Source organism: Lampris incognitus, chromosome 5 (assembly GCF_029633865.1).
Source record: "Lampris incognitus isolate fLamInc1 chromosome 5, fLamInc1.hap2, whole genome shotgun sequence".
Taxonomy (NCBI): Eukaryota; Metazoa; Chordata; class Actinopteri; order Lampriformes; family Lampridae; genus Lampris; species Lampris incognitus.
In genome coordinates this window covers 28,393,914-28,682,271 of record NC_079215.1, presented here as the reverse complement: position 1 = coordinate 28,682,271, position 288,358 = coordinate 28,393,914, and the positions used below count along the sequence as shown (strand labels likewise).

The window sequence follows — 288,358 nt, the reverse complement described above, 5'->3', positions numbered from 1 at the left end:
GCCGTACACCAGCTCCGCAGAGGAGGCTTGTAGGTCTTCCTTCGGGGCGGTCCGCAGGCCCAGCATGACCCATGGGAGCTTGTCAACCCAGTTGCAGTCCTTGAGAGTAGCCCGAAGCGCAGCCTTCATGGACCGGTGGAAGCGCTCACATAGGCCGTTCGCCTGAGGGTGGTAGGCGGTAGTGCGATGAAGCTTGACGCCCAGAGCCTCACCCACAGCATTCCATAGCTCTGAGGTAAACTGTGGCCCACGGTCAGATGAAAGGTCGGAAGGCGTACCGAAACGTGAGACCCACGACCCAATAAAAGCCCGGGCCACATCAGCAGACGTCGTGGATGCCAGGGGAACAGCTTCAGGCCAGCGCGTAGTCCTGTCCACCACAGTGAAGAGGTAGGTGAACCCATGGGAGGGGGGTAGGGGACCAACCAGGTCGACGTGGACATGGTCAAATCGTCTCTCCGGCACTGCGAAGCGTTCCAGGGGCGCCTTAATGTGGCGGTGTATCTTAGCCCGCTGACAGGCAACACACGAGTCGGCCCACGCTTTCACGTCTCTCTTAAGTCCCTCCCACACAAACTTAGCAGAGGTCAGGCGCACGGATGGCTTACCGCCTGGATGAGAGAGGCCGTGCACAGCTTCAAATACGGGGCGTCTCCAGCTGTGCGGGACGATGGGCCTGGGCTGTCCTGTGGAGACGTCACACAGGAGGGTGACACCTGTGTCGCTGAAAGGAACGTCCTGCAGGCGGAGCCCCGTGTCGGAGGCCCGGAGACGGAGGATGCTCGGGTCCGTGGCCTGGTCCGCAGCCATCTGTGCATAGTCAAGGCCTAGGTGGACCGCTCCAATCACTGCCCTAGACAGGCAGTCAGCTACCTGGTTAGACTTACCAGCGACGTGCTGGATGTCGGTAGTGAATTCCGAAATGTAGGAGAGTTGTCGCTGCTGGCGAGCGGACCATGGCTCGGCCGTCTTGGACATGGCAAACGTGAGGGGCTTGTGGTCCACGTACGCAGTAAACTCGCGGCCCTCTAGCAGGAAACGGAAATGCCGGACGGCGAGCCAGAGACCGAGGAGTTCCCTGTCAAAAGTACTATACTTGCGCTCTCGGGGTGTAAGCTGGCGACTGAAAAAGGCCAAAGGCTGCCAAGCCCCCCCCACCCACTGTTCGTGAACCGCACCAACAGCATAGTCCGATGCATCCGTGGTTATGGAAATAGGCGCTGTAGGTGAAGGATGCGCTAGCAGGGTAGCCTGGGAGAGCGCAGCTTTAGTCTCGGTGAACGCACGGTCCCGCTCTGCTGTCCAGTCGACCGCCTGGTTGGGGGACATGCCTTTCAGCGCCTCGTACAGTGGCCGGATGATAAAGGCGGCTCGAGGAATGAAGCGGTGGTAGAATGTCACCATCCCGATGAACTCCCTGAGCGCACGAGCTGTTTGGGGGCGCGGAAAGGCCGCCACCGCTTCCACCTTTGAGGGCAGGGGGACTGCCCCGTCCCCAGTGATGCGGTGCCCGAGGAAATCAATGGCTGTCAGCCCGAACCGGCACTTCGCCGGGTTGACGATCAGCCCATGCTGGCTGAGGCGTGTGAAGAGGGCATGAAGATGGGACAGGTGTTCTTCCTCGGAGGCGCTGGCGATGAGTATGTCGTCCAAATAGACGAAGATGAAATCAAGGCCACGGAGCACTGAATCCATCAGCCGCTGAAAGGACTGGGCCGCGTTTTTGAGTCCAAATGGCATTCGTAGGAATTCAAATAGGCCGAATGGGGTTGTCACCGCTGTCTTGGGGATGTCTGAGGGGTGCACGGGAACTTGATGATAACCACGGACCAGGTCGACTTTTGAGAAGACGCATTTGCCAGACAGGTTTGCAGAAAAGTCCTGGATATGCGGGACAGGATAGCGGTCAGGCGTGGTGGCGTCATTTAGTCGGCGGTAGTCCCCGCATGGGCGCCAACCTCCATCAGGCTTAGCGACGATGTGGAGTGGGGACGCCCACGGGCTGTCAGAGCGGCGGATGATCCCCATGCGTTCCAGGTGCTCGAACTCAGACTTGGCAATGGCGAGTTTGGCGGGGTCGAGACGCCTGGCTCTGGCGTAGACCGGGGGCCCCTTCGTAGCAATGTGATGCTCCACCCCATGCTTAGCGGTGGGTGCAGAGAAGGTAGGCTGGGTGAGGTCAGGGAACTCAGCGAGGAGGCGGGTGAACTTGTCTGCCTCTGAGAGAGAGTTGGCTAGACCTGCATAGGCCGCTTCCCTCCGCGTACATGCGAAGGAGGAGAAGGTTAAGGCATCGACCAGACGGCTGTTCTGAATGTCCACTAGCAAACCGTAAGCGCACAAAAAATCAGCTCCGAGGAGGGGAAGCGTTACATTGGCCATGACGAACTCCCACGTGAAACGTTGTCCACCAAAACACAGTTCTACAGACCGCACGCCGTAGGTGTGGATAGGGCTGCCGTCAGCCGTCGCCAACTGGGGGCCCCGCTCCCCGCCCATGATGTCGACGTCAGTAGCAGGGAGCACGCTTCTCTGCGCGCCCGTGTCACAAAGAAATCGCCGACCGGAGATGGTGTCGAGGATGAAGAGTAGCCTGCTCGTATCGCCAACACTCATGGCCACTACTGAGTGTTGGCCCTCTCGTTTCCCGTCGGCCTGTAGTTGCAGGGGGAACGGCACCGTTTAGCTTTCGCACCAAATCGAGCGTGGTACATACAGAGTCCAGAGGGCTTGTAGCGGTCTGATGCTGTGGCGCCACCGTCGGGCCACGCCCGCGATGTCGGCGGGGGGCCAGCGAAGGTAGGAGCCAGCACCCCGGCATGGGAGGAACGTTGTGTAGCGACGAAGAATCGGTCAGCCTCCTTTGCCAGCTCACGGGGATCAGTGATGGTGGAGTTAGCGAGCGCAGTCTGGACGTGGGGCGGCATGTTGCGCAGAAACAGCTCCATAAACAGGAAACATGGCTTTTCTTGACCCAGTAGGTTTAACATCCTGCTCATTAGCTCCGATGGTTTGCCATCTCCCAAGCCCTGAATTGCGAAGAGGTGACGTGCTCTCTCCGTTGCTGACAGTTCAAAAGTTTCAAGGAGGAGATGTTTAAGTGCGGCGTATTTACCATCGGCCGGTGGGTTGGTTATGAAACCGCTTATCCTGGAAGCCGTATCGCACCCCAGCGCTGCCACTACGTAGTAGTACCTGGTCTCGTCTGCTGTTATGTCTCTGAGCGCGAACTGTGCCTCAGCCTGCGCGAACCATGTAGCCGCGGAAGACTCCCAAAACTCCGGCAGTTTAATTGCAACGGCGTTCGTAGCCATAATGTGTGTGGTTTCAGAAAACTTATCCGAAAACCGACGTCGGGGTCACCAGTGTAGAGCCGAAGTAACGGAGAAGACCGTAGGTTCACACTTTAGCCGTGTAGGCAACTTTCTTTAATCCACGGTAAATCAGCGAGACAAACAAAACCCACAGCTCGACTGAGCGGAGGTGGCAAGAAAAGCCAGAAAACTGGCTGGACAACCATAACTTAACCCTGCGTTAACCTGCCAGGGCAACCATGACTTAACCCTTAGTTCCTGGGTTGAATTCTGTCCCCAATACGTGTCCACCACAATATAATAAATAATTTTGCTTTCGGGAAGAAAACAGATGTTAAAAATCAAAATGTGTTTGTTATTTTTTAGTGATCACAGACCTACAGGTTCACGGCGGTGTCACTTTGATGTTGATACAAATGGCCAATCACGAGGCAGTGATTGGCAAACCGCCGTCGGACGAGGTAACTTAATTTAACAACATGGCGCAAAAACGAACCTTACACTTTTTCAATTCTAAAAATGCGAAAACAGCAAGGACGACCGAGTTAGAAGATGCCCCTGAAGCAGCAGCACCTAGGCCTACTTCTACTGTCCCCACTGACGATCACCAGGAGGATGTTAGCAGTGTGGACAGTGTAGTTAGCGGGTCAGCGGCTGCTAACACCCAAGAGCTAACGTTAGCAAACACAGACTGGCAGGACTCAGCAGGCTCAGCAGCTACATGTTCCAGGCCAGGCCGCCCAGCTAAGGTGAGTGTGAGAGGATTTGACGAGCCTTGTCGAGCAGACATGCGTTTTCCTGGGAGGAGAATTGGAACAGAGACCTTCGAGCGGTCATTTCAAAAAAGCTGGTTTAACAGGTGGAAATGGTTGCACTATGTCACGGAGAGAGACACCGTTCTTTGCTTCACCTGCTGCAAAGCCGTAGAGAAGGGATTAAGACATCACGATAGAAAGACAAGTTCATTCACAGTAAGAGGCTTTTGTAACTGGCGTAAAGCAACCTCAAAGTTTAGCCAGCACGAGATGTCAGACATACATTCAGAATCAGAGAGAAGACTGCTTCGCTCAGCAACACTCAAATTAATGCTGTACTGTCGGACAGTGTTGAGAAAGAGCAACAAACTGCCAGAACGGTCTTAGAACTGATATTTACTCCTCGGCAGTGAAGGGCTTCCGTTAAGAGGCCATGATAATCGAGATAGAGTGCTTTGGAAGCTAATGATGGAGAGGACATATGATTTGCCTAAATCCCGCGAGTGGCTACAGCGAAGAGACAACTAGATGTCGGACACAATTCAAAATGAAATACTGGAAATATTTGCCCATGCTCTTCAAAGAGAAATCGTGTCCGAAGTGAGAGAGCATTATTTCTATGGTTTAACTGCAGATGCGACCACCGATGTAAGTACAACAGAGCAATTTTCCTGTAGTCAGCAATATGTGGATTCAAAACTCGAGGCAGTGAATGTTTTCCTCGGGTTTTATAATGCGCCTGATTCAACTGGAGAAACACCTTTTTCCTGCATTAAAGATGTTTTTGTGCGCTTGAATTTGCCACTGGAACGTCTAAAGGGATTTTGCTTCGATGGCGCTGCTAGTATGTCAAGCCGCATCTAAGGCGTGCAAGCAAAACTGAAAGAGCAGTGTCCAAATGCACTATGTGCACTGCAGTAACCACTCACTAGATCTGGTGTTACAAGAAGTGGAGAGGGAAGTTCGTGTTGCTTGACTGACATCTTGGAGTGGATGGCGACACACCACCTTAAACTCAATCTGGACAAGACAGAGCTGATGTTCCTCCCGGGGAAAGGTTGCCCGCACCGAGACCTGGCCATCACCATTGACAACACCGTGGTGTGATCTGGGTGTGATCCGGCACAACCAACTGTCGTTTGCTGCAAACGTTGCATCGGTTGCTCGCTACTGCAGATTTCTCCTCTATGACATCAGGAGGATTCGCCCATTCCTCACCGACGAGACGGCTGGACTACGGCAACTCCCTCCTTGCTGGCACCCCGGTGTCGGTCATCAGACCTCTGGAGCTTGTTCAGAAAGCTGCAGCTCGTCTGGTGTTCAACTGCCCTAAGTTCTCCCACACAACTCCCCTTCTCATGTCCCTATGTAACCCAGGTCAAGATAAGCCAGGTTAAAATAACCTACATATAATTACAGTTGAATCATAATAAATAATCATAATTATTCAATTTGCAAATAAATAGTAAACAGTAGATAAGTAATTCATGGTACCAATAAATTCATATTCATATTGTTGGTTCAGATTGCTACTTCTTGAACGCAGCGCGTGCAGTGCTGATTAGCCAATCAGCTGCCTTGCTCGAGAGGGAGGACGTCCCAGAACCAGCTAGGTTCCAGAACGCCAGGCAAAGGCTTGAGAGAAGCCACTGGAACGAGAGATATAAGATTCTACTTTGAAATAGCAGTGAGCTACAATTGGTTCTTTCTTTATCCAAATTGAGTATTTTGTTGGTTTGATCATCCTCCGAGCCCTGGGTTTTGTGTTGCGTCCGAGTGTCATCCAGGACTTGGCCAGGTTTTTTTCTTGGATTTGGAAGATCGCGCTTGGTGTTTCTTACCCCAAGCTGGAAACAAGATGGCGAGCCACCTATAAGAGCCCTGCTGAATCCATGTGGTCTGTCTGTGGCTTCAGACAGCTCATTCTCAGGACAGTAGCCTACAGATTCGAGCACCTGGATTGTGGTAGGACTGAAATTTCCAGTTTGTTACTGCAAAACGCAGTTGCACTCATTGGAGCAACAACGGACTTTCCAAAAAGGACTGATTATAGCCTACATTGATTATTGATTTTGATTTTTGATCTGATATTGTATTGTTAATTGCAGTATTGGCTGAATGTATTACTGATTCATACTGTGCATGGTTGTAATGCAATTGTGTGTTACTTTTGGCATTCTGATTTACTGGTTAAGTAACTTAGGTTAATGGGAATTAGAACTGAAACTTAAAGGCCTAATGGAACAAAATAGAACATAAAACAAATTAACATAATTTGTCAACTCAAACAAGAGATAACTTCAAATTAGAATTAAAAGGATCCTAAATTAGAACTAAAATGTCTATCTAAATTATCTGAAACTCAAAATAGTGGTTTAATAAGGGTTAAATCATAAAACAAGAGGTTTCAAGGAATTTATCCATTCTCACTGTGTTATTGTGTAATTGTGTATGTTTCTCTGTCTATGTTTACAATTCTTTATATAAAAACAAGCCGGTAGTTCAAACTTTATCCCTGGTCTGTGGTCTGCAATCATTTGATGCTAGTTATAAACTGCTCCTACGAACCTAGTACTGGTCCTAGTCAACTGTCAACATCTACAGTGCTACACCTACACTGGCTTCCAGTAGCTGCTTGCATCCAGTTTAAGACTCTGGTGCTAGCATACAGGGCAGTGAAAGGAACAGCTCCTTCCTATCTCCAGGCCATGGTCAAGCCCTACACCCCCGCCCGACCACTTCGCTCTGCTGCCTCAGGACACCTGGTTGCCCCGTTGCTCAGAGGCCCCTGCTGCCGATCGACCTGGTCATGGCTCTTTTCTATCCTGGCCTCACAGTGGTGGAATGGATTCCCCACTGATGTCAGCGCAGTGGAGTCGTTTCCCATCTTTCGGCGCAGGTTGAAAACTCACCTCTTCAAGAACTACTACCCTGTTACTTGTTCTTAGCACTTATTGTATTCACTTATTTAAAAAAAAAATCTTTCTTGCGCTTTTACTTTAGCACTGGTTTTGCTCTTGGATGCTTGTTTAGATGCACTTATGACCTCTGATGACTAGTAGTTCTCCTGATTTCCTATGTTAAATGCACTTACTGTAAGTCGCTTTGGATAAAAGCGTTGGCTAAATGGCTGTAATGTAATGTAATGTTGCAGACATGCTAAACTTTGTATGGAATGTCTCAGTGGTGATAGGGGAGTCCTCAAAGCGTAAGATGCTGTTCCAGTCTATATTTGGTAGTGATGAGGTGGTCTGCAACTTGCTGTCATTATGCCCGACTCAATGGGTTGTGCGCACAAGGGCTATTTCATGGGTTTGCTCCTCATATACAGCCCTTTTGGAGACACTGAAGGTGCTAGAGCAAGACAAGACAGTAAGGGGAGATACTCGGGCAAAAATATCTGGTCTATACAAACAAGCTACAAAAGCAAGAACATACTTTGGCCTTTTGAGCTGTGGGGCTCTTTTTGGACCGTGCGAGACCATAGCCAGAACGCTCCAAAGTGAGAAGACAAGTGCGAAGAGCGCACTGGAGTGTGTGACTGTGCTACGACAGCGCATGCATGCATTGCAGGAAGATGTAGTTGTCCAGGAGATGACTGCCAAAGTGGAGGCTTGTGCAGAAAAAACAATCTTCAAATGCCCCTTCCTCCATGAACCAGCAGAACCACTCCTGCCCGTCTAAGGGATACAGAGACTGGTGTAGGAGAGCAGCAATGGCGGCGTGAGTTCGGTGAGGCCTTGGATCTTGTGACAACCGAGCTAGATCGCTGATTCAACCAAGAAGGACTGCAAGTCGCTGCCCTGAGAGAGCAGACTCTTATCAATGCTGCAAATGGAGCCTACTCTGGGTGGAATGAGATCAATGTTGCACAGCTTCCCGATCAGATTGACAAATATTGTCTACATATGCAGCTCACATTGATGGGTGAGCTCTCCAAGACAAAAGGACTCAAGTCAGCTCAAGATGTTGCTGGATTTGTCGGAGCGCTGCATCCTCAAACAAGGGAACTACTGACAGAGGTGGAAAAGTTTATTGAACTTTGCCTATGTCTACCTGTCTCTGCCGCTTCCTCTGAGTGGTCGTTCTCCACCGTTTGCCGCCTCAAAACGTGGCTACGGAACAATATGACCCAGAGATGACTCACACACCTGACTTTACTGCACGTCCACAGTGACATTCTTGATCAGATGGACATTCAGCCACTGTTGAAGAGATTTATCGACATCACACCAGAACGGAAGTCCACATTTGGAGTCTTCAAATAGGTAAGACTGAAATGCATTATTATTCATTTTTGGTTATTGTTGCCGCATTGCAGAATGTGTGTAATAGTCAATATAATGTTTGTAGCAGGCTATGTATGTAGCCAGGAATTGGCAGTGCTATGAGCTGAGTGGCATACTTTAAAATGACATTCATAATTTCACATTATTGCTATTGCACCAGTTGATGTGTGCAGCGCGACTGTTCTTAATGTAGGCCTAATGGATATCCTGTATCTGTGTTAATGGCATGTTTTCGGCTATCAGTGTTGTCGTGAAAAAGATGTGTTTGTGTGCGTAACCGATGTGGGCCTATTATAACTTTGGTGTGTCAAATTATGGGCATGCGTGTGTGTCATTTGATTGACCGTGTAGCAGTTTACATTACTGCATCCATCCCAGAGTGCTAACATTAGTTCTGAATATTTTCCCTTCCTTTTACCTCTCATTTGACTGTAAATTCCAACACATTGTTGGTCAGATATTTAACGTTACGTCTTTGTGGTGTGTGTGTGTGTGTGTGCGGCGTGCGTGCGTGCTTAGTTATACTGTACAAGTGCATTGGGGTCCCTCGTTGTGCCACCATGCGTGTGTGAGCGTGTGTGAGCGAGAGACTGAGAGAGGGAGGGATATTTCCTTGGCAAATTTGATACTAGCCTAGATAGAGAGCACCTCAGCACCCCCACTCAAAATACCTTCCCGCACCACTGGTTGTGGCCACGTTTTTGTTTTTGTTTTTTTGGACCATGCAGAGCAGAGAAGGCGAACAATTGCAGAACAGATGATGGTGAGGGTTTTGTGTCTGCCGTAAGATCTTTCAACCTTTGAGGTTTGACTGACATGCCCTTTCTGAACTCATTTTTTAACATTGGGAGTTTGAATCATAACCGAAAATAGGTGTGGTTTTATAAATTCAAAGCTATTGGCTACTGTCTTCCTGGGCGGGGGTGGCTTGATACCGCTCGTCACTTGTTATTTACAAAAAATGTCGGATAGCGAGAGTGAGAGGGAGATCCTCTGCGAGGATTACAGTTTCGAGGAGGAGGATTTGGTGATACAAATAACTGTTAGAAAGATAGATGGATAGATATTTAGCTAGCTAGCTAGATAGCAATACGTCGTAGCAAGATCAATAATAAAGTCTCAGTCAAGTTGCACAAACTCGAGCCAAGTGGCTAGCAGGAGGGGGGGAAAGAACAGCTTCTCCATGGTTTTGCAGCATCTTGCTACGGACACACCCTATATGCAAATTGACTGGTGTCTACATAACCGTTCACAAATGTGAATGAACGATAAGAGTTTTGTTTGTATAACTTTGAGTTGCATATGTATGTTTGTGCATAAGAACAAGAGTTAGCTAATTGATTTCGCTGTTGTAGACTTAAGGACAATAGGCCAATGCTAATACAACAGTAGGCTAACGCTAATACAACAGTGTAACAGAGATTGCTTTATTTTTATATTTTCTCATTGTATTTTTATTTGTGAAAACGAAAAGTGGTGTATAATACTCTGTTTATGTTCATCCATAGAAGCTACCACTGCCGTATTTATTGTATTTGTATTTGTATTTATACAAGTTTTTTTTTGTTTTTGTTTTTTTTGTATTTCGAGCTGCATTTAACTGAAGCGATTGTTCCCTCCAAAAAAACCCTCTCACACCCACAGAGCGAAAGTGGGATGTTGTGAACCCCTTACCTTTTATCTATCCATATTTTTACTAACGGAATAAAGACCCTGAAATTATATTTGAATGTCCCGTGTGTAATTTCCCCGGCTTCATATATATATATATATATATATATATATATATATATATATATATATATATATATATATACAGTGTATCCGGAAAGTATTCACACCCCTTCACTTTCCCCACATTTTGTTATGTTACAGCCTTATTCCAAAATGGATTAAATTCCTTTTTTTTCTCATCAATCTACACACAAGACGCCATAATGACAAAGCGAAAAAGGTTTTTTGGAAATTTTTGCAAATTTATTAAAAATAAAAAACCGAACTATTACATGTACATAAGTATTCACACCCTTTACTCAGTACTTGGTTGAGGCACACTTGGCAGCAATTACAGCCTCAAGTCTTCTTGGGTATGAAGCTACAAGCTTGGCACACCTGTATTTGGGGTATTTCTCCCATTCTTCTCTGCAGATCCTCTCGAGCTCTGTAAGGTTAGATGGGGAGCGTTGCTGCACAGCTATTTTCAGGTCTTTCCAAAGATGTTCAATGGGGTTCAAGTCTGGGCTCTGGCTGGGCCACTCAAGGACATTCACAGACTTGTCCCAAAGCCACTCCTTCGTTGTCTTGGCTGTGTGCTTAGGGTCGTTGTCGTGTTGAAAGGTAAAACTTCGCCCCAGTCTGAGGTCCTGAGTGCTCTGGAGCAGGTTTTCATCAAGGATCTCTCTGTACTTTGCTCCCTTCATCTTTTCCTCGATCCTGACTAGTCTCCCAGTTCCAGCCGCTGAAAAACATCCCCACAGCATGATGCTGCCACCACCATGCTTCACTGTAGGGATGGTATTAGCAAGGTGATGAGAGGTGCCTGGTTTCCTCCAGACGTGACGTTTGGCATTCAGGCCAAAAAGTTCCATCTTGGTTTCATCAGACCAGAGAATCTTGTTTCTCATGGTCTGAGAGTCCTTTAGGTGCTTTCTGGCAAACTCCAAGCGGGCTGTCATGTGCCTTTTACTGAGCAGAAGCTTCCGTCTGGCCACTCTACCATAAAGGCCTGATTGGTGGAGTGCTGCAGAGATGGTTGTCCTTCTGGAAGGTTCTCCCATCTCCACAGAGGAACGCTGGAGCTCTGTCAGAGTGACCATCGGGTTCTTGGTCACCTCCCTGACCAAGGCCCTTCTCCCCCAATTGCTCAGTTTGTCTGGGCGGCCAGCTCTAGGAAGAGTCCTGGTGGATCCAAACTTCTTCTATTTACGAATGATGGAGACCACTGTGCTCTTCGGGACCTTCAAAGCTGTAGATTTTTTTTTTGTACCCTTCCCCAGATCTGTGCCTCGATACAATCCTGTCTCAGAGGTCCACAGACAATTCCTTTGACTTCATGGCTTGGTTTCTGCTCTGACATGCACTGTCAACAGTGGGACCTTATATAGACAGGTGTGTGCCTTTTCAAATCATATCCAATCAATTGAATTTACTACGGGTGGACTCCAATCAAGATGTAGAAACATCTCAAGGATGATTAGTGGAAACAGGATGAACCTGAGCTGAATTTTGAGTATCATAGCAAAGTGTGTGAATACTTAGGTACATGCAATATTTCAGTTTTTTATTTTTAATAAATTTGCAAAAGTTTCTACAAAACCTTTTTCACTTTGTCATTATGGGGTATTGTGTGTAGATTGATGAGACAAAAAAGGAATTTAATCCATTTAGGAATAAGGCTGTAACATAACAAAAAGTGGGGAAAGTGAAGGGGTGCACTGTATATATATATATATATATATATATATATATATATATAAAACTTTGTTCTTTTGAAAGAAACGGAGTGCCGTTGTCCGTCACAATACACTCTGGGATGCTTTGAGTAGCAAACGAGTGTCTCAGACGTTTAAGTGACCTTTCGCAAAGTCTCGCCCCCCCTTAGTTACTGTTGCTACGCTCGTCAAGGTTTTCAGTACCATCCAGGAAGTATAGCCGGAAAACCCAAAACATGAAGGAAGAAATCAGCGTATTCCCAGATAAAATAAGTGATGTATTTTGGAGTAATTCATCTTTAATATCCCATGAAAGGCAGAAAGTTACAATATGCAGGGGGGATACATTCAGAATATTAAAAGTAAAACTGACTTGGGTGGACTCCAGGCTGCCAGGTGCGACTGTAATTGAGGGTAAAGCGTACCGGTCGCAATCAAAGAATTAGAAACCCAATCAACTAATTCTGAAACACATTGTGGACCAATTGTGTTCTTGCACTGTAGGGTAAGTTAAATATTTCAGCTATTATAGGTATTGTAATATATTCTCTATATTATCAGGATGTATCTTATACTGCCAATATATCCATAACAGTGATTTGAGCCGGAGACCAATTTCCAACGTCTGGTCCTCTTTATTGTAACTCTCCGACTGTCGCAGCAGTCAACATCCGGGGTATATGAGAGCCTAGCTTAACCACCACTAGGTAGCGCTGTTGGTCTACTACACTCCTCCCCCTTAAACTATGAAGTTCCCCTAATAAAATATTATCACTCTAAAACATGCTGATATGGCAAATTACTTTCAACATCTTTTACTTGGTCATTACTGGTTACACAACCCACTTCGACCCACATTTGCGCAATTTACATATCAGTCTCAGGAACTCTTTTTCACATTTTTTTCTGAACAGGAGTTGAACAATTTAGTCTCTCAGGACTCTTTTATTCAGGAACTCGCTGATCTTACAGAGACAGTCGTTTTGGAGGTGCCCTCTCTCTCTGAGGGTACCGGCGACCGTTGCAAGCTTCTCCGGAGCCTGCATCCTTGGAACGGGTGTATCTTCAGGTGAGTACGGGCTAGCACCTACGGCTCCAGGTGTGCCTTTCCCCCCCAAATCCGCAACTGCAGGGTAGGTGTTGCTGATGCCCATCTGGTCATCCTGAAACTGAAATGCCTCAGGAGGACTGGAGGGTCGGTCGAACAGCAGATGGTCAGTGTGGACTGAAGGTCGGTTCACTCCATTCCACACCAGGTAGGTGACTGGTCTGAGTCTCTTTTCCACTGTCCCTTTCGTCCACCTCTCCTTTCCTCCACGGAAGTTTCGGATCAGTACTGAGTCCCCCTCTGACAGATGTCTCAGCTTCGAGGCGGGTTGGTCATGATAGTCCTTCTGCTTTTGTTGTTTGGCCCCCACCACTCGAGCGAGGTCTGGCTTCAGCAGGCTGAACCTGGTCCTAGGCTGACGTTTGAGGAACAGTTCTGCTGGTGTGCAACCTGTAACGCTGTGTGGTGTGGTCCTGTATGACAACAGGAAGTTGGCGAGCCTGTGTTTCACTGTAATAGTGACGTTTTGTTTCTTCTCATCGAGCAGCTGTTTCAGAAGTGAAGCTTTCACCGTCTGGACTGCTCTCTCTGCGGCACCATTAGAAGCAGGATGGTAAGCCTGCACCAAGGTCTGCTTAATGCCGTTGCTTTTCAGGAATGTTTTGTACTCCAGCGAGGTGAATTGTAGACCGTTGTCCGAGACGATCTCCTCAGGAAGACCGTAGGACGAAAAGTTGCTCCGCAGCACTTCGATCGTTTTGGCGGCGGTAGTTGTTGCCATGGGGATCACCTCAAGCCATTTTGAATGACTGTCTACTAACACTAGGAAGTGTTGCTGATCCTTCTCTGCAAAGTCAATATGTAGCCTCTGCCACACTCGTAGGCCACTGCCAGCAGTGTAGTGGTGCTACTGCTGGTAGTTTCCTCACACTCTCACAAGCATCACATAGCTGCACTGCACGTTCGATATCACTGTCCAACTGAGGCCACCATAAATAGCCCCTCGCCAAACTTTTCATCCTGCACCCTCCGGGGTGCCCTTGGTGTAGGTCGTACAGTAGTCGTTCTCTGTGTGCTGGTGGGATGATAATTCGAATTCCCCACATAATGCATCCTTGTTCCACAGACAGTTCATTCCTTCGGTTGAAGTACGGTTTCAGTGTGTCATCGTTGATGTAACTCGGCCATCCAGACCGGGTCAGTTCCAGTACCTTGCATAGGACTGGGTCCTTGAGAGTGCTCTGTGCAATCTCTGTAGCCTGCACGGGTAGCTCATCTACTAATGAGAAATAAAAGATGCTGTTCTCCTCCGCTGTGTTGTCCTTTTCTTTCTCCGGCAGTCTAGATAACACATCCGCATTTGCATTGTCCACTGACGTTCTGTACTCTATACTGTAGTCATAAGCCATAAGCCTCAGTGCCCATCTCTGCATATGCAAAGCGGCTAGTGTAGGGATTTCTGACTTGGGTCCTAATATGGCAAGGAGGGGTTTGTGGTCAGTTATTAAACTGAATTTGCGGCCATAGAGATATTTATGAAACCTGAAGACAGGTTTTGTATCTGGCTTCACTTTGATATTTGCCTTAAATTCACGAATAGTGCCAGGCTCCTCAGCAAATACTGCTTTGTGTCTCTGTAACACTGCCTCTACATCTGTGTTATCACTGCCCCCTGCTGGTGTAACTGAGAATATGCTTGCCCAGTCTAGTTTAAAATTGGCCAGCCAGTTACGGCCAAGGAGGGCTGGTCTGTCACCTTTCACAATCACAAGAGGTAAATCGCCACTCTGGTTGTCATATTTCGCATTGACAGTCACTTGGCCCATCAAGGGAATGTTCTCACCGGAAAAGGTTGACAGACGCACTTTACTTTCTTTCAGTGGCAGGTGAGAGATGTTCCTTGTACACTATCTCAGATACCAGGGTCACGGCAGCTCCTGTGTCAAGCTGCATGTCTACAGGGTTTCCTTCTAGCTTAATATTGACCTTAATGTCCTTTTTTCCATTACCAACTGTATTCGTGGAGTGCACTGTATTCATCGGATATGCACCAAACAGTTCATCCTCATTTCTATCTCCTCTCTCACTTGGACTGTGGTCTTCAGCCACATACTGTGTATGTCCCTGTCTATTTTTAGTTTTACACATTCTTGCTATGTGCCCTACCTTGGAACACTTGTGGCATGTCTCGGTTTTATACCTACATACTTGAGCTGCATGGTTGTTACCTCCACATCGGTAACAGGGTTGGTGCGTTTCTGTTCTCTGTGGTCTAGAGTTATCCCTGGTAGGTTGCTTGCTTTTCCACTTGCTGGTGGACGACTTGCTTCTCCACGCACCCTTGCTTGTTCTCTTCTTGTCTATCTTATTCCCAGTTGCAGCTCCGCTTGGTTTGCTGGCAAACTCCAGCGTATTCTTTGACGCCATTTCCATAGATAAGGCCAGCTCACATGCTTTTGCAAAAGTCAGATTGTGTTCTGCGAGCAACTTTCTCTGAATAGCCTCCACCTTTAAACCACTAACAAATCGGTCTCTCAGTGCTTCATTTAAATGCTGACCGAATTCACAATGTGTGGACAGGTGCTTTAAAGCAACCACATAATCAGACACTGACTCATTTTCTAGTTGGTTTCTTTTCTGAAATCTAAAACGTTCAGCTATGATTAGTGGCTTGGGTTTATAATGGGATGCTAGTTTCCCGCTCAGTACTGCATACGTGAGGCTACTCGGTTTTTCTGGTATGCAGAGGTTCTTTAGTAGGCCATAGGCTTCTGCGCCTATTATCACAGACAGGAAAACATTGGCCTTCTTACCGTCCTCCACTTCATTAACGATCATCCATTGCTCCAATCTTTCAAGGTACGACTCGAAGTCCTCTTTACCTTCCTTGTATTCAGCAACATTGCTGATGAAATGCGCCATGCTTGTGCTTGGCTTGGCTAGCTAGTCTTTTCTTGCTAGCTGGCTGTAAGCTAGCTTGTAGCGTCACGTTGCTTCGTCCGCTTTTATTAACTACTGGGATTACCTTCTCACATTAAAGGTATCCCATCCGTCGTCGCCACTGTGATATCTTCTCTATATTATCGGGATGTATCTTATACTGCTAATATATCCATAACAGTGATTTGAGCCGGAGACCAATTTCCAACGTCTGGTCCTCTTTATTGTAACTCTCCGACTGTCGCAGCAGTCAACATCCGGGGTATATGAGAGCCTAGCTTAACCACCACTAGGTAGCGCTGTTGGTCTACTACAGGTATATTTTTAATAATCCAGTGTCAACATCAGCGTGTTATAGTGTTGATTTTGGCCAAGTTTCCCCATGGCATTCTTTTATCCAGGTTTTTTGGGGGGTTCTGTATGGGCTCCTGTGGGTCGCAGGGTGGCCAGGGACATGCCCCAGGGCCGGGGGAACCACCCCGTGATTTATTTATTTTTTTACCTTTGGATCAGAACTGGTATTTTCAACAAAATAAGGCAAACGAGATGCCTCCGCATGCAGGATGACTTCCGAACGGCTGGTCCCCACCTGGAGCTCACAGAGGGGGAGAAACGTTTAAAATAGGCTGGATATGGGGAGGTCAGACTGGCCAGAGACCATCCCAGCCAACCCCCCCCCCCCCCGTGGGTCTTTATGCTCTGAAATGAAAGGTGGAACCTGGCTAACCTGTGACTAGTATAACAAAGTTATGTTAGTGGGCTAGCTATTGTAAACTACTAATAAGACACGTTAGTCCCTAGCTAACGGGTCTGACCCTTTAGCCGAGCGGTTAGTGATGTCGCCTTGTGGTGCAGTACACCCCATATTGAATCCCGCACCGGGCAAGAAAATAACCGGTTACACTATCATTAGCTATCGTTAAATTAGGTATCTCTGGCTACAAACTAAGCTGGTTAGATTCATCAGGTACATTAATAATGTTATTTTGTTAGTCAGTAATACATTGATATGTTGATAATGGTAATAATCATTGTGTGGGTAAAAGTAACAGTAATAATACGTTAGCTGTATTAGCTATTAATAATAGCCAGTAGCAAGCTTAGCTTGGAGCAGACAGGTATTTTTGTTGATTTTGGATGGATTAAGCTGGCCATGGGGTCTGCTATACTGCGAAATTTAAATAATTTTTGTGCAAGACTAATTCAAACCACAGGCATCCACTTTGGTTAGTCCTGCTGTATGTGGCTGCTATAGCTGCTAGCATCAACGAGGTGCAGGCGGGGTCAGCCCAATGTTCTTGCAGCCCTGTAGGTTAGCTGTCAAATAGGTTAGCTATTGGTTAAGGTTAGGTTAAGCTACGCATTGGGTTAAGATTAGGGTTAGGTAGAGGTTGAGGTTAAATCAGGTTAAGGTAGATTAGGTTAAGTTTATGTAAATTCACTGAAATAACGTTGAGGAAACATAGACACGCTTCCAGACCAGGCCTAGCCAGATCTAGCCAGGTTGTGTGAAGCAGCTGGCCTAGATGCAGTCTAGTAAGGTTTAGCTGGGCTCTAAACACAGCGGAGACACTGGCTGTCTGCCAGACAGGCCACAGTGTGGCTAAGCCATGGCCAGAGACAATAAGATCTTAACTAGAGGCCCACCACTTTTTTACCACCTCATTTCTTGTTCAATTGAGTAGAATTTTGTAATCTACTTAAAACAATGGATCACTCCCCTCCCTTCATCAAGTAAAATTATATATTTTACAAAGTTAATGTATCTTTCCTTTATGCACCCATTCATCCCATACAAAGTATGTCTCATTGCATCTGCAAGAAATCACAGACCTCAGTTTAACCATGCAGACTCTCTGAGTAAACACTGCTCAATTACTTTAACAATGCTTAATAGGATATTGTGGCTTCTCTGTAACTCAAAACAGACATGCTCCTACCCTGAAATAGCAGTTAGTGGAAATCTAGGGGAAGGTCCCCCGTCACTAGTAGCCCAATAACCTGGGAGACTGGCTCCCCCTTAATAGAGAGTGGAGCCTGGCACCCACTCACTCTGGCCATTCCTGACGTATGGAGGCATCACCATGTCACGAGTCACCACACAGTGGTGGTAGGACAAATGTGGATACAAACAATTCCCACTCTTTTCATTTGATGACTGCTGACTAGGCCCCTCTAAAAATATCCCAGAGAAAAACTGCGGGGGAGGACAGTAACGTGGTAGCAATATTTATGAGGGAGTTGTCCACTCCTACGTAGAAATGATTATGCACTGTAAAAACAATGTCTTCTCAGGGTGGAAAACAAATGAGATGAGTCCAGTGTGGTCTGGCAATGGGGCCTGGTTGAGATGATGACCCGTGTCTACAAGAAACTGTTGGTGTTATATTAAGTGTTGCCTACAATGAAACACTGATGGTCCTTCAGTTACTTAAGAGACAAAAACTTTAGCCAGCTGAAAGTGAAAAAAAAAAGATTAAAACTGTTTGATCAACCAAAATGTTGACACAGAAATTTGCTTGATACAGGTCTGCTTGAATTCTGTTTCATTTTGTCTGATCGCTGCCAGCTGTGTTACCTACAGAGGTGGGTAGTAATGCATTACATTTACTCTGTTACATGTGTTTGAGTAATTGTTTTAATATTTGTACTTCTAAGAGTAGCTGTTTTGCAGCAGTGGCGTCTGATGACTCAAAACATTGGGGAGGACAGGAGGAAAACCAACCCATGGTGTCATGTTTATTTACACTAGTTGGCTAAGTTAAATATTTCAGCTATTATATGTATATTTTTAATAATCCATTGTCAACATGGATTATTAAAAATATAACAACTTGTCTCTACTTTCTTATGTTCAATGGGAAATTAAGCAGTAAAACAATGGTTTACAAGATTAGCAATCTTGATCCTCACCTTTGCTGTGTAATCCAAACTGTGGAATGGCTGTGACAACAAATAATCAACAAGATGCTCTTCCCTATCCCGCTCTCTGTATCTGCGTCCATGCCTCTCTGTGACTCCCTCACTCAAGCTGCCGTTAATTGCCTCATTAGTAATAGCAGCACCACTCTCCTCCAAATCCATTCTCACCATTAGCTCAGGACTGCTACAACAAGCTAACTGTTGCATTGGCTAACACAGGTAGCTAGCTACTGCTTGATTAAAAAAAAGAGAACCATAAATCTGGAGAAAAAAAAGGAATTTCGGATTCTGTTGAAAAGGCCTAAATAAAATGTAATTTTTTTTATTTGCATTTAATAGTAGTTCACAATTTGCATGTTATGATTTCTTCTGAGTTTCTGTGAGAGGTCTTTGTGTGTGCAGAAACTCAAAGAAAAAACTGGAAGTTGAGACTGCTGACTTGTTAAGATTGTGTCATACTGTTCTTCTGGAGGTAGTGAACTTAGGTAGGCCACAGTGTCTGCTCATTGTTATTAAACTTTGATTTTTGGACATGAAGGAATATGCTAAGTGGGTTGCTTCTGTAGAATTTATAGCTGAATCAGTCTGACACCAATCTATGTTTCACTGTGATGCAGAACTGCTTTCCCCTTAAATTTATGATATTGTTGTTATGATGTTTATGATGTATGATGTGTGAAGTTGATATTTATGATGTTATGATATTGATGTTGACTTTTTTTTGTCCTCTGTGTGGAGTTTGCATGTTCTCCCCGTGTCTACTTAGGTTTCTTCCCACAGTCCAAAGACATGTAGGTCAGGTGAATCGGCTGTACTAAATTCTCCCTAGGTGTGAATGTGTGTGATGGCCTGGCGGCCTGTCCAGGTGTCTCCTCCCCTGCCACCCAATGACTGCTGGGATAGGCTCCAGCATCCCCGTGACCCTGAGAGCAGGATAAGCGGTTTGGATAATGGATGGATGGATAATTTCTTTTCTAATATGCTACCGTATAAATCTATCTTTCGCTTTATTGACGGTTCGTCACACTCACATAGAATACAGTGGAAGAGAATTGAAGATAAAATTTGGAAATTATCATTGGATCAACACAATTTCAATATTGTATTCTGGTTGTTGATTGGTTAGGATGGACAGCATCTGTTGGAGCATCATTTTAGATATTTTTGCCAGATTAACATGAAAAAAATGAAGTACATTAAATTGATATGAGAGCCCGCCCTAGATAGGACAGCAGGACCCCGTCTGCCTCTGCTCCCCACCACCAATCTCCATGTTTAAGCATCAAAACATGTAGCAAAAAGGAAAACAGTCAATACTGATTTAGTTTAGTACATAGATTAAAGGCAGATAAATCAGTTTTCCATATCAGATTGGTTCAGGCCTGGGTTACCAACGCCCTCCACCGGTACTGTTGGCCAGCAGGGTGCCGGTGGAAACTATGCTACTGTTAGACGAAGGAGAAGCAGAGGGGGAAGTCATGTGCAGAGGTAGTAGGAGAGGAGGAAGGGTAGGCATGTGAAGGTGAGAGTCAGAACTTTGACTGTTGGCACTATTCAATTCAATACCTATGACTGGTAAAGGGAGAGCACTGGCTGATATGTTGGATAGGAGGAAGCAGTGTTGTAGTACTCGAGTCCAGGACACGGACTCGAGTCCGACTCGAGTCCTGATTTTCATGACTCGTGACTCGACTTGGACTTGAGCACTGATGACTCGGACTTGGGACTTGGACTCCCGAATTTACTGCATTCGGACTCGGAAGTTGGAGACCCGGACTCTGACTTTTTAATTGATAAAGACTGTTTTTGTTAGATTTTTTTAAATAATAGGCCCTATTAAAATATATTGATAGCTATATTAATACTGTAACATTATTCAATTTCGTGTAAGGGCAGGCACGTGTGTTCCACCTACATGCGGATTCACGCGGCGTGCATACCGTCATGTTCAGTAGCGCGAAGATGCCGAAAGAGACGCCCCGAATTGTGCGCTTTGCTTACACAGATTTTACAACAAATTCCAGCAAGATCGCTGCTAGATGTTCGATATGTAAACGAACTATTGAGGAGAAGACCGGGACAACCTCAAACTTCAACAGACATCTGTCAAGGATGCACCCAGAAAAGTAAGTGATATGCAGTCAGTTGATGATATGGTTGGTGATCAGTTAACGTTAGCTAGCTAGCTATCTAGCTACGGTAACAATAGCCTCTGAAGTAACTCAACCACTGGTCCAAGATGTTGGGTCAGGTCGTGTGGGTATATCATATCACTAGAACCAAGTGAGATTGTATAGGTAAGTTAAGTAACGTTACTGTTAGAATGCTAATGCAGCATTGCACAGAAAAGTCACAGCACGGTTCGCTTTCGGTACGAGCGTGCCATCGATCTCACTAATGAATTGGTAAGTAACACGCAGCGTCTTCGTGTTATAGGGAGATTAAAACTGATTTTTCTTATTTATCATTTAGCTAATTACCAAGTAGCATACACTTAACGGAAAAAACACACCACTCTGAACTACCATGTTAGCATTAATCTTAACTAGCAATAACTAATCCGCACATTGCAGGTCTCCGCCATGAATATTCTCCAAGTGCGGAGAAGGAAGAAGTCTAGCCTATATGCATCCACAAATAATGTTGATAAAATGTGCACAACTTTACAATGCAAATAAAAATAATTGTAGGCTATTACTCGCTAAATGGACTAATTGAAGAAAGCTAATGTGGATGCCGCCACAGGTTTTCTTGAGAGCTGGAGACGGTACGAGATTTGACGGATGTGGCATCCCCCCCCCCCCCCCCGATGTACCGAAAACTACCGAACCGTATGGCGATTGGTGACACCGCATAGGCTACTGTAAATATGTGGATATTTTTCTTTGCATATATGCAGCATTGGGTGTGCCAAATTCTAAAAATAGACACGCGCGAAGTAGCTTTTGAACAGTACTATGAACTTGCTCTGTCTTCTAACAAAATCACACCCTCCCTGACCCATACAGAATAAACATACAGACTCACCGAGGATAGAGAGTTAAAGCTCAGCTAGGTAGCATGTAACATACTTAAATCAATAATTAAATGACTGGGTTTTGCTAATTAATCCCTGTCCTGTTAGTCTCATAAATTATGTATCTTTTCTCATATTTTTCATGTATCCAGCTAGTTTACATTAGTTAATCTACTAATATGGTAATGTTAGTTATATAGATAACTAAATATGTAACTTAACTGGTTATGGTTCAAACAACTATGTGTATAATGTGTAACATTTGTATTGTTATTGCATATTGTTATAGCTATAACGTTACACATTTTTTGCTATGAGAAAGATTACTTGAAACAGTTTGGCATCAGCAAGCTAAAGTGTGTATCCTATCTTCCCCTAGGTTCCAAGAATACCATGCCTCCACTGCTTCAGATGTGATGCCAGCTGCTTCAGGTCAGAAGACTATCACGTCATTTTTAAATGATGGACAGCAAAGGATGTACAACCTCAAACATCCACATCAGAAGGCTATAAGTGATGCCCTTGTAAAAGATCTAACCATTAAGTGCTGCTTGCCACTCTCCATCGTTGACAACGAGGACTTCAAGCACTTCCTGCATGTCCTGGACCCTCAGTACCGGCCCATAGCAAGATCCACAATTTCCTCTGTGACCATTCCAGGAATGGTGGAAGTCAAGAAAGAACAGATAAAAAGCCAGCTGGCAGAAGCATCGAGTGTTGCTGTTACCACAGACATTTGGTGTGATCGAAAGATGCGGTCATTCCTTGGAGTGACAGCACACACAGTGGCAATGGATAAAAAAAAACAGGAATTCAGCCTTCAGTCATATCTTCTTTCCTGCAAAAGAGTGCATGGGAAACACTCAGGAGAGAAGATTGCAATGATGTTTGAATGCTGTGCTGAAGAATACCTGATTAAGGACAAGATCAACTTTGTCATAACTGACAATGCATCCAACATGAGAAAAGCTTTCCAGGCCAGCTTTCCCCTAGAGGATCCTTGTGATGCTGTAGCTCATGATCCCAGCACATTTGAGGAGGATGATGAAATATGGCAAGACCTGATGCCAGAAGATCAACAGACAGTCAATGACACTTTGGCTGAGAACTGTAAGATGCAGAGACTATCATGCTTCACACATTCACTGCAGTTGGTCATAAAAGATGGTCTGAAAGACACCAGTGGGCTGTCAAGCACCCTAGCAAAGCTATCCTGTGCAGCCAACCTCCTCCCCAGTGGCACCTCGTTTAAAGACTGCTTTGAAGCGTGTTTTGGTGATGCAACAATTCCAACAGCAAATGCCACATGATGGAATTCCACTCTGAAGCAGGTGAAGGCTTATGTGGATTTAGACATGCAAAAGCTGTCCAGTGTGTTGGAATCAGAGGGGCACAAAAGCCTTATCTTATCCCCGCGAGAGTATGCTCAGCTTAAAGAACTGATCGAAGTTCTTGATCCGTTCTTAGAGGCAACCAACCTAACTCAGGGTGAGACTACTGTCACCGTCAGTGTGATTGGGCCCTGTGTCCTCACTCTGCGCTGTCACCTGCAGGAAATAAGAGGAAAAGCCAGATACTGTGGGCCTCTGGTGAGAGCTCTGGAGAGCTCCTTGAAAACAAGGTTTGCAGAGGTTTTCAGTGCAGTCAAGATACCAGGATGTGAGCCGGCTGAAGGAAGAGGCCCCACCAAATTTCCTTTCACCAATGCCTACTTCATAGCATCTGTGTTGGACCCAGCATTTGGCTTCCAGTGGCTAGAACATGATGTGCAGCTGGACAGTGACATCAAAGATGTGCTGAAGACTGAGATCAAAGGTGAGAAATGTTTTGATTAACGTTAGTTAAGTGATTAACTATTTGATTGTTGTGATGTTTATATCATTGAAGGTGTTACAATAAAGCACATAGGCGTGTCATTTGTCATGTAGGCCTAGTCAATAACATATTTGTAATGAGTCCCCCATGCCCCCTCTCATTTCAGAGTATATAAAGGCAGAGGGTGACAAGCAAGCGGTATCAACAGCAGATGCAGCGGAAGCAACAGGACCAGGGGAAGGTGAACTTTCAGAGTCTCCTCCTGAGAAGCAGTTGAGAATGTTCTCCCACTATAGGAGGACTCCCTCCTCCACCAAGAAGAAGCCGTCTGGCCAGGCTCAGTTGACTGCATACCTCGACTTGATCGCTGAGCAGGACTCTGACTCAGTCCCGTGCCTCAGCTTTTGGCAGCAAAACAAATCCAAATTCCCTACCCTCTATCAGATTGCCACACAGGTATTCTCTATCCCTGCCTCCAGTGCGCCCATTGAAAGGGTATTTAGTCATGGAGGCATTTTGATGAGGCCTCACCGTGCAAGGTTGAGTAGTTCCATGCTGTCAGATCTTATGTTTTTGAAATGCAACGTGGATGCTTAAAACTAGTGCCACCAGCCTTTTGTTCCTAACTATTCCTGAGAGACAATGTCTTTTGACTAGTTTTTATGAATGTATTGTATGCTGTGGAACTTACTTCTGTATACTGTTTCCACCATTTGCTAATATCATGCTATTCACAGCTATCAATGTGTTTTGAAGCACATCCAATGTTCAGAATGTCAAAGAAATTCAGACTGTTCTAAAAATGTGTGTGTGCGCGCATGCTTGTGCGTGCATGTGTGCGAGTGTGTGGGTGTGCATTTGTTTGGCTATCATGTCACAAAGTAAATAAACTCCCTTTGAAATGGTGACAGCTGTGTCATTTTTGTTTAATGTAGACCTTTTTTATTTGTATGTCAGATCTTTGACTGTGCCCAAGTGGATCACTGGAGCCATCTTGGAACTCGACTCAGACTCAACCTTGATGACTCGGACTCGGACTAGGGTAATAGGGACTCGACTCGGACTCAGGTAATGGGGACTCGACTCGGACTCGATTCGACTTTTCTTTGGTGACTCGGACTCGGACTTGGACTGGAACACTGGGGACTCGAGACTCAACTCGGACTCGAGGTTTAGTGACTCGACTACAACACTGGGAGGAAGGTAGATATACTGTGTGTGCAAGAGACCAGGTGGAAAGTGAGTAATGCCAGGAGCATTGGAGGTGGGTTCAAACTCTTCTACCATGGTGTGGATGGGAGAAAAAAAGTGTGTTGGAAGTGAAGAGAGTGTCAGACAGAGTGATGAGTATGAAACTGGAAATCGAAGGTGTGATGAGGAATGTTACCAGCGCATATGCCCCGCAAGTTGGGTGTGAGATGGAAGAGAAAGAAGAATTCTGGAGTGAGTTGGATGAAGTGGTGGAGAGTGTACCCAAGGAGGAGAGAGTGGCGATTTGAGCAGACTTTGATGAAGGGAACAGAGGTGATGAGGAGGTGATGGACCGGTATGATGCCAAGGAGAGGAATGTGGAGGGACAGATGATGGTAGATTTTGCAAAAAGGGTGGAAATAACAATAATAATAATAAAAAATTAAACTTTTCTAACACTCAAAGTCTAACGCTCAGGGAAATGGCTGTGGTGAATACATATTTCAAGAAGAGTGAGGAACACAGGGTGATGTATAAGAATGGAGAAAAGTGCACACAAATGGACTATATTTTATGCAGGAGGCACGATCTGAAAGAGACTGGAGACTGCAAGGTGATGACGGGAGAACGTAGCTAGATAGCATCAGATGGTGGTCGGTAGGATGACTTTGGAGATCAAGAAGAGCAAGAGAGTGAAGGCAGAGGCAAGGATCAAATGGTGGAAGTTGAAGAAGGAAGACTGTTGTGTGGAGTCCAGGGAGGAGTTAAGGCAGCGAAGGAAAAAGAAAAGGCATATGGTGAGTTGGATGAGAGGTTGGACACTAAGGAAGGAGAAAAAGACTTGTACCAATTGGCTAGACAGAGGGACTGAGCTAGGAAGGATGTGCAGCAGGTTAGGGTGATGAAGGATAGTGATGGAAATTTGCTGACAAGCGAAGAGAGTGTGTTGAGAAGGTGGAAGGAATACTTTGAGGGCCTGATGAATGAAGAAAATGAGAGAGAGAAGGTTGGATGATGTGGGAATAGTGAATCAGGAAGTGCGGTGAATTAGCAAGGAGGAAGTGAGGGCAGCTATGAAGAGGATGAAGAGTGGAAAGGTGGTTGGTCCAGATGACATACCTGTGGAGGCATGGAGGTGTTTAGAAGAGATGGCAGTGGACTTTTTAACTACAAACCCCAATTCCAATGAAGTTGGGATGTTGTGTAAAACGTGAGTAAAAACAGAATACAATGATTTGCGAATCCTTTTCGACCTATATTCAATTGAATACGCTACAAAGACAAGATATTTAATGTTCAAACTGATAAACTTTGTTGTTTTTTGCAAATATTCACTCATTTTGAATTTGATGCCTGCAACACGTTCCAAAAAAGCTGGGACAGGGGCAACAAAAGGCTGGGAAAGTTTAGGAATGCTCAAAAAACACCTGTTTGGAACATTCCACAGGTGAACAGGTTAATTGGAAACAGGTGAGTGTCATGATTGGGTGTAAAAGGAGCGTCCTCGAAAGGCTCAGTCATTCACAAGCAAGGATGGGGCGAGGGTCACCCCTTTGTGAACAACTGCGTGAGCAAATAGTCCAACAGTTTAAGAACAACGTTTCTCAATGTACAATTGCAAGGAATTTAGGGATTTCATCATCTACAGTCCATAATATCATCAAAAGATTCAGAGAATCAGGAGAAATCTCTGCACGGTAAGCGGCAAGGCCGAAAACCAACATTGAATGCCTGTGACCTTCGATCCCTCAGGCGGCACTGCATTAAAAACCGACATCATTCTGTAAAGGATATTACCATGAGGGCTCAGGAGCACTTCGAAAACCCATTGTCAGTTAAAACAGTTCGTCGCTACATCTACAAGTGCCAGTTAAAACTCTACCATGCAAAGCGAAAGCCATATATCAACAACACCCATAAACGCCCCTGGCTTCTCTGGGCCTGAGCTCATCTGAGATGGACTGACGCAAAGTGGAAAAGTGTGCTGTGGTCTGACGAGTCCACATTTCAAATTGTTTTTGGAAATCATGGACGTCGTGTCCTCCGGACTAAAGAGGGAAAGGACCATCCAGATTGTTATCAGCACAAAGTCCAAAAGCCAGCATCTGTGATGGTATGAGGGTGTGTTAGTGCCCATGGCATGGGTAACTTGCACATCTGTGAAGGCACCATTAATGCTGAAAGGTATATACAGGTTTTGGAGCAACATATGCTGCCATCCAAGCGACGTCTTTTTCAGGGACGTCCCTGCTTATTTCAGCAAGACAATGCCAAGCCACATTCTGCACGTGTTACAACAGTGTGGCTTCCTAGTAAAAGAGTGTGGGTACTAGACTGGCCCTCCTGCAGTCCAGACCTGTCTCCCATTGAAAATGTGTGGCGCATTATGAAGCGCAAAATACGACAACGGAGACCCCGGACTGTTGAGCAACTGAAGTTGTAAATCAAGCAAGAATGGGAAAGAATTCCACCTGCAAAGCTTCAACAATTGGTGTCCTCAGTTCCCAAATGCTTATTGAGTGTTGTTAAAAGGAAAGGTGATGTAACACAGTGGTAAACATGCCCCTGCCCCAGCTTTTTTGGAATGTGTTGCAGGCATCAAATTCAAAATGAGTGAATATTTGCAAAAAAACAAAGTTTATCAGTTTGAACATTAAATATCTTGTCTTTGTAGTGTATTCAGTTGAATATAGGTCGAAAAAAGGATTTGCAAATCATTGTTTTCCGTTTTTATTTACATTTTACACAATGTCCCAACTTCATTGGAATTGGGGTTTGTAGATTGTTTAATACAACCTTGGAAAGTGAGGGGATGGCTGAGGAGTGGAGAAGAAGCATACTGGTACTGATGTTCAAGAATAAGAGTGATGTGCAGAGCTGTAGTAACTACAGAGGTATAAAGTTGATCAGCCACAGCATGAAGATATGGGAAAGAGTAATGGAAGCTAGGGTAAGAGGAGAGGTGATGATTAGTGACCAACAGTATGGTTTCATGCCATGAAAGAGAACTACAGATGCAATGTTTTCTTTGAGAATGTGGATGGAGAAGTATAGAGAAGTTCAGAAGGAGTTATATTGTGTCTTTGTGGATTTAGAGAATGCATATGACAGGGTCCCAAGAGAGGAGGTGTGGATATGAGGAAGTCGGGAATGGTGCAGAAGTATGTAGGAGTGGTGCAGGATATGAGGGCAGTGTGACAATGGTGATGTGTGCAGTAGGAATGATGGATGGGTTCAAGCAGGAGGTGGGATTACATCAAGGATCAGTTCTGAGCCCTTTCTTGTTTGCAATAGCGATGGACAGGTTGACGAACGAGATCAGGCAGGAGTCTCTGTGGACTATGATGTTCGTGGATGACATTGTGATCTGTAGCGAGAGTAGGGAACAGGTTAAGGAGAGCCTGGAGAAGTGGAGGTATGCATTGGAGAGAAGAGGAATGAAAGTCAGTAGGAGCAAGATGGAATACATATGCATGAATGAGAGGGAGGACCTCCGAATGGTGATGATGCAAGGGTAGAGGCGGCAAAGGCATATGAGTTTAAATACTTGGGGTCAACTGTTCAAAGTAATGGGGAGTGTGTAAGAGAGGTGAAGAAGACAGTGTAGGCAGGGTGGAGTGGGCAGAGAAGAGTGTCAGGAGTGATTTGCAACAGAAGAGTACCAGTAAGGGTGAAAGGGAAGTTTTACAAGATGCTAGTGTGATCAGCTATGTTATATGGTTTGGAGGCGGTGGCACTGACAAAAAGACAGGAGGCGGAACTGGAGGTGGCAGAGTTGAAGATGCTAAGATTTTCGTTGGGAGTGATGAAGAAGGACAAGATTAGTAATGAATATATTAGAGGGACAGCTCAGGTTGGATGGTTTGGAGACAAAGCAAGAGAGGCAAGATTGAGATGGTTTGGACATGTGTGGAGGAGAGATGCTGGGTATATTGGGAGAAGGATGCTGAATATGGCGCTGCCAGGCAAGAGGAAAAGAGGAAGGCCAAAGAAGAGTTTTATGGATGTGGTGAGGGAGGACATGCATGTGGCTGGTGTAACAGAGCAAGATGCAGAGGACAGAAAGAGTTGGAAACAGACGATCTACTGTGGCGACCCCTAACAGGAGCAGCCAAAAGTAGCAGTAGTAGATAGATTAAAGGCACCCACACCCACCTTCTCTTTTAAATCTGCTACATGAAGTGTTTTATTAATCAACTAATCAGATCTCCACCTACTGAACTGTCAAAAAGAAATCGGGCAATAGGCCTATGGATTCCACAGTAAAGTATAGGCTATGTCTATGCTATTTTTTTCTTTTTTTACAAGGTACTTTTTTACTCTTACTCAAGTAGTTATTTTTAGGAGTACTTCTACTTGAGTCAACAGTATTATAAAGTAGCTATACTTTTACTTGAGTACCGTTTTTATTTACTCTACCCACCAGTAATGATTACCTGAATCCTTTTCGAGAGACAACTACACACAAACAGTAGAAAAAGGAACTGCAAACTGACACACTGCCATCTTTTTTTCTTCTTCTTTTTTTAACAATTCATTTTGTTGTTATGCATGATCAGGGACAAATTATTTAAAAGCAGACATTTAACAGACATTTATTTCCATGTGCTATTTTGGACAACTTTCACCACCCACTTCAATCATAGTGGCAATTTAAAAAAAACTCTCCTCTCTCTCTCTCTCTCTCTCCCCCTCCCTCTCTCTTTCTCTTTCTCTCGCTCTCTCTTCCTCTCTCGTGTGCTCTCTCTCTATATATGTAATATTATATGTTATATTTGAAGGGATACTAACTATAGGACAAGTACATGCATGGGCTGGTAGCTTATAATATTGGGAGGCCATTAGTTTCAGGCGTGTCTGACCATTTTTGAGAAAGTTGTGTTTTTGTACAGCAATTCTGTTGCCACTATTAGGTACCATCACACAGGCTCAATATTGACTTCATTACAGAGGGGGCAAAAACATGTCAACATGCGTAGACAAGATGGTGAAAGTGATGGCAGGGAGTACCAACGGTGTCCTCTAGCTCGGGAAAATGGTGTAAAAAATGGCTTATGTAATAGCCTGGGATCCCACCGTCTCAAGTCTTACCATGTGTGGAGTACACGTGATGTCTGTCGGGGCATTTACGCAAATGAGCCGGGGATATCTTTGAGTGGTTAAAATGGTTTCAGAGGCAACACAGGAAATGGTCAATTCTCCTGAAAAACTGACTTTCTGAGATAGAAATCGTGATTGTATAAGCGCTTTATTTTCAAAAATTCGCACAATTCATTAATTTATATCAAAATCCATCTTCCTCACTGTATTTTAACCATGGGTTTAGTTTTCCCGTTAAGTATCTTTCCACCCTTTCCAACCAGCACGAGGGCCCATCACCAGCTTCAATAACCATATAATTTTTACTATGTGCTCTGTAAGTTGAAGCCCACAGTTTGCACTCAGTAAATCAGACAGTGAGGATATGACTTCCGGAAACCATGTACGACAGCCAAAGCAGGGGGGTAACGAGAACCACATCCTGTGGCTAACAGGAAACGCTAGGTAAATGATAGGTTTCATAAATAAAGGTCTGTCTTGCTTGCCATCACATCCGTTAAATGAACCCCAGCCCTAAATCATTTTTGATCCAGTTCAGTGTTTGAGTTTGATTATCTTAAATGTGAAAATGGGGGGTGGCAACACCGTTCTCAAAAGGCCGTATTCCACAGGGTACAAACTCAGGTAAATGTTCTTCAGTTTGTGCTAGAGAAATAACAGTCCAGTTTTAGTTTCCTCTCAAGTACATGGCCTTTTCCAAATAATCCTCATAATCCTCCTCTCTCGTATAAATCAGATGGCAAGCCCGAGCTTGTGATCAAGTGACATTTAATTTCTGTGAAGGAGGGCCTATTTTCGACTCATTTTCCCTGGCTTGTTGTTTACATGCTACCTTTAAACAGTCGGTCATAGAAACTATAAAGTTTTGAGTAATGAAAGTGTTTTTTCCAGCGGCTTCCCACCTATAATAGTTGCTATTATCGGGTTGGTTTATTCAGAAATGAATATGCCAGTGTCTTGACAAAGATTGCCTGAACATGCAGGGTTCCCTGCATTCGCTGATGGATTTAGACGTGATTATCTCCCCGGTGTCAGAAACCGCTCAGAGAACACTTGTAGACAGACACGGGCCATTTAACCGTTGGCAGACGGGGCTAAACACGCTCCCCGATGTCCACGAAAACAAGTGGTTTAGAGCAATTTAACTAAGTCTGAAACATACACAGGAGAAACATTAAAGTGTAAACAATTCAATAATGTAAGAGACATGGCTTTTTTTTCCTGGTCTTAATTTAAATAGTCGTCTATAAAAAGGGTTGAGCGCCTTTTGGGGGGAGTGTTGGTGAATTTAAATCAAATTAATCTCTCTTTTTTTTCCTGTTCTTTACTTTATGGCACATATTGTCTTTTCCAGAGGGATACCACCAAGCTATAAACTGGTTGGCATTTTCAAACAATGTTGCATAACTTTAATTTCTCTTTCAACCCAGTCTTCCTCATTTTGGGATATGGCACCACTAGGAAGGGCAGCAGCTAGCTGATTGTTGTTTCAAAGGACAATACTTTTAAGATTTATATATATATACACTACCGTTCAAAAGTTTGGGATCACCCAAACAATTTTGTGTTTTCCATGAAAAGTCACACTTATTCACCACCATATGTTGTGAAATGAATAGAAAATAGAGTCAAGACATTGACAAGGTTAGAAATAATGATTTGTATTTGAAATAAGATTTTTTTTACATCAAACTTTGCTTTCGTCAAAGAATCCTCCATTTGCAGCAATTACAGCATTGCAGACCTTTGGCATTCTAGCTGTTAATTTGTTGAGGTAATCTGGAGAAATTGCACCCCACGCTTCCAGAAGCAGCTCCCACAAGTTGGATTGGTTGGATGGGCACTTCTTGTGTACCATACGGTCAAGCTGCTCCCACAACAACTCAATGGGGTTCAGATCTGGTGACTGCGCTGGCCACTCCATTACCGATAGAATACCAGCTGCCTGCTTCTGCTCTAAATAGTTCTTGCACAATTTGGAGGTGTGTTTAGGGTCATTGTCCTGTTGTAGGATGAAATTGGCTCCAATCAAGCGCTGTCCACTGGGTATGGCATGGCGTTGCAAAATGGAGTGATAGCCTTCCTTATTCAGAATCCCTTTTACCCTGTACAAATCTCCCACCTTACCAGCACCAAAGCAACCCCAGACCATCGCATTACCTCCACCATGCTTAACAGATGGCGTCAGGCATTCTTCCAGCATCTTTTCATTTGTTCTGCGTCTCACAAACGTTCTTCTTTGTGATCCAAACACCTCAAACTTGGATTCATCCGTCCACAACACTTTTTTCCAGTCTTCCTCTGTCCAATGTCTGTGTTCTTTTGCCCATCTTAATCTTTTTCTTTTATTGGTCAGTCTCAGATATGGCTTTTTCTTTGCCACTCTGCCCTGAAGCCCAGAATCCCGCAGCCGCCTCTTCACTGTAGATGTTGACACTGGTGTTTTGCGGGTACTATTTAATGAAGATGCCAGTTGGGGACCTGTGAGGCGTCTGTTTCTCAAACTAGAGACTCTAATGTACTTATCTTCTTGCTCAGTTGTGCAACGCGGCCTCCCACTTCTTTTTCTACTCTGGTTAGAGCCTGTTTGTGCTGTCCTCTGAAGGGAGTAGTACACACCGGTGTAGGAAATCTTCAATTTCTTAGCAATTTCTCGCATGGAATAGCCTTCATTTCTAAGAACAAGAATAGACTGTCGAGTTTCAGATGAAAGTTCTCTTTTTCTGGCCATTTTGAGCGTTTAATTGACCCCACAAATGTGATGCTCCAGAAACTCAATCTGCTCAAAGGAAGGTCAGTTTTGTAGCTTCTGTACCGAGCTAAACTGTTTTCAGATGTGTGAACATGATTGCACAAGGGTTTTCTAATCATCAATTAGCCTTCTGAGCCAATGAGCAAACACATTGTACCATTAGAACACTGGAGTGATAGTTGCTTGAAATGGGCCTCTATACACCTATGTAGATATTGCACCAAAAACCAGACATTTGCAGCTAGAATAGTCATTTACCACATTAGCAATGTATAGAGTGTATTTCTTTAAAATTAAGACTAGTTTAAAGTTATCTTCATTGAAAAGTACAGTGCTTTTCCTTCAAAAATATGGACATTTCAATGTGATCCCAAACTTTTGAACGGTAGTGTATATATATCCAGAGAGGTCAGTAAGGTGGCATACGAAGTGAAGGGACTGTCTGTCAACTACAAGGTGGGGTTCAAAACCCCATAAAAAATAAAAGTATCTGCCTTGCTCAGATGTCCCCAGGCAAGACGATGAATTATCACTTGTTGTTCGGTTTTGGAACTTTGATCTTTTGTGTGTACGATTCTCTTTGATCAAGTATCAGAGAAGAAGACAATGTAGAGTTGAAACTATCATCAAGACTGTCATCAAGACTTGGTTAATTGTAGCTGCTGAGTTAAGAATGAATTGGGAAATTAGGTAAAAGTTTGCTTTTTACTGTGTTCGGTTATAAAGACACAAGAAAATTGTTTGTTGATCTATGAGGCAATTTTGCACACTTTGATCTACGTCTTGACACTAATCGCTAACCAAAATCATTGCTAAGTCTACTTGTATTTGACGACCAGGAGCTTTTGGCTCTGAACCAGAAGCAGTTAGCAACAAGGCGTCTGATCTCTGGTGACTCCACAGTGTCATGAATACTAATGTGTGTCTGAGCACTGTTTTGTGCTTAACTGGCAAAACATATGGTGAAATAACCAATTTTGCTGAAAGCATCAAAACAAATCTTATAAACTCAAGCATTCAGTCAGTCACTACATACACGTTGTCAACTAACCCCGGGCTTTTGAGCAAGCGCAGTCTTTTATCACCATGTGTCTGATGACTGAAAGTGAATCGTCATACAAGGAAAAAAATCACAACAAAAAACCAACAACTAAACATATACTACCACCTCAAAATGGGGAAAGACTGATTGCGGCTCCTTGGAATGTTGTTTATTTGGCATGAAGGAATATACTTAACAACTTAAAAACACACGCGCACTAACACACACGTGCACACACACGCACAAGCTTATATATATTCACAGATTGAATCACACACACACCAAAGCTTTATATATATATATACACACACACACACACACACACACACACACACACACACACACACACACACACACACACACACACACACACACACACACACACACACACACACACACAGGTTGACACACACATACAGTGTCACCCTATTCTTGTGGGGACCCCTCATTGACTACATTCATTCCCTAGCCCTTAACCCAAACCTTAACCTATTCCTAATTCAAACCTTAACCTTTAAACCAAGTCCTAACTCTAAAATAGACCCTTTTCCTCATGGGTACACATAAAATGTCCTCATGGGCTAAGTGGTTTCAGGTTTGGGGACCAAATGTCTCCATTAGGATAGAAAAACCTGGTACCCACACATATACAAGCTTATATATATGTATTCACAGGTACACACACAAACACACACACACACACACACACACACACACACACACCACACACACACACACACACACAAGCAGACGATGTCACTGGGTTTCCTACAGCACTAGGCAGAGACCAGGGAGGACAAGACCTATCATGTCTCCGCTCTGTGAGAGCAGACATTGTTGACTCACTGAAGCCCAGAGGCCCTTACCCTATGTCCCGCCACAGTTATGCACCGTCTGACCAGAGCCTTGGAGCAAGGGTGGGTAGACTCAAACACACATGCATGGTTGCCTGCACAGACTACACACAGTCACACGCTCACACACACACATATATATATAGGTAAGAGTTACGTAGGCGCATACATCACAGTCTCACCCTTACCTCGACACTGTGGTTTGTCCTTTCATCCACTCAGACACAGAATGTTGTTTTACTTATTTAATCCTCCCCTCACTTCCTCTTCAGTTATATGTGTAATGATAATAACACTTTATTTATGTTATGCTTTTCTATACAAAGGTACAAAGTGCATTACCAGCGACAACCACAGTGAAGTACAGCACAAAGTGCGGAACAAGAGCAGATAAGCTCAGTGCAATTACAACATACAAATTATAGAGTAATGACAAAAAATTGACAGAGTGGAAAAAAGTGTGAAAATCTGTAGAACTAGGGTAAAACCACATGGGTAAGTTGACAACAAAAGATAAACATATCAGCTCAATACTCTAAATGAAAACTGAGTTACGTGAAAGCTACTTTATAAAAGTCAGTTTTGAGGAAATGATTTGAAATTTCAAACCGAGTTCACATCTCCGATTTCCGGTGATCTGCGGGCTTTGACAATAAAATCCCATTTACTGGCGACCGGGTAAAGTAGTGGTCTATTCCGTTGCCTACCAACACAGGAAGCGCCAGTTCGAATCCCCGTGTTACCTCTGGTTTGGTCGGGCGTCCCTACAGACACAATTGGCCGTGTCTGCGGGTGGGAAGCCGGATATGGGTATGTGTCCTGGTCGCTGCACTAGCGCCTCCTCTGGTCAGTCGGGGCGCCTGTTCAGGGGGGAGGGGGAACTGGGGGGAATAACGTGATCCTCCCACACGCTACGTCGGCTCGGAAGAGTTGGGTAATTGTCCAGGTACAGTTTGGGAGAAAGGGGGGGCGGGGGTGAGACTCCCATTTACTCTTTGTCTTTAACCTGGCACTCTGATTGGCCAGGACCCCTGCCAGAGGCTCTTAGGCCATGATTTGGTTCAAAGAGCGTGAGCAATCAGAGTGTAGCCGAGGGCCAAATCACACTTTCCTTGAAATGCAAAAAACAAAAACAAAAGAACAATTAAATCGACTCTAAACTGGATTGGTAGCCGGTGAAGGGATGTAAAGACTGGAATAATGTGATCTCTGCATCTAAAGGCCCAGTTGAATAGATATAGCTATAGCTACTGGGATATATCTGCACAAGGCCCGAGAGAGAGAGAGAGAGAGAGAGAGAGAGAGAGAGAGAGAGAGAGAGAGAGAGAGAGAGAGAGAGAGAGAGAGAGACTGTGTAATCTCCAAAGACAGGTACACAGATTCAGAGTAATGCTGTCACACAGTTCTTTTAGGCCTCTCTGAACCATCCACCCTGGCCTGAGCATGCCAGTTGAGTGAGTCTGTCTGGTCATGGAGATCAGACACTCGTCGGTCCAACCCCAGTCTGAAAGACCGTCCGTCTGCCGATTCAGGATCTCAGCAGCAAACACCATCATGATGTGCTAAGTGATGTCTAGGTACATATCGTGATATGTACCTAGACATCACTTAGCACACCTGCCACCTTTGTGCATCATGGGAGCACAGACATAGACACACAAAAAACAAAGCACAACACACACACACACACACACACACACACACACACACACACACACACACACACACACACACACACGCGCGCGCGGCAGACACAGCCAGACACCAATGTGCAGGCACACGTGTTCAGCCACCCACAGTCAGACAGATAGAGAAACACACACATACAGTGTCTCGCCACAAACACACACACATAGAAAAACGGACACACCCCGCCATCCGCCGTCCTGGCCCTGTTTACTCAGGACCATCACAGCTCCATAGCAGTCAACCTCATCATTCCAAGGATTCCTATCTCCCAGCACTACTTCATGAGGTTGACGCAAGGGGCTTACTTTGTCTGTTCCTCCGAGGTGCAATTTACATACTGTAGATGGTGAGAAACCATGCTGACTCATTTAATCAAAGACAAATTACTGATAGTGACAAGTAATGCTAATCCATTAAAATAAATATGAACCAGCATTTCATCACAATTTTAATACAATTTGAAAAATAAAAATGAAATCTGACTGAACTGCAAGGCAGGGCAATAATCAAACAGGTATGAACAACACCAAATAATGACTACAGAGACCAAAGGGAGTTACGCAAGCGAGCGCTTTGCTCCTGAGCGCGTATCTTTAGGCAAGACTGCCATCTAGAGGCCATCGAAGAGGACTGGGGGTTAAACGTGTTTGACCTTACTTTGCTCAACAGCTTAAAACCAGCAAGCCAAACTATCAGGTATATTGATGATTTCCCTGACACGGTCTCCACAACTGAGAAGGTACAGTGATGCTATTCTAGTGACTGAGCACTATAGCAGTTAGTGTACAGAATAGCTTTTCTTTACTTTTTGTTTTTGTTGAATGACTTTCCATGACTAAGTCTTTGCCTTTAATGACATGCCTAAGTAAGAAACCATTTACCATTTTACAAGATTAACACGAAAGACAAAGTAAATATGCTTAATATACTTCAATCTGATTTAGCTACATAACTAACTTTGCTAAACAAACAAGCAAACAAAGACTGAATGAATAGTCAAGTTTATTGGTACAGCTCAAAATTATACAAACAGTGCAGTAATATGACAGTATATGATATACGACACCCCATATCCTTGGACCCTTGACACGAATGAGGAAAAACTCCACAAGAAAAACCTTATCAGGAAAAAATGGGCTGAAACCTCAGGAAGAGGAACAGAGCAGGGATCCCTCTTCCATGACATTGCATGCACAGAATACATAGAAATAACAGATATATAATGTAACATCATAGATTACACACACAGAGTGAGGTCATGCAGAATACACACAGTTAATGCACAGAATTTAGCAAACAAATTTAAATGTACTGGGTAATACAAATTTTAAGGAGTGAGAGAGAATACAAGGCATATTTAGTAAATCTGTGACTATCCAAGATGTCAGGCAACCACACAGATGCAGTCAAGAACTAGTGGGACCCTGTACCACAGAACCAGCTCTGCTCAGTGTAGCCTTAGAGAGGGAGTAGACTTCACATGCACACAGAAGGCCCACTCAGACACAGCATTCACACAGGAGAAGACGACAAGAGAAGTGATGAGAGTGATGCAGATTAGTCATAGCCAAAACAAATTATATAAATTCAAGTATGAAAACGAACAATGCAAACATTAACTTAAAATCTCCAGGAGGATGGGACTGTGACCAAGGGAAAACAGGATGCAGCACCAACAGGATCCTAGATCGTGAAGTCATCAGGCAGTAAGAAAGAGAGAGAGAGAGAGAGGCGCTCCCCTTGTTATCAGACAGCTCGTAGAGGAAGGAATTTGGTCCTGAAAAGTGAGAAAAGAGACAGCGAGAGAAAGGGGGGGGGCAGGTGCACAACGTGGGCACACGAGGCCAGGTCTACAAACAGAAGGTTAGAATGATGTGATACTTTCAGAAAGTTGCGAGCAGGACAAGGCAAAGAGAGTACTGCTAGGACCAACAGTCATAAATACATTGAGACTGAGACCCTCCTAAAGAGGAGATAATTGTGACAAGGCTCAGAAGAAAGTCAAATCATCAGAGAAATAAAATGACAAGTTGAAAGCTAATGAGAACGGATGCGTTTTGAGTTTAGACTTGAAAGGGTCTACAGTCAGATTCTCTGATGGTGTCTTGGGGACTATTCCAAAGAAAGGGAGCGTGGTAGGAGAAGGCTCTACAGCCTGCAGTCTTCTTTTAAACTCAAGGGACCGAGAGGAGCAGGCCTGCACCTTGAAAACAAAGGTCTCAGGAAGGTGCGTAAGGCTATATAAGATCTGAAAAATATGAAGGGGGCAGGCCCATTAAGTATTTTATGGGTTAAGAGTAGCACTTTAAAGTCAGCTCTAGCATGAACAGGGAGCCAGCGAAGGGAGGCTAGAATTGATGTGATGTGATTTGATTTTTTTTTTCAGTTGAAGTTAATATTAGTTATTCTAGCAGCTGCATTTTGAATCAACTGAAGGTTTCACGTGCTAGCGTGTAGAGTCATGTGTTTTAGACTCATAGCATGTCTGACAGGGACTAAGCCTAATGAATTTTATTATCCAGAACACCTCATTGCTATAATGACTTGGCCTCTCTGCTGAACTTCATGTTGATTATTTTAGATGTACCTTACTTATGCCAAAATGTTACTGGTGCAATGCAATAAAAACGGAGTGGCAAAGCCTGCCTAGAAGCACTGCAAGCACTTTATATCACACACTGAAGATACTTTAAACTCCTGTATATCACAAAAATTAAAAAAAAAAACAATAACAAGATAATACTTAAGTTACTGTATATCACACTGAAACAATACTGTAAGTACTGTGCATCACTTGTAGTCTATACACGTAGACATATATAAATTATATTTACTGAGTGACCTCAGCAAGGTACCAGTAAAATCTACCATCCCTACTATTTTTCATTTCGAGGAGATAGTTAAACAAGGACAGAGTTATTTTACAGTGCTCAAAAGAGAGAGTTGATGGAAGCCACGAAGGATGGGAGTCTCGACATTTTTAAAAGCGCTAGAAATTGGAAGAAAAAGTGCAAGTTTTGGAACATAAATGGGGGATAATTTCAGTTAACAAATATCGAAAGCAATAAATATCGTACATTTTAGAAATGTATTGACAGATTCTCTGGTTTGCTGAGTGATTAAGCATCGTAAAATATACATGTGAATTTATTTTCCAGGTCAAGCATTTTACGTATTTCATAGAAATTACGTAGAAAGCACGCAAGTGTTAAGGAGACTATACGGAGGTCAACAAGCAACTGAAGAAGTTATGATAACAACACCGTTTTAAACAAGACTTAAATAAGTAAACGTAACCAGCAACATAAAAAACAGAAGAAAAAAAACGATTCGCCAGTTTTTTTTAATTATTAGTTATTAAATTAGTTATTTCCCTTTGGAAATTTGGGTGCAACGCGACATGGTGACGTCATATATATGCGACACGTCTATGCACAGAAACTTTCTATGACAACTAACACATATGTTTGTATTAGTTTAATACGTTAACAGCCTGAAATACATATACGTTTTACAATGCAGAGAACGGCTCACATTTCACTAAACCACTGGTCGCGATTTTTCTCTACGTCGATAAGTCGGAAATGTTTGAAATCCAAAGGTAAGTTCTCGAGAATGCCAAGTTACACAACTGTACTGATAGCTAAAAGCTAACGCTAATAACAGGTCACTCGCTAAGCCAGCATGTTGTGTTATGTGTTGTAAACGTTGTCTCGATTGCCAAAATAACATACAATTGTGCCATGTTCAGGCCGACCGTATGCAGGATCCTCATCTTGAGGAATAATTCCAGTAAACGATTCATTACGAAAACAAAGTTTTAGCCTGCTGCATGATCATCACAACAAACCCAACAGTTACAATAAAGGGGTATCGCCATTAACTGGTGGTCACCTACAAATACACCACAGGCATGGGCGCAAGTCCATGAATACTAGGATGGCATCCAGCGCTTTACATGTGCCCCTGTCCAATAGGGTTAGTGGTTATGTCAGGAAGGGCATCCGACGTAAAATGTTGCCAGATATGCCGATTGACAATACCATATCAGTCGAGGCTCCATATCAGATCAGTCAAGGCCCGGGTTAACAACGGCCACCATTGGTGATGTGCCCTCACAGGGTACCGTTGGAAACTGTAAAATCCGCTGTGGTGACCCCTGAGAAACAGGGTATAAGCCGAAAGAAGAAGAAGCCTGCTGTGCTGTATGATCATCATAACAAACCAACAGCTACAATAAAGGGGTTTCTCATATCACCTTTAACTGATGGTCGCCAACAAATAAATGCTCAAATAAGAGCAATAATTAGCTACAAATAAATTGCCCACCCCATCCCATTCAATTTCTCTCTCGCTCTCTCCCTCTCTCTCTTTTTATATACACCTATATCTGTTTGTCTTGGACCTGAACAAACTACATGCTTCTGCTCCCAGAGGGGAACAGCATTTCTGCCAGCTGTTACATTTAAAAGAGCAACCATAACTACTCCACTGCATTAATGGCACAACATCTTTTGTATTTGTGAACATAGCAGTCCCCATTCAGTTGAATTCAAGAGGTTACAGTGTGCTCCCAACCCCGCGGGATGAGGAGGAGAAGGCGATGCTGGACAGAATTCTGCGTGTGGACCATGCAGGTGAATACGGTGCCAACCGTATATATGCTGGCCAGATGGCAGTGTTGGGAAGGAGTCGAACGGGGCCTCTCATCCAGGTATCGACTGACTACCTGCACTAACTGATTTTCTATAATAGTGATGCCATTCATACACCTCTATCTGGTTCTTGCTGTACTAATAATCCATGTTTATGGCTAATGTATTGAAAAAGGTACAAAACATTGACATAAAATAAATTATGAATGATTTGGTCACTGCATTGAGATTGAGAAAAGTCATTACATTACACACTTCATGCAAATTCTGTTTTACCATAGGAGATGTGGGATCAAGAAAAGAAACACCTTGCAAAATTCAATGAAATCCTGGCTGAGAACCGAGTCCGGCCCACAGCACTGTTGCCCCTCTGGAACATTGCAGGGTTTTTATTAGGTGGGTACAATCCTAGAATATGCAGAACACTTTAAAACAGAGATTTAGCCTTGTTTTGAGGGCGGTCTTAACATATTAAAAGAATATGATATTGTGCATTGTAATTTTTTTTTAATGTTTTTAATTGCTTGGATACCAGTGCTTGAACCATGCAGCTGTCTATGTACCTGTCTTTGTACCTTTGTTGGGGTTGGGAATGACAATACTTCATACACAAGGTCTGAATGAAGAGTGTGAACTCGTGTTAGAGGATGCTGAAAATATCAAAACCATATTTTGTGTTTTTCCACCTGATTTGATGGACTTTATTTAAGCTGCTGTGCATGAACTGAATCCCTTTTCTTAATATAAATTCATCTGCTGAATATTGCAGGATATAAAGTGAGATTTTTATTACTGGATTGTTGAGTTGTGATGATTTTTTTTTTTTTTTACCCTTTAGGGGCATCCACAGCAATGCTTGGGAAGGAGGGGGCCATGGCCTGCACTGTGGCTGTAGAGGAAAGTATCTCAGAGCACTACAACAGCCAGATTAGATCTCTGATGGAAAAGGATCCAGACAGATACACTGAACTCCTAAATGTGAGTCAGCCTCTTGTTTTTTCTATACTCATCTATTGAGTCAAATTCATCATTGCTTTGAAAGTATTATTGCATTAGAAGTATTAATCTGTTGTTTAAAAACATAGTATTCAAAGTAATGTGAGAGAGAATCAAATGTGGCAACCTACTTAATGTGTACAGAATGTTTAATATAAGTTTGCAAGTAACAGTATGAGTGCGGGGTCTGTTCTGACACCAGGAAATGCAAAAAGAAAGTTTCAGGGTGGCCCAGCCCACTGACTTGGGAGATCACTTTTGAGCAAGAGACCTAGTAGCTCTTCCCAGCTTTCAGATTTGTTTTTCTGGAGCAGGGCCTGCTGTCCGGTTCAAATTCAACTTTATTGTCATGTGTATTAGAATACAATGAAATTCTTGTGCTTTAGCCCTCTTTGCCTTAACACAAGGGACACAAGGACAAAGGAAACAAAGGGCACACACACCCCCCCCCAAAAAAAAGATAACACTACAAACCTTTGGACTATGTAGGACTGTATGGACTATTTACAAAATGAATTTATACATTATATACACAATATACAGTACATGATAACACAATAATTTAAGGTGCATATGGGTGCGTCAGCTCTTCAGCAACCTGACTGACTGTGGAAAGAAACTATTACTGAGACGAGTGGTGTGTGATTTGATGCTCTGGTAACATTTTTTAGATGGAAGGAGCGAAAACAGAACATGAGCGGGGTGGCTGGTGTCCTTAATGTTTTGGGCTTTCCTTTTGCAGCGAGTGGTGTAAATATTATGAAGTTGTGGTAGTTCCATGACAGTGATTTTTGCTGCTGTCTTTGGTTTGGAACTACCACAACTTCATAATATTTTCCCCTACAGGGATCAATGAAGTATCACATTACATTATCAGTTTGTATCTTGTTGCAAAATAGAAGAATAATATACATTTGCATTATTGAAAGGCATATAGTCACTTATTCAAGTGTCCTTTAATGAATAGGCTTTCATTTTCTTAGCATTGTTAGTCAGCATCTGTGCATATCCGCACATCGCAGGACTTTAAAAATCCTTGAAGTGAAGTCTTGGGATTATATTGTAATTTTGTGCCGTCATGATGGGTCCTAAGCTTGAGGTTCATCTCCGATTAGGGGGAAAATATTATATAAGATAAAATCCACATTTGGTATCCATTGTGGGAAAGACAAAATTAACATGATTTTTCTAAGGAATTTTATTTTGAAAAAGTAAGCAAAATTAAGTTCCATGTTGCTCACCCTGAGTTTATATTAACATCAGAGTAGGTTCTAAGATTTATTTATTTTTTTGTTCCAGAAAATGGTCATGGTTTATGCTAATCATTTTGATGACCTCTTTGATAATCAACTAAAATAGTCTTTTTGTTTATTTTTGTAGATAATAAAGGAATTCCGAGATGAGGAGCTGGAGCACCATGATACAGGATTGGAGCATGATGCTGAATCTGTAAGTATAAGTTCTTGCAGTCTTGACAAACTTAAAATGTTTACCTAACATGATAAGCACTTCTAGCAGAACAGTTATAAAACAATTCTTCAGTTATTGTGGGGGAAAAACTTGCTTGAACAAGGCAAGGGAATGATTTTGATTGTTTCAGTGCAATCTTTTATTGTGAGATTTTGTGATATTAATTTTTGTATTATGACACAATGCTTTGTTTAACCCTTAAAACTTGGCTTGAAATTTGAAAATTTAAAAGAAACCAAGATTTTGTGATTCTTGAAGCAAACGTTAAATTTTACATGAATTGTTGCCACTGCAACAGCTCTTTAAGATCGAACCTGCAAAAGCACAAGTTTGGTTGTCTGGATTATTGCACTGTATTCAACCATACCTCATACATAAACTTATATCTGTAGATTAAGTTCAGGGTGTGAGGAAACACCTCTGCCAACTTTTAGCGTCTGCTTTTATGTGCTCACCACTTTTTTAAATGCAAAAAATGGTCTTGTCATCCATGAATGATTAATACACGTTTTCGGTATTTAGCCTGCAAATAATGTTATATATAACTGACCAGTGTTGGGCAGAATACTATGAACAAGTAATTAGTGCCTGAGTACTGAATACACTCCTAATTGTAACTAGTAATGCATTCAATTACATTATTCAAAAAGGATAACTTATTCAAATTACATTTAAAATACATCTTGAAAAGGCATGTATGAAACAATTGAACTGTATCATGAATATTATTTTTGTCACATTGTTGCTTATTCCTTGGTGTTGCTGGTGTCTCCATGCCATTGTCCCAACATGTGCAGTGACCATTTGCCAATTACTGCTGCACTCTATACTGATGTGTGTTGCACGCAGAAGGAAATGTGTGTGCTGGTTTGACAATAGTTAATAGTTTTTTTTTAAATATGTAAGATAACTTTTAATTAAGCCCAGGGTCAGCGCCACCGTGGGCAGCTTTTCAGTTGCCATCACCTTGCTGTTGCTGTCATTATTACATGGCATTAATGAGAGAAACCTTATGAGAGAAGTGCAAATGTACACGGCGGAACCACAAGCAGACACACACACACACACACACACACACACACACACACACACACACACCAATGCACTACATGTGCTAGGATGCACAGAAGGCATCTGTTGTGCACATACATTTTTTTCCCCATGTCTTCTATCATTGTTGCGTTGCAGATTGCAACTTAACACTACATTTTAAAAGACAATTTCGGGTGTCCGGGTGGCATGGTGGTCTATTCTGTTGCCTACCAACACAGAGATTGCCAGTTTGAATCCCTGCGTTACCTCTGGCTTGGTCGGGCGTCCCTAATTGGCCTTGTCTGCGGATGGGAAGCCAGATGTGGGTATGTGTCCTTGTCGCTGCACTAGCGCCTCCTCTGGTCGGTCGGGGTGCCTGTTCGGGGGGGGGACTGGGGGGAATAGCGTGATCCTCCCACATGCCACATCCCCCTGGGGAAGCTCCTCACTGTCAGGTGAAAAGAAGCAGCTGGTGACTCCACATGTATTGGAGGAGACGTGGTAGTCTGCAGCCCTCCCCAGATCGGCAGAGGAGGTGGCGCAGCGACTGGGACAGCTCGGAAGAGTAGGGTATTTGGTCGGATACAATTGGGGAGAAAAACGGGGGGGGGCAATTTCCTTCTATTCGATTTTCAAATTTCACAAGAGCTCACGCTCACCCATAAACAAAACATAAACACATCTTCCCAACCATAATGATAACTTTTTCCTGAAATGCTTCAGCTCTAGTACCACTGTCAGCCTATTGTACCGTTCATCTACATCGTTTTACTCATCAATTTATAGGGAAAGCTAAGCACTCCATAACCATGCATGATTAAGTCCCATATAAGTCCCATATAAGTCCTGCTACTTTGTAAGAGAAACTGTTAGCTGGATACAAATTAGCAAGCTAACTAGATAGGGCAGATGTTAAGACTTGGTAAGTTACGTGAAGGACAAACAGGCCCCTAGATAACTACATGTGTCTGTGTCTTCCAGTGTACTTTTCTGTTTCTTAACTTTTTACTGAAAGTTATTCAAACATCTTTCATGTGTGTTTCTATGTTTGTCTCTTAACTTTAGGTTCCTGGATACTGGCTTTTAAAGAATGCAATACAACTTGGCTGCAAAGCTGCAATATATGTTTCTGAGCGTGTCTGATTATGTATATATTTCAGCTAGTCTTTGCACAAATTATTTTTAAAATATCCCAACTTGGTTTGTATAAATAAATTGTGTTACTTGTTTGCTTTGTGTCTATTTAAATAGTGCCATGTCGCTGTTGAAGCACACTGTGACACAACTCGTATATTAAATGTTGAATGACCACGTTTTGTTGTATATCACATGAATAAACTGTACAAAAAAGTGTATTGCCCTGTTAATGAAACTGAACGTAATTGTACAGTGTAAAAGAATGACTTTTACTTGCTGTGGGTGAATCGGTTTTTTGAAGTTCACTAAGTACCATCAGATTTAAATGTAACCCCCTTCTTTTGTTTTTATACGTCAGCATGAATTGCACCAAAGTTATTGTTCATTTCCACTCTAATTTACTAGGGATGTACTTCTTTTCTGTAAATGTTTTCAGATTTTATCAACTCTCAAGTTTATGCGTGTTTATGCAGGCCCCGGAGAAATTTGCCCAGTGTAGAATGGCACAATTTTTATTATTGCGCTTAAAAAAAAATCTCTGTTCATGAAAAAGAATACTTGAAATAGTTATAGTGAGATCATAACAACACTGGCATACCTACGACATTGTACCCTTCAAAAAACACTCCTCTTTCACACATTATAGGTCATGGATCAGACTGAACAATGGCTTGTCATCCTTCTATGAACTCTCACACAGCTGTTCTGGGTACATTAGGTCACTAAGAATGAAGGATTGACAGGGGGCTTGTCCAGGGGCCCCTAATCTGTTAGGCCTTTCAACACGGTGAGCAAATTGTTCATTCCCTCCTATCGCCCCTCCTATTGAATTTACGGATCGGTTTGTCCTTACTGTACACGGTGTACTAACCCAAGGCCCTGACATATGCCTTAGCCTCTTCAGATGCTGTGCATTGCATACCAATGGATAGAGAGGAGTCCTGGTGACCCTCATCACATGCAATATGACTACCATCATGAATGCCAACATAAATTATCTGGTTTGACATGATTTTTTTTTGGGGGGGGGGGGGTCAATGTTGCTGCAAGAATGTAACAGTTGAATCTAGTGCGATAGAGTGCATATAATTGAGTAAAACCTCTTTCAGATTGTTTCTGACTTTACAAGTGAAAACAATTGCTCACATGCAGCGTTTTTACACAGCACTTGTCTGCATTTATAATGTGTAAGGGTCCTTTCTTACAGTGGGGGCCATTGCACAGGTTCACAAGGCTAAAAACTGTTCATCTTAGTAAGAGGTCAGGTGATTTTTTTTTTAGCTTTTAGTGGGTTCCCATGTCAGATCTGACCTGTAGGGTTAATGTGCTATAACTCTAGGGCCTCCATTCCTTAAAAATAGGAACTTCTATTCTGCACACCAAGGAATGACAGAAATAAACTGAAATGTATCAAAGGATAGGTAGCACATGCTGATAATAAAAGATGTCAAATCCCAGAGCTCATTTAGATTAAAATCTCCATAAACTGTGCTTATGAAGTCGATTCAGAAATAGCCATCATAAATGGGGCTGTTTGTATGTGTTACCCTATTTTAATGACAATATGTAATGACAATATATATGTTACCCTTGTAATGAAAAGTCCCCCTTTTGAACCATATGTGCTGCAGCAATTGTGACAAGTCTATCTTCTCCAAAGTCTAAATATGTCCTCATTACCTTACCAATACCAAATGAAGATATTTTTACTGGGGGCATGAATTTTAATTGCTTCAACATGGCCAGTAGAAAAAGGGCATGGAACATAGTTAATGTTCCCAGGAAGTGAGTAACTCTACGTAAGTGGGGCGGCATAGCTCAGCAGGTAGAGTGGGTCGTCTAGTAATTGGAAGGTTGCTGGTTCGGTCCCGGGCTCCTCCGGAGAGCATGTCAGTGTCCTTGAGCAAGACACTGTATCCCTAACTGCTCCTGATGAACAGGTTGGTGCCTTGCATGGCAGCCTCCACAATCAGTGTATGAATGTGTGTGTGAATGGGTGAATGTGAGATGGCCAATTCTAAAGCACTTTGAGTGGTCTGTAGACTAGAAAAGTGCTTTATAAATACAATCCATTTACCATTTAAACTACCTGAGCTAGGGGGGCTTTACAAATAAAAAATAGATCATCATATACTATAATTTCTGTTCCAGATTAATAGCGCTGACAGTTTTATAGCAAGATACAAGTCTTTAAATAAAACAAGTGTACAACTCCATTTGCAGCACTATACTGTGTGATAATATTACCACTGAATAAAAACAGACATGATGACTCAGCTGGGATGCAGGTGTTAATAACAGTAAACTATGGAAACTACATCCGAGTTCGCCACCATATTAACCAAGGACTTAATATTTTCTTATCCCATACTGAACATGTTTTAACAAGCATAATCCGGCTTCATGTAGAAGAATAAATTCATCCTCTTCAGGATGCATGACAGGAGTTTGGTATCTACACCAGATTACAGAGGTATTCTCTGTACCCATTTATGGCGATAAGCAGTGTGAATTGTTTAGGTTCTTCTCCTTGAATCACCTCAAAAGAAATCCACAGACATTTTGGCTGAAAAACCAGCAACCAGAACTTGAAGAGGGCAATAAAACTAAAAGTGGGACCATCTCACTATCCGTGAATAATTTGGGTTGTAAATTTTGAGGGGCTCGAAACAACATAAATCCTCATAAATTATAAAGTCTTTCGGATGCAGATCACATTCTGTCTCGGCTAAATATCCATGGACTGTCAAACAGCGGGCCCACGTTGGGTTTACAGGTAGCGTGAGGCGTGCTTTGATTTGCGGTGCCACCAAACGTTTTCAGAGGGAAACTGTTGAGCTATTCAATATGTAACCTATTCAGTTTAGTAAGAACAGTTCAGTGTGAGATTATGTTAGCACAGGCCTGCTCTGTCCATGCTGTCTCCTGACTACTTTGCAGATTTGAAAAGACATGGCTGCACAAGAAAATTTAACATGTTAGAAATTCTTTCACCTCCTTGTTATAGCTTTCTCCCTGAAAAAAAAAGCTCAGTTATTGCAAAATCTGACAACAAAGATTTAAGGAATAACCAGTCAAGAATGTGATTCAGTATTAACCTATGATAAGGAAAAGCTAATTTTCATCCTTTTTATATATATATATAAAAGGCAAACTTCCAGCATGAAGAGTATCCCACAATGCACTGACCAGTCACTCAGCCACATAGTACCAGTTAAGAGTAAGATGTCAGATAGCTATGCCAACAAACATAAGCTGGGGAAATAAAAGTTAGATGAAATAAATAAGTAAATGAAAAAAACAGCTGTATTTTTTGACCATGGAGGTCTTTATTGGAGCTGTAGCCTTCCATGATGGAATATTTTATATTAGGTGAATTTAGATGCAAGATATTTTTTCTTTATTGACATTTGCCCATTTGTACACAAGATTGTACAATTTATTGAATATGATTTGTGATGATGCCCCCCCTTTTTTTAACCGTCCAAGCATTGTTAGCAATACATTGATTTGACTATTGACTGTGAGATGAGTTTTCTGCCCGACTGCATTGTGAATGCAGCACTCATAATGGATGGGTCCAATGGAAGTGGTTGCATTGTCAAATACACCACAGAACCCAAGAGCTGAAGCATGTGTGAACCTCCTCATAGAGTCCCCCTGGTCCTACCACGAGGCGTGCACAGAGATGGAGTAGCTCTCTCCCTCTGCTACTAGCTGCACAGTCTGGGTTGTTTCTGGAGGTGATGGTTGATTGTGTCATGTACAAGGCTCAGTGTTTTCGGTTTTTATTTTTCAAAGCCATCCAGCATGCCGAATTTCGCCACAAGAGGACACTGTTGCATAACCTCACACAAACAGGAACAACTTTTGGATTTGTGGAAACATAAAATCCGGGTGAAAATCAGTTTAAAAATCTGGGTATTTTTCGGTGAAAATCGGTAAAAACCAAAAACACTGAGCCTTGGTCATATAGAAGAGTTGGACCGAACATACGCTAATTCATCGATCTGTGTTTCAGGGAAGTCTGGTTCATGTTCAGTCCAGGCATTCAGGCCTCCAGACAGCCGCACATATCCCCAGGCCTGGAAATGGCTGATTTGAATGCACATATTATATGGTGAAATATTTTGGCTACTTGAACTCCTTCAGTTGAGGCAGCAACTCATCCCCAACCCGAAGGGAGCAATCCACCATTTTCCAGGAGAAAACCATGGCCTCAAACTTGGAGGTGCTGACTCTCATCCCAGCCATTTCACACTCAGCTGCAAACTGCCCCAGTGCATGCTGGAGGTCGTGTTCTGATGAAGCCAACAAAACGACATCATTTGCGAAGAGCAGAGATGCAATTCTGAGGTTCCCAAAATGGACACATTCCTTACCTTGTCTGTGTCTTGAGATCCTGTCCATGAATATCACAAACAGAATCGGAGACAAGGGACAACCTTGGCAGAGTCCAACACCCACCGAAAACGTGTTTGACTTTGAGTCGAGAATGCGGACACAGCTCTCACCTTGGTTATAGAAGGACCGGATGGCTTGTTCAAGTATCTTGGGGTCTTGTTCATGAGTAGGATGGAGTGGGAGATTGACAGGCAGATTGGTGCAGCATCAGCAGTAATGCGGACATTGTACCGGACCGTTGTGGTGAAGAGGGAGCTGACCGGAAGGCAAAGCTCTCAATTTACCAGTCAATCTTCATTCCAACCTTCACCTATGGTCATGGGCTTTGGGTAGTGACTGAAAGGGTGAGGTCATGGATACAAGCGGCTGAAATGAGTTTCCTCCATAGGGTGTCTGGGCTCAATCTTAGAGATAGGGTGAGAAGCTCGGACATCCGGAGAGAGCTCGAAGTAGAGCTGCTGCTCCTTCACGTCAAAAGGAGCCAGTTGAGGTGGTTCAGGCATTTGATTAGGATGCCTCTGGGGCGCCTTCCTTTGGAGGTTTTCTGGGCACGGCCAACTGGGAGGAGACCTCAGGGTAGACCCAGAACTCGCTTGAGGAACTACATGTCCAGTCTGGCCTGGGAATGCCTTGGGATCCCTCAGGAGGAGCTGGAGGGTGTTGCTGGGGAGAGGGACGTCTGGAGTGCCCTACTTAGCTTGCTGCCACCGCGACCCGACCCCAGAGAAGCGGCTGAAGATGAATGAATGAAATATTGGGTACAGGAGGACTAATTTGTTAAATTCAAAGAAAATCATGAAATAAAATCAAACTTGAAAAATCAAACTAGAATAAAAACTAATAAATTGAAACTAAGCAAATAAATATGTCTCACTTCATGTTCATTCTCTATGCTTTTTACTGTGAATGTATATAACCTATCCCTTTCAAATGCCAAATCTGCCACACGGTAAACACATCATTGAATTTTGAATTCAACATTAGCCAGAACTTGGGCTAATTCTGGCCCAGTGGCTTATGTCTATTTGCGTTTCCCAAATTTAGGTCTCTCAAAGTGGCCCTATAGCCTCTTAATTCCTTAATGGCTCATTTACTTTTACATACAAGAAGACATTTTACTCGGTGTGACCAGTGACTTCACCGTGTGGTAACCGGTTTTGGGAAAGCACAACTTTGCACCTTAACTGTATGTCAGGAATCCCACATTACTGAGGACAGGATTCAGATCCTACGTCTCTGTTTATTGGATGGTATTGAACGTTTAAGCTAACATGCATAACGGGGCAATAACCAAAATGGGATGTTTCTATTGATTCTATTGAGATTCCTGCTTTGTTTTTATGTAAAATTCACGTGCCCATTTTGCAGACCACTCATTACCCTGAGCCTAAACAGGGCATGCCACGAAGTAATGGGCTTTCAGCTAAAACTGACCTAAGAGCTTTCCATATACCAACCGCTATCCAGGTCAGCTATCCAAGTGCATCAGCGTGAGCTAGAAAGCACTCTGACGCTCAAAATAGGCAACTCTTAAAATAGTAGATAGTAAACATTTTTACTGTTGTGCACTATACTCGTAAATACTTATGGTGTGATGTCATTGTTTGTATGCTTTTCTTACATGCATTGTCAGTAATGTGCAGAACAGAGTGGTTAAGTTGAATCATAAATGAAAGTTATGCTTGTTTAAGAAACGTGCAGATCTTTGCCAGCTCTTTGCAGTGGAAGATGAGTAGTATCACTGTGTTTAAAGGTAATGTTCAGAAACATCTGACTCTTCTTCCCCTGATATAGCTCTTGGTTCATGGGGGGATTGGGTGGGGCAGGTGTTGTCCAGCCATGAAAAACAATGACCATGTGTCCACGTGTCCTCACAGTGTGAAGCGACAACACATGATGCAAAGGTATGACATTACCTCAACTGGGGTCCAAGATTTACAGCCTGCCCAGCGGGGGCTAGACCGCCACCTACATGCTGCTTCAGAGAAAGAAAAAACAAAAACAAAAAACAAACAAAACAAAAAAGAAAAAAAAAAGGTCAAGGTCAGTCATTGACAAATTCATCACATTATAATTTATAAAATGAATTTTAATGTTTAATGTATGCAGTGTAATCTGACTGTGAAGCCCTTTGAGACTAAATTGTGATTTAGGCCCATCCAAATAAATTTGTCTTGGCTATTTAAGGTTCAGTCATGTGAGAATTATGAAATAAAATGCACAATTTTAAACAGTTATACTGCAATTATTTGAACCTTGAGCAGTTAATGAAAGCAAATGAATGAATGAAATATCATCATATACCCATTTTCGCAACAACAAGCAAGTATTTGCAATATTTGTGCACTGGCCAATACTAAGTGTTCACATTGGTAGACATGCATTCAAGGTTATGACAAGCAGTGATTCAATTTGATTTGTACAAAACTATTGATCTTCTTTCTGACATTATCAATTTATACCATTGCTTATTTATACATAACCATGGATAAAAAAAGGGTAGCTATATTTTAATGATAACATAAATACCCCCTTAATACCATTTTTTACAGAACATGCAACGATGCGCATACTGAAATTATATGTGACAGGAGTTATAATGACGCTTAAACAACACACACTTCTCTGTATGTTGACACAGTGACTATATTTGGAGCACCTCGGTAATGTGTAGTGCGTTCTTAGAGAAAGATTTTCATCTTACAAACACCTGAGTGAGGCACATTTCACCATGACATTCAGGTAACGTTTGTGCATATATTTGCCTTTATTGGCCAGGGCTTGTGCAGCTGTGTTGACGGTTGGCACCGTGTGACTGCCGTACTGGTGATGGGGTGGAGAGACTCATGTAGGGGCTCTGCTGTTGGGGTGCCGCAGCATGGCGTGACTCCTCCTCTCATATCCATCACTGCTGTGACAGGCCTGGTGGCTCATTCTGCATGATTCCAAGGCCACGTTGCTGCTCCAATGGGTCATGAGCCCCAAAGAGACTTTGAGCTATTCGCTCAGTTATGTCCCCCTTCAGAAACAATGGCCAACTAAGGCCCCGTGTGAGACGGATAGTCTAAGTCCTTTAGTGCTAGGTAAGCAACAGGGCACTTTATATTGTCTCACCTCCTACCAGTTTGTTTCACTTTGACTCATCTGCAGTTATTGCATGGTTTTATTTGCTCCAGTTGTTTTCTTGGCACAATGTTTTTAGTTTGGTCACCTGTCTGCGACACCGTTCTCCATTCACTTTAATACTTTACCTTGTTGCCTTTATAGGAGTTTGGGTGTGCTGCACACTTAAGGCTGGACATACTTTTCTGAGAAGAAAGTGCATCTGGTATGTCAATAGGTGGGCAGGGTGGATTGTTTGTGGTGAAGGGGCAGTAGAATGTGCTCCTCTGCAGCACACAGCACTTATTCACTTGTCAACTATCCTTTTCTACTTCTGTTACATCACCCCCCCTCCTCCTGAATCTAGCACCTTGTATCACTGCCATCACCACCCTCTCCTACATCTATCACACTGATGCTTTGGCAGTTTGCAGAAGGTTACCACGCAAGGCTTCTTAACACCACCTGGTTGTAGGGTTAGCTTTATCCATCCCACCTGCCGGTCCCCTTTAGTGGTTGTCCCCCATTTTGCACCAATCCTGCTAAGGCCCCCTTGACTTTGCTGATTGAATCGAGGGCCCTTGCGATGTTACTCGGCCCAGGTCTCGTATCGCTCCTCTTGATCCTGGTTTTCAAACAGCTTCATAAAGGTGCCACTTTTCAGGGCCAAAGCTCAAAGGCCTCTCTTTCCACCCACGCCTGACACCACTGATGACAGCCAAGATGCAGAGTGATGCTGGAGCCGATTGTCAAATTACACACAAAACAGGAACAGTAGCCAAAGTATGGGTGTGTATTACTTTGTGGTATGAATCCCAGTCTTATAGATGTTTGTTTTCCTGCTTCATCCTAAATGCAATATTAGTGCTTGGAATAATGTCCTCGCATAGCTTTGGCCGGACCCTCATATGGATAACATATGGCGGACTTTTACTGCACATGCGGGTGGATTTTGGAGTTGTTACCAGTGGATCGCAACCTTTCTGTGTTGTGGTGCAGTCGGAAGAATTCAGCATATGACTGTTCTCTCTGGCGTGTTGTTCTTTGAAGCTATCAACCGCCAGATATTCTAGCTCATGACTGGGTCCTCGGCTCCCGGGGTTAGTGATGACACACATGCTCAGTGGACAAAGTGCCTGGACCACCCGGGATTTGGGTGTCTGTGCCCTGACCTTGGAGGTTGGCTGTGAAAAAAAAAACAACATGGGGGGACAAAGTATGCCTTCTAAGCTGCCAGAGGGGTCAATCTTTTGCCCCTGTCAGGTTTGCGTTTAACAGGTCTCAGCAGTCATGTTAACATTCTGTGGCAGGTTATACAGTTTTTTTCTTTTCTTTTTTCTCGACAGGTAAAGAAACAAATGCGAGATACCATTGGGTGATAAGGAGTGTGTTGGGTTTTGCACTTTGTGCATTTGTGTGCGGATGTGCATCCGTGTGAGTGTTTGTAGGTGCAAAGAGGGGCAATGTTTGAGCCTTGACAGGTTCTGAGAGTTGGACAGCGGTGAACACAAGTGTGGTGTAATCCATTGATCTGGGGCCTGCTCTGAAAAACGTATTCTGTCGAATCTCATATCAAAGAAAAACAAAATAGCAGCAATGCCATCTCTCTGTTCGGGACGTTCTGGCAAAAACGTGATAGATTTACAGCAACCTTTTTCATTTTTCAGCTATTTGAAGTATCTGCTTAACAGATTGTTGCATTGAATTCTGGGAAGACAGATGGTGGTGTGCATGCTTCAAGACAACTGAAGGAATGAAGAATTGTTCAGCTCGGTAGATCAAATTCAGTATAGTGGTGTCATTAGGGTTCGTTTTTATTGTGCGTAGGCACATACATTCTCACACACATTTTTTGAGTAGCTTTGTTGTCTTTCTGGCCATAGTTGAAAGCAACTGAAATAGCCTGAAATGTGTGAGAATGAGACAAAAATACCATTTCTTTGTTATTTGCCAAAGGAATAAGACAAGCCTTGATAAATCTGACTGTCCTATTTATATGCCTCAAAATTGTTATGTGATTATTGCAGAGAAACATGTATGATCTCAACTGTCGCCTATAAAGAGATGAGTGATGCACCTTGACACTGATATTGATATCGTTTTTATGTGTGCCTTGCTAAGTTAAGGAGTCTAATCAAAAGATATTAACTGGAGGTGACATTGCTTTTACCCTTTTTGCATTCGCCCTCGGCCTCTTGCATGACTCTTTGCCGAAGATTCATTGCTCCTGCAGCCCTGCAGTCCCTCCAGCTCAGGCCTGTGTAGCTGCTGTCACCCCAGTCTCCCGCTAGATCCTTATTGGCTTTGATTGACATGTCAGGATGGTGTGCATTTCATTGATGAGAATTTCAGAGCCCTGGGGCTCATGATCCCCCTTCAAGTGATTGGTAGTACGTCACCCTACAGCTGTCCCAGGGGGACAGATCAGTTTCAAATACTCTGTATCTTCCTTCACCAGAGACAAACTAACCTAACCTGCCATCCAAGAGTCTGACCTGGTCCACACAACCCAAGGTAAAGACATCTTATCACCTATAATGCTAAACTCTTCACTCTTTCCACAGGACATATGGTGCTAACGTGACACCCTAAGATAATGCATTAGCATTCATGGGAAACATACCTTTAACTAATTTCTTTAATTTCTCGACCTGATGTAAGGTGTTTTGAATTAACCGATGTTGCTTTGTTTAATACCACACACACGTTTTTATGAGATGTTGCAAACTTTGTTGCAAGAAGCTGTTTAGAATGCAATTAGATTAGAAAACAGCATTTAGGGTAGAAAAATTATTACGGATGGCTGTGTCACAGCAAAGGACATGGAAAAAACCCCAAAATGAATGAAAATAAGTTATTTGTAATCAGTCATGAGTTGAGGACACAGGAAATGGTCTTTGGTCATGGTATATTTTCCTCTGCTTACAGAATTTCCGATCATTTAATTCAATTTGATTAAGGAATCCAGATAAGTTAAACTGTCATTGATTGATAATTTGCTTATCAATAAATTGATGCCGTCAGAAATATTCAATCTTTCCTACCAACTGGCCTACAAAAGGAACAGGAAAGGTGTCAACTTGTGTAAGTATTGTTTAGCTTCGTTTTTTTTGTGATCTTTTAGGCAAGCAATTGTTTGAACCATCCCATGGCATTTTATGCAAGCTACAGATGAGAAGGAGACGAGTCTGTGAGATGTTGGGAATGCACCTCAGACACTTGGTTAACTAGATCATACAAATGGATTGGAAAACAGTGAATGCGAAGGGTGTTTGCCACCTGTATCTTGAGAATTTCCACTAAATGGTTGGCCATACGGGAACTCTGTAGGAACTCTGCAGGAAATTTCTCTCCCTTGTCGGAGATACTTTAAAGTGTTTGCCCTAATGACCTCAAGGTCACATACCGCATGAAGGGGCTACGCAGTTATGCAAAACATGTAGGTTTTTAAATCAAAAAACCCTGACAATCAGAGGTGGACGGTGGGAGGGGAAGGTTAAGGAGGAGAGAAGAAAAGAGAGAATGGGGTAGAGAGAGCTTGTTGTTAGGCCATAGCTAGACAAATAGGTGCTTTGGTCGTGGGTGTGCGTGAAGATTTAAAATATGTTGAGGAGAAGCGTGTGTTATCTCTTTTCCTCGCCGCCAGCCGGCCAGTACCTCCCCCCGCGGCGTGTCGTCAGCAGTGTATCTCAGGACCTGGCAGTAGTTCAAAGGGAAAAAGGGGAAATATGATCCATATGGTGGCACTATAAAGCTCACTGCTGATTTGCAGACATCACCAAAACCTGGCCAAGCCTTCATCACTATCCACGCTTGGCATCTTCCGCTCACACCTAGTCATCGTGCTCTGAACTTCTCGCTCTCTCCTCAGCAGCAGCGGTTTCTCTGTTTGACCCTGGGCTCCCCCAACAAACACCTTCAAGACTGATTTCTGAAAGAGGTAGGTTGATTTCCTATTTGAAAATCGAGTAAATTTGTCATGATTTTACCTGAAGGTGTTTGAAGTGAGAATATGGGAGTGTACAAGCATGTCAGCCTCTTTGGTACAGAGTAGTGGTAACACTGAAAAATGTTAGGTTCCCTTCTCTCTTCCAGACTGGCTTAGCTATGAAGATACTGGGCCAGGTAGCTTTTCTGCTTATGCTAGGGGGCATCTGCTGTCAGAACAACCGCAATGCCAAATCCAGTGGCAGGGCCTCCAAGAGGTCTGGGAACCAAGGAGGAGGAGGCGACGTTGCCCAATCTCCACCCGAGGATGTCTCCACCCCTAGGCCTGGAGGAGCAGCCGAGACAGCGAGGGAGGAAAACCCGGGAGGTCGAGCAGCTGTGCAACAGTCAGATGACATGAGACTGCATTTTCTCAAAAACGCCCAGGTCACCTGTAATGATGGAACAGCAGCTGGGTGAGAGATGTTTACACCTCATTGCATTTGTTTTCCCCTTTGGTGTATTGGGACATACCTGCTGTAGAAAAAACACGATTAACTCCTACAAGTTAAGATGTCCAAGCTATTGGTAGTTTGTAATCGCTTGAGCTTGGATTGTACCTTGTATCGCATTCACTGAATAATGACTAATGTTTTTCGTAAGCTAATGAATAGGTTACGTTTGACGCAAAATGAAAAGGCCAAAAACATCTTGAATGAATCAAATGTGTAGTTTGAATTGATCATTTTTAGAAAGAATCAGTAAAAGAAGTCTCTGACTGCTAGGTCATGTGATTATAAGGACAAAAATCGAATTCAGAACAAAGATGGGAGATCTGTGGGTCCATACATGGTCTCTGTCTGCTCAACACATACACCATCACCCTCATTCCTGTTTTGCGGTTTCACAGGTTTTACCTAAAGGAGTTCAGAGGAAGCCGCCGATGGCTGTTATTTCTGGAAGGTGTGTATTTCAAAATGTTACTGGTTAATTTGGTCCCTCAAGAGGTCAGCCTGTTTTGGTGGGACACCTCTTTTGGTATTTTGATGGGTGGTCATCCTGTATGATTTTTTCACTCCTTTTTTGTTCACTGCCTGTCACTTCAGTGGATTTAGGATTGGGGACATTTACATGGATTGTGCCCTGACATGACTTAGGTATTCTGAGAGCAGCTTTTCCACAAAGACAAACATTACACCTGACTAAAATGATCATTGCTCTTTCTGTCAGGTCCATAATAGATTGGAAAAATTTACTTTTTTTTTTTGTTGCTACAAATGGTTCAGTAATAGATAATTTGTGCCACAGCACCATTTGTAAAATAAACTCACAACAACTAAACTGCTGCTGTCAATAAAAAATGAACCACTGATAATGTGTTAGTTAGTGGCAACAACCCTATTTTTTAATAACATTAAGTTAGCATAGTTAGCTGGTTGGCTTGGCTGCAGGTGCATTCCTCTATGTATTCTCCCTCCATTCCTCAGAGTCCTCTACAATGAGCTAATGAGGGGTGTGTGTGTGTGTGGGGGGGGTGTTCTCTTTCTATGTATGTAAAGAGGCTAATATTAGTCTCTTATTTTTAGGTGGTTGGTGCTGTTACAACAAAGAGAGCTGTGATTCCAGGTACCAAAATATCCCGCGACTCATGAGCTCATCGGATTGGCCCCAAACAAAAAGAGGTGGGTCACACACCCTTCTTAAAAAATGCATGTCATGCATTTTGTCATTGTATCACACGTCGCTTGCTGTGCAAGTGCGTGTGATTTTGCCTATATGTTCAGCGAGGAAGACAATCTGAATAATCACTGATTGGTTGTTTCGCAGGAAGTGGAATATTGTCTACTCAAGCAGAGGAAAATCCCCACTGGAATAATGCAAACATTGTGTAAGTACCAGCGTACCTCTCCTTCGGCCCATTACTTCTCAAAGTGTTGACTGGAGGTGACAAATTCAGATCGCCCTTATTGCTAAGAGTCATGATGTTGAGAGTGGATAGGTCAGTGTTTGCATGCTTATGAAAAAGGTTTTGCCAACATATATTAAGCAGCCTGCAAAATACACAGTCCAAGATTGTATTGAAAGGTGATGTGATGGCAAACTACAGGAAATATATATTTTGTCTTACATCATGTAATCCAGTTTTGCAATTCAAATAATTTGATTGTATGATCACTATTCTAGGTGTTCAAGCTTGTGGATGTTTATTCTTTCTGTCTCTGTTGTGTTGTGTTATTTCTTTTTATTTCCTTTGTGGTATTTTTAGCCTTTAATAATAATAATTATAGTAATAATCCATTAGGTACACCAAGACAGTAAAGATACAAGACAAATATATTGAATATTGTGCCTGATTGCATTCTGTTTAATGAAAAGCTGTATATAGCTTTAGAACCCTAATTGTATGGAGAAACTATGCCTAAAATAGCTATGCAGTGTGTGATAGAAGAAGTGAATTTATTCATGCAGCATGGGGAGCTATATACACAGCAGAGCAGTGTATGATCTTTGAAAAAGGATGGCTTTACGTTGATATTACATACCATGACCTTAGAACCCATTCATATCATTATGAATATGGACAAGGAGGTTGTTCCGGCTGTGGTTTTGTCTTATATTCAAAAACATAACCATGAACTTTAGGTCATCTCCAGATTATGCATGCAGGTCTAAAACAGGCTTTTGTATGGAGTGAGTGAATCCTTTTCTGCAGATTCATCCCATACTGCTCGAGTGATGTATGGAGTGGGACTGGGCCTGCTCCATCCCCTACTAGACCACGCCAGGGAAGGGAGAGAGATGCAAGTAAGTATTTATCTAATAAGATTGTCCTATTCGGTTAAGGATCTCCTCTTCACCTGATGCTTGTGTTTGTTTATCAGCTGAGTACACTTTCATGGGATCCCTGATCATCCGTGAGGTCATCAGAGACCTCATCCCCAAAGGAATCAAGCAGGCCAAGGTTGTCATGCTGGCTGGCACAAGGTGGGTTCTTTTGTTCTGCAGCTGATGAGAGCCTGTGGCTGGGGCCTCTGAGCCCCCCCCCCCCCCGCCCACCTACATCTCTATTCCTGGCTCTGTCCCAATCCACCTCTAAACCATTTCCATGCTTAACACTAATCACGAGAGGCGCTTCTTTGGGTATATCATGTTAACAACTATAAGGATGTTTACAAACGTCTATGGACAGTGACATAATGTCTATTAAAGGGCTTTGCCTTGCGATGGTGAACATTCTTCCCATATTAACAACATACTTTGGGGGACATTCTGAGAGCCTAAAAACAGAAACTGCTGTTCAGTTGGATTGCAAATCTACTTCATTATCGCTGCTCTGCAGTTGGCATTTAGAGCCACCTTCTAAGCTTGGATGCAGACTGTCACTCTCTGAGTCAAATTATCCAATCAGTGTCTTGGCTCCGTTTCAGTGCTGGGGGCACAGGTGTTTTGCTAAATATCGAAAGAGTGGCCAGTCAGCTGGAGCAGCTTGGTGCAGAGGCCCAGGTCCGAGGCCTGGTGGACTCTGGATGGTTTCTAGAGAGTAAACAGCAGACAGCCCCAGACTGCCCAGAGACTATATCCTGCACACCTGAGGATGCCATCAAGAAGGGTCTCAGGTAAAGCCATGCAATGGCTAGATACATAAAATGCACAATTTGTAAAGATCCTTTTAAGAATGTACGTCCTAAAGTGCTATTCCATTGAATATTCCAATATTTCCATTATTATTAGTATTCCGTTGTTATTATTCCATGATTTGACAAGTTGATGCATCAAAGCAGTGGTCTACACAATCTGCTATCAAGGTCTAAGAGTGTGCAGCTTTCAAAACATAACCTCACTCTCCAACATTTTACTGATTAGTTACTTCTTCTCTGGTTGAGGATGTGCTTCTAATTGAAATTACATGGTGTGGAGTTTGGTGTGAATGAAAACCTGCATGCTTATGGCCTTTGATGGGACATGAGTTGAAGAGAGCAGTGTTACAGGAACTAACCACCAGTTCATCTGTGTTTGTTGACCAGTTTTGTTGTTTTCTTAGATTGTGGAATGGGGTTGTGCCTGATAGGTGCAGGCAGCTCTATAAGAGAGGAGAGGAGTGGCAGTGCTTCTTTGGCCATAAGATGTACTCTACATTGACCTGTGAGTGCCTTAAAACTAACGGTTTGGAAAAATGAAAGTTTCCTCTGACAGAAACAGAAACTTCATGCTAATATTCATTAGTTTCATTCATCCATGAAGTGAAAATTGATTTATTGCCCAAACACACTACTCACGTTTTATGCTAGCTGCAAATCAAAGCACATCAAGTACAGCAAAGCCCTGTAAGCAAACAATAAGTGTTTGTAATCAATCAACAAATATAGCATTGACTGGCTTTTATGGAGAAACTCATTGTTAACAGGACTTTTTGTGTGTGTGTGTGTGTTCTCTCTCTAGCCCCTCTGTTTGTTGTGCAGTGGCTGTTTGATGAGGAGCAGCTGAGGGTTGAGAACATCTATATGGGACGACAGAGCCTATCAGCAGAGCAATGGATCTACATGCAAAACCTGGGCAAGGAGATCAAGAACTCTCTCCGAGATGTTACGTATGTTAACAACAGTTTACTTAAACTATAGCTACTATGCAAGTAACAACACCCTGCATGTTGGCTAAAATGTGATTAAACATCTAATATGAGAAAAGTTAAATGGAGTGAAGCTAAACTGATCTATATACATATAGTTATTCTGTAAACACGGCACAGCTGCCAAAGTATTGTTGACAATGACTGTCATCTTTGTCTGTACGTGTTTTTAGGGCTGTATTTGCTCCCTCTTGCCTGTCTCACACATTGATCACTAAAAGGTAAGATAAGACATTCGACCCTTGTGGCCCTGAAAAGCCCCTTCTTCTACCACCGTAGTAATCCCACTCTTTCCCAGTAGCCCCATCTCTACCTAGTGAGCTCATGCTGCTCTTTCTGTTAGATCATTCATCATGTTGCATTCTCCGTGCCACAGAGTGCCATTTCACACTTTCACTAACCCCTAAGGACCCCTTGAACACTCTCTCTCTCTCTCTCTCTCTCTCTCTCTCTCTCTCTCTCTCTCTCTCTCTCTCTCTCTCTCTCTCTCTCTCTCTCTCTCTCTCTCTCTCTCTCTCTCTCTCTCTCTCTCTCCTCTCTCTCTCTCTCTCTCTCTCTCTCTCTCTCTCTCTTTCTCTCTCTCTCTCCCCCTCTCTCTTCCCGACTCTCGCTCTCTCGGACACATTCGTGCCCCATACAGATGCACATAGATGGGTCAATGCTAGAGCAAGGGGTGGAGCCTTAGCTATGTTTAACAAGCAGGGTTAAGTTTAGTGTATTTTATTGAGAATCTTTATGTCTTTATGACAGGAGCTGCTTGTCCAGCCATGGTGTAGGTAATTTCAGTCTTGTAAACTAATCCACATTTATGATGTCAGATATGGTTGTGTAAGGAGATTAACACTTACTGCATGCAGCTCAACAGCTTGGGAAGCAATTGGGAAAAAAAAGGCTGCCAAAGCAAACTGCAAACACTGTGGGCACATGGAGTATAGGACTGTTTCTCCATTTGTAATGCCATCCTCCCACCTGCTCCTTTACTCCATGCTCGCTCCTCCCTCTAACCAGTTCCATATCTCTCTCTCTCTCTCTCTCTCTCTCTCTCTCTCTCTCTCTCTCTCTCTCTCTCTCTCTCTCTCTCTCTCTCTCTCTCTCTCTCTCTCTCTCTCTATTTCTCTCTTTTAGTAACTGGATGAATTTCCAAGTTAAAGGCACTTCTCTGCCACGGGCCCTGCAGTGTTGGGATAGGAGTCTCCAGGAAGCCAACCGTAACAACAGGACCCCTTTAAAAGGCTGTCCCTTCCACCTTGTGGATACCTGCCACTGGCCGCAGTGCAACCCCACCTGCCCGGCCTTGGTGGACCAAGTCACCCAACAAGAGTTAACCTTGCTTCAAATGCTGGTAGCAATGGGCCTTGATCCCCAAAGATTGGGCTTAGATCCCCAAAGAGATGCCGGCTTCCTGGCTAGCATGGTCAGTAATGGTGGCTAAGACTGAAGAAGGAGAGCAGTTTGAAGACATAGCAAAAAGAAAAAAAAAGCTAGGCGGAGGGAGAATTTTTTTTGAAATTGTAACCATAGAAATGATACACTAATCTGGTTACTACTACTTGTGCCGCTCAGCATTCCATTGTCCTCCATGTCTATTTTAACTTGGCGACTTGATCAGGTGGGTATGTCACCGGGTCTGGGTCTGAACGGTTCCTGATGACCTCTACTGGACACTTGAGGGGAGAGCTCCAGCTCCAAAAGCTGAGGTGTACCTCATGTTACTCAGAGTGTTGAGTTCTTGTAAAAGACAGCATAAATCCTGCAGCATACATTCATCCTAATCACCCAGTATGGAAATAAAATCACTCTATATGGAAATTCAACTTGCAAACATGATAGTGGAATATTTCAACTGCTTAGAGGCTATTGTAAAATGTCTGTGGCATGACATCTTATCTAGACAGGATATGGCTATTGATTGACACACACTGTAATTGTGTGGCTCTGTATTTGTTTTAAATATGTGTTTCTACTATTTTTGTTAATCTACTTGCTCTCCTTGACATTTCAATGGATGGCATTTCTAAGGTTAACAACCTCTTTAAAATATGTGATTTGCCAAAATACGATGAGCCCAAGTGAAATTTGAGCAAAACAAAAATCACTGATTTGCTAACTCAGGCACCCATTCAAGAAAGTAATAAGCAAACACATAAATGTTGTTGCACAAAGTCTCAAAGATCTAATTTTGATTCATTATAATTGAATTTTTTGCCTGTAGTTCCTGAAGTTGAAGGTGTTATTTTATTTCTGAGTTCAGAAAATATATATAATATGTGCATGTAAGATATATAGATGTTTTATTTCTTAAGAGGGTTGCTCAGTGATTTTTTTTTCAATGCCAGGAGAGGGCTGTGGTCATACTACATCCAGTTTTTATCACATGCAGTATGTAATCCACAACCATAGTTCCAGTTTACCCTTTAGACAAGTGAGTTTCTCTTTTTAGAAAACGCTGCGGTTATTACTGCTCAGCCGTGTGTATCTTCTTTCTAAAATGAATAGCTAATCTGTATGTGGAGAAATGTAATAAAGTATAGATTAAGTCTTGATTTTGTCAACATCTAAAAATCACACATTTTTAAAATTATAACAAGTTTCACGATGTGAAGTTCTATGGAAGATACTATTGTCTTATTTTCTCTAGATACTGTATCAACCGTGATCACTGACAAGAATTTTCCCACTGGTGAGGGTTATTAGACAGAGTGATTGCACATGTTGAAACAGGAAATAAAGTTTGGGATTAGCTTTAGCAATGTGATCAGTGAATTCTGTGACTGATTGACTGATTGACTGATCGATTGATTGATTGATTGATTGATTGATTGATTGATTGATTGAAATGACTGATTGATCCCTGTAATGACCTACTTTTCACTCTCACAGATGATAACACCGTTTCTGAATTAGCCGTGGAACTTCGGCATGTTTATTTTGCTCCATGCATAACGTGCACATAATCCGACTGACTCTCGTCTACCTTCCCGCTCCCGTGGCTGCTCTGTTTACTATCCCATAACTCCCTGTGTCTTTAAAGGTGTATTCCCCTAATACTGAGCATCACAATCCCCCCTCCCTAACTCTGTCAATTACCTTTATTTGCCAGAGTCTGGTGATATATGGGCTATCAAGGAGTGGAATAATAAAATCTTTTTAACTAAGTCTACTTTCAAAACTGGTAGATCTGTGAGACTTTTTTATCATTAGTTACAACACCAAGAATCATGGTGTTGTCCTCAAGTGTCAAGCTAACTTTGGCATGATGCACATATCATAGCCAGTCCTATAATTTTCACCAAAAGAAAAAAAATCTACTAAATCAAACCCTTTATCACCCATAAATCAGCTTAACTTTATAAGCTCTAGTCAAAAACTGCCTGCACTATTGACTGTGCAACTGAAACAAGGTGCTAAAGATTATTTGGGTTTAGAGAGAGGAATGTCCCGTTGCTCCTAAAATTCAACCTATAGTGATGATAATACTAACACAAAGAAGAAGAAAGTACCCTTCATACATGAAATGCAGCTTAAAGTACTTTACAACATAAATACGATGACATTAAAACGATCAACCCCTTCCTCCTCTGCATTACACTTCACTGGCAGGATGCTTGTATCAAATTTAAAACCTGCTATGAGGCTGACAAATGAGTAGCACCCCTACAACTAACAAAAGCAAAATAAATCCCTTTCTACTAGCCTCACCTGAACACTCACCTCATAAAAAAATATCTCACCTCTTCAGCTTTATCCAAGTTTCTGGCCTTGTCCATAGCTCTGACGTTTCTCCCAAGAGATTATTTTAGGTCACGGTGGCATTTGACCTGTACATGGTTGTTTGCGATTTTGGTGTGATAATGATTTATGGATTTAGATGGCAGATGGTTGTAGAATGGATGATGGTGTCAGAAGCGTGATTATCAAATGTGAGCTTAATAACGAAACACGGGGCAAAGCATGTATTTACATGCTTTACATGTGTTTACATTTGAAAAAACGCATGTACCAACAAAATGGTGATTGTTTATTGTAACAGATGCCATTATATTGTTTACATAATTAATATAATTTGCCCTGTGGTGGCCTGACGGCCTGTCCAGGGTGTCTCCATGCCTGTCGCCCAATGGCTGCTGGAATGGCTCCAGTATCCCCACGACCCTGAGAGCAGGATAATATACATGCCTTCACCCGAAACGAGTAAAACACAAGTTAATACAAAGATAGTATAATGATTCGCTATCTCCATTTTCAAATGTGAGGCTGCACCCTAGATGACGACACTATTTGGTGCTCTATAGTGTCCCTTGGCAAGATTTTCTGTTGTTCGGTGGCACAGTGTAGCTGAGATGGCCGCAGAAGAATCCTGTTGCTTTTTGCCAGAACTGCTGCCGAGTTGACAAACAGAGCTGCCGGTTGCCGGAACCGCTGCTGAGTTGACTGAGCAGAGCCGCCATGGTTTACCCTTTCCGGGTACTGACAGCTGGGTAGACTGTGTCCAGGGATTTGAATTCAGTTACCTTCTCCTAGCCTTTGCCTAAAGAGGCATCAACCCACAAGGCAGCAGGTGGGTTTGAAATCAGAGTTCCCTTCTCCTATCCCAATGTGCTGACTGGACTGGGCACCATGGGAAGTACCATACAGGCATGCAGGAGAATCAGATCTATCAGTAGGGACGTCGTCCTCAGCCAAAGGGCCCTTGCTGAGACAAGGTGCCACCCCTCTAGAGCAGGATAAGCGGTGCAGATAATAGATGGATGGACGGAGGGCAAAGCATTATCTTCTGCTTTTCAGTCATTGCGTGTTGTCATCCACACCACTGGGTAGCGCTGCTGTAAAAAAAACAAAAAACAAAACACTTCTCTGGCGTTAACAAGCTATTCAGGGACGACACTTGATACCTGAAATACTAACAACCGTCTAAGCGACATCAATGTTTGTTTACATATATACTCGTGCATAAATTTGTGATCAAAGACATCGCCAATAACGTTACATCCCTAACGCTTTTTTACCAGTATTTGACCACCAGCAGACATAAAACACGACTTTATTTATATTTTTGTACCAAAACAAGTGCACAGCAAGACTAGACAACATTTACAGAGGTTAGGAATTGGATTGACTGGTTTATTTCGTTTTGAGCGAGTTTGATTTTTTCCCATATTGCATTGCATTTTTTTCTACTTCCTCTTTCCGCCATATTGCAGAACCGGTAAGATACCCTGTGTGATTGTCATCCTTTATCCTTTAAAAATCTAAAGCATCCGAATATTGAATATGATATTTTTGTGAACAGTTAGAAGCGCAACTTTCATTTGACGACATGGGGTGGTTATTATCTCGATTATCGAAACATATACTGTTAAAATTGGACTGGAACCTTTCGTGTCCCGGCTCTTTCCTCCCCTGGCCTTGGAAGCTATACGCTGATGCCTGTCGCTACATATTAGCATTTAGCTAAAGCGACTGCCTAGCTGAAATAAAAGCGTCAAACCCCCAAGCTTCTCGCGTAGATAACAGAAACGTATGAAAACGCATTAATTTCACATATTCCCTTGGTGTTGTTTTTTTTCGCTTTATAAATCAAACGTAGCTAACTCGCAAGCGTTAACTTCAGGGGTTGGACGTGTCCTGCTGAGCCATGCTGTGGAGAGACGGCAAAGGATTCTTCAATTCAGCGACGCACACATTTTGAGTCCTAGTTCAGCAATGCATTTGAATGTCGTTAAGATGATTTCGTTTTCCGAATAGTTGCTCCTCTGCTGTGTAAGTCGTTTCATATTGGAGAAATCCAAAGGGCTAATTGTAACAATCCAGCCAATGTGAACGCTGTTCTGTTGTGCAGGCATCATGGTGCGCATGAACGTTCTCGCCGATGCGTTAAAATGCATCAATAATGCCGAGAAGCGTGGGAAACGCCAGGTCCTCATCAGGCCGTGTTCTAAGGTCATTGTGCGCTTCCTGACCGTCATGATGAAGCACGGTGAGTAACAAGTTTTCCTAAATGAGACAATCATGATTTGCAACATTATCTCTATGTTGTTGAGATAACACTCCCATCGGCAGCTCCATAATGCCGAACAGTGTGTTTCTGAAACGCCGCTGGGATTAGGCGGAATCCATGGATTTGAAAACTACAGCCTTTGTGGTTTACCACTATCTGCGTGCTCCACAGAAATGGGCAACATTTTATAGGAACATGCGAACCACTTACTGCTGTTGTAGCAAACGCTACAGAATGTGATAAGGACTGCGATTCATGGATTGTCTGCCAGTGACATTTCTGATAGACACTTTTCCCCATAATTGATGTCAGCATTTCAGCGATGCTTAGAAGGCTTAAGTATTATGGTTGTCAATGGAGTGTTAATCCTGCAGCACAAATAGTGTTGAAAACCAGTTGTTTCCCTTTGAGTGAGTGGTGTCTTTTTATAAGTAGTGCTTTATTAATCCCTGTCAAGAAATGTGTCCTTTATATTTGATCCAACCTAACTACATAGCACTGGTGGGCAGCCACCATGCGGCACCTACCGTCCAACCTCGAGTTCTGAGCTTAGTGGCTTTGTCGAGGGCTATGGCAGAAGTATTTGATACCCAACCTAACATTGCATGTCCTTGGATGTGGGAGGACACTGAAATACCCAGAGGAAATGAGAGCAAGGAGGAAATGCAAACTTACATGTTAGGAGGACTCGAACCGGGGCATGAATTCGAAACCACTTTCTTGCAGGGTGGCAATGCCAACCATTGCCCCATTGTCTGTTAAAATGTCCCATACAGGGTAGTATAATTCTTAGCTGTAGGGGATGCAAACTGAATTATATGGAGTTTTTGACATTACAAATTATGGTCTTAAATTTCAGCACCAGTATAGTAATTCCTAAGAGACGGTATTCACAAATGTGACTAACAGGTTAATGCTTTGAAGAGAATTTAACCCAGCATTGTTTTGCATCAGACCTTTGTTTCGCATAATAAAATCCTTCGTTTTGTATAGGTTACATTGGTGAGTTTGAGATCATTGATGACCACAGAGCTGGGAAAATTGTCGTCAATCTCACAGGCAGGCTGAACAAGGTAAAGTTATTAAATGAGTGATGTCCACATGTGCTATCCTTTTATTCTTTTTCTTAATTCAGAGTGTAACTGAATATTTCTTGTCCCTTTTTTAGTGCGGTGTGATCAGTCCACGCTTTGACCTCCAGCTCAAAGACTTGGAGAAGTGGCAGAACAACCTCTTGCCCTCAAGACAGTTTGGGTAAGGACGGTTAACCATATGATCTCTACAGAGTTCATTTTATGTGTAGAGTGTGGGACTGGGTAGCACTGACATCTTGAAAGAAAGAATGTTAAGGGGTGGATGTTAATGTATAACTTGTCAAAAGAGTTTGAAGACGTGTTCATAAAGACTCCCCAGTTGGCTCGTTCCTTGTAGTTGCATGGCTACCAAAATGTGGTTTCTTGGCACACTAAATATATGAATGCTGTAGTTTAAAAGTCCTGAGCTTGCATCACCCATTTCATATGGGTACAGACAATTCTGCCTTTTGGGTTATTTCATTAGATAAACTGACACCAGTCCCTTTTCACATTAATCTCCATTTTACCTTTCATCATGCTTTAATTTGGTCCAAGACAAACATTATGTCACACAAATTATGGACTAATTGCTAAAATTCTTGACTGTATGTCTTGTTTTCTTTTGATACATCAAATTTTCATAATGGTGTATGATTAATGCAGTGACAGATTAATTGCTTGTCAGCTTATTTACCAACCTCTGACAGATAATCAACCATACCATCACTAATTTCCAGAGACACTTTTTCTTAAAGAAGCAGTCATGATTGTCAGATACAAGCTGAATTTTAATCAGGACATTGGATGCTGCTAATTGTATGTTTTAAACTGTTGCTACTGGTAACGGTAGTTTATGCTCTTCAAAAATAGCCATTTCCAAATTCTGGCCCCAAAACAACTTCTTGACCCCATTTACACCTGGGCTGCGTTCAGCCCTGACAAAATGTAGTATAACATTTATTCAAATGGAATCGGTGGTGTGTTGAACACCCTGTTGCGTTACGCAAGCGTTGCAACTATGGAAGCTGAAAAGGTCATTCTTTTTGGAAGAATTTTCGGAGCCTGATGAAATCGGCTCTAATGCTACAAGATTTGCTCGATGTTAAGTCACTTCCCTTGCCATTCACATAGCAGAGAACATCCCAATGGCGTGAAGTGGTGTGTGGAAACTGGTGGTTCCTAATTAAAATGATCCAATATTTGCCTCGCATTTCAGGATTACAAGGGAGACATTTCAGGTGAAGGATAATCCACTTCTTACCTTTGAGGCTGTTATGGTCAATATGAGCTCATTTTATTATGAGTATTAGGCCTGTCATTATTGCTGATCACTGCTTTTGTGTTTATTGTAATATTTACCATTATATATTTAAGAGTAAAGTGGAGTAGAAAAGTTTATGAAAGTTTCTCCACGATGGTACATACAATAGCAAAAGATAAAAACATGTCTTCCAATTGTTTCGTAGACCAAGCTGCAGTGGATGCATATGTAAAGGACTTTAGTTAGATCCATTGTGCGCACTGCCTTTTTAATAATGGCGGGGTTTATATACACGCTGCTGATTGGGTAACACCCACCAAATGAGAGAAAACGTACCTCAAAGCCTGTTGCACACCATTCCCGAGGAAACATGTTGTTCGACCCTGAAACCGTAGCAAAACGGTGCACACCGTTTTCAGATTGAACATGCCCCATGTGGGGTCATTGCCCCAGGTGGTGTCATGAGATGTGTACTGTCATTAGTATCTGGAAAATGATTGATCCAATCACACCCTTTGCATGTGTACGTGGTATTTATATGACTTTTCAGGGCTCCATATTGCAACAGTCATAATATATTAAGCTGTTTTTAAAGAAATACAAGTTCTGAATTTACTAGATTGTATAGTTTGAGTGGGATGATGAATTGAAACAATGTATTGAAGTTTTCAGTACACATAGTTGGCTTTTCTTTCTACTCAAGGAACTCCTGAAGTCTGATTAAATACCTTTTACACTTGATACCTGGCCCTTCCCCAAGTGGCATTTCATGATTATCTCATGAGGATGAATTTCGGAAATGATCTTGATTACCAAACTAACGACGCGATGTATTGATTGTAATGAAGCAGTCTGTTTCAGAGTCCTTTAAAGAAACATGAGAGCAAGGATACGATTGGGCTACAAAGGGAAACTTTAGAGGGGGGAGATGGGAGACCTGAGAAAGGGGAGATTTGGCAGCATGTCCTGCAGTGTAGAAAAAGTAACACCATTCGTATATTAGAGAAACTGAGATTGGCTGTCTCACCTTAGGTTCAAAGGAGGAGCAATGTTTTGTGGCTGCTGCAAGTGTGTGGGCCATCTATCTAGCATATAGGCTAATTTAAAAGTCAACGTTAACATGCAGATTGGTGTGTTTTCATAGACTTAAGTGGATAAGCAATCCTACACATACGGTGTGACAAGACTAACGCTATGTTAAAAACAGTGGGTTTAACACACAGAACTGTTGTTTGATCCATATAACTAAATGTCAGATTTAATGGGCAGAAAGGATCCTATTTACTGCACTCACAACTTTTCAAATCTACACCCTGACTTCCCAGTTTCAGGAAGGCATGAAATATTTAGGATTAATTTTGAAAATCTGACTTTTGCATTCAGCTTTTTTGATTCACGACGTCTGTTTTGGCAGCTTGATGGCAACACAGCTACTGCTGATATGGTGGTGAGAAGTGACAATGGACATGTTTTCAGTATGTTAACATGAACGTATTGTAGCAAAATGGTGGCTCAAAGATAACAAAAGTAGAAGTTAACTTTCTTTGGTTCGCATGCTCTGAAACAGATTTCTAAAGAATGTATAATTTTTTTATGGAGTATTCCCATGATCTTCATAGTAACAGTTCAGATAAGGTCAAACATATTTTTGACTGAATTTGTAGAGATTTTGAAAACACTTTATTTGAGAATCTTAAGTTCAAATGTATGTTTATTGGAAGGTTTCACCCTCATATCCTTGTAAGATTTTTATAAATCAAGTACTGACTGGGGAAATTGGAAATAAACAGATAAGACACACATAAGTCTGAAGTTGATCATTGAGGCTAGTGTATGAAAATGTAGATTGCGTGTCATGAGTATTTGCTGTGAGACCAGGTTGTGTTCATATCTTGGTGCTAGTGAGAGTTCGTAGCAGCAGGTCTATCAGCGGAAAAAATAATTTTGAGCCCTGATTGTGTTTGCTTTGAGATCTCATTTTTTGGCCACACTTTCTAAAGGAAACAAGTAGGTAGGAAAGTCAAAGGTCTATCTTTTGTCATCAAATGATAATCAATTGACTAAACAAATTTAAGGTTTATTGTCTTAATTCAAAGACGGTTGAATCAGTTCATCTAGATATGTTTATTGGCAGAAACGTTTCATCACTCATCTAAGTGACTTCTTCAGTCTAAACTGACTGCAGGTATCTCCACCCTTATAAACAATACAGCTGCATAACGACCGAAACCAACCATCAGTTTCATATGCAAATTGCCGTGAGCATTAACTAGCGTTACAATGGCAGTGTGTACTATTCACAGAGGATTTGGGAACGTTTGCAATCACATTATTGTAAGTTGGCGACAGATGTACTCTTAGGTACCCCCCCCCCCCTCGGTTCAGGGATGGTCGTTCCCTCTTCACATAGATGGCCTCTTTGATTCCCTGTTCAAACCAGCGTTCCTCCCTCCCTATCAAGGATGTGCACATCCTCATCCTTGAAAGAGTGGCCACTGGCCTGTAGATGGGTGTAGACAGTGGAGTCCTGGCCTGACACGTTGGCTCTCCTGTGTTGTACCATTCTCTTGGTGAAGAGGTCACTTAGATGAGTGATGAAACGTATGTCAATAAACATATTCAGATGAACTGATTCAACCTTCTTTGATTTTTCTTAGCTGGATTATTGAGCATGTGTCAAGACATCGTCTTAATTCATCAGAAACAAGTTTTGCCACAACTGTGTTTGAGACTGTTGCGAATGTCACTTGTGCGGCTCGTTAGATGCTGTGGGGATTGTTTGTCCAAGATGGGTGAAAATGAGCTGTAATGTGTTTAATTACTGGCTGTGGAGATGATTTGTCTGCCCCTTAGGAAGTACTTGGTTACAATTGCAACACGCTGTATGGATTACATTTACACTGGGCTGATTGTGGCAGAGATAATTACAGTATGAGCAAGACTATGAAAGTTGTCTGACATCATTCAAATTTCAATCACAACACGTGTGTTTAAACCTTTCATTGGAGCTTTTACTCATCAAGAGGGCTTGTCAGGAATCACCTTATCGTAATTTAAGATGGTTTTAGTAAGCATTTGTTTTACTTTTATATCAGACATGAGTGAATGACATGCAGCATAGGATATCAGGGAAACTCGAGCCCACTATGTAGCTGAAGTGGTGCTAAAATTTTTTAAGCTCCATGTGTTCAACACTTTCTGGCCTTATGCTGATGGAATTTAAAGACCCCTTCCAGTCATGTTTTAAGACATAAAATGCTCTGTTTGATATGTTGTTTTTCTGCAAAATAAGTTCAATTATGCAAGTATGTGAGGGTCTACGGAGAGGATGATTGGTGTAAAGCCCACTGAGGCAAATTTGTGATAATGGGCTATACAAATTGACTTGACTATAAAAGCAAAATCACGACTACTCCTTCTCCCTCATTAAAAAAAAATACAAACTAAATATGTAAATTATCCCTGTCCTCAATTCAAATCACCTCCACCCCTCCGCCGTTCGGCAAGTATGGGAGTAATTCAGACATAAATGTGTGAACTGGAAGCCGATTCCGAAGAAGACCAAATTGGACAGGGTTGCGTATAAGTGGACGTATCAGAATGGTAATGTACTTAATGTATTGCTCTCTACAACGTTGGAAACACAACGGTAATGGATAACACGAGCCTTGGGCTTGACTACATTATAAGTCAGCTCATAATGTGTTGCTTATGTTAGATAAACCTTGGTCCCGCTCACCAGCTCTGACAAGTTTTCTACCTTGTAAAGATAAACCCTCGGATGCGCCGCTAGGAAGAAATGCTTTGAACATCATAGAAAGTCCCTGTCACACCCTCCATGTCCACCTAGCTTGCAGCCAGTCTCTCTCTCTCCCCCCCCCTCTCCTGACCTACATTCACCTCCCTGGCTCAGCCATACACCTGCTCTCCATCAAGCTCATCAACCCCGGCAGTATAAGAAACCTGGCTCTTCATTCCCTCATAGCCATATCATTGTTTGAGCTACTACGTTAGTCTCATGTACTCTGCTGCTCTGCATAGATTTCATAGTGTTTTCACAGTGTTGTTACTTGTTAGTCTAATCGCCTTTTTTGTGTTTAATATTCCCACTCTCTGGGTCATTGTCTCTGTCTGCTTGCCTGCTGGTCCCCAAGCTCAGCACAGTCCACCCACGCTTGCTCCTTCGCCTGCTGCGACCTGGCTCTAGCCGCCTCTACGCCATCACCTCTCCACCACCTACCATCCTCATTAAACCCCTTTTTCCCTACTCGCTTTAGTCCCTTGTCTGTCAACTAGTCTTGCCCTTAACAGTCTGGAGAAAAAGAAATAAACTTTTAATGGTTGACCAACACGTTGGCTCGTACTCGTGTGGCCCCAGGCTAAATGGATGGCACAGTGTCGGGTTTCAATACAAGTTTTGTGGCAAAACCCATCTGTTTTTGTGATGAATTTGCAAAACTGCTCTTGAAAATGGCTGCTGCAAACCAGTGTTTTCTCCCGCAGTTTGGCTGGGAGATTACGATTTTTCCAAATAAACTGCACCCATTTCTCTGATATTTGGATCCTTTGTTAATAAATGAAGGCTCACTGTTTCTTCTTATGGAAATTTGCAGCTGAAAACAAAACACATCTTTGCCATTGCTTTTGAAAGTAGTGAAACTTAAAGCTAGCAAAATTAAAAGTATCTACACCTGGCTTTTTCTCTAGCTCGTGTCACCGAAACGGGTGCACATAATGAGTTGTAAAGCACCACCCCATCCATTAACGAGATTGGTTCCTTAGCAGGGGTGGAAATTAACTTTTTTGTCCACCTGCCACTGTGGCTGGTGGATTCCAAAGTCTACCAGTCACTCAATTTTTTTACCAGCCACTTTCTTGTTTTAACCAGCAGTGTGTAACTGCATGTGAAAAATAATAAAACAAGATCTACAATATTCAAGCAATAGGCTATTTTAAATATTTAAACTCTTAAAATACTATTTTCAAAATCTAGTTTACTCTTCTATGGTTCTCAAAATTGTGTACACTACCTTTACAACAGGGGTCCCCAATAGGCGGCCCGCGGGCCACGTCCGGCCCGTGACGGGTTGATTTATGGTCCGCGAGAATTTTTGGAGAAATGCCAGAAGGAAGGTTTTTTTTTTATTTCCCTACCAAAAAAAAAATTAATTTCTTAGTAAAAGTAAGACTAGTAATATATCGAAAAATAGATGAAAAATCTCTGTTTAAATTATAATACCTGCAACGTATCGACACCAAAACAAACTAACGAACAACATGCTGCTGGAGGTTGAGTGGCCCGTGGTTTTAAAAGTGGCCCTAAAAGTGGCCCGCTATGAAAAGTAATTGGGGACCCCTGCTTTACAACATTAACATATTTGTCAAAAAATAACCAGTGTATCAGTACCACCAAAATTCCCTTTTATTATTACATAAACCAAGACTGTAACAAGTAGAAGGAATTGTGTCAGTATGGGTCTTAATTCAACACTTAAATCTAACATTAGTAAATGATGATTTACTTGCTAACTACACGTAACGTTAGCTAGCTAATGACATTACATGACAGCTATATTCTGATCTCAATTCAACACTTAATATAACGTTAGTGAATAGATTTTTTTTAAATTACGATTTACTTGCATTGCCACACGTAATCTGTAAATGGCCTTCCTTTTTTTCGCGATTGCGTGGGCATTTCTAAACAGTAGGCTCATCTTCTCCAACTGGGACGTGTTCGTGGCAGCGGTATCCTGCGGGGTCGATTTTCCCTGTACTATCTTTATTACATGGATGTGGCATTTGGATGATTCATGGTCTTTTATGGTTTCCAATTTTAGGTTTTTAGTCCCAATAATGAAACTGTTAGCTTTCTTGTTGGCATCCGAAGCGTGTTGTCGACATACCGAACAGAACATTGTCTGGCTTGTCTCCTCGTAAACTAACCAATCACGGGACTCTCTGTCTGCCTTGTCAGTTATTCTCCACTTCTCATTAAAAAAACGTTTTCGTTTCATCTTCGCCTCTTTAACCTGTGTCTCCTGCTGGGATGTTTTCTCTGCAGACCTCTTAACCCCTGCGATGTAACGCCACATTGTGTTTTCTGGCTCTCTCCTCGTCCTCGGAAGTGTCTGTGTGAATTAGCAGACTCGCAAGACAAGCGTCCCTATACTCTGCCTCTGATTGGCTAACCAATGATGGCAACAAGTACTAGCCAATCAGAGGCAGAGTAGGGCGGGTCATAGGGGGGAAAATAAGGCAGATTCGCGTTTCAGTACGTCACAAATTGCTACTTTTCTTTACCCGCCACCGTGGCTGGTAGGTTGAGCAAATTCACCCGCCAATACGCAAATCCACCCGCATTTGGCGTTTAGCAGGTGCTAATTTCCATCCCTGTTCCTATGACATATGAAATCCTGCTTTACTGAATATTTTGTTTTGGTTTTTTTTTTGGTTTTTTTTTTTTTTTTTTTTTTGTCTGTCCTTGGTATGCTGCAGTTTCAAAGCAGATATGCTCAGCCATGGTGTCGAATGCTTATTTTGCTCCTGATATGTCTTGTAACATTACCCTAACGCCACATGGACATGTTAATGAGGTTAAAAACTTGATTTTCATCGGAGGGCCTCTTTCATGAGTTTTAAGATTTTTAAATTGTTTGCATGCCGTTTTAATGCAGATTGATGGCATGTGTGTTAATCTGTAGTTACTGAAAATCTTGGAGAAAACATTTTAAAAGAGTGGTAGAGGGAAATTGTGAACTTGCATTGTAGTTTCCAATATTGTTGTGTAGTAGTTCGTTTGTTCAAATATAGAAAATTGCAGATGGTTCAGTGTTCAAGCACATGGGATGTTTTGAGAGGACTAAAGAATTGATGTGACCAAATGAGTATGGTTACTTTGTTTTAAAGATGCTTTCATACCCTACAATTTGATGATCTACCTTTTGATTTTCAGATGTTGGTTACCCATCAGAAATGATAGTGATTGGAAGTCACAAAACATGTCGGGGCATTTTAAAAATAGTGGTTCAGCCTCTGATCACTAATGATGATATTTCATTTGCGATCCCATTATCTCAGATATGAATGCAAACCAATATTCCCCAAGAGGCTTCAGATAAATTTAATACATTGGTATTCTGAGATAGTCATTAAGTTTGGTTTAAGTCATTTGTGACTGGCACCATCTTAAGTTGAAAACTGTGAAACAGGTCCTAGAAATTGATTCCTTTAGTTTTTCTTTTGCCATTAAACTTGAATTTTGCTTCACCTTTGTACCTTAAATTGAGAACTGTGCTTGGCTGTGCATTTTGGACTGTTATTAAGTGTACCGTGGCTTTTTGTTTTGCAGATACATTGTGCTGACAACCTCAGCTGGCATCATGGATCATGAAGAGGCCAGACGGAAACACACAGGAGGCAAAATCCTTGGATTCTTTTTCTAAAATGTAAAGAACTGCAAATAAAAAAACAACCAGGTGAACGGTTCTCGTCTACTGTTTGTTTATTCCAGTGTGAGAATTCTTCTATTATACGGAGGTCCTCAATGGCTGCAGTGCCATGCTTAATCAGGCCGTGTTCATACATTGTTGCATTTAATAAGACAAGTCTTTGGAGGAAATGATTAGCTGCAGCTTTTTTTTTTCTTCTCCAAACTCAACATTGCCCTTGAAAAGTACCTTTCTTGACAAAATTGACCGAAGTAACAGCATTTTATTCTTGACAGATCTAGATTGAATACGTTTAATACATGTAGTGTATTAGGAAATCTCTTAAATGGGGGTCTTAATTCTCAATCGCTTTAACATTATCAGTTCTTCACGTGAAACTGCTGGAGTAGTGCTGTAATGAAATCAGGCCACAGAAAAGGAACATTTCTGAATCCCGTTTTTTTTTTTCTTTGTTTTTTAAAAATTGATCTTAATGTGGACATGGCTTTGGCCAAGTTTTACTTCCTTGCTTTTTAAATGTCTCCTACGTTAAGCCCAGTTTTACTTCGCATGCTCAAGCTGTTGAGATGTGTCTCCACATGGCTATGGCTATTTCTCTGTTAAACAGTCAAATATACCATTTTGGATTTGGTGGCAAAATCATTAGCTGATGCAATCTAACTGCAGCGCACCTGTCTTTAAGCTTGTTGAATGTGAAGCTCAGCCTCTTCCCTGTGGTGTTGAGTCAAAACACTATCTAAATACCACTAAAAACTGGCAGACAGCCTTATTAAGACTTGGAAATGAGTCAATGTTTTCTCCTTTTGAGTGAATGTGTATTGGCCCAGCTAACTTTATGATGGTTAAGTGGATGTACTAATGGTATGAAATGGAATACATAATTCACATATGCACGGCAGCAATAAAAGTAACTTAGAAGTTAAACTGTGAGAGTAGCATGGAGTGAATCCACAGGTTCTCAAAAGTCTTTGCATGTTTTAAAAAGATATTTATTCAAAGCCCAAAAAGTATGTTATTTTATATTTTATTTATTCATTCATTCATCTTCAGCCGCTTCTCCGGGGTCGGGTTGCGGTGGCAGCAAGCTAAGTAGGGCACTCCAGATGTCCTCTCCAGCAACGCCCTCCAGCCCCTGGGGAATCCCAAGGCATTCCCTGGCCAGATTGGACATGTAGTCCCTCCAGAGAGTCCTGGGTCTACCCTGGGGTCTCCCAGTTGGCTGTGCCCGGCAAACCTCCAGAGGAAGGCGCCCAGGAGGCATCCTAATCAGATGCCCGAACCACCTCAACTGGCTCCTTTAGATGCGAAGGAGCAGCGGCTCTACTCCGAGGTCCCTCCAGATGTCCGAGCTCCTCACCGTAAGATTGAGCCCAGACACCGTACGGAGGGAACTCAAACCTGTTTATATTTTATAATTTACAATATTTTGAATTGTATGTTTTTTTGGGTGGCACAGTGCCGCTGTCGCCTCACAGCAAGAGGGTCCTGGGTTTGAACCCCAGTGTTGTCCAACCTTGGGGGTCGTCCCAGGTCGTCTTCTGTGTGGAGTTTGCATGTTCTGCCCATCTGCGGTGGGTTTTCTCCAGGTGCTCTGGTTTCCTCCACCATCAAAAAAAGACATGCATGTTAGGGTTAATACTCCTGTTTGTGCCCCTGACCGAGGCATGGCAAGACAAACGAGCTGGTCGCCGGGTGCTGCACAGCGGTGCCCACTGCTCCTAGCTACACTGCTAGGATGGGTTGAATGCAGAGAAACCTTTCCCACAGTGATTAATAAAGTATATCAAAACCTGAAAAATAAATAAATAAAAATTATGGTTTGTGTGGCATTTGAGTCCATTTCAGAGATATGAACAGTAGTTTTCAGTGCACCCTTTCTAGTTTAGTCCTCTTGGTTGCACAGATACACTTTGTTTTTGACCTGTGTCAATTAGTTGGATAAACCTTTAAAATGCTTATTCAAACTGACAATTTTTTTATAAAGATAACCTGAAGTTGATCCTGCATTGACATTTTGGCAATATTGGATTTTATCAGAGGTTTTCTGCACATGAACTGCTCTATTCAAAAATGCCTTTTCCCTCCACAATCTTCAGTCAGTTTTATGTGAGAAGATTAAATGCCAGAGCTTAAAATCTCAAAATGTTCATTGGACTGTTGCCTGTAGTTGTTCCGTTCATAAACAGGCTAAAGATTGTGAGCAACTAACCAAGCAAGATACTGATTTGTCAGCCTATACAATTTGTGAAGGCTGTTATTGTAGGACCTTTTGGAGGGACCAACCCACCAAAAGGCATAATAGCTGCTATTTAGTGAGGGATACAATCAGGATGTACAATTGGGAAAGATTGTCCGATAAACTAAGCCATCTTAAACCCACATCGCCTGGCTGCTGAGACGAGGTGGGACTCTGACGGCCTTGTGGTCGTCTGCTGCGATAGAAGAGATCTATCGTCATGTAAACCTGACCCTGACCTTGTGTGGGTGAAAAGTATTCACACTCCTTAACCTCGTCAACTATTTTTTCCCTGGCAAGCCTTCAAATTGTAATACGAAATACATATTTTTTTCTCCCTTGCACAATAAATTCCTTTCATTAGATAACTTTTTTTTTCCTCCAAATGATTTCATTGTGCAATTTGTCATGAATTTGTTCTTGGTGTATCACACCTTTGGCAGCAATCACAGCTTTGAGCCTTTGGTACATTTAAGAGCTTTGCACAGTTAGATTTGTGAAATTTTGCTGGTACCGCCATGCAAATTTGTTCCAACTTCACCAAAGCAAAACAATAGATCAAGTCATACACAGATTTCCATTGGGATTGAGGTCTGGGCTTTAGCCAGGGCATCTTGTAAGCCATTTCTTAGTAGCTTTTGCAGTGTGCTTTTGAGTCATCATCCTGTTACATGAATATTTGCCCTAAAATGTGGGTCTCTTGCTGACTACAAGGTGTGGCCCAAAGATTTGCTTTTATCTGCTTCTTATCTATTATGGCTGTGCTTGATAGTAGGGATGTGGTGTTACCTGGGTGTTGGGCTGCGTTTGGTTTGTGCCGAACACAGTGCTTTGCTTTCAGGCCAAAGAACTCTGCTTCATCCTCAGATCACTCAATCTTCCAGAAGGTCTCAAATTTTGTCACATGGCTTCTAGCAAACTCCAGGTTTGACTTGAGGTTGCCCTTTCTCAGAAATGGCTTCCTTCCAACCACTTTCCCAAAGAGGTCAACTCTTTTAAGTGAAGTTGTAGTTGATCTCTGGACAGTTTCTTTTATTAAAGCCAATATACTCTGGGACACTTCTCTGACAATAACCCTTTTTGTCTGATAGCTCAGTTGGAGAGTCTGAGCCTGGTTGTCTTTGTTGTGCCATATTTTTCCCATTGTTACAGTGGAAGTTACAGTGTTGCTACAGGACGATTCTAAGCTTTGCCAGTATTTTTATAACGTCAAGATCTTTGCCTCCCAAGGACTTCACGGGCAGTTCCTTGCTATTTATGACCGTAGATGAGATCTGTTTTAGTTGTGAGGCCTTGCAAAGTTGGTGATATCCATTGTGCAGTCACGCAACTGAAAACAGGGGGATTCCAAACTAATACTGAGGATCTTGTTAACGTGTTCAGTGTGGTCTCAAAGAATTCAATATACAGCATTTACAATACACAGGCTGTTGATACAAAGGAGCTATTTAATGTACAGAAGACATCTTAATACTTGAAATTCTGGAGAATTGCATTGATAGAAGTTAAAAAAAAATCAGTCAAATATATTTTAGTTTGACTTTGAGACATAGCAAAAGAAGGATTAATCAATGGGAGGGTGAGTACTCTGGAGCCACTTTGTGTCCCCATTCATGACTCACCTCAAGTAAGCATGTTCTCTGCTTTGTAGTTGTGCCCTGCAATGGCTGTTAAAAGCTGACATATCTTCACTACATGGACACCAGCATCTAAAAAGCCTGTCTTTCTACCCCTGCAATCCTCTCTGGCACCGGTGTGGCTTCCTTTGAGATTCTCTCTGTGCTCATGTGTGTCCCCAACCTGTTTGTCTGCGTCTCCTGAGCTCATGTTAGATGCTGACGAGGAACGGCAGCGGCCTGCTAATGCATTGACTGTCAATGTGCTCTATGTAGGCTAAGTGCACAGAGACTGTTTGCTCCCCCCCATAGGTTCACAGCACTAAAGTGCTGTCTTGTAAGGACAAAAAACAATTCCTGTGCTGCTGCTGCTGTGTTTTGAGACCCTGGGATACCACCCAGGATACCAACTTCATAAAAGAAGAGTCAGGCTTAAAGACGAGTTTCATACTCTCGTAGCAGTAAGCCTTCTGACAATGGATGATCAACAGTCGGCACTTGTGGCTGCAAGAAAAGATCTTATTGTCCTAGATGCTTGACGTTCAATGAATGTTGTTTAACTTTGTGAGGGATGCTCCCAAGAGCCTTTGTTGCCATAGGATCCATTGGGAAAATGAGCTTGAAACTTGCTTCTAAAGGCTCGCGGAGCACAAAGCTTCGAGTGAGACCTATCATGAGGAAAAGGCCCAGCTAATTCTCTTTCCATCTATCAATCTACCATATCTGTCCGTCTATCTAGTTTGTCCATGTCTTTGCAAATGTAGTAGTCTATTTGAAGACAATGCTACGCTGCATCTGGGACAGAGGCTGGGAACTGATTCTGTATTTTTTTTAAGTCTTCGCCATATGTCAGTTGAATATCTGAGATGTCCCTGAAGGTCTCAAACATGCCGCTGTGGAGGAGGAGTAGATGAGCAGTTCACAAAACAAATAGAATACATTAATACTAAAACAAAAAGAACTGCTATCTGACCTGCTTGCAGAGAGAGCAAGTGATGGAACAACTTGACATCTGTGTGAGTCCTTGCTTGAACGCTGGAGACTGAAGATGTCGGTGTGCTAAAATGTGACGGTACATGTTAAGAGCAAGGGAGAAGCACATAAAAAGCAAAGCACATAAACGCATCAAAGTCGAAACAGACAAAAAGACTCTGATAGTCAAGGAGTGCTGTGTCAGTGTTAACAGTCCCTTTTCTACACAGGCCTGTTTTGATGGAGGGCCAAAGTCTGGTGCCTGTAGCGGGTCAGGAAGGGCATTTCAGAGACAAGGTGCAGCAGAGCAGAAGGCCTGATCCCCCACATCACAGAGCTTTGTCCTGGGGCTGTATACAGGAGCTGGCAGTATTTCAATCTAATGGTTGCAATGGAAGATTTTAGGTTCCTCCAGGTACAAAAGTGTAGGTCTGTGGATGCAGCAAAACGTCAAGAGGTATTAATAATCAAGTGCTGAGGGAAACCAAATGGGTATAAAGTGCTCATTTTTTCACACTCACATCAGGACCCTGGGAGCGTACTTCTGTCCAGTGTGTGCAGAAGCTCTTTGGGCTCTTGCCATGGATCTGGATGAGGAATACAGGAGGAGGGGTGCTTATGCAGACGCTGCTGCTAATTTCAGCTCAATATCTTGATTCCATACCTACATTTTCTCCTTGTAGCATTTTATGCTCTTGACACTTCATATATACTATATACTGGACCTCAACTGTTGTGTGTGGTGTGTCTTTTTTGAAAAATGCACATTTTTTTTCCTATGCCTTTTTACAATGTTGAGCACTGTGATCTACGTCTTGTCTGAGCAGTTGTCGATGCTGGGGGGGGGGTTGTTAGATTTAGATTTACAAAAGAAAAACCCAGCCCTTTTATAAAACTTAATTCCCTCTCTCCATCCTCTGGGTTAATGGCACCATGTGAAATATCTCAACCAAGGAACATCAGAATGCATAAAGAAATCTGTTATCGATATCTAAACTCGATCCATATCAGGGATTTGCCCAAGTGTACTGTGGACATTGTTGTGAATGAACATTGTATGAATTATTAACACAGTCAAAATTGGAATGTGAACTGAATTACTTAAAAAAAATAAAAAATACTGGGTAATAAACAAGGGGGGGGGGTCTAATTACAAAACTAAACCATAAGAGTAGACGTGTTTTTTTCTTTCTTTCAGAGCTCTCGAATAGTTTTTAAAAACGCTTGGTGAAAGAAAATAAGAATATGTATGCTTGTGGCTACAGTTTAAAAGGTGTTTGTGGGGTGTCTAACCCCCATCGTCCCCCTTGAATTTCATTTTTTGCAAATTGGCCACTGCCACCGTATCCAAGTTAGAGACACCTACGCTGTTCACAGTGTTGTCTCCCTTCCGTCAACCTCAGAAACTAACCTCGGGTGTTGGAAATGGGAATTAAAATGTATATTCACTCTGTATCTTGTAGGCCGTGTGGAACTCCTAACTCGGCACGGTGGAAGATTTCTGTCTGACCACCAGAGGGCAGTGGTGCTCTGTCTCCTGACGCTCCGCATTCATTTGTCCTCCGGCTTCCACTCTCGCGGCTGCTGCATTCAAGGCTGGTCGGCCGGCTGCAAGACTAATTATGATTGATTCACAGATAACAGAATTAATATTGGAATAGTGGTTTAAAAAAAGTTAAAATGTGAATGCAGCTGAAAGAGAGAGAATTCTTTTTACTCAGTTCCTCATTGTCCTCTGCCGACATAAATCAATTTGCGGGTCACTGTGAAATGAGGGAGAAAACAAAGTGAATGTGGGTGTAGGGTGAATGATGGCCGTTCTGCACGGTCCGATCAAGTTATACAGGCAGAGATGGGACACATTGAAATTTTTTTTTCTATTTTACTCATTTCCTCAGAAAAAAATGTTGAGCCATAACTTACTTTTTTTTTTTAAACTTACTTTTCAAGGAAGATAATTGATCCAGTCAAGTGATTTTCTGTGCTAATATTTCATGCAGCGGTTTAATGGGATGCATGTGTGCTCAACATTACATTACAGCACAGAGGCAGACCCTCCTATCTATGGAGACCTCGGGAACCCACAATGAATATTGACCAACGCTGAACCTCTGAGCTGTGCAACCGATATGACAATTTATCTGTTGCGGACGAAGAAAAGCCGACGTCTGTCTCGCTGACAAATATGTATCCATACATTCCAAGGTGAAACGAGGGGGGGGGTGTTCATTGTCATACGGCCATTTCCCTCATGCACTTATCTTGTGTTTTCTTTGTTTTTAAAACATTTTTCCCCTCTAAACTTTCTGACCTATCTCTGTCTGCATGCCTTATTTACCAGTGCAAACTAGGAAGGTAGGAGTGTTGTGAATCTGTGTGTGTGTGTGTGTGTGTGTGTGTGTATGGGCGGGTAGTTGGTGCTGTAGGGGTGTATTCAGGATGTGGAAGAACCTAGTGTGTATATGATGAATGAGATAGTTAGAGAGGAGAGAATTTATGGCGGTGAATGCAGCCATCCATCCTGCCCTGCAGTCCCTGTGTGTTCTCAAGGGCATCGTACTCCTTTAGGTCCCATTTTTGGCTTTTTCAAGGGGGATTCCACCTACTACTGCCGCTGGGCAGACGGCGCCCGGGTTGTGGAGGAAATCACCTTCCGCTGAACAACGATTAATTAACAGGCAACAAACGAGCACTGTTATGCACGTATAATAACAGGGAGGCACCAGTGAGAGACCGCATTTAAGAATTAAGTCTTTCCTTTTTTACTGCCACTAGATCCTTGTGCATTACGGTGCATTTTGGCCTCTGCTGGGGATGACGCATGCCCCACAGTAAATTACAGGGTGGGAAGCGTTTACTCTTCTGGGCCTGAGTAATTAATGGGGTACATAGTGTCTTATTTTATACAAGACATAGTATTTACAACCACGCTCCCAGGTTGTCGTCCATTGCAGTGCATCAAATCAAATCGGATTGATTCCCAACACAAAAGGAGCTGTGTGTGTAATTCCTAGCTGACCTGACCTTTGTTGTTCAGCGATGTAAATATCAATAACAAATCAAACGTACACAAGACACAGGGATCCTGGTCTCAGTCAAAATGTTTGCGTACAACTTATTTTCAGGTTCCACAATAGCATGATCAAATGTATTGATGATGATGATGATGATGATGATTATTATTATTATTATTATTGTTATTAGTATGATTGCCAGATCATCCATCTTAATTCTGTAAGATTAGAGATGGTTAAATTTAGGTTTTAGGTGCAAAGTTAGAAAAGTTTGTGTTTCGGTATGGGTTTGGTGTGGTTAACATCAGGGTACGAAACTGTGTGGCTGTTGTAATCCGCGTTTAGTAGACACTCGGGTTAAAAGTACAAGCTCTGAATGGATGTCCTCAATTACATCCTCATCAATCAATACCATGAAGTGGCCCATATGCATGTGACAGAATGTGATTTACCCAATTACCCCACCCTGCCGAACCGTCCCGGTCGCTGCTCCACCCCTCTGCTGATCCGGGGAGGGCTGCAGACTACCACATGCCTCTTCCGATACATGTGGAGTCGCCAGCCGCTTCTTCTCACCCGACAGTGAGGAGTTTCGCCAGGTGGACATAGCGCGTGGGAGGATCACGCTATTCCCCCCAGTCAGCGCCGTGTATAGAGAGAGTCTGGTCATCCTTTGATCTTTGCAACACGCGCTGTGATTGGCTGAGAGCCGGTCACGTGCTTGACGGGCACCACGTTGCCTACCAACATCTGGCTCTGTCATCATGACGTTTCAGTGATTTTTCCTGCGTTTTCGGCCCATTTCTCGCCGATTTATAGCAGTTGAAGGAGAAATGGTGTGTTGTGCGGCTTGGGGCTGTTCTGTTCGGCCGGGACAAGGCCGTATGATGCATCGATTTCCACAGGATGGACAAAGGAGGTCAGTTTGGCCCGTGAAGATTCGCAGGCCAGGCTGGTCCCCCTCAGCATATTCCTACTTGTTCTCGGTGAGTTCATTTCAGTGTTTACGATTTTTCAATAAACTAACTTCCCCAGAGCAATCCGAGAGTCTGAAAGGTATTGATGTGTGAAAATCAGTTGTATAGCACAGCCAAGCCGTGTATAACCGTTGACAGAAATCAGGCAAATGTAAATAGTGTCAGATTTTCATATGGGATGGATTGAGTGACAGGCGTGAGCCTGAGCCGAGGCAGCGTGTGGGTAGTGTTGAGATAAACTAGACAAGAGCCCCGATACACGACTGACCCTGCACTGGCTAAACCTCGAAACAGGTAGGCCTAATATTTCTAGAGTGTCCCTGATATTACTGCTCATTATCATTCACTAGTAGCCTACTGAATGTTGCAAAATATGTACTACTGGTACTGATCACCAATTTATCCACCACATCAGTAGGGTAGTGGATAAAAACTACAGTCTCTGGAGTAAATTCTTTGGGTTGAAATCTACATGTAAGCAGCAGAGGCCCCTGCTCAATGCCTGCGACAGTGTTAGGACCGCTGGTGGGTTTCTTCCTGATCTCATCACCTCCATCATGGGCTGAAAAAGTCAAACACGTTATTACCATAGCCTCTGCTCCTGGTCTGGTGCTAAACCACCTACTCTGACTACTGCTACGCAATGATAAAAAAATTTGGGTTCTCTGAAACAGAGATTGAATTGATGGAAAATCCATAATTTCTGTAACCCTAAATACTGGTACTGAATGATGTAAAATACATAAAGTGCCTCTCAAAATTATTGATGCAGTGGTGTGGCCTTAAAAGGCCAATCCCCTTTCTCAATAGCTTCAGTATGTTGTCTAAGTTTTTAATCTAATAACTTCTTGTTTCCTCTAAATTGGGGTCAAAGTCTGGTAATAGAAATTAACTGAGTGATCCATTCATGGTACATTACACCCACAAGACAGAGTAAGCTGTGAGCCTCATTTTGCCATGTGACCAATTAATAAGGTGAGAGACACAATAGTCGTGTTAAATTCTTATTTAACAGTAGTCAAAAGTGAGACGACTTTCGGCCAGTTATCTCATTAAGCTGGTCACATGACACAAGGCTCAGTTTACCCTATTACATGGAGTGCTTTAATCGTCATCCTGATTTCTATTACTGCCCTTGATCTGTGACCCAGGAAAATGCATTTATTAAATAATTTAGACATCTCTGTTTTCCCTTATTCCTTTGAAAGTGCAGCTTGAGAGATCATGAAGTTTGCGCGATTTTGAATAGCGCACACATGGGGCTGCCTACGAGTTGGTAGGCAATATGGTGCCCGTGTAACCAGATGGCCACGCTCTCTCTATACACGGCACTGCCCCCCCATAGGTGCCCCGACCAACCAGAGGAGGCGCTAGTGCAGCGACCAGGATAAATACCCACATCTGGCTTCCCACCCGCAAACATGGCCATTTGTGTCTGTAGGGAGGCCTGACCAAGCCGGAGGTAACACGGGGATTCGAACCAGAGATCCCCGTGTTGGTAGGCAATGGAATAGACTGCTACGCTACCTGGACGCCATACTGTTAGATTAGAGATGGTTAAATTTAGGTTTAGGTGTAAAGTTAGAAAAGGTTATGTTGAGATATGGGTTTGGTGTGGTTAACATCAGGGTACGAAACTGCGTGGCTGTTGTAATCCACGTTTAGTGGATACTCTGGTTAAAAGTAGATCTGAATGGATGTCTTCAATTACACCCTCGTCAATCGACACAATGAAATGCCCTAGATGCACGTGACAGAACGTGATTTGATACTTTGACAGGTAGTCGTACAGGTGTATTCTTGTCACAGTCATGTATCATCATCCCCGTCTAAAGCAAACATTAAAACCCTCATTATGTCTTTAAGAAACCATATAAATAAAATGCTGATCATTTCAAAATTCTTGGAAACAGTTTGGTGACTCTGGCTGAAATTATAGAGTTAAATCCTAACAACTATTCCGTCTTAAAAGAAAAAAAATTAGATGTTAATCGCAATTTTCATTTCATTGTTACAGAGGCAGATCTTCACTTCAGCTTGTCTTTATCGTGTTTTTTAAGAAAATTTCCCCCCTTGGGTCGTTGTTGTTGCTGCTGCAGTTTCTCACATCATTGCATTTGCAGTATCTATATTTCCTGAAAGCCTTCCCGTAATTAAAAAAAAAAAGATTCCTTGAGATGAGATACGGTTTTGGATTTCAGATACTCCTGTACCGCAGATTGTGGATTATGCTGTTGATGCCTTCTCTCAACTTGACAAGGGATAGCCCTTTGTGAAGTCTGTTAAGAATTACATCTTTCACTCTTTGTTGGCAAAATGCACACAGAGATTTGGATAGCAGCGAAGCAGGCCCGTGCAACAACTTTGTTGTTGTTGATGAGAGTAAAAGTCGTCGGTGCTCTGAGGGCCCATGTGGGAAGACGTGTGCACGAATGCATGCATGTGTGGCTGAAAAACCGAAAACATATTAGTGTTCTTGGACCCATCTGCATGGTTGTGTATTTATATAATGTGTGTTTTTCTGAGTGTGTTTGCCAGTGTGCACAGACCAAATATTTGAGTGACATTGGTGTTCATTCTGGGGTCCATATGCAAGAATAGATAAGCATATATTGTATTTATATGTGTGTGTGTGTGTGTGTGTGTGTGTGTGTGTGTGTGTGTGTGTGTGTGTGTGTGTGTGTGTATGTGTGTGTGTGCGTGTGTGTGTGTAAAACAGAGAAAGCGAGGGAGAGAAATAGAGGGAGAGATGAGGAAAGTGAACGAGAGAGCATCTGTAGGAGCCAGGGGCCCTCAGGCCCTTGAAGATGTCAGTCCCAGCTGGAGCCCTCCAGGGGAGGTCAGTGTGTGTTGATGGTTTCCAAATGCAGAAGTGCCTCTCATTTTCAACCCACAGATGTCTCTGAAGATGGCACGACGCATCACATCACAACTCTCTGCAAATAACACCTTTAGTTGAGGCCAAGTACACTGCAAAAACTGGGAAAGAATTGTCTGTGTGTGTGTGTGTGGGGGGGGTTGTTACAACCTGTGAGTGCACAGCAGATGATTCACCCTGGCAGTCCACCACTGGCATTTATGATCATGAAATATATTAAGTGCACATCACGGCTACCCAAAAAAGGAGTGATATATGAAACTCGTGTTTTTCTTTCTGCCCAGTGCAAATGGAAATTTTGTACTTTTTAAGAGACACTATTTTTTTTTTAAATGGCCAAGTAAAGCCAGACAATATTATTCTTAAAGACAGCCAGTAAACCATCGCTGCTGCTCTCACAGAGAGAACTACCCACCACCAGCACTGCTGGCTCTGGTTACGACAGGCTTTGGCAAACTGCTTCCAGGTGCAAAGGTCATTTGTGGATGCGATCTAGCCAGGCTTCCCAGGTCGAGGTGCCTTCCTCTTTGCTTGGCGGCCTCCATATTGATTTGATTAGTTGTTAATTTAAACTTGGCATGCTGGCTGGGCACAAAGGAGACTACTCAATTAGTGTGGTGTCAGGGAATCTTATTCTCTCTCTCTCTCTTTCTCTCTCGCTCTCCCTTTCTCCTGCTCTATCGCACATCTCTATTCTGTTTAATGAGTATAGAGGATATAGAAACGGGAGCAAGGATAACTCTCGGAGGATCGGGAACTGTCACTCAAAAGAACCGCTCTGTAATCCCTGAAGTAATCTTTGCTTAAAGAGTCAGTTTGTATGTTTTGGAGAAAAGAGATGCCTCCAACGGACGGCTGTTTAGGCGCGTGTTGCCTCAAGCATGCCTTGCTGCAAAGCTACCGCTTCCTCTTAAGGGCAGACAATGAAGCTGCACTCTATAACATATCTATCTGAGATATTTCACATCTCGTAACCTGTGTCTGCAAACGTTTCTCGCTGCTGGTTCTTCTGAGGCCAAATTGGCTTTTTTTAAATTTATGCTTTCATGCTATTAAGCTTCTGGACTTTTCCTGTTCGCCTGGCTCTCTGTCTGGTTCTGTCTGCAGTCTGCAACAAAGAGATGACGTCAAGCCATTCTGTTTGGCAAATAATAATTGAGCTTAAGTAGCTGGAGGTGGACAGACGTGTGTGTGTATATATATATATATATATATATATATATATATATATATATATATATATACATGTGTAGTCTGTGCGTCTTTATAAATGTCCATCAGCAATTTGCATTCATAATGGTCATTATAATAACTGTGTATAGCAAACTAATCCATCCCCTCTCTGTCATCTTTTGAAAATGTGTAGTCACTGATTGTTAAACTGCACACTGCCAACTACAGGATTGGAATAGGGCTTGTATCACTATAACTATTACCTGTCTATTTGTTTATTCTGGTTATCAGTTAGTGGCAGGTGGTTTAGCTTTTCTTCTTCCAGCGACTCTTTTTCTGTTGTCAGCTCCCAGCTCCCACATGGACTCCGGCTTTAAGCATCAGCCCACCATCAGCTAAACTGGGATGTTATCATTGTGACAGGGGATTTAGATATAGCACATGACTTACAGAGTAGCCTGGCACACGCACGCACACACTCTCTCACACACACACACACACACACACACACACACACACACACACACACACACACACATCCTTATGTAGACCTTGGGTCCAGAGATATGTAAACACACACCTTCTCAGTGTATGTGGACTTATGCACGCAAACACACTCCCATGCGCTGTGTCTTCTGGAGAACTTACATGACCCAGGGACAAATTGGGAGAGAGAAAGAGGAAGGAAAGGGTGGAATTGAATGAATCATCAGTATCTGGCTTATGTAAAGCATGATTTTACTATTGCTGTCTCTATACGCCTGTTAGTCTGCAAATGACGAATCTGTTAACACCTCCCCGTATACAAGTGCATGCACACACACACACACACACACACACACACACACACACACACACACACACTAACACCAGCTCTCCAAGATGTCCATCCTATTAAGTTTGGCTATCGTCATCATGTGGATTCTGGCAAACTGGACAGAGGTTGCATTCATGAGTCAATTTCGTATTCTTACATAATGTTTATCAGCAGTACTTTATTTGGCTGGAGAGACCAGGCCCATCCAGAGGCTTGCACCGGTGCCTGGCTGGAGCCCTGACTGCAGGAGAGCTGGCCCGCCTCATACCTGACACACTGTAGCTTTTACTAAAAGACTCCGTTTTTTAATACAGCAGCCTCCTAATGCGAGGGTTTGCCAGCTGTGGGTGCCAATGGCAATTGCTCATAGGCTGGCGCCGAACAGCCCTGACTGAGCGCAAATGGCAACCTGGTGTATGTTGTGCATGAAGGGCCATTGTTTGATGTCTGGTTGCACACCTGGAGGATACTCCATTGACATGCAAGGGTTATAGAAGAATCAGTCTTACCATTGACATAAAGTGACACTTTCACGGTCCATTACCGCCACGTTGTGAAAAAGATAACTGTTGTGTTGTTGCTCTATTACCATGCTCATTACACCCACCAAACCCTGCAGAACATTGAATTTATTGCCATTTATTTGTCGCCGTTCCGTGTGCTAAACACTTCCTGTGTGCACGCGCGTCTAACTTACAATAAACCAAAACCTACTGTGTCAATTTAGTCATATTGCTCACTGATGTCGTGGACAATAAAGCTTTCAATTTTGAGATATTGCTCTTCTTTGGCTGCACTTGCCTTACAGATTCCATAATGCATTTATGGGTGTGCAGCCTGAGTCTTGCAAGGCAAAAATACAACCTGTGCAAACGTCAAGAGAAAGACACGGAGAGGAAAAGAGAGAGAGAGACAAGAAAAATATTGAAGGCAGTAAGAGAACCAAGGAGCGATATACAAGGACAAAAACTAGAATCCGACAATGAAAGAGAGAGTCTGTGTGTGCCTGTGTGCCAGGTGACAGAGAGGGATGGGGACATGGGCAGGTCCTGGTAATGAAGGACTGATAAGTTCCTATTTCCCGGGCCTGGGTTAATTGTGCCGACAGATAAAGGGTAATAAATTGTCAGGGGGGTAATGGTAGGAGCCTGGGCTGGGCCCTGTTCCACATTCATCATGACTGCCTGAGCCTGTGAGTGCAGCAAAAAGGCAGGTCTAGAGAGGATCTGGTTGGGCCTGGTAGGGAGGGACAAAACACAGATCTGCGGGGTATAACAGAAGGAGGAAAGGTGAAGCACAGCCGTGGAAGAGGACCCGATTAGGTGTGGGGATTATGTCAGTTATCAAACATCTGTCTGATTTAGACAGCTGGAACAGTTGGCAGTGGCTTGATGGGATAAAGACTAGCAGAGAAACAGAAGGATATGGTTGGATACTGAAATACGTAGGTAGTATGTCTACAATATACTAAGACATTGAGGTTGAGTAATAATGTATACATAATACATGCTCAAACACACACAGTTGAGTCCCAAGGAGGATTTTCATGTCCCTGCCATACAGTGATGACACCTGCTGACACCAAGGTAACACATGGTGTGTGCACACACACACACACACACACACACACACACACACACACACACACACACACACACACACACACACACACACACACACACACATACACATACACATACACATACACATACACACACACATACACACACACACACACACACACATACTCACACACACACACACACACACACACACACACACACACACACACACACACACACACACACACACTCACACGTTGACGCTATAGGCACAAGGTGAATACCTTATATGGGTCATGCAGCACACTTCGTACAAGGGTAATTGTGATGTTTTTCATGTAACCTATAAAGCAAAAAGAAAGTTCTCTGGAGGGCTGACATCCTGTCTCACAGGAAATCTCCATGCAGTGCTGTGTGGTATACTCCTGTGACATGGTAATCATGAACAAGTAAAAAGATAAAAAGTTTTGCTCCTTTTTTGCTTTTTTTTGTTGCTTTGTTGATCACATTCCACCATGCTCCAACATGCTTGGACTGTTTTTTTTTTGTTTTTTTGTTTGTTTTTGTGTGTTAGATCTCAGCTGGAATGTTATTAGTGTGGCTTAACAACAGGCACAACAGTGTGTGGGGTGAGAGTGAAGGTGCATTTTAAGATGACCTTTAGGTTTTCCCAGCATGGGGTATTTTAGCCCTGCCTAAGGGATCCCTCGAGGGGTAACAGGACCATAAAGAGACATAGAGAGAGTGCGGGACGGGGAATGTGAGCAATGATACACCGAGATTAGATAAAGATCATCAGTCTGATTATACTCTATAGGGCGCATGTGAAATGATGATGGAAAAGGTCAGTTTACAGGGGATTAGTGATAGAAGAGAGTAAAGACGAGAAGAGAAAAATGAAGAGAAGAAAAAAAAAGAAAAGAGAAGCGATGAAGGGAGGGCAAGAGAAGAAATAGATGAGAAGAGAATAGAAAAGAAGAAAAATGAATTAAAGAGCAGTGAAAAGAAGCGAAGAGAATCGAAGAATCCTACAGGGTGGGAAGTGAAAACCATTTCGCAGTTTAAAGGAGATAACAGCTGATGTAAAGACATGGGGGTCAAATGGATGAAGGAAAAAAATAGACGCAAACCGACGAGGGCTTGAATTCACCAGTTATTCTCTCTCATCCCGCTCTCTGGCTTCCCTTTCTCTCTACCTGGTATGCCATATACCTCCTCCCAGCTCTGCCAGTCAGTATTCACACACATAAATCTTGCGCTGACATTTTTGGCCAGCAACTCACACATATAAACAGCACGAAAAATGTCAGGGCAGAGAGCAGGCAGGTCTGAATTAGGGAGAAGGCAGAGGAGAAGCAGTAATGTCACCACACTTTAGCCCACCCACCATCAGTCTACGTGACATTTAAGAGATCCAGCATCCTATCCCACCAACACAGCTCGGCTCATGGGGACAGAGGCTTAAAGGATCATTCTGTGTTTTTTTTAATTTAATATTGTAGTGTTTGCCATTGCACATATCGTTATGATGTCATTTTTACTCATGGCTTCATTTCGGAGATTTTGGATGCAGGACTGACCCTGGACACAGCTTTACAACGGCATCTTCTGGGGCAATTGAATGCGAACGTCAGACCATCAACCGTTCGTACGTACAAATTTGTTGTTACACACCCATGATATTTTTTTAGCCTTGACATTTGTCTCAGAGACCAGTGTAGAACCTGGGTAACCCCTGAATTTAGACACCAGTTGGCTATTGACTAATGTCTTTGCAAGCCTGGGAGATTGCTCATTGCAAAATGTAAATGATAGATGTTAGAGGGAAGGGATTACAAATAACCATCAGGCTTTGCTACTGACTGTAAGACAATCTTGAGAGCTAAAAAATGTCCATGTGTAGGAACAAATTTGTACGTACAAATGATTGATGAATGAGGCCCTTCAAGGAGTCCAATTCAACCCAAGTATCTAAATCACGCATTTGTTTGAAGTGAAAATGAAAGTACATGTTAAAAATGATTACCTGAATTGTCCAATATTACGATGGTGTGGTATTGCCGAGCTACTTCCTGGTTCATTTTGTCTTTATGCATGCTCAGTGACCTATACCATCTCTAAGTTTCTGGTATCTATTCTTAACCCATTGTTAGGCAGTAATGAACATCACATTCAGAACACTGGATTTTGTGGATAAGGTGAGGGACATCATTATAGAGGGGGATAAAACAATGGTCTCTTATGGTGTTAAGTCTCTCTTTAGTGTTCTCGTAAGGGCGTAAGAACTGTAGACTAAACACAAAGCTAAACCCCACTCAATATGAAGAAAAGAGTCATCGTAGTAGTTGAAGAAATGTTTACTGGTAACTCCTTCACAATGATGTGGAGTGAAAACTACAGGATAATGAAAATACAGAAAAGCAAACTAAGTCTTGTGTTGTTTTTTACAAACTTAGAACTGTACTGAATTAGCCTAGCAAAGGCATGAGCTAGCTTGTACATACTTGTAAATACAACGATTTATAATCTTAACTTCTGTTACATTTTTCATCAAATAACCCTTAATATATTAGCTTTAACATGTAAATGATGAAATACAACAACTTACAACATTGAATCATCAGTTCTTGAGTGTAAATGCAGATGGATCCACATGCTAAATAACGAGTGTGGCTTTCCCTGCATTTTCGGCATTTCTGGCTAACAGGAATTGATGCGCTGACTAACAGGAAGTGGCCTGTTTGAACTAACTTTATCGAACATTTTAAACCAACAATACAATTCAATACGAAGGCATAATAAATTATTACAAAAATACAACATATGTCTTGTAGACGTCACACTCCCTGCCTGACCTCAGTAAGGTCTCTACACCTAGTAAACAAGGAGTTAGAATCAGGCTCTTTACTTGTCTTCTGGGAGAAATAAGACAACTTCCCTAATTGGTCTGAGAAATGTCTTTACGATACCTTGGTCGACTGTTTTAACCTCGACCTTTCTGACGTGTCCGTCTTTCCCAGGGAATGTGGTAGTGATCCTAGTCATAGGCCAAGAGTTGCATACGACTTGCTCATCTCTGAGCAGGACCACGACTTGCTCATCTCTGAGCAGGACTTGTAGGTTTTTCCGAAGTGCTGTCCATTTCTGTCTGCGTTGTAAACAAGGTAGGTACTCTCGTCACCAACGTGTCCAAAATTGATTTGCGAGAGCTTGGACTTGTCTCCACTGTTTCGTGTACAAATCCTTCTCTGAGAAGTCGCCAAGGGGTGGTGAGACTCTGCTCTTTTGCGCGAGGAGCATCGATGGAGAGAGTACCAGGGGGTTGTCCGGGTCTGTGGATACTGGTACAAGTGGTCGCGCGTTCATAATGGCAGTCACTTCCGCCATTAATGTAGAGAGCACTTCATGGGTGAGGCGAGCGTTTAGTTGGAGCAACATAGAATCCAAGATTCTTCTTGCAGTGCCTATCATTCTCTCCCAACAACCCCCCATATGGGAAGTGTGTGGCGGGTTGAACTCCCAGACACATCCTTGCTCACTAAGATACCCTTTTATGTTTGGGTCCAGCTGGCTTCTACCTGTCCTGAGTTCCTTGCTCGCGCCGATGAAGTTAGTTCCGCATTCGGACCGCAACTGCTTAACCGGGCCTCTAATGGCGAAGAAATACCTGAGTGCATTTATGCAGCTCGATGTGTCCATAGACTCTATCAGCTCTGCATGAACTGCTCTTGAGCTCATACAACTGAACATGATGGCCCATCTCTTGCTTTCTGCCTGTCCTCCTCAGGTCCGCCTAACTGCAACTGACCAAGGGCCAAACATGCCCAGTCCCACATATGTAAATGGAGGGCACACCTGAAGGCGTGTTGTTCCTCCACCTTCCCTCTGAGCTTCCTGCATGTCATGCAGTTGTAGAGTAGTGAGTTTATAAGCCTCTTGCCACCCAAGATCCATAGTCCTGCTGCCCTTACAGCTCCCTCCGTGATGTGACGTCCCTGGTGCTTCACTTGTTCATGATAATGGCGTGTTAGCAGTAGGGATACATGGCTGTCTTTGGGCAGAATTATGGGATGTCTTTTGCCAATCTGCAGGTTGGAGTGTCGTAGCCGGCCTCCGACATGGATCAAGTCGGGGATAGGATTTTGCGCTTGGAGAGAGGCAAGTTCTTTTGCGAAGGCTGACCTTTGAGATGCTTGAAGGACAACATGCATTGCTTGGTCCAGTTCCTCTGCGGTGCGAGGATGTTTACACCTGTGCCACCCTTTGCACTCACTGTTTTTGTTCGTCTGTTTGCAGGATCTGGTGATGTGGATGAGGAAGGCAATGCCTTTGAAGAGTGAGCAGAGACTGGAAAACCGTTCGAAGTGGTTTGAGGTGAGTATCTCCTCGTTCACATATGTATTGTAGGTCTTTACCTCTGGTCGGATTTCAGTATCGTTTTCCGGTTCTATTAGGTTGAATCTTGAAGGATGACTGCCTTCCAGCACATTGGTCTTGAAGCTGTTGATCGTCGGCTTTTGAACATTTCCCAGGCACACTTCTCCAACTACTACCCAGCCAAGGTCTAGGCGTTGTGCGAAGGGAACATTGAGCAGCCCGTTAACCTGCTGTCTGACCTTGTGCACTCTCAAAATGTCTCTTCCGAGAAGCAGCAGAATATCTGCATTCGGATCTAGTTCTGGGAGGTGTTTGGCTATATGCTGGAGATCGGGTTGGTGTGGCACGGCACTTGGTGTTGGAATCTCTGAATGATTATTCAGGATCTCGCAACACTCGATGAGTGGTGGGAGAGAAATGACCACCTTGCCATCTAAAGATTTGACTTGGAATCCTTCGGCGCATCTCCCCGACATTTCTACCAAACCAGCAAAGGTTCTCAGCCGATATGGGGATGGTTTGCTTTCCACACCAAAGAGGTCGAGAAACTCTGGTTTGGCTAGTGAGCGATTGCTCTGGCCATCCGTTATCACATAGGCATTGACAGCCTTGTGCCTAGCATCCTTTGAATATACCTTTGTGAGGCAGATCTTTGCAAAGGAGCGGCTTCATTGTCCCAAGCCGCAAACCTTTGTGCAGCTTGAGCTAACAGCCGGGTTAGCATCCACTTCTCCCTTCCCGCTGTTCTCTTGTGATGGTGAAGGAGCCTTTGGGGCTTGAGGTGATGGACTAGGATGAATTGCTGTGACATAGTAGGTGCGGTCGCATTCCAGGCACTTCACTGATGACTTGCAATCCTTGGCAAGATGTGAGGTGGATGCACAGCATCTGAAGCATATTCCTTTCTCCCTTAGGAGAGCTTTTCTCTCTTCAATTGGTTTGTCTCTGAATGCTTTACAGTCCTGGAGTGAATGCGGTTTGTCATGCACAGGGCAGCTCTTGGTCGGGTCATAATTGATTGGTTTGTTGATTCTCATTGCGGAAACGTCTGTTTTGTGTGCTGAGAAAGTTCTGTCATTGCTGAATTTCTTCGAGGTGAGTCTCTCCGGTTTGGTAGAGGTTGCAGTGCTCCTTTGGTGCATGAAGCTGGGATCGTTCTGCTTTTTGGCTTCATAGCACATGAATCTGCATAAGTATTAAAAGGGAGGGAACCTACCATTGCTCCTCTTTGTATCTCGAGCCAGCTGACAGCCATTGCTCTTGAAGTCCAAAAGGCAGTTTTCCTGTGATTGGTGAGATGCTTCGTGAGGTGTCCAAATATGAAAGGCCCGTGAGACAGCCATCTTCTTTGGCACCGAGGATCTTAATCAGCAAATCGCCAAGCTCACGGAGCTTGACATGGTCTCTGTTGGTGAGCTTTGGGAAACTCTCCAACCACTGAAAAAGTGACTCCTCCATAATACCTGGGGCAGCATAACACCCACAGAGACGTTCCCATGCTTTGTGCAGCACCTCAATGGGATTGCCCACATACACTGAGTGTATGCATTTTACGTATTCGCATGACTCCTTGCCAAGCCACTTTGTCATGAGGTTGAGTTGCTGGGCTGCACTCAAATTAATGCAGCTGATTGTATTGATGAATGAGGCATTGGGCAGATCTGTAGGCACAGAGTTATTTCGGATTACATTGTTTAATATTGTCCAAGTACCTTTAATGTCATTTTGATTTTCTTTTAACATTTTATTATATTATTCTTTCTTGGCTTATCTCAATATCATTGTCAACGTATTTTTGTAAACCTTGCATTGTTTTTCAGCTGCCTTTGTTCTAAATTTTATGAAGTCTCTGTAAAGTTTATTTTTCTTTTTGCATGCATTTTGTAAGCCCTTTGTAATCCAAGGTTTTATGTTATAGCTACATTTATGTTTGCATGGCATTATTGGACAATGTGAATCATACAGTGATAAATAGCTGTTTAGAAATGTCTCATATGAAGCATTTACTTCTTCTACATACACCACTTTCCGCTCTCCTTTTAAGAGGTCTTTTCTGAATTTGTCTATTGCTTCATCGGTTCTTACCCTTACATATGTGTAATAATTTCCCTCCTTATTTCTCTTTATTCGACAATCATACGTTAGAAATACGGGTAAATGGTCGCTTATGTCATTTGTTATTAGGCCACTTTTAACATTATTCTCCATGATATTTACAAAAATATTGTCAATTAATGTTGCACAACTCGAGGTTATTCTACTGGGCTTGGTAATCAATGGGTAGAGCCCTCTGCTATATAATGCATCCAACAAATCTGATGTTGTTTTATGTTTAGATACATTGAAAAGGTCAATATTGAAATCCCCACAGATTATAAATGTTTTACTTTCATTTAGCCTAATCAATGCAGACCAGCTACACTGAGGGGCTACTGTTACGGTAATGGAAAACGACACTCTGCGAGTCGAGTCGAGTCGAGTCGAGTTGAGCCAGTACCATGTAGTGCAAAGGGGGCATTAGATGAGGGATGGAATGTTTCTCTCTCAATAAACGTGTCCAGATGAACTGATTAAACTTTCTGTGACCTCCAAGTTCAGTTTGCAGGAATGATTACCCTATACTTACCACGGCTAATAGTAAAAATTGACAAAATACCCAGCCAACGCGATTTAGAAGTCATAGATAATAAGAAACCATGTACACAGCTTAACTGAGAGACAAGGGGTTTTGTTGTTGTTGTGGAAAGGACAGGTTTAAGCCTCGTATTTAGCTGCCCTGTAAGATGCCATTGTAAAGTAGGGTCCATCGGTGTTCCTGTGTCCGAAATCGCCACAATGAAGCTGGTGAGTAAAATGATATTATAACCAATATGTACGATGGCAAAAACTAGGGAAATAAGACCCAGGTTTTAAAAAAGCAATTATCTTTTAAGACTTATGGGAGAACCTGAAGAGCCAGACCACAAAAAGATAACATTTCGCTGATGTTTATTTCTATATTTGTCTTCATGTAAGAGTCAGGTGAGCCAGGCAAACATGAGAGCTGTAGAAGACACTGAGGAAGGAAGAATGCTACATCAAACAGGGCGATGGACAGACACAGACTTTTTTTGACACTGTTTTTCGGTGCTCTCTCACAGTAGAACAGCAGACTTCTCAGCATGCTGTGTTCCTGTTATTCTCATTATGTCCGATAATACTACATATGTAGCTGAGGTGACAGAAACGTATACATCAGGAATAAGGAATCAGGAACAGTTTGTCATTTCACTTCATGTACATGAAATGAACTAAATATCGTTTCCCCCAGCCCACAGCAGTGCAACACAAAGACAAAAACACATATGCAAAAAATACAAGAACCCATATATCCAAACTGGAACACATATGTCCAAACTAAGAACACTTACATCCACACTAAGAACGCATATAGCCAAACTAGAACGCATGCTATATCCAAACAACAAAGAACATATATATCCAAACTGGAACACATATATCCAAACTAGAACACATATATCCAAACTAAGAACACATATATCCAAACTAGAACACATATATCCAACCTAGAACACATATATCCAAACTAAGAACACATATATCCAAACTAGAACACATATATCCAACCTAGAACACATATATCCAAACTAAGAACACATATATCCAAACTAGAATACATATATCCAAACTAAGAACACATGTATCCAAACTAGAACACATATATCCAACCTAGAACACATATATCCAAACTAAGAACACATATATCCAAACTAGAACACATATATCCAAACTAAGAACACATATATCCAAACTAAGAACACATATATCCAACCTAGAACACATATATCCAAACTAAGAACACATATGTTCAAACTAAGAACACTTACATCCAAACTAAGAACACTTACATCCAAACTAAGAACGCATATAGCCAAACTAGAACACATACTATATCCAAACTAAGAACACATACACTCACTGGCCACTTTATTAGGTACACCTTGCTAGTACCGGGTTTGACCCCCTTTTGCCTTCAGAACTGCCTTAATCCTTCGTGGCATAGATTCAACAAGGTACTGGAAACCTTCCTCAGAGAGTTTGGTCCATATTGACATGATAGCATCACGCAGTTGCTGCAGATTTGTCGGCTGCACAGCCATGATGCGAATCTCCCGGTCCACCACATCCCAAAGGTGCTCTATTGGATTGAGATCTGGTGACTGTGGAGGCCATTTGACGGAACTTTCAGGGCTTTACTCAGGTTTAGGGCTACATCTGGCGACACAGTACTGTTACAACACTTGAGTAAATGTGCAGCAAACGCTAGCTACTGCAGTCCTGATGTACAAAATGAAATAATCAGCATAATTGGAGATGTGATAACAAACAAACCGGTGCAGAAATTAAACTCCCCGCAGTGTTTCGCTGTCTTGGCAGATGAAATGAAAGATGTTTCAGGGCAGGAGCAGCTTTCTGTCTGTGTCAGATACGTGAACCAGCATGACAGCCAATATAGCATCAGAGAGGATTTTTTGTCCTCTGTTGATATCGAGAAGTTAACCGGTGAGGTAATCGCCAATTCAATCGAAAGTCAGTTGACAAATGCAGGCGTTGATTTACAGTTTTTACGTGGCCAGGGATACGATGGTGCATCTGCCATGAGTGTCCGTTTAAATGGTGCCCAAGCTAAAATCAAAGAGAAGCACAAGCAAGCAGTTTATGTGCACTGTGCCAGCCACAGTTTGAATTTGGTCCTAAACAAGTGCTGCACTGTACAAATGGTGCGAAATTGCTTTGGAATTGTCTCGGAAATCTGCACTTTTTTTTCCATGATTCGGCTTTGCGGTCTGCCAGTCTGCGACACGAGACGGAGCGTCTTTTACCCGACTGCAAGAAAACGCCACTGACGAAGTTGTGTGAAACGAGATGGGTCGAATGCCACGACGCAATATTTACATTCAACGAGCTTTTAGACCCTGTGCGATTCAGCCTGCAGAAAATCAGTGAAACCTTCACAGGAGACACATCTGTCAAAGCCACTCAGCTCTTTAATTCAATTGACAATGCAGAATTCATGCTGTCCATGAATGTGAGTGAGAAGATGCTTGCAAAAACCTACCACCTGTCCACCTTCCTTCAGAAGAAAAATTGTGACTTGGTGAGTTGCGTTTCAGCTGCTGATGCTGTTATTAAGCAGGTAGATGAGATGAGGGCTAACTCTGAGATGGAGTTCAGGCAGATTTTCCAGAAGACCTCTTCCCAAGCAGCCAAGTATGGGGTTGAATTTCGACCACGAAGAGGCATGGACTGCAATGAGGATCCATTGAAGGCCTGTGAAAATCACTACCGGCAAAAGCTTTTCATAGTCATGCAAGACTTTTATTCATCACAGATGAAGGAACGCTTCAGCAAACACAGAAATGTGATCTCCAACCTCTGCTCCTTACTGCCATCTAAGGTTAGCATGCTGAACGACAGCTCAGCTCAAGCGCTCTCCAACCTGTATCCTGATGAAGTGTCACCGCATCTGGAAGTTGTAAAGTCAGAAATTGACACCTGGCGGGATAAATGGAAAGATGCAACTTATGTTCCACAAAATGCCATTGAGGCATTAAATGCCTGTAACAGTGAGTTGTTTCCAAGCATCTTCAAGCTTCTCCGCGTTTTGACCACGCTTCCTGTCACCAGTGCCCATGTCGAGAGAAGTTTTTCCCGTCTGGGAAGGATCAAGGACAAAATGCGCAGTACAATGACGGAAAGACAGCTTAATGGACTGACATTGCCATCGGAGCACAGAGACATTGTGGTGACGCCGGAAGAGGTACTGGACATCTTTTGCAGACAAAAAAAGATGATTGGACCTGCTTTTATAAGGCAAGACCCACTTTTATTTATTAATGCATTGATGATTATCTATGGGCCATTAATACGTTGACATTTACCATATGGTTAGGTATTAGGCTATAGTATAAGTGTGGGAATTTTATTTACTGGTAGCTTTCGGCAGTGTTGCCCGACCCCCCCCCCCCCCCAAAATATGTTTCTGGCTACGGGCCTGACGTTGGCCCTTGGCTAACGGGTCAGACCCTTTAGTCGACTGGTTAACGTTGTCGCACGCGGTGCAGGAGATACGGGTTCGCTTATCTCCAGCATATCGGCTCTCTCACACCTCTGGGCTCACGCGCTTCCGATGACCTCACGGTCTCACCATCCCACTTCTGACACCAACTGTTGAGTTTTGTTGGTTACACTTGTTACCAACAAAACTCAAATAATTTCGGGGAGCTTGAAACGCCCCCAAAATGTTTGCCCCATATGTGCCTCCGGGGAAGAAAAGAAAAAAAATTAACGAGAAAAAAAGATACATATTGTAACGTGCATGGATAAGAAGACACGCTGGCCGCTTGCTCGCGGGTCTGACCCTTCAGTCGAGCGGTTAGCGATGTCTCCTGCGGTGCGGGCGATATGGGTTCGCTTCCCGGCCGCGGCAGTTCCTGTGGTTGCGTTGTCCCCCGAATTCACTACAATATACTTAGCAAATCCAAAAAAGACATTGTTGATGATCTGCTAAGAAGTGGAAATGAGGTTCGTTGTGCTATCAACTGTCAAATAACATAAACTAAACACATGATGCGTGATTGTAACTTTGAGACTTTAACACAGCCGTAGATTTAATTAACTTCCGGGTTGTTCCTAAAATGTTGAGCTTTCAATGATACCTTGTATGCACTGACGTGCAAAACTATACTACGCGTCCGGGTGGCTTGGCGGTCTATTCCGTAACCTACTAACACGGGGATCACAGGTTCGAATCCCCATGTTACCGCCGGCTTGGTCGGGCGTTCCTACAGACACAATGGCCGTGTCTGCGGGTGGGAAGCCGGATGTGGGTATGTGTCCTGGTCGCCCCACCAGCGCCTCCTCTGGTTGGTCGGGGCGCCTGTTCAGGGGGGAGGGGGAACTGAGGGGAATAGCGTGATCCTCCCACGTGCTACGTCCCCTTGGCGAAACTCCTCACTGTCAGGTGAAAAACAGCGGCTGGCGACTCCACATGTATTGGAGGAGGCATGTGCTAGTCTGCAGCCCTCCCCGGCTCGGCAGAGGGAGAGGGAGCAGCGACCGGGATGTCTCGGAAGAGTGGAATGATTGGACAGGTACAATTGGGGAGAAAAAGGGGGAAAAAATCCAAAAACAAAAACAAACAATCAAAAGAAAAAAACAAATATATTACATCTGTTCAAACATATGCATAAAAAAGGAAAGCAACACCAGACAAGTTGGTCCAAGGTTTTGGTGTAAATAAAGGTCATCAATACATTAAAAGTGCCTCTTTATTTCAATGGCGGTAGCTTGTAAGCTCTCACAGGGAGAATATGGGAAATGCAAGTTACTATAGATGCACTTTCATGTATCACAGTCATTTTCATAAGTTGGTGTCTATACGTACGCTGGAGATTCTGCCATCTACCACCTCCTTCTCCTCTGCCTTTCCTTATTCAACCTCCCTTTTTTGCAGCATGGCGGTTGTATTGATGTATAAATAGAATATGTGTGAGGAAGTGGCAAAACTGCCCTTTCAAGTGTTATCAACCGCTAATCTTAGCCCACGTTCGTTCTCATTTAGTCGCTCCTCTTCATTTACCCCCTTTTCCTCTCCTCTGATCTGTCGCCTTTGTCATATCGAATCACCAACCACCATTCAGTGTGCCCTCTCCTCTCCCCACCAACCTTTTTATCTTCTTCTTTTCTCTCTTTGCCAATCCCAATGTGTGTCACCTGACACACACACACATGCACGTACGCATGCACGCCCCCACACACACACACACGCACACCATCATCATCATCATCATCATCATCATCATCATCGGTGGTCACTCAGGGTCAAGTATGAGCTTCCTCCCTCTGGGTCCCTCTGGGCCCTCAGGCAGGTGTAGAGGCTGATCCTGGAGCTGCATAATAGGAGGAAGCCTGCGCTTGACAGCTTTTTATGTGGAGTGCCTGATGCACCTGCAGCCACCACATGGTCCTTGGCAAGGGGTGGCCAGAGTTCAATGGCATGGAGAACCAAGACGATTGGGGACCACCCTCGGTTGCAGCCTTCATCCGCCTTCACTGCCGTTGTGACCTGGAGATATCTTCTGCCAGTTCCACCGTTGAGGTCTTTGTTGGATCACACTTCATCTGGAACCTTCCCCTTGACCTGTCCGCCTTGGGTGACCTTACATGGAGCCAAGCTCCAGACAGCATAGCTCTTATGATCATTGGTACACACAAGCTTCTCCACCATATGACAATGTGGTGATCCAAGAGAAGACACACACACACACACACACACACACACACACACACACACACACACACACACACACACACACACACACACACACACACACACACACACACACACACACACACACACACACACACACACACACACACACAATGTTTCTCAGTACTTGTGGGGACCCCTCATTGACTACATTTATTCCCTAACTCACAACCCTAACCCAAGTCCTAACCCTAAAATAGACTGTTTTCCTCATGGGGATCCATAAAATGTCCCCAAAAGGTAGGTGTTTCTGGTTTTTCTATCCTGTTCTCCATTGGGATAGAACGACAAGGGCACACACTAACTTATTCTTTCATTGTCAGATAGTAGTTTTTTTCCTTTTATATCATTATCTGATTCTCTTACTGCCTTCATCATACTCCTTCTCTCTCTTTCCATCTCTCTGTGTGGCTCTGATTTTCGCACAGGTTATGTTTTATGCCTGAGGGACTCAGCCCGCACACCCGTGAATGTCTCACACCATCTGTAAGGCAAGAGAAGCCACAGGAGGACATCCTTTCAAATCCCAAATTTCACATTTTCCCTCTTGTTTCCACCAATCCCTCTGTTCCTCGTGCATCTCTTTCCACTTCCCCACGTCTCCCTCCTCTACTCTCCCTCTCTCTCCTCCGTCTCCTCTTTCCCTCCTTTCCTCTCCTCGCACTGTGTGCTGATGTGAATCCTATTCTGTGATGGGTTGTTCGAGGGGGAATGGATTGCTCGCATGGCTGGCCAGCCAGCCTCCATGTATCATCCGTCAGCAAGACACGCTGTTGTTTCAGAGTTCTGCTGGGAGCCGTCTCCTTGTCTCTGTCTCCTTCCCACTTGCTCCTCTCCTACTGCTCAAACTCTGTGTGCCCCCCCCCCACAAATGACTCCTCTGCCCCCCCCCCCTGTTTCTCTTTTTGTCTCTCTCTGCTTATACTGTCCTTTTTTTTCATACGTATATTCTCTCTGGCTCTCCCTCCTCCAGTGTAGTGCTTTGCTCCAACGCACAGCTGATAGGAATTGTAAAGGCTGCCTGAGGCTTTCTGCTCTAAGTGAATCAATGGCTGTATTAGCCTGGGTCTGAATAATGCAAATGTGATAATTCAACAGAGCAGGGCTGTGGACAGGCTTGGAAAACTACGCATCTGCCTTTTCTTGAGGATAAAGCTGCTGTGTACATTGAAAGCCAACATTTTTTTCCTTCCTTTTTTCAATGCAAAAAATTTCAGATGAATAAACTTCACAACATTACAAATGCCCCCCCCAGCTATGTTTTTGTTTTGCCTTATGTGATGATATGCATGATGCATCGGGTTGTTTTGTGTTGTCTACAGTTTTGTTTTCTGTTGGGGAAAAAAAGAAAGGATTTCTGCTATCAGTAAGGTAAACGTGTTTAAATTAAAGGTAAATGTAACAGGTAAAATGAAATAAAGCCTTTGTTGAAGTCCAGCATATTTTTAAACAATACCTGCCTCCTATCTTGTCCCTTGTGCAAATTGATATTCCATCCAGGTAACGCTCCTCCCTCCTTCTTAGGTCAAGGATGGAGACAGACAGCTAGCGGCAGACTCAATTTCTCACTATGGTAATATAAACTGTGCAGTCCAAATGATTAATCTGTTGTTTTCTGCTTGGTACCATAAAGGCCATGAGGCCAGCAGGCCATTGCTATATATTCATGGGTGCACCACCATGCAGTTGCCAGAAGGCTTCTATCCCAGATGATGATGATGATGATGATAACGATGATAAGGATGATGCCGGGCCGAAGAGTGTAGCTCTTGGCAGTCCCTCTTGCTTCCACCAATCCTGGTGACAAAAGATCAATGCGGAGGGAATCTAACTCACCCAACATAGAGACGGACGGATGACAGAGACCGCCCTCTTCGTCTCGTCCTGGCAGAGATGGGCCATGCATGGAAGACTGTATAAGGACACATATATATGTTGATTGGGAGGAGGATGAATTAGCTTTGATGATACATTACAGTCTTGTTTGCATCTCTTTAAACCAAATGGGAACTCAGACCACTAGTTTTATACTTTTTTCTACCCATTTTATTTTTTTTAGATGTAAACTGTATAAAAAAATTCCTTCATAAATGTTGTGTGTGAGCTTGCATTATTCTCAGCTGGGTTACTCTATGTGTGATCATGTTGCATGGTGCCCCCCCCTCCCCCTCCCCACGCCTTTAGCACTCTAACACCTTGTACTAGTGGGTGTGAGTGGAGATTATTCCATTTGGCGCACCGATCAATATGGCCACCAGCTTTGGCCTGCTTCTCACTGTAGATGCCGCAGGTGTTGTTTTCCAGACAATTGCTGTTGTTTTCAGACACTGCTGCATGCAACACCGGCATCAATATGCCAACCCTTACTGCTGTTCCTCCAAGATGTGCCAGCCCTAGTGCACAGTATCTTCTCTCTCTCTCTCTCTCTCTCTCTCTCTCTCTCTCTCTCTCTCTCTCTCTCTCTCTCTCTCTCTCTCTCTCTCTCTCTCTCTCTCTCTCTCTCTCTCTCTCTCTCTCTCTCTCCCCCCTCTCTGTCTGTGGGATGATACTAAAATATTTAGCAGCAGCTCACATCCACATTTTTCCCTTCTTCTGCTTGGCTGAGAATATATTGGCTCATATATATATATGTATATATATATATGTAGAGAGAGAGACAGACAGACAGACAGACGACAGACAGAATGTGTGAGAGGGAAAAAATATTGCAGGTCTCAGATATAAACTTCCATCCGATACTGAATGGTAAGCTCATTATTCCATCCATTGAATGAGGAAGCTAGGTGTCATTATTGCCCCATTGGTGATCAAGGTCTTGCCATATTCATTCCATTTAAATGTCTGAATGGCTCATGATACAACCTCTGAGGCTACCTTCTCCTGATCCAAGGTTGTAGCGAGATTCTCATGCGATCATGAGTGCCATCCCTGGTGTGGTGTTTAACATATTCAGAGGCATATGCCTTCTCTCTGCTCTCCACATGCCAGATGCCTGTACTGCAGTAGCATGACAGATGGCTCTTAGTGTTTGATGTATCCTATGTCATCAATCCATTGTTATCGCAAAATCTCCTGTCTCCAGAGACAATAACTAATTGAGCAGCACGTGTCACTTAGGTAAGGTTGAAAGCTGAAACTGATCACTGGAGTTTTTATGTGTCATTAATCCATCTCATTTCCATAACATTAGCAGGATGATTTTCATCGCACCAATTGTGTGGTGCAGCCTGCAGTAGATTGAGACAGTTGTACAAAGCTGGGTCTGATACACAGGTTAGCTACCGTCACACAGCCTCACAGACTCACACACACCAGACAGCACTTTGTATTGGTCGTGACTGTCTACTTCTGTTTCTGTCCACTGTATGGTATTGGCGTGTGTGAGGGAGGTGCATGGGAATCACACCCACACACACACACACACAGGCACACCAAGTAAAGACTGAAACAAGACTCTGATTTTTTTTTTAAATTGTGCGGGGGGTGTTCGTTCTTTCAATGCATTCGGTTTATGTTAAAAGACTTATTACCCAGATGTAGAAGGAGGTCTGGGAGAGAATATCGAAAGTCGAGGATGAGCTCTTATTTTGGACTGTTCAGTGGAAAACATATGGGAGCAACTAAAACTGTGGGAGCAGCTGTACCCACAGTTGACAATCTGCGATGCTCAGTGGTACCAAGGAAGATATTTCAGGGAAGAAGTCATGGTTAGCCTACAATGATTTCCAACTGTGAAGCAAGCCCCATAGTGGTGTGACTTCATGGGCAAATGTTTAGTTTCAACACAGGAAATTAGTAGGATTATGATCATGTTTTATGCCATGTCTCCTCCCAACATCACCGTCTTAAACAGTCTCCCGGTGGCCTGATGTTTATTCCTGACCAAAGCCCTCTCACTCATCACTGCACCCTTTGTGTGCATGCTAACTGACCTTCTCCATTTATTTATAGATTTCTTTATTGGTTCATTTTATGTGAAAGTTACCATATATCTTCCTTGCAATTATTCATGCCCTTTTCTTTCTACAGTACTTGGTTTTGATGAGTATTTGATGTATTTTTATTTGTGTCGTGTCCCTAAAGTAAAAAAAAAAACTGAATTTGACAGAAGTGCCCCAGTATATTGCTCTCTTTATAAACGCAAAATAATTTAAAATGGAAAAAGCAGGCCTCTCTTTCTTTAAAGATGAAATTGAGGGATGTTGCAGCAAGCAGACTCAACAAGAGACTGGCCTTGCTTTGTTAACCCTCATATCCTGTTCATACTTACCGGATGCACAAGTCACATTCATAATCACATTTACACATTTGGATTTTACAATTGTAAAATTAATTAAAAATACATAATATATCTTATATTCCTCTCAATTACTGATAATGATAACAAGTTATAGTTCACTGTTGTTGTTTTTTGTGTTTTTTTTTACAATGGGTTATTTTGACCTGAGCTGAACATAAGGATTAATGATGTTTTGAACTGGTTTGACCTTTGAGCTGCTAGTTTCATAAAGGACCTGGTTGTTTCCTAATTTTGGTTTTTAAGAGCCTAAAATGAGTATTGAATATTTTCCTTTGTACATGTAACTTTTAGCTTTTGTTGCTATTTTTTATTTAGAGATCGATTGTATGCTTCCTTTGCCAGCTCTCCTACTTAGTCTTCTCAGCAACAACATCTGCATTTGGGGCCAGCGGGGCCCGGCACCACCAGATAGCGCCACTGTGCGACCTGAGCAATAATTCAGTGTTATGAGTAATATATATATATATATATATATATATATATATATATATATATATATATATATATATATATATATATATATATATATATACACTACCGTTCAAAAGTTTGGGATCACCCAAACAATTTCGTGTTTTCCATGAAAAGTCACACTTATTCACCACCATATGTTGTGAAATGAATAGAAAATAGAGTCAAGACATTGACAAGGTTAGAAATAATGATTTGTATTTGAAATAAGATTTTTTTTACATCAAACTTTGCTTTCGTCAAAGAATCCTCCATTTGCAGCAATTACAGCATTGCAGACCTTTGGCATTCTAGCTGTTAATTTGTTGAGGTAATCTGGAGAAATTGCACCCCACGCTTCCAGAAGCAGCTCCCACAAGTTGGATTGGTTGGATGGGCACTTCTTTGAGCAGATTGAGTTTCTGGAGCATCACATTTGTGGGGTCAATTAAACGCTCAAAATGGCCAGAAAAAGAGAACTTTCATCTGAAACTCGACAGTCTATTCTTGTTCTTAGAAATGAAGGCTATTTCATGCGAGAAATTGCTAAGAAATTGAAGATTTCCTACACCGGTGTGTACTACTCCCTTCAGAGGACAGCACAAACAGGCTCTAACAGGTACTATTTAATGAAGATGCCAGTTGGGGACCTGTGAGGCGTCTGTTTCTCAAACTAGAGACTCTAATGTACTTATCTTCTTGCTCAGTTGTGCAACGCGGCCTCCCACTTCTTTTTCTACTCTGGTTAGAGCCTGTTTGTGCTGTCCTCTGAAGGGAGTAGTACACACCGGTGTAGGAAATCTTCAATTTCTTAGCAATTTCTCGCATGGAATAGCCTTCATTTCTAAGAACAAGAATAGACTGTCGAGTTTCAGATGAAAGTTCTCTTTTTCTGGCCATTTTGAGCGTTTAATTGACCCCACAAATGTGATGCTCCAGAAACTCAATCTGCTCAAAGAAGTGCCCATCCAACCAATCCAACTTGTGGGAGCTGCTTCTGGAAGCGTGGGGTGCAATTTCTCCAGATTACCTCAACAAATTAACAGCTAGAATGCCAAAGGTCTGCAATGCTGTAATTGCTGCAAATGGAGGATTCTTTGACGAAAGCAAAGTTTGATGTAAAAAAAATCTTATTTCAAATACAAATCATTATTTCTAACCTTGTCAATGTCTTGACTCTATTTTCTATTCATTTCACAACATATGGTGGTGAATAAGTGTGACTTTTCATGGAAAACACAAAATTGTTTGGGTGATCCCAAACTTTTGAACGGTAGTGTATATATATATATATATATATATATATATATATATATATATATATATATATATATATATATATATATATATATATATATATATATTCTTCGTATCTAACGTTGTTGCGGGTTTATTACATATGACAACGTTAGTGTAATGGTTATGAAGTTGCTGTGTTTAAAATGCACAGTCTAGTTCTAATTAACATCCCACGATGTTTTGGGAAGGTACACTGGAGGTTACGTTTTGCAGTGTTTCCTTATTTCGCCAGGTTTGGTCGTCGGCCTGTAATCTGCTGATCTGTTGTCGACTGCTAATGCCTTGTTCAGACCTGTGGAAGGATGGGGTGTTGCCTGCGGTCGGCCATTACAACATCGGACTTGGCTGCACCAACATCGTGTCGGTGTGTCGTTTCTTTCTATCCCCCCTTACAGGTAAGAACGTTGATAGTTGTGATATGTTTCACGGTGTATATATGTTTTCTATGCTACAAGGAACACGCAGGGAGTAAAATATCCGTGTCTGCAGTAACTTTAGCATCTGAACGTCGTTTGGCTAATCTGGAGATGTTGCTCTTCTGTAGCATGCTAGCTCACAGCGTTACGTCCGCAGCAGCGCAGTAGAAACGTAATGGTCGCCATTTAGACCTTGTCCACACCAATACGTTTATTTTTATACACGGAGTTTTTACTTTTAAATATCCCCGTCCACACGAGTAAATATCTATAGCCACACACGAATACGCATATAAGCATATACGCCGTGGTGGATTGCGTCATAACCCCGCTCGCCAATCAGACGGCAGGAAAATAGCTACATTGTTTTTCCGGGTTACCACCATTCACCCGGAAGCACAATATTCCCCCGTCAGGCAGTCCCCTCTTTCGAAGGCGCGCCACTGTTTGTTTGTAGCTAGCTAGCAGTTAGCCATCGCTGGCAAACGTTAGTCAAAATGCCGCCTCGGGGAAAAGGAGTCATTTGTCTTCAGGAAGTCGGTTCGCTTGTAGCGTGGAATTATGGTTTGTAGCCACCAGTGTAACAACAGGTAAACAAATTAGTGGCGTTGACAGGAAATAGCGAACAGCTGCGGCGCGCGACGTGACAAATACGTAAATATCCGTATATCTTGGTCACACGTCAAAATAGATACGGTGTTTTTAAAAATCTTCACTGTGGCTGGAGTTTTTCAATTTCACCGTTTGAAGCAGTATTTAATACGTTTGCGTGTGGACGGACCCCCCAAAAAGGATAAAAAAAGCTACGTTTATAAAAAAAAACGTTGTCGTGTGGACGACGCCTTAGTCAGGAAGCGTCTCATGACAAAGCGTGTTTGCTCTGCATTCATTTTACATGATATGGTTATAATAATAATGCTAAAGTGTTGCAGTTTACGAAATATATCAGTTGAATGTGTGAATGCAAAATTACTTTTATTTGTGTTTAAGTTTAATTGAGATTAAACTGTTCTCAGGGTTAAATGCATGAAAGTAGTATCTAGTATTGGAACAATGCACACATATTATGCAGTTTATTTTAAAGGTGCAATAGGTAATTTTCTATGTCCGTTCAAGGTGATGATTCAAAGTATTTTTCGAAGTCAGTTTAAAGCCACTGTAAAGGTATTCCTTTTCTAATGCTGTTTTAAGATGCTGTAAAGATATTCTGCTTATTCTGGTTAAATGTCTAATGCAGATATTTTTCTGATTTATATCCAATGTGTTTTCTGTATTGTTTAAGGTAACTTAAAGACAATATTGGTATTTTTCATTGTGACAATTGGCAATGCTATATTTTTCTAATTGTATACTTTCTTATAGGGACAATGCAATGTTTATTGAGAAGCTTTGTGAACATTTAAATATGAAAGTTTTGGAAAATGCATTACAACATCGGACTTGGCTGCAGCAACATCGTGTCCGTGTGTTGTTTCTTTCTATCCCCCCTTACAGGGGCGTAACAGTAGCGCTGTCAAATACATTCCACATATCTTCCTGTACCTGTTGCATAAAGGTCAGTACTTCTCCCAGCAGTGTTCGTTTGGCGAGGATAGCTCCGGCCTGCTAGCCTTCATGATAGAGCCGTTGAAAACACTGCGCATGCGTTCGACGCGCTTTCAATAATGAGCTGTGGGGCACGAACACGTTAGCCCCATGCTGACGCCAAGACAAGTAATTGTCGTTCACGATATTGGCGTTAGTACAAAAAAAAACAAAATAAAAAAAATATCGGCGTTCTTACGCAGCTTCGCGTTGCTACGCAGTTTTACGCAACACTATTTGCCCCCATGGGGCACCAGAGGTTAAATGCACTTGGTATGCTATCAGATGAAATTGAATTCATTCATGGATTAGTGGAGTTCGACAGAAAAGTTATTGACAAGTTTGCCCGGATGAAAGATCGTCATGCATCTTTTCTTTTCAAGCAATGAACGTCACTGGCGAGTCTGTTCTGTATCATTGCAAGGCGTGTTATTTTGGCTGTAGGTTAAGGCCCAAAAAGCAATGGGTTTCCCTGCTCTGAAATGTTGCTTTGGATGTGTGATTACAGTTACAGACCACAATGATCAGATACTGCTTGATAACCTTGGCTCGCATTTGAAATGCGATGCTGTGTAACAAGGTAACCAGTGTGAGATCAAATGCCATTATTGATGATGTCACTCATCCCTGACTCTACTTCCGCTAACTCATGTGCTGCAGTAATGTTAATGTGTGCATTTATGATTTCATTGATGAGGTGGGTTTGTGTTTGGATTTGTTGAGCAAGTAGGTTTGTGAGAAATTTCATTGATGAGTCGGATGCTGCCCATACAGAGTTCATTGTGCCCCACCAGGCTTTCTATGCCAGACACGTCACTGCTTCTTAGTGAGTCTAACCTGGTCAAATAAAATATGGAAATCTTGATTCAATGAAATGTGCTAGTCTTTGTCCTCACAAAGATGTATTTTTTTACTCTTAAATTACTCAGCTGGGGTTGTATAGGAAATGATGTGGTACAACAACCCAGTATTGGCTTCAGGAATTTTTAATTTATTTTTTAAAATCCATCTTCACCTCGTTAGGCTAAATGGACTTTTGGCTTTAATCCACATCGATGAAGCAACGGTTACTGAGTCATGGAGCAACGGCATCATAGATTTTGTCAGGAGAGCTGTATCAAAAAGGTCTATGAAACATATTTGTTTCATATGGCACGCTATTTCCGTATCACTCACTCCAAAGCGAAAAAAAAAAAAACAAGCTTTTTTTTTTTTAGAATTTTATTTCCAAAAAGCAGTCAAAGAAAAGTAAGACAAACCAACCAACCAATTAAAACAAAACGACTCCCCCCAAAGGGAAAGACGAATACAAAAAAAAAAAAAAGACAGAAGGCATGATTATATACAACAGCAGACATCTTTTTGGTGTTGCAGTACCATTGAATCACACTGACAGACTCGTGGTGTTCCCTACCGTAACATCTCAGAACAAATGATGACATAGAGATGGATCACTGTGGGATGGACAGAAAAGTTACTAAAATTCAGCTAAGGCACGGAGACCTCCCCCGGCAGACAACAGGGGAAACATCAGTAAGAGAAGTTTGTGCAACAGTTGCTCGACGATACATTCCAGCAAGAACAACAGCAACAATCTGGCGTGAGATTTATTTTCTCTGAGAGGCGAATAATAAGACAAGGTTTTTGTCACATCTGTCCAAAGAAAAAGAAAAAGAAAAAAAACCGCAACTGAAACAGGTTATGGATTCTAGTCAATAAACACCGATAGGTAACTTTTTGTGCCACGAAAACCTTGCCGACACAAAAACTCTTCACTTGACTCAAGTCACTGTCATAATCATTTACCACATTTGTGTTTATATTTACAATACCTTTTAAACATTTTTTTTTCATTACAAAATACCTATTTACATTTTTAATCATTTGTTACAAAATAGGACTTTCACATTGAGTAACATTTATTTAATTCACTTTTTTAATTTTCTTCAGATTAATGAGTCTACAGAGCATTACGGATCATGTAAAGTGTTTGTTTGGGACACGCTGACATTTTAACTTATAAGGCCGATGAACAACCAAATTGTCCTTTGTCACCCCCCACCCTACAATTAAAAAAAAAAAGAAAAAAAGAAAAGCTATAAGAAGCAGTCCAGATTGAGAAAAGAAGTGATATGAATTGACACATCCAACAGAGAGGCAATGGAAACTTGATGGTAATCAAAAGGTAATAACTCTGGATTAGCAACTGCAGAAACATACTTAACCCGCATGGCAGCTAAACGATGCTAACGCTCAGTCGGACCATACTTCTTGCTCAGGGTGTGTAGTGTGTTGCAGTAGTGCCTGTAATGCACTGCGGCGATTATGTCATCTGAAACTGAGAGATTGTCTTGATGGCAGCAATGATGCTCCAGTTCAAAAGGTGCCTTATTGGGCCCAAATGACTAAACTACGCGTTCACAATCAAGACACAGTAAAATATTCGCTTGAAAATTTTTTACATCGTCGTCACAGCATGAAGATAACCGCTACTGTTCATGATCATGTTGACGCTGATGAGAGCCATTGAACACCACTATGCACGGATTCCCCCTCTTGGTCTGGACTTTGTCCAATGTGTTCTTAAGGAAGAGTTATTTTGTTTACCTTGTCTATTTGGTGAAGTTTTTAGGTACAAATAGCTGACCTTTGACCTCAGATGTCAGGAGGGGGGGGGGCTTCCTCTTGAGATGCACTTGGCAAATAGCCATGTAGGAAACCAAGACAAAAAGATCTATTCAGACAGGACAACACATACTTACATACAGGTGCGGGCCATAAAAAGGTACAGTATACTTTAAGTGTGGGGCATTGGCCTTTGTAAATAAAGGCAGCTTTCTTTACAAAAAAATATTTATCATGCTGCCAAGGCAGCGTGGTAGTTATTTAGTCACTGACTAAAAATATTTATATATTATTTATATAAACTTTGAAATAAATAGCAACTGGTGGACTCGCTTCCCATATTCACACAATTTTGAGAATTCTTTTGTATGTCCTTGCATCATAAAGTGTCATTAAAACAATCAACAAAAGCACAAAAAAAAGATGAAAACAGAAAACAAACAAGTTTGAATTCTGCAGTCAGCTTGAGATGATTATGTTTCAAGTTTGAGACAGGTTGCAAGGTTGGATGAATTGCATCTTTTTTCTATTTTTATTTATTTTTTTACTTTTCCCATTTGCTCACCACTGCCATTTGCCTGAAGTTGTTGAAGAAAGGAAATCTACAGTACATGATTGCTGAATCTAGAAGTATTTGACATACAATAACCATAAATGAATCATTTCTAAATTTAGAATATCGATATTTCTATGTCTAATAAATTTCTAATATGCATCTGATACAATCCAAATAGTTAGCGTTATTCTGTAAAGGCCCCTAAATTTGTCCCACCGTTCCAATTTTGCCTAAAGTAACTGATGCAGATGGCTCCTCAGCTGCATCAGTCCCCGTCTGGACCAGGCACTGACTGAGAGTCTGAAGTTGTGCTGCAGTTACCAATTTACACTTATGCAGAGTTTGAGCATTTTCAGTTGTCAAGCTACTGAGCTATCAGGAAAAATACCGAGGCATCAAGTTTTTTTTTTTAATTAGCTATAATGTTGTTCACATCGCTACAGTTACTCTTTTGTTTGCCTTGGCTGATGCTGTTCTTGTCACTTCTAAATGATAACCTTCCCCGTGATTCGGCTGATAGCTCGGATATTATATTATTGAGTTGACATAATACTCAAGAGGCACATCAATTAAATCAGTACCATACCGTCCCCTCAAATGTAGGCCTTATAAACAAGGCAGAACTTGGTCCGATACCCACTGAAACCTCCTATTCCACACTCAGGCATTACGTCCCTGCCATGCAGTGCATAGCTGCATGTGCAGGACACTAAGAGCTGACTTCACTGTCTCTCATTCAGCAGCAAACTAGATGTTCAGAACTGCAACATTGGATTACAGTAAAACTCAGCTGTGAGATGAAAATAAATACACGGGGAAAAAAAAGAAAAACAACAGCGATTGCGAAGCCAAAATTGCTATCGAAACCGAGGAAAATGTGGGAGGACCTCGGTTAAAAAAACTATTCTAATTCTTTTCGCTTCAGAAGCCCTCATAAAACCAGGAGAAAAAAAATCTGCTCTTCTTTTGTTTGCAGCTTTTCTGTTGATAGAGAGATAGTACTTTGCCCAGCCCCACCTGCAGCAAACCACCTTCAGAAATAAATTAAATTGATGACGCATCTCCTGCACCGTGGCCTCCCGTCCAGCTGGAGGCCCCACTGCTACCTGATGCGTCCGTCGGGTCGCGGCGCCACCAGCTGGGACTTAGGATCTGGGCTTAGTGAGCTCCAGGGGGTCTTGGGGCAGGCCTGCATGACGGGGCAGGCAGTAGGACCCGAGGCGCAGATGTCGGCCGCCTCCCATATCTCACCCACCAGGCCATCTAGCCAGTGCTCCAGCTCGGGACCTGTCAGGGCGGCGTTCCTCTTGGCTCGCTCCATGTGGCCCAGGCTGACCGGGATGTTGAGGACCGGGTTAAGGCCGTGGAAACTTTGCTCCATGTAGCTATTCTTCGTTGGTCCATTGTGGAGTTTAAGAGTTTCCTCTGGGGGGGGGGGGGGGGGGGAGAGAGAGAGAGAGAGAGAGAGAGAGAGAGAGAGAGAGAGAGAGAGAGAGAGAGAGAGAGAGAAAAGATGGTGGTTGAAGGAAAAGAAAGAGAGAAGGGGAATAACAGGCAGAAATGTTAGGAGATACATAAATTGTCAGACAACGGTTTCTTTTGGTAAGATGTGAGTGGCACAGTTATGGCAAAAATGATGATCCCTATTAGTTTGCAAAATATTGTGATTAAGATCATTAATCATGATTATTAGTACACATTTTAGGAAACAAAATCACTTTATTGAACATTTGCAATTTATAAAATTGGGTCATAACATTCTTTTTCACTGTACCTCGATGCTGTACCTCTTCTCTTTCCCCCGCTCACCTGTTACTGCAGACCTCTTTTTTTGGTAAAATAGGTGCATGTCATGCACTCAAAGGTTATGATTGGTCATGTGTAATGGAGGTGCTTGATTTGACACATGGTGACTTTGAGCTAAACCTTTTAATATCACCAAATTTAATGATTATTAATTGAGGAAACACAAAATTCCTGGTTATTTCCAAGTGCCCATTAAGCCCTAGATTACTCAGAGTGAACCTCAATTTGGTTTCTGTGTAAAATGCTCAAATTGACCATTAGTTTGAGTAATGATCATTAATTGGCGGTTGAAGTCTTTTTTTTTTAACGTGATATGGCAAACAACCGCAACGCTGACTTCTCAGAATGGATCAGAAATAGTCAAATGTCCTCCTCTCGTTCCATTAAAAGAAGAAAAAAAAGCCACACTGTTTGCTAGGGACAAAATGACAACACACTTTTCCCTTAAAACACTTTCTCAACCCTGAGCTGCAGTGAAGCTGTAAATTCCTCAGTGGTCCTAACACTGGGGTGCGAGCCATCCCTTGTAAGCGTGGCTATTATACACAAGCACTCCCTGTGTTGGCCTCTCATACAGATGTTGGTAGACATCAGCGCTTTTCATGGCCTGGTGACAAAAGATGGAGTCTGAAAGTGAGTGTCATGCCAAGCCAAGCCACAGGATGGCCAGCCTTCGGTAAAAGTGTGTGTAAGCATGTGTGTGTGTACCTGTGTGTATAAATGTTTGCTTGTATGAGGACACTTGTGCATGTGTATAGTTGCGTTTACAAGTAGTGTTCTCTGTATAGTTATCTGCATGTATATGTTTGTGTGTGTGTGTGTGATATGAGGTTCTCATTCAGCTATGTTTGTGAGGACCAATTTGAGTTTTTAACCATGACAAGGGGGGCGTTTTGCAAAGCGAGGACATTTTGGCCAGTCATCACTTCTTCAAGGGACTAGATTAGGATTAGGGTTTAGGATTAAGTGAAAGTGAGGGGTTAAGGTTAGGTATGTCGTTTTTTTGGGTTAAGGTCAGGGTTAGGGGATAGAGAATGACCGTAGTCAATGAGGGTCCTCACAAGTACAGAAAAACAAGTGTGTTTGTGTGTGTGTGTGTGTGTGTGTGTGTGTGTGTGTGTGAATTCGTCTGTGTTTCTGCAGCTACCGGCTAAGGTGAAAGGCCAACTCGCAAAGTTTTACTGGTGCTGTGTGTAGGAGGAGAACCTGGTGCCAGTCCCAAGCAGTAAATCATAGTGTTGCGGACAAAAACACCTTAGTCTAAAGCTAACATTATGAAACAAACAAACACACTCATACATATGTATATAGACACACACAGAGCAAGCTAGGAACAAAACACAGTCTACTGCAACGTAACAATTCGCTCAGTCAGACCCAAGGAGCGACTGGCTGATTGACAAGTGTTGCTCTGTGCTCATCTATTGCAATACCACGGTGGAAATTACACAGTTGATCAACAATGCCTGTCAGCCCTGTAAGATATCTCCCGCTCCGCTGCATTTGTGATGAAATGCATTCATGTCAACCTGGAACAGGTAAGACCTGCAATTAAAATGACATTGCTAATTGCTTGTGAACTAAAAAAACTGCAGGGCTGCAGACTATCACATGCCTCCTCCCATACATGTGGAGTCGCCAGCCGCTTCTTTTCACCTGACAGTGAGGAGTTCTGACAGGGGGATGTCGCACGTGGGAAGATCACGCTATTCCCCCCAGTTCCCCCCTCCCCCCCGAATAGGTGCCCCGACCGACCAGAGGAGGCGCTAGTGCAGCGACCAGGACACATACCTACATCCGGCTTCCCACACACAGACACGGCCAACTGTGTCTTTAAGAACGCCCGACCAAGCCGGAGGTAACACGGGGATTCGAACCTGTGATCCCCGTGTTGGTAGGCAATGGAATAGACTGCTACACTACCCGGACACCCTCTTGAATCGATTTTGGCATTACATTCAAATTCTCCTGCAACAGATCCAACAAAATCTCACTGAGGGCCAGACAAAAAAAAACAAAACATACAAAAGCATACTTTATTTTTGTTTTTATCTCAAAACTAACATGCCTCGGTGAGAATATTAAATGGTTCGCAATATGGTAAAAACTCCAAACTCTCATTTAATTTTATATTTTATGCTGTCATGTGACTTTCAGAACAACGTGACAGCCAAAAGACAAGAGCAATGGTGTCCCGCCCCTTATGCGAGCTGGCTGATTGATTTAATTGTATCATGGTATTTAGAGGGCTAAAGGTGCTGTTGGTTAACACTGTTTAGTATGTGTGAGGGGTGTGCTGGGTATTAGAGTTGACTTGATGACAAACAACCGGGGGTTGTGGGGGCCCAAAGGCTTGATTGGAAAGGGCATCATCATCACAAATACAGGTCTCTGGGTCTGTGTATTTGCATGTGTGTGTGTGTGTGTGTGTGTGTGTGTGTGTGTGTGTGTGTGTGTGTGTGTGTGTGTGTTTGTGTGTGTGTGTATTTACATGCTTATTTTAGAATGGCTGAAATTCTGTGCAATCATTGCTGCACAGAAAGGAATGAGAGAAGTTCTTTTCCTTGGCCCCGTGGCAAAATGGCACATGCTGCATTTGTGTGTCTAATCTGTTATATTTCCATGCACGTTTGTGCTCCACACAAATGCACAAATCAAAGAGTAACTCTCCACTACCAAAGGTTTTAAGAGAAAAACTGAAATATATGGCCTTGTTTCAAATGACAGACGCCAGTCTTGAAATCTCAACAGTTTCTGGTGTGAAATTTTGACTTTCATACCTCAGTTTCGACATCGAACACAATCACTTCACATGTGGTTTCATTCATGTCATTACTCTGCCATCACCTCAAAGTGAAGCGCAGTTGTCTCCAGCCGGGTGCAAGGGAGAGGCACATATATGAAGATTTTCACTCCGACCAAACGTCACACCAGCTGATTTCACTGATTAGTTATCGCTCTAAGGGATGATGTGTTAAATAGTGAAATCAACTGGTAGAGTTATTGGTTGGAATGAACACCTGCATTCACATTGCAGGCAGTTGAAGGCACAAAATTTGGGGGTGATGTTGAAGCACTAGACAAAAAGTGGCTCTTTAGGCTGCAGCAGCTCTGGTTATGCATGGTTTTCTCAAAATGTAAAATATTTGGGGCACAGTTTAAAGTGGCACCAAGTAACTTTTTTTGCTTTAATATATCATTAAATGTTGCATTTGCATTTTGCAGCTTTACATTTTGTCTGTCACCGGGCACAATCCAACCAACCCCCCCCAGGAGATATTCAGGATCACTTTACGGCACACATACTATAAGTATAGCAATTTTACTTTACCTCATCTGTGAACATAGCTTCTTTTCGGCAATATTCATTTGAGCTATGACTTGTAAATAAAGGCATGTATCTTGTTGCTACACTCTGAAGAAAAAAAAAAAAGCCCCTTGGTTGTCTTTGTGTCAGTTGTGGTAAAAGACGTTGCCGAAATCCAAAACGTTACCTGGTGCCGCTTTAAACTCAAGTGTACTTCAGTGTGTACGTGCTCTCTGAAGATGAGTGCACTGGTGCAAGTTGATTTGTGAGGCTATTGATATGACATGAAACAAAATCAAATTCTACTTCTCTGTGTAACAATATACTAGAATAAAGTGGCTTCTTAAAGACTCCATCCAGTGATTATGAACAAGCCTATCTTGATAAGAATAACAAGGTCCGTTTGGAGTGCTGTCTCACCTTGGCGTATGGGCTGGCGTTTACTGTAGGCCAGTGGGGTAATGAGGAAGCGCATCTCAGCCACTGGACTCCAGTGATGCAGGATGCGGACGCTCCACACACCAGGCCTCAGAGGCTGGTTGAGGGGGGGCCGATAGTGGGTGAACTCGGCACTGGTGTCAATCAGAATGTCGTAAGTGGCCGCGATGACGTTGGTGGGGTCGATCCACACCACTGTGACTGTGACATTGGGGCCCTTGCTCCACCTCTGCATGCCCACCGTTTCGTCCATGGGCCCCATCAGGCCACCAAAGTTACGGAACATCCGCTCTTTGGCATCCCACTCCATGCCAACCTGATAGAAAACACACCATGAGTTCAAGGACAAAAGAAGTAAGTAGGCAAGACTGTGTTAGGGGGGAAAAGAGTGGGCAAACAAGTGAGAAGGACAAAGAGAGAGAGAGACAGAGAGAGAGAGTGAGAGAGAGTGAGGCAGAGAGAGAGAAAGAGAAGAATGGCAAAAAGCATTGGCAAAAAACAAGTTGACAGAAAATAATGATGCAATTTCACCACTGCTATATTATAGGCATATAAGTAATATATTTGATGAATGAATAATTGGGAGAAAAATATATTAAAAAACATGTGGACCATACTGTCATGGTGAATAATATTTTTCTATAACACCATGCTCGAGCCTAAAACCTCTACTGATGAATATATACATATTGAAATATGATATTCTGCCCACTTATGACATTCTGATCGACCAACGACTGCCACCAGTACTGTTGGCCAGCAGGGTGCTGGTGGAAACTATGCCACTGTTGGGCGAGGGAGAAGGCATGTCCAGAGGCGGTGGGAGAGGAGGAAGGGTAGGAGTGTGGAGGTGAGAGTTGGAACTTTGAATGTTGGCACTATGACTGGTAAAGGGAGAGAGCTGGCTGATATGATGGAGAGAAGAAAGGTAGGCATACTGTGTGTGTGCAAGAGACCAGGTGGAAGGGGAGTAAAGCCAGGAGCATCAGAGGTGGGCTCAAACTCTTCTACCATGGTGCAAATGGGAGGAGAAATGGGGTAGGGGTAATTCTGAAGGAAGAGTATGTCAAGAGTGTGCTGGAGGTGAAGAGTGTCAGACAAAGTGATGAGTATGAAGCTGGAAATCGAAGGTGTATTGATGAATGTTATCAGCGCATATGCCCTGCAAGTTGGGTGTGAGATGGAAAAGAAAGCATAATCCTGGAGTGAGTTGGATGAAGTGGTGGAGAGGGTACCCAAGGAGGAGAGAGTGGTGATTAGAGCGGACTTCAATGGGCATGTTGGTGAAGGGAACAGAGGTGATGAGGAGGTGATGGGTAGGTATGGTGTCAAGGAGAGAAATGTGGAAGGACAGATGGTGGTGGATTTTGTGAAAAGGTGGAAATGGCTGTGGTGAATACATATTTCAAGAAGAGGGAGGAACACAGGGTGACGTACAAGAGTGGAGGAAAGAGTACACAGGTGGACTATATCTTACGCAGAAGGCATGATCTGAAAGGGATTGGAGACTACAAGGTGATGACAGAGGAGAACAGAGCTAGGCAGCATCAGATGGTGGTCTGTAGAATGACTTTGGAGACCAAGAAGAGGAAGTGAGTGAAGTCAGAGCCAAAGATCAAATGGTGGAAGTTGAAGAAGGAAGACTGTTGTGTGGAGTTCAGGCAGGGGTTAAGACAGGCACTGGGTGGTAGTGAAGAGTTTCTGGATTGCTGGGCAAGCACTGCAGAAATAGTTAGGGAGACAGCTAGGAAGGTACTTGGTGTGTCATCAGGACAGAGGAAGGAAGACAAGGAGACTTGGTGGTGGAATGAGGAAGTACAGCAAATTATACAGAGGAAGAGGTTAGCAAAAGAGAAGTGGGATAGTCAGAAAGATGAAGAAAGTAGACAGGATTACAAAGAGATACAGCATAAAGCGAAGAGAGAGGTGGCAAAGGCAAAGGAAAGGGCATATGGTGAGTTGTATGAGAGGTTAGACACTAAGGAAGGAGAAAAGGACTTGTATCGATTGGCTAGACAGAGGGACCGAGCTGGGAAGGTTATGCAGCAGGTTCGGGCGATCAAAGATAGAGATGGAAATGTGCTGACAAGCGAGGAGTGTGCTGAGCAGGAGGAAGGAGTACTTTGAGGGGCTGATAAATGAAGAAAATGAGAGAGAGAGAGAGAAGGTTGGATGATGTGGGGATAGTGAATAAGGAAGTGTGGTGGATTAGCAAGGAGGAAGTGAGGGCAGCTATGAAGATGATGAAGAGTGGAAAGGCAGTTGGTACTGATGACATACCTGTGGAGGCATGGAGATGTTTAGGAGAGATGGCAGTGGGGTTTTTAACTAGACTGTTTAACACAATCTTGGAAAATGAGGGGATGCCTGAGGAGTGGAGAAGAAGCATACTGGTACAGATTTTCAAGAATAAGGGCGATGTGCAGAACTGTATAAACTACAGAGTTGATAAGCCACAGCATGAACATATGGGAAAGAGTAATAGAAGCTAGGTTAAGAGGAGAGGTGATGATTAATGAGCAGCAGTATGGTTTCATGCCATGAAAGAGCACTACAGATATGATGTTTGCTTTGAGAATATTGATGGAGAAGTATAGAGCAGGCCAGAAGGAGCTACTTAGTGTCTTTGTGGATTTAGAGAAAGCATATGACAGGGTGCTGAGAGAGGAGGTGAGGTATTGTATGAGGAAGTTGGGATCTGCAGAGAAGTATGTATAGGAGTGGTACAGGATATGTATGAGGGAAGTGTGACAGTGGTGAGGTATGCAGTTGGAATGACAGATGGGTTCAAGGTGGAGGTAGGATTACATCAAGGATCGGCTCTGAGCCCTTTCTTGTTTGCAATGGTGACGGACAGGTTGATGGATGAGATCAGGCAGGAGTCTCCGTGGACTATGATATTTGCGGATGACATTGTGAATCTGTAGCGAGAGTAGGGTGCAGGTTGAGGAGAGTCTGGAGAGGTGGAGGTATGCACTGGAGAGAAGAGGAATGAAAGTCAGTATGAGCAAGATGGAATACCTATGCGTGAATGAGAGGGAGGACAGTGGAATGGTGAGGATGCAAGGAATAAGGTGACGAAGGCGTATAAGTTTAAATATTTGGGGTCAACTGTCCAAAGTAACGGGGAGTGTAGAAGAGACGTGAAGAAGAGAGTGCAGGCAGGGTGCAGTGGGTGGAGAAGAGTGTCAGAAGTGATTTGCGACAGAAGGGTACCAGCAAGAGTTAAAGGGAAGGTTTACAAGATGGTTGTGAGACTAGCTATGTTATATGGTTTGGAGACAGTGGCACTGATGAAAAGACAGGAGGTGGAGCTGGAGGTGGCAGAGTTAAAGATGCTAAGATTTTCACTGGGCGTGACAAAGAAGGACAGGATTAGGAACTATTATATTAGAGGGACCGCTCAGGTTGGACGGTTTGGAGACAAAGCAAGAGAGGCAAGATTGAGATGGTTTGGACATGTGTGGAGGAGAGATGCTGGGTATATTGGGAGAAGGATGCTGAATTTGGAGCTGCCAGGGAAGAGGCAAAGAGGAAGGCCAAAGAGGAGGTTTATGGATGTGTTGAGGGAGGACATGCAGGTGGCTGGTGTGACAGAGGAAGATGCAGACGACAAGAAGAAATGGAAACGGATGAGCTGCTGTGGCGACCCCTAACAGGAGCAGCCAAAAGTAGTATTAGTAGTAGTAGAAATGTGATATTGTGTGCAGATGCTGGCAAGACTTGTGATTTCCACCCTGACCATTTAAAACAATTTCTCCTGGAAGGATGTCCTATGCCACTATAGTCATTTACATGACCAGCATAATGAGGACACACATAAGTAGTGAATGAAATACATATAGTGTAATAGTGTAATAATACATATAATAAATGTAGTAAATAAAATAGCTTTTTGGGGAACAAATATAATATATAAAGTAAAAAATTTTGTGTTTTCTTTGTTGTTTGATAGTGCTGTTTAAGCTGTTGTATTCTATTGACTTCATATATCAAGCATTTCATTGCCAGCAGCTACTGCCACTTACTTGTACGCCTACCATACATTAGACAAGTAAACTTTGATTTGATCTGAGAAGACCCTAACCATCGAGTATTAGAAATCAATTGCACTGCCAGCTTTGTGAGCACAGTGTTTCTCCCAAATGAGTAAAATAAATACATTTAAAACAACAACCACAACAACAGATGGGGCCAGAATAAAACCTCTGCCACCCTGGCAGCAAGAGAGCTACCACCACTGAGGGACAGTCAGTGGAGCTAAATTAACCTTATTATGTCCCTTTAAGCTTTCATTGTTACAGGGTATGCACATGTGGTTTCTTGTTTGTGTATTTAATCTAAATTAAAATGTATTCCTAACTGTTTTACACCGATGATTTGATGAAACAACAATGAATGAATGCCAGTAAATCTTCTTGAATAGATTTAAATTAAATTGGGACTGGTAGATTGAAAGGGGGGGGGTTGAAAGGAGGGGGGGAAAGAGAGAGAGAGAGAGAGAGAGAGGAGAGGGGGTGGAGGACTCAGAAGGGGAAGCAGGAGGCTATGTAAGTACTGCTAATTGCCAATAATGCCTTCTTTGCAGTCAAGACTGTAACTGAAGAGGCATGATGCGTGTGCCAGGGGAGCAGCCACTGCAATATTGTGTGGGATGCAAAATGAGAAAGATTAATGAAAATAAGCACAATAAAGACAGAGAGAGACTACACATGGGCGTGTGCTCTCTCTCTCTCTCTCACACACACACACACACAGAAAGAAACACAGAGAGACGGAGGAAGATATCAGTCTGGGGTTTTAGCAGGAATGTGAGAAGGAAGGCGGCTCTATGAAGCACTCATCCTTACTCGAGCTTGATTAACACTGCCTCACCCTTCTGGACAATCAATGTCTGACTGGAACTGATGTTACATTGCACCTTGTGAGAAGTGAGTTTGCAGTGTATAAATAGACACCCCTTGTGGTGATGAGAGAATGAGTGTGTGTGTGAAAGAGAAAGAGAGAGAAAGAGAAAGAGTCAGGCTCAGTCTTGCCCCTCCATAAAGCAACACCCTATGCTCATCTCAATTATTTGACTGACCTCTGCCATTACTGGGCAGCTGGCCCCTGGTTTTTTGTCTTTCACTCCAAAACAACCTATACTAATTGACTCTCCTGTCAGCCCCTTCTGTAGTTCATTATCTTATTCAGGGGCTGAGTCACTGACAAACAGCACAACCCCCCATTCAACCGCAGCAGTCTCCTTCTGAGCCCAAAACTGAAATGAAAGGAGTATTGACTGAGGAATTTCACTGTAATCCACTGAGAAAGAGGCTGTGGGGAGCCAACTGGAGAGAGTTGTGAGAGCAATACGGGGTGGAGGAGGGCAATCCCTGTCTGAGGCATGGAGAGCATGCAGACCACCTGTTGCATATTTACAGCTTAAGGTTTGGATGCTGTTGTTAATACAAATCTGAACATATATGTCCGTTTACCCATTAGTTAAAACCACTGACACATAATTTCAATGTTTGTTGAAGCAGTTTAAGTTTGACTATTGAAGAAGTAAAATAGTTTGTGGAGTGAAATATTACTACTAGATATCAATACTACTACTACTACTACTACTTTTGGCTGCTCCCGTTAAGGGTGGCCACAGCGGATCATCTGCTTCCATTTCTTCCTGTCTTCTGCGTCTTCCTCTGTCACACCAGCCACCTGTATGTCCTCTCTCACCACATCCATAAACCTCCTCTTTGGCCTTCCTCTTTTCCTCTTTCCTGGCAGCTCCATATTCAGCATCCTTCTCACAATATACCCAGCATCTCTCCTCTACACATGTCTAAGCCATCTCAATCTTGCCTCTCTTGCTTTGTCTCCAAACCGTCCAACTTGAGCGGTCCCTCTAATATAATAATTCCTAATCCTGTCCTTCTTCGTTACTCCCAGTGAAATCAATGTTCACTGGGACAACTACGTAGATATCAATGTTAGTATTTAAATGTAATTACAGGTAGAGAAGGGCTTAGTTGCAACATGGAAGTGGGTCAAAACGGGATTAACTTCTGGCCCATTTCAGTTGTACCCTATGGTTTACAATCACCCTGCGCACATAAAATCTGTCCTATACCTCTTCTGCCCTATCAGCCATTACCTTAAGTCCTCTCACCAAGTCTGTGACTTACGACCGCCCTTCACTTACAGCCCTAGTTAAGATTATCTGCTGTTTATGGAACTGATGTAGCAGCCAAATCATGACCTCCACCCCCAAGTACTGTTGTATCCCCTCTGGTTCTGCTGACCTGGCAGCCCAAGCTATTTACTCACACTTTGCAGTGTTATCTTGGAGCAGTTTTTTTATGCCTTTCATGTAGAATTCAACCAATTACCAACAATTGCAACTGGGTTTAGTAGACTTTGCCAGTATCTGCTGATGACTTGGGAACCATAGACAGAAACTCCCAACTGTCTCACAGAACAATCTTTATACACATAATAGATGCAATTTTTTTTCACTTTCTCTCAGTAGTCAGATAGTAAAGAGGGGTTTTCAATTCGAATCGACTAGTTGCACATCATCTTCTCGGTCTATTTTAAAATGGCCAGCACAAACACCTACAACAAGTACTTTCAGCTGGGTATTCGGCTTCTCAGAAATGTTTACATGGTAACCATTAAACCTGTATTAATCGTTTGGTGTGATGCTATGGCATATTCAGGTTCAATGAAGCCCATTATGTCCCAAAAGCCATCACCTTCCACAAAACTTCACTGCAATTTCCATCCATTATCTTAACTGCTTATCCTGCTCTCAGGGATGCTGGAGCCTATTCCAGCAGTAATTGGGCGGCAGGTGGGGAGACACCCTGGACAGGCTGCTAAGCCATCACAGGACCGACCGACCGACCGACCGACCGACCGACCGACCGACCGACACACCCATTCATACCTAGGGACAATTTAGTACGGCCAGTTCACCTGACTTACATGTCTTTGGACTGTGGGAGGAAACCGGAGCCCCCAGAGGAAACCCACACAGACACGGGGGAGAACATGCAAACTCCACACAGATGATGACCCGGGATGACCCACCAAGGTTGACTACCCCGGGGCTCGAACCCAGGACCTTCTTGCTGTGAGGCGACTGTGCTAACCACTGCGCCACCGTGCCACCCTTCACGGCAATTTATCGTTGGAAATCATAGATGTGATTACACTTGCCGCTGACAGCAGGAAAAGCCATGGTGCTAGTCTGGTGTTGTTTTCCTGAACTGCCCTTGTTCCTCACTTGTAAATGATTTGGCATTGCATTTGTACAGCTGTTGTAAGATAATTTCATCTGATGTAATATGAACTCAAGCTTGTTATTAGTTTGTTCAAAAATACATACAGACCTTGCTACTACGCCGAGCACCATTTAGCCTAGCCTACAGTGCTTCTCCTCCCTTGACTGTGCACACCTTTTTTCTACAAAAGGTTTCATAGAGAATAAATTCCGACTGCGCCTAACATAAAGTTTTTGGCTGGAAACCCTCTATCAATGAAAACCAACAGCTAATGGCCTGGCCTTTGATTTTTATTTGACAAATATATATCGAAGCAGTGAATCTATCACAGACCCCCCCCCCCCCCAAAAAAAATCTGTGTTGGTACCTGCTCTTCATTGACTGCTCGACTAATCCACTTTCCATGCCCATCTGTAAAAACATGGTGACGTTTTCCTCCATATATACACTTAACAGTCATACCTGCGTACATGGCCTTCTTTACCCCAGCATACACTTTCCTGTTCCCTACTTTTGAGTGAAGGCATAAAAAGCCCCTCTCGCCTCACAGACCCACCTCCCCCTCCGTCTTCCTGCTGACCTAGCAAGCAGACAAAGCCTCTCCCCATGTCACCAGCTCACAGGCGCCCAGAGTCCAACACCTCCATAAAACAAGACAGGTCAATTTGATCAGCCAGTGGAGCGAAGAGTCCCAGCCTACATCTGGCCATGATTAAATCCGTGGGGCTCGAAGGCCCCCAGGGTTTCATTCAGAGGCTTATTAGTGGCACCTTTTGGAGGAGTAATCAAACACAGGTGTTCACCGCAGCGCCGGAGGACTCCCCTGAGGTAGCATTTAAACTATGGGGTGACTACGGGCAAGATGGATGAATGCTTACTAATACAGACACACTGTGGATAAAGGGAGAACGCTGCGACGAGTGGAAAAGCAGAGAGGGAGAGAGATGGAGTGAGCGAGAAAGAGAAATGAAAATTTATCTATATGATGGTAGAAGGCCTAGACCTTGGCAGAGTAATACATAATGCAACTTTTCTCCAACTCGTCGGGATAGACGTCTCGAAATCAAGCCTGATCCGAAGGGAAAACTACTAAGTTTATCCCTGTCGTCTTTAATTAGCCCGGCACTGAATCATGTCCTTTCTAAAGCTTCTCATAAAAGGTTTCTGTGAGGCGGCACAGTACAGGGAACAAAAAGAAACAATCGTCGTTTGCCGTTTATTTCAAAAGAGAGTGGGGGAGAGGGGAGGGAAGGGGGGGTATCAGAAGTCACATTGTACGCAGCATGGTTTATTCTGCTGCCAAGGTCTCGGATTTTGATTTTGTGTAAGAACTCATCTCGACTGAGGAGACTAGATGCAGAGGGGCTACTGCAGCTTTGCTGTCTTGTTCAGCCTATCTCGGGTCCTTCTGTGAATGACAGGCCGACACACTGCCAGTCACAGTACAGTAACATCTCTCTCAGATCAGAGCCACACCTCACATCACTTCTGCCATTCATTGTTTCCTTCTCTTCTTTTTTTTTTAAACCCCCCCCCTTTTTACTCCCTAGTTGTACCCAGCCAATTACCCCACACTTCTGAGCCATCCTGGTTGCTGCTCCACCCCCTCTGCCAATCTGGGGAGGGCTGCAGACTACCACATGCCTCCGATACATGTGGAGTCACCAGCCGCTGCTTTTCACCTGACAGTGAGGTGTTTCGCCAGGGGAACGTAACACGTGGGAGGATCATGCTATTACCCCCAGCTCCCCCCCCCTCCCCGAACAGGCACTACGACTGACCAGAGGAGGCACTAGTGCAGCGACCAGGACATATGCCCACATCCGGCTTCCCACCCGCAGACATAGCCAAATTGTGTCTGTAGGGATGCCCGAACAACCCGGAGGTAACACAGGGATTCGAATTGGTGATCCCCGTGTTGGTAGGCAATGGAGTAGACCCCCACACCACCCGGACGCCCACCCCTCATTGTTTCCTAACCTGGACAAATACACAAGGATTTGAAAGATGGAGAGAGAGATAGACCTTTAACTGGACAGCTCATTTTGTCACTGTTAATAAAAGATGAAAAACCCAGAACTAACAAGTGTCAGGGGGCTTGGAAATTGATGAGCATCTATTAGATTCTTAGATTTGCCAAAACTTGCCTCGTGTCTGTGTATAATCTACAAGCGCAAACAGATGCCTTCTCACATGCACACAGGCAACATTTCGAAAGCTTTTTTGTGTCGAGAGAAGTGACAAACTATGCATGATAAACCCGAGAGAAGGTCAATTTGTATTCACCCAGTTAATTTTCTCCCTTTTTAAAAGGCTCTTTCTGCCTGTTACATCTCACCCAAGCCGCTGTGCACTAAAGGGGCATTGTGGTAAACAGTAACACAGATTAACATAACAAGACAATCAAGAGACTCATTCCAGTGTGAAGGTGAGAAGACATTTTATTAGGAATCGACAAATAAGCAGCACATGACGCACTCATCCATATAAGCTCTGATGAATTCAATCAATTTACATTTTACAAGGCCATTACAGGCACCCGCTTAATTAACCTGGACTTGCAGCACTATAAGCCTTACAAAGGCTGCCACAGAGAGGAATATGTCTCCATGTCTATATATATATATATATATATATATAAAAGGTTTTTTTTCTTTTTTACCCGATTTTTATCTATTTGAGGCTTATGGCTTTAAATGAAGCTCACTTACTCAAGCAGAGAAAGAACAATATCAAATGGTGTCTTGAATGGCAGTCTAACAGATGAATTAATAGTTCCTAATAAGTGACATATGACAACATATAGACTGACCTCAGCAAAGTGCAACCGGCTGAAGGTGCTGCTGGGAGGGGCGGTTATCCTGAAGTTCTTCTTCGGAGACACCCAGGTCTCCAGGGTCTCCAGCTTGCTGGTCGCCAGGTTTGTGGCATGATGCTTGACCAAGTAGCCCTGGAACTGGTCTGACTGGAAGTAGAGATGCACCGACACCGGATGACCCATGGGGAAATACCTGCCAACCCATAGAGCATTGAAAGAGGATCCATTAGCACACCTGATACCTTCTGGTATAGCTAGTATGCCGCTTGTCAAGGCCAACTGTGTAAGAGGAGAGGAGTATCTAGCTCTGTCTGAATAGGGACTGGATGGGGCCGGTTTTAGAAATGCTAACACAGCTTGATGCTTATTTATGCCCCGGGTGAAGGTTAAGGTTTTGCCAGCTTGCTCCATGATTGTGCAAAAAAGGTGGACATTAATTCAATGACCTCCCTTCCAATGCAACAGGCAACATGTTGCTTAAAAAAATGTACATAGGCTGATTGGTGAAAGATGTGCTCTCGCAATTTGCTTATTTAGCTCTTGCTTATTTACTCTTGTCATAATGAGACAACTAAAAACCCACCTTTCTTAGTTTTTCCTGCAGTTTATTCTGCTCTACAATGAGTCTTATTTGTAAAGAACCTTTTTTTGTGTGGATTTTTCCCCCTTTCTCCCCAGTTGTACTTGGCTAATTACCCCACTCTTCCGAGCCATCCCGGTCCAGCTCCACCCCCTCTGCCGATCTGGGGAAGGCTGCAGACTACCACATGCCTCCTCCGATACATGTGGAGTCACCAGCCGTTTCTTTTCACCTGACAATGAAGAGTTTGTCCAGGGGGACGTAGTGTATGGGAGGATCCCACTATTCCCCCTAGTTCCTGAACAGGCACCCCAACTGACCAGAGGAGGCACTAGTGCACCAACCAGGACACATACCCACATCCGGCTTCCCACCTGCAGACATGGCCAACCGTCTCTGTAGGGACGCCCGACCAAGCCGGAGGTAACACAGGGATTCGAACCGGCGATCCCCATGTTGGTAGGCAACGGAAAAGACTGCTACATTACCCAGACACCTGTTAAGGAACATTTTTAAAGCTAGTACATGTATATTGTGACTATTATTTGTAAGCCACTGCTGTGTTATCATACATGCATCTCACATTGCTAATTTTGCATTATTAGTCTCAGCCTCTAAGACAGAAAAAAGTCCAGCATGGGAGATTTTGAGGTTTGGTGAATTACTTGTATATCTTAAAACTGAAATAGCTGTGTGATAATTGAAGTGACAAGTTTCTGAGCTTATATCATTCTGTGGAATCTAATTTGACCAATTAGCCAATTACATATAACATTGATGAGTGTACATTTAGAGTATATAATGAGAGTATATTTTAGTGGTTAATAAAAGTCACCAAATAGTGTACTAAAGACGCATGCACACCAAACAACATCTTAAGGTGCAGTCAAAGGAATGAAAGTCGATCAGAGAAACAGGACTCACACACTAGAATTGATGCTCCAACGCAGACCGACTCCAGAACAGATCTATCCCAGCATGGTTAACATTTCAACCAAACAGTCTTCACTAGAACTTTAGTAGAATTTAGTTTGGAGTGTTTGGCTGAACATTAACCATGGTGGAATAAATCTGTGTTGCATCGTTTATTTTAGTGTGCGAATCCTATTTCTCTGGTTCATAAAAGTTCCACATATCGCAGTTTACACAAGACCGCATGCTTTGTTATGCCTGTGTGTTATTGTGTAGAGAGAAGAGTGGATAATGATGCAAGGGTGTACAGTTTACCAATTCTTTCATTTTTGAGTCCAAGCTCCCTTGGAAATAACTGTTTTGATAAAACAAGTATTAGTTGGTTGGACATGTGCTCAGAAGGCTCTGAGGAGGGGGGGGGGTCAGGGAGAACCCAGACTGCAGCCGTCTTGGCCAACTGACAAAGCAGTCGTAGTCATGGTCTACTAGGAATAGATTATGGTTAGGCTTAGTAAGACCTCAGATCAGACTCAGACCTTACTTGGCTTACCAACACACAGACACACACACATGCACACACAAAACCAACCAATCAAATATGGTTACTCTGTTGAGAAAGGGTGACTTGGGTCATCGTTTCAATTGAAGCAAGCTGTAGGTCTTGTTCCCTTGATCAGTTCATGTTACTGCACACACAGCAGAGGGTCTCGGGGCAGACAGCCTGTGTAGCTTCTGGGAAAATAAACGGGCTGGGATGGGCGCTGCTGGGGAAGACTTCACAGCTGCTCTCTCCACACCCCCCCCTTTCCCCACCTCTTTGACTCATGCATCCCCTGTCGGCATCCAATACGCTTTCCTTTCCCCGTTCACCCCTTTCAAACACAGAGGCAAGTGCAACGTGCAAAGATACCCAATCTGACACACACACACACACACAGAAACACAAACACGCCTTCACTCCTGGCTCCCCAGTTCCCAAAGCTTCATCAGTATTCCTCTTGTGGACCAGGAGTCAACCCGTCCTGGTAAATGCTACCCTGACAAGCAGAACAGCAAATATTTACAGCCACAGGGACGGCGCTCCATACACTCTTCCTTTCTTAATCTCTCTTTCCATTTGCCTCCGCTCAAGTCTTCCTACCTATTGTTTCCTCCCCTTGCGTTTTCTTTCCTCCATTCTCCTTCTTTCCATCTACTCTCTATAGTGCCCCCTTTCTCTCTCTCGCTCAGACGAATAGGGGCTGCAAGTATATCAGAGCCAGAGGATAGGGGCTGGGCTTAGATCACATAGAAGCACCATTCAGGCCCTCTCCCCCAATGTCTCTTTCCAACCTTGTCACTGCAGACTGCTGGAAGGCCCAAATCCCCCCCCTCTCTCACTCCGGTCCCCTACCCAGGCTGCCCCGACCATCTGTCGGAAGCACATTTGAATTCTACACACATCCAAATAAGTACGCACATAAGAACAGACATGAATGTGTACACACGTATCTCTGTGTGTCCGCAAACGCACTCACGCAACAGGTACACAAACAGCTATATAGTCGCCCAAACAAACAAGATAAGCAAACACGTATGCGTGCACACGTCCTTTGGTACAAATACAAATAAATGCATGCAACTAACACATGCACACAAGCGCACGCGTGCACAAAAAATACAAATGCAAATACAAAGATACACCGCCCTCTGTTCGTCAACTCGATGACCCACCTCTGCAAGGCTGACACACACACTGGGCTCGTGAGTAGAAAAGGATTGGGGGGGGGTTTGCTTGTTTTCACAAAAGTTAATGCTTTTGTAACACGCTCATTATCTGGCAATTATGGAGAGACTTGTATTCCCCAACTCTTCCTTACACACACATACACACGCGCGCGCACACACATGCACAAACAAATAGCCCCCATTTCTGTTGCTCTCACTCTTTATTAACAGATGGAGGGTATGAGTAGAAACAGCTGTAGCACATAGATGGAGTGGTTTTTAGGTTTGACAGATGGAAACATGCTTCCTCTCTCCACTCAACTACCCGGAGGGCTCTACAGAACACACAAATTACAGCAGCCAAGCACCGGCACCAGCCCCTTTGCCTTACTGAAGCCCCCTTTACGTGGAGCAACTACCGACTCAGCTGACATCCCACTGCATCCCAAAACGAAGCAACCCGAAAGCTTATAATGGGGGAAATTAGCATCAGTGGCATCATCTTGCAGGAACAAGAAGAACCCTCTACAGCAGAATAACTCGACTATAGTGACTCACATAATAACTAACCAACAGCAGAAAGCAGAACACTAGTCCTGAATATACCGTGGAGGCCATTGAGTCCTTATACAGTTGTGACGCTATTATAAGAGAAAGACACTAAATGTTGTTAGAAATGCTGTCTACAAAAGACACTCGTACAACATTTGGCCTCGGATTCCCTTTCATTATTCTACCCAATCCACATTGCCTCTCACCCCCTCCCACCTTTTGCTCCCCAACTGTAGCCGACCAATTACCCCACTCTTCTGAGCCGTCCCGGTCGCTGCTCCACCTCTTCTGCCGATCCGGGGAGGGCTGCTGACTACCACATGCCTCCTCTGATACATGTGGAGTCGCCAGCCACTTCTTTTCCCCTGACAGTGAGGAGTTTCCCCAGGGGGACGTAGCGTGTGGGAGGATCACGCTATTCCCCCCAGTTCCCCCTCCCCCCTGAACAGGCACCCCGACTGACCAGAGGAGGCGCTATGTGCAGCGACCAGGCCCGCAGGCACGGCCAATTGTATCTGTAGAGATGCCCAACCAAGCCTCAGGTAACATGGGGATTCGAACCGGCAATCCCCATGTTGGTAGGCAATGGAATAGACTGCCACGCTACCCAGACGCCCTTTGCCTCTCATCTTAAATGTATTTTTTTACCATTTCATTTTCTCCATTTAAGGTTGTGGTTAATATCTTTCTTGTCCAAATGAGTAATTTGGAACTCACCCTGACTTTTTCTAATCTTCGCTGAATTTGCTTCAGTGTTTTATGACTTCACAGTACAAATAAAACACTTACCCAGCATTTAATACCTCGGTTATCATGACGCTCTGAAAGGCCCATAAATTTGCTGCAACTCTCACTAAAGTGAAAAATCAAGCTGAAAAAAATGTTCCATCTCATCATCAAATATGGAAATGGTGAGGACTGCATGTATGTTTTTTAATTTTTCATCTTTTAGCCACATACGCATGCTCTAATGACACTTTGGAAGTGGTATAAGTACCACTAATAACACACTGGCCTCAAGTGACAGCTTCCAACACCATGACCTACATAGATTCATCACCTACAGGGAAAATTGACTGAAATGTCATTTCATCTTACAGACCAAACCGCATTACCCAGAGTTCCCAGCAGCTTATTGATACTATCTGTTGTCCCTAATGATGAACCACTGACACGTAATGTCTTATATAGAGATTTTATGAGCACAGACACAAAAGCTTTTGAATAGGTTGAAGCTTCTCATGCCAACATGGGTGTGTCTGGCTTAAGAGAATAAAGACATGTCTCTGTGTATGATCTGCACCTGTTGATGGGTGTGGATGCAAATACATTTCAGTGTGTATGTGGTCTGTGTGCGTGTATATGTATCCGTGCGCATGGTGCCTGCGTGCAGGTTCATTTATGTGCGAGAAATATTCATATACAGAACATTACTTTGCATGTAGATCAGATTAAATTAGTTCTTGTTCTGTGCAGTGAGTGCTAGATCATGAGGCTTTATTTTCATGCTGGCGAAGAGCCAGTGGAGACAAAAAAACACTGGCTGATTGGCAATTTCCTGGAGCGCAAGGTGCATTTTTCCCCGGATGTGACCGCTTGGTAATTTCGTGGCTCAAAAGGGAACCCCATGTGCCAAGATGGGTGGCATGGCACAGCTGGGGGTGTATTACTGCAGATCTGCTGGCATAGTATAATTTTGGTTTTTGGCTTGAAATTGCGCTTATGCCTCCACTTGCTTATGCCTCCACTTGCTCAGATCATGTCTAAGCACAGATGCAGGTACATTGAGCTGTGTTTGTGCATTAGTCTAGGTGCAGGCACATGGGAACATCTATCAAAATGTGTTTTCAATGGATGTTAACCTACGCATATCACCCCACTGACATAAACCATTAAACCAATAATAACAACTAACTGAATGCAACATTCTTTATTGGTTCATCAGAAAAAAAATCCCTCAACATGTGGCTGTTGAATTTGATGTGAATCGATGAATTTTCACTCATCCTGATGCATGGAAAATTCAACCTAACTTGACAAAGTAAATGTCTGACATCTGGACAGCCTGACATCTGGCTGAGAATCCCATGGATCAAGGAACTCCTGTCGAAATGTTGTGGGATGGAAGTCTATTCTTCAATCAATCCCATGAGTGGACCAGGACAGGAGATTTTTTTTTCTTCTTTTTTTACTGACTCATGGGATCTGGACATGAAAATCCATTCCTTTGTCAGACTCTATAGACTAAACTATTGTGTGCATTGTCTCCAAATCTCTGTAGGCTTGTGCATTATGTGACAACACTGAAATCAATTTGTAAGACATGTCAGCCAGGTTATTTAATAAGGATATTCTTGCGTGCTGCTTCAAATGTATATTTTGTTTTGTCATGACCTATATAGATGGAGTATATAATTGGAAGATGGTGGCAGTACAGGGAAATAATTTACGGCCACTGAATATTATACTTCCAAGTTAATCGAGTAGTAATGCAGAGCCATTCTGATGCGATTCCCTCTTCATCTGTCATCAGAATCATATTTATTGGCCATAGGTTTGCAAAAACATGGGATTTGACTCCGGTTTCATGGCTCTCACAGTGTACTTAACATAGAATAACAACACTACAACACAACAATCTTCAGATATATACACAAGGATTGACTTATACAGGTGAAATAAGAGGTGATAAAGTGCAATGGTATAAAGAATATATCACAAATGCTGAAATAGATGTTAGTATGTTACTTTACATACATGCGTGAGGTAGATGGACATGACGGAGTGTACCAGTACAATGTACAGTACAGTATGTTCGAAATGGTTGGATTTATTTGACAGTGTTAAGAATTCATTTGAATGACAGCCCTCTCTGTCTGATTTCCGTACTTCTGATCCTGGATTCACTACATCAGATTCGTCTGTAGTGCAAATGCTGTCCACAGGACATTCCCATTCTCCTTCCCTTTCGTCACCTACTATCTCAGCACTCTCTTCCGTTGGAGCAGATGGATCTTCTAAAGATTCTGAACTGGCAACAACTTCTGGTACTTCCGTAGCAGGTGTAGTATGTGTATTGGACGCTGTGGGCATTGCAATTTGTTCCGGTTGTTCGCAGATTTCCTCAGGAGTGTCCATGATCAAGTCCTGTGGATAATTCTCATAATCGGACTCTGAGTCTGAAGAACATCGGTCTCCCAGGAGCAATTCAGCGGTGCAGTCATCTCTGTGTACCTTGGGAGTTTGATTCCTCTCTTTTACTTTTCTTTGCCTGAAGGCTCTTGGAGAAGGAGCAGGCTTGGAGTCAACCTCAGTACTCAGTCTGACTTCTTGTCCCAATGGCAGCATATGATTATGGTGCATGACCTTGACAGGTCCTGAACCATCCATAGGCTTAAGATGATAGACAGGAAGATCAGACATTTGACTCTCAACTACATAAGGACGTGCACTCCAGCAGTCAGCAAGCTTTTGTTTCCCTTTAAGGCCGAGGTTTCAAATTAGGACTCTATCCCCAGGGTTCAAGCAATGGTAACACACTTTCTGGTCATATTTGTCTTTGCTACCTTGGTTCATTTTTGCGGAAGTGGATAGTCCTGAATGGAGGGCAGGTCAGCACTGATCTTTTTCTCTGCATCATTAAAATGACAATACGCTGTGCCACAACACATTTAAACGGTTTGAGAAGAGTTGATTTGATCGACCAAGTTGAAGCTTGTCCCAACTCTACCTGCTTATAATGAATTCGTTCTAATTCAACCTCTTTATCAATTGCAATGCACTGATGACAGGCGCAGCTCGGCACATTGACAAAAGGGTCTCCAAATTACCAAACATATATTTGCCACGCTTATATGTGCCTGCACCTGCACCCAATTTCACTAAAATAGAGCCCCCTGTGTGTGTTTGTGTATTTGCTTTGTGTTTATGTGACTGACCTGCATCTATTATCCTTTGGGTTGCCTTGCAGCGAGGCCACGGCCCTGGCCAAGCCGAGTCGGGAGAAGGAGTGGTAGTGTGTGAGCTGTGTGTCTGACAGACTGGCCACACCATCTGCCTCGTCGTAAACATTCTCCCAGTAGGTATGAAGGCCCAGGGTCCCCTGGGGAAATGGTCCAAACAGGTAGGCATCCAGCTGATTCACTATCTCCTGGTTTACACTGGCTTCAAACTTCCTGGCGAAGAAGGTGGGCCGAGCTGTTTGCTACAGAGATAGATGATGGTGGGCAGTGAGGGAGGGAGATAGGGAAGGAGGGCGGTAACAGCAGGACAAAGAAGGGAGAAGAGAGATAAAAAGAAGTGAAAGAGAGACTAAGAAATAGTGCCTGTGTGATAGTGAATGAGAGAGAGAGAGAAAGAGAGAGAGAGAGAGAGAGAGAGAGAGAGAGAGAGAGAGAGCAAAAGACAGAAAATAGAAATGCCATACCATGATAAAATCAAGCTGGGTTATTTTTGGCACGGGCAATGTATCTTCTCATTGTAGATGTATAAATGAATATTAAATAAAACTTGGTCTCTTCTCTCTCTCTAATTTTTTTATTTTCTGGAAAGAGAAGGTTGTCAATTAATTAGTTTCAGCCCTTTATTTAGTGCACATCAGATTGCACTCTATTGTTAATGTGATTGTTGAACTTGATATAGAGCATCCCTGTGTCTGACTGTGCTCCACTCCTTCCTGTCTTCTACAGGAAACAATGGGACAAAAATAAGAGTTTTCTGAATTTGATACAAAATCATAATACATTGACTCTCAAAGACACTCTGGAAACTTCTCTGGAGTGGCAGGGTCTCTACATATCTATGTACCTATGGCAGGGTGGAGAAACATCTCTATGGAGAAGCAGCGGAGCTCTAAGAGAAATTGGGCATACAGTAATTGGTGGAGCAGAGAATCCTTTTTTCATCAAGAATAACATTGTGGGGACCAGAGAGCTAACAGCATATTCTACCAGCGACATTACCTGGTTAGCATTTTCAACAAAAGCTCATCAGCATTCACAAGTAGATGATGGTATGGCCAAGAGGGTAAGAAGACGGATTGATTCAAAGTAGAGCAATACTGTCCTCTTTATATCTTAGTGATCCATATCCATTTCTTCATCTGTTTCACCAGTTCTAAATCTTTTTTTTTGTCATACTGCCCAGCCACCTTAAAGCCCCCCTCTCATCCTCTCACTCCATCCCACGCTGATAGTTGTGTGCTTGACATTGCATCATGAAAACTGCCACCTCCACAACTTGGCGTGCACACAAAGATAGCTTTTCATTTCCAGACACCAAGGTGTTTACTGTTTAGTTACACCCGCGCTGAACATCTCAGTGCTACCTACTACAAAAAGAGGGGGCTAATCACCTTGCAGAGGACAGTGGGGCAGTGTTGGGGCAGTGGCCGGAGAAATTTGGCGTGGCCTCATATGATTCTGTGCAGTACATCGTATTAATCGCCCATCCTCAGGTACAGTTCATCACTTGAGAAATACTGGGGGTGGCAAAGATTGATCCCTTCATCAGTCCGTGGGACTTGATTTAACCACGAAGGCCAAGGTTTTTCTTTGTGGGTGAGTTACTCTCGGATCTTGTGTGCCCAGATATGTCATTGGTTTAGTGCTCGGAGAGCACAAGCTGGTCACAACCAGGCTTTTAGACAGACTTACCAAATACTGCTCCTGGGAGCATCATTTAAATGACTAACAGTGTTATTTAACAACTAAAAGGCACTAAAGGAAAGACAGCATAATGTCTCGTTCTTCACATATTACACCTCCCTCCATTACAGACTACACCCTACTCCTCCCCAGACCATCAGAGTCCATGAAAATTACAGTCCATTACATAGGAAACCAAACACTTAACTTAAGCAATTTTCTGGAAAATAAGGTCCATCCTTCAGCCGCTATGGCCCAAATGAACACTTATAGAGAACACACTGTGTGAGATATCCTTTTAATACCATAGTCTGCGGCTCCTGGCAAGACTGCTTTGTTCCCAGGATTGGACCTCACTGATACCAGGGTGCCAACCAGACCCTGCAGCGGTGCCAAGGACCTGCGGTAATGTGTTGGCACAGAAACGGCAGAGAATGTGGTGACACTCAAGGCTGTAAGAGCTTGTGAAGGCAAGACTGAGGTTGGTACCACGACTTTGAAATAAATGTGAAGGGAAGGAGAGAGAGACAAAAAGAGCGAGCGTGAGCACAAGAAGAATATGACTTAAAGCTGTATCCTGCCACCTTTGAGCATTTCAACTTTTAAGAGCATATTTTCACTTGGTAATTAAGCATTAGCCAACAGATTTGGAAACCTAGCCGTACCTCACTCCAAAGGCCAGGAGAACAAAACAATAGTTTTTATTTTTGTCTAGGGTTAGGCTAATGAAGTATTGCTTTTGCCTCTTTGCAGTTGTTGATAATGCAAGCTGGGAAATAAAGGTCACATGCTGCTGGTGACATGACAAACTCTGAGGGTAGAGAATATGACGTTGATTGTCCCTACATTCCTGTTAAGTTTTCGAGATACATAAGTTAAAAAAAATGCTTGGAAAGTGAAATATTCTAATAAATGTAACTGTGTATTCTCTGCATTTATGTCTATTTCTGGGGAAGTAATTCAGTATTATTGCTCATTATCTTAATAGTTTAATACAGAATTTTGTCGAAAAAAATGAATGAAAATGAGAATCTATTAGCTAATTTTTCTCACAAAATGAATTGTGACATATTAGGGAGTATTGTCTGAAAACTAGTTTTGTTTTTATTAATATACTTAACATATATATAATTCTTTATTCTTTTCTATTTTTGGGGGGATTTTTTCCCCCTTTTTCCCCCCAATTGTACCCGTCCAATTACCCCACTCTTTCGAGCCATCCTGGTCACTGCTCAACCCCCTCTGCCGATCCGGGGAGGGCTGCAGACTACCACATGCCTCCACCGATACATGTGGAGTCACCAGCTGCTTCTTTTCACCTGACAGTGAAGAGTTTCACCAGGTGGACGTAGCACATGGGAGGATCATGCTATTACCCCAGTTCCCCCTCCCCCCCCAAACAGGCACTCCGACCGACCAGAGGAGGCGCTAGTGCAGCAGCCAGGACACATACACACATCCGGCTTCCCACCTGCAGACACGGCCAATTGTGTCTGTAGGGATGCCCGACCAAGCCGGAGGTAACACGGGGCTTCGAACCGGGATCCCCGTGTTGGTAGGCAACGGAATAGACCACTATGCCACCCCGGACGCCCTAAATATACAATTCTTACCTGGAAGCGGTGGAAGTCTGCAGGCTTGAAGTCATTGGGGGAGCATCCACACCAGTCCACAATGTGTTTGTACTGGCATTTACAGCCCAGTTTACGGTTCCAGTTTGTGATACGCAGATTGTTGTCCACCATACTTTCACAGTAGGCACTGTTTTCCAGTACTGTGTGGAAGAATGACTAAAAGAGAGAAAAAATGACAGAGACAAAACTCAAGAATGCATCAGCCAGGTCCTGAGAGAAAATATGGTAGAAACAGAGACATAGAATAGCTAACATGGTCAGGAAGACATGCATTATTCCTTTACAACTAGCCATTGCGTTCTTATTTTTTCCAACTTTTCAAATTTGTTTTACTTATCTGTTCCTATAGTGCCTCTGATTAAACATTTTTTGCACCATTTCAATAAGTTCACATAGTATAATGCCACGCTTTCTTGGAAAGAATAGCACAGTATGGAATTCTTCATTATGTCTGGGTGACAGAACAAGCTAGTAGTGTGTGTGTGTGTGTGTGTGTGTGTGTGTGTGTGTGTGTGTGTGTGTGTGTGTGTGTGTTTCTACCTCTGCAGGCAGCAGTGTGTAGGCGTAGAAACGCTTCATGCTGGTGACCAGGTCATCCTTGGAGTTGATGACATACTCAACAAACATGCGGTTGAGTAGGAACCAGTCAGATCCCCCATCCACAGAAATGCCTTCTGGGATTTTACGGTCTCCCAGCCTCCACATGTGTGTGTCACACTCATAAAACAGGCGATCCAAACCCTGCTTGCGGATAAACCTAGTAACCACATATGCACATGCACACACATGCATATTAGCCCACACACACACACGCACACACACACACACACACATCCAATTTGCTGGGGTTACTCTCAGTCGTCTCCTCATTGAACATATCGGTAATTTCAGTAACCTATGTGTTTAAATGTGGGGCTGAATTCCACAATTTCTACAATTACCTTTGAAGATATAAGGGACATATCAAATGAATCTAAAAAAATAACAATAATGAGCAATGTAAATGTTAATATTGTGCATCATTATACAGAATGGCTCCAACTTTTAAATAACAAAACAGATCTATAGTTTGACGGCTGGGGTAAGTGACACTCTACAGCGTCTACATACATAATGGATGGTGTTACTCCTGTGAATATGTCAAGTGTAAAGCCAGTCGGCTGGAGTCAAGTTCATGTCGGCCAAGGCAGACAGTGGAATGTGTCCTGGGAGGTGACAGCTGAAGACTGGGACATGCTTCTGCATAGGTACATATCAATGTCCATTTGATGTGATGTATAGGAGGGGTTTCTGGGTAACCATGGCTGCTACATTTGCTTCTTCAAAATTTCAAAAGCATGTCCACTGCATCTGTTGGTGTTCATAATACCGATGCTGATTGGCTGAGCATGGAAGGATATTTGATAGTGAGACATCAACACAAAAACTGAACACCGGAGTGGGACACGGGAGTCATCATCACAAACAAACAGACACAAGACAGAATAAAACACGGAACAACAAAACACAGAACAAAACAACAATGGATATTTACCAGGGATTCATAAGGAGTATTTACAAGCGTTTTAATGCTCCCTGCGATCCTGCTTTGGATTGTATAGATGGATGGATGTGTTTTCAAGCTTAATTTTTGTTGCCGTTTGTTTTCTTTGTTTCCATTTCCAGAATTCTTTGGCCATTCTTGTGTAATTTGGTTTTATTAATGCAGCAGTGCCCGCTAGGACACATGTAAGTGTTACGTAAAGTATGTGGGCAAACCGATGGCAATGCAACGCATATGCACGAAAATGCACTGACAGCTCTCTCACACACACACACACACACACACACACACACACACACACACACACACACACACACACACATTTAGGCTTTCTTTCACCAATAAAGCAGCGGTGGCTAACCATGTGCCATGGAGAGCCATGTGTATGCAGGTTTTCATTCCAGCCGGAGTCCACACCAGGTGATTTCACTGATACATTCTTCCTCTTTGGTTGAAGGGTTGCTAATCAGTGAAATCCCAGTGAAATCACCTGGTGTGGAGTCCAGCTGGAATGAAAACCTGCATACACATGCACGGCACATGGTTAGCCACCCCTGCAATAAAGCAACATTGTGCAATTATGTAACTTGGGTTGTATAGTCAAGGAGTACAAGACCTCCTGCGAGCGATATTTTTTTTCCTAGAATGGCGAAGTCATGACCCACCCTACTCCGCCTCTGATTGGCTTAACCTGATATTCTTACCCTAACCCTAATCAAGCTTACTCCTCATGTGACCAACCAACGAAGGCAAGGAGTACTAGGCAATCAGAAGCAGAGTAGAATGGGGGGTCGTACCCGCTCAACCCAAGTTCTATAGTGCAAGAACAGGCGTTTGGGGCGTGGAGTGGGAATGACAGAGGCCCCATTCTTCCTCTTACAAGTCAGAGTATCATCAAAATGATTATGAAGCTGTTATTTTAAGGTAAAAAAAAGTTGCATAATGTTACTTTAATCAAAATCCCCTCTTCTTCTAATGCACACTCAAGCATTTCCAAATCTAATATAATAAGGGCCCTTGATTTCCAATTTATTTTAGCCATCAAAACATTCTCAAAGGTGACCGACATTATTATAATTGTTATCATTGGTATTCGATTCGTACATGACTGATCAGCCCTGTCTTTGCTCTCATTGTGGCAATGATTAAAGCTTGAAGGGAAAGTTATTTCCTGAATGCAGACTGATATCCTGCCATATCCTTTTTTATACGCAACTCACCAAAAGACACTTCAGCCATAGCTTCTGATTCACACACAACTCATACAACAAAAGGGCTGGTTTCATGCAGTGTGGGATGAGGATTGGTTTGTCACCTGAGTGTGAGAGGTTGCAGAGTTGTGGCAGAGCAGCGATGGCCTGGCGAGCGATGACCTCACCACATTACACCACCAAGAAGGTTAATTAATGAAGCCACAGATGGAAGCTAATTGGATTATGACCCAGTGACTGCGTTGTGCTGGCAGGAGTATGTTCTGTTCAAATCAGTGTGTGTGTGCATGTGTGTGTGTGCATGCACGCATGCATGTGTGTGTGTGCGCGTGTGTGTGCGCGCAAGTGTTGGAGTGTGTGTGAAAGTGAGAGTTAGAAACATGAATGGAGGGGATGAAAAGAAAAATTGTCTATGAATAAACGTGTTTGTGTGCATCACACCTGGCATTGTCCCTGCCATGGGACTTGATGAAGTTCATGTCCCTGTATTTTGACAGGAAGGCCACCAGCTGGTTATTGGTCCTGGAAAAAAAATCATGTCATTAGCATCACCTAATCACGAAGACGAAAAAGAGATTGACTTCTTTTTTTGGGGGGGCTTTTTTCCCCTCTTTTTCTCCCCAACTGTACTTGGCCAATTACCCCTCTTCCGAGCTGTCCTGGTCTCTGCTCCACCCCCCCTGCCAATCCGGGGAGGGCTGCAGACTACCACATGCCTTCTCTGATACATGTGGAGTCACCAGCCGCTTCTTTTCACCTGACAGTGAGGAGTTTCGCCAGGGGGACGTAGCGCATGGGAGGATCACGCTATTCCCCCCAGCACCCCCGACCCCACCCTAGTGCAGCGACCAGGACACATACCCACATCTGGTTTCCCACCTGCAGACACAGCCAATTGTGTCTGTAGGGACGCTCGACCAAGCTGGAGGTAACACGGGGATTCGAACAAGCGATCCCCGTGTTGGTAGGCAACGAAATAAGACTGTCACGCTCCCCGGATACCCAAGAGATTGACTTCTGACGAAGAAGTTAAGAGTTTGACATAAAAACATTTCATAATAAGTTCAGACTCAGCTTCAGAAAACTGCATTGCCTATCAAACGATATAAGTCACAAGGTAAAATAAAAAGCTAAGCGATCTAAGACAAAAAAACAAAACAAAGACACATAGCAAACAGGAAAACAAAGTTACGATATGTGCAACAAACATAAAAGCGCAGCGTTTAAACTCGTTTCTTATTCAAAATGATCTACCGCAGTGGAGTTGAAGGACTTTTTTTTTTTTACAGTTTCGCCATTAAAGGCATCGCTGTCTAAAACACCGATTGCTTACATAAAACAGTAAAAAGACAAAACAAATGCACAAAACACAAGGGACATGGACCTCGAGTCACACCGATCAGAGTAGCACCTTACACGCTGCCTCTTTTTTTCACTTGCAAACTTCTCAGTTTTCCGTGGCGCTCGCCCAATTTTCTCTCTTCAAGCTGCCGAGACTACTCGGCCTCCAACGAAAGCAATCCTAACCAATAACTTCATGAATTCATGCAGCTATTACACTGTAGCGCACTTGAGTCCCTCATGGACGGAGCGGAGCAGCTAAAGGCCTTTCTCTGCAGTCTGCTGCATGCCCGAGTCAATAGCTCTCACATCTCCTCTGTGCTGGAGCCTGTTCCTGCCTCTTCTGATGGCTCTGTTTGCCTTGCTAAAAGAGCAGCAAGGCCCTGGCTAAAGGCTAGAGGATCAGTGTGTGTGTGTGTTGTGTGTGTGTGCATGTACGTATGTGTGTGTATGTGCGGGGGGGCGCACACCACATATTAATGTCATTTTCTCTTGAAGAAGCAATTTCACAGCCTGGGGGCTTAACTTAGGAGGTCCATAGACATTAAGCCTGGCTGATACTAAGCGGTTATAGACACACACAATGTCTCTTTCAGTATATCTCCATTCAACCATCAGCCAAGAGACCAGCCAACTTCCCAAAACATAGAAATACGAATTAGATGCGATTACATTAACAAGATAAAATAAATGGGCATCCTAAATGTAGAAAATAGCTACATTAGGCGTGCGGGTAGCATGGCGGTCTATTCAGTTGCCTACAAACACGGGGATCGCCGGTTCGAATCCCCGTGATACTCCCGGCTTGGTCGGGCGTTCCTACAGACACAATTGGCCATGTCTGCGGGTGGGAAGCCAGTTGTGGGTATGTGTCCTGGTCGCTGCACTAGCGCCTCCTCTGGTCGGTCGGGGCGCCTGTTCGGGGGGAGGGGGAACTGGGGGGAATAGCTTGATCCTCCCACGCGCTACGTCCCCCTGGTGAAACTCCTCACTGTCAGGTGAAAAGAAGCGGCTGGTGACTCCACATGTATCGGAGGAGGCGTGTGGTAGTCTGCAGCCCTCCCCGGATCGGCAGAGGGGGTGTAGCAGTGACCGGGATGGTTTGGAGAGTGGGGTAATTCACTAGGTACAATCGCGGAGGAAAAAAAAAAGGGGGGGAATCCAAAAAAAAAAGCTTTCCGATACGTCATTATATATGAAGTCAAGTCAATTTTATTTGTATAGCCCAATATCACAAGTTACACATTTGCCTCAGTGGGCTTAACGGCAACACAACATCCTGTCCTTAGACCCTCTCATCAGATAAGGAACAACTCCGTAAAAAAAAAACCTTTAGCAGGGAGAAAAAATAGGAAGATACCTCAGGGGGAGCAACAGAGGAGGGATCTCCTCTATGAACTATTCCAGAAATATTTACGATTTTACAGTGATACCAGGGAAATTTCATTACTCTGTCTTTCTATTTAGGTCCTAAAATAATAATAATAATAATAACAAAGCTTGTGGGGCTCTTTCTGTCTTTTTCACATACGCTACGCACACACCTGCACTGCACACCAACGGGCAGGCGTTCAGCCGGGGGGAATTCAGGTCAAGCTCTAGATTTGCCACCTGAATGGTCACCCAGTCCACAGGGTCTAGTTTGTTTACTGTCGGCCCTGTGGTGGCTCTCTCTCTGTCACTCTGTCTACATGAAACACACACACAAATTAACCCAGACACACACACACACACACACAAACTCTTTCTCTCTGGTGTGCACACATGCACGTATGCACACACACACACACGTGCATGTGCACACACACATTTGCATGTGCGCTTTTCTAATTTTCAGCCCAACCTGCAAACTAAAAACCTGCTTCCTTAATTGCTGATTATACTTCATAATTGTTCTCTTGTTTAAATGTCATAGTCTTAATGTTGAATTCATATCCTGCCCTTTTTATTTGAAGACACTTGAATATGCCATGCAGACAGTAAGAGTTAAATCCCAGGGCTGACAGATTATGTATGCACATTGTTATGCCAAACGAACGAAAGATGGATCATTGTCATAAACTTATTATCTCTGTCCCGAGAACTTTCAAATTAACAAAAATGTTTTCTCATTTATTTTTGAAAAAACAAAAGTTATCAAATGAGGTGGCTCTTTTGTACGGGTTATAAAAACTTTATTTATACATGAGGGATAATGTCTGCTATCACTTACAGAGTAAAACCAAAGTAGCTCATAAAATGGCTTAATGGATGAAGATATATGCCTTGACAACACACACCGTAGATGATCTGGGACCAAATAATGTGTAAAGAAGGTGAAAAATTGTTGGCGATATGAGGCCTGTATGTAATCGCTGTCTCCAATGTACTCCAGGCAGCTGTCTATAAAAGCAGGCTTGGAGGAATAAATAAGTAAAGGCCTGAAGAAGGAGTGTATGAGAACTCGAGGAGAGAGCTCGTCGCTGACAAATTGGGCATGTACTTTATCCCATAGAGCTTCGGTGAAACGCGTGCACGCACACACACACACACACACACACACACATGCACACACGCACACACACAAACCACAACACATCTCCATCCTACCCCCTCTCTCCCGGACACAGCCCCTCCACTAGTGTGAGGGGCTCTAGGTTTGCCTTTGAGAGTCATCCATGCGGCAGACCAGACATTATCAGGGAATTAGAGGGGAAATAATGCCTGTCTCCAGCCCCACTGATAACAACAGCTATAGGCAGGGCAGGGTAGGGGAGCCCCCTGCATTCCTGGCTCCACCACTGGAGCCGGGTCACAGAGAAAAGAAGTCTCCATTTTGACCAGGGTCTGTTGTGAAAAGCTTTAGGAATTCGATGCCGAATTAAGGAGAAAGTAGTGTAGCTGCAAAGGAGATACTGTCGGACAAGCGGGTTCAAGGCTTAGTCGGAGGATAAGGTTATAACTTATCGATTTTTTTTTAATCAAAGATGCAAGTGAAGCATAATAAACTAGGTTGCAGGGTTATTGCAGTTGATCAATATTTTGAATGTTTGAGGTTTATGCCAATGTTATACCCACTGCTCATGCAGTACATGGGTAGGTTTCATTTTCACAGCCATCCATCCTGTTCTTCATACTCGACATGCAGGTCCATCTTGCCATCTACAGTTTAATGCAGTTTAATGGGGGATAAATCCACAATCCCAATTCAGCGCAAACAAAAAAAGGAAAAAGCACTTCATGGTTCAGCCAAAGCTAACATGATGGTACAGCGGTCTATCACAGTAACGAATGTGAGAGATTGTTTTAGAAAATTACAGTCATTTCTATTGCTGTGCCGTGATGGAGTGACTCCTGCTGGTAATCGCTTGTAGGCTGTGTTGCAGCAAGTAGCATGGTAGGAAATGTCCGGAAATGAACATAAGAAAAATGACAGCAAATTTTTATGACCACTTGAAATCACTATGATAAACTGCTGAAGCATCACGTTAGCTTTGGCTGAGCTGTGGAGTGCTTTTTTTGCACTGAATAAGGATTGTGGATTCGTCCACCACTAACTGCATTGAAGCATAGATGGCAAGCTGGAGCCTCATGATCAGTGTGAAGAAAGGCATGGATGACTGTGAAAATAAACCTACCCATCTACTACATGAGTAGTGAGTATTCGACTGGAATAGCCTTCGGACATTTTACATTATATTATTCCTTCTGTAGTTGTCCCCAGAATTATTCTTTTTTCTGGATTTCCCCCCCATTTTTTCCCCAACTGCATCCAGCCAATCACCCCACTCTTCTGAGCTATTTCAGTCACTGCTCCACCCCTTCTGCCGATCTGGGGAGGGCTGCAGACTACCACATGCTTCCTCCGATACATGTGGAGCCGCCAGCTGCTTCTTTTCACCTGACAGTGAGGAGTTTCGCCAGGAGGATGTAGCGTGTGGAAGAATCATGCTATCCCCCCCCCCCCCGAACAGGTGCCCTGACTGACCAGAGGAGGCACTAGTGCAGCAACCAGGACACATAACTTCATCTGGCTTCCCACCTGCAGACACAGCCAATTGTGTCTGTAGGGACACCCGACCAAGCCAGAGGTAACATGGGGATTCGAACCGGTGACCCCCGTGTTGGTAGGCAATGGAATAGACCGCTATGCTACCCGGACACCGCCCCTGAATCATTTTAGATTAAATAAGATTAGAGGAAAGTTTGACTGTGTGACAGAAGCAAATCGTGACAGGAACGTGTGCTGCAGTAAGTATCTATGTGAACTCAGCATCCAGATTCTACAAAGGTTGTTTTTTTTTTGTTGGCGGATCCACGGAAAGGTCACAGCCAAACCTCAGCCACAGATACGCTCCTGTAGAGTTTGAGAATAATTTATTGTTTTGCTGAAGGACATGTTAGCAGGTGCTGTCATATGAGCGTGAACCTGGGCTCTCCACTTGACGGGCCCTCTCCCTCCACTCGGCTTATGCGTGTAGTTTGAAGGTCCAACTCAGTAACTGTAGGATGCAGCGCATCAACCTGGTCAAATGTGAGCCAAGGCTACAAATGCACTTTCTTGTCAAACATCCAGGTACAGGATTTACATATTTCCATACTACGCTAAACAAACACATGCAAGTTGCCCACTAGTTCCCCTCAGCGGCTGCTTATTCTCACTCCCTTGCTTCCTCCCTGTCGTTTCTGCCTCTCAGCTCCCTCCTTCGCTCCATCAATCGTTTCGTTTCCCAACAGATGGGGCTTTAAAAACTCGACCGTCAGCCCTTTTCTCAGCAACATTACCCAGATGCAAATGAGGAGGTAAAAGATGAGAAAGGGAGCAGCCTTTCAGAACACCCGCACGCACACACTCGCTACACACACACACACACACACACAAACACTTTTAATCATACACTGGCAGACAGTGGGAAAAAGGAGGCAGAGTGAGAGACAAAGACAGGGGGATAAATATGTACACATGTACGAAGGCAGAAAGACTGAACTATGCAGACAGCAAAACATAAACTCAGACATGCACACAATGGGGCAAACACACAAGGAAAATACAGTCACACACATAGAGACGTAGACACGCACGCGCGCGCGCCCACGCACACACAAAGTGTTACGCAGCATCAACATTAAAGTGAATACAACCCTTAACTTATTCTATATAAACAACCATGGATGGGTTTTGAAAAGCCCACAGTCCCCTTCCATATTGCCTCCAGCTGTAGAGACACCGCATCCAGTCTCCTGTATCTCCAGTGGGCATTGCAGCACATGCGAAAGCGACTACTGGACATCTGGCAGCACACCAGAGATAACTCTTGTCTTAGTAGGAGCATTTTAATTGGTCTCAGTAGAGATTAAGGTCATAACGGTTCACTATACTCATGGCTTGGTTCATCCCTCAGTTTCTGAAACACGGTTGTTTCTTTCGTTGAAAAAACAAAAAGGTGGAGAAAAAAGGCCATTTTAACAAAACTTGATTAAATTCGTCCCTAAAGATTTTCAACTTTCATCACAAATAATGAGTAGAGAAGACACGATGAGATAGATTTGGGACTTTCCTTCAGTTTTCATCATACGATTACTTAATAAACTTGCAAAACGGCTGGAGACGACCTGGCGAGACTCCCTATTAATGTTAGGAAATGTCTGCATAAAAATTCTCCATCATATTGCTTGTTAAAACATAGGCATAGTTTTACTGTGTTTTTCTCCATTAATTTATTTTTCATTTATTTGTTGTAGAAGTTGACAAGGTGGACGGTGGACTGTGACATTGCGTGGGCTACAGTGAACACAACGGATTACAGCGCTGACTTTGTTTGCATTAGTTTACTATCTGCCACTATTGTCTACACAGACCCAATTTACTTGCTTACGGCTAACTGCTAGATTGGCAAGTAGGAATATTCACGCTAATGTGTTGTGCAATGATATGTGAAAAAAAATTAGGCTCATGTCTGGGTAGCATGGCAGTTTATTCCGTTGCCTACGAACACGGGGATCGCCGGTTCGAATCTCCGTGTTACCTCTGGCTTGGTCGGGCATCCCTACAGACACAATTGGCTGTGTCTGCAGGTGGGAAGCTGGATGTGGGTATGTTCCCTGATCGCTGCACTAGCGCCTCCTCTGGTCAGTCGGGGCGCCTGTTCTGGGGGGAGGGGGAACTGGGGGGGATAGCGTGATCCTCCCATGCACTATGTCCCCCTGGTGAAACTCCTCACTGTCAGGTGAAAAGAAGTGGCTGGTCACATGTATCAGAGGAGACGTGGTAGTCTGCAGCCCTCCCCGGATCGGCAGAGGGGGTGGAGCAGTGACCGGAATGTGGGGTAATTGGCCAAGTACAATTGGGGAGAAAAAAGGGGGGGGGGGAATCGAAAAAAAATAATGAGGCCCATACCAAACCGGCTTCAGTGCTAATTCATGAAACGTCACACTCTCGTAGAGACATTTTAAAAACCTAGCAAATGTCCCAGAGGGACAACAAACATAAAACTACATATCACAGCTTCTCAAGTAGGCCATTTCATGACTTCAAGTACATTTATGCCTGGACTTAAAAGTCATTTAGTTACAGTCCTCGTCTTCTCCTTTCTTAGAAGGGAGGGGTTGCAGCGGAGGGATGCCTCTTGGACAGTATAGACCACAGCTGACTGGTGAAGTCAATAGGCATTGATCCAGGGCAATTAAGTTGTAATCAGTTCACCATATAACCTATTCAATGGAGTGCAAGGCGAGGAAACAAGGATGTGAGAGAGAACATGTAAATGAGCTGTGCTGGAAGAACGGCAGAGGTCCTACTTCATTGATCTGCTTGATTTGGAGCGACTGTTTAAAGCGAACAGTCAACCACAAGGGGCAACTCTATAGTGTATTGGATTTCCGCCTTATTGGCTAAAGAGACGGTCAAGTGTTTATCCACATGTAAAAGCGTACTTAAATGCAAAACAGGTTTCCTCCTTTTCAGAGGTAAACACATATTTTAGCCTCCCGCCCACCAAAACCCCTGTTCTTCATAATATAGGATTGATCTCAAAATTATTCCATGTCACATGATAGCCTAACCTGAAGAGCCCCTCCATTATCTTTGACTAGGCCACTGTGGCTGTGAGTTCCTCCTTATCGGTTACCTGATGGGGTAGTCAGCAGCACTGAGGTTGATGAAGAAGTCCCAGCTCCAGTCTCTCATGGCCAGCAGGTCAGACATGCTACGCAGGTACATGGTTAGCAGGCTGGCACCGCCCCAGATGGTAGCCATGCGCCACGGGGTGACTCTCACGTTGACATACTGGGCAGCCAGGGTCTGAATCTGCCTGTGAAGGTAATTGGAGCGCTGGGAAGGGAGGATAAGCGATCAGATAAAATATTAGGTTTCACTTAAATAACCTAATGACTTCAATTTCTTTACTGAAACAGATCAGTGAAAGTCAATAGATGAAACAGATCAGATTTCAAGAGCTCAGTTGGTTTTACAAAAGGGAGGTGTTGGGAGTACTGTATTGATCGTGTCTTTGAAGCACATCAAATATTTGGCTACCTGGTCGACATGAATGTAGTAGTAGTGGGAGGTGTGGTAGATGGCTTTGAAGAGGCGTTGAAACTGGCGTGAGGCTCTTCCATGGACCACCAAGACAAAGGCTATCCTGACTGGGTTTGATGGAACGCTCTCTGCCGAGTCCTCCTCCCACTGGACATTCCCATTGGCTTTACCTGGATAGGTATGGGGATATGTGGGTCTCTGCTCAGTAATTCATTCAAGTAATAAGACCAATTGTATGTACTCTACTGAATTCTTGTGAACGTTGTATGCACTTTTCAATAGCATTGTGAGAAACACTGACGATTGCCTTTAAATTGAAAGTGCCACAAATTCAAATACATGATGGTATGTCACAAAATCAACCCTTGCAGAATTACATGTGAATGCATAAAGGAATAACACATCTGGCAAACACTGTGCCTCAAAACAACACTGACAACAACAGGCAGTGGTATTCGTCCGAGTTAACTTTCCTTTCCTCTTGGTGTTTGTTGTTGTATCACAGTGAGACATTCTCTGCAAGCCAAATTCCTTGGGGGTATATGCATGGAGGGTAAGCCTTGCAACTATGGCATTACAGAAAAAAAAAATCAAAACTAAAAAAAAAATCAGACAGCCACTGCAGCCCGGGCATGGCACAGAACCACAAAGCCATGAGTCACTCATTCATTTATTATGAGATTGAATTGGACCCATTACAGTTCTAACCAGACACACAATGTAAATACGATCCTCGTTCAGGAAGGAATCCTATAAGCTATTCTTATGGGGAATGGAGGTGGAGCAGTTTGACAATGTGCCATCATTCCTCTCAAGTGAAACTCCCATAAGATTCCTTGGATTTCACACCAATGACAACAACAAGCATGTAGGTGAATACAGTCCCAGTTTTGGTCTGCCAAGCCGCTATCAAATTAAACAATTCCCATCATCTCTGGAGGGCCATTGGAAACCTCAACGAAATCCATTGTTTGGTTTTATACCACATTGAACCCTGCTTAAAACAAACAGTTGCTAAAAAAAAACATCTGACCAAAAACCTCTCCCTGGGGCGGCCCTGTATTGTGAGGTCCACCGCCAAAGATGGCAGTTCTATAAACGGTTTGGCAAACAGATCTCTTTTTTTCTTCCCAGATCAAGTTATTGCAGGAGATACATATCAGCTTTGGGACGGGCCTATTTGTTGACAGGACAGGCCTTAAGGAGATAATGACTGTAATTTGGAACTTTGGCCCCTGAGGGAGCAGAAATGGACGGCCATTGTCTCTTGTGCTTTAAAGGAAGGGAAGCTGGGGGGAAATTGATGGCTGTTTATTCCCCTGAGGTTATGATTCCCCTGGGCTGATATGGCCACAAATACCCCTCCCGGCTCCTCTCCGTGTCTGGCCCTGAGGTCCTGTGATTACTGATATTTGAGGGCAGGAGTCAGACATATCTCTGTTTAAGAGCTGAAACAAAGGGGCAGGGGGGGGCAAAGGCCCCACCACACTTCCTGTCAATCATTCAAATTTAAGTGCAGTAATCCAACATGACCCTCATCATGGCAGTGACCACATGAGTAAGAGTAATAACACGCTCTCATGACTCCAATTGGCCATGCCCTCTGTCAGTCACTCATTCTTAATTCTTTGGACATAAAGAATTGGTACGACAGACTACCAACTTTCTCTTTTTGTCTCTCTTTCTGTGTGTGTGTGTGTGTGTCTCAGAGACAGCGAGAGAGAGGGAGAGAGAGCGAAAGAGAGAGGGAGAGAGAGAGAGAGAGAGAGAGAGAGAGAGAGAGAGAGAGAGAGCATGGGAATCTGTTACAGGCCATATCAGATTGAACAGTAATTGGTGGCCAGCTAAGAAGGTTCACTGGTTTGCTTCTGCACATGGATAATTGGCCAGTTGGTTCAGAAAGCACTTTGAGAGTGTGCTATACTAGCTAGCTGAACTAATGAGCATTGCTGAGTGTGTGTGTGTTTGCACACACATGTACCTGTGTGTGTCTGTGTGTACATATGGGAATCTTTGAGCTTTACTGTCAGTTCTGGCAGGTAAGTGCATTTATCTGCAGCGTAGTCTTTGCATACATCTATTGTCCTTTTCAGACTAATGTAGACGTTTTAGGACAGACAATATCTGCCGGATAAAAAGAAGCCCTCATTTTGAAGCGAGCCCTTCATCATCCTTCCTACTCTTATCAATCTTTTAAATTGCCTCTTCCTCATCCAGTATCAACCTGTTCTCTCTTCATCATTTTGAGTAACTTTGGGTGTTTATACACTCGCCGTCACTAATAGTGGAGGCTCGTACAAGAGGGGAGCTCTAAGAAAGTACATATGGCCCTACCTTATGATGAAGAAATATGTATTTCAAAACAAATGTGCTTATATAACTAATTTGCACATATAGGCTCATAAAATTCAAAAAACAAGGGTTTCGAAGCACATGTATTTGGAAAGTTTTGTTAATTTAGCTCTACAAGTGAATTACATTGCTACTTTTTAGGGACAGTTTTTGATATTTCAGTGAAATAGATTTATTTTGCCTTTGACCACTTAACCCGAAATTGCATCCTATGGTTCAAATGATCGTCAAAGCCCCAGTCGTGTTTTCTTGATAGCACGGTCACTTGGACTGAACAGATTTTATTTCATTCTACTATAATATACTGTGTCATGGGATCGAGAGAACAGTGTGTGCCCTCATTAGCAAAGCCATACAAATATTAGCCAAGTTAGCATTTGGTAACAAGGGAGAACATGTTCCAATATTCAATTAGGCAAGCACCGGAGCGAACACAAATGCTAATCTAGTCAAGGACACAAGGACAGAATACCGATCAAATCAAATTGGACCGTTTTCTGCTAACAAGGTTAAGCCTCAAACTCAGAACAGAGAGCTATTGCATTGGAAAGACAGGGTGGATCTGATGAGAGGGGGAGAGACAGAGAGAGAGAGAGAGAGACAGAGAGAGAGAGAGACAGAGAGAAAACAAGGGCATGGTATCACAAATGCAAAGCCGAACCGCTGTGACTGTGTTGTGAATATAACGATACGGGAGCATCGTGTTGAACTCTAATTGGAAGGAGGCCCAGTATACTGATTGCGGATTTTCAGCCGAGTGTCTAACGTTACATGTTATCTACATAAAACCCCTGATTGGATGTTTTAGCTCTGCTGAACCGGCTCAGCGGAGCCAAAGTTAACTCTTCTGAATCATGTCGAAACCGGCAGCCCTGAAAAGCAAGCTGACGCACCAGAAACACTTGAAAACTTTTATCGGGAGAGATTCGCGTGAGCACATTAAAAGTAATAGAGCGCGTCTTCCTCGAATCTCCGTCGATGGTTATCCTGTTAAATCCTACCTGAGTGAGGCCGCATTGGCAATACCAAGCGATAGATGTGAGGTGGTAGCGGTGGGGCGGGGGATGCAGGAAAAAAAATATTTTGCCAGTTTTCCTAGCAATGAGGATTATAATGTTAATCAGAAAATAAAAAACGTGAAATCTTGAAGATCTTGCTGCGGCGGCATATATATATTTTTAGATGCGCGCACCCGCAAACATTTTTTTTCGAGCGAGGTAGAAGACAGGTTCACGAGGTACTTCGTGTCTAAAAAGAGAGCTGAGACAGAGACGAGAGACGGACGGAGAGATAGACAAGCAGACAGAGACAGAGATGGAGACAGAGAGATAAGATATTGGCAGGCGGCAGGCAGGCAAAGTAAAATGTTATTTAATTTAGCTGTCATGTTGTTACAGCCCAGCCACCAGGGGGAAAGCCCTTTTCAATTTCTTTGTCTCTTTTGATCAAACTGTCAATTTGAGTGGGGTGGTGAGTCGCCCTGTGAGATGAAAGAGGCTTAGTCATGGACAAATGATACTTCTGCTCTTGGGGAAGAGAATATATTAAAGTTGCTAAGTCACTTTGGCTCCTTGAGTTTTCATAAACAGACTGTGTGCTGCGGAGGTATATCTGCCTCGAACAGGCCAGATGTCTCCCAAGTATAACAGCTTTCTCCTCTCCTCCTCTCCATATGTGGTCCACTCTCGTGTGTGTGTGTGTGTGTTCATACTGTAGAGTTGATTCTACGTGCCGTTCCACTAAACATGGTTGCTGATGTCCATCGGTGGTAGCAACTTAACAGATTTTGTTTACAAAATCACCTGCCAGGACAGTAGATGTCTCTGTGTGCATGCGTTTGTGGTTTGCGTGACTCTTATTTAGTTTGTGGGCATACGCATGTTTATGTGTGCTATGTGGTTTTTTTTTGGGGGGGGGGATTCCCGCCCCCCCTTTCCTCCCCAATTGTACTTTGCCAATTACCCCACTCTTCTGAGCCGTCCCGGCCGTTGCTCCACCCCTCTCTGCTGAGCCAAGGAGGGCTGCAGACTACCACATGCCTCCTCCGATACGTGTGGAGTCGCCAGCCGCTTCTTTTCACCTGACAGTGTGGAGTTTCACCAGGGGGACGTAGTGTGTGGGAGGATCATGCTATTCCCCCTGGTTCCCCCTCCTGAACAGGTGCCCCAACTGACCAGAGGAGGCGCTAGTGCAGCAACCAGGACACATAACCACATCTGGCTTCCCACCTGCAGACACGGCCAATTGAGTCTGAAGGGACGCCCGACCAAGTCAGAGGCAACACGGGGATTTGAACCAGGATCCCCATGTTGGTAGGCAATGGAATAGACCGCTACGCTACCTGGTTGCCCTGTGCTTTGTGTGTGTGTGTGTGTGTGTGTGTGTGTGTGTGTGTGTGTGTGTGTGTGTGTGTGTGTGTGTGTGTGTGTGTTCGGGGGGGGTACAGTATTTGTGTGTGTACATGTGTAGTAAAAAATATGGTTTCACTACACATGGAGTAGTTGAAAAGAACAGAGAAGGGACAAGGGACAAACTCTGTGCAAAAGCCAACCTGCCATGACAAGATAAAACTTTTGAAACCCATTTGGTGCAACTACAAGAAGCATCCCACCACCTTTCTCAAACACTGTTACATATCGAACCAGTTAGGGGAAAAGCCCTTTTTAGCTTGGCCTTGACAAGAGAGTGCCAATTGCAGAAAACAGGAAATGTCATTATGTGTACGTATGCCTGACAGGTCCAACTGGACTCTTTAGTCACTGCTTTGTATATATCTAATTACATTTTACAAATGGAAAAGAAAACTAGTGTATATCAGGAGAGAACACTGACAAGCTGTATAGTGTTGGGAGAAAGCTGGAAACGAAACTTCAGGTTGATTATGACTAGACTACACGTCTCTCGACTTTAAATTGATTTTTTTTCAAGGTCCTATATGATCAATGCTAAATGTCATATCAGCAGAAAAGTCAGCGGGGCTTTTAAAGTGTGCACTCCCATTACACCTCTCACACTATTCACCCATTTGCATCCACCCATTCTGCCACGTCACTTACTATTTGATGGAGCTGCTCATCCAAACAAAATGAATACATACAAAAGCAGAAATTAAGCTCTTAATCTTATTCATTTTAATGCCATACTCACCCTGTTAAGCTGCACAGGACAATATCTCTAGCTGGGGACTATCGCTATTCTGAGCGTGTTTTAATGTTGACAGTCGAAATCCTACAGCCAAAAAATTCCAAATGTGCGATGATAATCCCTTCAAGTGTTATGAAATATGGGTTAGAGTATGACTTCACACGATATAGGGTTTAGAGTATGACTTCATATTAGAAAATTAGATGAATGTGTAGGGCTTTACTCAGTGACCCAAGGTTGGGCATCCCGGCGCTGATAGATATTGATCCATTACGTGTTGAAAATTCTGAAAGGAGTTTTAAGTGACCTCACTGACTCTTTAGACACAGAATTGATTTGTACAGAGTAACATAAAAAAAAACTGCTTAATTAGAACAATTGACTCACCCTCCAGGCGGCAGTAGCGAGTGACCCTCTCAGGCATCAACTGGCCTCCGTTGTGTCTGCAGTACACCTCGGCTATCTGTTGCCGGCACTCCTTGCTCTTGGCTCTGGACAGAGCGGAAATGGCTTCCTTCCCGCTGATCTCGCACTTGGGTGGCTGCTCGTAGGTCACTTCCAGAGGCGCTGCGGTCGTTTGCCTCTTATGTGGATGCTGGTGTCTATGCAACGACTGCCCCTGTTGACCCAGCGAGGCGCGGTAATGCTGCTGTGGCCCTGCTGCAGTCTCCTGGTGGGCACCTGGGTAGGTGGTGTTGTCACCGACCACCAGCGGCCGATGGCCTATGGGAAGCACCTCGTTGGAGCTGCGGCCCAGACTAGGCGAGCTCTCTCTCCAGGCTTGCTGCTGGGCAAGGGCCCTCTCTTGCAGATGCTCCTTTTGCTGCTTACTGCTAGCGCCTCCTACAGACTGGCGGTGGGGCTGTGAGCGTGCGCCGAAGTTGCTATTGTCTATGTTCTCAAAATCTTTGGGTACTGAGTTCTCGTTGTTGCTGTCCACTCTCATTTTCTCTTTAGGCCGGTGGGAGTAATATCCATCCTGCAGAGACCGACAGGAATAGTGGGAAAGCACAGAAGAGTAGGGCATTGGGGAAAGGATAGAAAAAAATGGGGGGGGGGGGCAAACAAAAAAAAACAAGATCAGAGCTGAGTGAGTGAGGTGCATATCAAATGTTGGATTAACAATCGATGCGGCACGTATGCGTGGGCAATGCTGCGTGAAACCATGAGGCATGAAATGAACTAGCAAGGTATTGAGTGTGGGGACAACAGAGTGTAACCTGACTGGGGCCGGTGCAGGACTGAGGGCCCTGCTGCAACGCGCCATCATCAGATTAGCTCCGGTTTCAATTAACTTCACCCTCAAATGGACCCAGCTCTCCGTAAACAGATTACCAAAGGGGATAAAGGGCCCAAATATGACTGTGAGGGTTGTTTGTGTGTGTGCGTGTGTGTGTCTGTGTGTGTGTGTGTGTGTGTGTGTGTGTGTGTGTGTGTGTGTGTGTGTGTGTGAAAGAGAGCGAGAGAGAGAGAGAGAGAGAGAGAGAGAGAGGGAGAGATGGAGAGAGAAAGAGGAGGGTTTAGCGTGTGTGTGTGTGTGTGTGTGTGTGTGTGTGTGTGTGTGTGTGTGTGTGTGTGTGTGTGTGTGTGTGTGTGCATGCCTGTGTGATTTTTTTCCCCCCATTCTTATTCCCCTGAAGTCACGCAAGGATGTGATGGAATTACCCTGGTGTGGCATGTGACTGGAGGGGGCGGTTTTGTCATTGCTGTTGTACATCTGTGCTTGTGAGATTGTGTGTGTGTGTGTGTGTGTGTGTGTGTGTGTGTGTATGTGTTGTGTTGTGTTGTGTTACATTATGTGTATACATATGTGAATGTGTGTGTGTGTTGTGTTGTACATGTGTGTGTGTGCGTGTGTGTGCACGTGTGCGTGTATGTACGATACATATATGTGTGTGTCTGAACATCTGAATTTAAAATCTGCTCTCTTTCTTCCAGAACAGATTGTGGGCAAAGGATGGATGGGTGGAGCACAGAACGAGAGAAAGGATAATGAGCAAAAGAGGAGCACACATTGGAGGAAAGAACTGACACAAGGCAGGAGTTCTGTCTACTCCTTACAAGTGTCGGCTTGCTCCAACAAAATGTGGCCGAGCAGATCAACCTGCAAAAGGAGAGAGAGAGCGTTGTACAGCGGCCACACTTCTGCTGTGACCCCCACTAGAGACACAATGCGAGAGAGGAGGAGATGGAAAGCGGGACAGAGCGCAGACAGGGAAAAGGGGACTGCCACCGCACTTCTGTATCACTAACAAGGTATGGATGAGAGACAGGGAGAGAGACAGAGGCAGACAGACATAAAGAGAGACAGCACCCTCTAACGAGACATAAAAGGGGGGCAGACAGAGAGAGACGGCAATAAGGAAGTGAGATGAATAGGAGGGCAGCAGAAAAACAGAGCTTGTTACAAGCAAGACGCCTGATGTGTTCTGGCGTTTACAAGAGGCAGCAAATAGAAAGCTGGACGATGGAGAGAGCAGGGGCGGGACCCGGCCATCTGCGTGCAGGAAGTGTGTGTCAGAGAGTGGCCGAGCAGATGCAGGAAAGGTGAGAGATAGAGGGTGAGCAAGTAAGATGTGACAGAGATGCTCTTATGAGAGGGCCCATCAGTGTTGAAATGCCCCCCCCCCCCATAAGCTTGGCCTGTTATCAACCCATCAATCTTTCAACATTGCCAACACCTTGTACCGGCACAATTAGATGATGCTGCTTTAATGCAAGTACACAGAGGGAAAGGGAAAGAATGAAAGGTGAGGAGCAGAACATCTCTTTTCATAATAATGGTGCAGAGTTGAATTATTTAGCAGTTTACAACTGTTTGCGATCTCGGCTCCCTTTGGTTGATTACCTGGGTTAATTTCAGCTTCGGAGAATGCACTAATTCGAGGTTACTTGGCCTGATAATTAACACTGGCAACTGAACTGGGAAACGGAGCATATAACATATTACGTCTTACATCCATGCCCACATATGAGCAACACCATATGTATAATTTGATCATAGCATTCCGCATTGTATGATGAAAATTTGAATTTTGAATAATTAAAAACAGCTTTCATTTTAATTTCGTCAATACTGCATATCAAACATGGGCGGCACGGTGGCGCAGTGGTTAGCGCAGTCGTCTCACAGCAAGAAAGTCCTGGGTTTGACCCCGGGGTAGTCCAACCTTGGGGGTTATCCCGGGTCATCCTCTGTGTGGAGTTTGCATGTTCTCACTGTGTCTGCGTGGGTTTCCTCTGGGTGCTCCGGTTTCCTTCCACAGTCCAAAGACATGTAGGTCAGGTGAATCGGCTGTACTAAATTGCCCCTAGGTATGAATATGTGTGTGTGTGTGTGTGTGTGTGTGTGTGTGTGTGTGTGTGTGTGTGTGTGTGTGTGTGTGTGTGTGTGTGTGTGTGTGTGTGTGTGTGTATGTCGGCCCTGTGTGACGGCCTGGCGGCCTGTCCAGGGTGTCTCCCTGCCTGCTGTCCAATGACTGCTGGGATAGGCTCCAGCATCCCCTTGACCCTGAGAGCAGGATAAGCGGTTAGGATAATGGATGGATGGATGCTTATCAAACGACAAGCGTGATATGGACATAACATTCCCAAGCATTGTACAGCTTACTGCATTTGAAAAATTCTGCAGGTATAGATATGTGTCCTGTCTCACCTTTAGTCAGGTGAGACAGGACACATGTTGGCTTCTTGGTAACAACAGTGCAATGGCTATCATACAATAACATAAATGAGACAAGAAAAACGGCATTCTGCATTGATTCCTGTTAATTCCCTCACTTAGTGCATTTCTAAATGTCCAACCAGAAGATACCCTTGAAATCCCTTCGACCCGCTTTCTCTTCCTCATCTTTCTTCACTTCCCTTCCTCAGTAACCTCTCTGTTCCATCTTCTTTGTTCTTTAGTTCTCTCTCTCCTCAACTCATTCCCCTACATCATCCAGCATCTCTCGCAACTGTTTTACTTTCTCCACATACATTAATTTCCATTTTCCAGGTCTCCCGTCTGGATCCTTTCTCTCTCCCCTTCCCTCTCCTCTGTTGCCCTTGTCACTCCCCCCAGTCTATTCTTCCTTCTCATCTTCCTCTTTCTTTCTCTTCCCTATCCTCATCCCTCCTGTCTGTCATCAACCTCTCCCTTTTTTCCTTGACTTCCCTGCCCTCTGTTCTTCTTCATCCTTCCCGTTCAAACGGACTGTGTTGGTATGAATGGCCGAGCCTGCTAATCCCCTGTGTAACAGCTGCTTAGGCTACTGATCACCTAAAAAAATAAATCCTACTCGCCTGGTTTCAAAGGGAACATTTTAGACGGCTAATCCAAGCAGCGCTAGGCACTGGATATTTGCAGAGGTAAAACCAATCTGGGTGAATTTGCAACTGCGTGGACGTGTAAGAGAGAATGTGTTATTTATTTTCAAATGTGTTTGCTTGTGTAAGTGCAAGTGTTGTGCGTGTTTGCACATCTGTGTGTGCATGTCTTCCTTTTGCCCAAGTGCAGAGCAAGAATGAGGGAGGTACAGAAAGCATGAGTTTGCTCTGGAAAAATGGATAACTCATGGCGGGCACAGAGGGCAAAGTAATACTCACTATTATCTAAATGCCAAATACATATCATAAAATCTCTCTCTCTTTTTTCTTTGTATTCTAAGCACTGTGTGTCAAAAGACTTATTTCAACAGCCAGGCCAGGCCAGGCTAAGTCAGGCTTAACAGAGGCAGATCCAAGTGGAACAAAAAACAACACTGAGGTGGTAACAAGGGTAGGGCAGTATTTTCAAGCAGATACTGAAGAAAATTATATGGATAAACAATGCTCATTGCCCCCCCCCCCCCCAATCCTCTCCTCTAACACCTCACCCCTCATTCTCTCTCCCGCCCCCAGTGGGTATAGGACTTCAGTAGCAATGCTGCTCTTTAATCCCTCCATGTGCTGGCGCTCTGCAGGGACTCAGACAAGGCCTCTGAGCAGGAAATGGTGGGGCATGGAATTAATAGCTGAGGTGCACTGGATATAGGGCTGTGTTTCCCATTGAAGCTGGTTAGGAGCTGGCTAGACGCTGTGCTATCGATCGTTACAGGGGATGTGTTCGTTGCTCCCCAAGAGCGTCGGGGAGGCCAGGACTGGATTGCAAGGAATGCAGGCGTGCGCCCCACACATAAACACACACACACACACACACACACACACACACACACACACATCCACACAGGTTTGTGTCTCATTCCTCAGTGTAGCTCGAAGAGCGCTCTGTCATTTTGTGCGTGTGTTTACATGCGGGTGTGTGTATGTATTTGTGTGGGTGTGTGGGGGGGTTGGGGTGGGGGTGGGGAGGGGGAGGGGTGTTAGTATCATCCATCATCTGCAGGTACATTAAGAGTAAGGCCTATGGGGCCGGGAGTTTCAACACCCCCCCCCCCCACTCTCCCTCCAGGGATGGTTTATTCCATTTCTCATACTGAGTCGGCCGTTTCCACTTTTCCTCATTTCCTTATCCACAGGGGGAAATATTTCACCTGCCCTGTCTCTCCCTTTCCATCCCCTGCCCCCAATCTCCTTCCTGTGCAATAGCAAAAAAAAAAAGCTTTCTCTTACCACCTGTGTAGCCTCACACCTGTTTCCCTACCCACCATCCTCTAAATCTAGAGGAGATCAGTTCATCTACCTTGCCCATGACCACCTGTACCCCCTAACACAGGGGTCCCCAACCACCGGGCCACGGACCGGCACCGGGCCGCAAAGCATTTGCTACTGGGCCGCAAGGAAACAATATAATATACATATACTATACAATAGTCAAATAAAAGCCCGGTCCAGCCTGGATGAAACATATACTTGAAGTGTGCACAATGATGCAATTTTATCTCTCATTCGCGTGGCATTCGGCAGACCAATGTAACTAACTTCATAACTCAGCCAAGAATCTACTAGCAGCTAGTTAGCTACCATGAGTACCGGTATAAAAAACAAACGTCGCTTGAGAGTTTCTTCGGAAGAGGTAGGGGAGATAAAAAGTCTAATGACAGTGATAATGTAGAGACAGCAGAGGCCGAGACAGCAAAAAAAAAGAAGAAAGCTTCCTTCAATAGGAAATACGACGAGTCGTACCCTAAAATATGGCTTTTTTTAAAAATAAATGTATTTCTAGTTTTTCCCCTTATCCCACTCGATTAACTCAATGGCATATGGCCGGAATGCTTGTTGAATAACTCCCCTGGCTCACGTTTCCACAGGAAGGAGATAGTCGTAACACCAGCTTCCTTCAGACTCGTGTCGGCTGCTCTCGCTATTTTACGCGCTGAAACCTCGCATGGATTGCATTACCTTCAGGCCGCAAAGGAGACATAGGGAGAATGCTTTCGGTTGCTTGGCTGCAGGTGCCCAGATGGGCCAGAGGAGTCGCTGGAGAACGACGATTCCCCGAACACTACACCGATCTACATCCACTATCTCTCAGGTAAGGGTGGCCTAATGAATGCCTTACCCCGTGGATGCTCTGGCCGTGACTGCTTACGGCGAGTCTGGGATACGAACCTCCCAGCCACATGACGAGCGGATTGCAAGAACGGCGGTTTATTCCGCTCGGCCATCAGAGCGGGCCTAAAATATGGCTTTATTGCGACCGGTGACTCACATGCTCCTATCCCCCTATGTGTGATATGTGGAGACAAGCTGTCTAATGAGGCCACGAAGCCCTCAAAACTGCTTCAGCACCTTGAGTCCAAGCACCCTGCACTTAAAGACAAACCCGTGGAGTTTTTTGAGCAGAAACAACGCGAGCAAGTGGTACAGAAGCAAGTGCTGAGAGCCACAACCTGTACACATACTGCTGCTCTGAGAGCATCGTACTTAGTGGCTAGTCGTATTGCTAAGGCTAAGAAGCCTTTCACTATCAGCGAATAATTGATTCTGCCTGCTGCCAAGGACATGTGCCGTGAACTGTTGGGGGAAGCAGCAGCTAACAAGGTGGCAAAGGTTCCTCTTTCAGCTACCACAGTTTCAAGGAGATTTGACAAAATAGCGGAGGACAGAAGCACAGTTGTTGGAGCGGCTCAATGAGTCACCGTGGTATGCCATCCAGGTTGATGAGTCTACCAATGTCGACAACAAGGCAATGCTGCTGGTTTATGTGCAATATATATTTCAAGACGATGTGCATGAGGATATGTTGTGTGCTCTGTCGCTGCCAACTAATACAACTGGGGCAGAACTGTTCAAGTCTTTGGATGACTACATGTCAGGCAAACTGGACTGGTCATTCTGTGTTGGAATATGCACAGATGGGGCTGCAGCTATGACCGGACGGCTGTCTGATTTCACTACCCGAGTCAAAGAGGTTGCTGCTGAATGCCAGTCTACACTATGTGATACACAGAGAAATGCTGGCAAGCAGAAAAATGTCACCTGATCTGAACAGCGTACTGTGTGACGTTATTAAAATGATCAATCACATCAAAGCACGCACCCTTAACACACATCTGTTTGAGCAGCTTTGCGAGGAAATGGACGCAGAGCACAGACACCTTCTCTTAAGTCATGAGGTTATCAAGGGGGCGATCCCTGGCCAGGGTTTTTGAGTTAAGAGAGCCGCTACAGACGTTTCTTTCCGAAAAAAAAAGTCACCACTGGCAGCACACTTCAGTGACGAGGACTGGATAACAAAACTCGCTTATCTGTGTGACATCTTCAACCTCTTCAATGAACTCAATTTGTCACTTCAGGGGGAAAATTACAACTGTCTTCAAGTTGGCAGATAAAGTGTCTGCATTCAAAGCCAAATTGGAACCGTGGGGGGTGGCGAGTGGATAGGGGCATATTTGACATGTTCCAAACATTAGCTAGGAATTTGGGAGAGACGGAGGCTGCACCGTCCTTCTCCTAGCAGGTGCGCAATCACCTGGCTTCGCTGTGGACAGAATTTGAGCGTTACTTCCAGACCGCAGATGACCCAAGAAAGTTAAAGGAATGGATCTGAGACCCATTTGTGAATGTCCCCGGCGAATTGTCATGTCAGCGCGGGAAGAAGATCAACTTCTCGACCTTGCAAATGACGGTGGGCTGAAAAGTATGTATGACGTAACATCTCTGCCGACATTGTGGATCCAAGTCAAGGCTGAATATCCTGAGATAGCCACGAAAGCACTGAAAACGTTGCTTCCATTTCCAGCATCATATCTCAGTGAAGCGGGATTTGCTGCAACGAATGCACCGAAAACAAAATTGTGGAATAGACTGTACATAAGAAACACCCTTCGGGTGTCGCTGTCTCCCATCACCCCTCGATTGGACCGTCTTGCTGCAGGGAAACAAGCCCAGGGCTCGCGCTGATTCAGTGATATTGGCGAGTTGCAATGTTGTTATATGTATTTTATATGTATGCATGTATGTTATGTTAATGCGAGGAAAATGTGCGCTGTGTGTTTAATATCCAAATGTTACTTTAAATGTTATGATAGTATTGTATTGACTTATAAGCCTAACCTATATTCCAGTCGTTATTAACCCACCCCCAACCCTACCCCGGTCCGCCAGAATATTGTCAATATTAAACCGGTCCACGGTGCAAAAAAGGTTGGGGACCCCTGCCCTAACACACACTCACACACATACATACATGCAAATGCACAAGTAGTAGTAACAAAAATAGAAAATCTGCAGTTCTCAAGAGGTCAATTGTAAACCTCACTTGTACGCCAAGATCACAGTAGAGTAATCAACATGTTGTGGTAGCCCCATAGCAGAATCAGCTGTAGCAGACAAGTCTGGCCACGGTGTGCCAAGACCCACCTTCCCGGTGGCTTACAAGATCAGATTAATTACCTGTGTTGAATCCCTGTGATTCCCTGAACAGGATCTGGCCTCTGGCACAACACAGGAACGTGACCAACCAAGAGACTTGCTGTGATTCACAGCTGCTCTTGCACCTCAGGATGTCTTACATGAAACATGGAGTTGGAGATGGCCTCATTGCTTGCTGGTTTACTGTAGCACACTGATTTGTCTTGAGCTATGTTAAGCGCTCTTCTCAGGTGTTCTCAGATTTTCATTGTACCTTTAGGGCATTCAGCTGGTGCTCTAATTTAGTGCAATTTATAAGTGCAACAATAGAAAGCTTGAATACCTCGATCGCCAACGTTACAAGCAAACAACACCAAGGACTTAAAGGTTCAAAGTCTTAGTAATGTTTGAAAAATATTTTCAAATAATTCCCTAAAACGTCACGTGTGAGAGGTGTTAACAGAAAAAAAAAGTCATTAAATGCTAAGGGAAGACCTGGAAGGGGTTCTTTTTGGTGCCAAAATCAAGTAGATTTCATCCAAATTCGCCTTGCAAGCAGTCTGGCACTGAGGTTTGTATATGTGGGTGTGTTTTAAGTGTGTGTCAACACAAATGCATGGTTGCAGGCAATGCAGACCAAATCGTTTGGCTGTGGTTTGCACAGGAAGCTTGTGTTGTGTGCTCTTTGACTAGACCTAATACACAACTGCTGAAAAGGTGTGTGTGTGTGTGCGCATGTGTGTGTGTGCGTGTGTGCGTGCGTGCGTGCGCTTAGGTGGAAGTGACTACAGCACTGAAAATGGAACAGTCCATCTGTGGAGCTATGCAATAACCCTAGTGTTCAAATAACAACTAAATCTCCAGCTGCAAATAAGATGCATGGACATGGGTGAAAATATGTGTATAGCTGTATCACCACAATCAAGAACATACAAGTATCACTAGGTTCTATATAGCAGCCAACATTGTGACATGAATACACTAGGTTGTTGAAAACCGGAGAAATATTGTTGAACTGTAGCAATCAATCAATCAATCAATCAATCAATCAATATAAAATAAAAAATATCGGGTTGCAATGCAAAAAAATCTTGCCTGATAAAAGTAAAAATGAAACAAATAGATTAAAAAACTGAGTAACACTTTCTATGAAGCTTGCATCTGTAACGCCCTATAAGGATTTATAACGCCCTATAAGTGTAGCTATAAGTCATTGTAAGATTCATTATAACCATGTATACGCCCTCACAACACCTCATAACCACCTTTATGATACATTATGCCAATTTAAAACGGATTTATGCATTATACGAATGTCATCATTAGCCTGTTTATCTGTCAAATGTCATAATGCATCATAGCAAACTTGTTTTGCTGAAGTTTTGTAGAAACACATAATGAGACTTCAGTGCTATTTCACAGTCTTCAGCCACAGCCGTTAGTCATTGTAATACACATTATAGGAAAGTATGGGCGTTATAGATGCAATAGATGCTCATAGGGCGTTATAGATGCAAGCTTTATAGAAAGTGTTACCAAAAACGGCAGCCAATATCAAATCCTTCATTATTTTACTTTAATTTAAACATTTCTGGTTGACATAAACTACCAAAGTAACATCTACTCAGTACTGTGCAGTGGAACGGTATGACAACCGAAAATGGTTGGTCATCCAAGGCAGTGACATCCAGTTTTTTTTTTTTAGCAATGCCTTTTGCTTTGGCACTGTCACAAGCAAATGTCTTTGAATTTCAAATGCTGTGGCCACCGATTGAGTTGGAAAGTTGGAATGGTGCAAACTTTTCCTTGTGCTTAATGTTGCTCTGTTGTAGTCAGGCAGGCTCTTCGGGGCGATGTGATTTCAAGCAGTTAATTAAATCTGAAGTGGAAAAGTTGCAGAGCAATTTGTCCTGTCTTGATATTAGAACGGAAAAGTTTTAACAAACAGCTACTCTGTTGTCCGTTTACAGTAACTCTGGAGGAGCCTCATCCTGCTGACGTTTGCACGAACATCGGGCCCTCGGGCAGTCATTCATTCACAGTGCCAAAGAGGTGCAGGGTGCAAGCGTGCAATGTATGCTAAGCATGACTCAGATGAGGTAGAAGAGAGCAATGAAGGCATAATCTCTTTTAACTTTGCTAAAAGCTTTGGTAAAAGCTGTCCCGTCTGTTTTCCATACACTAAACGAGCACCAACCCTCCAGCCAACACGCCCAATGTCTCTGCAATGTCAATACTTATCTCATCTGATTTACTCTATAACATAATTTTTAGGTCATATGTAGTACATTATGAAGTCTGACTTACTGGGTCACGTGTCTGTTGATTTATTGTGGTACTTACACCGTGAAAAAAAAAATTCTATCTTAGTGGTGCTATCAATCTGCATAATGAAGAAATGAAGAAGTGAGAGCTACATTCAAGATCAGAGAAATGGGTGAGAAGTTGAGAGAGACAAGATTGAGATGGTTTGGACATGTACAGAGAGGAGGCGTAGACTATATAGGAAAGAAGGTATTAGACCTCGAAATACCTGGCAAAAGAAAAAGAGGAAGACCAAGGAAAAGATCGAGAGACCAGATAGAGGAGGACATGTGGAAGGTTGGACTGCAGGAGAGGAATGCGTCAGACAGAAAGCTATGGAGGGCAAAAATCCGCTGTGGTGACACCTGAGAAACAGGGAACAAGCCAAAAGAAGAAGAAGAAGAAGTACCATCAAGTTGAATAACAAGAACATATACACATATATATATATATATATATATATATATATATATAACTACTGGTCAGTCATTTTAGCATTATCCCTCTATAAGCTGATCACTGAAAGTTTTCATTTTAGTCAAAGCAACAAAAAAAAAATGGATCCCTGCTAAAAAATATACATAAATATAAATGCAAACTTGATTGTAAAGAATTCTTTGAGTATCTGCTTAAAAAGCTGAGGAATTGTTCTTCTCTTTTTTATAGAAACAGATTGCAGGTTGCAAGCTGTGGCCATTCAGGATGGCCAAGGGCAGAGGTGAATTCTAAAGCTGCTGCAGGTTTTCTATTTCTCTCTACTGGGTGTTCTTGCATTGTAATTATATAGCTGTACCAACTATAGTTGTGACCATGGATTTAATCTGGGCAAGGAGACAAAACTAAACTCTCCACTTAGAGAGGCCAGGATCAGACGAACCTTTTCTGGAAAAAAAGCCCCACAGCGAGGCCCTGGCTTTGGAGATACTGGATCACTGTGTAGACTATCACTCAGAGAGGACACGTCCCATCTGGACGCAAGGAAATGAAATGTTCGACACGTTACGGTGAGTTTATGTCCTCGCTGAGAACATCTCTGGCCTTTCTGGTTTTACGTTAATTGTATAAAAAAAAAAAATTTCTCAGACTAGCTCTTTTTATGTTGGGGAGCACGTGAACATTTCTAACTTAAGTATGCTATCGGACCCTTACACTTATTACTATTGGCTCCTCTTAATGTTGACGATTCAGCAGTTCAAGTTTATACTAATGTAGTACATGTTGTAAGCACTTCTGGGAAGGACCTTTCGCCAAATCTCCACAACCTAAATGTAAATGATCCATGAGATTAATTTTTTATCGCTTTTCTCTGAATTGGATTGAGTAGAAACAGAACTGAAACGACCCCATATAACATGAAAGATTTAGCCAACTAATTTGGTTACTGTTAATGGTGAAGCTCTCGCAGGAGAGGGTCGGATAAAAATTCCAAAAAACATGTGGAAAATAAGTCAAATGTGTCTCCCCGAGTCTCACGAGGTTGGCCATGTTCCCTCACGAAAATCTTTACCCGGCATCACAGAAGCTTACATGGATGGATTATCACACACACACACACACGCACACACACACACACACACACACACACAAAACTGAACAAACCTGCGGCTGTACTCTAGCATCCCTTCTCTGAGAAAGGTTAATCAGTCTAATGCTACAATTATCCCCTCACACACACACACACACACACACACACACACTCACACACACACACACACACACACACACACACATCACTGGTAAGATTGCTTGGTGTTGGTCACACTTATCCCATGGTCTTTGTGTGTGTGAGTGTGTGTGTGTGTGTGTGTGTGTGTGTTGTGTGTGTTGTGTGAGGTGGCAGCAATTGAAGCAGCAGAGGGCAACCAGGGTTCAGCAGACCTCAACCAGGACTGCAACAACACATGAGACCCGCCATCTACACTTATCTGAACCATTGCTTAAAGGGTGACCCCATCTGCGTTCTTTTCCGGGTTGTTCAAATGGAAACGCCCACTCAGCTGTTACCAAAAAGCAGTGACGTGGTATTTCAGACCACTGGTCCTTATGACCAGTGGTCTGACATATCAGCCCAAAACCTATTTCTCCAGCAAAGTCAAAGCATGGAAGAGTATTAAGTTCAGTGCTAGATAACAATGTATTTTATTCAAAAAGAGGGAATAAACCCTCCGTTACATGTTGGTATAACCCAGTGGTGGTAGAACAGACTGCTCTGGTGATGATTTCAACAAAAGAAGAGACCACATCACGTGGCCACTTGCTATGCTTTTACTTATGTACGGAGAAAAACACATTTACAATCCGCCCCCACCCCCATTTGCCTATGTAATATGGAGGCATCAAAAACACCGAGACCCATCTGACATAGGCGACACATGTGGGGTATGGCGTGTTAGACTAATAAAATATGAGGGCTAGTAGAAACCGGTGTTAACCAACTAAACTCTCCAGATAGACTTGTGAGAAGCTGGGGTGTGGTATTCTACTATAGCACTGCTACCTCATATACACTCCCCACCTACAACACCATCGCTGTCCTACACCCCTTTTACTATCCTTTTTCAAAATACAGGTAAGTGGAGCCAGGATAAAAACGAGTGCTTACTTAGTCTTCAAAATATACTACAATATACACCGATCAGCCAAAACATTAAAACCACCTGAGGCCACTGCCATCAGGGAATACTGTTGCCATGGAGGGGTGTACCTGGTCTGCAATGATGTTTAGGTAGGTGCCACATGTCAAACTAACATCAACATGAATGACCCAAGGTTTCCCAGCAGAACATTGCCTAGAGCATCACGCTGCCTCCACCAGCTTGCTTTCTTCCCATAGTGCATCCTGATGCCATGTCTTCCCCAGGTAAATGATGCACACATAATTGGCCGTACGAATGATGTAAAAGAAAACATGATTCATCAGACCAGGCCACATTCTTCCATTGTTCCATGGTCCAGTTCTGACACTCACGTGCCCAGTGTAGGCTCTTTCGGCAGTGGACAGGGGTCATCATGCACTCTGACTGGTCTGCGGCTACGCAGCCCCATACACAGTAAGCTGTGATACACTGTGTGTTCTGACACCTGTCTATCATAGCCAGCATTAACTTTTTCAACAATCTGAGGTAGAGTAGCTCTTCTGTGGGCTCAGACCAGACAAGCTAGCATTCGCTCCTCATGCACATCAATGAGCCTTGGGTGCCCATGACCCTGTTGTGGGTTCACTGGTTGTCCTTCTTTGGACCACTTTTGGTAGGTACTGACCACTACATACCGGGAAAACCCCACAAGACCTGTCATTTTGGAGATGCTCTGACACAGTCATCTAGTCATCACAATTTGGCCCTTGTCAAAGTCACTTAGATCCTTATGCTTGCCCATTTTTCCTGCTTCCAACATATCAACTTCAAGAACTGACTGTTCACTTGCGGCCTAATATATCCCACCCCTTGACAGGTGCCATTGTAATGAGATGATCAATGTTATTCACTTCACCTCTCAATGGTTTTAATGTTTTTGCTGATTGGTGTAATTTACATAGGAAACATTACATTAAATTACATTACAGTCATTTAGCCGACGCTTTTATCCAAAGCGACTTACAATAAGTGCGTTTAGCGTAGGAAATCAGGAGAACTACTAGCCATCAGAGGTCATAAGTGCATCTTCTCTCTAAACAAACAACTAAGAGCAAAACCACTGCTAAAGTAGAAGCGCAAGAAAGAGATTTTCTTTTTAAATGAGTGGATACAATAAGTGCTAAGAACAAGTAACAGGATAGTAGTTATTGAAGAGGTGAGTTTTCAACCTGCGACGAAAGATGGGCAGCGATTTCGCTGTCCTGACATCAGTGGGGAGTTCATTCCACCACTGTGGGGCCAGGACAGAAAAGAGCCGTGACCGGGTCGCTCGGCAGCAGGGGCCTCTGAGCGACGGGGCAACCAGGAGTCCCGAGGTACCATGCACAACTTCTGCCTCACCATCGATAACTCCACTCTTTCTACTACCACCACCACCACTACTACCACTACTACTACTACTACTACTACTACTTTCGGCTGCTCGTTAGGGGTCACCACAGTGGAACATCCATTTCAATCTCTTCCTGTCTTCTGCATCTTCCTCTGTCAAGCCAGCCACCTTCATGTTCTCCCTCACCATGTCCATAAACCTCCTCTTTGACCTTCCTCTTTCCCAGCAGCTCCATAGTCAGCATCATTCTCCCTTTCTTCCACACATGTCCAAGCCATCTCAATCTTGCCTCTCTTGCTTTGTCTCCAAACCATCCAACCTGAGCTGTCCCTCTAATGTGCTCGTTCCTAATCCTGTCCTTCTTCATCACTCCCAATGAAAGTCTTAGCATCTTCAACTTTGCCACCTCCAGCTCTGCCTCCTGTCTTTTCATCAGTACCACTGTCTCCAAACAATATAACATAGCTGGTCTCACAACCATCTTGCAAACCTTCCCTTTAACTCTTGCTGGTAGCCTTCTGTCACAAATTAATCCTGACACTCTTCTCCACCCACTCCACCCTGCCTACACTCTCTTCTTCACCTCTCTTCCACACTCCCCGTTAATTTGAACAGCTGACCCCACTCCAACTCCACTCTGTCTCCCTCCCCATATACCCGTAACCTCGGAATCATTTTCAATAGCAACCTCTCCTTTGAACACCATGCCAATCAAATCACCAGAACTGCCTTTTTCCACCTAAAAAACATTGCTAGTCTTCACGCATCACTCTCCTTCTCTGCTGCCAAAACCTTGACCCATACCTTCATCATATCCAGACTTAACTACTGCAACAGCAGCATTCGCTATGGCTCATCATCAAAACTACATCCAGAACTCTGCTGCTCGCCTTCTCACCCACTCCTGCTCCTGTGACAAAATCACCCCTTCCCTCCAGAACCTCCACTTGCTCCCTGTCTCACAATGGATCCAATTCAAACTCTGTCTCCTCACTGACAAAGACCTCCACAACCAGGCCCCCTCCTACCTCACTGACCCGCTCCACTACCATACTCCTTCCCACAAGCTTTGCTCCTCCAACGCCACCCTCATGTCTCCACCTCACAGGGCCAAGCACTGGACCTGGGGCGACAGAGCCCTCTCCATAGCTGCCCCCTCCCTCTGGAACTCCCTCCCCAAATACATCAGAGACTGCACCGATCTGTCCACATTCACATCATTAATCAAAACTCACCTTTTCAGAACTGCTTTTATTGCGTGATTAATGTTGTGTGTTATATGTTTTCGGTGTGTTATTGAGTACTTTGAAAACCACTCTACGAATAAAATGTGTTGTTGTTGTTACTACTATTATCTACACACTGCATGCCTGAAATCACTAAAACACACACCTACTCAAGCTTGCCTTCTCGGTCAGAAACTCTTACAGCCTGCCCCTTTCAGACTGCTGTTTCCTCTCATCAGTTTTGTGTCATTCCTTATTTGTGCATTTTATAGTTTTATTTCATTGTTCTTTTTTTTCTCAGTATCTTGTTACTATCCTATAGTATAAAGTCATTAAATAAAAAGTGCATACAGGATAAAAGCAAGGAAAATATTACAGGATAACAATACAGAACCTCAATAGACTGAAACAATAACGTTGATAACGATGATAGAAAAAAGAAGAATGAATGGCACGAATCCAGACGGGAGAATGTGCGCAATTGTTCGAGTTTTACATATTAATGCGCATGTCATCCCAACTGTTAACGTGATGTAACCTAGGTTACGACTGTACTGTGGTCAAATTAATGTATTAGTCTCAGAAAACATTAGATTGCAATCATTTTCTTGTTTAAATACTGACAATTTATATTCTCAAGGCAAAAATAAATTTTTTCTCAATATTTTTTTTTTGCCACGGACACGTTTGTCCGTGTACAGACAGGTTGGTTGATGACGCTTGACCTGGATTATTGAGCATGCATAAACACATTGTAGCGCATTCGGGGGGCAGCCCGGGAACCGCCGCAGCCGGGACGCGAACCCGGATCTCCCGCACCACGGGCTACAACGTTAGCCAGACGATTAAAGGGTCCGACCCGTTACCCAAGGGCTAGCGAGTCTACTTATCCGTGGTCGTTACAACATCACTAAACCTAACCAAGTGGGTGTGTCATGTAGTTAAGTGGGTGTGTCGTGTAGTAAAGTGGGTGTGTCGTTTAATCATGCTGCAGCTGCAGCTGAATATACTCGGTGCTGGGGAGTACAAACCGCTAGCGTTGAAGCGTCGTTGAAAATGGATTAAGTGTTCCCTTGTTTACATGCGCCAAGTGTGCGTGTGCAGATTTTGGGGGGGCTGCGAGTCTTGTGTTTGTAAACGTTACTACTGTGGAGTTAGAAAACAACGAGACAGGAGACGTGAGAGTAGACGTAGTCGAGGTAGTTTACTAGCTCCAACTTAGCATGTCATACATTCGACAACGACACTGAACTGTGAACCGGAAGCGGAAGTGCATTATCTGACCCCTCGCCTCTTCCCTTAAAGGTACACCGTCCTCTTAGGTGAATGTCTCTCGTTATATAGATGTGGGTCACCACACAGGCCCCCCCAGAATTCACCTACACAAAACAATGCAAAACAGCAAAAGTGCAAGTCATGAACATAAAAATAGACTCTACAACAGAACAGTCAATGACATAGTGCAAAGTCACGGGGAAAACAGGTGACGAGTCGGGGGGTGGACCCTGCGGCCATAACGGCTGCGCTTCACAGATGGGGCCGAAACCCGGGCCATAGGCGGGGCCGAAGCAGGAACAGAGGCAGGTGCCGGGGCCGACCTAGGAGGGCGCCCCCGCCGCGGGGGTAGGGCAAATTGCATTGGCTCCCCAATGTCAAAGTGAGCGGGCTTGAGACGGTCTATAGCGACCCGCTCTGGCCTGCCCCCCATGTCCACCACAAAGTTCTTATCCCCCGCCTCCAGGACGCGGAAAGGCCCGTCGTATGGGGGCTGCAGCGGGGACCGATGGCTGTCGTGCCTAATGAAGACATACCTCACCGATGGCAGATCCTTGGGGACGTAGGACCGGGGGAGGCAGTGTTGAGACATCGGAACGGGAGCGAAGGCACCGGCAGCGCTCCGGGACGCACTTGGGTGAGAGGCGGCCGACTAGGGAGCCGTAGCATCCGGAAGAAACTCCCCCGGAACCCGCAGGGGCTGGCCATACACCAGTTCAGCGGAGGAGGTCTGGAGGTCTTCCTTCGGGGCCGAACGCAGGCCGAGCATGACCCACGGGAGCCGGTCCATCCAGTCGCAGCCAGTGAGGCTTGCCCGCAGAGCGGCTTTCATGTCCCGATGGAACCGCTCACAAAGTCCGTTGCTCTGCGGGTTGTACGCCGTAGTGCGGTGGATCTTCACCCCCAGGTGCTCAGCGACCGCCGTCCAGAGCTCCGAGGTAAACTGGGAGCCCCGGTCGCTCGTGATGTCACCAGGCGTGCCGAAACAGGCCACCCAGCAGCCGATGAACGCCCGTGCTACCTCTGCTGCCGTCGTGGAGGACAAGGGAATAGCCTCTGGCCACCTGGTGGCCCTGTCCACAATAGTGAGGAGGAACGTATAACCACGGGAGGGGGGCAGGGGACCCACCAGGTCAACATTGACGTGGTCAAACCGCCTCTCTGGAACCACAAACGGTGCCAAAGGGGCCTTGGTATGGCGGTGCACCTTGGCGCGTTGGCACGCCACACACGAGCCGGCCCAGGCTCTAACATCCTTACGGAACCCAGGCCAAACGAACTTGATGCTCACCAGCTTGGTCGAGGCCTTCACTCCCGGGTGGGAAAGGCCGTGGACGGTGTCGAAAACTCGGCGCCGCCAGGAAGTAGGCACCAGGGGGCGCGGTTGACCGGTGGAGATGTCACAGAGGAGGGTGGTGTTGGCCGCGTCGAACGTCACGTCCTCCAGCCGTAGCGCCGTAGGGGTCGACCAGTAGTTTTGAACGGTCGCGTCCTTGGCTTGGTCCGCTGCCATAGCGGCGTAGTCGAGTCCCAAGTGAACGGCGTTAACAACCGCCCGTGAAAGGCAGTCGGCGACGAAGTTATCCTTGCCCGACACGTGTTGTATGTCCGTGGTAAACTCGGAAACCGCCGCGAGATGGCGCTGCTGACGCCCAGACCACGGTTCTGAGGTTTTGGCCATACAGAACGTCAGCGGTTTGTGGTCCATGAAAGCGGTGAACTGTCGGCCCTCCAATAGGAACCTAAAGTGTCTGGAACAGACCTAGTAGTTCCCTATCAAAGGTGCTGTATTTGCGCTCGCTCTCACGAAGTTGTTTACTGAAGAACGCCAACGGCTGCCAGCGCCCCCCCCCCCACCCACTGCTCACACACGGCCCCCACGGCGTAGTCGGAGGCATCCGTTGTAAGGGCTATGGGGGCGGCAGGCGACGGGTGAGCTAGCAGCGCAGCGTTGGCCAGCGCAGTCTTGGCGGCCCAAAAGCCTCGTCCATCCCCGAAGACCAGTCCAGCTCGTCCTTGGACTTCTTACCCCACAGGGCCTCATACAGGGGACGCATGATGTGGGCGGCACGGGGCAGGAAACGGTTATAAAAGTTCACCATGCCCAGGAATTCCTGCAGCGACTGTACAGTGCGGGGGCGGGGGAACATGGTGACAGCCTCAACCCTGGCAGGGAGGGGAACGGCCCCCTGTGGAGTGATGTGGTGCCCGAGGAAGGTGATGGACGACTCCCCGAACTGACACTTAGCTGGGTTGATGATGAGGCCGTGTTCACTGAGCCTGTCGAACAGCTGTCTGAGGTGCGTCATGTGTTCCTCCGCCGACGTGCTGGCCACGAAGATGTCGTCTAAGTACACAAACAAAAATGGCATGTCGCGGAGCACAGAATCCATAAGGCGCTGAAACGTCTGCGCCGCCCTTTAAGGCCGAAAGGCATACGTAAGAACTCAAAGAGCCCAAAGGGTGTGATGACAGCCGTTTTTGGGACATCCAGTGGGTGGACCGGCACTTGGTGATACCCCCGCACTAAGTCGATTTTGGAATAGATGGCAGCGCCCGCCAGGTGGGTAGAGAAATCTTGTATGTGCGGTATGGGGTACCGGTCGGGGGTCGTGGCATTGTTTAGGCGACGGTAGTCCCCGCACGGGCGCCAACCCCCGTCGGCCTTAGTAACCATGTGAAGAGGGGAAGCCCACGGGCTGTCAGAACGGCGGACAATGCCGAGGCGCTCCATAGTCGAAAACTCCTTCCTGGCTATTGCGAGCTTGGCCGAGTCGAGGCGTCGGGCCCGGGCGTAAACTGGGGGGCCCACTGTGGTGATGTGATATTCCACGCCGTGCTTGGCCACCGCCGAGAAGGTGGGTGTGGTGAGCTCGGGGAAATTTGCGAGCAGACGTTGGTATGGATCCCCGGTGGAGAGTGTGTTAGCGAGGCACAGCGCTCCAGCCCCCCCAAGCATGCAGGGGTATGACGCAAAAGAGATGGCATCAATCACGCGACAGTTTTTAACATCCACCAGCAGGTTGAAAGCACAGAGGAAATCCGCACCTAGGAGCGCGGTGGATACAGCAGCCATCACAAAGTCCCAGCCGAAACGCCGGCCGCCAAAACACACGTCCACATGTCTGATACCGTACATCCGAATGGACGTGCCCTTGGCGGCGTCCATCTGGGGGCCGTGACTGTCGGTCATCGTGTCCACAGCTTGTGCTGGTAGTATGCTGCGTTGAGCGCCAGAGTCAACCAGCAGCCGCCGGCCCGACAAGGAGTCTCTGATGAACAACAGCTTGCAGTCACGGCCGGCGCCCATAGCCGTTAACGAGCGCCGGCCTTGGCGTTTCCCTGAACCTTGTAACTGCAGGGTTTGCGACACTGTTTTGCTTTTGCCCCTAACCTGGCATGGTAATAACAGAGCCCGTCGTCAGGTTGGCGGCGGGCTGTCACCGCAGCCGCGGTGTCCATATAGTCGTACACAGGTGGTGGTGCGGCGGTCTGGTGGGGTAGCAGGGCATGCACAAACTGTTGCCGGTTGGCCAGGAAAACTCTGTCTGCTTCAGCAGCCAGAGAACGGTAGTCCTTGGAGGCGGCGAGAGGAGAACTGGCCAGTGCTGTGCGTACAGGTGCGGGGAGCTGCCTCAGAAAAATGTGTGTGAAAAGAAAGGCCGGATCAGCCGATCCCAGCACAGACAGCATTTTTTCCATTAACTCAGACGGTTTGCCGTCGCCGAGGCCATTCAGGAACAGTAAACGGTCTGCCTTCTCCAGCTCCGACAGTTCAAATAGTTTCAGGAGGAATGTCTTTATAGCATCGTACTTGCCAGCAGCTGGCGGAGCTTCCAACAGTGTCATTGCTCGCGCCGTTGTCGATGCGTCTAACGCCGCCACTACGTGGAAGTACTGCGTTGCATCCTGCGTTATCCCTCTCAGCTGGAACTGGGCTTCCACATGTTGAAACCACGGCCGTGGATTATGCTGCCAAAAGTCGGGTAGCTTCACAGTAGCGGCGTAAATGCTAGCGTTAGCAATAGCCATGTTGTTAGCACCGGCGTCGGGAGCGGGTACCGCGGCAGCATTATTCCCGGCGTCTTCGTTGTCAGACATACTCGTATTAGTAGTTCGATCACGTCGGGGTCACCAATGTGGAGTTAGAAAACAACGAGACAGGAGACGTGAGAGTAGACGTAGTCGAGGTAGTTTACTAGCTCCAACTTAGCATGTCATACACTCGACGACACTGAACTGTGAACCGGAAGCGGAAGTGCATTATCTGACCCCTCGCCTTTCCCTTAAAGGTACACCGTCCTCTTAGGTGAATGTCTCTCGTTATATAGATGTGGGTCACCACACTACGTTAATTTTGAAGCGATCATCACGGAGACATTGATTTAAAACGAAACGCCTCACAGTTGTTGCGCTGTTGGTTGTACAAATCGTAAAGATGGTTAAAACAAGCGTCTGCATTTTTATCGCATGCCGAAAGATAAAACTCCAATCCAGAAACGAAGGCAGGCGTGGATTCATGCGACCCGTCGGGAGGACTGGAAGACGTGGTCAGAAGAGCAAATATCAATCGCGAAGATTTGCGGAGAACCTTTCATATCTGGTATGTATCCGTCTCTTACACAAATTATTGTGATTGAACGCAAGTAACAGCTCTGTGTGATACTGGCCTAGTTGAGCAAGTGCCAAACCAAAGTGTGAGTTGTTAACGCCTAGCCTTCCTCCAGTTTGACAACGGTTCCATCAGCTTTCTTGTGTCGTGATGTTTGAGGTCGTAATTTGACTCCAGCCTCGATCTCATAACCGTACAAACAATCAAACTACTAGGGCTTACCTTTGATTTGATGAAGCAAACCTTGTTTTCCTTCGATATCGGAAGTAGTCTTGGACACGTCCACCAACAAAGTAATCGTATGCTTCTAAAGACGTGTATGCCTTCGTTGATTCTTTCATAAGTATACTTGGTGTGTCTATGAGGGATTCAGTCACATCCCTCCAGCCGATGTTTGGCATCTTCGTGATATCACTTCGGCCCTGTGATGGCCTGGCGGCCGGTCCAGGGTGTCTCCCCGCCTGCCACCCAAAATGACTGCTGGGATAGGCTCCAGCATCCCGGCAGCACTGAGAGCAGGATTAGCGGTTTGGATAACAGATGGATGGATGGTGATATTGCTTGTCCACTTAGCTTCAGCATGGATAAACGGATCGGGAAGTTTTTCTTATCATAAGTTTCGGCTCGTAATGCTTTCCGTCTTCCTGGCTTAGACCTTCAACATATTCTGAGATTTCCATTTTTTTTAAATGTCTAACTTTTCTCCGTTTAATTTTAAGTTTTATACGCTTTCATCTGAGAGTTTCATACCTACGCATGTTGTTTCTCGGCCATGTTTTGCCACACGTTCTGTGCGCGTCTTGTTTGCAACGCAGCTTTTGCGTCACGCGATAAGGGGTCTACATAACTGTTAAATTTTGATTCAACACACCGTAACCACCACTGATGAATAGACTCGCTAGCCCTTGGCGAACGGGTCGGACCCTCTCGACTAGTTAGCAAAGTAGCCCGTGATGCCCGAGACTCGGGGTCGCTTCCCGGCTGCCCCCTGAATTCTCTACATTGGTGTCAGAAGTGGGACGTCGAGACCGTGTCTTACAAAGGTTCCAAATGTGTGTGTGTGTGTGTGTGTGTGTGTGTGTGTGTGTGTGTGTGTGTGTGTAGATCACCATTGGTACCGCCTCCCGCTGTGGAACTTTCGTCGTTCTCCGGTGTAATGATCTGTGCCCTCTGGCTATGTTAACTTATAACATTAATAAAGCAAGGACGACTTCTCTCGTGCTGGGTGTTTATTCACCGACCGGATTCCGACTGACGTTGTTACGTACATCACGTGCCTTTGTTGTGGCGCTACGGAAAGCCGTAAGGGACATTAGCAAATCAAATATTACTAGCACATATTACATCTCCCTTTTTCTGAAAAGTGCTGCTTTCTCTGCAGAGATACAGACCACGTTGAGCACGTTTATAAGCGATACAATCTTAATAAGAAAGAATATGAAAGTGGAACTCTTATATAACTGGACTGCAACAAGTAGTGTAAAACATTTCCTTCACTGTCTAAATGTGACACCGTAATAACATTTCATCTTTTTTTTTCATTTCATTACTGGTAACTGCAAACAGCAGGTAGGTACACAAGGTAAGTGAACCGTGTAAATATTTATTTTCAAAACATAGCAGGTATAGTACAGGTTGGTGTAAAATTCTCTCTTTTTTTTAACATTCATAAGTCAAGGATTTGTCTTGGTTTGATCGTGCGACCTGACCTCGTGGTGTAACCAGGCTGTGTCTGGTTGTCGCTGATTGTTCGTGTCTGGAGGTTCAGCATGCTCTTGCTGATGGGCTTGTGTGTTGTTGTTAGCGCTGGTAACCGTCTGCTGTGAAGTGTGTGTGTGTGTGTGTAGTGTGAGTGTTCACTCTACTTTGTCGCAGGTGTTGACGGTTGCGTTGGTAGATCTGACCTTCTTTGGTTTGGATGTGGTAGCTCCTGTCTGTGTTCGCTGGTCTTTCCACAGTTGCAGGTCTCCAGGATCCATCCTCCTGCCGGAAGCGGATTGGTGTGCCTGCGGGCAGGTGGGGCAGAGGTTTGGCTGTTCGGTTGTAGTATGCCTGCTGGCGCTGTTGACATACCTCTCTCCTTATGTGAACATCCTCCTGATTGGCGATCTGTGGCTGCAGGTGTTTTGCTGTTGATGGGAGAATGGACCGCAGCCTCCGACTCATCAGTAGCTGTGCCGGTGATTTCAGGTTGTCCACTGGTGTGTTGCGATACTCCAGCAAGCTCATGTAGGGGTCTTTGTTCTCAGCTTTGGCTTTGTCCAGGATGCGTTTGGCCGTCTGGACAGTCTTCTCGGAGAGGCCGTTGCTCTGTGGGTAGTGGGGGCTTGTGGTGGTGTGTGAGAAACCCCATGTCTGTGAGAAGTTGCGGAACTCACCAGAGCTGTAGCACGGACCGTTGTCGCTGATGATAGTCTCGGGGATTCCGTGTTGAGCCATTGCTGCTTTCAGCTTCATGATGACGGCAGATGAGGTGCAGCTGTAGTCTCTCTAGCTCGAAGAATCTGGAGTAGTAGTCCACAGTGACTATGAAGTCCTGTGAGTTCCATGTGAATAGGTCTGTGCCTATCACTTGCCACGGCCGCTCGGGTATGGCGTGTGACATCATTGGTTCCTTTGCATATGCGCTGCGCCGTTCTTGGCATATGCTGCAGTCTGCTACCGCATCCTCGATCTGTTTCCCCATGCCAGGCCAGAACAGTAAGTCTCTTACTCGGCATTTGCTTTTTTCCACGCCAAGGTGGCTGGCATGGATGCGCTGTATCATGTCCTTGCGAAGCTTTTGGGGGACAATGATTCTCTCACCTTTGAACAGGATACCGTCCATTTCTGAGATTTCTGCTCTGTGGTTCCAGTATTCCTGGATGCTGGGCGGGCACTTTTTCTTTGTGTCTGGCCAGCCAGTGAGTGTGGCTCGTCTGAGTGCGGTGAGCTGTGGATCTTGCGCTGTTTCCTGCTTGATTTCTGTGAGTCTTGTGTCGCTCACAGGGATGTTGCTGAGGACTGTGTGCACTTGGGCCTCCATCCCTTCCTGTAGGTCACTGTCGTGGTGTTCTATTGACTTGCGTGACAGTGTGTCGGCCACCGGTATGTCCTTACAGGGGCGGTGGATGATTTGGATGTCGTATTTTTGGAGCGCCAGGATCATCCGTTGCAGCCGGGGTGGTGCTGCTGCCAGTGGCTTTTTTAGTATTGCCTCCAGAGGCTTGTGGTCGGACTCCACAATCACTTTTCGTCCGTACATGTAATCGTGGAACCTCTTGCAGCCGAAGACCACAGCGTAGAGCTCCTTCTCTATCTGTGCGTAGTTTTCTTCAGTGCTGTTGAGTGACTTGGACACATAGGCAATTGGTTTGCCATCTTGGAGCATGACAGCCCCAAGGCCACTTTTGGATGCATCCACTTGGAGTCGCAGCTCTTTCTGCGGGTCGAAATATGAGAGTACTGGACCTGGGTGCTGTGTAATGAGATTCTTCATCTCCTGGAACGCCTTGTCATGGACTGCATCCCACACAAACTCACTGTCCTGTTTCAGAAGCTGTCTGAGGGGTGAGTTTATCTGTGAGAGGTGTGGAGCGAATCTGGCGAGGTAGTTGATCATCCCGAGGACTGTCTCCAGCTCTGCTTTGTTCTGTGGGGGTTGCATGTCCTTGACCGCCTTCACCTTGTGTGGGTCTGGTTTGATGCCTTCGTGTGAGAGCGTGTGGCTGAAGTAGCTTACCTCGGACACGCATATGTGACACTTGTCGGGGTTGAGCCTCACCCCTCGCTCCCTTGTGCGCTTCAGCATCGCTCTGAGACGCTGGTCATGTTCCTCTTTAGTCATGCCGAACACTAGTATGTCGTCCACTATGGCCGTCACACCGTCCAATCCTTCATATGTTTCATCCACGCGTCTCTGGAACTCGTCTTGAGCGGACACGATTCCGAATGGCAGTCTGAGGAAACGATACCTGCCAAACACTGTGTTAAATGTCGTCAACATTGAGGATTCAGTGCTCAGTTTGATGGCCCAATAGCCTGACCGCGCGTCTAACACGCTAAAGTACTCAGCTCCAGCGAGCTTTGTGGTGGCGTCCTCCAGCGTGGGGAGGGGGTAGTGAGGTCGTTGTATCACTTTGTTAAGAGCTCTGGGGTCTAAACACACTCTAAGTTTGCCTGTCTTTGGCTTCTCAACAATAACGAGTGCGTTCACCCATTCTGTGGGTTCTGTTACCTTACAGATTATGCCGCCTTTCTCCATGCTGTCAAGCTCGTCCCTCAGTTTGCTGCGTAGGGCGATGGGGATTCTGCGTGGCGGGCAGACAACCGGCGTTGCATTTGGTGTGACGCGGAAGGTGCACTCGCCTGGGAACTCTCCTATTCCCTGGAAAACATCTGCATACTCATCCATTATGCTCTGTGATGTGACATTGTTTTCCTCGCTCACAGCCATCACTATTTTTACCAAGTTTAGGTCACGGCATGTTTTCATTGCCATGACTGGTGGGGCGTTTGTGTCAATGACGTAAAAGTCCAGCATCATTGCATTGTCTCTGTACTTACATTTGAGTTTGCATGTGCCTTTCACGCTCAGCGCGCCTCCTCCATATTCAGTGAGTCTGTGTATTGCTGGTTTCAGTGTCACATTTTTGAACAGCGCCTGGAACAGGTTGGTGGGAATAGTATTGGCCTGTGCCCCAGTGTCTAGTTTAAACTTTACCTTCTGTGGAGGTGTGCCAATTCCAACCTCTACGTAAGCCTGCTCGTTGCTTTTTCCGTTGTTCTCTATTGAGATGCAGTCTATGTACAGCTCTGTCTGTTCTCCCACAGCGGTGCTCTCCACTGTAATGTTGTCGAAGTACAGTTCTTCCTGCTCTCTGTCAGTGGTGTACTCTTCTGGGTTCTCTGCGACGGCATGTACTGTGCCGCGGTAGTACTTTGTCTGTCCCTGGGAGCTAGACTTGCATACTTTAGCAAAATGATTGAGCTTCTTGCATTTAATGCATTGTTTACCCTTAGCTGGGCAAGTGGCTTTAGCGCCGTGTAGCCCTCCACAATAGCTACACGCCCTGGCGGCGGTGCTAACGTTACCCTCCCTTTGTCTGAAGTTAGCGTTAGCTGCTTTGGGTGCGTTCGGTTTGTAAGTCTTTCTGCCTATTGCGTGCACCGTTTCATGTGTGCTGCCCTGGCCCATAAACTTTAGCTGTTGCTTTGCTAGCTCGTGTGAGCGGGCTACATCTATGGCTTTTTCTAGCGTTAGCTCAGCTCCCTGGCTAAGTAGCTTTCTCTCACTCTGGGGGTGATGTACTCAGTGTACTTATCGTAGTACGTTTCTAGCTTCTTGGCTTGTTCTCCGCTGAGTGTCCAAGTGTTGTACACATCGCGCCCTTTTTCCCCTATCCAGAGCAGGAGGTAGCTGCATTTCTCCTCTTCGTTCTTCCCGCGCAGGGGGCCCTTGAACATTAGCTCCGTTGTTTGTCGAAATCGTCTCCATGCTTCAGGTAAGTTCGCCGATTCCCAGTCCATCCGTGGAGCTGGAACGCCGTACGAATCCATATTGGGTATTTAAACTCCGCTACTCTGACACCATGTAATGATCTGTGCCCTCTGGCTATGTTAACTTATAACATTAATAAAGCAAGGATGACTTCTCTCGTGCTGGGTGTTTATTCACCGACCGGATTCCGACTGACGTTGTTACGTACATCACGTGACTTTGTTGTGGCGCTACGGAAAGCCGTAAGGGACATTAGCAAATCAAATATTACTAGCAAATATTACATCCGGGAGAGCGTCGGACCTGTTTAAGGAACGGACCGAAAACCAGCATGAGGTTTACCGTAGGTTACCGTACAAGTTACGGGAGCGTTCGATTATATCGCAGCGAATTCGGGGAGCAGTCTGGGAGACCGTCGCCACAGCCGGGACGCGAACTCATATCTCCCACTCCGCAAGCGACAACGTTAACCAGTCGACTAAAGGGTCCGACCCGTTAGTCAAGGACCAACGTGTCTACTTATCCATGCACGTTACACTATTTTTCTCCTGTCCTCCGAAAGACCTGTTGTGTTCGTCCGGAGAAATAACCACGCGCGCGCACACACACACACCAGTTGTTATCAATAAACATCTTGAAGATAACATCTTTGCATTCTTACCGATGCACCACAGTGGTCACATACTCCCAACCTGATGCAAAGTTACAGTCCGACCTATCACTCCTCCCCTACACCGTGACTGCTCTTGCCAATCACGGGAGTGCATGTTATGTCGGTTGTGCGTGCCCGTGGTCGGTGGAGCAGGGGGGGAGGGCTGTCCTGCTGGGGACTTATTTGCTCTGTTGTGTGTCTTTGCTGTTTTGCTCTTGAGCGAGACATTGTTGCATCTGTGTGTGTTTCCTCGGCGCGGTACGAGAGGTTTAATAAACCGATTTGTGCGAGAAACCAACTGTTGTCTCCGTTTTTGTAAGTAAAACATTACACTGGTGTCAGAGGTGGGATCGTGAGACCGTGAGGCCATCGGAAGCGCGTGCGCCCAGAGGCGTGAGGGAGCTGCTATGCTGAAGCGCGGGGTAGTGTAACGACCACGGATGGATAGACTCGCTAGCCCTTAGCTAACAGGTCGGACCCTTTAGTCGACTGGTCAGCGCAGTCGCCCGTGGTGCGGGAGACCCGGGTTCGCTTCCCGGCTGCCCCCTGAATGTGCTACCGTAAAGCTATATATCCCTGAGAGCAGATAAGCTGTTCGGATAATGGATGGCTGGAATACTATATTACACGTATTTTATTTTTGTTTTTTTGTATCCCTAACGACCACTCCCGACTCACGCCTTGAAAGTTTTAATTTTAATTTACTGAACCAAATAGATGTTACGTCGGCCCCATGGGAAGAAATCAGCGGTGTTTGTATATATTAATTCATTGATTTTATTTGCACGCCCACCGCGTCGAGTGAGAGTAAACTGCCCGTAGCGGAACAGGCAACCTCGCAGACAGACTGGGAGCCTGCAGGTACGCTTAATAAAGCCAAACAGAATATTTAAACAGCTGTCTCTGCCGATTACGCTTCACTAAACATGGCGAAAATAGACTCGAAGCGTAAAATAAAAACGCGGCGGGTCAAAGTGAATTTGATACATTTAGTAAAATGGAAACGTATGTGTTTCATGAGACGCACGAGTGACAGATGTAAAAAAAAAGCTTCTTCTTTCTACGTAGGTTGGCCTCTGCACTTGCTTTTGCTGTTTTCACAATTAAGTGCTCAAATATATTTTCCCAAAAACCTTCCTTATTGCTATGTTTAATTTCCCATTTTGTTGGTAGGAGCAGCAAATGGTTGCAGAATACACAATCACATTATATGCACTTCTGCAGTTTCTCATTTCTAACCTGCTCTCCTTTTCCTCCTCTCCTTCACACAATTTCTCTCTCCTATGTGCTTTCCTATACTACCGTATGGTAAACTGTGACACTTTCCAGATGATAAGAGGCATATATGGCCGACATACAGTATGTTAGAGCTCTATTTCATTAGAGCATATATCGGTTTATATAGAAAAAAAACCTCTTCACGGCCTTTGAGTAGATACTGGCAATTTCCCCACTATGGCCCCGTTCCCTCGTCTCATCTATACTGGCCTCTTTTTCTTTTTTTCTCTCTCTCTCTGTGTGAATAAAACCCCACAACTTTAGATCTCCAGCTTTAGAAAGGGCCTATCATGTGATTTCTGGGCCATATCTCACAAGGGCATGGAAAACTCCTAGCGCCTCTCCACACATCCTGCTGTTCATGACAAAGGCCATGAAATGACACCTCTATTTAATAAATTGTGAATCGTGAAATTTTGCACAAGAGACCCCCTTTCTTCGCACTTGACAGTGATTGAACTGCACAGCCATGGAATTCCATTCACCACGGTGATGAGAGCAGAGAAGAGCAGAGGAGGGGCTCTGTGTGTGTGTGTGTGTGTGTGTGTGTGTGTGTGTGTGTGTGTGTATTTGTATTTGTAATGAAGGCGATCTTCTGATGACATCATTGCCCCACTCTGAAAAAGCACCACAGAGGGTCTCTTCTGTGTTGAGGCTATGCGGTTCGCCTGCATCCTACTGCTAATGTATAGGGTAGTAGAAAGGGTTTTGTGTGTGTGTGCGTGTGTGTGAGAGAGAGAGAGAGAGAGAGAGAGAGAGAGAGAGAGAGAGAGAGAGAGAGAGAGAGAGAGAGAGAGAGAGAGAGAGAGAGAGAGAGAGAGAGAGAGAGAGAGAGAGAGAGAGAAAGAAAGAAAGAAAGAAATAGAAAGAGAGGGTCCTTCACATGAAAATGTAGGGCCCCAAAAACACAAAAAGACCGGGTGCATAAACAACAGAAGAAGAAAAAAAAACAGGAGAAAATGAGAGAGGAAGAAAGAGAGAAGAAAATGTAGAGGAGCTGTAATACAGCGGGAGAGGGTGCAGAGGAAAAAAGGGACTTCTGATAGGATTGGCAGGGGGCTTTCCCTTTACCCAGGCCCCCCACCCCCTCCCCACTTTTCTGCTTGAGCGGACTGGTGGGAACAATGTGGAGAACATGTGATGTCAGGTCTGTAGTTGACGTGTCAAGGGGGCATAGTTGGCATTCCAGGTCTGTGTGTCACATTGTTGTGACATGACCTGACCCTGCTGTGACCCCTGGTACTAAGGTCACTGGGAATCGACTCCCCCACAGCTGGGATGTTATGGCAACATGGGGAGTGGTGGCCAACAGGGGTTCAAATTAGATCTGTTCATTCATTCAGTGCTGTGCTCAACATTGAATTACACAGGGCTTTAGTTTCCCTTCCCAAATCGGCCAGCAAAGATAGCCTGCAGTAACCCATTATTGTGTAATATTTATCATATGGAGAAGTTACTTTTTTTTTTTAACTGCCAGACTAAAACTTGAATATGAAAAAGTCCATATTTCCTAATACATTTATGTTGTCAGTTGAACGTAAAGCACCTGTGAAAAGTCTGCAGCGGCGCTTCAGGAGATAAGTCATACACCATGTACACTCAAATCTGCCCGACAATTTACACAGCGCTCTGTGCTCTTTTGTTCCTCTAACATCTACTGAAGCAGAAATGCCATAAAAATGCATTATGAAAAAGTGCAAGCGGTCCATCTGTTGCATTTTGAATTTGCTTAATGTAGTCCAAATTTCAAACAGTAAAGCATTTGTCGTGAATACCATTTTCAAAATGAACATAATCACTTTATTTGGAAGTCACCTCATGTCCCCAGATTTGCATTTAAACAACAAATGTAAACAACACATGGCTTGTCTCTAAGCAGCTGTGGGCTTGTTGGGTTATTAGGTTCTTACACACATGCAATCACGCTTGACCACCACACAACTGGAAAACAAATAAGCCCCCATTTGCAAATTTAGAGGAAGTGGACAGCATACTTTCCAAAGTCACTTAAGTCTACAGAAGTCATCTGTCTATGGGAATGACGGCCAGATAAAGATCGGAGGAAAACAGATGATAACGGCGTAGGTGGGGGTGGGGAGCGAAGGTGAGGGATTTAGCACCCACAACATCAGCAACAAGTGAGGAGGTGACTGATAGCATCTTCAGGACTGACAACCAGATCATTAAAACATCCGACTGATCAGAGGATGCACTGCCAAGCACAGCAAATCTAAGAAGAAAAGTCCAAGTTAAGCAGGAGAAGATCTTTACTTTCAGTAGCTCTCTAATCCCTCAGCACCTCCTGGGCAAATGGAAGGTCTAATAATATTGTTATTGTCTGTGTAAAGATGTTATGTGCTGGCTTTACTGCAGAGCAAAATATCAGCCAGTAATGACTGTATCAAAAAGTGATTAGAAACCACCTGAAACAGCATGTAGAGTTTGGCAGGGAGATTTTGAATCGCTAAAAAAAAAAAAATGAATGCACACACACACACACACACACAACCGCGCACACATCTCCCTCGAGCCACTAGCGATGGAAAGCGACCAAGTAGCAACACTCTCGCCGCCTCAACCGAGCCATCGAGCAACCACTCTGGGCCAAGAGAGCAACAAAGCTGGCCTCTCCCCCTCTCCTCTCAAGCTCTGCAATGACTCTTGAGAAGGGCCGCGCGGCTTCTCGCTAATGCTAAGCCCTGACTGGACTAAGTAGATTGTCTTCAGTGTCCTCGGATCACATGATCATTTTAACCCTTATTTACCCATGCAGGCCGACTAAGAAATCAGAAGCAATCCTTAATTTATATTAGAAAAACAAACCCAGATAGTGCAAGATGTATGGAAGATGTATGGATTGTAAAGGATAAACAGGACCAGGTCACACAGGGCCATAACACTTTCTCTTCACGGGATGTGGTCTTGAACCATTAACGTCATCAAAGCATTATCATTTTCTTCTTCTTTCGGCTTATTCCCTGTTTCTCAGGGGTCCCCACAGCAGATTTTACAGTTTCCATTGGTACCCTGTGAGGGCACAGCACCAATGGCGGCCGTTGTTAACCCGGGTCTTGACCGATCTGGTATGGCGTCTCGACTGATCTGGTATGGTCTTGTCAATCCGCATACTGATTAGGCAAAATTTTATGTCGGCTGCCCTTCCTGACACAACCACTAAGCCTATGGATGAGGGCACAGGTAAAGCGCTGAATGGCATCTCAGTATTCATGTACTTGTGCCCATGCCTGTCGCCAATCATCATAGCATTATCAATGTCCATATGTACATATTAGCTTTGGAGGGGGGGGGGGCTAGGTTTATCATGACGGTTCAGTATTTCTCATTCATTCTTGACAATGAGCGAATAAGCTAAGGTGGTGAAACAGTTTAGTTGAAAAAGCATGACAAGTATTTCTGCATATATTCATCTCAGTCATCCAGGTAATAAGATGTCAAATCAAATTAATAAACACTCAACTGGACTTGCTACGGTATATTTGAAATTGAGAAACCAAGAGGAGTGAAGTCTCTGCGGGATTTAAAGCTGGGGCTTCCCCACATGACATCAGAAATGAAGAAGCTGATTGGATGAGCGGGGGAAAACGTGTTCGGATCGACGGTAACAAGGCCAGGTCAAGTGTTTCTTGATTCGTTTTGGCAGTGACAAGTACTCAGTTCTCCTTGCGGTCTCTAAACTGGTAGGCCTGCAAAAGAGTGTTACAAAACTCCTCCAAAAGCCCACAAAACCTTTTTAACCTCGACACCAAACCGCAGTTCATTGCAAGGAGGGCTGCCAAACAAAGCCACACCCAAAACAGCAACAAGTCTCAACACAACCTGGACAGATTACATGTTCCCCTCCCTCTTTCTTTTCTAGAAGAGGGCCTTAACAGCCCCTAAACCACATGACAAGCATCAAAGTCCAGACGTTCCCCAATCTATACAGGGTAAGGTGTGTCAGCAATATTTTGGGCTTTCATTTCCTTAAGTGCAGCAGGGGATCTCAGGGCCATGCCAAGTCCCCAGCCCAGACTAAAAAATAGGACAGGGGGCAGACAGGGTGTCTTTTTGGCAGGCTATAATGCTTGTAATTTGTCTTCAGATTGAAGAGACAAGAGAAGGGAGGCCCCCAGAGTCCACTCATCCATTTAAGTGTGTGTGTGTGTGTGTGTGTGTGTGTGTGTGTGTGTGTGTGTGTGTGTGTGTGTGTGTGTGTGTGTGTGTGTGTGTGTGTGTGTGTGTGTGTGTGTGTGTGTGTGTGCGTGCGTGCGTGTGTGTGTGTGTGTGTGTGTGTGTGTATAATTAGCAGCTGTCTGTCATAGAAGTTCAGGAGGGGCTGCAGTTTCGTGCCTGACTTTGTTATGCTTAGCTTCTTGACACTTTTAAAAATAAATCTGAAATGATGAATTTCTGACATAAAAAGGTCACTAGACACTTCAAGTCAGCATCACCTAAAGTCAATTTGCGATGTCTCAGACACTGCCATAGGCTGCCACGCAGCTTGACTGAATTTGCAGTTTATGTCGCCAAAGTCAATGCAGAGGTGGGTCATCTCGTCAATGAGGGAGCTTTACGGAACCTTTTTGCCAAAGTATAGATGTTAGGTGTCTTTTAATTCATTTCTGTCAAGTTACTTTGAGCTTCAGATGTTGGGATTAACACTAACAGTTGTCCAAAACGGCTAGACGTCTGCAGATTGTAATTGACACACACCAAAAAGAAAAAAAAAAGAAAAACTAAACATATGTATCCAATGAAATATCTTGCAAAACGGCACAACCTTCAAAAGGAGCTTCAGTGAAGCAGATTGCTTTTGGTCAAAAGCATGCACACAGGCAGACTTGGGGTCATCAGGTCATCTCTGACAACAGGAATTTCCATATGGAAACCAAGATGGAACACTTCAGATGTCCTTTGGAGGACTAAAAACAAGCTGTTGACACACAGTAGTTTTAGCAAAATCCTATTGAGCAACAGATCTGCAGGTTATTCAAAACATAATGTTTATTAACTTTTCATTTGTAAGACAGAAGATATTTGCTCGGTCCCTTAAGTAAACAGTAGCTGCTACCGAATGTTTGCTCAGCTTTAATCGATAGGTTTTTGATCGACTGTGGTGTCATTTCAACTTCTGGGTTTACAAATCTACAGTAGCAGATGAGGAACAAGCTATACTGCCATAATTATGAAACTGTTATCAATAAAACATCCCGCTTTGCCTAAAAAAAACCCCTGTAGAATCTACTTATGAAATCAACTTTGTGATCTGCAGTATGTGTTTGGATTGATGGCTTCTGAAAACATTAAGCCTTGTGTTCCGATCGCTCAACTGATCATTTCAAGGCTCTACAGTCAGAGTGTTTCTCTCACATTTGCTCCTAAAAGTAGATTTTTTTTTTCAAAAAACCTTTTATTTACAACAAACAGATATACAATTTACAATTGTCATACAGAGGGGAAAAAACGAAACAAAACAAAACAAATTTGTACAGACAAGGGGAGTTCAAAGTCCACTCGTTTTAAGTCCTCCCAGAGTTCACATAAAATGTACTTTCGTTAAAATATCAAAATTCTTTATAGTTTTTTTTTTGTTTTTCACATTTTCAATTAAGGTGCCAAACGGCCGGAGTTCAACAGCAAATCAGTTAAAGCAGGGTTTGGAGTCAGACCATTTCGATTTGTGGATGTGGAATTTACCAAGAATAATCAAAAGCTGAATTATATAAGTAATATTGCTGTCCAGCCCATAAAACACAAAATATAACATCACATCAAATACATTAATCTGTACCTATTTTTCCATTTATTAAGTCTTGCATATCAATCCAAAATACCTTTGAATGGGCACAGTGAAAAACAAATGAAATATATTTTCTCTATCTGAATTACAAAAAACACAAGTATATTCCATATTTAGCTTAAATCTTTCCAAAACTTCTTTAGCAGAGCAGGGTAAATTCCATGTAAGATCTTGAAGGATACTTCTTTCACTTTGTTATTAATACAATAATTGTTTAGAATACAACAAGCTTTTTTTCACTGTAAATCCCTCATGATAGAAGACCAAAAGAATCTTGCTGCAGGAGGTGTAACACAGTCCAAACGATGTGTCTGTTACCGCATGTTTTATTGTGAATATCAATATCGCCAATAAAGATTTGCCTAAAGCTAATAATGTTAATTTCTGCAAGGTTATTTACTCTTTAAAAGCTGAAGAGAATCCATGGGAATTGCATCGAAAATAATAGCGTATTCTTTGGGTGTGATTGGTATCTTAATGTTTTGAAGAAATTCTGAATATGACAGTAATTCACTATTTCTATTTATCAATTGACCAACTAGTAAAATTCCATTGTCATACCATGAGCGATAAAACAGAGATTTATTCATTCAGTCATTCATCTTCAGCCGCTTCTCCGGGGTAGGGTCGCGGTGGCAGCAAGCTAAGTAGGGCACTCCAGACGTTCCTCTCCCCAGCAACGCCCTCCAGCTCCTCCTGGGGGATCCCAAGGCGTTCCCAGGCCAGATTGGACATGTAGTCCCTCCAGCGAGTTCTGGGTCTACCCCGCGGTCTCCTCCCAGTTGGCCATGCCCAGTAAACCTCCAAAGGAAGGTGCCCAGGAGGCATCCTAATTATATGCCCCAACCACCTCAACTGGCTCCTTTTGACGCGAAGGAGCAGCGGCTCTACTCCAAGCTCCCTCCGGATGTCCAAGCTCCTCACCCTATCACTAAGGCGGGGCCCAGACACCCTATGGAGGAAACTCATTTCAGCCGCTTGTATCTGCGATCTCACCCGTTCGGTCCCTACCCAAAGCTCATGACCATAGGTGAGGGTTGGAACGAAGATTGGCCAGTAAATGGAGAGCTTTGCCTTCTGGCTCAGCTCCCTCTTCACCACAACGGTCCGGTACAACGTCCGCATTACTGCTGATGCTGCACCAATCCACCTGTCAGTCTGCTGCTCCATCCTACCCTCACTCGGGAACAAGACCCCGAGATACCTGAACTCCTTCACTTGAGGCAACAACTCATCCCCAACCCGGAGGGAGCAATCCACCATTTTCCGGCAGAGAACCATGGCCTCAGACTTGGAGGTGCTGACTCTCATCCCGGCTATTTCACACTCAGCTGCAAACTGCCCCAGTGCATGCCGGAGGTCGTGTTCCGATGAAGCCAACAAAACCACATCATCTGCGAAGAGCAGAGATGCAATTCTGAGGTTCTCAAAACAGACACACTCCTCACTTTGGCTGCGCCTTGAGATCCTGTCCATGAATATCACAAACAGAATCGGAGACAAGGGACAACATTGGTGGAGTCCGACACCCACTGAAAACGTGTTTGACTTTGTGCCGAGAATGCAGACACAGCTCTCACTTTGGCTATACAAGGACTGGATGGCTTGTAGCAACTGCCCCAGCACCTCATACTCCCACAGTACCCCCCACAGAGTGTTCCGGGGTACAAAGTCATAAGCCTTCTCCAAGTCCACAAAACACATGTAGATTGGCTGGTCAAACTCCCATGGCCCCCTCAGCACTCCCGCAAGGGTAAATGGTTGGTCCATTGTTCCACAGCCAGGACGGAATCCGCATTTTTCCTCCTGGAACCGGGGTTCGACAATCGGTCAGAGCCTCCTTTCCAGCACTCTTGTAATGTTGGTCATCGGTAGCAATGTACCAATTGCAGCGTTGCGTGCCGGTGACAAACAGAGACGGAGACGAGGATTTCAGAAGAACTGCACAACTGCAAAACAACTGCACAACGTTATTTCTAAACAGAATTCAACTAAACCTCCTGGGATTGAGGGACGCTCCCAAAATAATAAAACAGCATCGGGTGGCTGTTCCCATTCTTACCTGATGAAAACGCTCTCAAACTTAAGGCTAATTAACCTACTAGCTCCCCTGGGACTGACGTGTAGTCAAGCAGCAGTCCATGTGGTGGACTCAAACCAGGGATTTATTTTTGTATAAAATATCTTTATTATTCCAGATAACGTATCTATGATATTGTTGAGATTCTTTAAAAATGATACAAGCCACTTAATCTTAAAAGTATTATTCAATAAATAAAAATCCAAGACTTCAAGACCACCTTGTTCTTTACTACCTCTGATAACTTCTTTTTTAAAATAATGTTTTGTTTTTTTTCTCCTCCAAATGAAAAATTGATAAGTGCGAACCGGAAAACGCGCGGACTGTACGCAGCATGAGTGCCGACTGCGCATGCCCCAGATAACAAACCGGATCCTGGTTGCTGCACTAGTGCCTCCTCTGGTCGATCGGGGCACCTGCTCGGGGGGGATTGGGGGGAATAGCGTGATCTTCCCACACGCTACGTCCGCCTTGTGAAACTCCTCACTGTCAAGGTGAAAAGAAGCGGCTGGCGACCCCCAGCCGGATACAACTGGGGGGGGGGGGGTACAAAAGGTGGAAATGGCTGTTGACAAACACGTTATGGTACATTACTGCCACCAACTGGAACGGAGTGTGGATCAGGAAATGCGCATGCGTGGAACACCAGACTGACGCGGACCCTCAATTGTAGTAAGAACGGTCCGCACGACCAGTACAAATCCACAGCTGTCCGCGGACGCGGAAACTGAGTCTGAGCCTTCAAGATTACAACCTAGAACCTACCATAATCTGTTTTTCCCCCCGCTGCTAATTGTTCAAAACCTACAAGTCCCACATTCCACAAACTGCAATGCACCAATCGCAGTAGAGTTTTCTGTGACGATGCAGCCGGTGTCAAGTGAGAGAAAGGTGAACAACAATGAGAACAATACCAGGTTGGCTGGACCGTTTATGCGAGAGAGCATTTCATTTGAAACGACAGATACAGGAAGTGGTGACACAAGGCCGACCAATGGTGTAACTACAGTCAGTCAGGGACACGCCTTTAAAACGTATCGCAAAGACATTGCTAGAAACGAAGCCCATTAATTTTCTGTCTCAATCCTGCTGTGGACCGCTGGCTAACCTCTAAGCGTGCCAAACGGCCAACATACAAAAACAGCTGGACAACCGATATCCTTTGCATCTAATAGGCATGGGCCAATGTGTTTTGGGTGGTATGTGCTATTGCACAGATGTGTGTGTGTGTGTGCGTGCGTGCGCGCGCTCACACACACACACACACACACAGTGGGGGGAACCTGTAGTGCAGAACCAATAAGTGCAGTGTCGATATTTTAAAAACTTTCAGTGTTTCAAAAAGTTGTTTCAATGCTTCAATGTTAAAAAAGAAAGCTGTCAAATATTTTAAACATCTCTTGCAGTATTTTATTTTAAAAACTGTGTTTCCGCATTTCAGTGTTTTAAAAACCTATGTCAATGTTGTTTTCAATATTTTAAGGCCCATGCCTAATGACTAGATACTAGGGTCTTCCACTTTCATAGCCCTCCACTAGTTTTCACATCATAATTACACACAAGGAGAAGGAGCATGCGCACGCACACACACGCACGAGCAGTAAAATAAATTCTGTTACTTGAACATTTTTCACTTTGCTCCGAAATTTCTTAATTCTTTGTGTGCTCCTACATTTTTTTTCCATTTGGAGCACATGTACTCCTTGGGGGAAAAAGTTAGCATAGAGCCATGCACACTTCTTTTCATATGTATCATGTGTTGACCTTTGCTTTTGCTGCTTGATTCCATTACGAAACACCTGAGCCAACGCAAAGATTATTCAGAAATATTGTTTACTAGTGTAAATATTGTTTACTAGTGTAAATAAAAGAATGAAGCCGCCACTGTGTTGGTTTGGCTCTGTTTTGTGTGAGACGACCTCAAATCTTGAGGGGCGACCTCAACATGAGATCTTGGTTGCTCCAAGTACAACTAGATATTTTCCTTAAAATCAACCCCTGCAATCACATGCTCTCTCTGTCACTCTCTCTCACACACTCTTCTCTGTCTCATCCAATCTCAGCTGGTGGCCTCCAATGACCTGCACACTCCCACCATATGCTAGCGCCTGCATAAGAGCTGTTATTTCTAAATGATTTAACCTTTTAATAGAGAAAGCATGTGGTTGGCTGCTGCTAAATCCCACCGGACGAGGAGCTGGGATAGCAAAGTAAGGACCGGAGCTGTGATTTAGACATCATTTAATTGCACTCCCCAATTATCGGTGCAGTTTAGGTTCTGAAGTGTTGTTTGTGTGTGCGTGAGAGAGGCAAAGAGAATGTGTGTCCACGTCTATCTGTGTGTATGTGCGATCTTCAAAACAAGCTGGTGCCAAAGCTTTGCTGATAGGCTAATTAAGCTCACCGCGGGGAATAAACGTTTCCTCTCAGCCTGCCATTTGTCACACCTGGCACAGAATTGTCACTGGGAACAGAAACACACACACACACACACACACACACACACACACACACACACACACACACACACACACACACACACATGGTATGGTAGGCACAGAGTGGGAAAAGTGCTGAGGCGACAGAGACACTGTTTATGAGTGGGAGTAAAAAAAAAAAGGGGGAAGACAGGGAGAAAGAAATAAGAGGGGTGAAGAGATAAAGAAAAAGTGTGTGCTTGTGTGAGAGAGAGAGAGAGAGAGAGAGAGAGAGAGAGAGAGAGAGAGAGAGAGAGAGAGAGAGAGAGAGAGAGAGAGAGAGAGAGAGATGCCGAGTAAATATCAACCCAGAAAAAATGGCGGCAAAAGATGAAGGGGGGGCGATGAGAAAATGTATGGTGAAAAGTGAGGGAAATTATTGTCTGTGTTCAGACAAACACACATGCACACACCAACGCTACTGCATAATGCTGTTGCTTTCACTGAATCCCAGAGGATGACCCACAATCCCTCTCACTCAGTAGTCACACAGCTTTCCTCCCATCAGGTTAGCAATGACACCACTAAGCCTCCTCACTCACTCACTCACTCACTCACTCACTCACTCACTCACTCACACACACACACACACACACACACACACACACACACACACAGATCCGCTTGATAGTGAAATCCATTGTTCATTACCAACGTGACAGCTTTAGTGGAGTGTTGATACTTCACTGCAGGCCATTTTTTTCAGTCTCACCGACACACAACACAGATCTGCAGCTTCACAATACTGCGCAGACTAACAGAGCCCACTGCAGCACTGCGAACCCACAATGCTGTCTGGAGGTGATAGAGGAGGGGTAGGAGAAATGATGAGAGAAAATATGGTATGGATCCCTTGCTCAACAGTAGGTTTAGGAGATAAGTGGAAAAACAACAACAAAAAAACAATGACAACAATTCATCTCTCTCCCATTCAGTCCATGTTAGACAGAAACAAATGACATAGTGTTTTGCAGATATAAATACCCCCTTCAAAAAAAAAAGCCAAGGATTAGCAAGTGAAGCACACCGTGGTCGGGATTTGATTTGCTTTCAATTTACATCACTTGCATGGTAGCATGCGTATCTTCACAGCAAGAGTTTCTCTTAAGAGTCTTGCCTGTGATACAATTCTACTGCATGAACTGTCAGCTACATAATATTGATATCTAACACAACTAAAGGGTAGTACCACATACTAATGCATGTTTAGTGCTGAGGCAAAGCCAAGGTGCCAGCCAGTGTAATAACACCAGAGCATGGGAAAACAAGAAGACTGTGGCTCTGCAAGTTAATGAAGACAGCACAGCTTCAGCGTTAGAGATGCTGTTCGAATTGGATTTTTTTTTTGTGCGACTACATATTTGATGTTTAATGCATGCTGCATGGTGCATGCATGGATCACATCAAATGGATAGAAAGATTGTGTACTTTACAAGAACCTACTGAGATCAGAGGCTCGTTGGTTTGACTTTTTCATCCTTCCTTTATTCGTTCTTCTTATCGCTCATCAGTGTGTCATCCTTAACCATCCTTACATAACACCGATCTTCGTAGCAGATGTTTGCCCTTTGTTCTCATCCCCCTCTACCTCCTCTGCTCTGCTTCTTCTCATCTTTAAACAAGCATCTTTGCTCCTTTGTGTTGACAATAGACACACTGCCATCTCTGTCATCTGCTCCATCATATGGTATGTGTAAGTCTGGCAGCATCCATGTGGCCCTTTCTCTGCCCAGCAGAGCATAAGCATGTCAGCCCACATGTGGCTCTCCACCAACAGGGCTGGTGGGTCTGGGATGGCTTCTGCAAGGCTTTGGGGCTCTGGAGGTAGAAGGGATGCTGGCTAGATGAGGATACCATATTGGTTGGGTGTACTGTTAACCCTGTGCATCAAGGGCGGGTGTAGCATTGTAGAAGCTGCTCATTCACAGTTTGAAATGTCCCACTAGTACGGCGTGCACTGCTACAGTATCTAGGCTATTGTTTGTTCTGGGACATGTTTGGCCGAGCCTCTTGAGATTCTCACACGCTATGAGAAGATGCCACCCAACAGGGCTGCCGTACCAAGAGCTTGTACGTGCCTTGAACTTTGAACCTCTTTCTTTGGCCCATCTGTCTCTATTACTTTCACTCTGGTGCTCAGACGCTAACTTTCACATCACAGGAAGCTCGAAGAATCAACAGTTGTTGGGACAATTAGTTGAACTTCCTCAAATCAGATTCACCGTCAAAATTTGTACACTGGTAATCATGTCATTATTTTTTTCTTCTCAGCAGAGAGGGCTTATTCACCTATAATCTGTGACTTCTCTCTCTGATGAGTAATAATATGGCGGCACCTTCCCACTATGCTGCTGAAAGACCAGTGTTGTATACCACGGTGACAGTAAAAGGGAAAGCGAAGAAAAAAATATCAGACAGTATTCGGTCTTTTGCCTCTTAATCTTCCCTCCTCCGGCTCAGCCTAACTGACATTTTCTTAATTTATTCCTCTCAGGATTCTAACATTTTAATTAGGTCACTCCAAATCTCCTCCTACGCAGCGTCGTTCAAAAAACTTTTTATTTCACCATATTTGTCACGTACCATTTCTGCTTCTCTCTCTCTCGCTCACTCGCTCGCTCTCACTTTTACTTTCACTTTTTCCTTTTTGTCAAATGTGCTTGGTGTGTTACTTCGCTGATGACAGTCGTTTTCAGACCAAATCCTGCTGCTCCCACCTGTAGGTGAATACACAATTGAATAGATCTAAATGTGCATCTGTCTCTGTGACAATGAGTGTAGAATAACTCCTGTTGGCACTTAGATGGATTGCAAGATGGATTTGAAGTCTGAAAAAAAAAGATGCCCATATGTGAGGTTGCACGATTAGGGAAAACGTGGTAAATGGACTGCATTTATATAGCGCTTTTCTAGTCTACCGACCACTTAAAGCCCTTTACAATGGATGCCTCACATTCACCCGTTCACCCACACATTCATACACTGATGGTGGAGGCTGCCGTGCAAGGCAATGAGTAAACCTGCTCATCAGAAGCAGTTAGGGGTTCAGTGTCTCGCTCAAGGGCACTTCAACATGCTCTCTGGAGGAGCCGCGGATCGAACCAGTGACCTGATTACTAGACGACTTGCTGAGGAGGTATAGCAGGTTATGCGTGTTATGCTGTAATCCAGGATGTTTTCTTTATCCTCTCTAGTGCAGAATTTGGGGTGTATGGTTCATGATGGCCTTCGCCTGATACCTGTCCATAGTTCTGTGTTCTGTCTTTGTTCTGAGATGCTGCTATTTTCTTATAGATTTGGGAATCTTTTACTTATGAAGGCTTTTGCCTGATTCTACTCAAAGCCCTATTTACTACATGATGATATATTATATGTGTTGGTACTACTATTAGGTGCTTCCTGATTGTGTACATGTTTTTTCTATTTACTGTGGGTCACCCCCCCCCTTTTTTGTGTATTCTATAAGTATGGTTTCCATTTTGTATGCCTCAAAATACTCAATTTAGTACTGAAAACTACAATTCCCAAGAGATAGTGTCCACCACCAGGGTGTGCACAGGTGTGCTGCACACTGCCAATGACTAGAATGGGATTGGTTATTTCTACCTGCCTGACCATTATTTAATCATGTACGCTCTGATGATGGTCTGACGGATGGAAAAGCTTGAATAAAGTGATAACTGCATAGATCTAAGTGTGCGGAAAACTTTTCTATCAATTTTGCCCCCCTGTGATAATAAAATGATAATCCTGCTTATTTTGCAAATTATTGTGATCATGATTATTAATCACAAAATTCAGTTTTAGGAGACAAAATTGCTTTAACGAACATTTGCAACTTATCGTAACACTTTTTCATTTACTTGTTTCAACATTTTTTTCTGAAGACACTTGGCTTCTTTCTTCCCTTCTTCCCCACCCGTTACCGGAGACTTCTTTCACCATGATGGCTTGACTGGGCAGGTGCAGTTGGAAGCACTGGATGTAACACACGGGGACATTCAGCTGCATTCAACATGTCCTTTGGACCCTTCGTTATCGCTGCATTACACGACTATTAATTGTGGAAACATACAATTCAGATATGCAGTAATTTACAATTAATTGTGCTGCCCCACCTTGTTGTGCGTTCGGGTTGTAACCCGTTCTCTATTATAGGAACAAAAGCATGTAATCCATTCGATGTTTCGTAACGCACTTGGAGTCCTAGCTTATCTCCAGCCCCAGTGGAAACAAAAGGAAATGACTTTTCTACAAAGCGTCTGACAAGGCAAAATCTTTTACACGTTTTCCATTAGCACAGCAGGGCATTTACTATGGCTTAAGTGCTTTGCCGTGGGGGCCTAGCAAAGATCTGAAGTAGTACCCCTGTGGCTGCAGTTCTCTTTTACTAGACGCTCCGAGTCGTCTGGGAGGAAGGCCCAGTTGATTTTGGAGTAGGACGCAAGGCAGCGCGATACTGTATAATACGGAAATCAGCAATGCCTGCAAAAACAAGTAGAATCCGAAATGAGAGGAATAAAGTGGATTATCACTGCCAAGCTCAATTACATAGTGAGATTCCAATGAAGTATTTGCCAACAATGCAAGATGGGAGGGGTTGACCTATCTGGGCCAATCCGACTGTTTACATTGAGCCAAACGCTGAGATCAATGCAGAACCGAAATTGGGGGGGGGGGGGGAATTGAGAAAGCAGGAAAGGAGCAGTTTATTTATATATTTGGTTGAAGCACCCATCGGGGTTTTTTTTTAAGAGGTCTCTTAATGACTGACAGCTCCACACTTGTGAACGCCGAAGGAGAAAACAAAACCCTTGGGAGTCTGACGATTCACAAACGAGTGCCATGAGTGACCCTCTATTTTTGTCTTTTTGTATTCCTTGGCCAGCTCTACTTCTCTTCCTGTTATGGGGATGGGATATACCCGGGAGGAAATCCACATCCGTATTTGGGAATGTTCACACGTTTAATCAATACACGTGTCAGGTATGACGCACACAACAGTCACACTCACACGCATACACTCACACCTGACACTCCTGCACGGATTCGGTCCCCATTCATTATTAGCCTGTGTATGGGTTTAGTTAGTGAGTCCCTCCGGTCTACAACTCAGAGACAAAGTGACTCTCCAGTCCTCCAGAGGAATGCCAGCAGTTCCCATTCCATCCTAGTCCACATGCCGCCAAGCAGACTTTCCTACCACAACTCAGCAGCAAGCCAAGCCATTCAGCTCTAGACCAAGTTTGGCCAAGCAAGACTGGATCCCAACTGCGCTCTCTACTAAGCTCAAGGCACACTCAGTAGAACGAGTCAGTGTCTTCCAAACAACACTGGACTGAAGGGTTGAGCTACCCTCGTAACCTCTTATGTAGAAGAGCTGTCTGTCTGTGTCGCAACTGCATTATTCTACCCCTACCTATGTTGCGTTCTAGTAGATTTTCAGAGACTAGTTCGGGAATTATATCGGTGATCTGGACTAACAGCCTGCATATAGTTGGTTTCTGACACAGGACAGAAGATAAAAATTCAGCTAGTTGGTTACAGTGGTGTACTGAGTGGCAAACCACCGCCAGACTGGAGCTCAACTCCCTCTGTCTAGGAGGAAACTGTTAAAAGAGTCACACACAGTGGAGCCTGTGTGTGTGTGTGTGTGTGTGTGTGTGTGTGTGTGTGTGTGTGTGTGTGTGTGTGTGTGTGTGTGTGTGTGTGTGTGTTTGTGTGTGTGTGTGAGGTGCAGTGAGTACCTTTGCTGAACAGCGTCAGTCTGGAGTTCATTAGGTTCAGTACCATTAATGAATGTAGAAGTCGACGCATTTTGTGTGCGTTTATCTTTGCGCATGCATGTGAGTGTGTGTGATGCCGAAGATTAAATGTGTACAGATGAGAGTGTAATTGTATATATTTGTGATAATAAAACTTCAGATTGCTACACAGCGCTTCAACACTATCAATTCTTATCACATTGTGCACAAACTCGCGACACCTTCCCCGCCTTATACACACACACACCCAAACACACACAGAAGCACGCGCGTGCACACATACACATGCACACACACACACACGCACACAAACACACAATTAGCTCAGACCTCTTCATCACTGCCTGCAAGAGGCAGTCAACGTCTCTTTCATCACTGCCTTTTTAGAAACCAGTTTTAGCCACTGCAAGCAGAGATTTAATCCTAGTGTTAAAACAGTAATTTACAGGCACAAATGCCTCAGCCAGATAGACGAACACACACAAAAACACACACATAAAACAGTCATACACTATTTAGAATCACTGTTAAATGCGTTGTCAAAACTATTAATTTTACAGTGTTAAACAAACAACATGGTAGCTCCACTCTGAAATACTACATAGGGAAACCATACAGGCTTGTCACTGTAATAAAGAAAGCGTCTGCTACGCCAAGCACTCCAGCATAACAGATGCACCAAATAACACATTTATAAAAAAAAAAAAGGAAAGCTATTTTGCCCACTTTCACTGTTTGAAACCTGCATATGCGTGCTAATTTTGGTGGAAAACAGGTTTCTGTTCACATCATCCAGTCAAAGGTATTTTGATCCAGGTTTTAAGATGGATTTTGGGATTCCCCCCATAGTTGGGCCCATTTCTGGTTCCGGTGTTTGAGAATTAAGATGCCCATTGTGAGTCTTTGTGTTTGCATGAATGCGTATTTGTGTTTGCGTGTGTACCCATGGCTGCTAATTGGTATTCAAAGAGTGTTGTGGCCCCTATCACAGAGTTCAGTCATCTGGGGAAACAGCTTTGGTTTGCCGACCACACCCTATCCAAAATCCTACGGGGCCCCTGGGAGCACATGCTGGGTACTAACGCGAGAGCAGAGAGCCTGGCATAAACGTGGGACCAGCTAAAATATGCACGCACCAACAACACACACACATATGTGTACATAGTAAACGCAAGACAAATAAATCACAAACATGTCCTTCCACCACGGAAAGTAGCAAACACACAGCTGGAGCTCCATGCTAACAGTTGCTGTAGAGCAGGGTTAGGGCTGATCTTCTCTGTGCACGCACACACACACTCTCACACACACACACTACCATCGGCCATCATTAAATACCAACCTCATTCATTTCACACGAGTACAACACAAAATATATCTGTATGTGACACAGCTACACGTAGTGCTAACCTGACAAATCTGACTCCACTAGATGAAGAGCATGAGCCCACTTAAAAACACCACACATTCTGTATCACACACGCTAAGCATGCTCATTTATAATCCAGAATTTAAAATGCACCACAGGCTCTTGATGCAGCAACGTTTTTCTTTCTTTCTCTCTATTTTTCTTTTTTGTTTTGGTTTTTTTGTTGGTTCTTCACATACAATGAACCCAGTGGAATTAATCTCGCTGACACCGAGAAGCATATCGACAACCAGCACAACAACACCGCAAATGTTGACATACGTCGCACAAGGACAGCGGGACCTCAGATTCGGTGCCGTGGCACAATACATGCTGTATGTACAATAGCCAGCGGAGTAGAAAAGCGCATCAAATCCCAGTGTGTGCATTCATGCAGCATGGCATACAGCACACCTCACTCCCAAAAGCAGTAGATTGCTGCCGCCAGTTTCTTTTCCTTTTTTTTTTTTAACTCCACCATTGCAGTGGGAATATATATCATCAGATAGCTATGTATTGCAGGATGGAAATGCACAGATGTTTTATCCGGTTGGTGCTTGGTTGCGAGGTGTTTTCTAAAAACCATCTCCTGACACCTTACTGGTTTACCTCATGTGCAGGCAAAACATGGCTGACGCTATCTAAAAATGGGTGTTATGGAAACTGAGAAGAGAAGACTGATGTCTGCGTTTCTTGGATGATAGGTGTGTTTCTCCACGTGAGGAGACTGTTGTGTATATGGCCGGACAAACCCCGGTGGGTGTGAGGCGAGCTGTAAATATCTCCCGATGCCGAGTACTTGGGCTTCATGGGATACCAGGCTCTCATTAAAACCTCCCATTAGACAGCACTTGTGTGCTGAACCGACACACCTTGCCATTGGATGTCAAACAGGGGAATCTGAGCAGCAGTAATGCATAATTCTTTTTTTTTATGGCCTATTGTACAAAGACAAGAAATGGGGGGAAAATAATGAAAAACGGCCCTAGAATCATTCTAAGAAGCTAATGCACCATATGCTCATTAATCTCTATTGTTGCCACTGGAAAAATTGTCGGTGGAAATGTTCCCCCCCCCCCCCTTTGATTATTCTCAGCACCTTACAGCTAACGACAATGTCAGGCCAATAGTTAGCAACTCATTACATTCCCTTTTTATTGCTGTTAAATTGCAGTCATTTGTGTCTTTTAGGCAAACAGACTGACTGCTAAGCAAGCAGAGGTGGCCTGGCAGAATTAAACAGTAATTGCCTTGTTCGGACCAAATCTCTTGCTCAGCGGTTCAGACAATTATATCTGCATATTCTTACTGTCTTGAACGCATGGGTATGTGCACACGGAAATGTTTGAACACAAATAAACATCCACCTTCACTTAACACCCCGAACAATACCACAGGCAACACGCACATGCGCACACACACACTTTGCATTTTCTATACTTGTGAGGACCATCACTGATTATTTTCATTCTCTAGCTCCTAACCCTTGGCTTAACCATCGAAACTACATGCCTAATGTAAACCCTTAGCCTAACCTTAATCTAATCCTAATTCTAACCATAGCCCTAAACCAGAGGTCTTAAACCTGAAATAGCCCCTTGAAGAAATGAGTACCAGCCAAAATGTCCTCCCTTTGCAAAGCTGCCCTCTCTCCGATGGTTAAAACCTCAGATTCGCTCTCGTATAGCTGAACAAGAACACAAGAACATATGTTCACACACACACGCACGTACACACACACATGCATGCACGCACGCACACACACACACCGAGTCTTAATTCACTGTTGTGCATCTCACACACGTAACCACAGGCTGACCTGACTCAGTCTGCAGTTGACCCGCGCCAGCGTGCTCCTCTGCATGTATAGACAGTGTATGTGATCAGTGCACTCACATTTCAGCCAAGTCCCCTGCCCCAGACAAGTCATATTCAGCCAAGGCTTACCCAGAGATTCGTTAACAAAACCATGATTTATGTGGGCCTACTGTATGGGGATGAGGAGAGACTGGGAACGCTGACAAAACCTGCTTCACAACTGACCCGCCGTAAAAAAATAGACATATTTATCCATTCCAACTACAGCCTAAGCTGAGAGTTGCATGAAGAAAATGGTTGTAGGCCACAGATAGTTATATTTACCAGTGTAGCCCACATTTCTCACACAGCAAGCGAGGGAGAACATGAGGACAAAGGGAGAAGTCAAAAGAGCCTTGACTCCCCGACGCTTACCCCCAACCCCCCACATGCCAGATTGGCCATTCCAGGGGGAGAGGGGGGAATAAAAAGAACTGTATTGTTCTTTGTTTTAGCTCTTTAACACATAAACACACGCAGACACACATGCGGACAGAGGCTTTAGGAGGTTGCTTAAACCAGTGAGCAGTCAATGATTTTGCTAATGGATTGCTTCTATGGAAAGGTAGTCCTCTCACGAGGATCGTTAAAGCACTGAGACAGCCCCGTGCAAATTCCCACCACTGCTGCGAGAAAAGTCCAATATATGTGCACGTGCACAGACGCATGCACGCACGCACACACACACACACACACACATGCACAGTAGTCTGCAACATCACTGAGTTGGCAGCCTCTCTTTCTTTTTCACCTCCCTCTCTTTATGCCTGAATGTGCATTTACCCTCTGTTTCAGTTTCCTCCTATTTCACATCTTCATCTCGTCCTCTTGCTCCTCTCTCTCTCTCTCTCTCTCTCTCTCTCTCTCTCTCTCTCTCTCTCTCTCTCTCTCTCTCTCTCTCTCTCCCCGTTCTCTCTCTGTCTCATAATATAACCCCATTTCTTTTATTTCTCCTTTCAAAAAGTTCTCAGACATGGCAATCTCAGACACGCACACACACACACGCACACATGCACTCGCATTCATCTTTTACCAATTGACTTTAATTTACCTCAAGGAGTCTTTGAGACTGGTTAAGGCAAGCACAAGGCCCTTTTGTCCTGTGAAGTCTTAAGGTGTATGTGGGACTAGATGATTAACTGTGTATCAACATGGGAATGTGGGTAAGACCAGCACATAAAAATAGATGTAGTGAGTGAGAGAGAGACATGGAAAAGGAAAATGCAGCGGCTGAGAAAGTCACAAGTGCAGAAGAATTTGAAATTCAATTCCTTTTACCAAAAAAAAAAAAAAACACGCTCATGGGCGAATATTAAAAAAAAACTGGTAACACAACTGTTACGCCACATCACCCAGTGTCAGTCTCCGACCATTTAGGAGTGAAGGGCTTGAAGCTGCAACTTACATGCGACCAATGTACTTCCCTGGTCAAGCCCTGGATTATCTAAAACAAAAGCTAATCTGCAAACATCTAAGATAAAGAACGCATTTCAACAGTTATTGTCAGGCAGGACTTTCCTAGGAAAAAAATATTTAAATTTAATCATAAAAATCATTACATGTTATATATGTATAATAACAAAAATATAGTTACATATTTAATTATCATCATCCCAGCATTAAATGTCATCACCAAATGCATAAGAGTAGGCAGGTAGCAGTGAGTTTGAAGAAGACGAAAAGACGTTGTGGCTACCAAGCAGACCAAGCTCACACAAAGAGGACCTTCACTAGATCAGTGTTTCCCAACCCAGTCCTCAAGGACACCCTATCCTGCAGATTTTCATTGTAACGCTGCAAAGGTAGCCCTACTTGTACCTACTCAACCAATCATCTTATAGCACTGAATTGTGTAAGTTGTGCAAAATCTGACATAATTCATTGCTGACTGGTTGAATAACTACAAACATGTACCTATTCAGGGTTGCAAAGAAAATCGGCAGGATAGGGGGTCCTTGAGGACTGGGTTGGGAAACACTGCACTAGATGATACTGATACACAACGAACTGCTAAAACACGAGTTTAACTGTGTTGGTGGCGTGGAAGGTGCTGACGCAAGATTGATGGGGATTTCTGTTTATTTTCGAGGACGCTGTAAATGTCTGGGATTTGGAGTGGTCAAACCCCTCTGTGATCACTAGCGTCATCGTAAGGGGCAGCAAATTACACAAACCAAGCACTCTAGCTATCTGCTAGCTTTAAACAGCAAATGGGGATTTCAAATTGTGCACCAACAAACTCCACCCTAATTATCTTTTCACTCAGCAAAAGGTCACACACACACACACACACACACACACACACACACACACACACACACACACACACACACACACACACACACAATCACACAATCACCACATCATTTTCTCATACATGGTTATTTCTGTATACCTCCAAGGCACGTTGTGCACTGAAATGGATCAGAATGAGAAGGATGGAGGAGGAGAAAGAGAAAGATAAGTGGATGAGAATTTGATGAGGAAAGAGGGACAGAAAGCAAAAGCATGAGGGGCGAGGCAGGATGAAATAAGTGAAAAGAGCAATAGATGAGAGAGAGAGAGAGAGAGAGAGAGAGAGAGAGAGAGAGAGAGAGAGAGAGAGAGAGAGAGAGAGAGAGAGAGAGAGAGAGAGAGAGAGAGAGAGAGAGAGAGAGAGAGAGAGAGAGAGAGAGGGAGGGAGGGAGGAGTGGCGGCGAATCAAGTCAAAGAGCGGTTCAACTTGAGCAGCACTGTTTGGAAGCGTCTGCAGAATGTCGCTGATGTGAAGGCAAGACGATGGTGATGATGATGATGATGATGATGATGATGATGATGGCAGCAGCGATGATTCACTGCTGGTAGGGAATCGCAGAGAAGAACAAATCATTATCACGCAGCTCAATTACGGTACAATTTCTTCTCGGCGGTGCCAGCCTCGGCGGGGCTCCTCATTGAGGCTGATTTAAGAGGCCCACAGCGCTCTGGAGGACCAGCGAACAACTCAGCAGTGCAGCAAGATATCCCCACTTGAGACTCGGAGAAGAGGAGGCAGGAGGGGATGACTGGGGAGAAGTAGGAGCGGGAAGATGCAGGCTGAAGAGATTGAGTAAAATATGTATGAAGAATCGTGGAAATATTGTGCAGGCATGTGTGTGTGTCTGTCTGTGCATGACTGTGTATGAGTGAGTAAGTGAGCGAGTGAGTTATTACAGAAATAATCTATAGCTACTCAATGGAGGCCCAGCACTCGGAAGAGAGACAGTCAAGAGACAAGATTTAAATGCACTCTTGATTGAGAAAACACCTGCTCAGTGATGAGGATGTGCTCTCGTGGCTCTGAACTCACTGGAACCAGTACACTGACAAGAACATTAAAGGGTGGGAACATCTTCAAGACGCTGTTTCATTATAATGATATATTCCCTTATCTGCATGTGTGTGTGTGTGTGTGATATGTGTGAGGGGAAAGAAAGGACAGAGAGAAGTGTGTGTACACATGTGTTCATACTAGAAAAGACAATAGCATTAGTGTTTTATGTGCATGTGAAATAGAGGGGCACTTTGTATGTGCTGGCAAGTGTGTGCATGGCTCTGTGTGTGTGTGTTTGCTTGTACAGTCTGTGAGTCTAATTAATAAACCCCAACTGTTTCCCCTCGCCTCCCATCATCCCATAATATCAAGAGGCAGATGTGTATTTGCCTCGGCCGGAATCAATTGCTCAAGTGATTCATCAGGACTCAGAGAATGGAAAATCCAAAATGACCTTGACCATAACCTAAACCTCGACTCTTAGAACTGTGATAGTATGTCTGTATAATGGGCAAAAGGTAATCAGTCTTTGCTCCTAGATTAAACAGAAAGACATTTCACACACCTTACATAGGTAAGTCACTGTTATAAATGTCTCGTTTTGTGGTGGATGATAATGAATGAACGCTTTAGCTTTATTACCATAAAGTCAGGAGCTCTTTGGAAGTGCGAATATTTCAGCAGACAAATGATCCGACAGAGCTACAGAAAGCTGTCCTTCACGTTGACCTTAACCATTAGCTTGAAATATTCAACAATGCAATCCCAATTTATTATAAGTAGGGGTGTCACGAGTTTGATTCTAAGTCGAAGATTGAGATCGATTGAAATGTGCTTTCGATTTCGAGCTTTGAAGCCAAAAGCAGGATGGACGATTCTCTCAAGTATGTCTTTTTCTCTACACATCTGTCTACTTGCGCACGCCCGGAGAAAAACAACACGTGCTACACACGTGCACCATACGCCGCCTCAGGCATCACGACAAATATGTTGACGGGTGAAATAAGGTGCTGCCGTATTTTAAATACATTATTTAAATTTGTCCAGATGGCCTTAGTGTGGTACATTCCAGTCGAAACGTCGTGGCGGTTATGTAATACCCTATTGTGGTGATACACAATTGAGGGTAGATTCACCAGGGGCTGCTGCTCCTTTAAGGCGGACATGCATAGTGCTGACGTAGGCACTGCTTAGAGTTTCCGGGGCAGAGCCATGTTTGCAGCAGCCTAGCGGTTAGCTGGTTGCCAGGCGAGATTGTGCTGTATCGGTGTTGTTTTGTGTGGCGAGTAAACGGAATTGACTCGGCCCGATCTCTCCGTCTCCTCATTCCTGCACTCCCACAGTATACCCTATCTTTTTAAAGAAGATTTTGAAAATGTAAATGACAGTTGTCATCGAATCTGTCGATCTTTACAAACCAAGACTAGATAAACTAACAATGGCATTAACAGCAGTGCTGAAATTTTTTTAAAATCGAAACTCAAATCGAATCATGACCTTAAAATCGATAGTCCAACCGAATCGGGGGATTTAGAGAATCGTGACACCCCTTATTTTAAGTGAGCGGTGAAGAACCACAGTCATATGGCCAATTACTCATTTTTTGTAGGTCTGAACAATACACCGTTTCAGCGTCGACATCGCAATGTACACGCGTGTACTGTGCGAGGGATGCAGTGTGAGGTAAACTTGGCCCATCTGTCACGCCACGCTGAAACTTCTTTACTGCTTGACAGAAAACGATATACAAGAGTGTTTGAATTTCAAATTACTTTATGTATTTAAAGATCACTCTGGAAAGTGATGTGTAACCAGGTTAAAATTAATGTTTTTATTTTATTTTGTTTGAGTATGAAATATCACCAAAATCCTGTCTGTGTGCTGTTATTTGTGTTTACTACATTTTATTTTATGTCATTATTTACTTTTATGTATGTTTGCCAACGACCGTCATATACGTGTACTGTCGCTTTAAGAGAGAGGTCTTGTGGGTACACGGAAGAGGGAACGCGGGAGAGGCCATTTTTGTTTTGTGGGAGGAGTCTCAAGCAGCAATCGAGCCGAGCCACACGTGTTTCTTACCGTGGGACAGTTTTGCTGGTTGAGGAGAACGTAACCTTGAGTATCCATGTAAGAAGATACTGCAAGCTGTGGGATAAAATACTTGTTTATCCTTTCTTACATCGGAGTCCCGTGGACGGTTTCTACTTCTAACGCACACGAGTGGAGTCCGGGCAGTGGTTGAACTTCGACCCCCACGTCCGTAAGAAACACCGCTCCCGCTGGAGGACTGGACGGTTGTCGAAGGGTTTGAAACCAAAATAAATGGCAAGGTGGGCCAAATAGAGTCCTGTGTGTCCCCGCTCCTTCCTTGATCATGATCATGATGATGATGATGAGAGACTGAGGGCCCCCCACAACACCTGGGGCCCCACCCAACTAGAACACAACGCAGAGCTAATGATGAGAGTGACGGGCATGCAGCAGGCTGACCAGCACAGAACAGCATAGGACTGCCCCCGTTACATTGGTGCCGTGACCCTCCTGGATTCTGAGAGTGACATCAGTTGCTCGCCGCGGGAGGCTGCTGTCGTCATCAAGCCCCAGACGTCCTCAGGTATTTCTACAGACTGTACACTCATGTTACAGTGGACTGGAGTTGAGCTGTGTGGACACTGGACAGTCATAGCTGTGGTTACCATGGACTGGGCTTGTGAACAGGACATTTGTATATACTGAAGGAAGAAAAACACACGAAAAAAAAAGGAAAAAAAGGTTAATGTTGATGTGATTGAAGGACTCGCGTGAATAATCTATTGATCTAAACTACTGGATATGTGCATATGTGATTAATCTATTGGTGAATTTGTTGATTGTGTGTGATTGTTTCAATCTCTTAGTGATTTCTAGATTCAATTATTTAAATGAATTGAGCTTTTCACTTTTTTATTTTATCTGAGTGTTAGAGGTAGGAACATGGCAGAGGGTGGTTCGTACGTAGGTGGGGGTAACATTGCTGATCAGGATCTTTTGGATCGCCAGTATGCTATGGAGAGGGGGTACCAGTTAGATGTGGGTGGGGGTTTACGGCTAGGTGTAGGTAGGAGTTTCGGGCAGCTCTTAGAGGGCGGGGAACCAGACACCAGAGCACCAGGACCTAGAGACCCGACCACATTTGGCACTCCTCAGTTCACCTCCACACGCTACGTAGAATGGGCCAGGCCAGGTATCAGCGAAGGGGCTGTGCTAGGTAACAGCGAGCAGCCAGTGGGTGAGTTAGCAATGCTCATTACTCAGTTAGCAGAGAAGATAGGAGAGTCAATCACTGCTAAGCTGCAGGAAACACAAATGCTTAGAAACACACACACAGACAGTGCTAGGTCTGCTGAACAGTGTTCGGAGACAGTGCCTAGTGTTAGAGTAGTAATGCAGACAGACGCTAGGGAGCCTCCTATTTTCAGGGGCGACAGCTCTGATAAGTTTACAGTTCATGAGTGGGAGAGCCTTATGACTTTGTATTTGAGGAAGCGAGCCATTCCAGTTAGTGAGCAGTCACATGAGATTCTAGCTAAGCTTATGGGGAAAGCAAGGGACGTGGTGAGGATAAAGCTGCGCAACACATCTGTCGACCACATAGCGAACCCCCACATTATTTTTGATGTACTGAAGCAACACTTTAGTGACTTCACATACTCGAGCATGCCCCTGGCGGACTTTTACAGTACGCTGCCCAAGCCAGGTGAGGACGCTATGGAGTATTGGATTAGGCTTAATAAGACAGTGGAGGTGGCTGACGAATGCTTGAAGCGGCAAGGCCGTAGTATTGAAGAGCCAAGCCATGAGGTAAGCATGATGTTTATCAAACACTGTCCAGATCAGTCTCTTGCCAATGTTTTTAAGTTCAAGTCCGCAGGGAAATGGTCTGCTAGCGAGATCCAAGAGAGGCTTGATGAGCACATGCTGGAGAGGAAGTACCGTGTTGCTGCAGGTGGACAACGTGAAGCAGGCGCGGTAGAGCGTAGGTTCCATTCACAGGTTCATGTCCCTGTAGTCGACGTGGCTCCCGACTTGAACACGACCGTGCCAGTGGTGCCATCTCCCGTCCCGGCTCATGTGTCATCTACATCATTTTGTGCAAGGTGTCCTACACCGTCTCCCGCACCTGTCTTTGACGGTGATGACTATATGAGGAGTTTGGTGAGCTTGCTAGACCGTTTGGTCACAATGCAGACTCAGGTTCCAGTTAGCGCTGCGGTCCAGACACCGACGCGGACTCAACCGCCAGCTAGCGCCGCAGGGCGGGTGCCAGACGCACCGCAGCGGTTGTGCAGGGTTTGTAAGTCTCCGGATCACTCCACATTTTCCCACTGCAGCCGGGAGAACCGATGTATAAACTGTTTGTCTCCTGGTCATTGGAAGAGGGACTGTCCTCACCCTCAGCCGCCCAACCAGCTCCGTTCTCAGCCTGGTGGAAGAGCTGGTCGTCAGTCTCGTCCGTTAAACTACTAAACCCACACCTAGAGAGGGATGGTGTGGGTAATGTAGATGTATCCCTCACTGATGTCTCCGACCTGGCTCACTTGTATGAAGACAAGTGTGCCAAAGCACCTCAGGGTTCGCGTATGGTCATTCAGGCGACACAGAGGATTCAGGCTTTCAGTGACTTGTTCTATGCTCCTGTTCTTATCAACCAGAGTGTGCAGCTTAATGGCATGTTGGATACTGGCTCTATGTCATGCAGTATCAGTGAAAATGCAGTAGAGAAGCTCCGCTCTGGGGGTGTTTTACCTGAGAAGCAGCAGCCTGAAGAGAACATTGTCTTGATTGGCTGCGGTGGTCTGGAGACTAGGGCTGATGGTTTTTATGACCTCAACATGCAGCTTTATGGTGTTTCCTTTGTCATACCCACTCTGGTCGTGCCCGGTCAGCATGATGATCTGATAGTCGGCACAAACGTCATTAAACATGTGGCCCATGTACTCAAGAGTGGTACTGAGTACTGGGACATCGCGTCCAGACAGGAACATCCGTCTAGTCCTGACGTTGAACAGTTCTTGTCCATGTTCACGAATGTAGAGCGCTGGAGGGGTGGTGCAGTTCCTGAGAAGATAGGTACTGTTAAGCTCACCCAGGCTGTGACACTCTTACCGAGGCACGAGCACTTAGTCTGGGGCAGACTTCCTGCTAAGGTACCTATGTCAGCTGGAAGCACTGTTGTTGTGGAGCCGACAGACTCCAAGGCCATGCCACGCAGTGTCCTCATAGGTCGACTTGTCACACCGCTCTGGGGTGATAGGTGGGTACCCATGACTGTTGTCAATCCATCTGACAAAGCCATCACACTGAAAAGGAACTGCAAGTTGGCTGATGTGTTTCCATGCTTGGCGATTGAGGACTTTAATGTTTTCCAGGGACTGCAATCAGTTGCAGGGAGGCATGAGTCCAACGCCACAGATAGTGCCTGTCCCCCTGTCCAGCCGGCTAGGAGTTTGTCAGAGCTCGGACTCAGTGACATTGACCTCAGCTCCTGTCAGGTTAGTGAGGCATGCAAGTCCCAGCTCACTCAGCTGCTCACCGAGTACCATGACATCTTCTCCAGGGACTCTCTGGACTGTGGCGAGGTCACAGGATACACACATCGCATCCATCTGGTGGATGAGCGCCCCTTTCGCTTGCCCTACAGGAGGGTTCCCCCAGCCCACTACCAGAAGTTGAGACAGGTTCTCACTAATATGGAGGAGAAAGGGATTATCCGGAAGTCCTCGAGCGCATACGCTTCACCGCTGGTTATGGTATGGAAGAAGGATGGCGGGCTTCGGATCTGCACTGATTTCAGATGGCTGAATGCTCGGACCTTGAAAGACGCTCATCCCTTGCCACACCAGTCGGACTGTCTTGCCGCGCTGGGTGGTAACTGCCTCTTTAGTACGATGGACCTCACCTCTGGCTTCTTCAACATCCCAATGCATGAAGATGACAAGAAGTACACTGCTTTCACGACTCCCCTTGGGTTGCATGAATACAATCGCATGCCACAGGGCCTTTGTAATAGCCCTGCAGCCTTCATGAGAATGATGATTGGGATCTTTGGGGATCTGAACTTCACGAAGCTTTTGTGCTATCTTGATGATCTTCTTGTCTTCGCGCCGTCAGAGGTTGAGGCTCTGTCGAGGCTCCGCACTGTGTTTCAGAGGTTTGAGGGAGAACAACTTGAAACTGGCTCCGAAGAAGTGTCATCTGCTGCAGAAGCGGGTGCGGTTTTTGGGCCATGTGGTTGATGGCGGAGGTGTGTCTGTCGATCCCTCCAAAGTAGAGGTCATCTCCAACATGACAGTGCAGGATCTCATGGAAGGTGATGGGTGCACGCCTTCTGTTCGTAGGATCAAATCTTTCCTTGGTATGGTATTTTACTACCAGCATTTCCTCCCGAACTGCTCCTCCGTGGCTAAGCCCCTGTTCGCCCTTACAGCTGGACAAAAGAGGAGGGGGAGGTCGGCTAAGGATAAGAAGCCCCATGGCAGCTTCCGTAAGCTTACCTCCGCAGACTGGACGGTGGAATGTGGGGAAGCATTTGATCTGTTGAAGACGATGTTACTGGAGTGTGTGGTGCTTGCCCATCCAGACTTTGAGGTGCCTTTCATTTTGTCGGTCGATGCGTCTTTGGACGGACTCGGCGCGGTGCTGTCTCAAGTGCCCCGAGGAGAGTCCAAGGCCAGACCTGTTGGTTTTGCAAGCAAGTCCCTCAGTGCCTCACAGCGGAAGTATCCAGCTCATAGACTGGAGTTCATGGCGCTGAAGTGGAGTGTTTGTGAAAAGTTCAGCCACTGGCTGAAGGGTCAAAGCTTCACCGTTTGGACAGATAATAATCCGCTGACTTATCTCCTAACGAAGCCGAAGCTTGACGCGTGTGAGATCCGCTGGGTGTCTAAGTTGGCGTCTTACACCTTCGATCTCAAACACCTGCCAGGGAAGAAAAACGTGGTGGTGGATGCATTGAGTCGCGACCCTTTTTCCAAGCCCGTCAGTCAGAGGCTACTTAGGGAGCCCTACCCGGCCCTTGTTCAGGAAGCCGACGGGGTTGAGGGGGACTCTGTGCAGGATGTTTTCAGACTCAGTTGCCAGTCCCAAACACTGAGTAGTGCGCGATCTGGGTTTGCTTGTGATGCAGCTGAGGTCAGGGCTTTTTGTCAAGCCAAATGTGACTGGCCTGATGCATCAGTATTCACAGCACTCAGTTTGGTCCAGCACGTTCAGCATCTGTCGGGTGGTCAGGATACACTGCCAATGTTATCCACCGAGGAGCTCAGGTTGAGTCAGGAGCAGGACCCCTGCATCTCCAAGGTGTTGCCCTTTGTCGCTGTTCGGAAGCGGCCATCGAGGCGTGAGAGGCATGGTGCTGACCAGAAGGTCCTCAGGCTGTTGAAACAGTGGGAGAAGTTGGAAGTCAATGATGGTGTCTTGTACAGGGTGACAAAGGACCCAGTGTCCAAGCAGAGGAGGTCTCAGTATGTTTTACCTCTGAGTCTGAAAGACAAGGCACTGTCTGGCATCCACGATCACGCTGGTCATCAGGGCCAGGACCGTACTCTCTCTCTTGCAAGGCAGCGTTTTTATTGGCCTGACATGGAGAGGGATATCAGAGCATATGTCAGATGCTGTCGGAGATGTGTGTTTGGGAAGACCCCAGAGCCAGCTGCTTGCGCGCCCCTGGAGAGCATTAAAACTTCCGCACCGATGCAGCTTGTGTGTATGGATTTCTGGTCCGCTGAGGACAGTAAGCAGCGGTCAGTCGATGTCTTAGTGGTTACTGACCACTTCACTAAGCTTGCTCACGCGTTCCCCTGCACCAATCAGACAGCGAAGCAGGTCGCCAAGAAACTCTGGGATCATGTATTCTGTGTTTACGGGTTTCCGGAAAGAATACATTCTGACCAGGGCACAAACTTTGAGAGCAACCTGATTGCAGAGCTTCTCAAGTTGGCGGGTGTAGCGAAGTCCCACACAACGGCCTACCATCCTATGGGTAATGGCGGGACAGAGCGTTTTAATCGCACGATGGGGAATATGCTCCGTTCCCTTCCGCTTCAGCAGAAGCAACAGTGGCCTCAGCAGATCCATTCTCTCACGCTCGCGTACAATGCCACTGTTCACGAGACCACGGGTTATGCACCTTTCTTCCTGATGTATGGGCGTGTCCCAAGACTGCCGGTGGATGTTATGTTCAGGCAGGTTTTGCATGATCCTTACGTTGTTGACTATGACTCTTATGCTCAGTCTCTGCTTTCCTGTCTAAGGAGTGCAATGGAGATCGCTCAGAAGCACTCCACGGCTGAGCAGCAGCATCAGGCGCGACAGTACAACAGACATGCCAAGGGCACTGTCCTGTCTGTCGGGGATCGTGTTTTGGTTGCGAACCAGAGTGAGCGAGGGAAGAGAAAGTTGGCTGACAAATGGGAGAACGGAGTGTACACGGTTGTCGGTGTCAACCCCAATATCCACGTCTACAAGATTCAGGATGCAGAGGGGCACACCAGAGTGGTGCACAGGAACCGTTTGTTGGAGGTCAACCTCTTGCCCCTTCCTGAGTTAGATCAGGGTGAGGAGTCCAGTACAACCAGTCAGTTGCTTGACTGCGCAGAGTCCGATGAGGAGGACAGTGCAGATGGCCTGACGGTCTCAGGGGATGCAGTGGGGCTAGCAGTCTCATCACTTGGAGACTCGCCTAGATCTGAGTGGGCAGAAGCGGAAGAGTTCATTCCGTCTAGTCTGGTAGTCAGTCCTGTGGGGGCCACTGCTCAGACTCCACCCAACACACACGCACCACACAACACACATGCACCACACATAGAGGCATCACACTCACTCGATGTTGGTGTTATATCTCACACTGATTCGCACACAGAAGCACCACACTCACTCGATACAGATGTTGCAGCTCGCACTGTCTCACGCACACAAGTAGAGAGCGATGGTCGGGTTAGGACACGCACAGGGAGGGTGGTGAGGTCAGTGAACAGGTTAATAGAATCTATGGCTCAGATGCCATTTCTACGGAGTGTGAGGGTTTGAACTTTGATGGAGGTTGGAGTCATTCAAACTAGTTTAATGTGAGTTATTAGGTGTCTATCAGACAGGGTTGTTTTGGGCCAAGTGCATGGTGTGGCGTATCAGGCGTCACATTGATCTAGGGGAATACTGAGACTTGATCAACCTCATTATTTTCTGAACCTCGTAACCGAGGTAGCTCCTAAGTTGACTGGAGGACTAGGTCCTTCTTTTCACTTGTGCCAGTAGTCAGTGATGGGCTTTTCCTTTCCTCTTTCTCTTTTTATCCTGCTGTCAGGATGTTGGTGAATTTCAGGAGGGGTGAATGTAACCAGGTTAAAATTAATGTTTTTATTTTATTTTGTTTGAGTATGAAATATCACCAAATCCTGTCTGTGTGCTGTTATTTGTGTTTACTACATTTTATTTTATGTCATTATTTACTTTTATGTATGTTTTCCAACGACCGTCATATACGTGTACTGTCGCTTTAAGAGAGAGGTCTTGTGGGTACACGGAAGAGGGAACGCGGGAGAGGCCATTTTTGTTTTGTGGGAGGAGTCTCAAGCAGCAATCGAGCCGAGCCACACGTGTTTCTTACCGTGGGACAGTTTTGCTGGTTGAGGAGAACGTAACCTTGAGTATCCCTGTAAGAAGATACTGCAAGCTGTGGGATAAAATACTTGTTTATCCTTTCTTACATCGGAGTCCCGTGGACGGTTTCTACTTCTAACGCACACGAGTGGAGTCCGGGCAGTGGTTGAACTTCGACCCCCACGTCCGTAAGAAACACCGCTCCCGCTGGAGGACTGGACGGTTGTCGAAGGGTTTGAAACCAAAATAAATGGCAAGGTGGGCCAAATAGAGTCCTGTGTGTCCCCGCTCCTTCCTTGATCATGATGATGATGATGATGATGAGAGACTGAGGGCCCCCCACAACACCTGGGGCCCCACCCAACTAGAACACAACGCAGAGCTAATGATGAGAGTGACGGGCATGCAGCAGGCTGACCAGCACAGAACAGCATAGGACTGCCCCCGTTACAGATGTATAGCTGCTGTTTATTTCTTTTCCAGTTTTGGTAATTTCCAAAAGTTTGTAATTTAACAGGTTTGTATTTTTGCAATAAAAATATCTATTTTTTTCACGTTAATCGCCTTAAGTGATATTTCAGCTTTAGCCATAGTGTAGTCTTTTTTTTAACCTTTATTTAACCAGGCAAGTCATTAAAAACAAATTCTTATTTACAATGGCGGCCTGGCACAAGAAAGCAAAGCCTCTTGAGGGAAAGGGGTAGGTAGGGTCTTAAAGAAATGCCAAAAAGTTAAAAAGAGAGCAGCACACATCCAAACATTTCCAACACATCCACTACTTACATAGTCACAACATGCATTACATAAATGACATGCAATCTAGCACAAAAAACAAACAAAAAACATTGAGCTGGTAGCTAGCAGACAACAGCATCAGGCGGTACAACAACAGAACAAGAATAGCATACATAAACAGTAAGACAAACAGGCAAAGCAAAACAGCTGCAGCAAGAGAGCAAGGATATGCATGGGACAACAATAAGCATAAGATGGGACAAAGGTTCGAGAATATTAGTGGGTTGGGAAACAGCTGCATGCATCAATGAAAATGTCCATAATAGAGTCCTTAAAAGCTGACTTGGGGATAAAATTGTCCAGTTTTAGTGGGGTTTTTTTTGCAGATCGTTCCTGTCTCTGGCTGCAGCAGACAGGAACGATGACAGACTAAATACAACTGGAGAACACTGCTATGAAGCCTCCTGCAACCTTCTGAATCCTCTCAAGACACCACCTTTATTGCAGTAATTCACAGACAAGCTCCCCTGCATAATAAATACAGTATTGATCATGGGCTAGCCTTGGGTGAAGGGGTGAGTATTAACTGAATACAGTGATGTTGAGTAAAAACCGAAGTATTAAACAACCTCATAATTCCCCCCTCTAAAACAGGGACTGTTTTTTTCTCTTCACAGCAGAGCAACAAGATATGTGCTTTTATTTACAGGTTACAGCTCAAAAGACTATATCACAGAAGAAGAGGAGCTATGTTCGCAGACAAGGTTGAGGAAATTTGCTCCAATTTGATTTTCACTGAATTCAGAAACAGGACATAACTGGTTGGATTCATGGCAGACAAAATGTATTGTGAAAAACAAGGTTTCTAGGGAGCTGGTCTGAATGGCCATCAACCCATTCTCCATAGCCATCACAATATGACTTTAATGATGACAAGTTACCTGGTGCCACTTTTATTATCGCAATACATATTGCAACAACAAAAAAAAACCAAAAAAACAACAAAAAACAAAAAAACGAAACATATCATAATTTCATATTTTCCCAAATTCATTCAGGGCTACTTTCTTGGAATCCCTGGCCAGAGTCTCACTTAAAGATGCTTGATAAAACGGTTGTGATCAGTTCCCTGGGATGGGTTTACCTCCCCCCCCTAACTCCTGAACCCCACCAATTGAGGGGAAAATTACAACCCTGATCCCTGGATGTGCAGGGAGGGAATGTGGTCTCAGGTTAGCTTCCAGGAACGGTCTCCAACCACACTGCCTCTGCCAGCCGGGCCCAAGCAACACAAACGAGCCTTCAAACCCAACTGGGTTCCCTGGAGGATTACGCTGGGATTTGAGTCAACGTCGGATTTGTAGAAGGGATGAGACATTTTCCTCCTCTTTCTCCCCCCCCACCCCCTCTACATCTCTTCCTCTTTTCAGCCCCATTTCTTCTGGCTTACATATCTGCCTCTGCTGCCCTCTCTCTCTTTTCTCGTCTTTCTCGTTTGTTTTTGTTTCTCTCTCTCTCTCTTTCTCTCTCTCTCACCAACTCCTTCGCTCTCTCCATTTAATCGCAGACAGAGACAAGTCTTCTTGGCTGTTAGTGTCGAGCCCCGCTGGTGAGAAGAAAGGAATGGAAGGAGGAGCAGAAGAGGAGGAAGGGGAGGCGGAGGGAAAAGATGAGTGCCATTGGCAGTTTTTCTTCTTCTTGCTCCGTGGGACCAGAAGGACAAAACCTTTCCCTGGCGGGCCCGCTCGCCCCTATTTCTACCCTACCAATGTGCCGTCACCCTCTGACTTCAACGCGCCCCACACCCCTCTCCCCTTCTATTACCACCCGCCCCCCGGTCCTATCAGAATAACACAATACGAGGGGATTAGAGAGTGGCATGCCGAGGAGGAGATAGCAAGGCTGTGGCTCACACTCAATGTCATTAGCCTGTGTGGGTGTGATCGAATGTCCGCACGCATTTGTGGGTTACGTGTCCATTTGCATGCTGCATGTGTCAGTTATGCAGTTGATTCCCAGGAGCACGACATCTCGCACCCCCCCCCCCCCCCGATCACAAGGCCATCAAATGGTTGTCAGTGACACGTGGCCATTAGGGTTAAGTAACAAACACAACTCCCCCACCCGAAAAAAGAGTGTATGAATGGTATTTATTGTACATACGGCTATAATAAGACCGTAAGTCCATATCTTAGATATGAGACAGAAAAAAACCCCCAAACAATAGCCTATTTGACCTGATAGAATTGCACTGGTGCAGCTTCTCATCATGTCTCACCTCCCAGCTGGAGGAGGTGCCCACAAAAACAACACTCTTTGTTGTATTCCACAATAGAAATAACAAATATTGCTCTCTGCAATTTCACTGACAATACACACGTTTTTAAAAAAGCAGACTACTCCTCGATTGACTGCACATTAAGTCGCTCCACTTTAATAAATGTTGTGTTGTGTCCCTTGTGTTGTTTTAGGTGAGCATTGCACCGAGTCGCACCCCTCATACGTGCAAACCCAAAAGGAGGGACCATGCCAGCTTTTTGGTTAGCACTGCTCTGTCACAGCAAGCTAGCCCTGGCTTCAAACCCAGTCCCACCTTGTGCTTATTTGCACGTTCTCCCCATATCTACGTTGCTTTCCATGTATTCTGGTTTCAAATACTCAATATCTGCCCTATTCAGGCTATCTCCTCGCCTTGTGCCCAATGCCTCTTGAGCAAGGCTCCAATGTGGATGTAGTATTTATGGGGAATGAATGAATGCATTTTAATCAGGATAGAAACAGCAGAGTGGGCATACGCCACCCATACGGAAAAAGACAAGATAAGAACGCGTTGCTTGCCACACCTCACTGGCCTTCCAAACATTAGTTACACAAGCCATCATCGGGATGCTGGGAAAATGGATCTGTTTAAAGAGATAACCTAGGCCTAGTAAACAGCAGGGAGTTGAGTAATCGGCCTAATCGCCTTCCATATGGTGATTGCCCAGTCTAAACCTCTCCATTTCGCCAGGGTTATACATGTGTGCGTGTGTTTTTTTGTGTATATCTGTGAGTGTGCAGACCTCTACATGTAAGTATTTGCGTGTAAGCTCATTGCCACTGCATACAGAGTTCCAGGCCTGCCCTGAATATCAACACGAACACAAGACTTTAGATAAAACTAATTAAGCTCCCCCAAGCCCCCCCCCCCCTGCATCTCTCTCTGGAGGCTGTCAGCTAAGCTTCTTACCTATGGGATTATTGGTAACGCTAGGTATTATATGGCTTCATTCATCTGGATGATGCGTTATTAACTTGTTGGGGAAAGGGAACCATCTGTAATAGTGGCAGAGGATGATTGGAGGATGGAGGGTGGCTGTCTTGGAAGTGTAGAGGCAGGGGAGGCTGCTGACCTGGGGAGGGGCTGTGGTGGTATTTGGTGGGTGGGGGCTGAGGGATGTCTGGGGATGAAACGGGGGAAACAGAACTAAGTGGTGGTAACGGCGGGACCGCTTTTAACGGCGGGACCACTTTGATTTTAAAAAAAATAAGAATTGACAGGAGAGTGAGATGAGAAATTGTTCTGATCGTCAATTTGCAAATGAAGAGGCTTACAAAGGCCACGAAGAACATAAACATGGATGTTAACCATGCAAACATACACATGTGCACTGGTCAGCATAAAGACACACACACACACACACACACACACACACACACACACACACACACACACACACACACACACACACACACACACACAAATGTGCATGCATGTGGTACATGTCATACGCACATTCCACAGTATGTTTACTTAACATACCAACTTGGAGTCACATTGTGTGTGTGTGTGTGTGTGTGTGTGTGTGTGTGTGTGTGTGTGTGTGTGTGTGTGTGTGTGTGTGTGTTTATGTGCTTGTTTGAGTATGTCTGCATATGATTTTATGAGTGTATATTTGTGTGTGTGTGTGTTTGTGTGCGGACATGCACACGTGCGTGCGTGCTTGTGATTTGAAGTCCACTGGTTGAGTTGCACACAGCATTTGAGCCGGCAGCCGCTCGGTGATTCAGAGGAAACGTGTAGTGTGACTGTGGACTGTCTTTGACCCTGCTCTACAGCAGCTGTTAATGCAGACCACTCAAGTGTGTGTGTGTGTGTGTGTGTGTGTGTGTGTGTGTGTGTGTGTGTGTGTGTGTGTGTGTGTGTGTGTGTGTGTGTGTGTGTGTGTGTGTGTGTGTGTGTGCTCCAGTGTTAATGGAAGAGTGGCAAAGAGATTCAACAAGATGGAGAGAGAGAGAGAGAGAGAGAGAGAGAGAGAGAGAGAGAGAGAGAGAGAGAGAGAGAGAGAGAGAGTAAGAAAGTAAGAAAGAAATCGTGCGGTTTGGTGAACGTGAACAAATGAGAATGAATGAGAACCAGAACCAGGGGAGAGAAGAGAGAGAAAGAGAAAGAGACAGAGAGAAGGGAGGGAGAAAAAAAACATAAGAGCACACATTTGTCTATGTGCATCGGCACTGATAGAGCACTTTGCATATTGCTCGAAAACCTTTGCAAAGTGTATACTATCATCCTCCTACCTACTTACATATATACAGCTCCTTGCCCTTTTCACATTTCTTAAGAGCCGGTGTAATATTAAGGACTGTGTGCGTCAAGTCGGCATATTTACTTTTCCTAAGTAAGATTTTCAGTGGACTGTCACAGTTTTAATGGCCATTTTTTTTATGTTGCATGTCATTACACAGATAAGGTCATGGAGACGGCTGCCTCTGCCCTATCTGTGAGATTACATGAGGACCGGACCAAAGAGGCCTATTTTTCACACCACGGTGTTTAGCTGGGAGGTGCTGGGTTATATCACAGCAGCGACTAGCAACAGAGCATGATGTGGTGTGTTGTCTGAGGCTGCTATGGAGACCTAAACCTACAATAGAAAGAACAACCATGGTAGGATTCAATATCAGAATGATATTGTACACAAACACACACACACACACACACATGCGCACACACACACACACATGCGCGCACACACAAACATATGTGGAGGTATGGCAAATACACCGCCAGCTACTGTGCCCTCTTTGATATGAGAGAGTACATCACTTTCTGATGCGCGTGAAATAGTTTTCCTTTTGTAGGTTTTGGGGAGAGATGCTGCCATGTATACAAATTACACCTGAGCATCAAAGCGTCTGCAGGTTTCAATCTGCCTCTTTTTAAATCCGAGGTATAGCCCTACGTATATAGATGCCTTCTATCACATATGGCTGAGTCCACTTCCTCTTTATGGACGAACTCTGCGCCACTAAAAAAAAAAAGAGCGAGTTTACCGTAGCTTGCTTTTCCCTCATCGCAGATTTTCCAGACAGATTTTGATGTAATAATTGGGAAGTTTGGATTTTTAAAATCCTTTTGTGCCTCTCCGGGTTTCCTTTGACTGTAACTGTGCATGGTGGATCTGATGGATTTCCTCAGATGAATTCCTTTCTGGGAGTGCCAATTTAATTGCCAACTACCAGTTCTAAATGCCTGCTTCTCCTATGATACCAAAAACCGATACTGACACTAACTGACACATTAAATGGTACTCAAGACAACTAGACCATGCACAATGAAAGAGATTACATATGAGAAATGTGAAAATGGTGAGAAAAAGTGATCTGTAATCCTGTACTGGATTGAATGAATTAAAAAAAAACATCTAGGAGTAAATTAAAAATGAGTAATGATATTCAGAATGCTTGCTCTTTCATTAATGGTGTACCATGCCTACACATAAGAGACTTCAATATATTAGCTATGCTATGATGTAACGAAAAACAAACATATAGGCACAAATGCATACCCTCTTGTTGCTTTGAGTGCTGCATCACTCTTTGATTGCACTTCCAATAGGGTAACCTTGGCTTGACCACTGTGGCAGCCGGCTGATGTTTAAATTGAGAGAAAAAAATGGGGGGGGGAGCACATGCTCTCATACGTGGCATGCATAGTATGTGTGTGTGTATGTGTGTGTGTCCCTACTTGCATGCATGTTGGAATTTAATTGCACATGTCTGAGTTTGCAATCCTGCACAAATGTGTGCATGAGAGCCAGCTTGCATGTATTTTTTTTCTGTGCATGTTGCATTGTTCATACTAGTGTGTGAGAGTGTGTGTGTATATGCATGCAAGCATCTGTGTGTGTGTGTGTGTGTGTGTGTGTGTGTGTGTGTGTGTGTGTGTGTGTGTGTGTGTGTGTGTGCATGTGCATTTGAGTCAGCAGCGTGATCAGAGACAACAGTGGCATGAATCACAGCATGGTGGTGCTGGTGGTAGGGAAGAAGGAGGAGGGCCTTAGGAGAATAGGCTGGTAGTAACAATAGTTTAGCAAATCTCCTCAATGCAAAACAGATGCATCTTATAGTAATCCCTGAACATGACAATTTAAAAGCCTGTTGCTAAAGGCCTTAGCCAGTGGGAAATAAATTAATGTTGCTCAATTGACTGGAGTTCTGCCATTCAACACTGAAATCCGACAATAAGACGTTAAGAATAGCAAAACAGGAACATTTTTCAAAAATAATGCGGTGCACAAATCGAAATAATACAAATGGTTAAGTGCCGTGAAGTTATTAATGCAGTAAATAACTGTCCAAAGACACTCCTTATGATATAAGCTTGTCACAGTGACTAAACGTGGAAACACTTCACAACATGCATGAGCTGAAGAACCACTGGGAACATAAGATCATGGCACTATGACTGCCCGTCCAGACGGAAAGAAAATAAAGATGACTAAAACCTCTAAAAGGGGAGAGACAAACCCGGAGGCTGGCTGGACATTCTTAGCGGCTCTGCTCGGTACACTGGGTTTTGAGCTGTGACTCACCTGTGAAACGGCCGATCTTAACAAGTAACGATTATTGTCATTCTGATGTTAATTTACAAATCAGTGTCAGGAAAATTGTGAAAAGAAAAAAAAAAGACTGACAACTTATGATAGTCATTGAGTTGTCTTGTGAAATCGGTCACAAGCAGCCACAGATTCTGTAAATTGACAATTTCACTGCAGCGTTTTCACATATTACTTCCGTCAATAAGAGAGTTGAGATGCGCACATATATTGCAATCGTACGTTTAAACTGTCAGGGGGTATTTTGGTGTCCGTCGCACTGAAGAGGAATATATCTCTCCCTCCTTTTCCACTTGCCACAACAATTTGGCTCAGGATGTCTCCCGAATTGGAGACATCAACGCAAATCTGGCCCTTGCAATTACATCGCTATGGTAATGTACAATATTTTCATCTTCTTCAACTTGTCAGATATAATTTCTGTTAGTGTCATGCTGAAACATCTGGCTCATTCTTCAATTCATGATCCCCCCCACCTTCACACACACACACACACACACACACACACACACACACACACACACACACACACACATTCTAGCAATTAGCTTTGTATAACACTGAGTGTCGCTATGCCCTCCATATTAAGAACGCCTGTTCTGAAAATCAGTGTACGAGTGCTCTCTCTCTCTCTCTCTCTCTCTCTCTCTCTCTCTCTCTCTCTCTCTCTCTCTCTCTCTCTCTCTCTCTCTCTCTCTCTCTCTCTCTCTCTCTCTCTCTCTCTCTCTCTCTCTCTCTCTCTCTCACCACACACACACACACACACTCACACACACTCACATTCACACACACACAGGGGAAACAGGGGAAACGAGAGTGCAGAGATTAATCAGTTGAAGAAATGTACCAGTTGAATGGAAGAGTCCAGTGTCTACAGAACTGCAGAGGACAACTAGACAATCTTACAGGCAGGCAAGGGGACTGTTAAACTAGCATATATGTGTAGTGCCCTAAGAGCAGGGGTGGAAGCCTAAATAGGCCACAAAGCCCTTCGTATTTCACTGAAAAGGTCACAACTGCAGAAATGCTGTGTTTTAACAGTAAAACCCTTATGGTCAAATCCCTGTTGGTGTACCACGTATAGACTCTGACACGTCTAACGACAGTCTCGGATGTGAGTCTCTACACATCAGGCTTTGGACAGGGTACGGCTGACCAAATTTAGCAGTGGACGGACAGACGAAGGGATGAAAAAAAACATTGGTTCCCACCTCTAAAACCCAATAATCTGTCGACACAGACTGCCAGCCAAGCTAGTCCAGACAACTTCATCAAGCCCCACCTGTCCTTGGAATGACTTTCCTCCTATGTATTGTATTGGGATGATACCCACAGGATTGGGCAAGCAGGACGAAAAATCACACTCGCAAGACAAATTGAGTGAGCCACTGTAAAATCGCCGCAGGAGACAGATGATACCGCGCGGCTATGAGTGAGTGATTCTATCTACGGAGCCACTGTAGCCCACAGTGTACCACACCACATCAAAGGTACTTATCAACTGACTGCAAGGTGGCCAGAGGATGGGCCACCTCTGGCATGGCTGGCTGCTGTGGCGGTCATTGTGACAAAGAATGATTGACACCATTGCAAAGACAATGTTGCCCCAACTCCCTGGGCATATCTAAATGGTTGAAAAACCACATGCAGACTCAATTTTTGACGATTTCATCCCAGACCCAGGGTAAAACAGACCTGCGCATTGGGCATTGTTTAAATATGATGCTCTCTACAATCAGTTAACACGCCAGTGATACAATACATGACCTACAGGTTGCAGACCAACAATATAGTCATGTTGACATTACCATAGTGCAAAATAATGCAAATACACTAAACTCTGGATGTTTCTTTCCGTCTTATTTAGGCCTATGTGCAAAATCATTTGTCTCTGCTTTTTCTTATTTTTTTCATGTGGCTTTAAACTGTCATGTAAAAGTGAGAAACGGTACTCCTTTGGTGTTTGTTTTCACATAATATAGACACGCTAACTCTAATCAATGTGGATTTAAAAGTAAACCAGTTTCTTTGCTGATACGGCGTGGACAAACGTGGTCACAATTTTATCGTAGTCATACTTTTCGATGGTCGCAGATTTTGGCGTAACATCTGCTGGGCATCATGAAATGGTTGTATCCTGCACTGTATATTTGACTTCAACATTTTTTTTGGAGGGGTACCTTTATATAGCTTAGGGAAGGATTTACCATTCCATTATTTTCTAACTTGAAGTGAACAGCGACAATAGCTTACAGGTTTCCCAGCCAGACCTTTTTTTTTCTTTTTTTTTTAAACCGGAGTCTGTACATAGGGAGGTTGGGGAGGTGGTGGTGGGAAGTGGTTGGGGCGCGGGGGGGGGGTGCACAACGTGTCTCCTATCGGCAGAGAGCAATTCTTAAAGATGCCTATACCAATATCGGATTAAGGAGAGCTGTGTGGCTTTAGTAAACTGACATCACCCCCCCTCCCCACCACCACCCACCCACCCACACATCAACACACCCACCCCGAAGGCAGCCTGCGGTATGCCGAAGTAACAACAGTCACGCACAAGTCGTTCATTTCATTTCATCTTATTTCATCTCGGGGCCCGGCAGTGTGCGCATCCCAAGCGAGGGCTTTCTTTCTTTCTTTATTTTAATCCAACAGAGATGTTGCTAGTCAAGTGTCAAGTGTTTGTAGGCTTCCATCTCCTCATTGGAGCCATAGCAGCGGGAGAATGGTCTCGTATTGTGGCGGGGGTAGTGTTTTTCTTTCTTACCGGTTGTTGTATGTGGTGAGCCGTCCCTCTCCCTGGTGGAGGATGCTGCTGCTGCTGCTGCTGCTGCTGCTGCTGCTGCTGCTGCTGCTGTACTCCGCGTCTCACATACTCGCTCCTGGCGCCTTTGTTGCCCGCCGCCAGCCGGTCCCTCTTCCCTCTGATGCTGGAGCCTCCGGTCTCCCCTTCCTCCCCGGAGTCCAGGCTGCTGAAGTTCCACACTATCAGCGTCTGAACCAGCAGCACCGTCAGAGCCGCGATCAGCGCCGAGCGGGAGCGGCGGGCTAACCTGCGGGCGCACGAGCCGCCGACCATCTTTCGCACCGGACCGCCGTGTGTGGATTTAGAGAGAGAGAGAGAGAGAGAGAGAGAGAGAGAGAGAGAGAGAGAGAGAGAGAGAGAGAGAGAGAGAGAGAGAGAGAGAGAGAGAGAGAGAGAGAGAGAGAGAGAGAAAGAGTAGGAGAGAGGAGGAGGAAGAGAGAGCTCAAGAGAGAGCGGGCTCAGGAGCGAGAGAGAGAGAGAGCGAGAGAGAGAGAGAGGGGAGAGGAGGAGGAGGAGGAGAGGACTCGTCGATGGGTTTCGTGGCTCTAGCGCGCAGCCAAACAGGACGGACGAAATGAACGTAAGAGCGAGGGGAGAGGAGGGAGGAGGGGGGGAGCGTCGACGGGGAGAGATGGGGGACAGGGCCACCGTGTGGTGAAACAAAAGAAGATATGAAAACGGCGTGTGTGCGTGCGCGCGCGTGCGTACGTACGTGCGTGCGTGTGTTCAGGGGACATGTTCAACAGCGCAAGTTTTGAACTGACTAGTCTACGAGTGTAAACAACATGGCTGTGGCGAGCAACGTTTCCATCCCCCCACTATGAAGGATTTCGTAGTTCTCTGAAAATGGTTCAATTTGCAGAGCTCGACCCAAACTAGAATCGTATAGCTGCTGACCATATTCCCAAAGGAATGGGGGTTTATCGCTCGGCTTTTATGGCTTCTTGATGACTGGGAAGGGTGATGCAAGAAACATTGGACTCCTTGCCTGACACAGACACGTTGTTATTGCCTTTATGTCCCTCTCTGTATCCTTGTTTGGAAGAAGGATTTTCTCCCTTAGGAGTTTTATTAAGTTACAAGTCACAGTCTGGTAACTAGCTGGCTATAAGCAATGACACCAGCAAAAACCTCTCAATGAGGGGGGCTACAGAGGGCCCAGTGTTTTGTGTGTTTGTGTGTGTGCGCGCGGGGGGGGGGGGTGTATCCTTAATTGCATTTTGTATAGTTGTGCAAACAAGGGGATGAGGAGACATATTTTGGTAAACCAAACCAAATGATTATTTAGATATAATAACAAACCTGTCTGAAGTCATCGAGAATTGAAAATATTGTGCTCCAGGGGCGAAACTCTGATATCAACTTACATGACATTTTCTCAAGCGCAATTCCTGAGGGGGACCCCAAAAGTAGTGCTATACATCAGGGGCGAAATATTGGGGGGGATATATCATATTTTTCCCAGGATGGGGGGTCGTGTCCCTGCCCCCCCGGGATTTCCGCCTATGTTGTGCTCAACTACTAAAACAAAATCAGCATCTATTCTTTTGAGTAGGTCCAGTGAGGTGACAACAGGGAAGGCCACATCTACAATTATAGGATATGCAAATTTTGTTTTACGGTAGATTAACGTGGCCCACAGTAAACCAATCAACAGAGAACCATCTGTAGGAGGCGATACATAGACACGCGTGGATGCAGGATGAAAATGGCCTTTTAAAATGCAGTGTAACAGAGCACAGATTGACTTGATCCTGTGGCTGAGCTGCAGTCCTTCATTCAAATCAAGAGTGTTTGAGCTCCATCTTGTAATGTGGCTGTTTACAACTCTGCCGAGACTGAAATCAAATCAATTTAAATCAATTTTATTCGTATAGCCCAATATCCCAGATTACAATTTGCCTCAGTGGGCTTAACATCAACACAGCATCCTGTCCTTAGACCCTCTCATTGAATGAGGAACAACTCCCTAAAAAAAAAAACCCTGTAACAGGGAGAAAAAATAGGAAGAAACCTCAAGGAGAGCAACAGAGGAGGGATCTCTCTCCCAATACGGACAATGCGCAATGGATGTTGTGTTTACGCAATTTACACAATACAACACTGAAAGAGGATAACAAATTTATAATGGACTTATAACATTTATGAAGAGGTCTCTTTCCAAGGGGATGTAGTCGTCTCTGCCATAACGCATGACAACTGTGACACTGGTGCCATGAACTGAGTAAAATGGTGAGTCCTGCTCACCAGGTGGGGCTGCTATTGTAATGTGTAGAGGAAATACCCCCCCTTTCTCTGAATTGATCTTGCGTTTATATACATACGTAGCTGCCACATACAGATCAGGACACATGGGTTGTGAATTCTCACTTGGTTAGATGGTTAAATGGTTAGACGCGTGTCCTCTCAGGACTGTGAAACCCAGCCTCTCTCACACATAAAACTGATGGGTACTCTTAATCACGACTCAACACCAGCATTTACTTATGATGATTCCAATCATCATAAGTAAATGTGGCAGCACGGTGGCCCAGTGGTTAGCACTGTTGCCTCACAGTAAGAAGGTCCTGGGTTCGAACCCCAGGCCATCCTAGGTCCTTTCTGTGTGGAGTTGGCATGTTCTCCCCATGTCTGTGTGGGTTTCCTCCAAGTGCTCCAGTTTCCTCCCACCATCAAAAAAAAAAATGCATGTTAGGGTTAATACTCCTGTCTGTGCCCCTGAGCAAGGCAATGGAAAGAACTAGAATTGGTCCCCAGGTGCTGCAGCTGCCCACTGCTCCTATACAATAGGATGGGTTAAATGCATAAGACAAATTTCATTAGGAACTGTACAATGACAAAATAAAGTGGCTTTCTACTTCTTTCTTATCTAATATATGTTCACGAATAATGAATAATAATGATAATAATACAATGTATTTCCTGTGTTTTGCTGAGTGTGTGGGACCTGTGATGACTGATGTCCAGGGTGTCTTGCAGGGTGCCTACGCAGTGCCTGCTTCAGTCCACCAGTCTGAATGGGACTCAGCAGCCTACAGAGAATGAATCAGAATGGATGTCGTCACTCATCAACATAACAACCTCTTTCTTCACGTTTTCCAACTCCCACCATGTGCACATTGACAAGACTCATTTCAACATGTGCCTATTGTAAAGCTGTCACGAAATACGCTAATAGCTTTTTACAGGCCCCCAGAAACTTTGACAATGACATGAGGCAGTCACAGATAATTTTAAGATGACTTTTGTGCTGGGTCAAACAGCCCGATATTCAAGTGAGTGATCAAGCTTATACCAGGGGCTGCTGTGTTGTGCAGGCAGTCTTCCTTCATTACCGGTCCAACACACCAGGGATGGTTTCTTCATGTACTGTGTACCGATAAATAAAAGACAACCGTCTGCCTTGAGCATTCATCATGTTTACTCTGTGGCAAAATAATTGACTGGCCTTCAGGGTAGAAACGCCTTGTGAGACAGCAGACCATTAAGGAAAATTTTAATTTGTTGAAAGCAAATTGAAAAAAATATAAAGCAAAGGGAAATTAAACTACCAGCAGAATAAAAATTTAAGTTACATTTATTTTTCTGTGTGCCCGGGTGCTTTAGTTAGGCCGTGGACACTTCAGCCTCTGTAATTGTGAGTCAAGGCCAAGGATGCTTTGGATGTTTGGGTGTAATCTGCTACCACCAAGAAGCAAGAGATTCAGCACTGCATTTAATGATGTCAAACAAATGTGTTAACACTTGCAGTAAAGCTTTTCGGGGTCGGCCTGGGTTTTGATTCAAAAGCAACAAACCACGGAAACAGATAAATAAGATTGTAGGCCATAGCTGTCCGACGAAACGATGACTGGTTGGTTCTTGGATAAAAGAGAGAGGGGAAAAAAGGATGATTGGAGGGGTGAAAACGGTAAAATTGCTATGTGAATTTTGATAGCGGACCTTAGCGCATACATACCAAAGCTGTTTGAATATGAGATGAATAGATAGTCAGAGTATTGGATGGGGTTGTCACGTCCACCTCCGCTGTGTTTTACACCTTAAGGAATGCCCTGAGTGACATGCAGACAAAGCACATTATGCCAAAACCAAAACAACTGCTTCACAGAAGATACAGACGTGTTAGATGGATATTCTCACATGATGTTGGAGCACCTGACCTCGGGGCTCGTACCTCCACAAGATAATCAGCAAATTCCTACCATTTTCAAAATTACATCTGGTCCCTTTCAGATGGTGATCTTTTTTGTGTGTGTGTTATCAATGATCCCCGTACACTAGTACCATATTTTAAAGGTAGCACAAACGGTGATATGTCCATGTTTACCATAATGACAATAACGCTAAATGGCCTCCAACTGTTTAATCTCTGTTATAGGGGAACAATTTATTAATCTCAGCCATTTTACGAGGCACCATCAAGTAGCAAAAGCCTCCTGGTAATGTCCTGGTAATTTCTTGGGTATGTTCTTGTAGGTCTTGGTTATGTCCTGGTAATTTCCAGGTTATGACCTGGTGTAAGGGACCGAGCTGGTAGGCAAGAGGAGTCACAGGTCGTTTTTTCGAAAAATAAGTTTTTATTTACCCAAAATAATTTCCCTGTGATAACAAAAAGCTCTGGGCCCATAAAAGAGGTCAACTAAACAGAACTTAATTCACATCATGCAAAAGTAAGAAACTGAACACAACAAACTCAATATACCAAACTGACCTAACAAAATGAACACAATGGGCAACATACACTCACTGGCCACTTTATTATTAAGTACAGGCCCGTAGCCAGAAACATATTTTGGGGGGGGGGGGTCGGGCAACACTGCCGAAAGCTACCGGTAAATAAAATTCCCACACTGTATACTATAGCCTAATACCCAACCGTACGGTAAATGTCAACGTATTAATGGCCCGTAGATAATCATCAATGCATTAATAAATAAAAGGGGGTCTTACCTTATAAAAGCAGGTCTAATCGTCTTTTTTGTCTGCAAAAGATGTCCAGTACCTCTTCCGGCATCACCACAATGTCTCTGTGCTCCGAGAGCAATGTCAGTCCATTAAGCTGTCTTTCCGTCATTGTACTGCGCATTTTGTCCTTGATCCTTCCCAGACGGGAAAAACTTCTCTCGACATGGGCACTGGTGACAGGAAGCGTGGCCAAAACGCGGAGAAGCTTGAAGATGCTTGGAAACAACTCACTGTTACAGGCATTTAATGCCTCAATGGCATTTTGTGGAACATAAGTTGCATCTTTCCATTTATCCCGTCAGGTGTCAATTTCTGACTTTATAACTTCCAGATGCGGTGACACTTCATCGGGATACAGGCTGGAGAGCGCTTGAGCTGAGCTGTCGTTCAGCATGCTGACCTTAGATGGCAGTAAGGAGCAGAGGTTGGAGATCACATTTCTGTGTTTGCTGAAGCGTTCCTTCATCTGTGATGAATAAAAGTCTTGCATGACTATGAAAAGCTTTTGCCGGTAGTGATTTTCACAGGCCTTCAATGGATCCTCATTGCAGTCCATGCCTCTTCATGGTCGAAATTCAACCCCATACTTGGCTGCTTGGGAAGAGGTCTTTTGGAAAATCTGCCTGAACTCCATCTCAGAGTTAGCCCTCATCTCATCTACCTGCTTAATAACAGCATCAGCAGCTGAAACGCAACTCACCAAGTCACAATTTTACTTCTGAAGGAAGGTGGACAGGTGGTAGGTTTTTGCAAGCATCTTCTCACTCACATTCATGGACAGCATGAATTCTGCATTGTCAATTGAATTAAAGAGCTGAGTGGCTTTGACAGATGTGTCTCCTGTGAAGGTTTCACTGATTTTCTGCAGGCTGGATCGCACAGGGTCTAAAAGCTCGTTGAATGTAAATATTGCGTCGTGGCATTCGACCCATCTCGTTTCACACAACTTCGTCAGTCGCGTTTTCTTGCAGTCGGGTAAAAGACGTTCCGTCTCGTGTCGCAGACTGGCAGACCGCAAAGCCGAATCATGGAAAAAAGTGCAGATTTCCGAGACAATTCCAAAGCAATTTCGCACCATTTGTACAGTGCAGCACTTGTTTAGGACCAAATTCAAACTGTGGCTCGCACAGTGCACATCTGCTTGCTTGTGCTTCTCTTTGATTTTAGCTTGGGCACCATTTAAACGGCCACTCATGGCAGATGCGCCGTCGTATCTCTGGCCACGTAAAAACTGTAAATCAACGCCTGCATTTGTCAATTGACTTTCGATTGAATTGGCGATTGCCTCCCCGGTTAACTTCTCGATATCAACAAAGGACAAAAAATCCTCTCTGATGCTATATTGGCTGTCATGCTGGTTCACGTATCTGACACAGACAGAAAGCTGCTCCTGCCCTGAAACATCTTTCATTTCATCTGCCAAGACAGCGAAACACTGCGCGGAGTTTACTTTCTGCACCAGTTTGTTTGTTATCACATCTCCAATTATGCTGATTATTTCATTTTGTACATCAGGACTGCAGTAGCTAGCGTTTGCTGCACATTTACTCAAGTGTTGTAACAGTACCGTGTTGCCAGATGTAGCCCTAAACCTGAGTAAAGCCCTGAAATTTCCGTTATAGTGAGTTGGCTCATTCAATGTCACTGGTCCTGAATCAATATCACCTCTCAGGGCGAGTTCTTGGCGACCGCAAAAAATCAACGTTGAAATGATGCTTTTGAGTTTTTCTCTGCTTTCTTGGACTCGCCTTTTTCTCTCAGAATCTAGCTTCAGTGAAATTGCATCCATTTTATTGTTGAGAACCACTTGGAAATTGTCCGCTTTCAAACATGCATGCTTGTGATATGCCTTTTGTGCATGGCCTTTGAACGTCTCTAAAGCATGTTTCCAGTCTGAGAAGTGGACATTAATTAGCTCGCCAGCTTTTCTGTGCCCTCCCTTGCCCACATGCTCGACTGCAAACGCAACACAGTGCTTACAAAAACAACCGTCGGACCTTGTTGAGTATACTAGCCAGCTAAACTGGTCAATCCAATGACGTTGGAAACGTAGTTTACCTCCTAGTTTTGTAGGGAATGTTTGTCCGATATTGGCCGTCCAGTCCAGTGAGTATATTTATCTTCTCTGTTCGTCTGATATTTTCCCACCAATATAATCCACAAAGTCGTGTGAAAACGTTTCCGAGGAGGAGGGCAGTGGGTCTGCTAACACTTGCTCCGGAAAGTCGGTAACGTTAGTGACCAGATCATCTGTAATGTTCTTTTTTTTTCTTTTTTGAGTCGGGACACGTTGAAACAAAAAAATCACTGATTTTACAAATATTAACTTTACTGCTCTTGCCTGATTTACAGGTAGCTTTCGGCGGCTCCATTGCTTTTGAAAAGCAAACTATAGATCGACCATTTAGCTAGCATAACCAGTGGCAGGTTGCTTAGCTGACTCGTCAGACCCCTGAGACAATCAAAAGCGTGTGATTTTATTTGTTTTACGAAACACATCAATAAGATACATCATGTTTGGAAACAAATTAACTGACAGGTTTAACGCCTGTCAGTCACAATAGATGCAGTGTATGAGTAGGCTAGAGGGGCGGTGACAAATAATCAAAACGATAACTAAACACTTATTGGTGCCATTTCAGACGGGCCGTGGGGTTTCGGGGGGCGGGGGTTCAGACACGAAAACCACCTACCTGGCTACGTGCCTGATTAGGTACACCTTGCTAGTACCGGGTTGGACCCCCTTTTGCCTTCAGAACTGCCTTAATCCTTCGTGGCATAGATTCAACAAGGTACTGGAAACATTCCTCAGAGAGTCTGGTCCATATTGAAATGATAGCATCACGCAGTTGCTGCAGATTTGTCGGCTGCACATCCATGATGCGAATTTCCCGGTCCACCACATCCCAAAGGTGCTCTATTGGATTGAGATCTGGTGACTGTGGAGGTCATTTGAGTACAGTGAACTCATTGTCATGTTCAAGAAACCAGTCTGAGATGATTCGAGCTTTATGACATGGCGCGTTATCCTGCTGGAATTAGCCATCAGAAGATAGGAACACTGTGGTCATAAAGGGATGGACATGGTCAACAACAATAATCAGGTAGGCTGTGGCGTTGACACGATGCTCAATTGGTACTAAGGGGCCCAAAGTGTGCCAAGAAAATATCCCCCACACCATAACACCACCACCACCAGCCTGAACCGTTGATACAAGGCAGGGTGGATCCATGCTTTCATGTTGTTGACGCCAAATTCTGACCCTACCATCCGAATGTCGCAGCAGAAATCGAGACTCATCAGACCAGGCAACGTTTTTCCAATCTTCTATTGTCCAATTTTGGTGAGCCTGTGCGAATTGTAGCCTCAGTTTCCTGTTCTTAGCTGACAGGAGTGGCACCCGGTGTGGTCTTCTGCTGCTGTAGCCCATCGACCTCAAGGTTCGACGTGTTGTGCATTCAGAGATGCTCTTCTGCATACCTCGGTTGTAATGAGTGGTTATTTGAGTTACTGTTGCCTTTCTATCAGCTCGAACCAGTCTGGCCATTCTCCTCTGACCTCTGGCATCAACAAGGCATTTTCGCCCACAGAACTGCCGCTCACTGGATATTTTCTCTTTTTCGGACCATTCTCTGAAAACCCTAGAGATGGTTGTGCGTGAAAATCCCAGTAGATCAGCAGTTTCTGAAATACTCAGACCAGCCCGTCTGGCACCAACAACCATGCCACGTTCAAAGTCACTTAAATCACCTTTCTTCCCCATTCTGATGCTCGGTTTGAACTGCAGCAGATTGTCTTGACCATGTCTACATGCCAAAATGCATTGAGTTGCTGCCATGTGATTGGCTGATTAGAAATTTGCGTTAACGAGCAGTTGGACAGGTGTGCCTAATAAAGTGGCCGGTGAGTGTATATACTGGCTGGTCAGACCATTTTGAAACAAAAGGGGTAACACACAAAACACTTCCAACTAAACTACAAATAACAAAAACAAAAAAAAACAAAACAACAACATAAAACAAAACAACAACAATAAACAAACAGGACAATTCTTCAATAAGTTAACACATTTACATAGTAACCAAAGCAAAAGAACCCAAACCTAACATATTCAAAAGAAACAAATAAAATATCTAAATTGAGAATAACAGTCCCCTCCTATGACATGGCCGGTAGTTAGTAGAGCCCAATTGGCCACCCTGTATTTAACAGCCCTGCTCTGTGCAGCGCATCTTTTGCTCAGGCTTGACAAGATGTCCTCCAGCAGTGGCAGCCAGCAGCGGCACCCCCAGCACTGGTAACTCAACAACCGAAAATTAAAACGAAATGTGTGGCTGCGAGTGCGGCCATCACACCTGGTAATGTCCTGGTAATGTCCTGGTTATGTCCTGGTAATGTACTGGTTATGTCCTGGTTATTCATTCATTCAGTCATCTTCAGCCGCTTCTCTGGGGTCGGGTCGTGGTGGCAGCAAGCTAAGTAGGGCGCTCCAGACGTCCCTCTCCCCAGCAATGCCCTCCAGCTTCTCGTGGAGGATCCTAAGGCGTTCCCATGCCAGATTGGACATGTAGTCCCTCCAGCGGGTTCTGGGTCTACCCCGGGGTGTCCTCCCAGTTGGTCGTGCCCGGAAAACCTCCAAAGGACGGCGCCCAAGAGGCATCCTAATCAGATGCCCGAACCACCTTAACTGGCTCCTTTTGACACGAAGGAGCAGTGGCTCTACTCCGAGCTCCCTCCGGATGTCCGAGCTCCTCACCCAATCTCTCAGGCTGAGCCCAGAGAACCTATGGATGAAACCCATTTCAGCCATTTGCACCCACGATCTCACCCTTTCGGTCACTACCCAAAGCTCATGACCATAGGTGAGGATTGGAACGAAGATTGACTGGTAAATTGAGAGCTTTGCCTTCTGGCTCAGCTCCCTCTTCACCACAACGGTCTGGTACAATGTCCACATTACTGCTGATGCTGGACCAATCCGCCTGTCAATCTCCCGCTCCATCCTACCCTCACTCGTGAAGACCCCGAGATACTTAAAGTCCTTCACTTGAGGCAACAACTCATCCCCAACCTGGAGGGAGCAATTCGGTAGAGAACCATGGCCTCAGACTTGGAGGTGCTGACTCTCATCCCAGCCATTTCACACTCAGCTGCAAACCGCCCCAGTGCATGCTGGAGGTCACGTTCTGATGAAGCCAACAAAGCCACATCATATGCGAAGAGCAGAGATGCATTTCTGAGGTTCCCAAAATGGACACACTCTTCACCTTGGCTTCGCCTTGAGATCCTGTCCATGAATATCACAAACAGAATCGGAGACATGGGACAACCTTGGCGGAATCCGACACCCACCGAAAACGTGTTTGACTTTGTGCCGAGAATGCGGACACAGTTCTCACTTTAGTTATACAAGGACCGGATGGCTTGCAGCAACTACCCTGGTACCCCATACTCCTGCATTAACCCCCCCACAGAGTGCCCCGGGGTACATGGTCGTAAGCCTTCTCCAAGACCACAAAACACATGTAGACTGACTGGTCAAACTCCCATGTCCCCCTCAGCACTTCCGCAAGGGTAAAGAGTTGGTCCGTTGTTCCACGGCCAGGACAGAATCTGCATTGTTACTCCTTGATCCGAGGTTCGACAATTGGTCAGAGCCTCCTTTCCAGCACCCTAGAGTAGACTTTCTCAGGGAGGCTGAGCAATGTGATGCCCCGATAATTGGAGCAAACCCTCCGATCACCCTTTTTAAATATGGGAACCACCACCCCAGTCTGCCACTCCACAGGTATTGTCCCCGACCTCCACGCGAAACTGAAGAGTCGTGTCAACCAAAACAGCCCAACAACGTCCAGAGCCTTCAGCATCTCAGGGCGAATCTCATCCACCCCAACGCCTTGCCACCGAGGAGCTTCTTCACTATCTCAGATACCTCTGCCAGGGATATGGGTAGGGCTTCCCCTGAGTCTTCAGACTGTTCCTCTTCCACTGAGGACGTGTTCGCTGGGTTCAGGAGCTCCTCAAAGTGTTCTTTCCACCGCTCGACAACATCCCCAGTCTGGGTCAACAGTTCCCCTCCCCAGCTGAACACTGCCTGAGTCAAGCCCTGCTTCCCCTTCCTGAGTCGCCGGATGGTTTACCAGAACGTCCTTGAGGCCAACCGAAAGTCGGTCTTCCATAAGCCTCGCCGAACTCCTCCCACACCCGAGTTTTTGTTTCTGCGACCGCTGAAGCCGCAGCCCTTCTGGCCTCCCGGTATCTGTCTGCTGCTTCAGAAGACTCCTGGGCCAACCAAGCCCGAAAGGCCTCCTTCTTCAGCCTGACAACTTCCCTCACCACCAGTGTCCACCAGCGGGCTCTTAGGTCGCTGCCTCGCCTCCTGGTTTTCCTGGTAATTACCTGGTTATGTCCTGGTGCAAGAGCTTAATCAGTATTCATATTGCATGTGCATACAATGATGGCTTGCTTCAAATTTTTAAGCATCTGAATAGCCCCGCAAATTATTAGCATGGTGATATTTCTTCAGGCAGAGTCAAAGCTATTGAGATAATGCCGCACACCACAGACAGATAAATGTTGTACTGAATTTCAAAATGCCTTTACTCCCACAGACTATCCAAGGATATTTAAGTATCATATAAATGTGAATTCTTTGTCAAGGCGAGTTTGTGGGTGCATGTGTGTGTGTGTGTGTGTGTGTGTGTGTGTGCGCGCGCGCGCGTGCGTGCGTGTGTGTGTGTGTGTAAGTGATTGAGAGCGAGAGAGAGAGAGAGCGAGTGTGTGTGTGTGTGTGTACCAGGTTTTCTATCCTAATGAGAACCAAATATCCCCGTTAGAATAGAAAACCCTGAAACCACCTACCTTGTGGGGAAAATGTATGGGTCCCCACGAGGAAAAGGATCTAATTTAGGGATCGGACTTGGTTTTAGGGTTAAGGTTAGAATCAGTATTAGGTAAAGTTAGGGTAAGGGTTAAGTTTAGGCATGTAGTTATGATGGTTAAGGTTGGGATTAAGGGCTGGCGAATGAATATAGTCAGGGAGGGTTTGTATATATATATATATATATATATATATATATATATATATGTATATATATATATATATATATATATGTATATGTGTGTGTGTGTGTGTGTGTATTGCATGGAGGCAGGGGTGGGTAGGTGAGGAAAAGAGGCAGTAAGGAAAAAAAATTAGAGGGGAAAGTTGCAATGAAAGTGAGCGATAAAGGACAGAACTAAGGGAGGCGGAACAGAGAGGATAAATAAAATGCTGGAAATGGAAGTACGCAAGAGTTAAATAAAAACCCAAATGGAATAAATCAGGAAGGATGGAAGGACTTAGAAAATGGGGGAGAGAGGAGAAGCAAGGCTATTGTCTTAAAAAGAAGCAAGAAAGGGATGTAAACTGCATGTAGGCCTACCGATGAGTGAGAGCTAAAGAGAGACAGATGAGTATGGAGACAGTGAAACAGAAGGAAGAATAGACAAAAACGAAGCAGTTTGATGTCAGGAGATTTGACACGGCAAAAGGATGATATGGAAAAATGTGGAGGAGAACAGGGTGGAACAAGACAAGGGTGAAGATGAGGAGAAGAGCTCCTCTGGCAGCAAAGCCATCGCTTCCTCTCATTAGCTCTGGCTCTGTTGCCCGGGGGACTGAGTAGGCTAACTTTTGTCGCGACAATGGCTACCGCTCCCCGCGGCAACAAATGATGATTTTAATTAGAGCCGATCTCTCTGTCACTCAGACAGACACATGCCTAGAGGAACACACACACACACACACACACACACACACACACACACACACACACACACACACACACACACACACACACACACACACACACACACACACACACACACACACACACATTTGCTGACCAGAATAGCTTCTGTGAGCAATGGACTCGAGCTTAAGCAAGCACTGCTGCACTGTTACCTTCCGACCCAGCTGTCTTACCCATGTCCTCTAATCTCCCTGTCACAAATGACATGAGAGAGAAGGAGCAAAACGTTAGAAAGAAGGAGTGAAACGGGGGAAGTGTGTGTGTGTGTGTGTGTGTGTGTGTGTGTGTGTGTGTGGCGGGGGGGTATGCAATGGCAGAGAGCATGGACTTGGGTAGCTGCATGCAGCATGTCATGACTGTACTAGCCTTGGGTGTCCTGCCATAGGGCACTCTCATGCATTCAAGAGTTTATGTAATCATGCAGCTTCTTTGCTTGAGTGCAGTAAAACACAGCAACGCACAGCAGTGGGCAGTTGTCCTTGTCAGCAATGTCCCAGGGGAGAATCATATCTCCCACTGAGCTACAACAAGAAACCAAAGGGCTTGCCTACAATTCGTTCCCCATGGCAGATGTTACAGGATAATTCCATTTATGTCCACAACATGGGTTTTATTTTTGCAGTTTTTGCTATTATTTTGCCACTCACCATCTTCATTTTGGAGATTTTGGCTAGACACAGCTTTACAATGGCCTCTTACAGGGCAACTGAACACTAGCCTTCAACCAGTCCTCGCAACAACAACAACAACAACAACCATAACAACAACAATCGAGTGAAGCAGCAGCAGTAGCAACAACAACAACAACAATCGAGTGAAGCAGCAACAGCAGCAACAACAACAACAACAAACCCCAGTCCCTCAATTAGACTGTGTACATGATTTCCCATGATCTATGACTTCTTACTTGTACTGGCCAGGTAGTTTATTGATGGTATTGCTTACAGTAAGTATAGACTGGTAATTCCTTCAAGTTGAACCAGGAAGTAGCACAGCAATGTAATTGACCTTTGATATTATTGGACTTTTCAGGTGATATATCTAACTTGTTCAATTGTTTTCACTTCCAAACATGTGTTTTAGATAATTGTGTTTAATTGGACTTGTTGAAACATGTCTGTTTATCGTATTCTGGACCCCATTTTAAAGTCCAGCGGCAGACCTGTGTAAAAAGAAATCTCCAAAATGAAGCCAGTGGGTAAAATGATATCATTACACGATGGCAAAAACTAAAAAAAAAAAAAAGATCCAGAGGATGTCCGGGTTGCATAGCGGTCTATTCTGTTGCCTACCAACACCGAGATTGTTGGTTCGAATCCCCGTGTTACCTCCGGCTTGGACGGGCGTCCCTATGGATACAATAGGCTCGGTGCATTAATGTCGCGCTGCGGAACTTCCGGGTATTTGTTTGCATAAGAACTTCCGGTACAACCGGATGCTTACGTCCTACTGAATCATTAGTTAGCTGCTAATTTATCCGTCCGAAATCTTAATTTCGTCCGAAAAATCAATGAATCAAACAGGGCAAAAAGGGGCGTTCAAGTATCAACGCGGTGAATCAGACTCCACTAAGCACTGTTGAGTGCCACAGTGTGCGAATTTGGCGCGCTATAATTCTCTTTTAAATTTTCATTCATTCCCTAGTAAGTGCGAGGAAAGAGCTAAGTGGCTAGCGAAGATTTGGAGGGATGAATTTGCGTCACTAAGAGTACATTTTGAACAGGGTGATTTCGCTGTGTGTAATGTCCGTAGACGCCTTGTCTTACTGACATAAGAACAATTCAAGAACGAGCCGACTTCGTAGGTTCTTAACTGTGTAGCTTTTACTAGCGTTCATCCGACATACAACCTTCATAACATGCGCTTCTCACTTCCTGTATACGTCACACGCACTGCACGTACATCCGTGAGTAGGTCAAGTTAAACACGTGACCTTTCATTCATTACATCTCCCCCTCTAAGATTATTTTCTAAACATTTCTCTGAACATTTACTGCCAACAATTTTAACCTGTATATCACCCCCCTTTTCACAAAAAATTAAAAATCTCCCACAGTACACAAGTCCATACGCCTCACAAATCCAGCCGGATTGCTGGCTTGCTCACCCTGCCAGAGCGAGTAACATATGGTGTGGAAGTTGGCATTTCTGCTGCTCGGGACTCATCCGTGTTTCCACTCTCCCCTGGAGTGACATGGTCAGGATCCCTGCTGACAGAGGTGAGTGTTTTGGGTGTAGCCAACAGGTGGCGCCTGTTCCTTCTGTAATGTTCACCTTGAGCTGTCTCCACTATGTAGGATCTGGGAGTGGAGCTCTGACTGTGAACAACTGCTGGCATTGTCCATGTTTTCTGTCCATCAGGTTTGGTGAGTACTGCGTCACCCGAGTTCAGTGGGCGCAGTGTCCGCACGCCGTTCCTGCGGTTGTAGTAGAAAGCCTGCCTCGATTTGGCTGCGGCGTCAGCGGTTTTGATCAGTTCTTCTTTAGGCCAGGCCGGTTTCAGGTTATGCTGCAATGTGGGTAAGGTGGTTCTGAGTCTCCTACCCATGAGCAATTCCGCTGGACTGGCTCCAGTGGAAGAAGAGGGTGTAGCTCTGTATGTCAACAGGGCGAGGAGAGGGTCTTCCTGCCTTAATATGCCTTTGGCTATCTGAACAGCCCTCTCTGCCTGTCCATTACTCTGGGGGTAGTGTGGGCTTGAAGTCACATGGATGAAATCATAATCCTCACTGAACCTCCTCATCTCTTCTGAAACTAGCTGTGGCCCATTATCGCTAACTACAATTTCAGGGATACCGAAACGTGCAAATGTAGCCTTCAGCCTAGCTACAACCTGACTGCTAGTAGTTGTTGGTAGATTTAGGATCTCCAAAAACCTGGAATAATAGTCAGACACTATCAAGTAGTTTTGCTTTTTGTACTCACACAGGTCTATGCCAACTTTCTGCCATGGTCTGGATGGGAGCTCACTTGACATTAAAGGCTCTTTTCTCTGTGTGTTCTTGTGTTCTCTGCAGAATTGACATTGCTGTATCTTTGTTGTAATGTGCTCTGTCATTTTGGGCCACCACACTGACTGGCTAGCTCTCTCTCTGCATTTAGCTATCCCCTGGTGCCCGTCGTGTATTCTGTCTAAGATCACCTCCCTCATCTCTGTGGGAATGACGATACGACTGCCTCTGATGACTAAACCATCTACCGCAGATAACTCCCCTCTCACCTGATAAAAGTCTCTGACTGTCTCCGGCACTTTATCGACATACTCAGGCCAGCCGTGTCTGATGAAGCCCAACACTGTCTGGAGCTGCAGATCCCCATCCGTGCTCTGTTTTATCTCCTGCATCCTTTGAGGTGTGGCAGGCACCTGGCACACGATGGCATCAATGTGCGCTGCAACATCATCATGAGAAGCACCATCTCCGTAGCGCTGCTCTGGGCCTCTGGAGAGTGCATCAGCCACAGCTAAAGTTTTGCCTGGTGCGTATTCAGCCACTGCATTGAAACGCATCAGCCTCATTAACAGTCTCTGGCACCTAATGGGCACATTATCCAAGTCTTTGCTGTTCATGAGAGGCACTAGTGGTTTATGATCGGTGACAAGTCTGAAATTGTCAAGCCCAAACAAGTACTTCTCGAACCTTTCACATGCCCAGACGCTGGCTAAGCACTCTTTCTCGATCTGTGCGTACCTTGTCTCTGCGTCACTCAGCCGTCGGGAGCAGTAGGCCACGGGCTTCCAGTGTTCCCCGTGCTGCTGGAGCAGAACGCCTCCCAGCCCGTAGCTGCTGGCATCTGCTGACACCACCGTAGCCTTAGTGACGTCATAAAAGGTGAGTACCGGGGCGGTGGCGAGTGCTGCTTTAAGGTCTTGGAATGCTGTGTTCTGTGCAGGTCCCCACAGCCACTCTGTCGTTGCTTTAAGCAGTCCATAAAGCGGCTGACCTACAGTGGACAGCTCTGGGACGTATTTTGCCAAATAGTTCACCATCCCGAGGAACCTCTTGAGTTCCGTCACGTTCTGGGGCTGAGGAAAGTTCTCTATTCCGGCCACTTTGTCCGGGTCAGGTCTGATGCCTGCCTCGTTGATGATATGACCAAGGAAGCGGACTTGTTTCTGTTTGAACTTGCATTTCGCTTGGTTCAGTTTGAGACCTGCTGTTTCAATGACCCCCAGCGCTTCTGCTAGGCGCCGGTCATGGATTTCCTCAGTCTCTCCATGTATAAGGATGTCATCCATGTACACCTCTGTGCCCTCTAGCCCGGTCAGAGTTTCCGCCATCTTTCTCTGGAAAATCTCTGGAGCACTCGTTATACCAAATGGAAGGCGGCAGAAAGCATACCTCCCAAATGGGGTGATGAAAGTGGTGAGCCCCCTGCTGTCTTCATGCAAGGGGATCTGGTAAAACCCACTTGCTGCATCCAACGTTGTGAAGAACTTTGACCCTGCGAGCCTTGGCATTATTTCCTCCATAGTGGGCAGCACGTATTTCTCACGTTTCACCGCTCGATTCAGCCTCCTGAGGTCAGCGCAGCAGCGAACCTCTTTCTTGTTCGGTTTCAGCACCGGCACCATAGCGGCGCACCATTCTGTGGGCTGAGTCACTTTTTCAATAATGCCCTCATTTTCCATGCGCTGCAGTTCTTTCTTAACCAGTGGTACAAGTGGCAGCGGTATCCGTCTGGCTGTATGCACCGCGTATGGCTGGGCACCCTCCACCAGAGCTATTTTCACTGGGTCTGTTTTCAGCAGTCCACTTGAACCGAAAACTCCACTGACCTCATTCATCCGCTTCACTAGACCCATCTCCACTGCCTCTGGACGACTCAGCAGACAGCTGCCTCTCCCCTTGATCACATACACTGGAAAGGAGTATTGTTTCTCCTTGTAGTTGGTTGTGGCTTGAAACTGTCCTATGCAGCTGATGTTTCCACCTTGGCTTATGAAGCATGTGTCAGGAGGTCCCAGTTTTATGTTTGGCTTCAGCTTTTTAAATGTCCCTTGGTTGATAACAGTAGCGTCAGCCCCCGTGTCAATTTTAAAGGTTATTGGTACATCACTTATTGTTAAACTAACAGTCCAATCTTCCTGACTGCTCTCTTTGCCAACTTCTCCCAGAAAGTACAGCTGTTTAACCTCTTCAGTGACTTCTCTCACCGCTTTAGAGTGACATACACGCTCCCAATGTCCCTTTTTATGACACTTGTTGCACTTACTGTTCGTTGCAGGACACTTCCGCTCATCGGTGTGCTGCGTCTTGCCGCACCTCCCGCATTCATCTACTTTGTTGGTTGCAGGACTGCTGCCACCATGACGCTGTCCGCCCTTTTTGTTTTGGCGTCCGTCCCGCCGTCGGACAACATTGACGTTAGCCAGCTGGGCCTCTGGTTGGTTAGCTTGGAGGCTGAGCTGCTTTGTTATTGCCTCCGCCTGGCGCACTTGTTCAATGACTTTCACCAGAGTAAGGTCCGCTGTGAGCTGGAACTGACGGGAGAGCACCTTATCTTTTATGCCCACTACCAGACGATCTCTGATATGTTCATCCCTCTTGTCCCCAAACTCGCAGTGTTCAGACAACTCATACAATGTCCGGATGTACATCTCCGCTGTCTCTCCTGGCTGCTGGCTACGTTGATAGAAGCACGCCCTCGCATGTATGATGTTACGGCGGGGAATAAAGTAGCCGTCGAACTTTTTCAGTACGATATCATAGTCCACTTTATCACCCTCCGCCGCGAAGTCAAACGAGCTGAATATTTTTTCAGCCTCGCTTCCCATTGCATAAATCAGCGAACTCACTTGAATCTCCCCGTCGTCTTTATCCAGCTTTGTCGCGAGCCTGAAGCGCGAAAACCGTTGGTTCCACTCCGGCCATTCAACGGGGCAGTCAAACTTGAATTCACTCGGCGGATTAAACTTCGGCATGACCGCTCGTGTTCCGATACACAGACTATTCTGACACCATGTAATGTCCGTAGACGCCTTGTCTTACTGACATAAGAACAATTCAAGAACGAGCCGACTTCGTAGGTTCTTAACTGTGTAGCTTTTACTAGCGTTCATCCGACATACAACCTTCATAACATGCGCTTCTCACTTCCTGTATACGTCACACGCACTGCACGTACATCCGTGAGTAGGTCAAGTTAAACACGTGACCTTTCATTCATTACACTGTGCCAGCTACAGGTGTGTTAAGGAGGCTCAAGTAAGGAGCTGTCCCCACACCCCAGGTTAGGTGTGTGGGAGCGCCGGGAGCGTCCTGCTGTCACCCTTCTGCCAGCTCCGGACTCCTCAGATAATGAGATGGATGTCAGCAGCTGCGTGCAAGAGCGAGACTATTGCGTGGCTCCTAATCCTGCCGCTTTGGACGATGCCCTGGCCCAAAACGAGTCAATGAGGAAACAAATAGAAGTGCTCCAGAAACAACGAGAGACCGTCCAGCTACAGTCCAAATTCAGCCTGAGGCAATTTGCAGGTTCCGATGAGGACATTCGGTTTAAACCAGGTATGTCTGATTTGTATCATTTCATTTAATCGCCCCTGCCGAATTGACTCAGCTATTCAGTCTCTCCACCCCCTACCCCCCACCACCATGCCTCTCTCTCACACACAGTAGATTGCAATAAGTAATGGGCTATACTTTAACAACTGTACAGAAGATACCATGTCATGTACTCACCCTCGTAGTTGTCGATGTAGCTCGAAATATACATCTTAAACCCCTTTTTCTTTTTTGCTCGTCTGAGCTACCGAGGAGCACTCACGATGCCATGTACATCCTTGACCATGATTTTAGGGAGGTCCTGCAAACAGTGAGTGTAAAACAAAGGCATCTCTTCTCTCAACAAACCAGACCGGAAGTTCTTTGCAAGAACTCGTACGTCGGAAGTCTAACGACGCCATCTTACGCACTCAGGCTATTGGCCGTGTCTGCAGTTGGGAAGCCGGATGTGGGTATGTGTACTGGTCGCTGCACTAGCGCCTCCTCTGGTCGGTCGGGGCGCCGGTTCGGGGGGGGGCTGAGGGGAATTGCGTGATCCTCCCACGTGCTATGTCCCCCTGGCGAAACTCCTCACTGTCAGGTGAAAAGAAGCGGCTGGAGACTCCACATGTATCGGAGGAGGCATGTGGTAGTCTGCAGCCCTCCCCGGGTCGGCAGAGGGGGTGGTGCAGTGACTGGGACGGCTCAGAAGAGTGGGGTAATTGGCCGGATACAATTGTGGAGAAAAAAAAGGGGGGGGGGTCCAAAAAGAAAAAGAAAAAATCCAGGTTGTAAAAACACAGAATTATCCTTTAAGCCCATGGTGGAAATCAACAGCAGCTGCGGCTGTCAAGTTAACAAATACTCAATGACACTGACATTGTTTAACAACGCTATATTTACACAACTATACAGGGTTCTGATACATTGCTTTTGCTCTGTTGGGCTCTTGGAGGAACCTGAGCAGTGTTGGTTCTGCTGTGAAGTCATTTTGGACTTAATCAGTTGACATGTTGACACCAGGACTTGTATAGTTTGTGGCTCTTCTCCGATCTGTATCCTGGGAGCTCTCTAAATCAAATAAAGTTGCTGACCTGGATATCTCCTACCATCTCCTACCAAGGCTCCTACCACAAAGCTCACCTGTGGGTTTATTAACAGGTCAGGGCCTGATTTATTCACTAAAAATGTTCGAGTTCAACTTTTTATGTCATGTGGAAAATCACACAAGCCAAGGCAGTGTCCAGCATATGGTGCATCCTGCCGTAAGTGTGGAAAGCAGAACCACTGTGCAAAGATGTGCATGTCAGGCAAAGCACAGCATGGAAAGACAGCACATGAAGTGAATCCTGAAATAGACGCCCTGTTTTTTGAAACGGTGAACATTAATCAGCTAGACCCTAAAGTTGACAAATCATGGTACTCTGAGGTAAATGTAGGCAATATGTCTGTCAAGTTCAAGTTGGATACGGGAGCAGAGGCCAATGTCCTGCCACTGAGGATGCTTAAGTCCATGAAAAGGAAGGCTAGGCGTGAATGAAGAGCACACCTACTACTACAGCCCACAAGAACAGTGTTGGTGGCATACGGAGGGAAGAGACTGAGGACAGAAGGGAAACTCACTCTCAAGTGCCCCACACCCAAAGCTCAAGCAAGTCTACCATTTTATGTCCAGGCACTCCTCCATAACCATCCTAGGAGGGAGGCGTGTGAAGATTTGCATCTAGTAAAAAGGGTGGACATTGACACACTGGACATGAAACATCCAACAACAAAAGAGCAGCTTATAGCTCAGCACCCAACTGTCTTTGAAGGTCTGGGGGAGTTCTCTTGAGAGTATCATATCCACACGGATACCAAGGCTACACCAGTCATACATGGCTGCAGAAAAATACCACTGGCAGTAATGGACAGACTCAAAGCCACTCTGAACGATCTGTTACAAGCTGATGTGATTGCACAGGTAACTGAACCAACACCATGGGTGAATAGCCTTGTAGTCACTGAAAATAAGGACACAAGGAAGTTATGTGTTTGCGTGGACCCTGGTAATTTGAACAAAGCAATACTAAGACATCGTTACTCAATTCCTACAGCTGATGAAGTTTTGAGCAAACTTGCTGGTAAGAAAATATTCACAGTGCTCGACGAAAAGGATGGCTACTGGCAAGTAAAGCCATGCGTTGACTAGTGATGACTCCTTGTCTACTAGGAGTCATCACTACTGTGCACATTTACACACCACGGGGGAGATATTCAAATGCCTACCATTTGGAATCAAGTCAGTGAGTGAAGTCTTCCAGCAACGCAACTTTGAAACATTTGGAGACATCCAAGAAGTTCACATAATAGCTGATGACATGATCATCGCCGCATCTACAGAAAAGGAACATGATGCGATAATACAGAAGGTAACGGCCAGAGTGAAAGAGGCCAACGTGAACTTTAACAAAGAGTAAATATAGTATAAGGTGAGCAGTGTAAACTACATGGGCCACATTGTCACTGCGGAGGGTGTTAAGGCAGATGAAGCAAAAGTTAAAGCCACTGCTGAGATGCCGCCACCTACTGACAAAACAGGACTACAGCAAATGCTTGGCATGATAAAATACGGTAGAGGCTAGTTCCCATCGATGCAGAGAACGGAAATGGCGTAAGAATGGTCAACTGAGCAGGCGCGAAATGCCTCTACCATGCCTCCACACGCCCCGCGTAGCATCCAGGCGCTAGGATTCTAGGAAGACCCACCCCTACTCTGCGTCTGATTAGCTAACTTTAACCCTAACCCCGCCCTAACCTTAACCTACCCAAACAACGGAGGCAACGAGTACTTGCGCATGCTCAGTTAACTGTTCTCTGCATCGATGGGAACTAGCCTCTACCGATAAAATACCCAGCGCAGTTTATCCCTGGCGAGGCCACCATAACTGCGCCACTAAGACAGCTGCTACGGAAGGACAATGTCTGGCAGTGGCAACATGAACATGATGTTGCAGTCAACAAACTGAAACATGCCCTCACAAATGCTCTTGTGCTCAGGTTCTTCGATCCAACGAAACATGTCATAATACAGGCTGACGCATCTAAAGATGGCCTGGGGCGTGTCTCTTACAAGAGGGCCACCCAATAGCCTATGCGTCAAGGACACTAACTGAGACCGAAAAGAACTATACACACATTGAGAAAGAACTCTTAGCTATTGTCTTCTCTGTCAAAAAAATCCACCAGTATGTGTATGGGGTGAGGGTGAATGTTCAGTCAGACCACAAACCATTGGAAAACATCCTGAGAAAGCCACTTGGAACAGCTCCTTCCAGACCGCAGAGAATGCTGCTTCAGCTGCAGCGATATGACTTAAATGTCGGGGCCGATCCAGGCATTTTTAAGATCGGATCGGATCGGATTGATCAGAAAATATAAGTCTGATCTTTTGTTTTGTTTTGCGACACCTCCGCTCAGTCCACTGTCACGAAGCTGTCGTAAACGGGGAGCACAATTTGCGGCAGAATCGGGCATGACCAGGACGCAGCTAAAATGTCTGAAGTGTGGTGTTATTTTAAAATAGAAACTGAAAATAGCCCAACAGCTACTTGCAATGCAAGCATTTCGTGGGACAGTTTTTGTAGAGCTGCGTACAATACCACTAACTTGATTAGGCACCTAAAAAAACACGAAACGGAATTTAACGAGTTCACTCAGCTAACCAAGGTGAAGGCTGCACTGAAGCAACTCACACTGGAGGGTACTTTTCAAAAGAGAGAGAAATTTCCTCCTGGCAACGACAAGGCCAAAAAATAACTGAAAAAGTAGCTGAATTCATCGCTTTGGTAGCCCATCGCTGTGGTAGAGGACACTGGTTTTCACCGTCTTTTGGAGCTGTTGGAGCCACATTATGTCCTACCCTCCCAACACTACATGTCATGCACAGCCCTGCCGGAGCTTCACAACAAGGTTCGGGACCACCTACGAGGTCTTTTATCAGGTGTAAAGGCTATTGCATTTACTACAGACATTTGGAGTTCTGATGTTAGCCCTATGTCACTACTTAGTCTCACTGCACACTGGATTGACCCCGCTTTTGAGTTGAAGTCTGCGGTATTGCATGTACATCAGCTTCGTGAGTCTCATACAGCAGAGCATGTCAAACAGGCAATCGAGGAGAAGCTGAACATGTGGGAAATAGACAAACAGTGGGTCCATGTGATACTGCGTGACAATGCAAGAAATATGAAAAAGGCAATAGATGAGATGGAGGTACCAAGGCATATTTATACTGTTTATTTTGAAAATAAATAAAAACCCATGAAGGAACAGCTTGGATGCAGGCATTTTCTTTCTTAATGTATTGCAGAGCTGTTCAATTGTCAAGCATATACATTGGATTGGTTATTTAAAGGAAAATGTATCGGATCGGGGCCCAAAAAACTTGATCGGGACATCCCTATACCTACACACTGGATAAAGATCTACTGATCGCAGACACACTCTCACGAACTGTCATACAAGAACAGCACATGACAGCAGATGACTTCATGAACAAGAAAGTTGTCTATGCTTTGGAGCCCACAGGTGCCTTGAGTCAGAGACTCTAGAACAACTCAAGGGTGAAACAAAGAAAGATGAAACACTAAAGCTGTTGCAAGTCATACACAGAGATGGTTGGCCCTGACACAGGAAGTAGGCAGATTCAAGACTGACACTATACTGGCCTATCAGACACACAGTGGCTGTGAGAGAAGGAATAATGTTCACTGGAGACAGGATAATCCTCCCAAGCACAATGAGAACAGAAATGCTACAAAAGCTACATATAACTCATCAAGGGATGCAGCGCACTAAAGTACTGGCCAGAAAGCACTGGTACTGGCCAGGAATGACAAGAGACATAGAACAAACGGTTGAGACTTGTGGGATGTGCCAGCAGTTCCAGCCCAGAAACCAGAAGGAGCCACTGATCTCACATGACATCCCTGAGCTTCCTTGGCTGAAAGTTGGGGCTGACATCTTTGAAATAGAAGGTAAGTCATTTCTCTTGATAGTAGACCACCTCTCAAAATTCCCAGAGGTACTGAACATTAAGGACAAGACATCACACACTGTGATCAGCAAGATGAAATCCGTCTTCTCTAGAATAGCAATACAAAAAGAGATGGTGTGTGACCATGTTCCATTTGCAAGTCAGGAAATGAGAAACTTTGCAACATCATGGGGCATAAAACTCATTCACTCCAGTCCGGGTTATGCACAGTCAAATGGACTAACTGAGAGAACAGTGAAAACCGTGAAACTCATGCTGAAGAAAGCACAACAAACAAACACATACCCCCATCTCGTGCTTCTTACCCTGAGGAACACACCTGTAACAGGCATGGAGTACTCCCCAGCACAAATGCTCATGGGCAGAGTCCTCAGAAGCACTCTACCGAGCTCCAGCATAGTTCTCCGTCCAGCAGTGCCCAAAGATGTACACTCAACTCTCCAAAATCTACAGAAAAGACAGCAGCAGTACTGCAACAGAGCAGCAAAGTGGCTTCCAGAACTGCACCCAGGTAGTACTGTTCACATGGAGACAGCACAAGGTTGGCGTCCAGCTGTGGTCACAGCACACAGGGTTGAACCATGGTCCTCTGACATAGTGACATCTTCAGGTCAGCACTACAGATGCAACGGATGCCATCTGAGGAAAACACCATCCAGCACTCAGATGAACTCAGAAACAGACTTAACAGATGAGGGGCAAACCAAGACACCAGACGCAGGTACAGCGGAGAGTGTTGACATTGAGCTCTCATCTTCGTCAAGGCCAGCTCAAAGCAGGAGTGGTCGAGTTATTTGACCACCTGAGAGGTACCAAGACTTTCTGACGAGCTGGCGGTGAGAGTCGCGCTCCAACTATGCTCATTAGAAAGAAAAAAAAATTGTTCAAGAAGGAAATGTGATTTGAAATGTTAGACTATTTGAGCAGCAAGTTCAATTTTTTCTTATGTTAAAGCAAATGTGTGAGTTAGACAATAACAGTAATGAGACACAAAGTGCAGTCCTAAACAGATCTTCATTATAGCAATATTGAAGTGTAACTTTCATTTTGAGAAAGGAGGATGTAGTATATAGTGCCGTGCACTGATACTAATACCGAAGTTGAGATGTGGAGGTGGGGTAACTCTGTGATTCGTCCGGCCAGACATTCAGTGTATGTGTATGCAGCACGGGTTGTCGTTAATAAAGTCATCTCATGCAGTCAAAGTCAAGTCTCTGTATATTCATCAGCTAAATTGAGTCTTCCAGTCATGTAAACCCATATTATATACACATTATACAATACACGAAAACACAACAATGTAAGGTGCATATGGGTGCATTAGCTGTGCAGCAACCTGACTGCCTATGGAAAGAAACTATCACTGAGATGGGTGGTGTGTGATCTGATGTTCCAATACCGTTTTTTATATGGAAGGAGTGAGAACAGAACATGAGCAGGGTGGCTGGTGTTATTAATGATGTTTTGGGCTTTTCTTTTGCAGTGAGTGGTGTAAATATTATTATGTTGTGGTAGATCCATGTCAATGATGTGTTGCTGTCTTTACAGTCCTTTGTAGCAGTCTGCAGTCCTGAGCAGTCAGGACTAAAACTGTCCACAATTTCCACAGATTGACCCATTGATGGAAATAGGAATGTGATTCCCCCCCCCCCTTTTTTCCTCCCCAATTGTGTCCGGCCAATTACCCCACTCTGCCGATCTGGGGAGGGCTGCAGACTATCAAATGCCTCCTCCAATACATGTGGAACTGCGAGCCGCTTTTCACCTGACAGTGAGGAGTTTCGCTAGGGGGACATAGCATGTGGGAGGATCACGCTATTCCCCCCCTGAACAGACGCCCCAACCGACCAGAGGAGGTGCTAGTGCAGTGACCAGGACACATACCTACATCCGGCTTCCCACCCGCAGACACGGCCAGTTGTGTCTGTAGGGATGTCCGACGAAGCCGGAAGTAACACGGGGATTCGAACTGGCAATCCCGATGTTGGTAGGCAATGGAATAGACCGCCACACTACCTGGATGCCCCCAGGAATGTGTGATTTTCTCTGATCTTTCTAAATTCAACGTTGATTTCTTTTGACGTAATGACATTTAGAGAGAGGTCGTTATCATGGCACCATATGGTTAATTCTTCCAGATAGATGAGTGTAACATGTCTTGAGGATATGGGCAGGGATGCCGTCAGGGCCAGCAGCTTTACGAGCCATAACCCTTTCAAAAGTTTTACATAGATCAGCCTCTGTCACCTGTAGATGGACTTCTTTGGGTGGGCACTGTGCTGCCATCACTGGATCCAAGTTGTGTGTATCAAAGTGCGCATAAAAGTTGTTTTTTTTTGCTTAGGCACTTGTGATTCATCCTCAACCCAACTGTGACATTTAGCTTGCTGTTGCAGCTGGCTTATTTTCTATGGTAGCTCAGCTTGGCAATACTCAAGTGAGCCAACCTTGTTCCAAATGAAAACAGGGCTGTGTGTGTGTGTGTGCGCGCGCGTGTGTTTTCCAGCACATGTGTAAGTAAATGCGTGCTCATTCACTAAGATGTTCAGCATGGAAATGGATGAATTCTGGATGGCAACCAAGCCTTTCCCACATCAGGAGACAGCTTATCCTACTGCAACACAAAGCGTCTTATCAGGTATAGCTAAAATCAGCTAAACTCACCATTAAAAGTCCAACCAACCAGTACAATACAGTGACAGTGACAGTGAGCAGGTATATTTAAATGAAGTCAATCTGTAACTTGTATTTCAGCCCAATAAGCACTTTAACTCTGTACAGTTCATACAGTTGACAACAATAAATAGAGGTAGTAGGATAATTGATAAATTAGAATATCATAATACTGGATTGCTATCATCTATATTCATCAGAGCTGAATTGCACATGTTTTAAGTCATGGGGGGCGGCATGGTGGCACAGTTGTTAGCGCAGTCACCTGTCCTGGGTTCGAGCCCCAGGGTAGTCCAACTTTGGGGGTCGTCCTTTGTGTGGAGTTTGCATGTTCTCCCCGTTTCTGTGTTGGTTTCCTCCGGGGGCTCCGGTTTCCTCCCCACAGTCCAAAGACATGTACGCCAGGTGAATTGGCCGTACTAAAGTGTCCCTAGGTATGAATGTGTGTGTGTGTGTGTGTATGTGTATGTGTGTGTATGTCGGCCCTGTGTGATGGTCTGGCAGCCTGTCCAGGGTGTCTCCCCGCCTGCCGCCCAATGACTGCTGGGATAGGCTCCAGCATCCCCGTGACCCTGAGAGCAGGATAAGCAGTTCGGATAATGGATGGATGGGTGGATGAAGTCATAGGAAGGACATCTGGTAGCACTTTATTTTAGGTGGTTGGAAATTACCTAGTAATAAGGTGGTAATTATCACGTAATTTCTTAGAAATAAGGTTGAAATTACCTTGTAATTTCCTAGTAATAAGGTGGTAGTTTTTACAGCTAATTTTACAGCTAACCCTAACCCCAACCATAACCCTAACCCAATTACAAGGGAATTTCAACCTTATTTCTAAGAAATTACGTGATAATTACCACCTTATTACTATGAAATTACTAAGTAATTTCCGACCCCCTCCAACCCCCTAAAATAAAGTGTAACCGGACATCTTTCTGATGACGAATCTTCATGCCTTGTCCTGTAATTCCATTTCATTACCCAAAAAGCTGAACCATCAAACCATCACTTCCTAGTTACCAGTGAGTCACAAGGTGTTGAAAGAGTCAAAGAAATCACCAAGAAACCACTGCTGTCACATATTGTCTGGGAAATCAGACCTATGATTTGTGCATAGTTAATCACATTAGGTAATTTTTGTCTGTCCGTATCGATTTTGTCGGTTGTCACATTGTGCACACAATTTGGTCTTGCTTGTCAAACCTTATTGGGTCAGGGCCTATAAACATAATTGTTTTCCTCTCAGAGCTAGTATGTGTGTGTACCATGTCACATAACCATTTGATCAGCAACCTTGACCTATGTGAAGTTATGCAGCTCCCTGTAGCGTCACATCCATTAATACTGATATTCTACAACCTCACAGCCGTTCTGTTTGTCCCCCATCAGTCGTTGTATTTTTCTACCAGGTAGGCACCATCTACTACTACTACTTTCGGCTGCTCCCGTTAGGGGTCGCCACAGCGGATCATCCGTTTCCATTTCTTCCTGTCTTCTGCGTCTTCCTCTGTCACACCCGCCACTTGCATGTCTTCCCTCACCACATCCATAAACCTCCTCTTTGGCCTTCCTCTTCTCCTCTTCCCTGGCAGCTCCATATTCAGCATCCTTCTCCCAATATACTCATAATCTCTCCTCCACACATGTCCAAGCCATCTCAATCTTGCCTCTCTTGCTTTGTCTCCAAACCGTCCAACCTGAGCGGTCCCTCTAATATCTACTACTACTACTTTCGGCTGCTCCCTTTAGGGGTCGCCACAGCGGATCATCCGTTTCCATTTCTTCCTGTCTTCTGCGTCTTCCTCTGTCACACCAGCCACCTGCATGTCTTCCCTCACCACATCCATAAACCTCCTCTTTGGCCTTCCTCTTCTCCTCTTCCCTGGCAGCTCCATATTTAGCATCCTTCTCCCAATATACTCAGCATCTCTCCTCCACACATGTCCAAGCCATCTCAATCTTGCCTCTCTTGCTTTGTCTCCAAACCGTCCAACCTGAGCGGTCCCTCTAATATAATCGCTCCTAATCCTGTCCTTCTTCGTTACTCCCAGTGAAAATCTTAGCATCTTCAACTCTGCCACCTCCAGCTCCGCCTCCTGTCTTTTCGTCAGTGCCACTGTCTCCAAACCATATAACATAGCTGGTCTCACAACCATCTTGTAAACTTTCCCTTTAACTCTTGCTGGTACCCTTCTGTCGCAAATCACTCCTGACACACTTCTCCACCCACTCCAACCTGCCTGCACTCTCTTTTTCACCTCTCTACTGCACTCCCCGTTACTTTGGACAGTTGACCCCAAGTATTTAAACTCAAATGCCTTTGTCACCTCCACTCCTTGCATCCTCACCATTCCACTGTCCTCTCTCTCATTCACGCATAGGTATTCCGTCTTGCTCCTACTGACTTTCATTCCTCTTCTCTCCAGTGCATACCTCCACCTCTCCAGGCTCTCCTCAACCTGCACCCTACTCTCGCTACAGATCACAATGTCATCCGCGAACATCATCGTCCATGGAGACTCCTGCCTGATCTTGTCCGTCAACCTGTCCATCACCATTGCAAACAAGAAAGGGCTCAGAGCCGATCCTTGATGTAATCCCACCTCCACCTTGAACCCATCTGTCATTCCAACCGCACACCCCACCATTGTCACACTTCCCTCATACGTATCCTGCACCACTCCTACATACTTCTCTGCAACTCCTGACTTCCTCATACAATACCACACCTCCTCTCTCGGCACTCTGTCATAAGCTTTCTCTAAATCTACAAAGACACAATGCAACTCTTTCTGGCCTTCTCTATACTTCTCAATCAACATTCTCAAAGCAAACATCGCATCTGTGGTGCTCTTTCGTGGCATGAACCCATACTGCTGCTCGCTGATCATCACCTCTCCTCTTAACCTAGCTTCTATTACTCTTTCCCAAATCTTCATGCTGTGGCTGATCAACTTTATACCTCTGTAGTTGTTACAGTTCTGCACATCGCCCTTGTTCTTGAAAATCGGTACCAAGATCCGCATATTTGATTTGGCAAAGATTTTACGCCGGATGCCCTTCCTGACGCAACCCTCCCCATTTGTCCGGGCTTGGGACCGGCACTAAGGATGCACTGGCTTGTGCATCCTCAGTGGCTGGGTTACCAGGGAGGCACCATATTTAAAGCTAATTTCCCCTTGTGCACCTTCATTAATGTATTGAATGATTGATCATTCTTTAATCTAGTCCTTTTTATTTCTTTGCTGACTAGACATCATGTGAAGCTTGGCTGAATGAATTTAAGGCAGGTTCTGTGTCTGACAGACAGAGAATGACTGTTTTATATTGAAGTATGCACCTCTCCTCCAAACATGAGTTATTTATATGACAAGAAATCCTGAGGATTATAATGAATGCACTGTGTGTGACCTCGATGTAAATTTGCCTCCGGTCGATTGAAAGATATTAGATTACAGCCCTTACAGGACCTTGTGCTCTCCTGTATTTCAATAATAATAGTCATCACCATTTTCAATATGGTGGATACTGGGAACTCCAATACTTTCTGTCTTTCTTTGAGTCTAATACCTTGAATAAGTATCCAGTATCCAAAACAGTACATTGATTTTATTTGAAACTAGAAAGTTAAACCATGTTAGCATGCATTCATGTTAATGTTGTTTACTTTTGCCATTGCATTACAATACAATTACCACATGCACACATTGATATAGAAAGTGCAATCTATTGACAGCTACACAAAATTAAAACAATATTTTGCAGTAAGAGAAATAATGAATTTGAGTTACTTCCTAATTGTATAGAAAATATGGTTTTGAATGATTCAGTTTCTGTCTTTGGGCACCCATTTATTCAGTTGTACAGCTATAGCAAAGTCTTTTTTCTCTTCTTGAATTTTTAAAGGTCCAATTTTCCCTCACCAAACGTTATAACCGCAGTAAAAGCCGGGAATTATTCCCGTTCACTTCTCGCTAGGCTAAATCTTTTCAACTGTCTCAAAGGTGAGTAGCTTCTTCAACCAATGCTCCAGGTTGCAGCTCTTGCTTCATGATGCCCTCTTTTTCTCCTCTTGCTCCATCATGAGGGGGTCTCTCTCTCTTTCCAACCCCCTACTTCCTCAGTTGGGGAGAGAAAGAGGGCGTGTCTCTGAGGGCTGGCACTACAGAAATACCATGTCTGCATCATTGATCTCAACCAACATTCTCTCCTTTAGCACACCCAACAGAGTCCTCTGTGACCAGGCAACCTTGTTAGAATGGTAAAAATAGAAACACTACCAAAGAGAGGAGAGAAGGAAAAGAGTGCTAATGTGTGGAAAGATAGGAGGGTGGTAATGAGGCCCAGATAGAGGAAAATCTTAAGTCTGCACCGGCAAAGATAACCATCACAGATGCCCAGCAACCAGCAGCATTGGTGAGGGATTATGAGCCCTCGCTGCTTTTGCTTATTGGCAAAACCTGTTGGTGACAGAAGCTACAACAGTGTACATGACAGTCTTATACCTCACTTATGTTACAGACACAGAATGTTTTATTCCAAGACCTCTCTTTCCCTTTCTCTTTCCTTTGCTGCCACTTTTTTTCAGTATTTTGTTAACAGTTTATAGCTTTTTTCCCCTTTTCCAAGGACATATGGGAGGCAGCCTTGCCTTTCAACATCATAATGACTGATCACAATCCATTGCATCAGAATCGCTGTAGCAGGCATGTTAAGTTTATGTATAATCACTAGGGATGGGATACTGAACACACTACCAGAGGACATTACAGATAGCCTAGTAAACAAACATCATCTCTTCATATTCAGGTACACTCACGGAGGTAGCATTAGTTTGGATCTGGCAGAAAGATACCACTTACACTTTTGTAGGGTTTAATCTTAGAATGAAACCAATCTGTCATCATCATAACACCATGTGGCAGCGTTGGTGACTTTGTGGAGAGAGCACATCTCTGCCCGACTGAATTCAGCATTAAGGCACTAATAGTTTCCGCTCAGTTTCTTCTCAATCAATGATTTGTCTTGTCGCCCCCCCCCCCATTGCAGCCATTCACTGTCTTGTGTTTTCATCAGTGGTGTTGGTTAACTTTTTCATCTGATAATGGAATGCAGTGGACAGCTTGTTGATTTGTTTATTTAACTATAAGTCAGCACACACCAGTGCTGTACTGGCCAGCAGGCATACCAGGACAAATCCCAGTGGGCCAGTGGACTGTAAAAAATTCCATGACAGACCCTGTGTGCCTGTCATTCAGGCACATGAGAGCGTGTGCGTGTTCCAGGACTGGGCTCACTGGCCAATCACAACCAAGTTAATTAATGCACGTTTACATTCTAGACTAATGCAAAAAAGTAGCGCGCAGTATTGAGATGGCCAACAAAATGGCCAACAAATGTGAAAAAGTAAAGGAACAGTGGAAAAAATTAGAGAAAAAAATGAAGCAGACATTAGAGGCACAGGCTACCAAATGTAAAAAAGCATGAAACCGTCCAGACCCATGGCACACCTGTGCTACGTGTGTAGGTGAAGCAAGGCAGTATTCAATGAGAAACCTGAGGGACCAGCAAGTGACGATTATGTTCCAGGGATTAGCCTAAAAGTGTCATGAGGAAAACTAAGCTAACAGTATAGCTAGCTAGCTTTGGCATGTCCTCACCTCTGTAATGTTATTTTTTGTCCTCTGTGCATCCATACATTAATTTTGAGCTAGCTATGGCATTTCCTTAACTATGTAACATTAGTTGTTGTCCTCCATGTGTCCATACATCAGTTTTGAACTAGCTATAGCATGTCCTTACCTCTACAATGTTATTTGTGGTCCTTCGTGTTTCCATACATCAATTGCGAGCATGTCCTACTAAACTTCCCTCTTAGGTCTTTGCGACACATAGCCCAAGGTGGCAGTTGCATGCATGCGGTGGGGAAAAAAAATCAATATACTATTTGGCATTAACATCCTCTAGTGGCCAGCAACACTATTTAAAAAGAGCAGCCTGAAGCGATAAGATGAACGTAAAATTATAGGCTAGGCTACATGTTCAGTTAAAATTGCTGTAACTTGTGGTTACAAAACAACCCCACTGATAGGCTACTTGTTTCTACTCTTTAAGCCATGCTGATGGCATGTTACAAGGTGGCAACTGAAATATGTCTTGGAATAAACATATGCTACTTTCCATTGCAAAAACTTTGAATATGTTGAGAGTCACTTGTCAACAAATCTACTACTACTCTTAGCTGCTGCCGTTAGGGGTCGCCACAGTGGATCATCTGTTCCCATTTCTTCCTGTTTTCTGCATCTTCCTCTGTCACACCAGCCACCTGCATGTCCCCCCTCACCACATCCATAAACCTCCTCTTTGGCCTTCTTCTTTTCCCCTTCCCTGGTAGCTCCATATTCAGCATCCTTCTCCCAATATACCCATAATCTCTCCTCCACACATGTCCAAGAGTCTCAGTCTTGACCCTCTTGCTTTGTCTCCAAACGGTCCAACCTGAGCTGTCGCTCTAATATACTCGTTCCTAATCCTGTCCTTCTTCGTCACTCCCAATGAAAATCTTGACATCTTCAACTCTGCCTCCTCCAGCTCTGCCTCCTGTCTTTTCGTCAGTGCCACTGTCTCCAAACCATATAACATATCTGGTCTCACAACCATCTTGTAAACCTTACCTTTTACACTTGCTGGTAACCTTCTGTTGCAAATCACTTCTGACACTCTTCTCCACCCACTCCAACCTGCCTGCACTCTCTTCTTCACCTCTCTTCTGCACTCCCCATTACTTTGGACAGTTGACCCCAAGTATTTACCTCATATTCCTTCATCACCTCTACTCCTTGCATCCTCACCATTCCACTGTCCTCCCTCTCATTCACACATATGTATTCTGTTTTACTCCTACTGACTTTCATTCCTCTTCTCTCCAGTGCATACCTCCACCTCTCCAAGCTCTCCTCCACCTGCACCCTACTGTCGCTACAGATCACAATGTCATCCACAAACATTGTAGTCTGCCTGATCTCGTCCGTCAACCTGTCCATCACCATTGCAAACAAGAAAGGGCTCAGAGCCAATCCTTGATGTAATCCCACCTCCACCTTGAACCCATCTGTTATTCCAACCGCACACCTCACCATTGTCACACTTTCCTCATATGTATCCTGCATCAATCCTACATACTTCTCTTCAACTCCCGACTTCCTCATACAATACCACACCTCCTCTCTCGGCACCCTGTCATATGCTTTCTCTAAATCCACAAAGACATAATGTAACTCCTTCTGGCCTTCTCTATACTTCTCCATCAACATTCTCAAAGCAAACGTCGCATCTGTAGTGCTCTTTCACGGCATGAAATCCATATGACTGCTCGCTAATTGTCACCTCTCCTCTTAACCTAGCTTCTATTACTCTTTCCCATATCTTCATGCTGTGGCTGATCAACTTTATACCTCTGTAGTTGCTGCAGTTCTGCACATCGCCTTATTCTTGAAAATCGGTACCAGTATGCTTCTTCTCCACTCCTCAGGCATCCTCTCACTTTCCAAGACTGTGTTAAAAAATCTAGTTAAAAACTCCACTGCCATCTCTCCTAAACATCTACATGCCTCAACAGATATATCATAAGGACCAACTGCCTTTCCACTCTTCATCCTCTTCATAGCTGCCCTCACTTCTGCCTTGCTAATCCAATACACTTCCTGGTTCACTATCTCCACATCATTCAACTTTATCTCTCTCTCTCATTTTCTTCATTCATCAATACTCATTCCAGCTTCTCAGCCCACTCTCCGCGCTTGTCAGCACATTTCCATCTCTATCCTTGATCGCCCTAACCTGCTGCACATTCTTCCCAGCTCGGTCCCTCTGTCTAGCCAATCGGTACAAGTCCTTTTCTCTTTCCTTAGTGTCTAACCTCTCATGCAACTCACCATACACCTTTTCCTTTGCCTTTGTCACATCTCTCTTTGCTTTACACTGCAGCTCCTTGTACTCCTGTCTACTTTCTTCATCTCTATGACTATCCCTCTTCTTCTTCTTTGACAACCTCTACCTCTGTATACTTTGCTGTACTTCCTAATTCCACCACCAAGTCTTATTGTCTTCCTTCCTCTGTCCTTATGACACATGAAGTACCTTCCTAGCTGTCTCCCTCATGATTTATGCAGTGCTTGCCAGCCATCCGGCAACGCTTCACTACCACCCAGTGCCCATCTTAACTCCTCCCTGAACTCAGCCTTCCTTTTTCCTACAGACCACCATCAATGCTGCCTAGCTACATTCTCCCGTCACCGCCTTGCAGTTTCCAATCCCTTTCAGGTTGTGCCTTCTACATAAGATATTGTCCACCTGTGTGCATTTTTCTCCACACTTGTACGTCACCCTGTGTTCCTCCCTCTTCTTAAAACATGTATTCACCACAGTCATTTCCATTCTTTTCGCAAAATCCACCACCATCTGTCCTTTCACATTTCTCACCTTGACACCATACCTACCCATCACCTCCTCATCACCTCTGTTCCCTTCACCAACATGTCCATTGAAGTCTGCTCCAGTCACCTCTCTCTCCTCCTTGGTTACACTCTCCACCTCTTCATCCAACTCACTCCAGAATTCTTCTTTCTCTTCCATTTCACACTCAACTTGCGGGGCATATGCACTGATAACATTAATCAATACACCTTCCAATACACCTTCGATTTCCAGCTTCATACTCATAACTCTGTCTGACACTCTTAACCTCCAGCACACTCTTGACATAATCTTCCTTCATAATTACCCCTACCCCATTTCTCCTCCCAATCGCACCACGGTAGAAGAGTGTGAACTCACCTCCGATGCTCCTGGCCTTACTCCCCTTCCACCTGGTCTCTTGCACACACAGTATACCTACCTTTCTTCTTTCCATCATATCAGCCAGCTCTCTCCCTTTACCAGTCATAGTGCCAACATTCAAAGTTCTGACTCTCACCTCCACACGCCTACTCTTCCTCCTCTCCTGCTGCCTGTGGACATGTCTTCCCTCTCTCCTTCTCTTTTGCTCAACAGTAGCATAGTTTCTACCTGCACCGTGCTGGCCAACAGTACGGGTGGCAGTCATTGGTAACCCAGGCCTCGACCGATCCGGTATGGAAATCCGATTTATGATCCACATATCTGATTTGGCAAAGATTTTACGCTGGATGCCCTTGCTGATGCAACCCTCTCCATTTATCCGGGCTTGGGACCGGCACTAAGAATGCACTGGCTTGTGCATCCTCAGTGGCTGGGTTAATCACCTGTCAACAATAAAAGACTATTTCATTACCAGCAAGAACTAGGGTCCTAAATCTAGTGGGCTATGTCCTGTAAATACATCAAACCCCCGCAACTGTAACTGACTGTAACTGACATATAGACATATGTAATCATGAATGTGTGTGTGTGTGTGTGTGTGTGTGTGTGTGTGTGTGTGTGTGTGTGTGTGTGTGTGTGTGTGTGTGTGTGTGTGTGTGTGTGTGTGTGTGTGTGTCAGCCCTGTGATGGTCTGACAGCCTGTTCAGGGTGTCTCCCTGCTTACCGCCCAATGACTGCTGTGATTGGCTCTAGCATCCCCAGGACCCTGAGAGCAGGATAAGCAGTTTGGATAATGGATGGGTGAAGCTTTTAATTTTACTCTTACTTATTTGGTCTTCTTATTTTTGCCTTGTCTGGTTTTATTTCTTTGTAAATCACTTTGTAACATTATTTTAGAAAAGTGCTATATGTAAATAAAGTTATTAAGGTTCAGAAGTGGAGTTACCATCAGCCACCTCCTATACATGGATGACATCAAGCTGTATGCCAGGAATTAGTGAGACATTGACTCGCAGTTCCACCTCATCAGGATCCACATAGTCATTCGGACTGGACAAGTGCGGTCAAATGGTGGCAACAAGAGGAAAGGTGGTGAGCACTGAATGGGGTTGAATTACCTGATGGCAGGATAACAGATACAGGACAGTTACAAGTACCTGGGTATTCCACAGACAAATGGAAAACAATGAGGGGGCAGCAAGGAAGTCGGCTACAGCCAAATACCTCCAGAGAGTGAGGGAGGTCCCAAGGAGCCAGCTCAATGGGAAGAATAAGAGCCAAGCCTCAACACATATGCCCTACCAGTCATCAGATAATCCAGCTGGAATAATAAGCTGGCCAAAGGAGGAGTTTTCCATATACTACATCACTCCCTGTGAGACGTGAGAGTGCCAGATGGTGCGGCAGGAGGCAAGTTCCTCCAAAGAAGTGGGGTTGATCTGGCATCTTTTCAGTATGGTCTTCATTTGGTCTTTGAACGGCTTCTTCTGCAGTGCATTGACCAAGGTGTAGTTGGCCAAGGAGGACTTTACGTGGGAGTCATTGGCTGGGCATGCCCAAGCCACCTGAGTTGATGGTGGTTTAGGGTAGACTCCACGCTGCAACTGCCTGCCTGCTCCAACATCTGTGTGTGTGGCACTCTGTCCTCCCAAGTAATGCCGAGGATCCTCTGGAGACATCTGACATGGAAGGCCTCCAAGCTTCTGAGATGGGGGCTGTAGATGGTCCATGCCTCACATCCATAGAGTAGTATGGAGATGCACACTGCTCTGTAAACAAGCACTGGTGTGGAGGCTGAGGTTGCTAAAACCTTTCTCCTTAGACGACCAAAAGATGTTGAGGTTTGTTTGAGGTGGTGCTGGATCTCATCATCCATTGTGTAGGGGTCAGATAGTATAGTCCCAGATATTTGAAGGCAGGAACAGTGGCCAGTTGTTGCCCTTCTGCTGTGAAGTTTGTTGGGTGGCTTGGGAGGCTGGCATTCATCTGACAGATTACCTCTGTCTTTTGGGTGTTGATGATCAGTCCCATTCTCCTGTATGCAGTTACAACCGCTGACAGAGTGTTTTGTAGGGCTTCTGGTGTGTGGGCTACCAGGGCACAATTGTCGGCATACTGTAGCTCAATGATGTTCTCAGAGGTCAACTTGGTGGTTGCCTGAATCCTCCTGATATTGAATAGGTTACCATCGAGCCTGAAGTCAATGGTGACTCCAGCCTGCTTCTCCATCCTCCTTCGTAACAGTGTTGTAACAGAGACTAAGAATATATTGAACAGGACTGGGGCTAGCACATAGCCTTGTCTGACTCCAGTCTACACACCAAAGGGCTCAGAACTGTGGTTCCCCACTACCACTCGGGCCCTCATTCCTGAGTGAAACTGTCCAAGGATGGTGAGAAACTTGGGTGGACATCCAAATTTTTTCAGAACTTGCCACAGCAGGGTCCGGTTAACTGTATCAAAGGCCATTGAGAGATCTATGAATGCTATGTATAAATCCTTGTGCTGTTCTTGGGGTTTCTCCTGGAGCTGGTGTGTGACAAAGATCATGTCAACGGTCCCTCTATCCTTTTGGAAGCTGCATTGTGACTCTGGTATGACCAGTTCATCTATTGCGAGTGTTAGTCTGCGGAGCATGATCTTGGCTAGGACATTTCCAGCAATGGCCAGTAGTGAAATACCCCTACTGTTGGAGCAGATGGATTTGTCTCCTTTGTTTTTATATGGTCACAATGTTGGCGTCTTTCCACTGTTGGGGGACACACTCGCGACTCCACACCTCAAGTATGTAGCAATACAGTGTTCTCATAAAGAGGTAGCCTCCTTCCTTAAGGATTTCAGCTTGAACATTATCAGGTCCAGGGGTTTTGTTGTTTTTCTGGGTCTTGACTGCGTGCAGGATTTCTTTGAAAGTTGGTGGGAGGTCTAGGTTTTGCAAGGTAGGCTGTTCAGGGAGCTTTGCCAGTATAGTTGAGTCCACTGGGGTGGGCTGGTTGAGAAGGGTGTTAAAATTCTTGGCCCACCGCTCCACTAACAAGGCCTGATCCTTGATGAGAGTTGTTCCATCAGCAGACCTAACGAGTGCCAGGGAGCACTTTCTGGGGCCATTGATTGTCTTAACTGCATCATAAAAACCATGCATGTCGTTCCTATCTGCATGAGCCTGGATTTCATTGGCTTTCAAAATCCACCACTCATTTTGCAGATTCTGCAGAGTTGCTTGGGCCTCACAGCGGAGGGCTTGCCATTTTTTCTTGAGAGGTTGGGATAGAGGGTTGCTGATGGCGGCTCTGTGTGCCTTATGCATGTTGTCCAGGAGGGTGAAGATCATTCCAGCATTGTCATCAAACAAGTCCTGATGTTTCTTGGTTTTGAAGCCAATGGATTGGGCTGCATTGTCAAAGAGGGTGATGCTCAGAGAGGTCCACTTCTCATCCATCCCAGACTCTGAGTTAATCAGCTGTTCAACGTCAACTAACTTGTCAGCTAGAGAATGATGGAAAGTGTTTTGGGTGTCGCTGTTGGAGAGTCTGGCACAGTGGAGTGGTTTCTTTTTTGGTCCAGATTGGCGTCTCAAGGGTCGGACAGGCACTCTGACTTTTGTCAAGATCATGCGGTGGTCTGTCCAGCAGTCTGCTCCTCGCATAGCTCTCATAAGGAGCACATCTTTAAGATCAGCCCACCTCACGATAGCATAATCAAGCAGGTGCCAGTGTTGGGATCTGGGATGCATCCAGGATGCCTTGTATTTATTCTTTTGTTGAAAATGGTATTTGTGATGGTGAGGTCATGTTCTGAGCACAGACTAACAAGTCTTATGCCATTGGGGTTGATTTTTCCAATGCCATGGGTGCCAATCACTCCTTTCCAATTTTGCATGTTCTTCCCAACTCGTGCATTAAAATCACCAAGCAAAATGACTTTGTCTCTCCTTGGGATGTTGATGAGTAAGTATATCATCGAGTGCCTGGTAGAAGCAATCTTTCTCTTCATCATTTGGGTAAGAGACTGTTCTTGATTGCAAAACCAACTCCATGAATGTGTTGACCTCCTAGGGGGTATCCTTTCCAATAGAATGTATAGCTCTCTCCTACTTCATTGAGCGAGCCTTCTTCAAGGAGCCTGGTCTCACTGGGTGCCACCACATCCACACAATAGTGCTTCAGCTTGCTGGCAATAAGTGCTGTTCTGCATTGAGGTCTGTCTGTACCATGGCTGACGTCCAGGAGTGTCCTTATGTTCCATACTGCAATTCTTCGTGGTATAGAGTGTGTTTTTCGACCGCGTAGTGGAATGGCCCAGCAGGTGTGGTTTCCTGCCCAGGCAGTGTTTCAGTGTTGAGTGGGCAATTTTTGGGCCACCTTTTCTAGGCCATTCCCCAAATGGGGTGAGCAGTGTGGTCCCTAAATAGGACTGCTCAGACGCACAGGGGTCTGCCAGAAACAGCTGCCACTCAAACCCAGCTGCTAATGGCTGTTGCCCTGTGCCGCTGGCGTGCAGAATTCCAACTAAGAGCTCCCAGCTCATTCAGACCTGCTCCCGTCACTGGATACGCCATTGCTGCCAGGCTTTATGAGGTTGGGGACTCAGGTAGCAGAAGAAGATACCTGTGCAGAGATGGTTTTTAAAGTGGCATGGGGGGTGCACTTCTCCCAACGCCACATGAGTTGATTGTAGAGGAGATGGTTTCGATGGAAAAGGGGGACCCCTAGATGGCCGACATCTCCTCACAACTGCAGGAGGCTGCCGGAAATCCAGTTTTTCGGAAACCTCCTCGAAGCATGCCACTACAGCTTGCTTCTCTGTTGGGGTAAGCTCCCTTAGCCTTACGTCTTCACCCGCAAGGCAGCGGGGCAGTGGTTGATAGGTGCGAAGGCATGTCCACCAGGGTGGGGCCGCACACCATATCTCTGTGGCCCACTGCTGTTCTGAGATCCCCTGCTAAGTTAGCCTGGGGCTGCAAGACCCCAGTTACAATGTGTGGTCACGCGGAGGCCTGGCAGGAGTCTTGGTGAAGGAGAGGCTATATACTGGTAGGGAAGGCTTACATGGTAGGATGCTTCCCTGTTCACCACAAGGGCTAGCCAGCGGCAGCGAGCTAAAGGCAGGAGGGTTGCAAGCAGGTTGGAAGAACACTTGGACCTTCCCTCCAACTACACGCTGCTGCACTAGATGCCTCACAACACCCTGTGGGCAGCCACACACAGACACATGCATGCACACATGCACACACACCTAAAGAACTTCATTTTCATCCAACTTTATTTTCATCCAGTTTTCAGGTGGCTCTAGATATGGGACAAGAATCAATTATGTGATGATTGGAGTTGCCTACCAGCCACTGGAGCATGGGTGAATGTATATTCGTGTACTGAGGGCTGGGAATGATGAGTTGAGGGCTTTCATCCCAGCAGATAAACAGTGTTTTAAGGCCAATAAAGCAAACAGCGTGCTCTGACCAGCTGCTGAACGAACACTGCTGTTCATCTGGCAGCCAGCCCAGCCTTACTCCAGAGCAACTGCTGGGTAACTGCCCACTTCTCCTTCTGTTCTATTCATCTTTCTGTCCATTTTTTTTCTTTGTTCCTATGCGGTTCGCTTTTAAAAAAAATTCTATTCTCTGCTTTCTTCTATCGAACTGTTTTTCTTACATGGTGCTACCTTCTTTTTTTTTTTATTTCCCCTCAGCTTTCTTATCGTGATGTAGGATTTCTCACAATCTCTTGCCATCCAACTTTCGACCTCTCAACCTATCCAGCCAACACTACCCTAACCCGACTATACTACCCCTGATGTTGACACTTGTGTGAACCCTATCAAATGCTAATTCCGGATTCGGTGGACACAATTGTCTTGACAGTCACATGGTGAGAGCGACTGACCCATGAGGGTAAAGGCACCCATACACTCACACACACACACTCAGCGCTGTCAAGGTCCTCCTGTCCTTAACCCATAGCCGCCAGACACGGCTGGTCCTGTTGTCTGACCAGATTAACATTTAAGACACTGCAAATATTCTCATACAGTAGAAGCATATGCAGACCTGCTTACGTGCACATAGATGTGCACTCACATTCACGGACTCACTGGGTGTCTAATTCCAGGTTAATGTGGAGCTGCAGGACACCAGTCCAAGCAGGTTGGCAACAGATAACATTGAAAGAATAAGATAAGCCTTGGCTTATTGAATGCATGAAACCGAATTGCATTTTGGATATGAATGCTGCTTATTTATTCAGTAAGTTAGTTCAGCTGAGCACCTTTTTCAATAATAAAAGACACAGCAATCTATTTCCAGTCAGTGCTTTGAGCCCTTTTAGAGGTGACTATGAGCACATTATTTAATTATGTGTTAAAATTCAGTGAGGAGCATTGGGTTGTGCAAGCCTGTGCAAACATATACAATCAGCGGTGATTTCTGATAGTGGTGGACCCTGCAGAGCTAAAATATGAAGACTATTGTAGCTAGGACATGGCCTAAAACAAGTCTTGCATCTCATTAAAACAAAAACAAATACAATTTTAATATGTAAAGCACCTAACAGCAAGCGCAGAAGCAGATAAATCTTATATTTATGTAGCATCAAACAAAGCAAGAGGGCTTCCAGAGACAAAACAACAACATTGTTAAAGCGGTAGTGGTTTAAAACATTCCTTTGTCACCAACCACATTCATGTGTTATCCATAAACTAAATCAAAATAATTAAGAGTTGCTAAAGTGCAAAAATAAGAACATAGAAAACATTTTATTTTTGTTTGCCATAATGCACAGTCAAATGTAGTTTTCCAGCTTGCTAAATGCTTTGGACTACTGCAGATCGCATGAGGACAGCACATTTCAGATGTTACCAAACACATTGCTGAGCCTATTATCTGAAGTAGGGCAATACTTATGGGATTTTTGTCTCTCATACATTTATTTCATTTACAATTTAATTTGTTTTCTTTCTTTGTCAGGCCAATCTTTTTTAGAGCATAATTTATAAATTTTTGGGTAAAATATATCAATTACTTGACATTTCTGTTTTACTTTATCACAGGGAGAGAGAAGTTATAATTTTAAAGATTGTCATTTGTATCTGAAGGAATAGTTTGGAGTCTATCCCTCACTGCTCATGCAGTACATATGCAGGGTTCACTTTCACAGTCATCCATCCATTTCTTCATACTGGACACGCAGCTTCAGCTTGCCATAGAGTTCAGTAGGTTTACAAATCCACAATCCTCGTTCGGTGCACAAATCAGCCAAAGCTAGCATGATGCTACAGCAGTCTATCATAGTTAATTCCAGCGATCATTTAAAAAAATTCAGTCTTTTGTATTGCTAAACTCCTTCTTAGCCTTGCTTTGCTCTGCTGTAGCAGAGTGACTCCTCCTGGCCATCACCTGTAGGCTGTGTTGCAAGAAGTAGCATACCATACTACCACAGCTATACTTCTTTTTCTTTTTTTACTTTTTATACTTAAAATATAAATCATAAATAAAATATATATTATATATTTTTATAATTATAATATTATAATATAAATTTATTATATAAATATATAAATATTATACGTATCCAAAACATACGGCCACAGATCTGATAATATGACCACAAAGTCTATCATTGATCTTCAGCCTAAGGTGTTCTGGTACCAAGTACACTTATGAACTACCTTATGTTCAAACATGGTGTTTGTTATCACCAATCCATGACTCACACAGAAGTCCAATAACAAGGCACCGCTTGGGTTCAGATCGGGGAGGCCGTTCCCCCCAATCACGCCCCTCCAGGTTTCTCCATCATTGCCCACGTAAACGTTGAAGTCCCCCAGCAGAACTATAGAGTCCCGAGGTGGAGCCCTATCCAGGACACCACCTAGAGACTCCATGAAGACTGGATACTCCAAGCTGCTATTCGGTGCATAAGCACACACAACAGTCAGAGCCTTTCCCCCAGCGACTCGCAGTCATATAGAGGCAACCCTCTCATTTCCCGGGGAGGACTCCAACACAGCAGCACTCAACCAGGGACTTGTGAGTATCCACACACCTGCCTGGCTCCTGTCACCTTGGCCAACTCCGGAAAAGTAATGAATCCAGCACCTCTCCAGGTATTTGGTACCAGAGCCCATGCTATGTGTGGAGGTGAGCCCAACTATATCTAGTTGGTACCGCTCCACCTCCCACACCAGCTCAGGCTCCTTCCCTGCCAGAGAGATGACATTCCATGTTCTGAGGACCAATCTGCGATACCAGAAGTCGACATGCCCCGGTCCCCGCCTTTGCCTGCCACTCGGCCTGCATTGCACCCTACCCCAATGCTCATCCCCATGTGTGGTGGGTCCATGGGGTGGTGGCTTCATGCTGTTTTTTTGGGCTGGGCCTGACCGGGCCCCATGGGCCAAAGCCTGGCCACCAGATGCTCACTGGTGAGCTCCCCTCACAGGTCTGGCTCCAGGAGGGGGTCCCGGTTTCCCTTTTCCGGGCGAGGTGCTGTAACTCTGCTGGTGTAAATTCAGTGGGGATTTTGGGAGTCGCTCTTAGTCTAGCCCCTCTCCTGGGAACAATTTGCCTTGGGAGACCCTACCAGGGGCTATTGCCCCTGGCAACACTGCTCCCAGGATCACCGGAACACACAAACCCCTCCACCAGGTTAAGGTGACGATTCTCGGAGGAGAATATCTCCATACATCCATCCATCCATCCATCCATCCATTATCTGAACTGCTTATCCTGCTCTCAGGGTCGTGGTGATGCTGGAGCCTATTCCAGCAGTCACTGGGCAGCAGGCGGGGAGAAACCCTGGACAGGCCGCCAGGCCATCACAGGACTGACACACACACACACACACACACACACACACACACACACACACACACACACACACACACACACCCATTCATACCAAGGGACAATTTAGTATGGCCAATTCACCTGACTTACATGTCTTTGGACTGTGGGAGGAAACCGGAGCCCCCAGAGGAAACCCACACAGACACGGGGAGAACATGCAAACTCCACACAGAGGATGACCCGGGATGACCCACCAAGGTTGACTACCCCGGGGCTCGAACCCAGGACCTTCTTGCTGTGAGGCGACATATATATATATATATATATATATATATATATATATATATATATAAAATAGCTGAAAGTACAAGTAGTAGTAGTATTAGTAGTAGATCCTTTTTTTTTTAAATGACCACTCATTATGTTAGCTTTGGCTGAGCTGTGGAATGTCTTTGGTTTTTTTTTTTTGCACTAAACGAGGACTATCGATTTGTCTTCAATTAATTGCACTGAACTCTACATGGAAAGCTGTAGCTTCATGTCCAGTATGGACTGGGAAAATAAAACCTACCAATGTACAATGTGAGAGGCGAGTATACGTAAAGTACGGATGGACTTCCAAAAATACGAACTATTCCTTTAACTCACTGTCACCTGTGGTGGTATGTGGTAATTGCGGTGGAGTTTGAGCAATTCATACCCCCTGAGATCTATTTGAAATGAACTTTCACTTTCTCCACTGCCCACACAAATAAAACATGATTAAACCTAGGTTTTAGAGATCGATGCTGAAGCATTTTCTAGTGCAGGTCTTTTACGATGTTGTTCTGCAACATGTGCCTGTTTGCCACAACAACTTTACTTCCTCTTGCTTCCTGCAACTCGCCATGGTCTCCCTTCTACTTATAAACCGTTGTGTGCCATAGTATTTCTCCTGGAAAGGCACAACCAGACTGCAAATATCAAGATAAGCAACAGCAAAAGCATCCATGACTTACACATTCACGAATGAGATGCTATTTAAAATACAGCTGTGATAAAAAGTATCAAAGGGGAGGCTGTCTGCATGTTAATGTTCAGAATTTCAGCTTCACACCCGAAATCCACTGTTTTCCATTTCTTGGCTTGGACAACCTCTGCTCCAACCGACCGCTGTAATATCCCGCAAGGCCATGGGTGGGTTACTAATGGCCGTAATTTCTAATTTTGAGGCTCAGTAATGACATAGACATAACTTAAAGTGAAACGATCTCATCACCCCTTACTGCCTGAGACCCAATAGCATGTTAAAAGTGGATGAAGGCAAATGTGATGTGAAATCTTTGAAGCAGAATGGGTTTAATAATCATGAATTTAATGCAGTCCAAAAATGCTTAGAGAAGGATCGGTGGAGGGAGGTGGTACACTGTCCTTAAAATGGAAAATGGACAGGGTGACATGGAACAGTGATGAAGTAATGGCTTATTCAAAATCACTGAAAATGTGAAGGTAGAAAAGAGGATATATTTACAAGAAAAAGTGCTGGTTATCTGACCTGGGGCCTGAAGTGAGGTGGTTTGTAATGAGCAGCATTGAACAAGGTCTGCCTGACTTGAATACATACCTGAATCCTCCCAATGTGGCTGCTCAAGGGTTAGAGGTGTGTGTGTGTGCATGTGTGCATGTGTATGTGCATGCATGTGTGTGTGTGTGTTTGCGCGTGCACATGTGTGTGTGTGTGTGTGTGTGTTGTATGTTTGCACGTTTCCATTGCCTCCACACGAGCAGTTGTGTTCGTCTGCCTCGGTAGAGCACCTGGTGTTATGGCAGCATAACCTTGAGCATGGCACTGATACTGCCAAATGGTATGGGGCCCATTCCCACTGGGGACATGGGTCATATTATGATGTGATGCAGAGTGCAGTTTCATGTAAAGGGCTTTGTGTCCTCAGACTAGAAAGCAGCTGTACAAATGGAGTCACTATATATATATATATATATATATATATATATATATATATATATATATATATTATATATACATACATACACTTACACACACACACAATTGTAAATAAACGAACGCTAGTGAAGAAGAGAGAAAAAGGGAAAGGAAAAGGGTGTAAGAGGGGAACACAAACATTATGAACAGAAATCTGTGAAGAGAAGACAGTGTTAAACTACAAAGTGACCGGGAAAAGAATGGAGTGAAGAGCCTGTATTGTTTTCCTCTCCCTTTAATGTCTTGCCCTAAACTATCACACACACACACACACACACACACACACGCACATACAAAAATAACAGCATAGACAGTCAGACTTTGTTATTCATATTGTAAGCCAAGATATTTTCATTTGTTTGTCACTGTCATAATGTCAGCAAGTAGATATGTTGAAGCAACTTCATTGTCCCTTGTTTTTAGATTGGTAAGATCTTCGAGTGATAACTTACATATATCTCTGAGCACAATGGTGGTTTAACCATAAGCCACTATAGTTTCAGCTTTAAACATGGATTGCAAAATAAAAAAAGACAAAAACTGAAATAATTTGGTTGCATGAAATGAATCTGTATGTTATATGTAGTATGCTTCGATCGGGGTGGTTGGGGTGGGGATGAGGGAGCAGAGGGGGTTGCAATTGTGGATGGGGGAGCATATTCTCTCTTCTCCAACTAATTAAAGTTTCAAAGGCAACCGTGACTTTGTGAAATTATAAGTTTAATTTTAAGGCGTCCGGGTGGCATGGCAGTCTATTCCATTGCCTGCCAGCATGGGGATCGCCAGTTCAAATCCCCGTGTTGCCCCCGGCTTGGTCGGGTGTCCCTATAGACACAATTGACCGTGTCTGGAAGCCGGATGTGGGTATGTGTCCTAGTCGCTGCACTAGCTCCTTCTCTGGTCGGATGGGGCACCTGTTCCAGGGGGAGGGGGAACTGGGGGGAATAGCGTGATCCTCCCACACGCTATGTCCCCCTGGTGAAACTCCTCACTGTCAGGTGAAAAGAAGCAGCTGGCAAATCCACATGTATTGGAGGAGGCATGTGGTAGTCTGCAGCCCTCCCCCGGGTCGGCAGAGGGGATGGAGCAGCGACCGGGACGGCTCGGAAGAGTGGGGTAATTGGCTGGATACAATTTATTTACCTATAACAGTTTACACGTGCCCACACTCAAACACCCCCCGCTGACCTTCAATTGTCCTGCTGTGGAGCAGCAAGTACTTCTATTTAATCGTAACCATTGCAACAATTGACACCTGTGTACTTGCACATCCGAAGTACAAAGAAGCCCTGGCTAGCGGCAGAGATGGATGATAGACCAAGGATTAATAAACTGGGATGAGCAGCACCAAATTTCTGGGTGTGTACATCATCGAGGACCTCTCCTGGACTAATAACACTGCATCATCAGCCAAGAAAGCCCAGCAGAATCTTTGCTTCCTCCGGAAGCTAAAGAGAGCAAGAGCCCTGACACCCATCATGTGCTGCTTCTACCGAGGCATCATTGAGAGCATTCTGACCAGCTGCATTACTGTGTGATTTGGGAGCTGCACGGCCTCCAACCACAGGACCCTGCAGTGCATAGTGAACATGGCTGGGGAGATCATTGTTGCCTCACTCCTCGCTCTCCTGGACATTACAACACCTTCCTAGCCCTCAAAGCAACCAACATTGCGAGTGACCCCTCCAATCCCTCACATGGCCTCTTCATTCTCCTGCCATCTGGGAGAAGATACTGGAGCCTCCGAGCCTGCTCCACCAGACTGGGTAACAACTTCATCCATCAGGCTGTCAGGATGCTGAACTCTCCTCTCTGCCTCCAAAAATCTGGACTGTAACTCACCAATCCTACTCCCTACACATCCATCAGCACCAGCCTACACTCAACACCAGCCACTTTGTACAGAATACTATTCCAAACCTTCTGCTACTTACTCATCCTGTGGATGACGTATTGCTTACACATCTTTTCACCACTTTTTGCACTATATTTGTTCAACTTCAACTTCAGTTTATTTAAAGTGAACGTCACCCAAGGAGTCTCTGTACACTTTACAATGCAGTAAAAATAACAGAAAACACACAATATCATATGTAAAAGTACACACACATCATCATCATCATCATTGACAGTCACTCGGAGTGAGTTTGACTGTCCTCTGAAGGATGCCTGTGCATGACTTTATTTAATGTGGGGAGAATGGTGCACAGACAGCCACTACATGTTCCTTGACAGATCTGGGTCAGGATCCAGTGGCATGGAGTCCAAGACGACTGGGGGCCCCTTTCTGCTGCAGCCTTCATCCGCCTTCCTAGCCATTGTGATGTTTCCCTAAAGTCAGCCATCATCCTCCACCTGTTCCACCATTGAGGTCTTGGTTGGATTGCTCTTTGTCAGGGACCTTCCCCCTTGACCTTGTCACCATGGGTGACCCTACCAGGAGCATAGCTCCAGACAGCATTTCTCTTGGGATCTCAGGACCACACGAGTTTCTCCACCACGACAAGGTGACAATCCACAGAGAAGAATTTTTTATTGTTAAAGTTTTTGTGCTTGATCTGTGCCTTTTTATTGTCCCTCCTGACCCCCAGTTTAATTTATAAAAAAAAATAAAATTCTTAGTACTTTTTTTAGTATTTTTTTTCATATCGTAGTATTTTTAAACCCTTGTTGTTCTGTTTTAGTACTTGTATATGCCTACGCTGGGGTCTGACTGTCAGATCCCAGCATACCATACCCCTACATATGGTAGAAAAGTTGATTTTGACTTTAACTTGACTTTTGACCATTATCCTTTGGTAAATTCTCCAAAGGTCTCCTTTGGTAAATTCTTCCCACAGACAAGTACTTCTATTTAATCGTAACCATTGCAACAATTGACACCTGTGTACTTGCACATCCGAAGTACAAAGAAGCCCTGGCTAGCGGCAGAGATGGATGATAGACCAAGGATTAATAAACTGGGATTTGTAATCCCTGGAAATGAGACAAAAATAAATTTACCAAGCATGACAAACAGGAAGTGTGGCGTGAGTGCAGACACTTTGCAGCCAGGGAGCTAGTTTGTGTCTACACTCCAACCCAAAAGAAGGGCAGGTGCCCTAAACTGGACAGCCACTGGGTGGGGTCCTGCTTAGTCTTGGAGCGGCTAGGAGAGGTTGTCTATTGGGTACAGTTCCCTCTGCAGGGCTGCAAATAGGGTTGCCAGCCGTTCCTTAAAATAAGGAATTGTTCCTTATTATACACACACACACACACACACACACACACACACACACACACACACCCTAAATGGACAAAAGTATTGGGACACACCTCTTAGTCATTGAATTCAGGTGTTTCATTCAGATCCATTGCCACAAGTGTATAAAATCCAACAGCTAGCCATGCAGTCTGCATTTACAAACATTTGTGAAAGAATGGGTCATTCTGAAGAGCTCAGTGAATTCAAGGGTGGTACTCTCATAGGACACCACCTTTGCAATAAGACAGTCCATGGAATTTCTTCCCTGCTAGATATTCCACGGTTAACTGTACATGGTTTTATTGAAACGTGGAAGCATTTAGAAACAACAGCAACTCAGCCACAAAGTGGCAGACCATGTAAAGTCACACAGCGGGGTCAACGAGTGCTGAGGTGCATAGTGCGTAAAAGTCGCCAATGCTCTGTTGACTCAATAACTGCAGAGTTCCAAACTTCCTCTGGCATTAACATCAGCACAAAAACTGTGCGCCGGGAGCGTCATGGAATGGGTTTCCATTGCCGAGCAGCTGCATGCAAGTCTTACATCACCAAGCACAATGCCAAGCATTGGATGGAGTGGTGTAAAGCACGCTGCCACTGGACTCTGGAGCGGTGGAAACATGTTCTGTGGAATGACGAATCATGCTTCTCTGTCTGGCAGTCTGATGGATGAGTCTGGGTTTGGCGGATGCCAGGAGAACGCTACCCATCTGACTGCATTGTGCCAACTGTAAAGTTTGGTGGAGGAGGGATAATGGTATGGGGCTCTTTTTCAGGGGTTGGGCTAGGCCCCTTAGTTCCAGTGAAAGGAAATCTTAATGCTTCAGCATACCAAGACATTTTGGACAATTCTATGCTTCCAACTTTGTGGAAACAGTTTGGGGAGGGCCCTTTTCTTTTCCAGCATGACTGTGCCCCAGTGCACAAAGCAAGGTCCATTAACACATGGTTGGGTGAGTTTGGTGTGGAAGAACTTGACTGGCCCGCACAGAGCCCTGAGCTCGACCCCATCGAACACCTTTGGGATGAACTAGAAACAGAGATTGCAAGCCAGGTCTTCTCATCCAACATCAGTGCTTGACCTCATAAATGCTCTTCTGGATGAATGTGCAAAAATTCCCACAGACACGCTCCAAAATCTTGTGGAAAGCCTTCCCAGAAGAGTGGAAGTTGTTATAGCTGCAAAGGGGGGGGGGGGGACAACTCCATATTAATGCCTATGGATTTAGAATGGGATGTCATAAAAGCTCCTGTAGGTGTAATGGCCATGTGTCCCAATACTTTTGTCCATATAATGTATATATGTGTATGTGTGTATAGTGTAAGGCACATTATATTTGTTATGCCCATGCCGCCCCGTCCATCCAAACACGTGTCCCTGTCCCTTGTTCCTTTTTTCCATTTCAAGGAGTTGGCAACACTAGCTGCAAAGTAGCATTACACCGTGACCAGCTGGCGCCATACAGGGGCTCTACAACGCCTCAGGCGACTGGAGGAGAGGGGGGGGAACACCATTTTTTCTTGCCGTGACATCTGTGGAAGGGGGGTTGTAGCAGCCAGCCCTGATGACACAATAAGTGAGACCCAATCTGTTTCCCAAGTGCCCAGCTCACCTCCTTGGAGGGTAGGGCAACCCCCACCAGAGCCAGGGGAGGACTGACCAGGGGACACAATGCCTACAGGGTGGCCAAGGAGGCTGCGGAGAACTATGCTGAGGTACAGAGAATTTGTCCTCAGGGCCAGGACTTTAATAGGAGGGGTAGTGTAGCGTGTTCAAATTCACCATTGTGTGTGGATTGTCAGATATACAGAGTTTGGTTGGGAGATGTCTTGATGCATGCTCAATAATCCAGGTAAGAAAATTAAAGAAGGTTGAATCAGTTGATCTGGATACAACCTTTATTAATAAATGTATCCAGATGAACTAATTCAACCTTCTTTTATTTGGTTGGGAGGTGTTTTGCAGTTCGGGGAGGAGGGGGGGGGTGAACTGTTGCCAGGGCCAAATGTTGGTGAGAGTTTAGGGGAAGGCCTGCTCCTTCTGGGGTGTGTGGTGTTCGGGTTCTGTGACGTGTAGTGGGGTTGATAGAGGGATGGTCTATGCGCAGGTAAAGACGACCTGTGACTTCTTCAATAATAATGGCAGTCTGTACAGGATGGCTGTGGCCGACAACAATCAAAAATAAAGGTACTGCCCAGTTGTAAGTTAAGTCAGCATGTTATGTAATAGCAGTGAACACGACTACAATATAATGCCATAAGAACACTTTCTATGTGTAGGTTGTTTACATCACATTGTGAAGCATGTGATGTAACCAACATTTGGGATACCATGGTCAAAATGCCGTGGTGTAGGCAGTTTGATGTTGGATATTCAGACATTCAGCTAGGTTCATCCTTAATAACTTTTGAGTGAGATCATCACGAAAAAGTGGGCGTATTCTGGAATCTGATAATGAAGAATTTTGACAGTACATAAATGATTCAGTACTGTGCTCCATTTCAGCAGCAGTTTATGAAAATTGACTGTTTTGTCCTTGGTTGTAACCCTGTAAAACTAATTTTTACACCAGGAGCAATACAATAGTAGCCTCTCGTTTGTCTTCTTCTGTCCTGTGGGTCCTCAGTCTCAAACTGTCTCTTTCTTTTACTTTTGTATTTGTTGAACTCAGCCAAGCCAACCAACCTTGTGACGTCACAGGTTATAGCACTGCAAGATGACGCCTTTGCCTCAAAAGATAGAATGGGACTTCATTTTGTTTTTTTTAGAAGTTTACATTTGTCATGTTTGTTATATAATTGTTGATTAGAGTGAAAATACATTTAGTAAATCATGTTAACTTGACTTATTGCTTCATGTTCACTTTAAGGTGTGGGCCAAATTTTGGGTGCTGACTTTTCAGCAAGGCATAATGATATAACCTGATACAACACAACACACCACTGAGCTATATAACTCAGCATAACATAATGTAAGCAATTACCATAACACTATGCAAGACAACACTTTCCATACCAACACACTGCGGCACAACATTAAGCAACTAAGCGGAATGCAGCAGAATGCAACCGAACACAAGACAAAGCAACTAAACCACAAACACTTCACACCACAACTCGCAGAAGCAAAATGAGTCAATATGCCAGTACATCAAGGAAGCCCTCAATCTCTTCTCATTATCTGACAAGGGGCCCAAAGGAACCCAAATGGATCCTGTAGCTCAGAATGCCAGCTGAAATCCCAGGGCACCGCTGAGCTCCGACTCTATCACCTCCCCCCTCGTCTTCTCATCTCAAAATGCTTTTCTCTTGTCAAGGAGGAGTGAACGCTCATGGCTACACTTGCTCTGCAAAGATGTGGAAATTGGGGAGGACATCAAGGTTAAGAGAGGAAAAAAGTATAGAAGACCCCAGGGACTCCACTATGCACATATATGTTTGTGGGTCTGTCTCAAGAGGGAGGTATTTGCTGGCTTACACAAATTACAGATGTGTGTGTGTGTGTGTGTGTGTGTAAGCATCAGGAGATTGAATAAGTATTTACATTATGAGTGTCAAACTCAACCATACTGGAGGCCATGAAGAGACTTGTGAATCAATTCAAGGGCCAGACATCTTTTTTTAATTATTATTATTATTATTATTGAAAGAAAAACGCTTAGGTATGTCATGTTCATGTCTCATGCTACATTTTATCATTAAGTGCAGCATGTCCATGTTTTCTTGTTGTTTTTTTTTACGTTTCAGACAATAAGCCTACTTGGCTCCACTGCATTTAATTAAGTAAAACAAAGCATCTCATTTCTTTCTTTTTTCAAACAAGGCAAAGGAAGGCAAGGCAAGTTTATTCATATAGCACCTTATCATAAACAGCAGTTATTCAAAGTGCTTTACAGGCAAAAAATACGAAAAATAAAAAGATTTGAAAAATAAAAGTAAAAAATAAAATAAATAAAAGTACAGACAATTTCGATAAAAGTACAGGCAAGTTTAAAACCAAATTAGTAAAATAAATAAAAGCGCCATAAAAATTGATTAATTAAAAGCAGTGGAAAAGAGAGCAGACTTTGGCTTAGTTTTAAAAATGGCTGCAGGTGGGGTATGTCTTAATTCCAAGGGGAGCTGGTTCCAGCAGTGGGCAGCATAATGGCTAAGAGCTGTTTCACCACATTTGGTTTGAACTCTGGGCATTACTAACTGGCCAGCCCCTGCAGATTTAAGAGACCTACCCGGCTTATACTCAGCAAAAATGACTGCAATATATTTTGGGCCCAGACCATTGAGTGACTTATAGACAATAAGCAGGGCCTTGAAATCAATTCTATATCTAACTGGAAGCCGGTGCAAGGATCTAAGGGGCTGTTTACACCTGTCTTTAAAATGCATCTTAGATGATCCTATCACAACTGGAAAGCTCACAGTACAAGTGTGATTGCAACCAATGCATCCTCGATGTGTCTTGAGATCCCATTGCTCAGGCCACATTCAGTGGTGGCCTGGGACACATTTGTCCACATCGCACTTGTAAGTAAGTAAGTGGACTGCTTTTACACTTCATGTGTTCCAGGCTGCATTGAAGGACCACCTACTCAACTGATGAGTAGGCAGTCACTAAAGCCTTCCCTGGGTTTAGTTTAGGTTTGTTTTTGTTTTTTTCTGTTTACCTCCTCTGTAATTACTGACACACATCAGACCCACAACTGTGGAAGAGCCCCTGCCCGCTTGCACATTCAAGTTCAACTTCAGGTTTAGAGTTTGTTTGTTTATTTACATGATTGTGACGCATCTATGCAATGGGGAGGATTCAAGATGAAAGCAAACACGGTTTTAGGCAATTAACACAGGCTTTGTTCAATAATGTGTTTCATTCACATACACATTAAATTAAGTTTTATTACTTAATTTAATGTGTATGTGAATGTGAACGTTAAATTAAGTAATAAAACTTAATTTAATGTGCTTCATTCTTTGACTTGCACAGGCTGGTGTGCTCTGGTGTTCCTTGCTCTCTCCTTTCAGAGCATGTGGCTCCCCTTTTATCAATCTCCCTTCAGCCCTGTGTTTTGCACAAGACCCAGCTTCACTGCGGTAAATAAAGAACAGGTTATTAGTTTGACACACCTGAGGCTGATCACTAATCAGCCTCTCTATCACATCTGCTCTCTCACGAGCCATGCTCCCTCTCTCCACTTGCAGCCGAGGCTAAACCACACATCCCTACCACAGTGATGTACGTGTTTATTTTCATATAGAGTGGGGAAGTGAGATCCGATCACAAGTGGTCACCTGAGATGCATGTGGAGACGCATTCTAGTTAACTGATGTACTTAGAGCTGTCTACTTGTGATCAGATCACCCAAGACGCACGTAAATGTCAGGTCGAAACAGCCTCTAAGATTTGTCAGTGTTATAGCAGCAGCATTTTTTAATAAGTTGCAACTATCTAATAAAGAGTGCATTACAGTAGTCCACCCTACGAGAAATAAAAGCGTGAATTATCTTTTCTAAATCCTGCTTGAACACAAAGTTTGTCACTTCAGCTATGTTTTTGAGATGCCAAAATGATGATTTTGTTACAGCTTTGATGTAGTCACTGAAATTTAAATCCTCATCAATAATTAAGCCAAGATTATTGACCTGGATGATAGTTTTTAGTGCTCTAGAATCGAGGTAAGCAATAAGTGCCAGCCTTCTTTCTTTATTGCCGAAAATAATTATTTCAGTCTTATCTTTGTTTAATTGAAGGGAATTTTTTCCCATCCAGTTGTTTACTTTCCCAAGGCACAGACATAGCGAGTCTATAGGATCATAGTCCTTTCTTGAGAGCACTAGATAGATCTGGGTATCACCTGCTTAGCTATGATAAGCAACCTGATGTTCTTGGAGAATTTGACCAAGAGGAAGCATGTAAAGGTTGAATAGGAGGGGCCCAAGAACTGATCCTTGTAGGACTCCATACGCCATGGCTGTTCTATCTATTCATAATTGACCCTTCGCTAAGCCACGCC

The 288,358-nt window shown here is 44.5% G+C and overlaps 4 protein-coding genes across 6 annotated transcripts; 3 read left to right on the top strand and 1 right to left on the bottom strand.

Moving 5' to 3' along the window:
• Positions 1-39,582: 39,582 nt before the first annotated feature.
• On the top strand, positions 39,583-45,644 carry coq7 (coenzyme Q7 homolog, ubiquinone (yeast)). 3 transcript variants are annotated; one of them, XM_056280893.1, is made up of 6 exons: positions 39,583-39,759; positions 40,694-40,872; positions 41,095-41,209; positions 41,652-41,791; positions 43,190-43,258; positions 45,377-45,644. In XM_056280893.1, exons 1-6 carry the CDS (start codon positions 39,675-39,677, stop codon positions 45,452-45,454), a joined length of 666 nt encoding a protein of 221 aa, XP_056136868.1. In that variant the 5' UTR covers positions 39,583-39,674; the 3' UTR covers positions 45,455-45,644. The 3 variants fall into 3 exon arrangements, with proteins under 3 accessions (XP_056136868.1, XP_056136869.1, XP_056136867.1); XM_056280894.1 differs by having other exon boundaries at positions 40,691-40,872; positions 41,098-41,209; XM_056280892.1 differs by having other exon boundaries at positions 40,691-40,872.
• Positions 45,645-57,061: 11,417 nt separating this feature from the next.
• notum2 (notum pectinacetylesterase 2) lies at positions 57,062-62,940 on the top strand. The gene is made up of 11 exons (XM_056280902.1): positions 57,062-57,357; positions 57,792-57,844; positions 58,468-58,563; positions 58,709-58,769; positions 59,595-59,686; positions 59,764-59,866; positions 60,310-60,498; positions 60,924-61,024; positions 61,322-61,469; positions 61,682-61,729; positions 62,634-62,940. Exons 1-11 carry the CDS (start codon positions 57,062-57,064, stop codon positions 62,938-62,940), a joined length of 1,494 nt encoding a protein of 497 aa, XP_056136877.1.
• A 3,749-nt stretch (positions 62,941-66,689) lies between these two features.
• On the top strand, positions 66,690-77,330 carry rps15a (ribosomal protein S15a). Its single transcript, XM_056280286.1, has 5 exons — positions 66,690-66,714; positions 67,348-67,485; positions 68,500-68,579; positions 68,675-68,760; positions 77,195-77,330. The coding sequence occupies exons 2-5, from the start codon at positions 67,353-67,355 to the stop codon at positions 77,286-77,288; spliced, it is 393 nt and encodes a 130-aa protein (XP_056136261.1). The 5' UTR covers positions 66,690-66,714; positions 67,348-67,352; the 3' UTR covers positions 77,289-77,330.
• Positions 77,331-117,580: 40,250 nt separating this feature from the next.
• xylt1 (xylosyltransferase I) lies at positions 117,581-232,826 on the bottom strand. Its single transcript, XM_056280841.1, has 11 exons — positions 232,515-232,826; positions 160,640-161,231; positions 154,754-154,926; positions 154,347-154,549; positions 146,341-146,421; positions 143,686-143,902; positions 143,125-143,301; positions 139,805-140,070; positions 132,110-132,308; positions 122,012-122,345; positions 117,581-117,903 (listed from the first exon to the last, which is right to left on the bottom strand). The coding sequence occupies exons 1-11, from the start codon at positions 232,824-232,826 to the stop codon at positions 117,581-117,583; spliced, it is 2,877 nt and encodes a 958-aa protein (XP_056136816.1).
• Between the last annotated feature and the right edge of the window lie 55,532 nt (positions 232,827-288,358).

Coding starts and splice junctions, on each gene's coding strand:
- rps15a (XM_056280286.1), top strand. CDS start 67,353: ATGGTGCGCATGAACGTTCTCGCCGATGCGTTAAAATGCATCAATAAT. Junction 67,486..68,499: donor GACCGTCATGATGAAGCACG/GTGAGTAACAAG, acceptor CGTTTTGTATAG/GTTACATTGGTGAGTTTGAG. Junction 68,761..77,194: donor TTGCCCTCAAGACAGTTTGG/GTAAGGACGGTT, acceptor TTTGTTTTGCAG/ATACATTGTGCTGACAACCT.
- notum2 (XM_056280902.1), top strand. CDS start 57,062: ATGAAGATACTGGGCCAGGTAGCTTTTCTGCTTATGCTAGGGGGCATC. Junction 58,770..59,594: donor TGGAATAATGCAAACATTGT/GTAAGTACCAGC, acceptor CCTTTTCTGCAG/ATTCATCCCATACTGCTCGA. Junction 60,499..60,923: donor GCCATCAAGAAGGGTCTCAG/GTAAAGCCATGC, acceptor TTGTTTTCTTAG/ATTGTGGAATGGGGTTGTGC.
- xylt1 (XM_056280841.1), bottom strand. CDS start 232,826: ATGGTCGGCGGCTCGTGCGCCCGCAGGTTAGCCCGCCGCTCCCGCTCG. Junction 154,550..154,753: donor ACTACATTCATGTCGACCAG/GTAGCCAAATAT, acceptor CTCCCTTCCCAG/CGCTCCAATTACCTTCACAG. Junction 132,309..139,804: donor CCAAAGGATAATAGATGCAG/GTCAGTCACATA, acceptor ATGGGTTGGCAG/GTATTTCCCCATGGGTCATC.
- coq7 (XM_056280892.1), top strand. CDS start 39,675: ATGCAGAGAACGGCTCACATTTCACTAAACCACTGGTCGCGATTTTTC. Junction 40,873..41,094: donor GAACGGGGCCTCTCATCCAG/GTATCGACTGAC, acceptor GTTTTACCATAG/GAGATGTGGGATCAAGAAAA. Junction 41,210..41,651: donor CATTGCAGGGTTTTTATTAG/GTGGGTACAATC, acceptor TTTACCCTTTAG/GGGCATCCACAGCAATGCTT.